The 288,358-nt window shown below is 38.0% G+C and overlaps 1 pseudogene; it reads left to right on the top strand.

Annotated features, from left to right (window-relative positions):
- The first annotated feature begins 121,294 nt into the window (after positions 1 to 121,294).
- Positions 121,295 to 273,760, top strand: LOC129084908 (ferritin heavy chain-like; annotated as a pseudogene).
- Positions 273,761 to 288,358: the final 14,598 nt, after the last annotated feature.

Genomic DNA, 288,358 nt, shown 5'->3' with positions numbered 1-288,358 from the left:
TTGGAACTCGTCTGGGTGGCATCTAGTATTTACCACTGTTTTTTCTTTCTGGATCTACCTCTGGTGATTTCAGATGGTGTCCCAGTCCAGCTTTATACAACCTGTTTCAGGACTACCAAGGATCCACATTCTGTGGTTGACTCCTTTGGTTGTTAATCTAGTTAGTCTGTAATCAACAGTCAGGTGTAAACACCACAGGGTGAAGCAGAGTAATTCCTGAAGGAAGTGCTATTGCTTCCCCTCAGGCTGATGCCACTTGGAGGGGAGTGGTCTTCCTAAACAAGATGGCTTCTGTAGTATGGGGGATGACTCAGCACCAGGATCCTGGTGGCTGCTCTCTCAGTTCTCTCCCTAAAGCCACCATTCCTAGTCTCCTCTCAAGCATCTCAAATCCACTCTGCTCTCCCACCCCTTTGCTGGAGCCCAGGAGAAGAGCCTGCAAATGAAATTTTATGCATTGGCCCTTTAAAAAACTCTTTGTAACTTCAGTTGTCTGTTCCTGGAAAAGAGACACCCTGGTGCTTTTTGTAGCTTGATGTTTTCTGGGTTCTTTTCTGGCTCTGGTCTTGTAGTTTGGAGAGCCAGTCTTGGGGTTTAGACCTCACATTTATCAGAGGGAACCCCCTGGCTGCTGAAATATTCTTCTGGCACTTCAGCTGCGACCATGGGAGCCCAGCCAGCTCCCTCACATCTTCTCTGCACTCCACACCAGTCACGTTGTGATGAAGCTGTTTCTTCTATTTGTTTGTGGTTATAAGGCTTCTCTCCCACTATTGTTCAGTCGTTTATTCCTGATGATTTTTCTGCAATTTAGTTGTAATTCCAGATTTGTCCTGGGAGAAGATTTGTGTAGTTTCTACTTACTCCTCTGCCATCTTGGATGTCTCTAATTACAAATCATGTATATATATATGCCAGGAGGCAAACAAATCTAACTCTGAATTTGGTGCTTTTGACCACCATATTTCACAGAATAGCAGATGAGAGAGGTTTGAGCATGGAAGTTATTCAAGAAAGAAAGAGAATACTCTTGAAAGTAGGCTTGCCATGCAGTATAGTTATAAAAATTTAGGGTTGGTCCTTTAAGTCAACTGACTTTTTGAAATGCATACTCTTGTTATTCCCTGTAGATAAGGAAATTTAGTAAATTTGTGGATCAAAGTCATTGGGGGAGAGCCTAGTGCACTGCCCAATATGGAAACACTTGTTACATGTAGATATTAAAGTTTATTTAACATTAATTAATATTAAATAAGTAAAACCTCAGTTTCTCACTTGTAGTGGACACTTTTTAAGTGCTCAATGACCACATGAAGCTAGGGGTAAATTAACTGATCTGGACCATTTCCATCATCCCTGAAAATTCTTCTGAACAGTGTGTTAGGCGATTACCAAGCCTTTCTCTTTCTCTCTGGGTACATGGCTGTTGTCCCAGAATCTTATACAGTTTGATATGCAGTAAGGATAGGGAGGTAGGCAGAATTAACAGATACTATTTACAAGTCTGGATCATATGAACTCGCAGGAGAGATGCTACCTGTATTTCCTGCTCTTTTCAGGTACTATAGCTGAGTTGGTGAGTTGGTGGCCACAAGTTGAATATTATGGAAACAAAAGTGAAAGGAGCCTAGGTCCCTGAATCACTGCCTGCAGTAAAGTAGTGTGTCAACAAGGACCTCTTGCTTGGACATAATGTGAACAAGATATAGATTTCCCCTGTGCGGATCTGCTGGGATTTTGGAGTTTGTCATTCCAGCCACTAGTAAATAGGCTTTGGAGCTATAATTTGAACTTAAAAAATCTGGATGCGGAACTTTGCTTTCAACCCCCTTATAGAAAACAGCAAAATAGAACAGCACAGACATTAGTTGGATCAAGAAAAAATAGTGCAACTACTCTACAGTCAAAGAATTTTCTTTCTCTTCAGGACTAGAAAACTTGTGAATAATAATAATAACACTTTTCCACTTTCTAAATTCTATGTTCTGGGAAACTGCATCATCATATTTGGTCCCTGTGACAACCCTATATACTAAGTTTCACTTTATCCTCATTTCACAAATAGGCAAACCGATATTCGTGAAGGTTAAGTAACTTATCTGTGATAATGACTTCTGTAGAATGGAGGAAAGCTATTATTCAGGTAATGAGCCAACACACAGAGGATTTGAGGAAGCTTTTAACAATAGCTGCTACCAGTGAGGGCCCGTAAAGAGATAGTACACATAAAATAGGTCAGAACAGATCTATGAGGAAGCGAGACTCACGGGAAACCCATGGCTCAATACAGAATTTACAGTCTCTAATGGGAAAAGAGCCTTGTTCATTCATGATCGTATATGTGAGTGTGTGTATATGTGTGTGTAGGGTGTTTTATTTATTGGGTAAATCTGCATAAACCCTATCTATAGCACTATTTTTAAGGGTTTTTTTAAACTATTTCCTAAAGCTCTCATTAAAAAATTAGTTCTTCCTATATTGAAAGTCATGCATTCCCACACTAGATCTTTGGAAAATACTAGATAGTATTTTTAGAATCAGCTTCACAATTGTCATTGTGATAGAAGTAAGAACTAAAATACCAGTTGAAGAAGCTATTTTCTTGCTTTAGATATTCAAAAGCAAGAATATATTTATTGCTCTGGGTGGGAGACTTAAGCTGTTTGCTGGGAATTGGTGAACCTAAACAAAATGGCCCTCGTCTGCCTAGTGCTCACAGATCAATGGGTACACACTGCTTATACCAACCACAGAGTGACAAGGGAAAAGATGCCCTGACCACACCTCTATAAGTCAAATACTACACTTTTTGCATCGGATTAATGTGTTGCTATTTTAATAACATGATAGATATTTTAGGGATGAAAGGGAGCAGAAATGCATTGTTTAATCATCTTTTTTATGAGTGGGGAAAGACCTGGAGAGCAGTTAAGTTCATTTTATCTTGCAGACAAAAATCATGAATGAAAGCTCAAGTACACACTTACACACACTCATATATGCTCACACACTCTTACACACACATTCCTCAATTAATGTTAATACAAAGAAAGTTGGAAACCAAATCTATCAAACCCAGTAGCACTAGACGGGCTATAAATTGAGACAATTAAAAGAATAAATAAGATGTTATGAATTAATGATCAGCATCAATTTCTCTGTCTAGTCACACTGATAGTTCTTTGCAATAATAATTTCTCATACTTATTCAGTGAATGGAAGGGATAGATAAAAACACCAGCAAACCAGAAAAGAGAGTTGCTTAGCACTTGGCAATTCACAGCTTTCAAAGGCAATAACCAGAGCAGAATGTGTCCCAGATTGTCAGGAAAAGGCTTTGAATAATGTATGTGGCACTGCTCTGAAAGTTAAAAATAACTGTGATGCAGGCAGCAGAAGGTAGTACTTAAAATACATTCTCTACTGGGACTAACGAAAGGTAAGAAGGAGCCTCTTACTTCACAAGAGTGACAATCATGTAAAATATTGCATATCATGAATGCTTATCTAAAGGAATTATACAGATCATAATAAAAGGCAGAAGTCACAGCTGATTCAACCCAATCTCATAGATTCTGGAATCTGCAATACCACTTCTGCAATTTGGAACTTACCCTCAGGCTTTCAGAAAATAGTACCTATAAAAAGCAAGAAGGCAAGCAGGCTAAAACATCAGCAGATCAATAATCCAATAACAAACAAGAGGTCTTAGGGGGAGGAATGTTTGGTGGGAAGAGTCAGGACCTACTGGAATAGCAATCAACCCAGAAGTTCTACTCTGTTCAGAAGGGAGGAAATCTCTGGTTACATCTCGATATCTAACAGGGCTGTATTTTTTTCTTGTCCTAAAACAGCAAGATTTTAAAGTGAGACAAATTACAAAAAATAAAACTATCTGTAAGAATAGGGTGTACGATGTCAGATAGCAGCTGTGGTGTCTTGTGGGCCATGAGGGACCTAGATAGTCAGGATACAGACTGGTGCTGTCTGATGGAACCTTTGCAAAGGTGAAAGTGTCCTTCTGCTCTCCCCAATATGGAAGCCAAGAGCCATTGGTTAATAGCATTATATAAATTTTAAGTGTACTACTTCATAATACAACATCCGTTATGTGCTCACCACCCACCAGACATGTGCCTTCCTACTTCAGTGTGTCACTTCCAACAGTGACACATAGCGCACCAGAGTGCAGGAAACTGAAACCACTTGTTTTAGGAAAGTCTCCTTCTGTCACCATATATTTGACCCTCTTTACCCTCTTCACCATACCCCCCCAACCCTCTTCCCCTCTGGTAACCACCATGCTGTCATCTGTGTCTGTGAGTTTTTGTTTTGTTTGTTCATTTTTGCTTTTTGTTTTATAGCCCACATATGAGTGAAATAATATGGTTATTGTTCTTTTCCATCTGCCTTATTTCACTTAGCAGTATACTCTCAAGATCCAACCATGTTGTACTAAAAGGCAATATTTCATTATTTTTTATGGCTGAGTAGTATTCCATTGTATATATGTACCACATCTTCTTTATCCATTTATCCATTGAAGGACACTTAAGTTGTTTTCATGTGTTGGCTATTGTAAATAATGCTGCAATGAATATAGGGGTGCATATAGTTTTACAAATAAGTGTTTTTAAATTTCTCCAGCAGATACCCAGAAGAGGGATTGCTGAGTCATATGGCAGCTTTATTCATAATTTTTTAAGGAACTTCCATAGTGTTTTCCATGGTGGCTACACCAGTTTTCACTCTTACCAGCAGTTTGTGTGTGTGTGTGTGTGTGTGTGTGTGTGTGTGTGTGTGTGTGGTGGGGGGTTCCCTTAACTTTTATTTAATTTTTAAAATTTATACAGGCACATAAAGCTGGTGGCTACTATATTGGATCATCTATTTTTAAAATTTTAAACACAAATATCATAATTATTCGCTTAACATTTATCATAAGTCCATGTCATGTCACAAAGCACTTAACTTCCAATATTCTTGCTGCTGGTCCAACACAGAACTGCTATCATATAATCCACTTTTCTATCCAGTGAGAAAACATTCTTAACATGAGTGGGCCAAATGTTCTTCAAGTTTCTTCTCTGTATTTCTGCCTCTCTGATCTGAGTCTCTAGAATCTCCAGCTACTGAAAGATAAACACATGGTAGCTTCATGGACTATTTTTGCACAGATTGGCAGGAAATAGAAAAAAAGATTTAAACAGTTATCTTGACCTAAATTTAAGAAGAAATTTGTAGTGATCCAAAATTATGCATATAGGCTTTCAGAAATCAAAACTATTTATACATGTTAGAATAAGAAAGTGCAATGTCTTTTATACTTCAATCCTTCCTTACAGTCACTTTTATATTTTCTGTTCATATGATACAATCTATTTTCTTTTTCTTTTTTCTTTTTTCCCTTTCTCATCCCTTCTTTCTTCTGTGTTTGCAGGAGGTGTGAGGGAATGTTGGGTTGACATTCAAGGGTATACTGGGTTATGTTTTGGGAATGTCAAAATTATGCCTGTGCTCATTGCTCCAAATCTTTGGATGCACTAGAGAATTAATCTTTGTTTTCAGGAAACAATATTGAAAAACAGTCCCCAGAAGCAGACTCTCCTGAACCAAGTGGTTTCAGGTTTTGCACTCTGGTGCACTGTGCTTCACTGCTGGAAGTGACACACTGAAGTAGGAAGGCACATGTCTGATGTGGCCATAGGCACAATACTCTGGCAGCAAAAACTGGTGGGACTTCCCCTTTGTTTCCCCACAGCTAAACTAGTCCTGCCTTGAGGTGCAAGGTCAGGAGTTACTTGGTAAAGAGCACTTTTTACGTATATGTGCCACTGGGAAATTAGGAGCGAGTCATAACTCCCATCCCCAGTGGGTGCAAGGAGCCACTTGGGGTATCACCAGACGGAAACTGTTGGTGTTTCCCATTGGGGTACTCTCAGGCTAGTTCTCTCCTCTGATTCTGTCAGTTCATCTTGTAGTTTTGTTTTTTTTCTGCTACCATAGTTGAATTTATAATGATCTGTGGATTTAGAAAACACTGGGTATTTGACAAAACCTTACTTATAGGGTGGGAAGTGAAATAGGAAAGTGACTGGAAAGAACTGAATGAGGAAATAGGTCAGGCTTTGAGCAGAACTAGAATAGGTTTCTGAGTCAGTCTCAGGAGGAGAGGTCGGGGAGAGACCACGTGACACTGCACAGGGCTGGCTCATTCATTTTATTTGTAGTGGTTTCAAATACATGAAACTCCTATAGAGCAGACACTTGTTAACACCAGTAACACTGTCAGAAACAGCGGTCACAGAAATAGTGTTTATACCATTTAGAAAAAATTCACTCAAACTTGTTAGAAATTTCAAAAAAGACATTCCATTCTGACAACTTAAAGATAATATAGCATATAAAATAATGTGATACATTAAAATCAATGACTTCTTTAAAGTGATGAAATATATATAATCAATTAACAGCTGTGCTTTATGGATCTATCTTTCATGCATAAATAAATATATGTTGGTAGTTTTGTGTTGCTCTGTGCCTGGACCAAAGTGAGCATATAGATAATTGTGAATGAAATGTTATAATTTATAATTTGTACCCCCAAGCAAATTGCTTACCTCAGTCACTGGCTTTCATAGACATATCTTTCTTCCTTTGGGACTTTGTTTCTTAATTTGTAAAAATATTGTTTCTGTAATGTTTAACACCTCTAATAAGTCTTCAAGTATTTTGTTCTCAAAATAGGATTTAATTAAGACAATTCTTTTTAGCTCTTTCTACTACCATTGACATACCATTGATATATTCTTCCAACAACAACTATGCGAGATATAGAGAGGTAGGCAAAAGTAGGTTTAGAGCTGTAAGTATGCAAAACATAGAGTTTATTCTTATATTATTATAATCATAACCTTCATGTCCTTTTTCATATGAACAACTGTAAATCTACTCTTGCCCACCCTGTAGAGGTCAGGTGTAATTATGCCCATTAGCCAAGAAAGGCAGAAAAAGGCTTAGTGATTTCCTGATTATAATCAGATTTTAGTACACAAACTGATCTTGTATTTTCTAAAACTTATGAGATGGATCTGTCATTCATAGGCTGGAGAACATTAAAATTTTACTTGGATGTTGCCATCGTAAGCTACTTGGACTGACAAGTACATTTCATTTTATCAGCCTGTGTCAGGAATCATGACTTATTTCAGCTTCAAACATTGAAAATTTTGGTCTTAGATTAAGGAAAGCAATGTATTTCCTGTCGGTATTGCAGTTAGAGTAAAATCTACATTTTTTTTTATGGCATATGATAGTTTTACAATATTAACTTTCCTGAAAAAAAAAAAGACCTTGTTTACTCTTTTAATGGGGCATGATTTGATCCTGGTGCCATTTTCTCTATGTCCATACACCGTGTTTGCATCAACTCAGTGTTGGTATGTAGATTTTTGTACTCTGAACTGTCTTGTGGGCATTATAAGCACAGTGTGCACATACACTAACACATGCACACATATGCAAAGCCTTATTCCATTTCAAGCAGAATGTAGTCTCCATGAATGTAGCCTCTAATGAGGAAGCAAGAGGTATGTGTGTGTGTGTGTGTGTGTGTGTGTGTGTGTGTCCATAAATCTAGAGAGTAAAAATGAAATAAGATGGACAGAATAGTTGGACTTCAATGACATGAATTTTCAAAATTCTAAGTAAGTAAAATCATTCAGGATAAGCTTCTTTTAGAAGTGGAATGCAATGCATATTTTAAAGAAATCATAGAATTTATATAGCTTTACAGAAAATGAAAGAAAAAGATACTCAATGAATAAGGTTTTGTCACTTTTTTAGGATGTGATTAGTTAGACTGAGTGACGGTTAAGATGAATCTTGATTCACCATCTGGGGATAGAAAAGGAAGAGTTCCTAGAGTTGGAATCAAATGGAACAGGTCTGGGATGGTAACTTTCCAGTAGGCAGCTGCGGTGGTGCACAGCCCTGCTTACCTGGCCTTTCTCAGGGAATACCTGGGGCAGAGGACCCCACAGGTCTCACTCTGATGGACAGATTCACCTTGATATATGTTTTCCTTGGATAATGGTAAAGAATTTTGAGTTAACGTTTAAAAATGGAGAAATCCCAATTTGTTCTGTTTTGAGGAGACAGCAGATGGGAACTTGGGGAGCATTGTAATAGGCTGGACTTTTACCTGAGAGACTACTTTATTTCTCATAAACTCAGCCTGACATTGAACTTACCTTTTCCCAGGGCCACCAGACCCTGCAGCTGAGTGATGGCTGTCCTGTGCACAGGCCTAGCTTCTCCAAATCCCACCATGGACACCTACACTAAAGTTCCACATGAGTTACTGTCATCCATCAAACTGCTATGTTCATTTTGTTATTATGAAACTACTTTCCTGAATGTCCATCCAAACTGGTAAATTGAAATATAGACTGACAGACATTTGATTTTTCTCATACTGACTTACATTGTTTGGCAGGACTGAGAACACTTGAGTTTGTGATAAGTATATAGCTGTCTCTCAGATAAAAAGCCAAATCTATTATAATGCTACCAATGTTCCCATCTGCTGCCTCCTGGCTTTCACCTTGGGCTCACTTGGTTGTAAGCACACAAGTGTCCAGTCTCTGTGTGCTCTTCAGACCCTCCCAAGGTGATCTACCTTCAGGCAATTGGCACCAGTGATACCACGTGGCAGGAAGCATGACCTTCCTCCCCTCCTTGGGCATAGACTGTTTATCTGCTTGAACTTTATTTTGTTATCCACACCCTGCCTGTTTTCAAAATAAACGTGGTGGTTTTGTTTCTACCTATTCTTGGCAAGGGTTCCTTTTCAGAGCTTTAGAGCTCCATGGCATTATTGATAAATAACATAGGATGTTGTGTTTGGTAGTTTTCCTCATTTTAAAAACTCTAGTATATCAGTCTTGCTTGACAGTCTTGAAAGTCACAGCCTCTTGAATAGTTCTTAGTTATAAAATTGGGACAAAACATTGACTTGGGAGAAATTTGATTGTGTAGAAGCTCAAACCCCGCTGACTGAGATTCTTTGTGATGGGGCTGAACCTTGACTGAGGAGACACAGGGAGCAGAAATTGTTCATAAGACTACTTGATGGAATAAGCCTATCCTCATGGGGAGACCCTGTGCAAGCCGCAACTGAGTGCAGGGAAGGCCAATAATGGCCATTGGTATCCAGAGGAGCCATGGGAGGAGGGTGGGCTTCTGTCTTTGTGAACCTCCCCCGTGGAAGAGGCTGCCCACTTAGAGGGACATGTGAGCGTTCCCCCCACCACCCGGGGGCTTCTTCAGCTCTTCACACTCTACATCTGCTAACTGCAGAGAATGGAAGCCACATGATAATATTTTAAAGATTAGTCACAAGTCTCTTGATTGAAATGATGTTTTCTGTTGCAATCTCAAGACACAAATGAAGTGGTACACTAATACCACAGTCACAAGGCAGTCATGTTTACTTGGTTAAGGTCCAAGAATAGTTGGAAGGAAATTTGAAGAGAAAATGTCAAACGGTATTTTCCTTTTTACATTGGAAGGTATTCATTTTATTGAAATATGGATCAAACAGTGATCTCAGAATTGTGGAGATATAGTCAAAATGCCAGGTGGTTTGACTATGGTAACTATAGTGTAATTTGGGGTGTAAAAAATGGGATGACAAAGTACTTTTTAAATATTCTATTACTTTGTTTTTTTCCAATAGCTAATTCAGTGACAGAAATCAAATCAAATTTTCATTCATTTTTAGCAATACAAAGTACTTTTACATTTTATGTATATGTCCTGAAAAAAAAGTATGTATATATGAGTAGTTCTCAAAAAAGCAGAGGAGATTATGCTCTTCAGGAGATATGTGGCAATACCTAGTGACATTTTTGGTTGTCAGAACTTTAGGTAGAGGCCAAGAGTGCAGCTAAACATCCAACAATGTATAGAACAGTCCCCTCAGCAAAGCATCAAGTGGCCCCAAATGATGTCAGAGTGTAGAGTCTGGAAAACCCTAAGATGTATGTGTCAGTGTATGACATTACATGTGTATATAGATGTGTATATCTGCATATACACAGATATAATTGTTTATATATAAATATATGATATATACACACATATATATCAATGTATATACATCACATATACATTGATAAATATGTGTGTGTTGGGGGGGTGAGCCTTGATAGCTCGATTCAATTGTCTGGAGCCACAAGCAAGTGCTAAATATTTTCTGCATAACCAAAACATCCTAATGTTTCAAAAAAGCAGGAATGAAGAAATACAAGAGTTTCTATTTTTAGTTTAAGGAAAACTCAGAAAAGAGTCCAAAAAAAGTAGAGAAGGGACTAAACCAAGCACCTGATTCCCCTTCTGGTTCCTAACCTGCTGGCTGTTTGGGAAATCTCACCCCAGAGTCTCAGGTGTTTCACTTTTAAAATGAGGGAGATAAGGAGCATCATACTGAAAAAAATACACATGTAGAAGTCACTGTCTAAACCCAGGTGTGGTTGTTGAACAAATATTAAGATAACAGGGAATAAAGAAAGCTCAAGGAAAGGGTTTAATATGGAATTAGAAGACTAATAATCTAACCAGAGTTAAACTATTTTAGATAGTCTTTTCCCCACCCAGAGCTGTTTTTAAAATGAACTTTGCTGGAAGACTTCTGAACATCCTTTTCATTTTTCAGCAACAGTTTCCAAAAAACATATTTATTTCTAGCAAAAAAAAAAAATGTAATACCCTGCCTTTACTAGTGTGTTTGACTTCTGGTTTCATAGGAACAATTTAAAAACAAAACCTTGCCTTAATTGCTGTGTTTGACTTCTGATTCCTTTAATTTCAGTCAGATGCCTTTCAGTCCAGCGCAGGGTATGAGCTGCTTCCGGCTGGTCTCCTTCTGACTGCTATCCATTCATGGATTCCAAAGAAAACAGCGTGATTTCAGAATGAGCTGGTGATTGAAAAATAGCGTGGTGAGGAAATTTGACAGTTATAAATAAAATGGCCAGTCCATCTCCTTTTGTGAGCAAATAAAATGTGTTTTTAAGAGTTTCATACCACAAAATCCACCCCCCAAACCATACACACATTTTAAAGATAAAATTAGTATTACATTCTAACACAATACAAAATTTTCACTAGTAAAATCACATGATTTTACATGGGGGCTTGTATGCCATCTCTCAGACACTATGGTTGTCTTCTGAACACCTTCTTAACACCCGCACCTAAGCCAGGAGAGGTGGCCGAGGGCAGAAACGCAGAGGGGAAGTCTCAGGGGCCAGTTAAACCACAGCTCAGCTCATCCACAGAACCGCCAAATAGAGGAGAAGATTGGTAGAAGCGACAATCAGAGTGAAGCCAAAATCAAAGACCATGGGGTCAGTATTAGAAGTAGAGTAGCTTTGGGGAGAGATGAACTGCGAAGACCAGAACCGGGTACAGTTTTGGGCAGGGCTACTGAGGCCCAAGTCTGAGCACTGAGCTACATTATCCACCTGCCAGAACTTCTTGGACACTGAATTATGCTAACTTCCATTCTTTGATATCCTATGGGTGAAGAAGGGGCAGGGGAAGGAAGGAAAATGTGGTTTTCCAAATCATAGACCATCAGAGATAAGACATAGACATGAACTCAAACTGGATGGTCATTTATTTAAGCAGTCATTCATTTACATTTTTTGGTATTTAAATTCTAGCTAAAAGCTCATAGTTACTAATCGTGTAATCATGTAAAAGCCCCTCCCCCCTGAAATAGGATGGTCTTTGCTTAAGAAGATTAAACAGTGTTTTTTTTAAGTGAAATGATTTTTCTCCCTAAGTTGGGTTCCTTTGTACAGGTGGCAGAGGAATTTCCATGAAGGTTAGAATATGGACGTGTCTGGACCACCTTCACTGCTGTAGCAGGAGGACTACCTGCTTTGATGACATTTTTGGCCTTCGGGAAGACAGCATGGTTGCCAAGGAGGTTTTATTGATGAGATTGGGATCCTGGAAATATTTGACTCTACCTTGTAATGTTTCTGCATCACTGATGCCTCAAAATCCATAGCTGGAGATGCTCAATCCAACAAAGAGCTAGGGAATAATATATGCTGAAAGCTTGGGGGAACACACTACTCCTCCTTTTTCCTTAGCAAATGCCAGGACTAGAAAAGACTCTTGCCCATAGAAGGCATGGGAGAACCATGACCTGGGGCTGCAAGGCTTTTGTTTCCATAACATATTACACTACTGTTTTTTTGTTTGTTTTTAAGTTAGGACTTTATATTTTAGAATAGTTTTAAGTTCATAGCAAAAATGAGGGGAAGGTACAGAGATTTTCCTATACCCCACTCCTAGGTATGCACAGCCTCCTCTGTTATCAACATTCCCCAACAGAGTGTGACATTTGCTATAATCCATGAACCTACATTAACCACCATCACCCAAAGTCTGTAGTTTACCTTAGAGTTCATTCTTGGTGTTACACATTCTATGGGTTTGAATAAATTTATAATGACATGTATCTGCTATTATAGTATCATACAGAGTAGTTTCACTGCCCTAAAAATTCTCTACGCTCCTTCTCTTCATCTCTCCCTCCAATCCTGAGCAACCATTGATTGTTTACTGGCTCCATAGTTTTGCCTTTTCCAGGATGTCTTATATTTGGAATCATACAGTAAGTAGCCTTTTCAGACTGGGCTATTTCACTTAGTAATATCCATGTAAGTTTCCTCCATGGCTTATCATGGTTTGATAGCTCATTTCTTTTTAGTGCTGAATAATATTTCAGTGTTTGGATGGACCACAGTTTATGTATTCATTTACCTATTGGGGAGCATCTTGATTGATCCCAGTTCTGACAGTTATGAATAAACTTCTCTTTTCATGAGCCAATCAGGCAGGACCTATTGGGCCTTTCTATCAAAATAGCTCTACTGACAAAAGTAGGGGATTCCTACTGGCAGAAATTCTGGGGAGGCTATGAGGTGGTTTGGGCTGTCTGTCACGAGAGATAATTTCTGGCAGTCTTTTATTTTATCCTAACATTTCTGGCAAACTTGCATCCTAGTCTATTTTTATTATTAAAAATAATAATTATACTTTTTATTATTAAAAATTAAATATTCCTAAAGCCTCAAGTGAGTTCAATTCTCAGAAGGGGAAAGGATATGTCTTTCTTCCCCAGAGTTACATTTTTCAGAGAGAATCCTGTTACATCTTGATACTCCAAAATGATCAAAATTAAGTCAAAGCATGAAACTATACAGATGCCAAATGAATATATATATACTATCACCAACAAGCAAAAAAAAATCCTTATATTACTGAAGTAAGCAAAATGGGCTCTTAATTCTCCATATGTTTCATTCTAAAAGGAAAGCCTCGGAACACTCATTTTATTAAAAATTTTAGTAGATTAGTAGATCTGATTTGAATGGACATTTTTCATCTGAATGAGGACGTTGGTAACCAGTGAGCCAATGTTTCATGCAGTTAATTGAATTCCACTTACAGACAGTGGGGTCAGGAATGACAATGTGTGGCATTCACTGTGCTAATCCAAACTCAAAATCCATTTCAGAGAGTGAGTCCTACAGGAGCCCTTGATCACCCTACATCATCTGTTTCCCAATTACATCATAATCACACCAGGGATACTCAATTTGACTTCTTTTATTGTACAGAATACCTTAGAGTCTTAGAACCATAATGTTATCATGTAACTTAGAGCTCATCATTTTTAACATCCTTATTCAGAGGAAACAAGAGAAACTACAGAATTTCAGTAACCTGCACAAAATAAGATAACACAGACAGCTATTAACACCATATAAATTAATCACATTATGGAATAATTAATAGTCTTAATCAAGTACCAATATCTTAAGTATAGAATTAGCCATATATGCCTACATGTTGAGAAAGAATGCTAGCTTCTTTTTTATTTCTCTGGCATGCTGTGTTTTTGGGCACATTTCAATACTTCCTCACCCTGTTGTTTGTACACTTACTGTGTTCTAACCCCTGCCCCACCACTATTTATTTTAGGCTCATATAAAACAGCACCTATTTCTCCCTTTCTTCTCTGAAGTCCTTGCACACTGCTTTAACACTAATGAGCACTCAGGAAATAGGTATTGAATGAACCATGTTCCTAAAACTAGTTATGCCCAGGGTTCATTCATGTACTACTTCTCTGTCTTCTTTCCTTAAATTACACCCATCTACTTGGCTGGTCACTTATCCATAGTCCGTACTGATATTCTGTAAGCAGAGTCCCTTCACAGGCACACATATGAGATACAGTCTGAATTTTCAGGCTTGTGAACAATATCACTTCTAGGTCACAGTCCCTATTCCCAGGCAGTGACATCAGCCATTCCTGAGGTTGTTTTGCTCGCATCAGTGTGCTGTCTTGGCCCCTCCTGTTCTATCAAAGTTTACGGGTTGCAAAGCCGAGAGAAACACAGTTGCCAGGGAGCTGTGTTTCTCCTTTTTCCTACGTGATAAAGGTGTATGAAGTTATCAGAACACTGTTCCCCTGGGACAGGGCAGGGGGGCAGGAATTGCACTGTACCACCCTTCAAGAACGGCTATGTGAAGACATCAAGACAAACCTGATAAAGAAAAGACAGAATTCAGGAATCAGGGGAAGAAGCCAAATGTCTCAGACTCAAGGAGAGAAACACAACAATTATATTACAAGCTAGGAGCCCACCCTGGTCCTGGTGGCCTGCAGCTCCTGCCCTGGGCTGGCCCTGGGGCTCCTGAGATGGTACTGCAGACAGGAAATTGCACTCCCTAGCAGGGACACTGTATTACTGGTCTGAGGCTTCATTTCCAAGGGAGTCCACATTCTGTTTTCCCTCAGTCAGGGCCTCCCATGAACCTGAGAAATAGAATAATTTTTGCAAATATTTCAGTCACTTGGATGGAATTTTAACAGTCTTTTTGGAGGTCAAATAAAGAAGGAAACTCTAGTTGTTATTGTTGCTGTTGTCTTCCTCTGAGACTCTGCTGGCTTGCCCAGAGCTCCCCTGAACCCCTCTCCTCAGCCAGCTCCATCCTGAGTACAGAGGTTGAGAGAAGCACCTTTTAACACGGTTGATCCTATTGCTCAAATAAGCTATCAAAACTAAGTTTTTCTGGACACATCCACAAGAAAAATAAGTTGAATTATAAGCTTAGATGCTTTAGGTAAGATTCTCTCTTTTGGCAGAGAAAAGACTCACTCAAATGTTTTATTATAGGTAAAATGCTTACTGAAGCAAAATACTGAGGTTGGGGAGGAACAGTATTGCCCTGGAGTTTGTTGTCAGAAGGAAATAGGTTGCACAGTAAACAGCAGATGGTCAGGGTATGTACATCTTTGGATCTTCCCACTGAGTCAGTTTTTAGCCTTATCATATCAACCTTCTACTTTATACCTCATTCATTTTATTCAGATGTAAACACCCATCTTAGCCACTAGGCAAACACAATTTGGTACAGTTTAGATCTTGATTACTGAATACATATTAGTTTTTCAAATGCTGAGCTTTTCTAAGTAATTAGGACTCGACCTATCAAGCAGGAAGCCAGCTTGATAGTCTTTCTGGTTTGACTGGCTGAAAGCTGTCTATGGGTACAGAGGTAGGAAAAGCAGAGATGTGAGGACTTCATTGAAAAGAGATCCAACCATGGATGATTTTAACAATTTCAACACAATTCTCAGCTCTATATAAAACTTGCTCTGGGACAATCCAATGAGCTCTGTGAGGTCGTGAGGCAAATGAGACACAGGGAGCCCATCAACTGGATGGAACAGGGTGTGGCAGTGCGTCTGTGGGTGCAGAGAGGGATGGAAACAGCAGGAGGAACCACCAATACCCCTTGCAAGGAGAAGATGGGCTCCCAGTGGAAGGATAAGAGACCAATGGCTTCCTGGGGGTTACCAGGCACCCATGGGCTCTTGTGAAGTGATGTATACATAATGTGTATTATAAGAGTGTAAGGTTGTTTTACCAAAGTGCGCTGCACACGAAGGAATGGTGATTGTGATAGGGGTCTAGCACTTCATCACCGATGACTGCGTGACAAAGAATGGACTCTTTTAGTCCTCATTATCACTGCACATGAAGGTCTCACAACCCAATAGGAATTTCATCCTTGACTCCTAATAAACTATAAATCTCTTCGATCACTGTCACAGTGGATATGGACAGTGGTGGCCGTTTCAGTGTTTTGCAGCTCCTTTGTTGGATAACCTTGGACAAACTGCTCTTTGAAGCTAGACACTATTGAACTAGACACTTAGAGATTGAATAATTCATATTGTACAATATCTCTATGTATCAAAAGTCAGGTCGTAATTTAGGTGTCAAAGAGTGGACTTCCCCAGAAACATCCCTGTCCCCTCCTTCAACTCCCCTTCCACCGAACCTTGAAGTCACGTCCTATTAGAAATAGTTGTGTCTCAGGAATGTGCAAGGGTGAATAGTCTTCTGAAGGATCTTTACTCAGTACCGTGTGTTTGAAAGATGAGCTTGTAGGGGATGAAAAACTTCCTTCTACTCTCTCAGATTCTGTGGCTGGCCAAGGAATTACACTGACATGAGCAGATTAACAGGAGAAAAGCATATAAATGTATGTAATATTTTAACGTGCATGCAAGAGTCCACAGAAGAAAAATAAAACCCAAAGAAGCCAGAGGCCCAAAAGTGCATATACCTTTTACACAAAGAATGACAAATTGTGGGGATATGGCAAGAGAAAGTGGCTTGGGCTGAACGCAGAAAATTGTGAGACAGGGACTAGGAGCTATGTGGGGGACTAATGGAAGATTAGGGTTATGTTAGTAGCTGTGGGTGCAGGTCTATTCTGGCAGGGGTAGGAATGTTCTGATCTTCCTTGTCTAGGGAAGACAGTTTCACTGGATAGCCTGCTGTTAGGTAGAAAGAAGGAAGTCAGAGAGTCCTTTCCTGACCTGCTGAGTCTCAAGTGCTTTCTGCTCAAAATAATCAATATGCCAGTTCTGCATATTTGGGGATGGCAGGTCCTGAACCCCTGCCAGCTTTAGAAACTCATCCATCAGTACTGACTGTCAAGGCAGCCGAGCTGTCCGAGCTGAGAATGTCTTGCATAACTTGCTGAGGTTGATGAACACCAGCGAGAGGCCTCCAGCTTGAACATGAGCTGTATTTGCTGGTCTCTGACGGTCAAGAGCAGAGTGTCTGGTGTTAGTGAGAAAGGCAGGAATGTAGTTGGTGAAATCTGCCTCCCAGTGCATCAGGCTCTTGGGATTTACAGCCCCAGAACAGACCTCCATCCAGATGCTGGTAGGAAAGCCTGCTGTCTGTTTGTGGGAAAGTCCAAACTTAAATTTGCAGGCCTAGGAGTTTTAGATAACCAGTTGTTTATGTAAAGTTGTATCTCCAAGTCTGTACTCTGTTCTGCACCACAAATATTTGTCCAGACAATGAAGTACCATGCTTAAGTTGTGCCTCAGTACCATGCAAACCTTATTTATGTTAGTTTATTTCTTCATTCTGTAAAGACAGTGGTACAAGAGACAGATTCCTTCTTAAAAGGAAAGTAAAAAACCTTGAATTAATTTTTTTCACAACTCTAAATTAAGTTGACTTCACTCTGGTAAGAAGCAATGTGTTATTCAAAGCCATAAAGTTATTTGTTATATATTCCAGTTACAATACATTCCCATCTTCATTTCCAAGCAAATGATATCAGATACAAAAAGACTGCATGTCAAACTTTAATCCCAAGGAATGAGCTGTATGGTTATTAAAGTTATTTACCTTTTTACTATGTGCTTCTCTGCCTAAGTTATAATCATGGCCAGTGGATAAGGGGAATTAGCAAAAATAAATAAATAAGTAAACAATAAACTTTTCAACTTAACCACTTGATTTTATGAATCTATTGGAAATGAATAACATCTACTTTTATCATTTGAGGGAAAGTCTCTGATTTAATCCTAGTAGGCACCTGGGGACAGCATTCTGTGAGAAATTATAGAAGAAACAAGAATATTAAAATCACTGGAAGTAAATTGTTCTTGGTTTTTTTAAAAGGACAACATTTATACCAATTGACAGTTTTGTGATAATGGAAAGACAGACTTTCTTATGTCAATTGTTTACCTCTTCAGAAAAATTTTTAAGAGATGTATAGGGATATATTTCCAAGATTGATCCTTACCTTGATACTTGATTTTTTGTCTTTTATTCTTTATGTGTCATTATTTAAAGCACCCAAATTATAATGCCAGATTAGAATATGTCAGAAGTTAATGTATAACTTCCTTGGTTTCCTCTAGCTTCTACATGAAAGGAAATATCTAATTTTTGTCATTTCCTTATATATTCAGGGTAAAATCACAGTGTATCTAAAAGAGGACTTTCAGGATGCCAGAGATTCAAGCTAGAGAATATCAGTGTGTTGGGAATTACTACCTACTTTAGGTCAAAACACTGACACCTTTTGTCCCTTGGAGGCTTCAGGTAAATTGCTGAAATTGTGTTCCATGTGACTTCCTACGAGGAAACTGGTGATTTTAATTAAATAAGGATCCAAGGGGAAGCTTTCTGCTTGTTGGTTCTTCTTTTGAATCTGATGCTCAGTATTAGGGAATCATATTCCTAAATGTTCAGGAACCTGAGCTAAGCATGCTTGGGGAATCCCCTTTGTTGGTCCTATAAAAGAGTTTCAAGATCTCCAGCCTTCCTTCCCTAAGCCTCTGTCCCCTATCTTAAGGCTGGGCACCTTCGCTAGCACTTTGTTTATTGGAAAGACAACACCCGTTGATTGGGTCTCCAATGTTATTGTTATCAGTATTGCTCCCCACTTTTCCACATGGATCATCGTTTTACTCAAAGTGTGTCTTCAATGATTTGTCACAGGTTTTGCAAGAATAGCAACTTTAAAACTATTTGGCAATGTCTTTTTCAAGCACAGTCCTTCAGAATGTAGAGTTTCAACTTCTTCTTCCCAACCTTAACTCCCCGTCCCCTACTCACACAGACACTCACAAGGATGTCTGAAAGAGCAGGAAAATGTGTGTCCAACAGAGAAGCAACAGTCTGGCCAAACTGTGAGTAAATAATTTAAAATTTCTGATCCTCTGTATGAGTGAACTCAATTATATTATTAGGCTCTAAAACCCCATTAACTCAAAAATGTTGAAATGTATTTTCTTTTCTTTAGATTCCTTTTTTTTTCTTAAAATGTTCATTCAAAGGTGCCATCCCACACCCCTGAGCCGTCAGCACATCTGGGCCTCAAGACCAGCTCCAGCCCTGTCCTACCAGCACTACTTCTTGTCCCCTTACATCACCCAACACTGTGACCCCCTCAAGTGTCCAACTGCGGTCCCCCAGCTTAAGAGAGGAATTGGCTCTTCCCTTTACATCATGCCTGTGGCAGGGGAAAACCTTCAACATACACACAGAGCAAATAGACACTGTTTCATGTAAAACAAATGCAAATCTTTGTGATTATTTTTTTCTCCTCTGTCCTTCATTTCTCCCAGTCTTATTGATTCCTCTCCAATTTATGCTTTTAAGTAATTTGGAGCAGTTCTTACAGATCAGATGCTGGGTAGTAATCACAATGAAACAGGAGAGAGTTAGTCACTGCAGGTTAAAGGGTGCGATGATGACATCTAAATGGCAGGATCAGAACCGGTTAGAAATTCATGGGCAAGACCAGAACGGAATGTGCCTGAAAGAGGAAGTGCTATTTGTAGGTTTCAGCTGAAAGGAGGAATGGTGAAATGGGAAGGATTTTAGCATGGGTTACATGTCTTTGTTGCGTAACTGCTAACACACACAAACAAACACACACAAATTCATCTTTTTCCTCTCTTTCTGGACTTGGGATTTTTTTTTCTAACATAATTGTGAATGTAGCAATATTTACTTGGTATTTAACACCATAAGACAGTGTTCTAAAGAGTGTATTATGACCCACTCTTCTTAAAAGAACATTTCTGACATTTGTCTTTACACCTTTATTGGTTTTAATGAATAACAGTTTGTTGATGGTAATTGTAATGCTGCCCCTACAAATGGTGTGTTATTTTCAGAGATTCAGATCCTCCATGTGGGTTTGGAAACATCTGTTGAGACCAGAACATATCAGTTAAAGCTATATTTTGTTTCTCTCCATATGCGCCCAGATGGTTACATCTATGTACTATATACTATACATTTCAACTATCTGTGGTGATTTAATTTATTTTCTTTTGTATATTTAAAAATACTAATTATTTAAGACAATAAGAACTAATACATTTCTAAGGTTCTAAAAATTAAGGTTCTTTAAATGTGTGTATGCATGTTTCTATTAAAATGTTGCATGTTTGTTAAAACACATTAGAGACAATGTTGAACATTTACTGAGTGGATTTTTAAAATCAAAACAAAATAAACTTTATTAGAAATATAGCTTCAAGAAAGGAAATCATTTGAAAGTATGATGAAATTATTAGTTAATTCAACAAAATAATATACGGGGGGGACCCCAAAAATCCTGGAATTATCTTCTGGAGAGAGGGTCCCTTGTAGTACAGGCTTCCCCCACTACGTGACTGTTCTAGGAACCCCTCTGTGTCAGTGTACCAGCTGGTGTTGTTGTGAGAGGCTGTGTTCAGCTCAGTGATTTTTTTCCTAAAGACTCCCTCTTTCAATGCATTTGTCCATTTCATGATGGTGATTTATGAGCTAACCTGCCCATACCATACTGAGTGTTCAGCAGTTTTTGACCAAAAAACAGCATGACCCCTACATGCCAACCTCCCTAGTCACCTGATCTTGCCCTGAATGACTTTTTTTTGTTTCCCCAGATATAAAAAGTCCCCAAAGGGAAACACTGTCAATGTGAAAGAGGTGAAAGAAAAAATGGCAGAAGCACTCAAAGGCACCAAAATCCATTAGTTCAAAAACTGTTTTGAGCTGTGGAAAAAAGTCTCAATAGGTGTATTACACCAAATGGAGAGTATTTTGAAGGTGACTGAAGCTTAAACATGTAAGAATATACAAATTTTTTATACATAAATTTCTCTTTTTTGGGGTCCCTGCTTGAACACTCGTTCATGGAGACATAAAATGTATTTAGCATTTATCTGTATTTTGAGAAAAATAAAGTTATTCAAATGAACACAAGAAAAAAGTTTATTTTCAGATAATTTTGTTTCAGAAAGGATGAAGCTTTAGAACAATGATCTTCAAATTTTTTTTCACTGTTTTACCCTGTTATTTTGCAAACTGCAACCTCTCAATCATTATTAAACTGACATAAAATTTTTCCTTATAAATTTGAGTAGTTGTAAGTAATACAAATTTCAGTATACTATTACGTGGACAAATAAAAATAAAGCCATGAAATTGCTTCTCTAAGTGTGGCCAGTGAACTTTTAATAATAAAGCGACTTGATACTGGCATCACCTATTTATTAAAAGAAAATACACAAACAAGCAATTCAACTGAAAGAAATTGGACAGAGTTCCTTTTTCTTTTTGAACTTGTATTCCAGTATTATTCTTCCATAGTATTTTATATTAATTTTAATTTTTTCTTGAACATATTTATTGATTGTTTCATAATTCCTTCAGTGAAGAAAATATAAATAAAATATTTTAATTTCCCCACATAGCTGTAAATATTATATTTTCTACACTGAATTGTCATTATAATTAATATTTGTACAAGATTGATAAAAATAACAAATATATTACACAAGTTTACATCCAATAAATAAAAAATTAATTAGAAATGTGTAACCTAATGAAATAGATGGAACTATTTTTTTATTAGTTTACATATCCATGGCTATTATTGTTGAACTGATAGAATAAGAAAAGTATAGTATTAAATCTATTCACAGATATTTTTTTCTTTGTGCAATACACTTATTTTCCTTTAACCTTTGCAGTAATCTTTGGGTAACTGTGTAAACAATAGAATGGACTGATATTACCTTAAACTTTATGCAAATGTCTCTAGAACACCTTAACAATTATGACAAAGCAGTTATAAATAACTTTGTTTTCCTTAGTAATATATTTGTTTTTCAAAGTACATTAAAGAGCTGCTATATCTAGGGTTTACAAAAAAAAAAAACAAATGGTACCATCCCTGGAGTCCACCTCCCTGAAAGTTTACATTCCAATTATGAAAATCTCAAGATTCACTATTTCATAATATATAGTCAAGTAGAAGTTCATTTTTGAGTTGAAATTATTTATTCTTGAGACTTAACAGCACTTAATCTTTTAATCATTGCACAAGCCATCTCCCCCGCCTTTTTTTTTTTTTTTTTTTTTTTTTACTCCATCTGGGTATTCTGCAGAATTTCAAGTAAAACTCAGATTCCAGTATTTTCAAGTTTATCACCTTTGGGACAACAAATCCTATAATTTCAGGAGAAGTCAAATCAGAAACTGGTACATGATTTGCAACCTAATAGAATGGAAACATTTTATGTAACATTCTACATGTTCCAATAAAGCAAAACTTACAGATGCCACTTTATGTAGAGGAAATTTTAGATCTGAGACTATTGCACAGTAAAGCAGCCTCAGCACATTCTTAATATGAAAGTTTGCAAGGTACCTCTCTCTCCCAAGAGATAATCAGATTGTGGATTAGTTTTTAGGCAAACAAACCAAAAGAATATGCATCCTAGTTCTTAGTCTAGTCATTTCAAAAATCAGAAGTTATAAATACTCCAAAGATAAACTTGAAACTTTTTGTTTACATATTCTTATTTTTTTAAATTGATATAGACCCTGAGAAAACTTGGAATGCCATAGAATTTCACTGAAATACTTAAACTTTTTCTACATTATATGAATAATATCAGTGACTTCTTACAAAAAATATCCATCAGTTGACAAATCAATTACATTCTCTTTGAAAACACATGATCAGAAGCCACATGACTTAGAAAGAGGGTATGTTATCCACTCACTGGTACATTTTGTGTGTCTCTCTTATTGGTTCTTGGTATGCCATTTGCATTTGTGACTTTATGGAACTTAAATTTGTCTTGATTTCCTATAATGTGATGAAGTCATCCACCTCTCCTCCAGTGTTCTACTCTTCTTCACCTCCACATCCCCTTTTTCCTCTTCTTGTGTTTTAGTTCCACTTAATATTTTCCTAAAGTGTTTCCACTATTAAGACATTTGATAAAGTGTCAGTTGTCTGAAGCACATGATAGGTGAACAAATCATGAAAGAGAATTACTTACACTTTACCAGAAAAAATTCTTTCTAGAAAAATATGCATTAGTTTCTTGATGAGTTTCAACCATAATGTTATCTGTGGTATATTCACCTTTAAAATATTGTATTCTTTTATTTAATGTGAAAATACATCTGTTGGCCTGGATCAAAGCAGAGATATTTATCACACTCACATATAGAAGGCCTTAATCGCTGTTAGAAATCCTGCCATGGGGAATCAACCATTTAGCTAAACTTCACTGGAAAATCCATAAAAAGCATTTTATCTAAATACATGAATGAGAGACTTATAACTGGCCCACACATGAACATGCCAATGCCTTCTGTTAATGTCCTGGTGTGTTCTATTGTGTCCCTGTGGGTTTGGGCAGGGAATGGCAGTCCAATGCTCTCCAGGTTAGCATGGCTTGAAAGATGACGCCTCACCCTGATAGAAAGCTTCCCTATCACTCCTGCTTTTCTTCAGTGAGCTGCCATCCATACCCCACCAGTAAGGAAATACTCTTTCTCTCATTTTGGCAGCTCTTCATTTTTGAAAAGCACATTAACTCTGACATAAATAAACCATCACTTTCTCATCTTATTTAAAGGGACATTACCTTAATAATTTTGCCTTTATTTGTTTTTTAAATAAAATTAACATAATGTTATCTATATGGAGAACTATAATTACATCCGTAAAGCCGTAACAAAGTAAAAAATAACAGGTTAAAAATAACTCTATTTCTCTTCATTCTTCTTTTTCTTTTACTCTTTAAATAATCTTGAAATTGATGTAATAATAACCACTCACAATTTGTTAACCAGGCATGATGGATCCCACATTGTGGGGCCTGAAACATATATCTTAGGGGACCCTCTTTAAAAATTTTTTTAAAAACTAGAAAATTAATTATAAAGTGAATTTTTAATTATAAGAAGAGGAATTACAGAAATTGCAATTTCCATAAAAGCATTCAAATATTACAAAATTCAAAAAATTAATGTAACTTGCAATAATTATTTTGCCTAACATGTCTCTGAAACACTTAAAATTTGGTTGTGTACTCAACCAAGGGCTCTTCATGTGCAAAAATTTGTCATATTATTTTAATAGAGTGAATTAAAAAATTTAGTTTTTCCCTAGCATGGTTAATAGAATATTAGTATATTAACAGTTTAAAAATATCTTTCATCTTTACAGTTTGTAATGGTGATGGCATGTAAATCTATGTGTGGGTGTTGTAAAATTGGTGATCTGTATTGGTTTTTCCCTTTGTAAACTATAAGATTCCAGAGCATTTCAAGGCTTTTCTTTAGTTTTATTCTGCTTATGACTAATTGAATTGAGTGATAAGACTCATTAACCAGTGTTTCAAAAATGTCCCATTCCTAGTTGCATGGTATGTGTTTAATGACAACTTAGTCAATACCAGAATTTTGTGTCAAATCAGCCAGAATTTTAAAATTTTCTAAAATGAGTTCAGATGATGCATACCTCTTTATTATTTGTGTTATAACAAAATTCAGAAGCTTTTTCATGGCTTCTGTTTAAAATTTATTTCTTCCCCTTGATGAATTACTCCTTTTGAAAAAATGAAACTACTGTTCTGAAAAAAATGTTTATTATATTTCCTTCTCAATGTCAGAGCAAGTGTTTTATCTTCAATACACATCTTTTGTTTTGCTTCATATTCCATTATTTTCTTGCCTGTATTTCATGTGTGTTCTATATAATAAATACCTTTGAAAATGATTGAAACATACCCATCATGTGTGTATAAATAAGGAGCTTATAATTCCTAGTTTCACTGAAATTTCTGAAGCATCCTTTCAGATTGCACTGAATTCCTTAAGCTTTATGGCTTTACAGTAAATCTACCTTCATTTCATCATATCTCAAGTTAAAACTTGGAGGCTGCCCAAACCATTCAGTTGAGGAACAATGGACTCAAAATTAATAAAATAGGCGTGATCAGGCCAAGATCACTAATGCTCTTATCCCCAAAGACCTTAGTATTTCAGATTAATGATACCATGTATATAGTCTGTCTGCTGGGGCTACCATAACAAAATACCATACACTGCTCACTTAAGCAGAAATTTGGCCAGTTCAGTTTCTGGTGAGAGCTCTCTTGCTATCCTGCAGATAGCCACTTTTTCACTGTTTCTCCTATAGCAGAAATCAAGCAAACAGCCTCTCTTGTGTCTTTTATGAAGACATTAATCCTATGGGATTATGACCCTACCTTTATCTCCTCATTTAACCTTAATTACTTCCTTATTTCAAATGGTCATATTGGGGCACAGAATTTCAACATATGAATTCTAGAAAAACGCAATTCAGTCTGTAGCACCATGTATAGCATGCATGCCATTTAATAAAACACTCTGAAAGCCAAATTAAAGATGTACTATTTCATGAAATTTGATTAAAATCTAGATGAATTTCTTACATTGGTTAGAAAACATAATCTACCATCCCACATGGAAAATACACTCAACTAACTTCCTTCCTATCTAATTGGTGCTGTTAGTGGAGTTCAGCTTTTTGAATTGAGTCCCTCTTGACCTGTGAGCTAAACAAAGCACACAATTTCAGTATATAAAGGTGTGGCATGCACAAGATAACCACCATTAGGTATTTACATTCATAGTAAAGACACACAGGAGCCATTGCTGCATAATTTTGAAGTCCCCCAGAGCACATGTTGGAACTTTCTTAATTAGAACTCAAAGTATATGAATAATTCTCCATGGATTTGACTCTGTCCTCTTGGCTCTTGCTTTTGCCCTCAGTCATCTTCCCTGCTCCCCAGGAATGTGGCCTGCTCACCAAGCTTAGGAGTCTTCTCAGCTGCTTCTTGCCTATAGAAGTATGGGGTCCAAAGGCCTTGTTTGCTTTTGAACAACCTCTGACCTTTTCAGTCTAAGGTGGTGATTTTTCTGCTCCTATAATTCTCTGAAAATAGTGCGGGCCTCCCATGACTCTTATTGAGACATATTTTGTTCAACCAAGGCCATACCCAAAAATTTAAAGATAAACCCAAGCCCAAATTTACCTTGAGCTCATGCTGGGATTTCTGCTGAACCATACCCTTAAGTTTCTAAAAGCTGTATCTTTGGACCAAGTGGGCCTTTTTTTTTTGAGACCTTATTTTAGATCTTTCTGAATCTTAATAAAAGACTTTGAAATTATACTTTGTCTTCAACTTTATATCATGTGTCCTTGACAATGCTCTGATTTTATTTTTCTCCTGTCATTTTTTTTAAATTCTCACATGAAGATATTTTCTCATTGCTTTTGATAGAGAGGAAGGGAGAGAGAGAAATATTGATGTGAGAGAAAAGCATCAATTGGTTGTCTCTTGTATATACCGAGACTGGGGATTGTAAGAGTCCAGACTGGGGATTGTACAAGACCAGACTGGGAATCAAACCCAAAACCTTTCAGTTACGCAATGATGCTCCAACCAATGGAACTGCCCCAGGCAATGCTTAGAGTCATTTCTTTATTTCTTTATTATTATTTTATTTATTTGTTGCAGCATTGTTTATCTTCATGAAAGGCTGGGAATTTTCAATCATTGCCCATTCTTGATCCTTTTTGTTTATCCATCCTTCCTTTGGCTGATCTCTCTCATCTCACATTTTCCTATTTGTAGCAAGAAGCAGAATGGTGGCATTTCTAAACCTCTTCCCGCTAATCTTCTTAGCTTATTACCAAGTACATGAGGTATATTTTCTGTTTTTTATATCACTACAATTGACAGTATCGCTAACTTTTGGCCACGGCATAGCAATGATCCCTTTCCTCCTGTTTCAACAACATTTTCTTCATTTTATGATAAGCTTTTCCCTGCTGTGTCTTCCCAAGCCAGTAGACATCTACTGACAAGGTTTTTGAGGTTCTTCTGGTTTTCACTCACACTCTCCTGGATATCTTCCTAGCTTCTTCCCATTTTCTGGTGTCACCCCATTTCTACTACCAAAATCTGCAATAGTTATCTACCATTGCATAAAAATTGCCTTAAAATTTAATGGTTTAAAGTTAAAGTAGATATTTATTTTCCCCTGAGTTTCTGAGAACCACTGAGTTGGCATGTCTCAGGAGGGTGCCATCAAAATGCCAGCAGGAGCTGTGTTGCCTGAAGGCTCAACTGGAAATGGATGATTGGTCTCCACAGTTGCCTGTTCAAACAGAGGACAAATTTTTGCTGGTTGTTAGCAAGAGACCTCAGTTCCTTTTCATGTGTTCACAGGTTGCTTGAGCATCTGTATGACATAGCGGCTGGCTTTCTCCAGAGTTAGCCATCCAAGAGAAAACAACATGGAAGTAGCAATGTTGTTATAGCCTCACTACAGAAGTCACACACCATCATTTCTGCCACATTCTAGTCATTAGGAACAAGTCACTGAGTCTGGTGCACTTTCAAGGAAAGGGAAAATTAGACATCAATTTTGCAGGGAAAGTGTCAAAGAATTTGTGTATTTTAAAAGCACTGCATAGTACTTAAGCAATTTCTGCAATTTATGAGCCCACATGACAAATAAGTCTGTAGGTAGGGCAAGATTCAAGTGTAGTTGAAATAGAGATCCAGTTCCAATCTTTTGTGATTCTCTTGGATTTATCCAACCCCATGGCTGCTTTTTATCATGTTTTTCTTCACGGTGATGAAATGCTTACAAAATTCATACAATTGTCTTATCCCATTCTATCACAGGGGAAGAGACAAAATGTCTCTCTTGGAGGTTCCTGATGAGACTAGGGGAAAAAAAACAACCTTGTCCATGAGATAGGATAATGTGTAGTCATCTCTGGTCAGGTTGCACATACCAGCCTTAAGGAGGAAATACGCACATCGTTTATTCTATTGTTATTTAGGAGTTCTTATGAGGTCAAGACATAACTCAGATATTAATTTTTAACCTTTAAAATACAGGAAACCTGATTATAAGGTCTCATTTCGTAGGCTGCATAGTTTGATATGCTAAGAGTAGATTTTACGGACAGAGATGCTTCTGTGTTTAGTCACTGTTGCAATTCTTAAGTCTGGAACAGAGCCTGACCTCTGGTAGATTCTGAGTAAAGAGTTATTAACACAATCAATAAAGGAAAGAAAAATACACATTAGATAATAAATGACACTGTATGAGAACAGAAGCTGCATCTCTGGTCTAAGTGGTTGATTATTGATGGATATCAACCTGTTGATACCTCTTACCCAGGACATAAGTGTTGATCACTCCAGCTTCCCACCCATGTTGATTCTATTTACCACTATTCCTGGCCCTTGTCTCCACCTCCTTCCCCTACAAAGCCCTCTGTACATCTTATCTTTCTGGAGCAACTCGTATTGGCACTTCCTTTTCTGCAATAGAAGGAAGTGATTGAATATGTTGAGACAGGCCACCAATTGCCAAGAAATTCTATTTCTGTCTCCCTTCATTCATCAGTAGGAAACAAAAAGCTGCAGCACCTCGTCAGCGTTTTCTGGATATCCACAACCAACTGGTGTCAGCTGGTGAGGTCGTGTTGATTTCTATTTTGTAAATAAATACTTGAACTATTTAAACTGATAGAAATACACTGAGAGTTTGTCAGTGATTGAGAAATATCTAGATTTTTTTTAACCATAAACAGTATGTTTCTTTCTCATCTTAATTTAAAACTGTGAGCCTTTGGTTTTAAAGAAAATGAAAATATATGTAGAGCTTAAAAAAACACAAAAGATATAGCAACAAATTTCTCAGAAGAGCAGGAAAAAAAGGCAGAAACTAAACTTTTCATCTTTTGATTATCACTACGGAAGACTAGTTGTAAATAAGGGTATATCTGATTTCAGACATGAAACCCACTCCAGTGTTAGATAGGACACTTAAATTCTATTTACAAAGATAAAAACAATAGCATATAAGTTCCCAAGGTCTTTGTCTTAAAAAAAAAACAACAGAAGTTTCTATGTGATTTTATAAATCAAGTTCAATTTTTCCTTTCAGTGTGTGAATTCTGATCCATCAGTTTGATCCTAATTTTCCCACATTGCAATATTTACAATCAGGCACCGGGCTTCAAGAAACACCTCTCCCTAAGGCAGGATATGTGCTTGTGGGAGGAGCGTTTGTTGAGTCTCTCCTTCCCTGTCTCCCACTCAGCCTCCTCTGCTTGTTTGTATCTCAGGGCCTCTCTGGCCCCTGCACATTCTAGCTGGAAGGTAGAAAAAGTTGAACTTCAGTGACTTGGCAAATTCCGGTGTCTACACCTCTGCCAGATTTATATAATGCTATTGACACTTGTCAAACTTGGGATAATGAAAACTGCTACGTTGGCAGGATAAGTGCGATCTGGGTGGGCACACACGCACACTAGGAATGTTATTTAGCTCGGGCTGTGGTAACAAACACCACAGCCTGGACACCTTAAACAACAGACCCTTACTCTGGATGCTAAAAGCCCAAGATCAAGGTGCTGTTGGTTTCTCCAGAAGCCTCTCTCCTTGGCAAGTAGACAGCCATCTTTGTTTTCACATGGCATTGTTCCTCTCATAGGTGTCTGTGTCCTGATCTCCTCTTCTTTATGAGAACACCAACCAGATTGGATTAGGGCCCAGCCCACATCAATGACCTCATTCTGACTTAATTACATCTTTAAAGACCATATTCCAAATCCAGTCACATTCTCAGGTACTGGGGTATGACTTCAACATTTAGAGTCAGCCCATAAGACAAGGGATCTTACATCCTTAAACTAGGGTTTTTTGAAAAAGGCCTGGACTTCCTACTACTCTTAACAGGGCATTGCATTTCAGGAAGCATGTTATTACACATCCAAAGTGGATCAGCGGTGACCCGGCATGCTGCAAACAATTTTCTTCACTCATGAAGGAGTTCAAAAGTCTGGAGAGGTTATGGGAAAACATTACACCCTCAAGGAAGCTGAAACTCATATCACTGTGGATAAATTATTTATTTTCTATTTTTTCTCACCTTCAAGACATGGACAATATTGTCCCATCAGGTTCCTTTCTCCCAGATGTTAAGATCCTCAAATTTTGAATGTTTTTTTTTAACTTAGTCAGTGATATAAAGTTCCCTTTAAAATAAAGAGCCCTAATGACTTGACCTTAATTTTGTATTTTGAAAAAAAGATCTACTCCAGTGGATGGAACACATTCTTATCTCCTCCCCGCCTCCCCTTGCAAATTATTTGGTGTGATAAGTAGTCTGGATATTGGGACATCCAAGTGAGAGAAGAGATGCTAGCTCTGATAAAATTTTACATATTGCAATATCTCTGAACTTGTGCAAACCTAGTCATAGGACCTGATTGTCTATGATAGCATGTTCTAAATGTCAGATGAGCTAGTTGAATCTCCATTTTGTCTAAATCTTGCTTCTCTTCCTTTTCTTTGTAAAAAAATGTCAAAATGTGGTGTTCTAACAAGTAGGAAGCATTTTGAAATGTATGTCTACTTTCAATGTATTAACTAGCAGGACTGAAATAGACACATGTAATTTTTATGTTCATGGTATACCAGTTATGAGATAAGATCTAGCCATGGGAATGCGAGGTGATTCATTTACCACTGGCTAGAATCGACTCTGATTGGGTGAGGGAGGGGGCCCTCCAAGCACAGGAATGATTTCCAGACCTCGCTGAACAAATAGAGAAATCTGCCCCTGTAATTCCATATTTCCTCCTTCTGCCTCAGCAGGGGTTTCTATTTAAGCTACACTGCTTCGATCCGCCCTGCCCACCCCCCCAGCGGATCCCACCACTGGAAGGAAGGAACTGCTAGGCTTGGGTTTGCCAAGACGAGCTGTGCCTTACTGAAGCTATAACCACGGGTCGATATGGGAAGGACCGTGGAGGACCCAGAGAAGAGAGACTAGACAGGGGCAGGCTGGTGTCTGATGCTGCCTGGGTGTCAGGCAGCCACACACAGTCAGTTCAGAAAAGTCTCAGAAGAACATTGTAGGGTTTTTAAGATTTCAAATTGGAGTTTAAATTGTAAGTAACATCGTTGTTACTACACGTGACCGATACTCTTTGTTTTTCTAAAGCACAATCTTTTAGAAAGCAGTAGTTTATCTAAACTTGAACTCACCTGACATATTTTTCAAAATAATTTATAGACATTCCAACTTAGAAAGAACTATTTCTTTCACTGATATAAAAATCTTTCAATTTAATGGGCCATTCTATAATATCCAAAAAAAGTGGCTCAAAAAAAGATGAAGGTTCAATGTAAATATTGTTTCTGCAGGTTTTATAGTACATTTTAGAGTGTTCTTACTTTCTGTTTTCTAAGAGATAAATTGATGTGCAGAGTCTCCTTTGGCACTTGGACTTGTTCCTGCACACACTTATGTAAGTGTTCACCAAACTGAGGATTTATAGGGAACTCTGTCATCTTAGAAGCCTCCAGTATTTTAATTTACAAAATGATAATGGCTAGGAAACCAGAATTACAAGCAGAACTGCTTTCTTTTTGTGTGTGTTGTTGTTGTTTCTTCTGCTAGTCTCTACCTCCATTTTCATTTCTCCACTTTAATTAAGGCAGGTATAGCTCTGGGGAATTTATATTCAGTGTAGGTACTCTAGTAATCATCTCTTTGCTCCTTGCAAAGCTTGAAAAAAAAGTGTTCTAGTGTTTGGTTTATGAGAGTTACCTGCATAGTCCAGGATTCAGCCAATGGAGGCCATAGTGAGTGTGGCCCTTCTAGAAACACTACCTTAGCTTGAGTCCTAAGAATAGGCTCAGCCAGTTGAATACATGATAACCCCAAACTGTACCAGATCTAAAAGGCATCCAGCCACAAAAACAATTGATTTATTATTATTTTCATTAGAATGACATTTTAGATATAGGAGTGGACAAGGTTATGATAAGTACTTCTTATACTATAATTTCAAAAGTAGTAAAAAAGACTTTTTTCAATAGTAGGGAGATGATTTTAAAAGGAAATCTTTAATTGTGTGTCCTGTAAAGAGATGGTGTAGATTCTGTGCTCCTTGAAGGTAAAGACTGGTCTGTTGTATCAATAGTTGTAAGCAACCCCTGAGAGATGGGCTGGTACATAGTAGGATCTGTGAATGAAAGTGGTTGCAGGACCATCATAAAGAGGTCAGTGCTCTGTTCGGGTCCAGTGGGCCAGTCATTCCAGCATTGGGGGTGGTACAAGGGTTGGCGGGTTTGGGGAGACGATCCAGGGAAGATAGGAAATTACTTGTAGGATGTTTGTGGCCTTTTTGTTAAGCTAATTCACAATATGCAAGTGTGTTTTGTTTAAAATCAAATGGCAGGAAGATGGATCATTAGGTGTTCTTCAAGGAACTAGTCATTCCTTAGGAAGTCTGTGGCCAGCCTCCTACATAACCCCTGCTTCCTTCTCTCTTTAAGTGTAGCAGCCCAAGCTGATTCTATGGAAATCATTGAAAACCACATATTCTAAGCAAAAAACAAAAGAACAAAAACAAAAACAAAAAAAAACTTTACTATTATGCAGGTTGCTACATACTATTATTTTCCCTCAATTTTTTTAGGTGTGTCTTTATAGAAGAATTTGCAACTGCCACCCCAAAATTATTGTATCAGTCTCCCAGATGAACTAGATAACCCCATTTCCCATTGTATGCACAACAGCCAGATTAATTGTCCTTCCAAGTTACTCTCATGAGTCTCCTTGCTCAATCAAACATGTTTAATATAACATGTTAAATACCTTCCTGCATTACAGTATTCCAAACACCACATTCGGTTGGTGCCCTACAGAACAAGCACCTTGTCTAGGTCACCAGCCCACAGGCAGCCTCCTTCATTCCCAGGCTTGTGTGAAGGTGGCCCAGGCAGTTTGCACTGGCAGTGCTCTTTCCCATCTCCTCCTCTCATCCAGGTGGGTCTGTTCAGTGTAAGTAACTACCCAAGAAACTCTTCCTAATCACACCAGCTCTCAGAAATTTTCTTTATCAAGTTTTTAATCCTGAAACCCACCATCATGCAGCCTGGGATCATCTCTCTACATCTCCCATGATTCCACTAGTGTTGATCCTATAGTCCTGCTTCAGTGATAAGAGAAATGAAAAAAACAACCAACCTGCCTTGCCCTGCCCTCAAAAGAGGTTTTCCTTAAGTACTTGGTTTGACACTTAGAAATGATACTTAATCAATCTTTGTTTAATATCCACAGGACCTGAAATATTCCAGATTCAATTAGGAGACCCTAAAAAAAAAGAAAAGAAAACCACATTATTTTTTACAGCCTCGTTTAGGATTTTTTGTGGATATGTAAATAATAGGACATTACATCATAATAGAATGGATTTGGGGGCTAGAGATGATCCACCAGTTAGACTGATGACAAGTTTTATTCCCTCATATCTATCAATAGCTGTCAGTAAGTCATAAGTACAGCCATGACTTATCATTTGTAGCAAAGAGAGAAAATGTTTTTTTCTTTTATTTTTACATGCCAGGATCTAATTATTAGAAGTATGGCATTGGACTCTGCAGAAATCAGAGTGGTCTTATTTTATTTTCTAGTGATGGGTAATGTTTAAAAGTGGTATTAACAGAGTACAATTATCTGATATCTTGTTTGCACAGGACAGGAGCTGCATCCTGTTCCAGGCATCTTTGAGGGGGCTTAGGAAGAACTGTATGTTCATTATGCCTTCATTTATTATCTACTATTTTATAAAGTTGCACTGAAAAACATGGGTGTGGCTTTAGAGATGAACCTTTCAAGCATTCAAGCTTGAAAAATTTTAATATGTGCATGCTAAGTGGGTTTTCCTAGTGGTTCAGAGCAGAAAAGATGAATGAGAAGCCTGGAAGAGGAAGCTGGGGAATGAGGAAAGATGGGCCTTGTCCTTTAATTGGATCTGGTCTCCTTAGCAGGTCATTTGTCAGTTTGGTTAGATTTTATGCACCAGATTGGACTTCTCTGCACAGAATCAGCTGAGCTGGCCAACGAATGGAGCAAATGATGAACACAGTGGCTAAGGGTCAGCAGATTTAGCTCCACTGCTCCATTCATACTAATCCTGTGTTTGGGTGGGAGCACTCTGTGTTTGCCCTGATTTGTGACCAGAAATCTATTATTATGGTCCTAATCCTTCTACGCTGGACATGTGTGAAAAGCTGAAAGGATTTTGTCCAGAATTATATATGTGCTGGATTTAGTGGCATGGAAAGCATGAACAGTCAACTACAAATAGCAATTTTTCACTCAGCATCAATGAATATTTGTAAAACTACAGTGAGTGAGTCATTGTCACAGTTAAGGGAAGTAGCACTTGCTGTGTAATATGGAAACTAACATATCATTTTTCTGTGGGGAAGACACTCTGGGGAATTTTCTTATTAAAGTAACAGTTTACCACTGAACAGACTTTATCATGGTGCAAGTCTATTCCCACTAAGCATCATCCTCATCCTTTGAGGCACCCCCCTGCTACAGGTAAGGACACTGAGATCAGAGCTGTTTATGAACATAGTAATAGCTCACACTTACGGAGGATTTACTACGTTTCAGGCTTTGGTGTACTCACTCATATGTATCAATTAATTTTTATCCTCAGATTAGGCCAGTGTGAGGCAGGTTCCATGTTTACCTCCATTTATAGTTGAGAAGGCAAGGCACAAAGAATTTAGGCCACTTGCTCAAGGCCACACAGTAATAACTGGAACCCAGTTATTCTTCAAAGCCTCTGATCTTAGCTGCTCTGCTAAACTTTGCCATCAGAGTTCTGTACCTAATGCAATTATACTTGTTTGTTCACACATCTGCCATTTCTTTACAAAATTTGAGCTTCATGAAGAAGATCATTTGTTTCACTCACATTTTTAAAAATTCTGGTGCCCTCTCAACATCCTGGCACAAACCTGGCAATCAATACATTTACTGAATTGTGCAAGGATATCAAGGTCGCTCATAGTTCTTGACTAGAAAGCATTCATGCTGCAATTTGAAATCAACCTTTTGATTTTACTTCTTTTGAAATAGTGGTTTCAAGGTTTGCTTTTTATATAAAATAGGTCAACTTATTTCTTGTTATCTACATTTCAACTATGAGTATGTATCACAGGGCTGGAATGTTCAAGAATAATCAACCGCACACTCTATTTTCTCCTTTTTCTGTGTCACATGTGGCTTTGTTGATACCCCACTTTTCTTTATTTGTTGCCCTCACTGGCTCCCTGAAGTCCAGCTCATGTTCTGAAGCTTCTGAGCCTGAAAGAACTTGGGAGTTATTAATTTATTTTAAGGATCTATTCATCCTCTAAGAGGTTTCTAAAAATTTTATAATGCTCTTACGGTTTTATCAGTTTAAAAATTTATTGGTAATGTTAGTGGTGGAAAAATGGCAACAGGCATTAATGAAGAGTGAGACCAGAATTTGGTTGAGCAATCTCTGTACTTAAGTTGGGCTTGAAAGAATTCAGAGCCCAGGAACTCAAACTATAACAGAAAGCTTATTTAGAAAGTTACAGAGATAGAAGAAGGGCCCCAGGAACTTAGGAAAAAGATGGAGAGAGATATGTGCCTTAAGAGACATTAGAGGGAGGAGAGGCACGAGTGTGCTCCTGACAAAAGAGAGAGAGCACATGAGGGGTCCCCGTACCAAGGGTTCTTATCTGGATGCCTTAGGGGAGAGTCCCAGTAGAACATTCTTCAGCTTTCCAGTTGTGCCCCCTCGTGGTCTCCATTGATTGATTGGTTGGCGCCAGGGGTCTTTAGTCAATGCAGCTAATCCTGATGTGTCAACCGTGGCATCAATCCATCTGATTTTGCTGCTTCTCTGGGTCTGGACCTGAAATACAGCTGAAGCCTAGATGTCATCTTCCAGGGGTTAATGCTTAAGGGAGTGGTCATGCAAGGGCTTGTAGTTTTCCCTATTTCTAGGCACCTGGGGCTGTACATGCTGGAAACCTCTACGCCTGGCCTATGGTTCCTACTACTGTAAGAATGGGAGTAAATAAGAAACTTAAAAACCAGAAGTTACCTCCCTTTACATTTCAAGGTCTCTCCTCTAGCTCTTTTCTTCACTAGTATTTCTAGCACACATAACATCAGTCAACAGCAGTAATGCATGAACAGCTTGCTGTCACTGAGAAACACAGGAATGCCCAAGAAAAAGTGGTTAGAGGAAATAAATAGGATATTCTCAAAATAAAAATTCCAAAGTGCCAGAAAACATGTGATGTTTTCTTTCAACAACACTAGTGTAACTGTTATGTTTCACCAACTTAGTTTTTCTTTATTTCCTAGCAAATTGCTCAAACTTCGACATGCCCTCATGCCCCAGAAACTATGGCACAGAATCTCTTTTCTTTTGAAACCTCCTCCTAATTATCCAGAGTTCAGAGGCTCACGTGATCTAGAGCACCAATCCTGCTTCCAAATTCAGGCCAAGGGAGGAAGAACAGTGAGTAGCAATGAGTCACTATAACACTGTTGTAATCACCTTAACACTCTGTTGACTGGTATATTCATGGGATCAGGGATCCTTTCCTATCGGAGTCCTAGGGTCTGTAACCCTTCTAGTTCACAGTCATGCTCAGACACAGCTGCTAAGGGGGGACTCTGTGGTGGTTGCTCTGATGGCACCAGCCCTCCCTGTGCATCTGGCTCTGTGTTGAGTTTCCCTCAGACTCTTGTTTGAGCTGGTGACTTTCTCATTGACACTTTGGCATTCTTTCCCATCAGCAAACCCTCATCTTAATCCATTTACCTCACATAGTCTGTTCCAACTCAAGTAAGTTTTCTTCTTTTTGACTACTGGGTTGGAGGAGCGCTCTTAGTACTTTCTCTTTCAGAAGGGTTTGCCTTCCTCATGCAAGCTTCTGTAAACCAGCTGCAGGGCTCTGTGTCCTCATGTGTTCATGTAGCATGAGTCCCATTCAATGTCTATCACAGTGATCTTCTGCCTCCCACTCTACCCAGAACCTCCTGGCATACTTTTATAGATGCTGCTCCATGGTACCCTTTTATACTGGCAATCGGACTACATGAATTATCACAGCAAAGACATCTTTTTTTTTTTTTGCCATCAAATCAGCAAAGATTGAAAGACTGTGGTGAAGTAAATGTGTTTGTGCATTGTTTATGAGCGTGTCAATTGTCACAATACTTTTGGCAACTCAGAAACAAAATCTTAGCAAGGTGGACCACCTGATCGTTCAATTCTTGGAATTAATCCTACAGAAATAACAAGTTAAGTCTATGAAAATTGAAAAGCAAGGATGATCATTACAGAAATGGCAAAAAGGGAAATGAAAGCCATTAAGACCTATTAGTAGGAGATTGATCAGATAAATCCTGTTATGTATGTGCACTCTTATGCACCAATAAAAACAATCACCAAGTCTAGATCCATATTTATTGACCTATAATAACAATAGCACAGTTGTAGCTTGATGAAAGGAGGTAACAAATCTTATGTGGTATATTCCATTTTTACGTGCAAAACTGTACATGCAAACATGAATGCCAGAAAAAGAGATGTGTACAAGGAGGCAAGAAACACAGTGTGCAGTTAGAAATTACTTCCAATTGTAAAATTATTGGTGGTTTCACTTGTTTATCTATTTCTTTATTAATTTTATATTTTTGCCAAAGACAATTACTTTGTTTTTTAATTATCATTTGTGTGGTTGCAGTTCCTAAATAGCAAGATGCACAGAAAGTTTTACACACATTTTCAGCTGAATTTTCTTGAAACCTGAGGGAGGTGTTTCTCAGGCCCCCATTATATAAATGAAACCAACTAAACTGGAGTGATTTTCCAGGTTTACAAAACTAGTGACTGGTGCAGCCAGTGTTGGATCTGGCCACCTTACTTAACCATCAATTTTCTTCATAGTCAAAAAAAACAAATTTTAACATGTGTGTATATCTGTGCAAACATATAAATATTTTAAAAGATAAACTCTCAAATATTAATGAATATTGGACAATATTCAACCTTTTATTCATAAAATGTTGAAAACCAAAGAATACAAAATGAAACCAGGATCGCTGTGGTTTTTGCTTTATGTTTTTCCCTCTTATTCACAGTCAAGTATATTTCATAGTTAGTTTTCTGATTTTTAAAAATGGCTTCAAATGTAAATGGAAAAGTCTTTCTTGACAAGGAATAATCTTCTGATTTCTATATTTTTCTCCTCTGTTGAACACATGCTCACAGAAACCATTCTTTCCAAATCTACTTGCAAATGTATTAAAAGGGAGGCCTACCACCCTTATGACAGAATGCACTGAACAGGACTAATGCAGAGTTCACCAGGTGTGCAGAGCACCTTGACTATGATGAAGGCTCAGTGGCTCCCAGGTCATATGGCCCATGCATGGCCCATGCATAACCCATGCATAGATGGATAGTATGGATTAGCTGCATGGCATTTCTACATCAGAACTTTTACTCTGAAAACCAGATATTTAGCACATTTCCAAGGACACAGGAAGCAGTGGCAGGTGCAGGGGGGAAAATATCAGTTTTCTGTCATTCATGAGCTATCCAGCACATCTGGAAGAAATATTACACATGTGTACATAGGCATGTACACACACACAAAAAGAAATATTCTCTCACCCTTCCCCAGGGAATCAGAAGGTTCATAACACCATCCCCATTTACAGTCAGACTACAAGTACAGGTAGATGACTTGTTCTGGCTCACATTGTTAGTTGATAATGGAGCTGGGACTTAAAGCTAGGCCTACCTCCTGGTAACTTACCAGGGCAAACCCCTGTCACATAAAATGGACAGGATGACCTGATGACAGAGTTAATGTGTGGGCAACATGAATTGGATGAGCTCAGAGAAGTGAAATGTGACTTGTCTAGAAACTGGTGGGTAACATACATATAATCACATCCCTGCAGAACAACCAGAAGAGATGAAAAGACCCCTGAGGGAAGAGATCATCTGGCAGATCTCACCAGGTGCCCCTTCTTCATCTTGTATGAGACTTGCCTAGAGATAGGTCATTTGAAACACTCAGTGTGTTATATAGAAAAGTGTCCCAGGTTTGTATTTCCTTCACACTAAATTTCAAGATTTGAGTTTAATATAGACAGAGCCAAGAACAAATATACAGAATGGTGAAAATATGAGCTTTGATTCCGTTATCTGGAAGTAGATTAGTAATACTGAATAATCATCTGGCTCAAAACTGGATTTCAAAACATCTAACTAATTGCTATTTATAAAGGAGCAATGAGGAAAAAGGTGGAACAACTATAGATGAACAGCAATAAAAAAATCTTTAAAAAAAAGAGAAATAAGAATACACAAAGTATAACACAGAAGTAAATTTTAGTTGTCATTGACAGCTTACACTGAAAATTAACACTGTCTCTATCTTTGTCTACTAACCTTCTCATGTGTAGAGCAATCTGGATTTTAACTTTCTATCAATTCTCAATCATATACTCTATCATTAAACTAACCCTAAATAAAAGTATTTTCCCAAACATTAAAAAAACCAAAAAAATAAACAACACAGGAGTAGGGGTGCTGGCTCCTATGCAATGGGAACTTTGCATAAACTTTAGACTCTCCAAAAACTTAACTTCTAATAGCCTACTGTTGACTGGAAGCCTTACTGATAACATAAGCATTTGATTAATGTATATTTTCTGTATGTGTTATATATTGTATTCTTACAATAAAGTAAGTTAGAGAAAAGAAAATGTTATTAAGAAAATGATAAGGTTCATCTGCAAGTTTATTCAAGTTGTTTCAAATCTCCAAAAAATTTTCAATATATTTACTGAAAAAATTCTCACTTAAATAGACCCTGCACAGTTCAAATCCATGTTGTCCAAGAATCAGCTGTACTTTAAATATCTGTACATACACACTTAAAAGGAAGCTTGTGTAATTACTATTTTATCAGGGAAAAGAGACTTAAAGGCAGATATTGTTATTAAAAGTAAAGAGGTTCATTATATAACATAAATGTTTTAATTTCCCATGGAAGATATAACTAAGCTTAGGTTCACTTAATGGTAAAATAGTGAAAGTAAACATTGTCAAAGCTTCAGGAAGAAACTGATGGATTTCAACACCATGTTATGAGATTTTTTAATAGAATAGGCTGGGTTCTACTTTCTGACGATGTGATAATTGGCTGTTACTTAAACTGTCTGACTTTAAGTGGTATAATAAAATAATAAATACTTCCTAATGTTGTGTTAAACAAATGGCATGTATAACAAACTTAGCAAAGCATGTAGTGTACAGAAAATATGACATAAAATTAAATGTTATTATTTTCTTGAATAAGGTGGCAACATGATAGGGTAACCTTAGAGAAAAACAACTATAATTGCATTGTATAATACTACACAGGAGACAGGAAACTCTGGAGGAAGGGAAACTGGGGTGGGGGCATCTGGAAGCTATTTTGAGTCATCCCAAATGGGAAATAATAACCTTTTCATTTCATGTTGCTGCTATGATTACACAAAAATAAAGGCCACGAAGAAATGTAAAAAGCAAACAAAAAGCTATTTGATGGTGGCGTTTATGGCTCTATTTGCCTTGGAGGTAAAACATAGTATAAAAAAATGCATATGTCCTCAAAAGAATAGGAATCCTCCAAATTCAAGTGTTGTCTTTAAATGCTTAAATATGTACTGTCATGAAATACAAAAAAAAATTTGACCTGCCTGAATAATGTGTTGAATGCATCTCCCTCCTTGGCACTGATACATCACCCTGACGATTTTTATAGCTGGGTGATGAAGTATAGAAAAGATGTGAAAACCAAAAGCACAGCATAAAGTCAGCAAAAATAAAACTCACTGTTTCATTAGACAGCATTGCCTGTGGGATCAAAAATGTGTCAACTGAGTTAGCGTGTAAATATCTGCTCTGGTCACTGGCTTCCAAATTATTATGTAAACAGGTAATTCAGAGCTGATCCCTCCAGTTACATCCGCAGCACTGTCACTGTGGTCTTGCTGACTTTGCATTTGCTTGAGATGTATATCCGTGTGAGCAATGGGTTCAAAATGTGCTCACCCTTTCATTCACCTACATGAAATGATTTGGCTTAGGAACTAGTGTTACTAATGTCTCTTAATGCCAGAAGGTTTCTAAGTGTCTTTAAGGTACACAGAAAACCACCACTTCGCCCTTGAGGTGTGTTGGCTAATCATCCTACTGTTTTACAGACAGAAGGTGATTGAACAGGCATTTTTCTAAAAGGCGTATTTGGTTGCTCTAAAACAGAACAATAAAAATTGCACAATCTAAAGGAAGGAACAGTTTGTTTCACCCTGTTTATTGCCAGTTAAATGCCAGAAGACTTTTAAAGTAACAGCAACTGGTGTAAAGCAGGGAAAAATATCAAATAAAAATTTTATGATCTTAAAATAAAGCTATTGCTCTCTGCCCTTCCATAGTTTTATAAAACTTCCTATACTTTTTGGCACTAGAAACTACATATAATGTTTTGCTCTGCAAATGCCAGCCAGGCATCATGAAAAATAATAGTTGCATGGACAAAGGTGCTGGAAAATTGAGCAGGAAAACAGAAAATTTCTGCATAGAGTCCCTTGATGTTGTTTGTATTCACTCTAATTAAACAAAATTTATTCAAGAGAATAAGAGTGGAATTGAAAGTTTACTTCATTTTCTCTAGGTAAAACTTTTTTGAAATAGCATTATAGGTGATACTTATTTTAAAGAGAGCATCGCCTCCTCCATCTGCATCAGATGCAACCCTTTTCCATGGAGCTCAGCCATGATTACACACTGGAATCTGCCAAGCTTGAACATCTCCTCATTTCGGTGGCCCATGGGGCTCGGATTTATTTGGTGTGGGGTGCCTCTTGGAGTTTTGTTCTGAGAGTTTCCAAAGCTCCCAGGTTATTCCAACAGGCAGTCATGGTTGAAAAGCAAAGTTTGCAGAGCAAGACCAACCTCAATGAGTCCACTTGGTTGAGAAGGAAAGGTACAAAGTCATCAAATCAGGAAATGGGGTGTCTCTCAGAAGAAGACCTCTTCCTGACTGTTAATGCCCAGCATTAGTTCTGTAGCTCTGACTTCAACCTCTGACCACCTGGCCTGGCTTCCACAGTCCTTCTGACCCAACCAAGTTCACCTAAAAGGAGCAGAGGAATGGTTGTTTGGAAATGATGTGAGAAGAATAGGAGAAAGGAACATTTTTGGGTTTTGTCTTCCTCAATATCTAAATGCTGACATACCCTTAAGATTTTGTGTTAGTCTCCAGGTGCTGGTCAGTGAAGTTCACTTAGTTCATGTTGTTTTGAACTATTATCTCTGTTTGTTTTCTCCAGGGGCACCCATTGTATATTCCTTCCGGTCTCCACAGTTTTGCATTGTTTGTTGTTAGGTAAGGCTGAGCAGCAGAAGGGACAGACCCGTGTGTGTGTGTGTGTGTGTGTGTGTGTGTGTGTGTGTGTGTGTGAGAGAGAGAGAGAGAGAGAGAGAGAGAGAGAGTGAGGGGAGTTGACAGGAGGTGGAGGAGAGGGACAGGGGTGGGTTCGGAGGGGTAAAGAAGCCCTGATGTTGGTGAGCAGCCGGAGGCTTGGAAGGGCAGCACAAAGCATTCACCCTGCCCAGGCACATGGTTGGAACCTACTACATAGTTATGATTTACTCTGAGCCTAATGTTAAACATGGTTCCTAGCAGGCAGTGTACTGGGAAAACCAAACTGATTAGACACTGAAAATGTTCTGAGCTAAAACATAACAGAATATAAACTGTTTGTGCATCTATCTAGAAAAATGTCATGTATGGCTTAGAAATTAGGTTGGAGTTAACTTCATTATTACTAATATATAAGACATAGTGCTATTTGATGTTTGATTTAAAGAACATCACTTATAAGATATTAATAAAAAAAATAAACCCATGGTTAGCATAGCGATGATAAAAGTAATGATGTGATGATCACAACAGTGTTTTCTAGGTTACTTGGGATCATCTTGACCCACTCACTCACTCATGTATTCATCCAAATTTGTTAGCTGACTTCTGGGCGTTAAGCACTGTGGCATCTGTTAGACATATGACAATAAAAAACAGATATGGTTCTGTCCTCAGGGAATTCATAGACTAGTGGCTTATGGGCATTACACAAGAAAAATTCCAAAGGATATATGATTATAAAGTGTGTTAAAGTTTGAAGGAAAATAGGTGGGCCCAGTGAGAGAGTTTTGGACCAAAAGTCCAACTTTGATGTGAGTGTTGTGAGTACACTTATTAAGGAACTGATATCTAAGCCAAGTTTCGAGTGATAAGTAGGAATGATTTTGGTTTCTACTTTTGCTGGTTTGATCCCATGGTTGATTTAGAGTCCTGGTTTTACTACAGAACAAGCATAGTTGCTAAACTTCCTTCAGATCTGTCTGCCTTGCAAACCTGCTTCTTTCCTGTCCCAGTGGGCAGCTGGCTCACTTTTCACTTGAGACTTAATCAGGTCCCTGGGCCAGTTCGCATGGGATGAACTCTACGGTGAGATCACCTCTCCTTCAAAGATGGAAATTGACTTACATGGAAAAAAGCCTTCATTGTAACCGCCTTAGTGCCAGCAAGTCTTAGCCTAAGACTCATTTGCAGATATTAAGTAATATTCCCAGCCTTTAATTAAAAGGCAAATAATTATAAGTCTGAAAAAAGTGGGACCCAAAATTCAAGTTGAATGTCCTCCCACTTTTGTGGTCACTGAACCAGCAGCCCTGGCATTACCTGGGGCTTATTAGAAATGCAGACTCTCAGGCCCCATCCCTCCTACTAACTCAGAACCATTTTAACACGATTTCTTAGTGATTTATATGTTCAGTAAAAGTGGACGCCCTTGGCTTAATGATATTAAGGGATCTTTTTTTCTCTCTGAATCCCTGGTACTGAGCAGACTGTTCTCCTTGACCAAGGTCATGGTTGGGTGAGGTGGACTGCTCAAAGAAGCCCAGGCCTGGAATTAATCATGGTTCTATTTTCTGGTGCTTTGACATCTGGTGCTTGTTGACCTGGAAGAGGCTGCCTTTCTGGAGTTGGCCAATTTCTCAATGGGGCAAAAGGATCCCTTTTAAGGGAGCCCCTTTCATATGCAAATCAACCAGTCAGGAGCCCTCACCCTCTGTGGGACTTTTACATTCAGGGTCATTGTCCCCAGCCCTAATCACCCCAGGGAAGGTATCAGACAACTGGGGGCAGCCCCTGTGCCTCAGAGCTCTCTGGAATTATTTAAACTAGACAATCTTAAACCTGCTCATCCTGCCTCATGCAGAGACCACATAAAAGCTCTCACCATGTTCCTCCTCTACCTCTGTCTCCTGAGCCACCCTGGGGCTTCCCCATGTGGCCCCCATGGTGTGGCACGGTCGTCCTCTCCTCTTGGATCTGAGTAACAAACTATCTTTTCAATGGTAAGCATCTCCTGATCTGGTGACCTCGCCATCCTCAGATGATAAAATCTACATTTAAAACAGGCATGCACCTGAGTGCTCAATCTCACAGCAGGGGGATTCCCACAGTGGGAGGTGCATAGGATGGGGGAAGGTGGCCCCACACCCTGATGGAGAAAGCTCTAGAGGAGCCACGGAGGGATATAGGAGTACATGCATGGGAAGAATTTAATTGAAGAACAACTGATTTAGTAAAGAAAACTGTGATTTGTGAAGGAAAAGGGAGCAATCGGGAAGTTATTTCAGAGTGAGGGGTAATTCCAGAAGGGGAAGCTCTGAGATGGCCCCTCTTTGCTCAGTCAGAAGGCAACTCAAGGGCATGAGGATTCTGAGGGTGGTCTGCCTCTGTGCCTGTTGGCGTCTCCATCAGCCCTTTCTGCCTGGGTCACGTGGACTTGTGATGTAGCAACTACCAGAAGGCACTGACAGTTTTTAAGGGTTGGAAGGGCTTATTCCTGATAATAAACCTAATGCTTTCAATAGTTCAATGGTCCTTTGATATTTTTGCACATACTTGTGAGTATGCACATTTGACTTAAAAAATAAAAAGCCTAAGGAAGAATAAAGAAGTTTTAAATAGAGACATTTTACTTGAAAGACCTATCATCTGATCATGAAACAACGCTGCCTAAGATTGTCGGAATAAAGTCTGTTTCTGTTCCAGAGTCTGTGCTGGCTGCCGTCATATGATAGCACATCAGGCACGGGGGCGGGGGGGGGGATGCCCTGCCTCCACTCACCCATCAGCTCTTTTTGTCCATATTCTGTGTCCTCTGGGGCAATTGGTTGAATTTGGAAGGCAGACTATAGACTGTGAAATTTTTTTTATCATGTTATCATCTCCTGGGCAATCTTTACCTCTGGGTTAGAAAATAGAGTGTCCTTTTACTTAAAATTTTTAAATACACACACACACACATACGGACAGAAATTTGAGAGACTATTTGAAAAGACAAAAGACAAATGCATGAGTGTGAGATATTCCTTTTACTGGAACAACAGTCTGAACAAGACAAAAAGATAATTTTTCTTACATGTTTATATCTGTCTCCCTTGGTCAAACAGATTCCATCCTACAGAGATTCTTTTCCAAGGCCACTGATATTGTTATTAGAGTCGAGGAGAAGAAACCAGAATGAAAACTTGTTTGTGCCCAGAAAACACCTCTCTTGGAAATGCAACTCAGTGGAGGATAAATAAGAGGCTGTCTTCAGTAATGACCTGTATTCTGTTGGGAATCCCTTTATTTGCACTTGAGAAGGACTACACACATATGTGGTTATAAAAGCCTGAGGATTCATGCCCTACATTCCTTCCTGGCATAGACACTGAGAGATTTGAGCAACTTACATTCCTTGTGTCTTCTATTAAGTGGTGATAAATATGTCCCATGTAGACACATGTTATATCTTGATCAAATAATTCTCCTTCTCTCATTCTCAGCAACTATTCCTCTCCTCTATGTCTGCTGCTTTCTCTCCTTATATCCTGTGACTTAAGTAGCATTTTCTGTTCAGGTGAGGTCTCATCAGTATTCCGTATCTCCCTCCTCACTCTCTAACCATCCCCTGGGGGCCCAATTCCTCAGGGTTTTGAGGATGAACCCCAGAGAGAAGCTTGCTCTCTGCCTTCCAAGCATATCTAGCAAAGTCAGGGGAGAGTCTAAAATGCAGCCCCTGGCCAGGCTGGTGTCTGAGAAAACACCAGGGTCCTAGGACACACTCCTATATGTACTATAAACATCAGAATGGAGCTGCTACATAAACTCTTAGTTACATCTACTTATAAATACTCCTTAGGTAGATGAAAGAGAATATTATAATGGAAAAGGAGCATGCCCAGCCTGAATTTGTAGATTCTTAATGGAAACTTCTACATTTGACTGTGACTCATTAGATATTGGTCTGAGTTAGGCTGGTTTAGTGACCAATAAATAAGAACAGTTCTCAGCTAACATAGCACAGGATGATTACTTTTATTAAGCATAAGGCATTATATTCTTTAATATCTCCACTAATTTGATCTTTGGAAGCCTCAATGATTATATCTTATATTTCTAACTTGCAGGAACTCAACACAACCCCCGTCCCCCAAATCCTTTGGTGGTCTGACTGCTTATATTCATATGGCCAGATTGAGTAATGGAGCATGGCTTAAAGATACCGGCCCATAATTAAGACAGGCAATGCTGTCTGGTCAAAAGTCCATGGATTTTGGATTGGGTAAGAGCCAGCCAAGTTCTAATTCTGCCATTAACTAGCTACATGAAGTTCAATGGATCGTTTTTTCTTTCATGGCGCCTGAAACCAGGACTAATCAAAAGACCCAGTTCTCAGCTGGCTGTGAGGTTGACTGAGATGATGGAAATGAAAATACAGAGCCATGAGGAAAATATTATAATCAAATACTGACTTGTGAAACGTTACATGTTAGAGAAAACAGAACTTTAAGATTATGAGCAAAACAAACACACTTCTTCTGAGGTAATAGATCAACAATGGTTTGTACCATCTTTTTATGATTATGACAAAATGACCACAACTCAGAAGAGACTTATACAAAGGGACATCTTGAACATTTTCTTGTCTTCAGTATTAACACTACTCAGAGATTTAAGTAGAACATGGACCCCTGAATATTCACATTTCCAGCCATGATGATCAGCTTTCTGCTTCTGGGCAGTTGCCCCATGAGTCCTCCATGTCCTCTCCCTGGGGCTCTGAGAGATACACATGCAGGTGTCTGCCTTGCAAAGGAAGGTCCCATTAACAAGGATTTGGCAGGAAGGGGGCCTGAACAGGGGTGAAAGGGCAAGGACATCTTTATTCTAGGACCACTCACACAACTCATAGAAAACAAAGTCAGAGCCCTTAAAGAAAAGGGGGCCACCTGCCCTGAACAGTAGCTAGGCTTGTGGCAGTAGGTCCCGGAAGGTTGTGGCCTGAGCACTGGGTCCAGATACAGGGTCCCTTCAAGAAAGTGCCGTGGCATCTGAAGAGTGACTCTCATTTCTGAACTGGGTTCCTAGCTCCGCTGGACTAGGCACTACAGAATTGGCTTAGTGGTAAAGATTTCAGGACACAGTGACTTCTTAGGAGAGAGAAGCATCCAGTGCTGAGTTGTTACACAGCTTCTCTGAGCTTCTGTTTCTCACCAGAAAACGGGAGATGGGGACCCTTGTGATAGGTTTCCATGAGGAATAAGCAACACCATCTGCTGGTGACCATTTCAAATTGGGGTGCAGTAGGTACTTAATAGCTTAGAATTCTTTTCTTCTTTAGCTACCTTTCTCTTAAAATTCTTTTCTTTCTCTTCTTAAGCTCACCACCTTCTTTCCATTCCTATCACTACATATGGGGTCACTCTGCTGTGTCCTTGAGACCTTTGAGACCTTACTTGGCTTTTCTCCAATGTTACCAGCCACTAACTGTCACAGTGAAGGTAGATTGCCCTCTCGACACCCTACATTCAAGGTTTATGATTTCCTCCACTCCCACAACCTTAACCTTTGCTCACTTCTAAATTCCACTCAAGTGACACGCCCTGGATCTGGGAATTACCAGGAACTGCTCTGTCACAAATGCTCCTCTCCTGTGACACTCCTATGCTCCCCTTCCATCTTCCCTACCCTCCCTGAGCAGGTCAGTCCACTGCATGGCACTGCCCAGCCCTTTCATCACCCCTAGTTCTTCTAGTCCACACCCCTCTCCCCACTTATAATCCTGAACACAAGATTATAAGTAAAAATTTACTTTGACTACTCTTGTCAGTGTTCTTACCTCACTCACTCAACAAATATTTACTGAATGGCAATGTTGTTCAAAGCGTTCCACTTCCTTCTCTTGCATCCTTACATCCACTTATCTCGTTTCCTTCCCTTGGCTTACTCACTCATGATATGCCCACATTTTATGAAATCTGAGCAATAGTGATCATAAAATGAACTATTCCTCTACGTATCACATTGAATAAGAAAATGCTGCCAATTATCATTGAGAAATGTCATCCCCTGTAAGATGCATTCTGCTGTCAGAGCTGGTAAAATATGGAAAAATATGCATCTTATAGTATAAAAAGTAATGGTATTTGTGAGATCAATGCCAAGACATTTCCTAATCTTCCTTTCCCTTAGATATTAAATTTATTGAAATAGGCTTAGCTGTCAATTTCCTCCTTCCAACATCTCAGATATTGCTTATACCATTACAGTTTGGCTTCCTCATCAATAAAACCTCTCTTAAAAATCATGACACCTGTTGTAATCACCAAATCCAAGGTCACTTGGATTTTTTTGACTTATGCCACAACACAGGGTGACATAGATGATGTTTCCTTCTTCACACTCCCCCCTTTATTCTGAGACCACAGTCTTCTGGTTCTTATGACAATTAATTTTCCTCAGTTTTCCAAAATATTTTTTTCTTTCTTTATTTTCTTTCTTATTTTTTTTTTTACTCGCCACTTGTCAGATTTAGTTCGTGGTTCCATCTGCTATCCTTGCCTACTACAATTTTTCTCCTCCTGAACCCTCCAAAAATAGGCTTCCATGACAGCTCTTACTGTGGTCACCTTTAACACTGGTGCTGCTAATCCAGTCATAGATTCCCCATCTCCACCTTACCTGGCCCTGGGCACAGATGGTTATTTCTTCCTTCCCCAGACCCATTCCTTTCATGGCACTTCAGCAGTTTCTTCCTCATACCTGTGCTCCTTCTTCATGTCTCTCCTTCCTTCCCAGCTCCTGACTCTTGGTGACCTTATCAATCCACCCCTATGATGTTAAGAGGTGCTTCCCTCTCATCAAAACACTGTGTTTATATCTCCAGGCCAGACCTCTCCTCTAACTCCATACTGTCATACCTCATTGCTTGGTTGGCATTAGCATTGACTATAGAATCAGCATCTCAAACATACCATGTTCAAAGATAACATTCCCGATTGTCCCCAAACCTTTTTCTTTCACAGTCTTGTCAATCTCAGGAAATGACATTTCCCTCCTTCCTTTTCCTTAAAAGCAGGGGATTATTCATGATTCCTTTCATTCTCTCCCTCCCATGGGCTCTAATGATTAAAATATATCCAGAATCCACTCCCAACTCCCCACTTCCCTAGCTGCCATGGAGGATTGAAGCATCATCCAGCACTGGAATTGCTGCAGTGGGCCTCTTGCTTCCTTCCTCCTTCATTCCCTCCCCACATGGCTTCCTTTCACAAAAAGGAACCCAGAATGAGGCCTTTGAACGGTAACAGAATGGCTTAATTTCTAGGCTTAAACCTCCTTAATCACTTCCTTTCTCATTTAAGGGAAAACCAGGCCTAGTTCAGACCTTCATCTCATCCCCTGCCTTCTCCTGCCCTGGGGCCCATAGCCACTTGCCTCTCTACATCCCCCAGGGGTCTAGAACCTGCCTTTCCAGGGCCTTTGTTGGCACTACTCCCTCTGCCCAGAACCCTTGTCCAGATCTCCTCCAGGCTCATGTCTTCATGTACGTCTTGTTTCTTCTTATGCATCATGCTATCACATTCCTTGACCACTATAATGGGTTTTTTTTTAAAATCATTTCTCAGTTCTTGTTTTAATTCTTGGCCATCTATTCCTTTTTTAAAGGTGGGGGTAACAATTTTAAGTGGAAATACTTGAATAAGGAATCTGAACTGTGCCAATCATTGGACAAAGTAAGCACATGGCCAGAATGTAAAATTTGAGAGTATATACATTTTCCAAACTAAAATTCCATAAAGAATTCTCCCTTTTAATGTGCAAGATTTCAAACCTGGACCTTACCCAAGGTCCTGAGTAATGAATGTGGGAAAACATCCATTGAGTTTTTTTCTCTAATAGCTAAAAATTTCTCATTTATTCTATGCAGACCTATTTTAATGTTTTTATTAAAGCAAAGGATTTGTGAATAAAAACTTGTACGTATTTAAAGAGCAAGAAACTTGACATCATAATACTGACAAACCAAAACCTGCTAAGTGGACACACTAAGTCCTCTGCAGGTGCTCTGACAAGTCAGAGTAGGAAAACCTACCCAGTAGGAAAATTCTCCCTGAAGAATGCATTCTGTGTTCCACTTATTTGAGTTGATTTTAAAATGTTTTTCTCTCCCAGTTTACCCATTCTTGATGTAGAGTGGACTTGGGCATAGGTAGTTTACGTGGTAGACAAACAGCCATACTCGCCCAGCGGCCATGCAGAGTGGCCCCAGGGGTGCTGCTCCCGTGAAACGCTTCTGTGTTCTCTGGATCAGGGACCACAGGGGCCTCACGTGGATTCTGATGAGCCTTAACAGATTTCAAAGGCTAAGTGAATGAAACTCTTTAGCATTAGCAAGATCTTTAATCAGAGTCAGCAAGACTGCGTGCAAGCTTTTAGCACAACTGTGAGCAAGACAGTGAGATGTAATCCATCTGAGGGAACCCTGAAACTGTCGTGGGCGGGGGACTAACCACCCCACCTGCAGCCCCAGGGTGGATGGTAGGAGTGACCTGATTCCCTCACAATATTCCCATCTCTCTCTATGCTTTACTGACCAATGGAAAATTAAGTGATCTGCCCAAAGACTACAGAAGATTGAAAGTTACATAAAACAACCACATATGCATTTTTGATGTTTTTCTGTACATAAAGCAGAACATGAAAGCATTCTAGTTGTCAGCATGGGGAATTCCTATGGTCTTAGCAGAAACTTAACACAAAAGCACCCTGCTGTGTTCACTTTGGCGGCACATACACTAAAATCATCCTGTTGAGAATCTCCAGAGGCATAAATGTCTTTTCCCACATTTCACTTTAGAGATTCTCTTCACGTTTACCGTGTCTGTGCATGTGTGCATGTATGTGCTCATGTGGGTACATAAGCACATTTAATACAGGGCAAGGGAACGTCAAGCTTTTTGAATTACTCTATTTTCTGTGCCCTGGCAGAGTGGTGCAATGGAATGTCAGCCATTCATTTAGACTATGTCCTCCCTACTCTTCAAAGAACAGTAGAGTGAAAAAATGGGGAAACTTTCCACTCATGAGAAGGTTTTGTTGTTATGATGTCTGGATTCCTAAAAGCTGTATATGGTCTTTGTCATCCCTTCGATGGAACATGCCACATAGCTTGTGGCAGTGTTTTTATGATATTTAAAACTCTACAATACAAATCCTTAGTTTTTTGTAGAATCAGAAATAGAAGTCTGGCTGTGAAGACACCATGTTTAAAGTTCTTAATTTTTATATTTTGTGTTTTGAAACTGTCATCCATGTTCACAATTGTTCATCATATTTGAAGCAGTTTTTTTTTTACCCCAAAATCCCACCCTTCAGTATGACTAACAGTCAAAAACAGTTGGGTCCCAGGCATACAAATCAGCCAGAATAGATCTCACACAATAAGAAAGGAAATAACACAACAAACTGTTCCACTTCCTTGAAATCATAAGAATGCACCCCATACATGCAGTGCACAAACCCCCATATCCTTCCTCAACAGAAAGAGTCACCAAAGTTATTCAGGATCATCTTCTCTCACTTCCCTTGTTTTCTCCTCTCCTCCTAATACATGAGCCTAACGTGTGTTATTTTGTGTCTTGTTTTTCTGACAGGCTACTTATCAACTTACTGTCATTTTTATCCATTACAAAATTTAGAAGGCTCTTCTGGTTTAAGAAATCATGAAATAATAAGTTATATCATTAATTTCATAATTTCAACCTAAAAAAATCAGATAATGGTAGAGAGCATGTCTTTGGGAAGATATCTTAAGGCACAAAATAATACAAATAGCAGAAATCATTTAATTTTCACTCAAAATTATTAAAGTAATTCTTATATGTTTTTATGAGTACTTAGCAATAGTTTCCCCACTAGTTTTCTGAATTCTAACAAGTAACTGTGGTTCCAATTGTCTATTTTTTATCAGGGATAGATGAGTGTTTAGAATTCTGAGCTTTATTACCTCTCCAGTATCAATCAGAGTGGCTTTATCTATAAGCGTCCAAGTGAGAAGAGGGTGAATGCGCTGATCTCCTGCCACAGCTGGAAAGGGTTTCCTATCCTCACCCCAGCAGAGGAGAAATATAAATATTAATATTTGATCTTACATTAGGTTTCCTAGGGAACAGATCTTAGAGATGGAGTTCCCGCCCCACAGTGGCTTCCAGAGCAAAGCTTGTGGGGGTTCAACAAGTCAGGAGTAAAAAGGAAATGGGATTCCTGCTGAGGGAGCACCATCATGACAAAGCACTTGCTGGACCCTGGGAACAGACTGGGACACCCTTCAGAGTTCTCACTTGGGGCTTCCTTTTTGTAGCATTGATCACATATTGGACTACCCTGAAGGTAAATCTCAAAAAGTAACAAGAGGGATCGTTGTCCCCTAGCAGGTCTCTGGTAAATGGGGGTTCTGAAGCATGGGCACCTCAGTAGCACACACGTGCATTTGTTACACATACACATGCAAATATTCCATGTATCTGTATATGGATACATGTGTATGGATACATGTGTATGTGCATGCATATGTATGTATTATAAGTCCATCCTCCTTTGAATTGTTTATGCTATTGCGTAATATGAATGTTTTCTAGAAAAGAATAAGTATAAATGATCAAATACACTTATGGATTTTTTTCCCCCTGTTGCTTAAACTGCTTGCCAGTCGCCCCACATCTACAGCCCTGCCAAAGCCTGTTGCACGTGGCTGCTCTGCTGCCACAGTGCAATGTGGTCACACAGCAGACGTCCCTGGGAATGAGAGAGAGGGTTGAAAGGCTTTAGGAAGAACATTTTTATCATTGCTTGAAGAATATTAATAATAATTCAGAGAGCAGTGGTCCTCCACCATGAAACCTTCACTTTGGAAGGTGGATTTGATCCACCCCTGGCTTCTCTCGGCATCCTGCCAGTGTCTTGGGCTGTTGGTGCGTCCATCCGTCTCACACATTCAATTCACAATGACTCATATCTCGCAGTGTGATCATTCCTCTAACTTTTATTCTAGAAGCATGGGCTTGACTCAGCGAATGACAATGGGCAATTTCATCCTATTCCATCACTGACAGACAATTTAATTTGCTTTACCCAAACCCTTTTGTTTTGTCTCTATCTTCTTCCAGATGACCTCTTCAGTAATAATTGTATCTGTAGTCCCCAGACAGGTTTTGTTACCATCACAAAGACCATGAAAAAATGTCATTAGACAGATTCTTCTTGTCCCATGGAAGGTCAGCTTCAGCTCCTTATGTTCAGAACCATGGATAGTTTTATAATCAGTAGAACTTCATCAGTGACACACAGAAATACAAATACCTTACAAGGAAATTAGGTACTACAAAGGAGTTATAATTTATAGAGCACCAGAAGCAATTTTGATGTAGCCATGATTTCTTTAAAGATAAAAATAATTTGAAATAAATGAAATAGTTGGACTCAAGGCAGCATAAGTGATCCAGGAGCTTGGACTCAAGCCAGATTGCCTGACTTTGAATTCCAGTTCTACTCCTGCTGGCTCTATAACATGGGCAAGTTACTTTACCTTTCTGGGCTTAGTTTTCTTCAGGTGCAAAAGGGAGATAATTAGAGTACCTGCCTTATAGAATTTTTGTAAAGCTTAAATGAATTAATATAAGTAAAGTGTTTAGAGTATTAATGGCAAATAGTAAGTCCTGCAAAATATTAGCTAACTTGTATGAACTATTCTAAAGAAAAATTAACTACCTCCTTTTGCACTCCAAGTTATTTTCCAAATGCAATTTAATGGGAAGTGGAATCATTTTCTTAAATGGCACTGCAATTCACTCCCAAAGGTATGGTGAAGATAAAAATGAGTTAACCAGCAGTTAATTCTAATGCTACTTGAGATAGTACATGTCTTGGTTGACTTGGGCTGCTATAACAAGTACAATAAACTCGGGTGCCTCAGACAACCACATTCATTTCTCAAAGTTTGCAGGCTGGAAGTCGAAGGTCGCGGTGCCAGCAGATTCAGTGTGTCTGGTGAGAACCTGCTTCCTGGTATGTAGATTGTGCCTTCCTGCTGTGTCCTCGCATGGTGGAAGGCATGAGGGCCTTTCTGGGATCTCTGTAATAAGGACACTAATTTCACTCATTTGGGTTTCACCCTCATGACCTCATCATCCTCCAAGGCCATCATCACCTCCTAATATCATTACCGTGAATTAGGCTTCAACATGAATTTGGGGGACACAAACATTCAATTCATAGCAATGCAGATCATCTTTGGATGTTGTCAATCCAGGAGCTGCCACCAGAAGTCACTACCATGGGGGCAATTTAGTAATACTCATTGTCAAGAAATGCTGCTTGTCAGTTAGAGTGAAGCTTCCAATGAGAGCAAATGCATCATGAGGCTGGGGGCGGGGGGGCGGGTATGCATAGTGAAATACAAGTATAGTACAAATAAATATTATATCTTTTTTTCTCTTCCTTGTCCAAATAGATGAGTTTTCATCACTACCTTCATTCAAGTAACTGAAGACCAAATAAGATAAAAGACAATCATTTCTCCCAGGAATTTCCTTCATGTGCCCTTTCGTCCAACCACTACCAACCCCCTTGAAACACAGATTTTATCACCTTAGTTTCACCTGCTTTTGCATTTCATAGAAACAGAATTACAGAATATTGAGCACATTTTTGCTGGCTCCTTTCATTAAAATTATAAACTTGAGATGCATCAAGGTGGTTGTATGTGTACGTAGTTCCTTTTTCATGCTGAGTCATATATCAGTGTGTGGTTGTAGCATGGACTGCTTCACTACTAAGTAATGAGTTGATGGACATGGGGTTGTTTCAGTTTGGAGTGATTGTGCCCAAGCTCACATCTCCTCTTACCTGGAGAACATTCAAGACTGTCACTTTTCACCAGAGAGACACCTAGTCCAGACTATGGGTGGGTGGAGGCGATTATGAAGGATCTTTTTTGGTAGAAAAATTTAAGCTACAACCAAAAGAGTAGGCATGTTTTGGGTACACAGTGGGTGGGGAAAGCATGTTTCTGGCAGAGGCACCAACTTCTAAGTCCTGCAGCCAGACAGGTCCAGGCATGTTGGAGAAGCTGAAACAGTCAGTAAGCTGGAGCTTTGGAAGAGGCCTGGGAAGAGATGTAGCTGGAGAAAGGAAACCGGGCAGGTCATGGAGGGCCAAGCAGCAGAAGGGATGTTAGGACTTTGGAACTTCATTCTGTGGGAAATGGGAAGTAACCAAGGTGTTTCAAGCAAGCAAATGACTTGATTGAATTTTTCATCATACAATAAAAAGCTCTCTAATTGTAGTGTTACTTTTTCCGTTTATTTTCCTTCTACTTTCTCTGGTTGTATAATAAAGGTGTTTTATTTGTTTAGCTCTACTCTTCTCTCCCCTCTCCCTTCCTCCCTTCCCTTTCCCCCTTCTTTATTTAAGATGACTTAGGAAGATGACCAACAGTTATTTCCTGAGCTCTCACTGAGTTTCTGGGACCAGGCTAGCACCTTGGCAATTTTATCTGTTAAAATAATAGTTATTTATGCTTTTAGGATTTGAGCCGCATTAAAGAAAACAGGTAACATTTCAGAAATGTGAATGAGTTCAATACTTAGACATAGTGAGTGTTTTTCCAGAAGATATAGACCCACTGGTCCTCAGATCTGGAAGTGGTATCAGTATTCTTAATCTTGATACAGACAAGGCTGAGCCTCAAATCTCTTTTACAATATTCTTAACAACTGATGGTACATCTCTCCTGAAGTGTTCTTAAGAAGAATCTGCAGCTTTCCTGAAGAGTTTAATTTAATTTTCAGATAATTCTAGTCATTGTACAAAGTCCTTCTTCATAGTAGCCAGAAAATCTGTTTTTGTACAGCTTGGGCCATGACTCCCAGCTCTTTTTTGTGACCCCTTTAGACAAGTCTGACACATTATTGTCATGGCTATGTCTGTTATCTGTGGACATGTAAGATGTCCCTCTAAAACTTCTGTTTCCTGGATCAAATAGTTAGACTCCTTTAGCCATTCTTTGTAACACAGTTTCTTACCCCTTACTTGTTCCGTTTTTCTCTGGGCAGGTTTCAGAGTCAGGGTTCTGATTAGACTGTGTTGTTCAGAAGCAGGAGTAATACTTCACTGGTGGCTGAGTGGCGACAGTGGAGCAGCAATATCACCTCCTTTATTCTCGCTTCTATATGTCCATAACTATGGCTCTGGCTTGTAGTGAGTATTCTGGTATACACATCCAAAAGTTGACTTAGTACAAATTTGAAATGATTGTAGTATAACCCAGTACAAAGATCTGTAGTTATAACACTTTAGCTAGAATCTAAGAAGCAAGCCTCAGAGTTCAGGGAATAGTTCAACTGTGTGTGGACAGTGAAAGCCAGAACCGCTGGATACCGCTGATTGATAGAACTTTCTGCATGAGCAGTAATTTTCCATATCTGCTTTTTCCATTATGGTAGCCACTAAGAACATGTGTCTATAGAACACTGGAAATGAGTCTAATGTTACTGAAGAAGTGAATTTTTAAATTTTATTTAGTTTTAATAAATTTAAATAACCACATGTGGCTAGTGGTTATAGTAATAGATAGTGAAGGTATGTAAAATCACTCTATCACCAACAGGGAAGTAGAGGAGGGGGTGATGAGAATATTGGAGAAAGAGAAAGAGAAAGAGCTAAAAAAAGAAAGAAAAAATGTTTCTGAGATAATTGGCTCCGAACCAAATTTATGGAATAAGGATTGTAGGGGAAAGAACTTTTACAGTCTAGTATTCAATAGATCTTACAGGCAAATTAAGAAAAACATTACTATAGTTATAGAGATAGAATTTTTTTTACAAAAGCATTTAAGTAGTAGTATCTTCTTCATATGAGGAAAAGTACATATTAATTGTGTAATTAATAAAATGGACATATTAAGTAGGAAGGCTGGATTTTAATCCAGATTTATTCAACTCTAAAATGTGAGTGATGTATATATTAATATATATATATATAATTTATCTCAGCATCATGATAACTATGATGGCTATGATAATATTAATCTCAATATATTATATATGTATAAATAGAACTATACATATGTTATATGTATATATGGTTGCATTTATACACATATGTATAAATGTATATTTTTTCTATGTATATTACATTATTTAACTAAGAAAAGTTCATTGGTTGGGAATAAAATTTTCTGAATGAAAAGCTATTTTCTGTATAAAAAAGTCATGGTGAGTGAAGTCATAAAAAAAGATCTGAGGACAGCTATGCAAACTATAATATTATATAATTTTAATTTCAGAAATTGTTTATTCATCAACACAATTTTTTAAGACAGAAAGGTGTTTCTCATTTGTCCATCTCCTACCTTCCCATGTTTTACTACTTATCTGGTCTTTGAATTTCTTCTCCAGGCAATGTCACCACCAGAGCATCAGAAATATTGGTTAATATTTTTAGTTTGCTAATTTAAGTAAAGTCTTAAATACTGAATCATAAAAGCAGAGATTGAAGGGATGTTAGAGATTAAACCTAACTCCATAATTTAGAGATGAGGCAGCCAAAGTCCACCATGGGGAATAATTTACTAAGGTCTTGGAAAAGTTTGTGATTGCTCCAAGTAATATCACAGTTGCTCATATGCAGAGTTTATGCTTTTATGATATAGTTGATTTGTTTATCTTTTGGCTCAGATTCTTACATAATTTGTGAATGATATTTGTCTTTCTCGTTCATTTTTATTTCCTTCTTCTCTAAAAGAGAAAAATAAAGTTGAAGAAAAATACCTCTGTAGTTAATAGTAATAAAATTTCTGCAAAAACAGGAAATTTTTAACTTAGCAAAGATGAAATACACAGGAAGCGAATAAAATGTTATGATTTGAGTTGCATAGATCTTTCATCTCTGCTCATTAAACATATAATTCAGAGCTAACGCTCTTCTATACTAAAGGAGAGTTAGTAATAATTATTAAGATAATATCTGTGGTTTGTTGAACACTTACTGTGTTTAAGGTTATGTATTAGGTTGCTAGGGTACTAGGGCTGCCATAACAAAGTACCACAAACTGAGTGGCTTTAAAAACAGGTAGAACCCTTTTAAAAAAGAGTTCTAGTGAGCAGAAGTTTGAAATCAAGGTGTAGGCAGGGTCAGTTTCTCCTAAGGACTCTCTCTTTGGTTTTCAGCCAGCCGTCTTCTCCTGTGTCTTCATGTGGTTGTTCCTTTGCGCGTATCTGTGTCCTAATCTCCTCTCCTTATAAAGGCACAGCCCTGATGTACTTGGACCCACCATAATGACCTCATTTTAATCTCCAAATGTGCTTACATTTTGAGTTACTTGGATTTAGGGCTTCAACATATGAATTTTGGGGGGACACTATATTTAAATCTTATGTATAGTTTTTACAATAAAGCCCTAAGTTACATTTGACAGAAACAAGTTCAAAGAGGTGATGTGTTCCAGGACAGGCTTGGATATCATCTTTGTCCAGTTTCTAAATCCTTCCTTTCTCTACCATATCAGACAGACCACCAGGAGATTAGTGTATACTTAACATCTAACTGGGCAGAAGAGAGGCAGAAGTTAAATCTCAGGACTGGTCCAGTGGACTCCATTCAAACTTTTTTAGTGAGAACCCATATTTAAAGAGACAACTCCATGCTTTCTACAACTTCAAATTGTCGGATTTCCCTTTAGTAAATTATATCTCTGGAAAGTTTGTTTATACCTACTTCCATTTCCAAATATATGTGTAGTCTTAGTAATGAATTCTTGAAGTGTGTTTGGTGAGAGTGTTTGTATGTATTGTGGGTATGTACTTGTGTATGTGAGGGCCCATGTGCCCATTATTCATGGTGTTTTAATGGGTATATCATGAATGACCAGCTCTAATCCTGTCTTGTCTCCAAGGCTTTAGGACCTTAATTGGTGACTACTGCATAGAAAGAAGACTTGAGATTTGGAGCCAGAAGAGGAGCATGACTTATATCAAGAAACATAAAGGAAGCGATGGTCCTGTTCTTGCTAAATCATACACCTCTCTGGTCCTCTGCATTCTAATTTTTTACATTGAGAAAATTGTATGATGCAATATCTATCTTTAAGATTTAACATGTTTTAATTTTTATTAACTCTTTAATCCTATTTAAGTAGTAAAAAGTAAAAAAAATCAGAAACCTTGCGTTAAAGTTAAAAATACAACAAAATTAAGACTAGAAAAATCATATCATAAGAATAACATGTACCTACTTATTTTAAAAGATTTCATTTATTTATTTGTAGAGAGAGAGTAAGGGAGGGAGAAAGAGAGGGAAAGAAACATTGATTGGTTGCTTCTTGTACACACACCTCAGGAGTCAAACCAGCCACTTTTCTCTTTGTGGGATGATGCCCAACCAACTGAGCCACACTGGTAAGGCTATTTAGCTACTTTTAAACATTTGTTTATGAACTACAAGTTTCATTCTTCAAGTTAATCGATGTCTTACATTTTTTTGGAAAATACATCAAAGTAAATCAGTGACTCTAATTTTCATTCCAGATTTCATGGTTCCACTCATTTCAGTTCAGGTGGAATGTCTTTAAATTTCTTTAATGTAAAAAAATTTTTTCAAAACAAGAATTCCAAGTGTTTTTTTATTATAAAAAATTTGGAGGATACAGAAAAATATACAGAACAAAGCAAAATCTACACGACTCAATACACAGAGAGAAATACCAGGCCCATTATAATGTAGATAATTTATATTAAGAGATAAAGTCTGGTTATTTTGCTTTGTAATTTGGCTTATATTGTTCTTTCTAAGTCCCTCACTCTAATGGTTTTCCCATTGCAGATCCTCAGTCACATGGGTTATGGCTAAGAATAATAATAAGGCTAACATTAACATGCCATCTCACATACTTTTAAACATCCTTGATTATTTACCATTACTTTATATGGAGGGGAATAAAAGTGGATCTTTTAGAATCAACTTTCACATGAGTGGATCAAACACTTGACTGAGAAGAAAAAGGAAGGATGATATGGATGACATTTTACAGCCTAGACAAGCATGTTAAAAACACCTCTTCCCCTGTGACTTTCCCTGAGGCTCCTGTGGTTTTCTTAACATATTTGACAGCGTTAGTGAGAAGGAAATCAAAGCAACTACAGACAGGGCAAACAATGTTAAGTAGCAATAATAATACTTGTATGTGTGTTGTTATTATTACAACTCTTTAGGAAAATGCAAGCAGAATTTCAACAGTTGTGATAGGCCTCGAAAATCAATGTGTGAACCCAATGCAAGTATATGATTTAAAGTAGAAGAAACTTTAAAGGAGTGCTATTCCCAGGAGGTGTTGAGCAAAACGCAGACATGTGATGCTGGCCAGCAGTCCAGATTTTGTCACTGTCCCTGGAATCTTGGTTTTAGAAGCTGCCAATGTCATTTGCCGTTGACATCCAGATGAGAAACTAGCATGGAATGATAGCTGACAAATAGCAGATGCCTTTGGAGCAGCAAATTCTGATATCTGGTGTTAATATATCTTCACAGGACTTCACAACGTTCTCTAGGCAGTGGGCCAAGAGATAAGCACCAAGGCTTTGAGTAGAAATGGGTAGGGTGCTATTTTTGAAGAGCATTTTCCTGGCAAACTGAAGGGGGCCCTCCTCACCCCACCAATGGGGATTCTAAGAGCTGAGCGTGTGCAGGACGACTGTGTCTTGGATTGTTTATAGATGCTGAATGAGGTAAATTCAGTTCAGGTCCAGGGATCCAAGGTAACTGCCTTGCTTTGTGCACAGTCAGCTCTCTGCAACTTTTGGTGTATTGCGGCACCGTTAGTCGAGTAGGAGCAAACTAGCTTAGATTAAGCTTTCCTCATACATGTACTTCAGCAAGCATGCAGGTGTGCAGCCATCATCATTCACTCTCTCTCTGCCCTTCCTTGGATACAGTGATCATTTCAGGAGCTTTCGTAAGTATGGGCCAGGCTGACATTCTGCTATGCCTGTTGGCAATTACAAGACTTCATGGTAACAAAAGAAAATTCTCCTGGGGCTACTAAATTTCTTACCAATTGCTTACAATGTGACAGTTTTGTACTTTAGCATCAGCAAATATTTAGTTGCTTGAAAACTCTTTTTATTAAACAAAACAACAAAAATGTACTCTTGAATTTCTTTAGCTTCTATATTTGTTGATTTACTTTCCTTAAATAATTAGCCAACCACTTACCTCATTTGTTGAATATTTAATGAAATAAGTAGAGATTTGGACAATTTAATGAATGTGTAGCTTATATTTTTCAAAACCAATCATTCTTGTCTGTTATATATATATTTTTATTATTCTATTAGCACCATGTCATGAAGAAAGGGGACAGAAAAAAATTCTATTGGCTTAAAGATGAAACTATGTTAATTAAAATGTCTTAATTACCTAACACCCTTGAAGAGAATGCTGGTTTCAGATTGTCTTAGGAACTAATCCAGTTTCTTCCACTACCAAGAGCAAAAGAGATCTTTATATATTACTGTGTAGAAGACCTCAGCTATAGGTTGACCAGAATTTCATAGGTAAACTTAAGTTCAGAAGGGGAAAACAGTCTCAAATAGGTAATCCAGCACCTAAGTTTTATCAGTCTTGTCCATGACACAAATTTACTAGTGAATATAATGTTTTGTAATTTAAAGGATGCACCTTTCAGGTTAAATGTTATGAAAATTCATGACAATAAATGACCTAAACAAGAACCTGCTAGATGCTGCCTTAACTAGGGTCTTATCATTAACTCATGGTTGTGTTTGTTGTACCAGAATTGTTAAAGATGTGAAACTTCTCTTTACACTTTTCCAGTGAAAATCAAAGGGACAAGAAGATCCTGTATCAAGATAACCTTCTTTTGCTCAGTAGTTTCCCTCATGAACTTGTGAGATGATAACACATCATCATTCTTGGGCAGGGACAGCAAGAGAGTCTGAATTTAGAGGTGTCTTTTCATCTCCATGGGGTTAAGTGCCTTTTAGGATAAGATCCAAAAAAAAAAAAACAACCCAGAAAACAAAACATAGAGCTTGTAGGGACCTATTCCTATGTAGGCCTAAGAAGTTAAGCTCCTGTGGGCCACTAGGCTCTTGGAGGGTCCCCCTCTTTCTCCACTGCCACTAGGTCTCCCCTGGTGTCACTGTCAATCACTTTGATCCTGGCTTATTTTCCATAGAAAGCATAGTATAGATGTCACCAAAATTTTGTTCTGCAGTCCAGGTAACTGTGGGTTTAAATAACCTTTTAGTGTAGCATTTTTTCCTCAAACAGAATTCTTTAAAAAACTAATTAAAGATGAACTATTGGAACATAAACCAGGGCTAAGTGGGGACTATGTGCTCTACATTAATCATAGAACTGTTCACTGAATAGATCGTTTTACTGGAGTGACCTACACTAAACATTTTCAGCTACAGCACTCATTCAAGGTAATCAATCAGAAGGTCTAACACAGTCACTTGTAAAGAAAGGTTAAGTTTCTCACAAAACTGAACTGGGGAATGACTAGATAGTATATGATAGGATACTCCCAGCACATGTACACATATAGTATGATTAGAGAACAGAACATTAGATCCTGTTATTCTTCCATACTCAGAATTTATGCTGACTATAAAACAGGAATAATTTTAAAAGACAACTATCAAGGTTGGAATTGCATGACTTGTAATGTTCCAGTTTGTTTCATATACTGTTACCATAATGGCTTATGTCAAAAATGCACTACCCTGATGGGTGTTTAGCCACTTTCAGAAGTCTTTGTCCTGAAATTCTTCTATACTATATAGTTACAAAGAAGACATAATGGCCATATAGTTGTAAAGATAATTTTTAAAAAAATACAACCAGCCTGTTATCTTTTTGTCTTTAAAAAAAACAATCTTATTACAGTCAAAGACTGTTTGGGAAAAATTTAGGCGTTAAATGCTGAGTTTTGTTGATGTTTGTGGGCAGAGAAAGGTTCCCACTTGAGCAGTGTCCTGCCAGACCAGAGACAGGGTTATCAGATCTAAAGGTTTTGAAGGAAAATCACTCAGTGTGGTCCTCTTTTTGGAAGACAGGAATTGTCTAATTAATCTCCAGCACCAGAAGAAATGCTAAACATTTAATAGGCACTCCATAAATTCTTCTTGAATGGATGAAAAATGCAAAATGTCATTTATGTGCATAGTGCTATCAGTTCCTGTGCTCAATTCAGGCTATATTTGTATTGGTTCCATGAAGTTGCCTTTAATGATAGATATTAACAAATGGCAATGTAAAAATGACCTCAGAAACTAGCCATAGAAGAAGTGGCTCAGAGTACCATGATTGTACAGTCTAGAAAAGTGTAGGCTATCAGAATGATAGCATTCTTTATATAATAAAAGTGTGGCTTTGCTATGTAATCTCTGCAGTCCTAGACTCTAAACTGAACCAGCTGGTAGAAATTATAAGGAAGGCTAATTCAACTACAAATAAGCACTTTCTGATGTGCAGATTTCTAAGAATGGAAGGGACTTCCATATGAGGTGGAGAACATCACTGTAAGTGTTTAATAAAAACTTGTCTATAGTGTCATATAGATGACTCCTGTATTCAGTGAGTAGACCCCTACAACCACGAGAAACCTTAGACACAGTCTATTATAAAAGAAGCTCCTTTCTCAATTCATAACCACATGGGGGTGGGTGGTGATCTCAGTGTGAGTTTCTGCTCCATGGATCCATGGCCTGTTCTTTTGATTTTGTTGTTTCAATGCATCCTGTTAAATTTGAGTTACTGAGATGTTGGGGTTCCAGGGTGCATTAAGGAAACGAAGCAGAATTCAGACAAGTGGCTTGTATTCAAGTTGGAGATGTCCTCAATATTTACAGTTCTCATCCACCTACGTTCCACTGGCCCAGACATTTCCACATACACAGTTTCATTCAAGGGAGGTTGGCACATTTAGTCTCTATATAGGAAGTCCTTTGTCTCAGTATATCCCATTATTATGGGAAAGAGGAAGACAGGCTTTGAGGCAACTCCTGCCCCCGGGAAGCCATCTGCTACAGTAGAGTCAAGTAGGCCTCTACTCTCTTGCCTTTATTTATTCATTCTTTATAGACATTTATGGATTATCTATTATGTACCAGGTATTGTGTTTGATGCTGAAATATAAATACAGGTAAAAATATGGGTCCTTCTATCAACAAGCTCACAATCTAGGAAAAGAAATGAACCTTTAAGAATAGTTGTAATTCATAGATGTGCAATCTTGAAGCAAGTTTAAGGTATGATGAGCACAAGGAACATAATTTCAAAGGGGTTTTGGGAAGAGTCAAGAATAATGACATCTAAGTGTCTTGAAGAGTGAGAGAAAAAAACTCACCAGTCTTTTAAGGAGAAAACAAAAATACTCTGGACAGATGAAATTATTTGCAAAGCCCAAAGGAAAGAGATATCACACTCCATTTCCCAAACTGGAGAAGTGAATGGAAACAGGGGAAGAGAAGAAACTCAGTAAGTCCGGGATGGAGGGAAGCTGAGTGGCATGACTTGTTATGTCACTTGAAAAAGTTTTAACTTTATTCTTAAAATGATGGCTAGACAGGAGAGATTTCTAAGCATTAAATAAAAATAATGGGTAAAATAACATTTCCTGGGCAAAAAAAACGTTTAAGGTGAACAACAACAGAAAAAAGCAGATTTCTATGAGACTTTGGAGCCATCATTGGCTTGTGTTACAATCTGTTGTTTTACTTCCCTGGCTGCCTTTATGTCTGTATATGGACACTAACAAGGAAGGCTTTTGATGACTTCATGTAACTTATAATGTACTTAGTGCATTGTAAGCTCTTCATAAGTATTTATGGAATGAGTTTGAGACTGGATTTTTAGATCTTGCCTTCCTCAAAGTCAGCCTATAAGTTTGATATCAGTAATCATTGATGTCAAGTAGGTTAAAATATAAGTAGGTTAAAATAATTCATATGAAATTGTGAAATATGAACAGAGTTAAATTCCATGAAAACTTTGTGTTTAAATAGGTAAAATAAATTTTAAAATATGCATACCTCCCTCTCACAAAGTAACATACCAGTTTGGTTTAACAAACACTTTTGAGCACTTTTTATATTCCATGCAATGTATATGTATTCACGTGAATTTCTACAATTTTTGTAACTTTGTTGATTGTACTAAATACTGCACGAGATGAACCAAATGCATTCGGCCCCACTCTCATGGGTCATTTTGATCAGAGTGGCTGAGAGAATAGGAACATCTGCCAGGAGTCTAGTAGGGTGGGATGCAGGTGGGTTCCTTGGGAGACACTTATGGATTAATCTCGAACATGTCTTCACATTGATAGCAATTTACTTAGATTTATTCACATTTTGTATAGCAAAATAGAAACCTCCTCCTCCTTTTCCCAGAAAATATTTGCTTTGATTCCCAGCTACTAAATGTTTCTTTCCGGAGGGGAGAAAGGCAGGTTTGCCATCAGCCCCTGTATAATAATAGGGCATTTCTAAACTCAGGGTTCTTCAACAGTGACTCTGCTACCTGTGATGGTGGCATCCATCCAGACACACCTTGTATCCCTCTCAGGGGAACTGAAGTCAGAAAAAAATAGTGTGAGCGTGAGGGTCCTGGCTGTATTCTGTGTCCTAATTAATCGACATGAGTGGGCAATCCATGCCAACTCATGCCCTTCCCTGGCCGACTGGATGGGTGCTTGCAGAGGCAGCCCAGCCACTGCCCCCCAGGGACCTATTGTATTTGACTGCTTAATGGCTCCCACAGTTACTCAATCTGTGACTTTCCACAGGCCAGCCTTGAGCAACCACTGAGGGACTCAATTTTGTCAAATGTAAATTAGGGGACTAGTTCTTCCCTTTTGACATAAGCAATTCTGACACCCATGGTAGCGTCCCTGCCCTGTCACTGACTAAATCCTTTGATTCTTGGTCAAGTACACCCAAAAGCCATCTCTGCTACAGGATCTTTTACTCCTGAGGCTGATATTTATTTATTTCAAGTATAAAACGTGTATTCTATTACTGTAGACTGAATGTTTGTGTCCTCCAAATTCACATGTCGAAACCTAACCTCTAATGCGGTGGTGTAAGGAGGTGGTGGCTTTGAGAAGTAGTGAGGTCATAAGTGAGATTGGAGTCCTTATAAAAGAGACCCCAAAGGGCTCTCTTACCCCTCCTTCTGTCGATGAACCAGAAAATGGGCTCTCAGCAGACACTGAATCTGCAAGCACCTTGATCTTGGACTTCCAGCCTCCAAACTGTGAGAAATAAATGTCTGTTTTTCATAAGCCACCCAGGCTGTGGCATATTTTTATAGTAGCCTGAACACACTAAGATACCTATAATTATACTCTTGCTACCCACTCCACATGAATTTACTGAACTTTCTCTTTTTCTTTCATGCAATTTTAGTTGCTGCACATTTAAATATATATTTTATGAATTTGTGCAAGAGTCTTCACTATGAAGGAAACAGATGAATTTTATTTTATTTTTTTTTAAATACAAAGAGCATCCCTTTACTTGGAGGCACAGTCTGAAAATTCAGCCTTATTAGAAACATAAAAACCCCATCCATGTCTGACTTTCATGTGGAATCCCTCCTGCTGTCACCTAATTTTTCCTCAAAGGGCAGTTATTATCTCTGTGGTTGTTCCTTTGTGTATTGTCTGAATTCTTACTTTAGTCAAATGACATAACCCTAAAGTTGCCTCATAAAAACGATATTAAAACCACAGAGCAGATGCCTGTTGGGAGGGAATAGAATCCCACCTTCTTTGCTGTGGATGCAACGGTAATGAGATCAGACTCCCCTGGGGTGGGGTGCAGAGGCTGCGCACGGGGGTGGAGAGCAGAGGGCCTAAGCACCAATTTGCATCTCATAGTATTTAAAACCTATGGTTTGTCATAGACTGTGTTTTTTAAATTTCATTTATTGTTTTACAAACATGAGCTCTGCTTAAACCTCCCTGCTTCCCCAAGTGCTGATACTTCCTAATCTTTGCTCTATTTTTTTCCTTTTCATCTGAGTATTTATCACCTTCTAACACACAGTATAATTTGCTCGCTTATTATATTTTTCATTATTATCTGTCTCTCTTACCAAGAGGTAAAGTTGACAATATTAAGGATCTTTTCTACCCTGTTCATGATATATCCCAAGTGTCTAAGCACTCCGTGGCATATAGTAGGTGCTTCATAAATATGCATTGAATAAATAATTCATTCCTGATTTTATTCTAGAAGGCATATAAAGTCATGTGTAAGAAATAAAATCAATTAGTTGCATTAAATGATTGTCTGCAGATGGTGTCAGCATTAAACAGCAGCAGCGTTGGTTATTTCTCTTAGAGGGTTCCACCAATGACTATTGGAATGGCATTTTTATGTGATGGACTTTGTCACCTACAGATAGGATTACAACCCACCAGTTCATGGGAAATGGGATGCACAGGAAGTCCCTGGAGGTGCATTCATGCATTCAATGGTGAGCAACCTGCTGCTCCAAGCATATCACATGGTCAGAAAAACCCTCTGTGACATCAGCCATGACAGCTGGAACTGCCAGTCTCATCCTTGGCATTACCTTTGCTGGGTGGGTATTTCAAGTGTGCATATGTCAGTGTTCTTTTTCTCAACATATCTCTTATTCAGTGATCCCAGGTGAGCCTGGTGCCTTCAACTGATTTCTCAGGTCCATTGCTCATAGGGTGGTCTTTAAGAAAAGAAGCCCCAGTGGACACTGAGAAGAACAAAGAGGAGGATGTGAGCAGGAAATTCCAGCTCTAGGAGGCCTTTCATGGTGTCATGGTTAGAATTAGTGGTGTGGCAAAAATGACCCCTTACTTTAATGTATTTTTAAAGGTAATATGGATATTCTCATTGTAGTGATGCCAAAGTTCTACATGAAATTACATACGTAATCACTGTACTAATTCCCAATTGTGGCAACTAATCAGGATTGGAAAGAGGCAATTGTGTCAACAATTTAATATGGATCAGGTTTGCAGTGACTGACTAGTACATGGATAAAACGGTAGAAATATTTGTCTTTCCCACGAACCCCTCAAGTTACCATATCCATTGCTTATTACATGACTGATTCAGTAGTGTTTTTGTTTTATAGCTTTGCTTTCAAATCCAGTTCAGTAAATGTGATTCAACCATCCACATTTTGAGAATGGGCTCAACTTAAGGAATTAAATGTAGAAAACTAATAGTGCCAACATCAAGGTTTTAACAGCATTTCTCAGTCAAATGGGGGGTGGGGGGAGACCAGGCAATCTTTAGAGCTTCTCTAATTTAATTAAGAGAACTTTTTTGTTATCAGCTTATCAGTTTCTCATGTTTTGATATTTGTGTTTTATCTTGACTTAAAATCTTCCTTTTTATTGACTGTACCTTAAGGTATTGTTTTGGTGCCTGGTTGCATTAGCCATGGGGATTGGAGAAGGATAAACCAATTAGGATTACTTTTACAGCTATAACTGGAATCCTTCTGAAATTGACAATGGAAAAATGTAAAAGTCACTCATAGATTTTTTTATTCTGCTTTATCATCTCAGAAGTTTCTAATAATCTGAATATGATTCACAGAAGTATTTGAAAAATATTATAATCAAATTCTATATACTTTCATTTTTCCCTTATAATTGTAAAAAAATTTAACCAAATAAAAAAAAAATTCCAGCATGTAAGAAAATTATTTGTTAACTTTTGAAAAAACTTCTGGCTGCACTCTCTGAGATAAAATATTTATCTTGAGACAATGTAGTCATGGAGAATTTACTGGAACCTCAGAATTAGACATAGATTTGAGGTTCAAGACTCAGTATAGCCACTTTCAAAATATCTCAGGTTTGATTCTTAAAATGATCTTTCACAACTTATTAACTTGTTTCTAAGTCCCAGTTTTCACAATTTTCTCATAAGTGGTATATCTCCTACATGGATTCTTGTGGGGATGAAATAAGACGATGTATTTGGAGGGTTTAAACAGGTTCCTGGCAAAAGGCAAGGACTCTGGAGCAAACCCTTCTAAGCAGGGCAGAAAGTTGCTTCATAAGTTTACTTCACTGCATTTTTCTGATCACGAAGCTGCTGTTATAAAAACATAAAGATTATAATAGTGTAATCTTTTCAAATATATTTCCCAACTGTCACAAAGGAAAATTTTTTTTTATTACTGACATAAAGGAAACATTGATTTTTCTGTATTTATTTTGTAACTGTCCATCTTCCTGAACATTCTCATCCCTATTTCTATAATTTGTAAATGCATGGTTTTTTCACATTTTGCTGTCTCAGAAATCAGGTATGATTTATAATCAATGTCAGAACATGTACACACACATCCACGCCTTCCGTCATTTGGGAGCTCTGGGAGGCAAAGAGCAGACTGGAGGTATCTGTCCAAAGTAGAGCTGGGCTGGCCCAAGCCTTACCTAAGGGTCCCCATCTTCATTACATTTTCAACTTCTAGAATGTGCCTTGCAGTTACCAGCCTCCTGCATTAAGAACTGAGAACTCCCAGCCCCTTCCTCCTTTGCAATGTCAAGTTCTCCTGTCAATATTCTATGTGATCCAAGAGATACAGTTTCCTGTTTTTGTGGGGTTGATATTGACTATGAACTTCAAAGTTTGGCAACCACTACCAGGTAGACACGACTTTGAGTACATCTTCCTTCTTTCTATTAAATGTCTCTGTTTTTTTCAAAATAGGGTCATTGGCAAGCTCTTGCTCTATGCCAATGGAAGAGACCTCTGTTTACACCTTAAAAAACTAATTCCCAAGTGACTCAAGTAAAAATAGACTAAATCAAATAATCATATCATTCTTTCTTTTCTACATTTGCTATAAATATTTCACATTACACGTTTTTATGAGCTTATATCTAATGTAAGAAACAGAAATAGATTTCAGGTTTCAAAGACGAACATGTTATATTCTTCAAAGTCACATTAATGTGCCAATCCTCTGCAGAGTTTCACCCACATTTTTTAACTGAGGTTTAAAAGAAATTGCATTTGTCTGAGTTTTCCAAATTAGGTTATTGTGTCTATTTATGACCATCAGTTCCTGTCATATAATATGATTACATGGGCTTTATCAGAAGTGACACATTGGATGATTTATATGACGTGTCAGCCAGCAAGATACAAAGGCCGATAATTTCCTGCAATTACTTTTAAGAGAATTTTTTAAATGGATTTTAAATAAATAGTAGGAGGCTTCTATTTGAAGTAATTTTTAAATATTATTCTAAGACATTACAAGGACTGAACAAATCAAAGATGCAGAACATTATCAAGAGTTTTCTAACTGATTGAAAAAACAAAGTATATACACTGTCCCTTCTGACATCTTCTGATGGTACAAAATTAGCAGATGTTTCCTTGGAATTGCCCAACAGTTCTTTCCTTTTTCCCCCATTGTTCAGTCATGTCATATTCATTATAATCCTTGAATTATTTGTGACCTCTCTCCTTATTTCACACCCAAAGCCTTCACACCTTTTACAGTCGAGAAAAAAAAATGTTACTCCGAAGAAAACTTTCCTGACAACAGTCACTTTTACTGGTCCCTGTCTACTTAGTAAATTCCTAGCCCTGGGGACCATGTCAGTTGGCCTCTAAGTCTCTGAGTCATTGTGACTCCCCTGGCACCACACAGCTAACCCCACCTAGTAGCAGGTGTCGCATGCTCAGATATAACTGACTTCCTGACGTAACATGGGATCAACTTCTCCAACCTGTTCTATGGTCTGTTTATTGACATTTTCTTAGTTTTTTTTTTTTTTTTTTGACCTGGTGAATTACTTCATGTTTAACTTATTTCTCATGAATCTGACCTTAAGTCAGCATAGTAAGGGAGAAACCATAAGGCATCAGAATGTCTCAGAAACAGGCCAGGGTTTAAATCTCAGATCAGCCATATGTTTTCTGAGGAATTTTGAACAAACTACTTACCCTATCTCATGATCATTTTCTTAATCTTTCAAATGGCATTCATAGTAGTTACCACACAGAACAACCATTTGCGGCCAAGACCCACTCTCTTTTTGCTTAATCCTATAGTGCACTTAGTAGTATATTTCCAGTTGTATTTGGTGCTCAAAATACCTGTTGATTCAAATATTGGCTGGGATATGATTTTTTACTTCCATCCTTAACTATAATTCAGATTTATCACGTGGCCTCATTGCCTCCAGGTGACTTGTGCTAACATTTTGCACAGTTTTATTCTTAGCTCAAATTCTTTATATTATTTTATTTTTAAATCCTCACCCAAGGATTGCTTTTCTTCTATTGATTTTAGAGAAAAAGGAAGAGAGACAGAGAGAGAGAGAGAGAGAGAGAGAGAGAAACATAGATGCAAGAGAAACATTGATAAGTTGCATCTTGAATGCAACTCCAACCAGGGCTCAAAGCCACAACCTAGGTATGTGCCCTGACCAAGGATCGAATCCATGACCTTCTGGTGCACAGAACTATGCTCCAACCAGCTGAGCCACCCAGCCAGGACTTATTGCTCAAATTATTTACCAAGAATCAGCTTCCTTGTTGGTCTTATTGCTTCACAACAGAATCACTTTACCATTATTCATTGCGTTTTCCTTTGTGTTTGCCTTTTCTCCCAACTAGGTGATAATTTCTTAGTGATCAACATCATATCTTTTATTGCTTAAGCACTGACACTGGCTTAATGCCTAGTAAATGTTCAATGTTTATTGATAGAAAAGAGTGGGGTACTGATCAATTTCAAAAAAATTCTACTCCTGTTGATCATAAAGATGTTGAAGAGAGAAAGAAAATTGCTGAGCTTTTCAGTGTTGCATGCTTTGTAAGTCTAGCTTCATAAGGAAAGATCATGGGCCTTTTTCATTATTGTGTCTCAAGATCCCAAAGTCTCAGGGGTTTAGCACAGAGTGTGCCATAAATGATGAGTGAAGGAATGATTTTATAAAAATTGAAGGTAACTTCACACTTTTGATGAATAATATTTTTTCTGATCTAAAAATATCTATCAACAAATGTTTTGTCAGGAATTTTCTTGCTCTTAGATGGGCATAATGTCTTCAAAAGTAGTTTCCAGTAAGATTCTGGCTGCTGAGAGCCTGCAAGCGCACGTTCATTGAGTAGTTTATGGACCTGTTCTACTTCTCAATGTGTGTGGAAGTGAGTAAGCCATATACTCACTTCCACAGAAAGGTAGTCTTTTCTAAGTTGGTTTCAATACTAGAAAAATTATTTGAAACTAAAGTCAATTTCTATCTATTTTTTTGTCTCCTCAATCCACACACCAGGGGGGTTTGATAAATCTCACCAGGTAACTGATAAATGCAACAAAACAGGAACTTTTAAATACAGCAGTAAGCTAAACAACCTCTTTAATATTTTAAAGTTTCTCTTAAAAATGAAGCCATCCTGGGAGATGAGCTGATGACAAATTTGTAACTGTCCATGTGCAAATGTTCAAGGATGCCTGTAAGGTCTTGACTTAGAGTAAAAATATAGCCCCAGACTGTTTTTTTTTAAAGAGAAAGTAAACTTCTTCCAAAAAAAGGGCTATTTCTGCATTATATCAAGAAAGAGTTGTTTTTAATAATCAACTAGTTTGTTTATCCTAACTGACTAAAACATAGAGGTTCAATGTTGAATTATAACATTTACTTGAGAGGAAGTTTGGAAATATGGTATTCAGTTGACCTTTGACATACTTATGTAGCAAGAAGGACCCATGCTAGAACATGAAGAAAAAGTGTTCCATCTATGGAAGGTCAGAAGTCTGTCATAGCTGGTGCTTTTCCTACAGGGTGTGATGGAGCGCCTTTGTTCAGCTTTAAGAAAGTATAAGAGCAGGCATCCCAAAAGCATTCTCTATGACCTTGCTCAAAGAGCACCACATCTAATACATGGGAAATGTTTATTTTATTTAGTTAACATTCAAGATCCTTATTAGCAGTTGTAGAAAAGTAAAGATTTAGCCATCAATAAAATCCAAAGACTCCTTTTACTCAATTTCCATTCTTTACTTAATGAAATTTGTCTGTAGGGCTTTTAAAGTTCATTTATAAAGTTAGAAATATATTCATATCTGCTGTCTTGGAGATGGATGACCACATTATTACTTGTCTGTCAAATATAAGTAGGGCTGTTAATAACATAGAGACAGCTACTAAAGATTCCAAACATGGTGTTTCCTTTAGAGGAAATTGCAATTCTAACCTCCGAATTCCCTTTGCAATCAATTACCTGACTTTGCAAGTCTTATGAAATACACTATTTTTTAGTTAGGAGAACAAATATAAGTTAATATTCTTCAAAATATTTATTCAAAGAAAGCAGATGAAACCAAAATATATTAACCCTAAGAAAATAGTGAACATGACACATGTTCCAAATTGGACCTAGCCTGTCTTACATAATGCACAGGGACACCTCAGGCCCCTCCTGACTGGCATAGGGGTTTCCCAGAGAGGCTGGAGTTGGAGCAGGAGTCAAAAGGGTATAAAATTATAAACCATTGTCAAGAAGATAAGGCTCTTTCTTAACCCAAATTTAATGTATCAATATATATTTGGAGATGTTTTCCCTTATTCTCATCTCTCCAAAGAATCCAGAAAGAGAATGCAATAATGGAACAAGTGTTAAAGTAAATTAAAAAATTGATTTTGTGGATTGACAGTCCAATTTTTAGAATATCCATATATAGGTCTGACTAAGCCTATATTTCAGATATCTTCGCTCCTTTTAGTATGAACCAATACAGCAATACAACCCACACTCCCCCAAATATAAATCACAGATGTTGTACTAGCCAGCAATTAGTTCTTTCACTAAAATATGTGCATGAATTCTATCAGTTAATATGCATTTATTGTGTACCATTCTTGCTATAATAGATACAACGATAATGCAATGTTATATTTTAAATAAAGCTTAAAGTTGATGTGAAAACATGGGAATGGGATCCAAGACATAGTTAGTGCTATGAAGCACATGTGGATTTCTGAGAAAAGGAGGTCATGAATGTTTTGCCACAACAAAAGCTTCACGCAAAAGTGGAACCCGAGTTATACACAGAAGATGGGATTTACTTTAGATAGATTGAAAGGAGAGTGGAGAATTTAGTAATAAATTAGTAATACTTACGTCATATAATTTCTCCTAAAGGGTTGACTCACCAACATCTGAATAAACATTTTATTTATTTAATTATCAAAAGAATGTTGTTGGCTTATTTTCTTTCAGAACCTTTCATCTGCATGATTTTCAGATCCTGGGTGATTCAATATGTTACTGGTGAGAAAGTAAACAAGGAAATGTACATTCATTTTCATAAATTTCAAAAGATAACATTGAATGATCCCTTAGAACTTTGCTTTTCTAGTTGAGGAAAAAGTTGTTAAAATTTTGAAATATATGAACATGGACATCATTCCATAATGTGGCTGACTCATGATCCATGTTGATAGTTTTATGAGATTTCAGTTTGCAGCGTCTGTGTGATGACAGTTTCACTCATCTACTGTACAATTGGGAACCAGCCGATCCACAACTGCTCTCATCATTCAGTATATCTCTGGGGTTGAGAAACTGTGTCACTAAGGAGCATCTGAACGCTGGACAACAAAGAATCCTGGCAGAATCAGCAAAACTTTACTTCCCTTTAACATTTCATTTTCTTCAGGGTTTACTGTTCTGTCTGGGGCAGAGGACATGTCATGCCAGAAGAATAATTGTAGATTTTCATGTATTTCTTAAATGTACAATACCTGTGTTTGGTGAAAGAGACAACCACCTCCTGTTAGCATGCCAAAAATCAGGCTAAGTATGTCAAAATCTCTTGTAGCATAAAATCTCTTTTGTCCTTGGAAAATTTAGAGGATATTTATTTTTGACTGATTTTTACTTATTTATTTGTATCAATTATTGAGTTGGTAACAAGAGTTAACTTGACTGGTTAATGTGGACACTTTCAAACATATTAGGGTAACAATATAGCTTAATAGTTAAGGACATTGTCTTTTAAATTTAGACATGATTGAAATACACTCTCATTTATAAGGTGTATAACCTTTAAAAAATCACTTAAACTTTTTGGATCTCATTTTCTTCCTCTGAAAAATAAGATATTAATAGTACCTGCCTTATCAGATTGTCTTGGAAATCACATATAATATTGGCACCTCACACCCAAATGAAGACCTTTTTTAACCAATTATTTGTTTTTCTCCAACAACATTAGAAAGGAAGTTTTCTAGAAAAGAAGTCTGATGGGAAGTATGCCTGTTTTTGTTCCTAAGAAAAGGACAAATGGCATACTGAAGAGGGTGCCACAGCTGTGGGAACCTACTGACTGCTATGCTCCTCCTCATTTACATGTAATAGTGCGTCATACAAATAAATATCTCCTTTACTCACTGATCGTATTTCTGGGAATTGAACCAAAGAAAATTTAAATGATGGCAAAAAATGCATGAAGAGGTAATGTGACTGAGCAAACTGCAGCTTGTCCGCATGGTGTCTTGATGCATGACCCAACAATGAGTGTTGAAAGAAACAGGTTTTTATTTACAGGATTCCAATCCTGGGGAGGGGGAGTTGATTGAGAGCACTCCTGCTCAGAGTCCTGTTCTCCCAAGGGACCCAGTACTTCCTTTGCTCCCCACCAAGTTATAAGCCAAAACCATGTCCAGAAGTGCCCCTTATCCTTATCTGTTCTTAGCCGGCTATGCAAACAGGTCTCCATCCCTTTTGGGATGTGCACTTGTGGGTTTCAGAGTTGCCATCCTCTCGCGTCAGCTCTCTCCTTCAGGATCTGGGTATGTTGTCCTCAGCCTCCATGCAGTTGTTCAGGGAAACATGTGCTGTGTTACACTGGATCATAGTGGAGTCCAGGGAGGCATACATCCCAAGAGAGTGACTTCTCTGGACGTCCTTCAGCAGAGTAGAAATCTTCATTCCCAGTCATAGTTCACCTCCAAGCACCTCTCACGAATCTATGTTTGGTTAGGCAGGCCCCTGCACAGCTCCATCAGCTCTCTCCTTACACCCTTTCTTCCTGCATGGCTTCTTCCTCTTCCTTTTAAGCCTTCATGTCAGAATTCCTTTCTCTTCCAACCTGCCCCCATTTAAATGCTCGGCCAGGAACTTCCTATGTGACCTCATATCCAGCCCCTCCTATATTGTGCTACTTTTTCCAGTTCCCCTATATCTTTTACTTCTTTAGGCCACCATCCTTAGTCAGGGCAAGAGTTCCCGGCTACACAAGGACATCTGGGGTGGGCATCCACTTCCCCCAGCAATGCCGGTAAGTCAAGATATGCCCTTAAAGTCATGTACATTTTTTGCCTGTGGTGGAAGCACAACTATTAACTTGCTATTGCTATGTAAGATGTCTTAATTGTCGTATTGTTACAATACAACACCCTGTTACAATAACATTCATTGTATCATATTTCTAAGCATAAAAACTAAGAAGATAGTATACAAAGTTAGAAAATAGGTAAAGATACGATGTAGTAAGTACTGAATGGAATGTTTTGCTTTCATAAAAAGCAGTGGAAGATCTTTAATACAAATGCTCATGCAAAAGTCATGTTTTCTTTAAGATCAAGTTAGCAGATGGAACACATGTGATTGTTTCCTCTCCTTCCTGAAACCTCACTAAATAACAGTAAAGAACAAGGAAGTATATTCATAAAAGGTATGAGAAAAAGAAGGAAGAGCCAATAGTCAGAAATATTGATAAGTATCTAGGACATGGAAAACATTTAGAATAGCTTATAAATAAATCAGAGCTAACCCTAATCTGGAATGTGCATAAGACATAGCATTAGAGAAAGGACAAGTCCCACTATTCTGAAGTATCTTCCAGAAACCCTAATCAGATTGCACAAAGGTATGGGAAGTGAGAGTGGGAAGTGAGGCAAAGATCAATGTCATTAACTGAAGAACTGTCAATGGAAGAGCTGTGCAATTCATTACAAACAGACATAAACACATATACACACACCTTTCTGGAGCAGCACTTATCTCAAGGTTACAACTGATACATATCCACTGAATGGAAAAGTTGGAGTTGCCCTAGATGTTGATGCCAGAGTGAGGCTTTCTTCATTCTAATAATGATGGAGATGAGGGGACCCAGCTTTTCTGCCTGCTTCCCACATGTGCCTCCTAGGTTGAAACTTCAGCCACCAACACTCACAGAAGGTGAACAGAGATTACATTCAGCCTACCATTTCAAGGCAAAGGCTGGTATAGAAATAGATTATCATGGTATGGAAGAAATTCTGACCAACCTTTTATAATTATTCTAGTCCTTCATTCATAACCACAAGCAGACAATCAAGGGCACTCAGACACTAGAAAAACACAGTAGTGTCCCTCCCACAAAAAAAAAATTACAGGGATAAATAAATACTATTACAGATAGTAGAAATAATATCAAAAAATTTAGGGAAGAGATTTAAAATAATGTCCAATTAGTAGTATCATAAGAAATATTCAAGATGATAGTACTTCTGTGAAATAAGAACAGATTGCAAATAAAAAGGATTTTAAAAGTACAAAATAATTTTTGAATTTTTAAGAATTTAACAGTGATAGTTGGCATGGCTCCCAAGGAAGTTCCTGCTAGTGGATTTCTGACCCCGTGAGCTGTGATTCTCTATATCCACCTGCCTCTTCATTTGTTAGGTCATGGGTTTACTCTGTGACTTCAGTTCTGTGATGGTTTAAGAAAAATGATTTTCTGTTTGTTTAGCTTGTATCCTTGTTGTATGGTTGAGAATAATGTCTAAGCTGCTTACATGCTAGTCCAGGAAGCATTTCTGTTCAAATTTTTGGAACTCTTAATAGAATATATTTCAGAAATAAAAAAATAATAATAAAATTGAATTGAGGTGATTGAAGAAATAAATGAAGAAATAAAGAAATAGGAAATATCAGCCAAAAAGCCAGAAGATCAATGAGTCAATACTAATCTAGTTCAAAAAGAAAAGAAGCTTGGAAGTGGAGGGGAAATGCTAACAAAAGTAGAGTACAATTTGATAGAACTGAAGAAAGCATGTGTTTTAGATTAAATGTACTGACCAGACAATGAAAAAGCAGTGATACATAGACAGAGCTTCTTGAATTTTGATACACCTAGGATAAAGGACGTATCTTAAAGCTTCCAGAATAGTTAGAGGGTGAAAATGCACTATTTGGAAAAGAAAGAGACTGGCTTGATTTTCTGGCTTCTCATTAGAAGTCAGTGGAAACTTGTATCAAAGCTCTGGGGGTAATCATTTTGAATCCAGAATCCTGTCATTACAATGACAACCAGTTGAAAGGGTAAGAAACAATGAATTTCACCTGGGATTGTAAATGGAAAGACCTACAGCAACAGTATTAAGACATCAACCTTGATCTGGAATAAGACAGTAAGAATGGTTGGGACCTGGAAGAGACTGGAGAATATACAGGCCTCACCTAAACATAGATAAGATTGAGAAGACACCATGAAAACAAATCAAACCAACCAGATGCCTGCCAGCCACCAGTAACTGAATCCTGGTTTCTACCACCCATAAACGAACCATGAAATAATCACCTGCAAACAAGCCAGAATATCTGAAAATAAAGAGAAAATGAGATTCAGGAAATCATGGGTCTAATCTAAGAATGAAGGAAAAAACAACTTAGGATTCAATTTTATAGTAAACTTAGAAAGCAATTGGGTTATGTTATAACAGAAAATCAGAAAGCTCCCAAGAAATATTTTGAAGTGGAACTCCTTAAATTAATAATGTAGGCAGGTATATACATATTATTTTTGTTAAAGATGAAGGAAGGTGTATACATATTTAGTAATATACATATTACTAAATAAAGGTGTATACATATTACTTTTGTTAAAGGTGAAGGAAGGCAAGGAGGGAGAGGAGGAAGAAGGGAAGAGAGAAAGGGAGGGAGGAAGGAAGGGAGGAAACAGGGAAGGAAGTAAAGAAAGAAAAAAATATTAATGTACTAGAAATTCCAGGTACAATGAAATCCACACAGAACAGTTATATCCAAATATCAAAGTAAGATATGACATGGTATTATGGAACTTAAAGACTTTATATTTTGTGGTTTCAGTATTCTCCTGAAAGTGTCATAGACACAGTACTGTACAAAATTGAGTAGTCCTAGAGTACTCAATGTCTGAGAGTGGGTGTGTTCATACTTGGTGGTACTGGGGGGACGAGCAGGAGAAAAAGAAAATAGACGGTAGGAAGTTGAGTCTTTATCTGGGTTGACACAGGATAAAATTAGAGGCATTATGCATTGGGGCAGGATTTGGAAGCAGAAAAGCTCATGAAGACCCTAGGCCTTGGGTGCACAGAATTGGCAGTACTGAGAGAAATTACAAAGAGCAGGAGGCCCCTAATAATATTTGTGTTATCTCAGTTGATACGCATTTATATTTTACCTAATGAATGCAGATGAAGTTTTTTTAGATTAGTATTTAATTTGCCTTCATAGCATTGTGGAATTATGCAGTGTTTTCTTATCTTTCTAACTTTCTATTCTGTGGTTACATAATTTCACATTTAAAGTGACCTTATGATTAAAAATAGAAGAGATTCTTCTAGACTTTAAAGTGATTGGCTAATATTAATTATCATATTTACAACAGCCACACCTGTTGTATCATGTGGTAGTCAAGAAGCATCTTAGAAATATAAAAATGTGCCCACTATCCTAATTTGGGTGCCTCTGACAGTCCACAAGACAATGACTCATTCAGTTTTATTATGGTGAGATGGGGTTTGCCTGGTGGGCTGATTCCAGGAAGGTCTTTGGTGCTGACTTGACTAAACGGCGCCCCCCTACAAGAACTATCCAACTGGTCCTTCCTCAAATCATATAATTCTTTTTTAATACTAAAAAATAATGTTTTGGAGTATAATTTCAATAAAACCCACTCCCGATCTTCAGCAAGATGAGGAGAGGAAGCTGACTTGTGTTTTGGGAGGTTTTCAAGAGAAGATATTTTAAATATGGTATTTTAAACACACGGTATAAAAAATGGGAAGGTATATTGAAGCTAGTGATCAAATTCTGTGTGTTCTATTGCACTCAATTTCAGAAATTCTAGTAAGTATCCTCCTAGTTTATCAATTATCCCAAAGAATGATTTCTCCCTGTGTTGAAATAAGAATAAAATGATTGAAAAGTAAATCTGTAGGAAGTGAAATAAGTACTATATAGATATTTCCATCTATTCTGGCAGAATTACAGAAGCAAAAGGATTAAACTTATTTTAAAGATGGCATCAGATTAGTCTCCAGAATTCTGCTTTAATTTGCATCACCTAGTTTCCGGTGGCGATCATTGATCACTGCTAATGTTTCAGTTTGCTCCTTTTCTCCTTTAATACTCCTCCCTCCCATTTCTTTCTTTCCATTTACATTTAATGTTCCTGCTGAACTTGATTTCCCATAAGCTTAATGGCTACGAATGAAAAAGGAACTAAATATTTGCATTAGTGTAGGAACTTTTTAGAAGAACTAGTTGCAGAGAGAGGTCAGGTCTTGAAGCCCCTGTGTTTAAAATGCATGAAGTGAGCACAGGCAGTATTTGTAAAGGATTACATTTTGTCATGAGTCCTATGCTTAAGGTCATTTCAGACAAAGACTGCTAAAAATAGACTTAAAGGACAATATCTTTCATCTTTTTAATAAGTCATCTCAGACAAAAACCTATTCATTGTGTGGAAAGAACCCTTTGACATTGCTATCTGGGATTGGAAGCCCAACCTCCTCAAACTTTCCTGAGAAAGTCTAGCCACATATACAAAAAATCTTTGGCTTATTCACATTAATGCTAATGTTAATATAAAGGACCAACACTAAAGAAAATTCCATTTTCTCTGGATTACTACTTGAAGAATACTAATAGCAAAAATAGAACCATGTATTAAAAATGTTTAAAAAAGAAACTTATCAAGGGATAATAGATTGAGTGTATTAATCTCCAAATAAATCTAAATTACGAGTTCAAAATTTCTGGAGAAATAATAAACTAAGAGAAATAATAAATGAATATAGGTATGTCTCAAATCAAATAATAAAATTCCTAAGAGCATATTTTTATTAAAATTTTGTTTCTTTTATTTGTTACTTATTAAAGCAACACCACAAGGGTGCCTAAAAGCCAGGGCCCACTTTGCATGTGAAGCATCCTCCCACAGAGTTCCTGGTCTGCTTTCCTGTGGTTATCTTGGGTCATCTAAAGTACCCTACAAAACTGCTTGATATACATGAACTGTTATTTCCTATTCTTTGTTTCTCAGGTGCACTTGTGTAAAGGGACCTCATTATAAATATCAGAAATCTTCCACTTTTTTTTCTCATTTTTCAGTAAGAATAGTCAGTTATGGTTTATATGTTGAGGTTTAGATTTATTCAGTATTAAGTCTGTCTTATTTTCTAATACATAACACTTAGTAAAGAGATACAGAATATAAAAACAAGTCTACTTATGAAACATCTTTTCTTGTAAATAGATATACATTTTCCAAAAAGGTCAAAGCATATATGTTTATTGGTAATATCCTCCCAAATCTGATGGACTCAAGACCCTTCATTCTAACTTCATTGCTTGTGCAGCAAGTCGCAAATCAGCATGTCCTATGAATTCAACTCAGTTTTTACAAGACTTTATGGACTAAATATGTATTAGCAGGTATTTAATGAAAGATGTGATCATTGATTGGCAGATAAGACAAAGAAATGAGAACACTGGAGTTTCATGTAACTATATCAATATTAGGTTTTACGCTAAAGGGAAAGCTAAATTTAGGACAGTTATTACCTACCAGCATTGGTGAGTCATTTACTCTCCATTAAATCAACCCAAACCCTAACTTCCTATCTTAGGGTACAATCTGCACAAACCAGCAGATTTCAGATCTCAGTTCTGCCAGTTTGGGTTCCTCAATTTAAAAAAAATCTCTGTTTAAGTTAGTACTTTCAGTAGAATTAAAAATAATTCTAAGAATGAGAATGACTTATATCAAGCATCAGGTATTAGTGTAACAGTTTCATTTTCAACAATAAATTAGAGCTCAGTTAAAATGTGCAGATACTATGAAAGGAAAAGTGAAGAAGTATCTGCATTTTAACAAAATAAAATGGCCTGCACTGAACTAAGGACACACACATATAGATACACACCCAGGCACACATGTAGATATGCACAGGCACACACATACAACCACACAGACATACAGAGCAACATAGACATACAGATACAAAGACACAGAAACACACAGACACATACAAGCTAATTCTGTAATGACAAATGCTGTTCCTCTCTATTTTATGGTAACACTAATAATCTAGTACTTTCTTCAGAACAATAGCTCATTTTATGTTCAAAAGTGGAAGGAAATAATATCTTCTAATTCACTACTTTTAAAATTCCAGCATCTTTTTTTAATCTTTACTGCCTTTTTTCCATTATCATTTAGTCTCCTTATACTTCCTACCCCCAGCAATCACTGGGCTGTTGTCCACATCTGAGTTTTTTTTTTTTTTGCTCAATCCCTCCACCCCCTAATCTCCCCCACCCAGCTTTCACCCTGCTCTCCATCTATGAGTTTCTCTGCATTTTCGTGACTTCCAGCATCTTTTCACTTGAGGCTTAATTACATTGCTTTCTCTACCATCTTTTCTTCTCCTAGAGAAGGTCCCTGTCATGTTTAGGTATATATAACCACAGTTGGATCTTGCTTCTGTTGCCTGAACTTTTGGTGTGTCATCTTGTTGGCTCTTGGATGGAGCAAATGGATGATGGCCTAGGTTATGAGATAAAACCAACTCTTTTAAGGCCATTTCCAAGGAGTTTTTCCAGAGAATGACTTTGGAAATTAATTTGGACCAATATTAGCTAAGTATTAGTTCTAACAGTGTAATAAATTTCAGAGCCAGGTGGGTAGAAGTGAGTTTGATATTTTCAACTAACCAATAAGGACACATGCATTTCTTTAGCATCTATAAGAGCCTCAAGGAAAGGAAGAATACAAAGATAATGGTCTGTATCCCTCCTTGGAGGAGCCTTAATAATTAATTAGACAGAAAAGGCATATAATTCTTTTTTAAATAAAGTTTTATATTTGGAGTATGAACACTATTGAGAAAAGTTTCAAAATATTGTATGTATGTGATTTCCATCAAAAAGATTTAATGGAAAAATATAATGATCCTTATTTTTGTCAACTGAAGTATGTAACACTTGCAAGCAGAGCATATCCCAATTAAAATACAATTCTTTAAGGGTCATGCATACTCTAAAAGCTAAAATCTTTATTTAGCCATCACCTAGGATCAATCTAAGTTCTCTATTACTATAGTTAATCTTTGCAGACATTTTTAAACTTGGGAATTTTTAAACTGAATAAAAATTACCCATGTTTGTGTAGGGGGGGTATTTGTGTATGTATGGCACATATAGTTTAATATGTATACTATATACATTATACATATATTTAATATATAGTATACTATAGTAAAATATATATTGGATTCTGCCATTAACTTTTCAATAAAACTACTGGAACTTCTTAAATTGTGTGGACAACAGAATAGTCTCTACTGTGATACAATTTGAACCTCTTTTCTGTGCCTCAGGTCACCTGCCCTGGAATATACATTCATTCAGTAAATATTACTGAGTATCGACTGGTCTGGTCTTTATTACAAAAATGTCTGAAAAAATTAGTGAGAAAATAGACAAAAATTTCTTCCCTCATAGAGCCCATATTGTATACAATTAGTTATAAACATAACTGAGGAGTAAATTTTATGGTTCACTAGATGGTGATAAGAGCTAAGAAAAAATGTACCATGGTAAAAGACATCTGGAATGTTGGGTATTGAGAGACCGGGTTACAATTTTAAATAAACTATTCATAGTAGACCTCATAGTTGAAGACATATTTTGCAAAAATCTAAAAAGAGGTGAATTGGTGAGCTTTGCATGTGGAGAAGGAACATTTTGGGTAGTGGGAACAGGTGTAGTCTTTAATATAGCAGCATGCCTGAAACAGCATGAAGAAGCTTAAGGAACAGTGTGGGGTGGAGCAGAGTGAACAAAAGAGGGGCCAGAATGAGATAAAGCCAGAGAAGTGAAGAGAGTCCAATCAGTTAGCTCCTTGTGGGCCACTGTTAGTGGCTGCTTTTCCCTAGAATGAGGTACAAGCCAACTGAAGGTTGGGAATCCCATGATTTGACTTCCTTTTTAGAGGTCCATCTCTTTGCTGTACTGAGATAGAGTGTTGGGGCAAGGGTAAAGTTGGGAGGCTACATAACATGATTCACATGGAAGATAATGGAATCTTAGAAAATAGTAAAGACATTTAGAATATGGAAAGTGGTGTGGGCCTGAACACACTTTGAAGGAAAAGAGAGTTTCCCAACAGTTTGAATTATGTGAAAGTGGGAGAAAGGAAACAAGAATGACACCAAGGTTTTTAACCTTACAGTGGAAAGACCAGAACAGAGTTTTCATCAACTGAGAGTGAATAGTGAAGGCAACAGAAGGAGTGAGTAGAAGAGAGAGATTAGAAGTTCAGTTGTGGATATGTTGAGTGGAGTGTCTGTTAGAATCCAGATAGAAGGACAATCAGAGTGTGGATATACAAGCCCAGCTTCAGGAAAGCAGTATGAGTGAGAGATAAAATATGAGAGTCACTGCTGTATGGATGTTCTTCAGAGCACAAGACTAGATGAGATCTTGAAGGGAGAGAGTATACATAGAAAGAGCAAAGGAAGAAGGTAATGCCTTGAGGCACGAGCACCTAAGAGACTGGAACATTATGCTAAGTTAAATAAGCCAGTCTGAGAAAAACGAATACCATGTGATTTCACTCATATGTGGAATCTAATGAACAAACTGAACTAACAAGCAAAATAGAGAAAAACTCACAGTTAAGGAGCAGGATGACAGCAAAGGGGGGTGTACAGGGTAGAGGGATTGAGCAAAAAGGAAAAAGGACTCAGGGGCATGGACAACAATGTGGTGACTGTGGAGGGAGGAGAGGGTATGATGGGTCTAAATATTAATGAAAAAATATAAATAAAAAATTTAAAAAAAGGGAGAGACTGGAAAGAGGAGCAAGAACAAGCAAAGAAGGCTGAGAAGACAAGATCAATGAGATTGGGAGAAATGCCAGGACTGGGTACTCTACAAGCTCAGTAAGAGAAGAGTTTTAGGTAAGAAGGGGTGAGTCACTCTTTTAAGTGAAGGCTGAGACCGAGAAATGCCCACTGTACAAGGTCTGTCCAGAAGGTATCCATTCATGTACTATGAAAAATGGAGACATTTATTGAAGAAGATATAAGATATAAGAAACATTGTACATAGGACAATGATGCCTCAGTCCCCTTCAAAGTAGGAACCTTGGGACCTAACACTGTTCTAATTGCTATTAGCTGCCCTGTCATATTTTTCTGAATCTCATCTATGATGTGAAACCTCTTCAAAGGTTATTTTAGTTTTGGGAAAAACCAGAAGTTGCGGGGTGCCAAATCTGGGTGGTAGGGGCTGAGTCACCTGAGTGATTTAATGTTTTGCCAAAAACTGCACCAGACATGATGCATGAGTGGCTGCGTTGTTGTGATGAAGATACCAGTCACCAGTTTCCCATAGTTGTGGCCTTCTGAATCATCCAAATAATTTCCTCAGAGGAATGTTCAAGCTTAACACAAAAGTTGATGCAGGTGTCATTGCTGTTTGCTCAGTCATTTTGAATGTGACGGCCACACAGTACACACGCTCACTCAATGGCATCTCCCACCCCCACTGACTAGTAGTACAGTGGAGTTGTCTTTGTTCACGCATGCACATTCCAGTCCACTCACCGTGGTTGCCAGGTTACATCAATGTTTAGCAAACAAAACCATTCTCATTATATTAACAATGGCTGAATTTTTTTCTGGACAGACTTTGTATTCCATAGCAAGGGAATGACAGTGATCTGAACAAGAGTAGTTTGGTGGGATGTGGGGTGGAGCAAGATGAAAGCCAGATTGGAGTAGGTTCAATAAAGAAGAAAGTGAGAGGAATTGGACACAAAACACAAGGGCACCTCTTTTAAGGAATTCTCCTGCAAAGGAGAGTCCTGTTCAAGGGTGGTGGGAAAAGTAGGGAAAAGAATGAGAGGACCGTGCTTTTCAAGAAGGAATAAATTAGAGCATGACTGCATGCTGGTGGGAATGATTGGGTTGATACAGAAAACACAATGATGTTGAAGGGAAAGGGGAGAATTCCTGCCGCTATACCCTTGGATAGGCAACAGGAGATGAGATCAAGTAGACTGAATGACCTAGGGCAGGAGCATGGATCATTTGTCCATGATAATCGATAGGAACTAGAATGTGTGGCTACAGGTGTGGCTAAATGGATAGTTATGAAGTTATGGAAATCTGCTACTGAATATTTCAATTATCTCAGTCAAGCAGAAAACACAGGCATCAGCTGAGAATGAGAATTGAGACCTGAGGGTCAGTGAAGATTTGAGTGGAAGGGGAAGGTGAAAACTGGAAGTCAAGGTGTGTGGGAGGAAGCTAGATGAGGGAAACACAATGTATTATCATAACATTATAGTGATGGCCAGGCAGCCTCTGGGCTGCATTGTGTTTATGATGGTCAAAAGTGACACTACTCAATGTGGTTGTGTTTCTTTGTTTTTGTTTTTGTTTTTTGGTGTCACAGACATAGGTGGAGTTGTATTTCACATTGTTGTAACCTTCCTGAGTGTCTCAAAATGTAGGCAGAGGACAGTTTCGGAGGTTTTAGACAGGCAGAGATCTCTAGATATGTAAATCCTCTTAGTGAGAAGGTGGTCAAAGCAAACACAAAAACCAGCATGGAAGAAAGAAATTATGAACTTAGAAGAACACAGATGAACAAATGCACATTCTGGGCTTTCACATATAAAAGCGTGCACTTAATGCCTTAGGAATAACTGGAGGAGGTTACATCACTACCCGTAGCAGTAAACACTGAAAGGAGAATATTCAGCATCACAGTTCCCAAATTCTCAGGTCTATCTCACTGCAGACAGTTTCTCAGCGGTAGCCTCCTTCTCCAGTCATGGCTGCCATCTTGCTCAGGAACATTTTTGGCCAAAACAGCCTCATTCTACTATTTCAGGATGTCTCAGCCCCTATATTTACCCCTTCATGGGAAGCCTGGATAGCATTATTATTATTATGCAGAGCAATACAGCTCTTGTTTCTCTGAATGACCATAGCCCTAAATGACCTACACTTGGAAAACTTCCCTTCCCTTACCAGACAGACCAATTAATGTATTTGAATGCAAACTCAAGGCAGTTTTTAAAATAACTATTTCCCTTTCTCATTACAGTATCACTTAAGAGTATCTATCATGTTGTAATTAATTGTTTAATCATCCACTTCCCCCATTAGAAAGCAAGGTCTTTGAGATCAGGCACTGTGGTTTATTCACTATTGTTTCCCTGAAATAAAATGCATTTTGACTATAACTCATGTAGTTCATAAAAAATAATTCCAGGTGGATTACAGATCTAAATGTGAAAGGAAAACAGTAAAAACTTTAAAAGGAAATACGAGGATATCTTTATGACCTTGGTGTGAGTATAGTTAATATAAAACCCAAAAGCATTTGAGTATACAGGAAAAATTAATAAAGTGACCTTTATTATAATTAAGAACTTTCATCAAAACATACCTTAACCGAGTGAAAGACCAAAACCACAGATGAGGAGAAATGATTTGCAATTCATGTGGTACCAAAGACTGTGTCCATAATATATAAAGATGTTTGACAAATCAATAAAAAAACATAGATAATACCATTAAAATACAGCCTAGAGAATTGAACAGCCACTTCAGAGGCTATACAAACAACCACTAAACATAAGAAAAAGTGCTCATTTCATTAGTCACAGAGAAATGCAACCTAAAATCAAATGCATTATTAACCAAAATTGCTACAATGCAGATTGGCCAGCAATGGCAGGAAGTATGTAGGACAAGGAGCAGCTTGAACTCTCTGCCAAAGCTGTGGAAATACACACATGTGTAATGTTCATGGTTCCATTGTAAAATGAGCATACATATGCAGCAACACCCAGCAACTCTACTCCTAGGAATATATCCAAGCAAAATGTGGACAAATGTTCACTAAAAGGTATATACAAGGAAGTCTACAGTGACAATCTTCATGACAACTCCAAAGGCCAAACAAGCAACACATGTAAAGAAGGACTAAATGAATTGTACATGCTAAAAAAAATGAGATAGCTTCCTAACTATTTTAAAATGAAAAGACTCATCTCATGTGTTAAAATCAGGGTAATGGATGCTTTTGATGAGGGCAGTGACTAGGGAGACATGGGAGGATCTGGAGAGATAGTGATATTTTATTTCCTGATCTTGGTGGTGTGTTTGCTTCTGCACAAATCCTTCAGTATGAACACTTCAATTGTGCACACTCTTATGATTTGTGCATTTTTCAGTATGTGAGCTATACTATAATAAAATTCCCTAAATGTATGTGTCTATGTTTAATAGTAATTAGAATTCTAGATTTATTTTCTAAATAAAGTAATGACAATACCATGAGCAATCAAGTTAATATTAGGAACTTAGAGACTTCTGCATGTGAACAAGAGCATCACACACATTCTCTACCACTAGGGAGGGAGGGAGTGTGATTAGATATCTGAATATTTCTTCATTGTCATAGCTTCATTTCTTAATGAGGTGTTCCTTTTACTTCTTCCATGGCTGTTATAAATGATGACATTAAAAGACTATTGAAATAGTGAAGTTCTAATATCTAGGGCTGGCTGTGAGTTACAATGGGTCCTTGACCTTATAATATTTACTAGTCACCACACACCCTAGTCATTAATTTGCCAAGCACTTGGAGCTATCTCAACTATGAAAAGTGCTATGTGAGCCAAAATTCTATTCTATTCCCTATTAATCATACTTGATTAATATCATTTGAAATGTCATTAAATAATTTTAATGCAGGTGTGTGGATTAAAGCTACTCTAGAGCTTTCCTGACATAAACAGTGACAAATTACATGCAAGTTTAAGTTTGCACAAGTGATTAATTTGCTATTCTGCCATTGAAATTAATTATTACCTCATATTTACATGACTGGTTCAGATATGTCCAACCCTTAACACATTGTCATTTGCTCAAAATCACTTTTAACTCTAAAATTATATAGTTAATATACAGTGAGCATAGAGAACAAGAAAGAATCAGATCAGAACTCTAATTTTACATGAATTAGATTCAAATTTAGCTGGTTAATTTTTTATTATTAGGTTATTAAAGTATTTTATTTATTCTGTCATCACAGAAGCTCAATAAGACATTATCATTCCTATGATTAAGTAGGTCAGTGTATACTGTCCCAAATTTTAGCTGTAAATATAAGCCTGATTTACTTATACAAATATATTGGGATGTCCCCATCTTCTCTTAGCAACACTCTTACAGGCATGAATAGAGGAGGCTTTTAAAAGGTCATATACGCCTAGTTAGAAAATCCAAGGACCAAAGGGATGGTCTGTCTCCTCGCTGCAGGGACGGTTCACCTGGCGCATTTCAGACATATGGGTATTTATCTTGCTATCCCGGGAAAGAGATTTTATAACTTGCATATAATTTGTGATGTTTAGCAGGCTTAGTTGTTTGAGAATATAAGTGCATGATAAAAATAACTTCATAGCCAGAGCAATTAAGAATTTCCTTTTATTAGGTGCCTATTTGGCTCTGAGCATTGTTTCAAGTTCTTTACATACTTTTTCTTATAAAGGCATTAATTATAATTTTCTTATTATAGTTAATAAAACACAAGCCTAAGTTGTCTGAGGCCACTACTGGAATACTGTAACAATCAGACAGATATTTTTAAGTAACAGTGATTAATATGTAAGGGCTCTAGTGGAAAAGGTGCACAGCACACATGAAGAGATGGAAAATTTCAGAAGGGAGATGGAAATGATAAAAGTTAAATATTGAATAGAATGCCAAATAAATAAATAAATAATTTATTATAACATAAATGAAGAATGCACATAGACTTGTCAGTTGACTCAATACAGCTATTTTTATTTACTTTGTTCAAAATATACTTTATCATTCAAATATTTTATTTTTATGAAATAGCATCTCTATATCTTTTCTTATAGACTCTGAGATTTCAATCTTTGTTTAATGAGCTTGTCCAATCCTTAGATTATACCTGTGGTCACCTAGAATTATGCAAAGTACACAGAGATGCAGACAGCTCCAATGACACAGCATAACGTAAGAAAAAATATTCATAGCTTACTTCGCCATCTATAACTTATAGGTGTCATCCTGCAGGGTTGTGGTTGGGGAGAGTGTATATGGACTCCCAGGTCACTCCACATCTATACAGAGATGGTTAGTAATGAATCCTTGTTGCCATAGGAGTCAAGGGAGCCCAGCCCCTAGTTAGTCCTAATAAACTAATGAAAGTGGGGAGCTTAATTGGACTTGTCTCTTCTCACTTAGGTTTTCTTCCAAAACCATGTTATTGCATTGCTTTAATTCAACTACTCATCACTTGGAATTTATTTTTATATGAAGCAAAATCACATTCCCCTTTTATTCTTTTCTACATATGTAGCTATTTTTTGCCAGCTCTGCTTATTAAAGAATAAGCCCTTTTATACTAAATAGATATACTATCTATATTATATATTAGCCTCTCATACTTTTTATTTCTCTATGTGAATATCTCTATGCTAGTGATATATTAATTTTATTTTAAGGGCTTTATGTTTTTCTCTGATATCTAGTAAGTCAAATCACTCTCTTCCTAGTCTTCATATTCAAAATTATTCTTGGCTATTTTGTTTGACATTTATTTTCTCATAAACTTTATAGTCACACAATTCAAATAGAATTTGATATAATAATTGAGATTATACATTACATTCTAAAATTCAACATTTTGTGTGTCAAAGACATCTAATTTCAGAATATTGTATATCTCTCTATTTGTTCATATAATAGGTTAAATACTCAATAAGATATTATATTTTTCCTAATATAGACTCTGTTATCTTCTTATTAATTTATACTTAACACCCTATGCTTTTCTCATTATTATGAGAATTTTTTTCATTTTTAAGTTCTAATCATTAAACTAGAAAAGAAAACCTAATGACTTTTATATATTTATCTTCTATCTATTCACCTTACCAAATTATTCTCTTAATTTCAATTATTTAGAAAGAGTTTTTTGGGTTTTGTAGTTATAAAATCATATCATAAAAAAGGAGATATTTTTATCTTTCAAAAACTTCACACCACTTATTTAACTCTTTATCTAATTACAATTACTAGATCCTTGAAGATGGTTCTAATTTTAATTAAAATAGGTTTTACATTTTACCATTTAGAATAATAATTCCAATTGTTTTGTAGAAATAGTTATTTTATTTAAGCAGTTCACATCCACTCTTTTTTTAACTTAAAGTTTTAAAGAAAAATAGCTGAAGAAACTTTTATTAAACATCTTTTTAATATTTTATATTAATTTTTTAAAGTTTGCATAATATACCTTCCATGATCAGGCAGTGATTCACTTTTTGCCTACTCTACATCCACATCTACCCAGCCGAATGTAGGTGAAGGAAAATAAACACACCTGAGGTAAATACACTCTCTCCTCTTCCCACAAGCTCCTCCACCTCCATTCTCACACCTGGTTGAGGGCACCACTTTCTTTCTGAAGAAATGAAAGCTATGTGGAGAGGGTGTCTACAGACTCCCCCAACACACACATACACATCTATACCCCACATAACCTACTAGCCTCTCCACAGTCTCTCCTGTCACTCTTAGCCAAGCTGTCCCCACTCTGACTTGTGTGTTAGATCCCTCTGCTCCAACCTGTTCAGGGACATAGCTCCAGGAATGCTCCTCCTTTCTTCTCATAATTAATCTCCCCTATCAATATGTAAATATGCTCTTATTTTTCTGATAATTTCTTTTAAAACCTCTCCTTATCCTATTTTCCTGTCCCATTACAGCCTCATTTTCTCCCTTCCTTACAGTAAAATTCCTTGGAGTTTTCTGTATTCCACTTCTCCACATCATCTCTCCCTCCAGATAGGTTTCTGACCTCCAGTGCTCCACTGAAACAACTCTGACTTTTGAAATGCCTCCTTGCAGTTCCCCCTTATCTATTTAAACTGTCTTGGAAACCTCACCCAAAGTCACAGACCTAAGTAACAAGCACAGTTCAAAACTCCCACTTTTATTTCCAACCATATACTCCCTGCCAACTCAAGTCTCATGTATCCAACCTTCCATTTGATGCCTTTGGATGTCTATCTAACAGGCATCTAAAATCTGACATCTTTGAACATAGCTTGTGACCTCTCCCCACCATCACCCAGGCTGTTGATCCCACAGATTTTTAAGCTCACTGTATGGTGATTTCTTTACCTAGGCTTCTCACGCCACAATACTTGTGGCCATTGTATCCTTTCTTTTTTCCCTCACATCAAAAATTCAATCTATCAAAACAGCTTTTTGATTTTATGTGAAAATATATCCAGGGTCACATGATTTCTCATCATGTGTACTGTTACTACCTTGGTCTACGTCACCTCTTGCCAGGATTATCACAAAATCTTCCGACTTGATCTCCTGACTTCAAGCCTTGTTCCCCTTCAATTCAATCTCAGCACAGCAGACAGTGATGTTGCTAAAAGAAAGGTCAGAAGACTCCGGTTTTGGGTTGAAAGTCCGCCAGTGACTTAAAAAACATACTCATTATTGCCTGTGATGTCCTACAGGACCTGAGTCCCCTTACCTCCTGACCACACCTTTAATACTCTCCTCTGGGTGGGTTGTTATCTGGGTACATCTTTTCGTGTTGTTCCTTGGGATTTAGCACTGACTTTCCCTGGAATGGTGTCTCCTCAGCCCCGTAGAAATGATGCTCTCTCATCTGCTTCTAGTATTACTAATAACCTGAGAGATGCCTTCTCTGACAGATCCAGATAGAGGACCCTTAACAGCCAATTCCTCCCAACAAGCCTCTCAGCTTACATTCTCTCTAATTTTTTTCTCCATTTCACTTATTACCATCTCACATATTAGGTATGTATTATCTATTTATTTTATTTGTTGTTATGGAACATGGTAGGTGCTCAACAAAAAAATGTTCAATAAATATGAAAAACAATTTTGGAGTAGAATTCCTAATATTTTAATAATTTTTATCTGTATTTATAAATCAGACTCATCTAATTTTTCCTTTATTGTTCTATCTTTATCGGATCTTTAAAAGAGTTATATTGCCTTTGTAAAGCGAATTGGGGATGCCTTTCATCTTTCTTCTAAGGCCTGGAATAATTTAACTTTGAAAAGCCCTCTTTCTTTAAGGTTATATAAAATTCATGTTACATAAACCTCAGCTGGGATTCCATCTGTTCTCGGTGCCTTTTTCAATGGCAGATCTTTAAGTGTCTTTTTCTAAACTCTCTTATGGTAACTGATGTATTTAGGTTTCCCCTTCCTAGCTTCTCAAGTGAATTTTGGCAATACATATTTTGCTGGGAAATCATCCATTTCCGCTAAATTTTCAAATGTCTTGTCAGAAAGTTATACACACACACACACACACACACACATTAATCACTTATATATCTATGGTTAGTCCTTGTTCCTCTTCCCTAAATTGGTGTATTTCTGCTTTCTCTCTTTTTTCCTTTAACAAGTTCATGAGGCATTAATATAGTTCAATTCACTTAAATTAGATTTGAATTTTAAATTCTGCTTTTTTATTTTCCATTAATTTTAGCTTTTGTTATGAATTTCTATTTCCTACTTGCTTTTTGTTTAAAATATTTTCTATATGCTTAGAATGAGCACAACACTCTATTCTTTTACTTTCTTTGAAAATAATGATGCTATTTCATATCAATTTTTTTTCCTCTTCTGGAGTCTGTTTTCACTTTGTCTTCAAACTTCTAAAAGTTTGAAGAATGTTCTACTTTATTACTTTGTACATAGCTATAATTTTCCTTTTGATTTTCTCTTTGATCCAAGAGTTATCTGTCCAGAAATGTACTCCTTAGTTCCCAAGGACTCTGATTTTTGGCCCCTTTATATTATTAATTACTTCTGATTCTATCAATTTGCATTCACAGAATGAATTCAGTGGACATTTTATTTAAAAAAAAATGAAATCAGGCATTTCTTTTGGCCAAGAAAATGATTGATTTTGTTATTTTTCCATGAGCATGTGAATAAAAAATAATTCACTATTCAAGGACCATAAGATTCAGTATATACCATTTAAATTATATTTATAGATTTTATTATTTAACTTTAAATTATATTTATTTATTTTATTATGTACTCCTTTTATGGAATATTTTTCTCTGTCTTTTAAATCTGTCTAAATCACAGCAGCAGATTAAAATATCCCATTGAATTAATAACAACATTTTAGTTTTTGCTTTCTTTACTTAAGTCTGTATGTTTGGTATGTATGAATAACAGAATGTCTTATGCTTTATTGTTTTGTGCTATTCATTTTAAAGTTGACATTCTCCTAGATTGCTCTTCTAGCTTTCATTTTTGTTTGCATGTGTAGTATATTTATTTGTTGTCCACCCTGAGCTCTCTACTATGATATATTTGCTATTTGGTGTCAGTTCTTCCCCCAGAATTCTTTCAGATGGAAAGTATGGCTAATATATTTTCCAAATGACTGCATATTCATATCATCCTCTTTTATTTTGAGGGATGACTGGCATCTCTGGTATATTATCTCAAGATGTGATTCCAGTAACTTCTAAAGAAGTCCCTTTGATCTGTGGACTTAGAATGCTTACGTGTCTTCTCATATTTATTTCTCCACTTGCTTTTTTATTTCCCAAAACTTGTAATATTATTTTTTCTTTATCTGGTACATACTTGTATCTCAGAAATTTTTCAGAAATCCATTGATTTCTTTGTTTTCCTTCTGGAATTCTTGTTGTTCTCATAGTCTTCACGTGTCCTTACTTTTCTGGTCTCATCTTCTGTCCATGATCTCCAACTCTAAATGGTCTCTCTGCTTGTATATATTTTTTTAGCATTGGTTTTCCATATTCCTTATTTGATATTCATCAATAACCATCTATTTCAACTCACTTAGGAAATATTTTAGATTTAGCTCTAGGGAATCTTTTTTGTGTAGCTCTTGGATCTTTTCTATTGGAGCCATCTACCATCTGTGGCTCTGTTTCACCAAGAGGGCATGCTCTTTGTTGTGTCTGTTCTTCCTTTCTCAGATTGTAGGGAACTTCTTAAACATGTGGCATTTTACTTTGCTTATTCGCTGAAACTCAGTTCTGCTTGTTGGAACACCCAGTAAATGTTGGCAGTGCTCAAACTAGAGGAAAGCAAAGTGACCCACCTTTCCATGGGCCTCTAGTACAGGAGCAGGCAGACTGGAAGCCACCCCCTGGCAAACCTGGAAGAGGCCTCCTTCCTACTCACCTGTCCTCATGTCTCTGACATTGGGGAACAGCTCTATCCTCACCCTCAGGAGGCCAGGGTGACTAGGCATGCTCAGGCAGAGCCCTCGCAGACCTCCTCACCTGGGGTCACCATATCAATCACAGGACTCACTGCTTTATGTTCTTGATTACTGAGACCTCAGTGTTGATGACATCCAGATTATTGTCCAGCCTACAGAGGAGAGAACACATGCCAATTTCTCTGCAAGATTTCCCCAGAGCCTAAGGCCTCGCTAGACCTCATTCAGAGGGGACAGGCTGCTGCTGCCATTCTACTCAGTAGAGCAGCCCAGTGGTCACACAGGTAATGGAAGGGAAGGGAGAAATGTTTCAATGGTATCTTCCTGGAATCCTCCCATCAGCATCTTCTCTGATTGCCTCCTGTGAACACCTTGTGGGTTCTTTTAAAAATTTACTCTAGCACTGACTGATGTGGCTCAGTTGGTTGGGCACCATCCTGCAAAGCAAAAGGATGCCAGTTTGATTTCAGGTCAGGGCATATGCCTGGTTTGCAGGTTCAGCCCCCAGTTGGGGAGCATACAAGAGGCAACCAATCAGTGTTTCTCACAGTCTCTTTCTCCCTCTCTCTAAAAATAAGTAAATAAAACCTTTAAGAAATAACTCTTCTGTCCTCTGTGGAAATGGTTTTTCATTATCTTCATATACTTAAAACATTAGTTTAAATTAATCTTCAAACTTATCAGTATTTAAAAATCACCATCCATTTTATATTTTGGTTCTCTACATATGTAATAAAAATTATTAGATGAAACTGTTTAGATAAAACAAAACAAAAAAAAGAGGCTTCTAAAGTGAATTCCTCTTGTGGACAAATTTCTAGCCAATACTAGTCACTGTTCCGTTGGGGTTCCTATCACTTGTGGACTTGCTGTTACCACATGATGATGCACTGTTGACACACTATCAATGCAGACCATTCCCATGCATGACAAGGCAAAGCTCCAATTCAGAGAACCATTTGTCATAGTCATGTGGATAAACAAATGCAACTGAGCATCCACTATTTTCTAAGATTATTTCTGCGTGGTCCTAAGGCAATGAGCTTGTGTGAGGTGAGCAGCAGCTTCATGGAGCAAGATACTAGAAGAGAGCAGGGCCTCTGTGAGGTAGTTGATCAGAACCCACTTACTTCATAAGCGCTGAGAACACAGGGTGGGTGAGTCAGTTCAGCATGTAGGTGGTGTCAGGGCACTGGACTCTAGCGGAGAAGTCCCTTTCCCCAGAGGAGCAGCTGTCCCTGAGGTTTCTCGCTGGCTGCTGGAGCTGGGTGTTGGCTGTGCTAATGCAGTTGGCACTAGATCAACCTGTGTAAAGCTGTGGTCTTTAATATTTTTTCATCATCTTGGCTCTTTTGAGTAAAAAATTTTTTCCTCATTATTGAAAACACACGTACAGAATCCAATCCATGTACCAATTTTAGTATGAAGTATTTTTATAATCTGGTTCCCCTGTTTCCCAAGCATGTTAGGTAATGTTGCTTGTGTTACCTTTTCTTTTTCTGTAAATGTTATACTTCAACTGAACATATGTAAGTGTCTATATTTGCATTTTGGTTTTCTCCTTTAAAATTTTCTGTTTTGTGTTTTAGAATTATAAATGTATCACTTGTAGACTTATTGATCCGATTTCCCCCGGTAGAGGCAACATGACATACCGCCATCGTGGGCAAATAATCGCCATGTAAGTCACAGTCTGTCCATCTACCACTCTTCTCAGTTTCAGTTTTACAAGGTGACAACCAAGTCCTACATATTCTTTGAATGTCTTCTTTTTTAATATTTCATACTTCTTCTCTAGGCCTTTGTCTAACAGATTCATAAACAGAACGAAAGAAGTGATATGCCTCACTTAAGGGGCAAGCTGACAACACTAGGAGAACTGAAAACTGCTCTCCTACTTTCCCTCACATATTGCTTTTGTCTGTGTTGTCATTTCATGCTGCTCAGTTTTAAGATGTAATTAAATAATTAAAAAAAAAATAGTGTACCAAGGTATTCTCTTTAAAATGATTCCATTTCAGTAGAATATATTAAATGCTTTAATAGCTATAATTTCATAAAAATTAACTTTATTTGAGAAAAATTCATATTGCTTACTGTTGACTATATTCCAATACCTGTCCTGGTTGCAGAGAAATCCATGTGTCAACATGGACACAGCAGAGCCCCTTTCCCGTTCCCCTGTGGGAACTAGTCTTAAAATAGAGAATTATAGTTGCCAAAGTGTTGAAAGGGAGCTCAGTGAACTAAATAAATTAAAGGAAGAAAAACTCATTAAGAGTGTATGCATGCAGAGTCCCTGAGGGTCATGCTGAGCACATTCCCAGTCCATCTGGAAGGAGAGTGACAGTGTGGATTCCAGATGCATGATGGGATGCACAGCTAGCTGGTACTCCCCACCTGGGTGGAATTCCCTGGCTGTCCAACAGCTCCTCTTCCTCTCCCAAAGCCTTCACAGGCACCCCTGCTCCTCATAGGGCATTGAAGGGTCACTCAGAAGTGTGTTATGTGGGAGGCCTCAGGCTGGTAAGAGAGTCACTTCCATGGCAAAGAGGTGAGAGAATAAAAGCATTTTAGGAGAATTTCTCTGTAGCAAAAGGAGAATTTTTAAAAGCTTATTTAAGTTTGTTTTAGTTTGTTTTATTATCTGGAATTTTCTTTCAATGGTAATAGCATATTTTCTGAATACACTGATACGTCAAGACTTCATTTGATTGTAATTTGCTGACATTTCTGTCCTCCCCCAAACAGCAGACAGGATGAATTAAGTGGGAGCAGCCAGGCTGGGATTATTTCAGGGTTTTGCAAGTGCAGGCTCACTACTGCTAGTACTTTCCCTAAGAAACAAATATCTAAGAAGGGCAGGTTACACAGTTGTTATCAGAGAATAAGGGGTTCAATTTTTTCATAAAATATGGCAGAGGAGGCATTTTATGGAGAAAATCTGAAACATTGGTAAAAATGTTCTGCTGGGGAAGCCATGAGCTTATGAGGAGCCAGGAATGACAGAGGGTGAAGAAATTTAAAGCACTTACACAGATCATCAGCACACTTTGATGTGGTAGGACAGAAATGAAATAGCGGAGATAAACCTTACATGAATTCACCCCTGGCAAGAACAAAATCGTGTTTGGAAGACGAAAAGCTCTACTATTAACAGCAGGTCAGAGAATGAGACAAGGCCTCTGAAAGGCCCCACCAGGACTAAGACTGCAAGCTCAGCATATGAAAGCAAAGTGGGGAGAAGGGAACATATTTTGCTAACTGCTGGATTGTTTGCATTATTTTATTCTGCACGCAGCATGCCCACAAAACATCAGTGCAATTTATTTTTGTGTCAATGCGAACATTTTTAAGCATGAAATTTTCTAACTGCAAAAGACATACGTGTAGGAACTCTAATAAATAAAGATAATAAAAAAGGAAATGTGTATTGGTTAGCCATGCCTTCACCCAGAGATGTCTGCCATGACCACTTTTCTGTCCTTGAATCAGACAACTTTCTCTACATTGTGTACACAGAGAAAGTGGGAGCAAATCAGTGCAGGACAACTTTTATGTTGTACTCTCTTAATAGAGAGTGTTACAGTGGTTTCAGCTTATCTGACATGAAAGCTGTCTCGTACGTACTCAGAACTAAATCAAACCTGGGAGATCTCAATAAAACTCCAATTAACTTGTGGGTCTGCGTGAAATTCACATTTAAGTTAACCATTTTAAAGCATACAACCCGGGGCTGTTAGGACACCCCTAATTCTATGCAATCACCATTTATTTCTATCAAGTTACAACATATTTTTATCTCACCAGAAGAAAACCTGTACCCTGTGAGCAGGCATGCCCCACTTCACCTCTCTCCCAGCCCTTGGCAACCTCCAGCCTTCTCTTGTCTCCACGGATTTGCCTGTCCTGGATATGTCGTATAAATGGAATTGCATGCTACATTGCCTTTCATGTTTGCTTGACCTCATATTCCATGTTCTTTCTTCAATAAAAACCTACTCAGAGTATTTTCTTGCTAAGAAACTTAAAAAAAATTCATTGCTTTAAAAATAATTAGTAGCTTTCAAACAATACTTATAAAATAATAAGTTAAGAATAAAGAATAGTGGTACAAACAATACCCATGTTCCCAAGTTTTGGTTCAAGAACATGATAGCGTGTACACATACACACAGGTCACCTTTGTACCTCTGAAAACTCCTTTAACCTGTCCCATCTCACCCACACAACCTTCTCCTGAAGGCTCATCTATTCACTTTTGTATCCCAAACCAGATATTATTTACTGCTGCATATTTTGAAATTTGTGTGAATCAGTCATTCTCTGTGAGATTCATCTACATTGTGTGTGTCTCTACACATCAGTTCTTATCACTGATGAATAATATACCATTAAATGGTTTAACCAAAACATTTAATCATTTGTTGGTGGTGGGCATTTGGGTTACCTCTAGCTGTGTTGCTATAATAAATGTTGCGTAATGAATATATGTAGTTTTGCTTGTATTAGCTTTTGTATAATGTGTATCTTTGCTTAATGCAAAGATACTTTTTTAATTTAAGTGAATGGTATCCTGTTTTACACCTCTTTCTGTTTCTTACTCTTTTTTTTTCCACTAAGCACTATATTCTTAAGACCCATCCACGTAGCTCTGTGTATCCACAATCTGTTGGTCCTTGTATATATAATATTCTCAGGTGCCACTACATTTTACCTAGCTACACCCTTAGCAATGTATGGGCACCTTCAATATATTTCTCCTCACCCACAAGTAACGCTGGCATGAGCACCCATGTACATGTTTCCTCAGGGACATGCATCAGAATTTCTACAAATAAGCATTCAGGATGGTAATTGTTGAGTCCTAGGGTTGAACCATATTTAATGTGACTAGTAAGTGCCATGTTGCTCTCCAGAATGGCTTTCCCAGGCCACAGTCCTGCCTACTGTGCATGGGCTCCCATACTTCCACATCCTGACAACATTGTCATTGTCAAGCTCTTTCTGTTTAGCAAGCCTGTGGGCATAACGTGACGTCATGTCATCTTCATCAGCTCTGTTTACTAAAGCTTTTGAATGTTTCTTCATTGTTTTTCAATTTCTTTTTCTATATTCTTCATATATATACATATATATGAAGATATATGACGATATAGACACATATATATGTATTTCCTATCAGAAGTTGTTAGGGTTTCTTTCCTGTTTATTTGCAGAAATTCCTCCTAAATACTATAATCTAGATATTATTTTTTATGGGTTTGGTCATTAGTAATACGTTTTCTCATTTTGTTATTTACCTATTAAATTTCTTCATTGATGTTCATTTTAAGGTAATCAAATATATCAAAATTTTGCTTTTTCACATTATTTATTTTATTTTGAAAGAAATTCCTTCCTGACCCTGTCATATAATAATCTGATATAATTCTTAAAAGTTTCTGTATGATATTCTGGATAATATCTTCAGATTAGTCTTTCAGTTCAGTATTCTATCTCAAGTTTTGTCCAATTAATGATAAATCTGTTGCTTGAGTTTTAAACTTCAATTAGCATATGTTTTATATCTAGAAATTCAATTTAGTTTTTCTAAATCCACTTGACCATTTTAAAGTCTCTTATTATATGTTCACATTTAATTATAGTAGATATACTTATTTTTGTTCTATGTCTAATATTTTCATAACAAAAATTCTTTGTTAATCAGTTTCTTCAGTTTCTACAGTCTTTTTTTCTTACCTGCACCTGTTTATATTTTTTAGAACACTTATCCTTATGTGATAACAGACCTTTGTAACTTTATCTGTAAACATCTTAGGTTGAGTGCCAAATACTGGGGTTCGCTCAAGCCCTGGGTCACTTTTACTAAGAGAGATGCTGCACATTTTGTGGGGTTCCCAATTAACATGTCAGACTGAAAAACCCATGCACATCAGATGAAAGTTCTAGTTTCTCAGGACAGATTGCTTTTTTTCCTCCACTCAGAACCAAGTTTCCTCAGACACCCTGGGTCCTGGGGAAATTTACAGACAGTTTGCTCTTACTGTGAGAGCCCTAACTTTAGGTAAACAGTTTCCTTTGTAGGCTTCTCCTCTTGGTGCAGGAGAAACAGGTACTGTCACCAGCCCCATGGGAACCTGTCCTCAGGTTCACTAGACATAGCATGGCCTTGGGATGATGCCAATCATGTGCTCTACTTCTAGTTCTAAAATGACCTCAGTTTGGATCTTTCTAACTTGCTATTTTTTATAAATTTAAAAATAAATTTTTAATATTTTACTCCTAATTTTACTTCTCTTTAAAAGCAGGATTAGTTAAGGACCTCATCTGTCTTCACTTACGTAAGTTACCAGCTAGTCTAAAAACCTCATTTACTGGGCAGCACCCTCCCTCTCTGAACTTGTCTTCTTATTAACATTTGACGTGAACACTCATTTCAACACGCTTGATCCCCCTGGCTTTCTTCAGTGCTTTCTATCTGTCACTCCAGGGGGCTCTTTGCCTCATGTTGTCATTCTGATTTTGATACCACTCAATCCTACAGACAATGTATGAGCATTAGTCAGGTCCTCCAATACAACTGTATAAAGCTTCATAATTCTTTGGCCTGATCAAGCCCTCAAATTCCACCAATCCTTCTCTACTGTTCAAGCCACATAGAACCTACAGCTCTGAAAGCCTCTTGAGTAGTCATATCAGGGATTCAAAGTATTAAACTCATTATCCAGTTTTCCCATCAGATTACAACCTGCCTGAGAGCCACCATCACAACTGGATTTATTAGTAGTTTCTCAGCCGCTTCGCTGGTCCTCTTAACCCTAACTCTATCTGTTCAACATATTTCTAATGTGAAACAATACTTCCTTTGACTCGAAATAACATGTTCTTTTTCATTTCATGAGGAGATCATATATTTTCTTAAGGGCTCTGCATGGAGCAGTGATAATCTATCTGTCCTTGATTTGTATCACCTCTTTTTGGGGACTGCCACCATGATTCTAGGTTCATGAAATGTTCAATGACTAAAAATAATCAAGTTTCTTAATTCCCAGAAGAGTTAACTGGAAAATTAGTCCTCAAGTTGAAAATTCAATTATATACTTAAAATCTACATAGCTTCCTAATTAATAAGAATTTTAGTCAGCTGAAGGTAGTCTTAAATTTAATAATTTTATTAGTATTTTAAAATTATAGCATCAAAGATTAATTTTGTTAATAATTAGAAAAGTGAGCACTAATTTGTTTCAACAGAGTTGCCTTCATATTATCATATTAAATTTTATTTTTGCAATGCAGTGTATGTGTAAATGCAAAATGATTCATTTGTGGTCCAACTTACAATGAAAAAGAATGTAAAGTTTTTTGTGAAAACACTGAAATCACATTTTTTTATTGACCCACTTCAAAGTAGTTCTAGCTAACATTGCAGAAACATCAATTATTTCTTGTCACAGTTTTTCTGTTGACTGATATAAAACATGTATAAAGCCACCAGAATTCAAGATGAATGATTAAGGATACAGGAACTGTGTATTTCCTGTTAGAAGATTTCTCAGTGCACAGGTATGAGTCTGTCCTCCAGGTCCAGCTAGTCCAGCCAGTTGCCTCAGTGTCCACGTAGCCATTTCTCCTGAGTCAGTGCAGACAGCTCACCCTGCTGAGCCCCATCTTCCTTCAGCATGTCCCTTCTCAGCATGGGTCCTCAAGGGGTCTCTTGATCCCACTGGTTCATTCCGCTCCATTAGAATAACAATGGTAAAGTGATAGATAGGGATTAGGGGTTATCTGGGACATAGGATCCTATGTAAAACATTCTTAGGTTTGGTCTTGCCCAATTTGCGTGGTCACTGTGAATCAACATTTGAAGGTATATGCCTCACAGGTGAAGGGGACTTGCAATTCAGCTTAAGCTGTCTGTCATCTGTATTGTCATTTAAGATTCACACTGAGGTGAGTCATTTGGCAGAGGCAGCAAAAACACAGGACTAAGGAATGTAAAATAAAGACCCAAGGTCAATTTAAATATCAACTAACATTCTGCATAGACAGAGTGAAAATAGAACTTGTTGTCATGTGACATCAGGAACATTATGTCTATAATTGAATCAGTCACTCTGTGCGGGGAAAGGGGAGTGTGGGCAGAAGCAGTGTCTGAAAGGCCAGGGAGAGTTCAAGAAATAGTAGAGGAGGTGAGTAGTATCAAGAAAGCTATGAGGATTTTCCTCCTGAGCCAGTGAGGCTCCTACCCTTCTGTTCCCATTATTAGACAAGCTTGGATAAAGCCTGGCTACTGAACTCCAAAACCTTTTCCATGGAAATTTCTCTACCCCAATCTTCTTGAGGAGTCAGAACCCAAGTTGAACTTTTGTATGTTTAATCTGAAATGTAGAAACATTATAAGTCACACTTAATTAACCCATTTGGAAAATATTGATCAGAACCTCCCATTTTCTAAAAAGTATTTTCACTTAGTGTTCCAATCACTGTATTATTAATTAAGATGGTCTCCATAAAATTAATCAGTCTCTGTTAGAGTTTAAGGGTGTCAGTTTGATTATGTTAAAAAAAATTAAAATGGGTTGCAATTTTATATCAGTTTTTGAGCCATATATGGATTGATGAATGTTCTCAAGTCATCATACTTTCAAATGCAACCAAGCAGGTAATTATCATATACCATCAAATATAATTATAGGTGCTAATCTCCATAAAATCCTACAAGTTAATACCATATATTAACAGTTAATCATATAGTTTAAATGGGTTTATGATGCATTTTTATGAACTCTCATCTTCTTTAGTGAGGAATGCACAGAGCAAGGGAGGAAGGAATGCAAATGAACACGCACAGGAAAGAGGGTAGATTTGCAAACATGTAACACTCTGGCAAGCAGGCAGGATCTAACTCAATAGTCTGGACTAAGAGTCTGGAATCCTATCAGGCCAAATGGTGCTAGGAGGCATCACCCAGAGACGCTGTGTTCCTTCTCTCCATTAGTGTCCCCTGGAGGTGCAGCCAAGACATTAGGAGGAGCTTCTTTGTTGGTTTCTTTAGAATGGAGAGTCCTGGCAATCAATGCACTGATCCCAAGCTCCATGACATCACTCTATTGATTCCTAGGAATTATAAATCAGTCTATCTAAAAATTCTCTGGAAGAATTCCTGTGGCTGTTTTGCCCAATTGGCTTGTGTTGTCTCTGTTGAACTGTGAGGTTCTGGATGAAAACTTGTTGAATCTCTCTCTCTATCTATTCTTAGATTCAGTATGAAGTCTATGCTCAAATAATAATTTTTAAGTGTTCAAAAGAAGGTTTGCTACCTAAAAACAAGAAAAGGAGCAACATTGATAGGGAAGAAGACCAAAGCTGAAATGATGCATTACAAGGTATGGAATTCTGACCTCAAAATAAGAGAAAAGTGATAACTGGTGGGGGTGGCGAAGGTGGGGGAGGGGGAAGCCAGCCACTCCTCAATGGCAAAGATGAAAACTCCTTTTCTGATTGTGAAGTTAGGTCAGGCTTCGGCTGTGGATCAGACAGCAGTGTAGCCCTTGCCCATGGTTCTGCGCGCACTAGATGCAGGGGCTGAATGCACACTCCAAATGACTGGAATGGGACGCCTCTGTTGTACTAGAGGGTGAGGAGCTTACAAAAGACCAACTGCAGAAGGAACAGACAATATGGTGAGGCAACAGGACTCCCCGTTAGTTTTCAAGATTCCAGAATCAAAGGCCCGTAAGTCATCTCTCAACACAGTTGTTGGGGGTTAAAGGAAACAATATGGACCCCAGAGTCCTGGAGAAAGAATAACATAAGAGCAAGTTCAGCTCCAAGTGTGGAACTGCTGCCCATCCCAGGGTCTCTGTCTTAGATGAAACAGGAGCCGGGAGAAGCAGGCAGGCAGTGAACCAGAGGTCTGGCCAGAGATGAACTTGCCACTGACGCCTGCAAAGGCTTTGTTTTGGGGGGGAAATTGCTGAGAGAAATATCCATATTAACACCTATTAAAAATTAGTTATGATTACTCATTTTAATTATAAAATTAGTGGGGTTTTTTTTAAATAAAGGATTTAACTTGCTTCTAAAGATTGGTGATGCTGCTCGGTTCTCCAAATAGCAGTCATTTGTTGTCCTGACTCAAAGAAAACTGAGCAACTTAAATCGTTGTAACATTGAAATATGATTTACAAACTGAACTATGAAGGCATAGGGGCAGGGGAGAAGGCCAGCAGGTAGGAGGCAGGCAATCTCACATCTGCGAGCCCCCATGTCACACACACGCACCGCACTGAAGATACACCTGCGTGATACTTTATGTAATTTTCATGTAATTTTCACCACATAAAAGCGTTGTTTTTTGACGATTTACAGATGAGCATCTCAGGCATAGGTATGCTAATTGGTTTTCTTAAAATCAAACAATGAGAAGCCACAATTGAGAGTCTCGTCCTTAAGATTTTCAAGGCCACCTTCATTCCTAAAGAAAGAAAAAAAGGTAGCATCTGATTGCTAAGTGTGTCAAGTGTCTACGTTTCATTGTGCTAATCAAATTCTGGAAGCTTCAGTTTGAGTGGGTGTGTGGGTGGAACAAGGAGACAGCAGGAGAGGGGGACAGTCAGAGGGGGAATTATCAAGGAGGAAGTTCCATCCCACTCTGGTCTGGCAGAAAGAGTAGAATTTTATGAGTAAGTGAAGGAATCATTGTGATTCCAGAGCAGAACACCTATGGGACGGACACCAGGCATTCAAGGCACCATTGTGGGAAAGACTTCTCATACTGTTTCCTGAGATACGAACTATATTGTTACATAAAGGTAGCTGGGTCAATATGTCTGGATAATTCTGATGTTCTGCTTTTGAAGATGTATCATTGGAGTTCCTATGTAAAAGATTCAGAGATGCAAAGAGAAGAAGGTTTTCTCTCCAAAACTGTGCCTGCTGGACTGGACAATGCGTTTCTATATAACAGCGAAAGAGCCTTCTACATGCTGCACCCTCCTTCCCCCTGCAGTATTTATCGTCTTTGAGACTTTAGTAAATAACTCAGGAGAGATCTGCCTAACTCACAGCCCCTTCTTAGGGAGTGGCCCTTCCCATTCCAGCAGCAGGAGTCAGGGGGGTCCCACTGGCCTGGCCCATCGTCATCACTGCACACATCACACATTCCCACTCCGTGGGCTTGTCATTTGGAATTATGAGGATTCAGTCAGAGTCACCTAAAGCTTAGAACTGTAACAGGCAACCAAGTGGGAACCAGGAGGCAACCAGGTCTTATTATGTGGAGCAGTAGGATATCACAAGAGAAAGAGTGGGACAGCTTGGGGCAACAGAGGGAGATGAAGACAGAGAGACAGAGACAGAAAGAAACAGATTGAGAGGGAGAGACAGAGACAGAAGAAGACGAAGAAAGACAGGTCAAGAGGACAAGGCAGATAGGAAGAAAAACACAGAGGGGGAGAGACAAAGACAGAGAGACAGAGTGAAGTGGAGAGAGAAAGAGAAACAGAACAAATTGCTTTTGTTTGATGGTGTGCTTTACAACTGTGTGCTGGGCACAGGGTCAGAGGGATGGCGTGTTTCTTCCTCAAGCTTATCTACATTCATAATTTGTTGGCTCCATGAGACATCCCATGTCCTGTAACAAACTGGCACTTTAAGCGGAGTGTTTGTTTCTGATGCCTGCAACTGAAGACAGCTAGCAAAACAGTGATGCACTATGACTGAGCTCTGTGTAATGCTAATTAGAGAACAGTTTTTAGGATAGATTAGACTAGGAAAACTAAAAGCAAAACACTTTTTTTATCCTTACCAGAGGATAATGTTTATTCATTTTAGAGAGAGGGGAAGGGAGTGAGAGAGGGAGAGAAACATTGATATGAAAGGAATGTCAATTGTATGCTTTTTGTATGTGCCCTGGCAAGGGACCAAACCAGCAACCTAGGAGTGTGCCCTGACCAGGAATCAAACCCACAACATTTCACTAAGTGAGACAATGCTCCAACCAAGTGAGCCACAGCAGCCAGGGCAAAAGCAAAACACTTCTATGTAGTACAGTATAATCACTCATTTTCTCATGAGCGAGAATCCACAATAATTAGGAAGTACCTGTAGGAGTTCACCATCACTCCAGAGGTCACAACTGCGAGGAGTGGGTAGCAGGCAGGGGCATTCGGCCCCAATCACCAGAACACTCACATACATCTGGTAGCACATTCTGGACACTCCTGTGCTGTTTCTTAAAACTTGTGGTGTTGTATAATCCAGGCTTTGTAATCAATTCAGATTGACCTAGCCTCTTGTGGCCTTTCTCTGTTCTAGGCACGTGGAACAAATTTCATCCATTTGTCATATACACATTTAAAGATTTGACAAGAACCCCCAGAGGTAAACAGGAGAAATAAAAAAGCCAATATTTCAAGGCCCTTGGAGGGCCTGGCTGTAGCCGGCCAACTGGCGAAGGTCTGTGTAAGCCTTAAACAGCCACGGGCTTCCTGACACTGCCCAGACCTCTTGCTTCTAGGTGGGGACAGGTGACTGTTTCTGACCAACGTGTGACGAATGAAATTAGCACTGGTTTCCTGTAGACTGAAACAAAGAAGAGTACTAACCACAATGTATTTAAGGGCCTCATGATCCAGCAGGTGGAACTAAGAGCTTCCATCAAACCTGCTTCTTGAGTGATAGTCGCAGTGAGGTGCAAAGTCCTCCTCTGACTCCCGCTGGCCAGGAGAGGTCGGTGAGAAATACGTCCTGATTAAGTTAAGTCTCTACACTTTGAGGTGTGTCTGGTAGCACAGAAAATCTCTCCCATCAAGAATTAGCATAGGATCTCATGACCCTTGCATTCTTCCAACCAAACTGAGGCAGGGAAAGTATTTCAAGGAGAAACAGAATTGTAAAGAGTCATCTATAAACCCTGGAGCTTTGTTCATACTCCCTTAAAATGGAATTCTCCACCTCCCTTCCCTGTTGACATCCCTAACCACAGAGCGAACACAGGAATGAGGGATGCCTTGTCCTAAAGAACGATGCAGCTCCCACTTTTCTGGGTTGCTCCATCTTGCTGCGTGCTGTTGGACCTAAGATAGTCTATTTAAACTATGCAGGATTCCAGAGCCTCATATGGACATAGAGATAAGGAAAGTATTTACTACACATGTTGTAAAGACAAAGCAATAGACAATTGGACACGGCAGTGCCTGAAATGTCCCATTGATCATGATGGTTAGTAAGCGGGTCTACTGAAGGTGCCTGTGACACAGGCTGATGTGAGACTCCAGTTTAGTGGCCAGGGCACGGGTTCCATATGGCCTCTGGACATCCACCATAACTGGGGGATATTCCTGAATGGACATTTCTCAAAGTGCTGCTGACGTTCACATGGGTTTTAGTCATAGAACTTTCCATATGGTTGCAGGTGCGCATGTCTTTGAGAACTTCTAGCAGGGGTGTCCAGTCCATAACCAGTGGGCCACATGAGGCCCAGGATGGTTATGAATGTGGTCCAACACGAAATTATACATTTAGTTAAAACATCGTGAGATTTTTTGTTTTTTTGTTTTCATTAGTGTTTGTGTATTTAATGTGTGGCCAAAACAACTCTTCTTCCAGTGTGACCCAGAGATGCCAGAAGTTTGGACACCCGTGCAGAGGGAAATACAGTGAAAGCAAAAAATAGTTTAATTATTTCTTTTGCAATTTGCCAGGGGCACTAGCAGAGTCTGCCTGAGGAAAGTTTTAAGTTATCTTTCAGCAGCAAAGGCAGAATGAGTTCGTAAACAAAGGGATTTATAATTCAATACTGAATTTGTGATTTTTCTGTATGACCTGCTTTAAACCACCTGCTCATCTCATAGCAGTGAGGTCCTGCTCCCTTCACCTGCCTCTGGAAGCACCTGAGGTCTGGCCCCTCACAGAGAGCATTTCAGGTTTTGTGCACAGGCCGGGAAGAATGGCAGCAATAGTCTGCAGGGACGCAGGAACTCAGCCCATTGTCAAAGGACCTAACGGAGGGCATCTAAGCCAGACGTCCTTGGCAAGGCAAGGCCTGGGCCTAACTCAGAAACCTGATCTTAGCATTCAGTTTGCTAATTTGTAAGAAAAAAGAGGTTTGAACCTGTTGCTAAAATAAAGACAGCGTTTTTAATGAAGGCTTTTTGTTTTGTTTTGTTTTGTTCGTTTTGTTTTGTTTGGTCTCCTGAAGAATGACAGGGTGTGACAGTGATCCAACTAGTTACTTCGTTAAGTGGGTGATTTGCAAAGTCAAAGTGTATGTCAAATAGGTGTGGACGTGAAGTGAGACAGAAGTTAAGGCCTTTCCTTGGAGTGAGTTTATGTTTGGAAAACAATATAAAATAATGTATTTATTTCTCACATTCAAGAAGCCACTGAAGTCAGTGGTGAAAATGTGTTCCCATCAGTAAGCAGGAAGCAGGGAAACTGAGGCAAAGCCTTCCTCCCCCTTTGCTGTACCCAGACCCTTTGCTATCAGTTCCACCTTGTTCTAGATGATTCTAGTGAAATTTTATTTCTATTTATTTCACTTTTTATTATTATTATTATTGGTGAAATATAGAATATGCTTACAAACTAACACAAAGCTTGATTTTTAGGGACACACCTTCCCTTCTCCTACTCCAAAGATTTGAAAATAATACCCTGTCCTGTCTACTTTTTGGGATTCTTTGGGCTTTAATCTCAGATTCACTTATTCACTCCAGTTCTGCAGAAAGTCGATTTTGCATATTCCTCATTTAAGTGGATCTCAGGGAGCGCTGAACCTGCTCTGCCCTCCCTAGAAATAGCTTTCCGAGTGCCGAAGCCTTTTTCAGAAGTTAAAACACTAAAAAAATTTTTCTGTATATGTCACATCAGTAAAATCAATCAAACACCTTAATATTTATGCCATTATTTCCAAAAAGGTAATTGCCCCACTGGGTACATTGTACAGATACATCAGATACATTGTGATGTCTGCCCTGGGTTTCATCAAGTCCTGTTGCCAATTTTTGACCACAGAGCTCTGACAGAATGAATTGTACAGACAGGAAACAAGATTATCAAGGGACTTCAACCATGTGGACATCTGTTAGAAATCTCATTTTACTAAAAATAGCACTCCTGGTTTCCTTCCATGCTTGTCCTGGCTTGGACCGTCGAGAGAACAGTGCAGTGTGACCGTATCATGTGTATATGTTGCTGCCTCATATAAACTATGGAATGCTCTGTCGTTGGCATAGCCTCCCGCGGGCCCATCTCCCCCAGAGCATTGAGCTACATGAGGCTAAACTCTTTCCAGGAGAAGCATTACCGTGGAATCCTCAAGAGTAAGGCCATTGCAGTCAGATCTGTTTTGATGTGCCTTCCCTGGTCTTTCTCTTACTGGTTTTGTGATTTTAGGAAAGTTATGTAACTTCTAGGAGCCCAGGTCTCTGAAAATGGTGACAGTTTTAATGCTCATCTCTCAGGGTATTGTAAAATTTAATGACACTAGCAGAAAAATAATGATGGCATCACCTCATTGTTCAACTGAAAAAGAAAACACTCTATCTTCATCTTTCCCTCATTCCTTCTCTAAATTGAAGTGCGTGTTCACTGCTGTTTACTTGCTTTCCTGCTATTAAACTCTGGCAAAGGTGACTTCCTCTTTGGTGCCCCAGATCTCATCTCTCCAGCCTTCTCAAGGAGCTCATTGCTCCAGTGACTGATCTCTCCTGAAACGCCAGCCTCAACCACCAGCAGAAGCTATAGTCACACACAGGCACCAACACTCAGTGTTTTTCAAACAAAAGAAAGACAATCAGTCCCAAATTCTCTCTTGACCTATATCTCCCAAGTCTTGTTTCCATTCTCTGCTCCCCTTCTCAGAAAAACTTCATAATTTTCTCTATACCTGTTCTCTCTATTTATCTCAATGTCTTTCATTCCCCCCACCCCCGACCCCCTACCCCTGGTAGTTAATGATTTTTCTGTGATTAATGTGGTTCTGTGTTGCTTAGTTTTCTAAAATCTCATCATCAATCCATTTCAAATCCTTCACCAAGGCTGTATTCCTCCTCTCAGTGTTTTCAGGCAGTCAACTCTGCCTCTTCCGCGATTCTCTTCTTGGTCCACTTGGTCTGGACTGGTTGTCTCTGTATGTGGTCCACAGTCCCATCCTGAGATCTCTCATCACACTTAGTGATTCCCTTCATAGTTCTCCTGGGGTGGGTCATGTTTTGTCGTTTCCATAGCTGCCTCTTTCCTTGTTTACACATCTTTTGGATAGAGTAGATTTTCTAAGCTCTACCCAAAAACAAATGCCTGGAAAAAAATCAATTTTTTGAGACTTTTTAGCATTCACAATTAATAGTTGACTATAGGATCCATCTTAGAAATGTTTTGGTTGTTGTTTCTTTCTTTTGTTTTTAGGGTTATGAAGGAATTTATCCATTGTTTTATAGCTTTCAGAGCTGTTGTTAAAAAGTCCGAAGTCATTCTGGTCTTTGATTCTCCATATATGGCCTATTTTTAGGTTTATTTTCTTGAAGTTTGGTGCATCCTGTCTTTGCTGAAATCTCACAACAAAATTCTTTGGTTTACGTCTGTTTCATCTCTCATTGCAGGCTTTCATTGGGTCCTTTTGGTCCAGAAATCCTTCTGTTCTCAAAAATATTATTAAAGTATTTCTTTGATATTTTCCTACTTTGCAGTTTCTTTCTTGTCTAGTATTCTCGTGAGCTTAGGTTGGGCACCCTAAACTGCTTTTCCAGCTTTTTAGAACTCTTTACTCATTTTTCCCCTTTCTTCAGGCCTTTTTAGTGGATTTTCTGAACATAACTTTCAAACATTCTCTTGATTAATTATTTTATATCATGTTTTTAATTTCTAAGTGCTCCTTTTCTGTCTCTGAATATATAGATACACATATCACATGTTCTTACTTTATAGCGGCAAAGTTTCTTTAATCTCTGAAGATATTAATGATTTGTTTCTGTTTGTTCACAAGTTTGGAAATTTCTTTCTCCTGGCATAATCTCTGTTTCTTCCAAATGGCTTTCCTTTTTTTTTCTTTTGCTTGTTATTGATTTTTTTATTTTTCTTTTTTCCCAATTCATTTTTGTTTGGGTCTCTATTATTACCATGTTAGACACTTTTCTCAGATGTGTGATAATTTTTCTCATCTCATCATAATTCAAGAAATAATTAGTCCTGGCTGGTGTGGCTCAGTGGATTGAGCGCTGACCTGAGAACCAAGAAGCTGCTGGTTCAATTCATAGTTAGGACATGTGCCTGGGTTTTAGGCCAGGTCCCCAGTTGAGGGTATGTGAGAGGCAACCAAATCTCTCACACATTGATGTTTCTCTCCCTCTCTTTCTCCCTGCTTTCCCTCTCTAAAAGTAAAAAAATAAAATAAATATCTATTTTTAAAAAAAAGAAATAATTAGCTAAAGAACTTACCTGTGGCCAGATTTAGACTGTTTTTGGGGGGACCAAGATTGCTACCACCTATTTACTCTGAAGCTCCTGAGAGTGTGCTGCTCTCTTTACTCTTCACATTATCCTTTGAATTATGGATTTGTGTCTAATAAACATCCTTTTACAGTATATCAATTGTTTCAGATGGGAGAAAAAGTAGAAGTCTATGTTCATCTCACCACTATTACCTGGGAGTCTCTTCATTCGATACAGTGGCACCTCTCTGCAGCCTTCCCTGGATTAGCTCTTGACAAACTTCCCAGTAGTTTCCAGATCACTATGTCTGAGGGGCATATTCCTTTTATCACTTTCCTAAAGTGCAGCCACTCTCTCCTTCTTGAAATACTTTTCTCTAGAGATGGCTTAACTGAGATTACTTGGTCATTGCCATTCTAGAAACTCCACCCAACTGTCCCACTCACCAAATCAGAGTGTTTTAACACAAGGTGGCTTCCAAGCCTTAGGATCGGCCTCAAACTGTAGACATCCATGTCACTGTAATAGAACCCTCTCCTTCCCGCCTTCCACCAGTCCCTGCTATTGTTTGGTGGTGATTTTAGCATCGGGAGGAGAGAAGACCCTGTGTCCTGAGTCTATTTTGGGGGTCAGCCCATACAATGGAGCGAGACCAGAGGCCACGCCCATACTCCCTGGCTCTGAGGCTAAGCACCAAAATGAAATCCAAACACAATATTCTTAGCAGATTACTGTTGTGTTTCTGGCAAAGCTATGCAAACGTAATGACAGCTTGGCATGTATTTTTAGCAAAACCTGCTGTTTTGGGTTTTTTGGGTTTTTTTTTTTTTACGAACTCCTATAAATTGTTTTATGTGCCCTAATAAACTGCTATAAAGTTTTATCGGGGATCAACGTCATAGTTACTCCCTGACAGTCAAAAAAACATCCAGTGCGTGGCATGTCTCACATTGGCAAAGAGTCCTCAGTGGTTTACTGTCACATCTGGAGGTTCTTAACATAAGCTGTCAGTCATAAAAACCCTGTGCTTACTTGAACCTAAAAAATACACACCCAACTCACCCATCCTAACAGGAGCACCTTTGCTTTTTCTCTGTCACATGTCACCCTCACACATCCTTCCCAAAGTGATCTTGCCACAAACCTAGTAATGGTAAAGTCTCTTTGTTCCTTTAACTTTTATGGCAGGCCTCAAGTTAACTGCACTTAAGTCTTCCTATTAATGCTCTTCGAGGTCCATGCTGCCCTACAGTCAGATTACATTTAACAAAAACTCTCTGTACATACACTGGTCTTTTAAAATATGTCCTCTTATCCATTCTCCCTCATTTTGGATTTTTCACATTTTGGATTTTATCTCATTTTGGATATTTCGCAAGCTTCTTATTGATCCCATGAGGCTATTCACCCCATTTTCAAGGATGAAAAACCACTGTCATAGAGAATAATCACATGGTGACAAAGGTGACAATACTCAGAAGTGGCAGAGCAGGAATTTAAATCCAGGTGTGTGGGACTCTAACCAGTGCACATATGAGATGATATAAATGAGGTAGGATATATGTTTCTGTCCTTGTTCTGGGCATTTATTTGCTCAGTCCTCATTGTCAGTGTGGCCTTGGACAGTGTGGTTCCAATATACTGTTTGGATTGAAGCTCCTGCCTTGCAGCTTCTCCGGCCATCCAGAGGCAGAGGGTCCAATTTAGGGGAAGAACCTTGTTCATCGACAGAAAGAAGGTTCGGGGATAAGGGCCTCTTGAAAGGACTGAGCGATTGCAGCTTCAGCTGGCCTCTGATCAGAATGCTCTGTGGCTGCAGACCTGGCTTGGGCATCAGAAATACACATCCACTTGGGCTCTTGTCGAGCAGGAATGACTGATGGTGCCATTGAACAAGAAAATGAAAAGGTAACATTGAGGGTGATGGCCAGGCCTGAGAACCCAGAGTCCTGATTGTCATTTTGAAGATCCCGAAGCAGAAATCTCAAAGTAGGAGGGAAATGAAAGCAACGTGCAGCCAACTGAATGTTACGCTCACATTCAGAGAACCTCTACTGAATAGGAGGAGTATTGGTGCAATTTCATCATTTGCCTCCCATGTGTTTTCAAAAGCTGCAGGACCACACAAACGTCAGGGACCACAGAGTTTCCTCTCTAAGAGGAGGACCGCATTGCCGGCCCAACCAGTTCTCTGGTATTTAGATGAAAGATTCCAAGAGCCGCCAGCCAGAGGAGATGCAAGATGGCTAATTTTGTTTGTTTCTGAAAAACCACCAGATTAAGGTCTATAGGGAACTAAAATTTTGAAAAGAGAAACTTAAAAAATAAAAGATACAGCATGTATTTTCTGTTAAAAAAGTTATGATGAAGAAGCCAAACTGGGTAGGAAAAAGGAAAAGAATGGTCCATAGTGATCTGGAAGTCAAAGAATAAGTGGAATGAAAGGGCCTGAGTGTGCATGTGCATGAGTTTGTGTGCATGTAAACATGCATGTGTGTGAACATGTATGTGTGTGGACATGTGTGTGACTTGTGTGTGCACACCCCTGAGTATCAGTTGAACCATCTGAGCTGCTGTGAGGCATCATCTCCTGCAGAGTCACATAATGTCAGGTTGCCCCACCATGGTCGGGGCATGGCAGGCAGGTGGAACAAGCTCCTGTGAGGAGAGAACCTAATCCAGGTTGGAATGAGAGCAAGCCCAGTGCCAAGTGGTTACAGGTATTTGGCAATGTTGGCCAAGTACAATTAATTAATCTCTTTTTCAAAAAACCTTCAGAATTATCACATATTAACTGTGGTTTTGCTTGTCTCTGTAGGTACCCTATTTTCCTTTTTAGGGAGAATTTACCCCAGATCTATGGCAAGTTATTCTACTTTTTGATATTTAAAACCAAGCATCTCCAGGTCTACTGTGAAAAGAGCTGTCCTGAGATGTTAAGCAGAGCTGAGCTTGAAAGAAAGGAATTTTTTTAAAAGATTTTTAAAAGTGCACTGTACTTTTCTTTGAAGATGCTCTTTCTGAAGCCACCCTTATTTAATCCTGTTTGATGTCCCTTACTCGTTTAATGTTATAGAGTGAATACAATATTTTAAAAAGCACAAGCCCACAGGAGAAATTCTATTACCGTCCTCTGCAGTAATGCAGTAGAAACTGGACTCACGCAAGTGAGGACTATTCGCCCACGTCATGTGGACGGCGGAGACGTGTGCTGCCAGGACTCCATGTCTGCCATGTCTGAGCCACAGGGAACATCTTACATGATGGCAAAAGCACTTGAATCTACTGGGCTTTATGAACTGCTTTAAAATATGGGACTGATTTCTTAAAAAGAAAATTAGAAAATCTTTACTCACTGCCTTGTTAAGGTTCAATTTTTTAATAGATTTTTTAAAACAGTAAAATAATTTGGTAAAATAATTTTAAAACAGTAAAATAAATGATTCTAATGAACTAAAATTCAAATATTTAGATGAGTACTACTTTACTGACAAAAAATGTATGGTTTGTTTTGGAAATAAGATTATGTGTTATTTAAATTTTAGGAAGAAAAAAATGAAATGTGACATTGAGCAATATTTCACACAAATATGAAATAAATGCCAGAAATCTGTATCACACATTGACAGTGTAAGTATTCTTAGACTAGGCATGCTACTAGAGATGACATTATTTGTGTTGTAAAAACATTTTTGTGTTACACAGAAGATGAAATGCTATAGTTTTCTCATGTTTTATGCTAAATGTACACAATGCATTCTGCATTATAAAATTTGAAATGGAAATAGAGTAAATCTCGATTCAGAAGTATTCAGTGCTTTGTGCAAACTGAAAAATAATTTAGGAAAAAAGCAAAAATGTAAATTCATTCTGAAGAAACTACAAACAAAACAACATACAATGACACATTCTCATTTGACAATAGGCATAATAGTTTCAACATTAGGGAATTAATATAGTTTTTCTTGAGGAAATTTAAAGTGTGTTGAAATTATATTTTATAAGTTCAAAAGTGTTACCTATTTGATATAAGTTATGTGAGAAGGGAAAAAAACCCATTGTAGTAATATTTTGCCTCTTCTTTATTTTTATACATATGTAGATGACTTCTAACCCCTGTATTAATTTCCAAAGCATAGCCACTGATATTTCATTTTATTGTCAAAAAGCATTCATACAAAAAGCTAACTGTGGTAACACGGCCACCGAGGCAACAAATGGGACTTAAGTAATTCAGGAGTAGGGCCAGAGCACAATCAGGCGATGAATTGTTTTTCTTTATTCTCAACTGTTCTTCCGCTATTTTTATTTAAAATCAACCCTAACTGCAAATGTTCACATCATTCAAATTATATTAAATTTGTTATTCTTTCTCCTAGCTCATTTTTACTAACTTTTCTTTTTGACATTTACTGAATATCACTTATATATTTATACCTATATCAATATCTAAACCCAGATCTTTCTATCTATATCATTTATCATCTATCTACTTATCATCTAAGTACATATGTATGTATGTATCTATACCTGTACCTACTTTTATGCCATTACCTATATTTAAAAGGATTTTCATTATAGTATAATTTATACTGACAAAAATTAAATACTGTAAATATGTTAAAACAGTGGATTTGTAAAGGAATTTATAGTGAAACAATAATCAGTGTATGTTATATAGTCATGGCTTTTTAAGGAAAATAGCATGAAAATTGATGATGTAGTATTAAGTAAGAACAAAAATAACATGGAAAACCAAACTGTAACACAGCTTAGAGAGAATTTTCATAAAAATGTGTCCATGTATATAGCTTCATGTGTATAAAAATTGGAAGAACTATATCTGAATATGAATAATAGTTCCCATGGTAAAAAAAAATTATGGGTAACTTTTATGTTTATCTTTACACTATTTTTTCTTCCTATATTTTTCTACAATAAGTCTATTTTTCTTATATCAGAAAGGTATTAGAATATTATCTTAAATTAGTAAAACTCAGCGTGCTCACGGAGAGGAAGTCAGACTAGCTCTGGTTTTAGTTGTGCCTCGCTGTATCAGCATCTTCATGCATGTAGCTCTGTTTGGGACCCTATGTACTGGACAATGGCACTTGGACCTTTATCATTGGTGACTCATGTTACAACTGAGCCTTCCTTATACCACTGTATGGGAAATGACATCAAATGAACCTGACCCCCCCTCGCCCCGAGGGCCAGTCTGTACTAGGTTTTGTTCATGATTGCTTTGGCCCTTTCACATACATTAATGCTCTTTTAAAGTACATTCATCTGCCCACTATAACTAAAAGCATAATCTACTCTTCAATTCACTAGAGGACTTCAAGTCCATTTACTACTTCAATCCCTTACTTTGCTAAATCAGATACACAACCTAAAGAAATTCAGTACTGTTATGCTAGTGGAACTCAAGTTTTGTCTTGTTTTTTTTTTAAATGTTCTTGCTTTCTTGTTTACCTTAAATATTGACTGTTTTCTCTGTTTCTATACAAGTCAATGAGATATTCACTAGAATACTTGTATAAAAACCTGTATTACACATAGATACATAGGCATAATCTATATGTTATGCTGGGATGTATGTCTTTTGAAATCCCACACACTTGCTGAAAACACACTAGTGATTAGGCTGAGCTTAAAAATTTACAAACTGTCAATTAGAAACACATCTTTCCCTTCATCATGTGCATGGCAGAGTTCTGCATAAAGACAAATATCTGAGGGAGTAAGAGCAAAACATTAGTTCAATCTTCTGTTAAGTTTCTGAGTTAATCTTCTTTTCCTCCCAACCCCAGCAAAATTAGGAAACCACCCAGGTACAAGGGCAGTCCAGAACCTGAGCATAAAGACAGGTTTGAGATACTCAGGAGACCTCCTGGACTGGAGAGCGATGGCCACGGTGAGGGCAGAATCATAAACAGCATTCAGTGAGGGGCTTCTGAAAAGTGGGGTCATGAGGTGCTTAGTACACACTTTAATGATGCCAAGAACCCCATGTGCAGTGCCCAATGTCGAGTCACTGTATTCGAGGTTTGATATAAGGTTGACAAGATCTTATGAATTATGTATTTGTCCAATAAACTGGAATGTTTAATTTAAAAAGTCTCGTCTCCCCCAGATTGCCACCTTAGGCAGACACATCCCAACCAGATGTCCACAAAGACAAGAAGGCCAGGTTCTTAGCTCTTAGAGTCATTCCACTCGTTCACTCAAATTAGTAACGTTTCAATTTGGTTTTCTCTCTCTCTCCCTCCCTCCCTCCTTCCCTCCCTCCTTCCCTCCCTCTCTCTCTCTCTCTCTCTCTCTCTCTCTCGTTTATTGGGAATGTTGAATTAGAACCAGATGGTATTTTCAGATTAACTCTCCTCCCTTTTCCTGTTATTCTGAGGAAACAATTCCAGATCCTGGGAACGTCCATGGGGAGACTGTCTGGGTGCTCAGCAAGGATGCATTGTCTAATTCCAATAATGTCAGAAAACTCACTGGCAGATCCTTGCTTTTGTAACTCATAATTAATTTTGTTTTAAGTGATGCCACCTAAAGAAATTCAGTTGCTTCCAATTTATTTTTCACCTCTTGTTTTAAATTTTCCTGAATTTATAAAAGTTACAGTGTTACCTTCTGGGCATGTTGAACAAATCATTTCTTAAATGGGATGTAAGAAACTTTCATCAAACTAAAAAGCTTTTTCAGGTTACTAATTAATAAGAATATTACAGAATCACCATGGACATTTCCACAATATAATTTTGTTTAGAGAATTTTTATAATTTGAGTCATTTGTATTTTGTTTCTGAGATTTTCATTAATTCCTATAACCTATCATTCTGTTCCTATTCCACTTCAATAACATTCTAATGAATCAAATATTTTATTTTACACTTTGCATTAAGAGGGAACAACTTATAATATTGAGATTTTTCATAATGATGGCCTTCATTCCTATGCATACACAGATTTATCTTTTTTTGCTAGGTAATTAATAATTATATATTAAATACATAATAAGCTAGTAAAGTAATATATTAATAGATTTGTTTGGCTTCTTTCTCATTCTTGGTGTTTGTTACTCACTAAATAAATGAATTATGACATGCCATCCTTCTATGAATAAATATGTGAAGAGGAAATTACTATTCAAGTTAACTGGAGAATTAGAGAAAATTATACAGCATCCAAGACATTGCTCTGTCATCTCCCCGCCAATCACAGCAGATTAGGCTTCTCTTGATCACACAGTCAGAGAGAGAATCGCAGAAGGGTTGTACTGTGAAAATTCCCTAATCAAATTCCAGTGAAAACTTTGACACTGTTGACCATGACCCAAGAGCTGAACCCGAGTTTGGAGCTTGGTGTTTTGCAATTAAAACCATTTAGCTCATGTTCGCTGAGTGTATACTGTATGTACTGCAGTAAATATCTGTTGACTGAAGCTACCCACTTTAGTTAGCTTAAAAAGTCTTTCTCATGATTTTTAAGTAGTGAGGCTGTAGAAATGGTTATTCTCTGCTACACAGAAGAAGACAGTGGTGTGATTATACGGCACGCAAGCGATGAAGCTGCTGGTGGGCCGTTCACAGTGATCGGGGTTTGGTGTCTCCCGTTGTTGGTGACCCTGGAACTCAGCAAGTCGTCTCAGAATCCTGGGTTCTTTCCGAGGTAACACTTTGCCTCTTAAGGGCACTACCTTGAAGGTCTGTTTGCAAATACTCATATTCATGCACCTAAGTAAACCCAGGAACATGTCTTGGCATGCACAGAGTCTCTTAGGGAGTTGGCTGGACACAGACATTTTACTTTGTTTCATTTTGCAGTCTAATCAATTCATGAACGGGCTAGAACTTTCAAACTCTTACCTTAAGCCACAATCAATAGATGATACTCACATTGACCTCTTAAAAAAACAATAAAGTGTTTGCCTCCAGCTTAGCAAAAAAGGTGTGTTTTGTTACATTTGGACTGCATTATCTGGCAAAAGCTACACCACAGTTACACTGTTTATAAAGAAGCCAAAATGCTGGTGAGGCCAAATACCACACGGAGTAATCCCCAAGAAGACTCATTTATTTATCTTTCCTAAGAGTTCCTCATTTCTCAATCCAATACTTCTGGAAAGAAGTCATAATTCTACAACCAAACCTCTCTGAATCCCAACTTTCCTTTCTCCACAGTGAGCGAAGATGGACTCTCCCTTGTTGTCTACTTGGTTTAAAAAGTGTGCAGGTGTGTACAGCAACTAGCCATTAGGGCTACTTTCAGGAAAATGTGTTGCTTCAGCCCAAATGGTTAGAATGTGGGACTCTTGAGAAAAACAGGATTGAATTTCCTGTTAATTATTCTTGCCTAATTTCTGATAGAGCTGTAAGCAAAGAAAAAAAATCTGAAACTGTTTCAGCTCCCCACATCTGACTGTCTCAGTAAACAGAAGGGTGTTTGTTTATGACAGATCTCTGGGGAAACTCCCCCACCCCGGGGTCTTTCCCAGTTCCAATGTACACTGGTGCTCACCTGCCCATTCTGCTTTGCTGTCAACGTTTCTTTCAAAAATAGACTGTACATTTTAGTTCTCTTAGAACTTTCTTTAATAGAGAGAATAGAATTTCATCTTTCATGATGGCACCATAGGACTCTAACTGTAGAAAGCTGCACAAATAAGCTTTGAAGCTCTTTCTGTGGCGGCCACATGCTGTCCCTGCCTCCAATGCACCCCCCACCCCCAGCACCATGTGCGTCTCTTCATTTTAGAGACACAGCATGTGACTGGAGATGAAAACTCATCTCTGCTAAGTCAGAGGAAACCAAAAATGTCTGGTTACAATGGCATGTTTCCAGTGTTTGCTTTGCAGGAAATTATGGTTCCATTTAACCAAATGTCCATCAGCAGATGTGATCTGGTCATGCCCTCAAGAGCCGCTGTGATACTGAAAGGAACACAAGATGAAAGCGGACTGTGAGATACTCTTATAGATTTCAGAAGCAAAGCAAAGAAGGCGAAAGAAGTCCCCTTCAGAGGGGGAGCTGCAGGACAGTCAGCCACCAGCTTTGTAGATGGTGAGGTGTCACCAAGCAGATGTAAATTTGTTTTGCAAGCCATAGGTTCCATGTCCAGTTTAAAATTCAATTTTCTACATTTAAGACCCCCAGGATGCACCAGAGAGGACTGAGTTTAATAAGTAATAACCTTCAGTTCCAGCCCACACCTTCTATGTTAGTTCAGTTATTTTAAAAACTGGTCTTTTTTAAAACAATGTTTTGGTTCAACTACCACCCAGGAAAATCGGTTTATTTCCCTGTTTCATTGATCCTAATGGTCTATAAAGTTTTCTTTCAAATGGGATTTTTTCCTTCTGTGTCTTACTTTGCCCCTGAAATCGGGCATTCATTAATATGCCTGTATGTACAGACATCTATTTCTATTAAGGGACTGAATCCTTGTTGATTGCCCTGTTTTCTCTATTTATATTGAACCGTTGAGCATTACTGTGAATTACTTGATCAAATAAACCTTGCCTAACTCTGGTTGGTCCAAGGAATTGAGTGTAAATAGCCACTGACTTCCTCAAGAGGGCAGGAGAAAAGTTTCCTTTACTGCAAGGACACCCTCCTTCCATGGGCATTTTGATGAAATAAAAAATGTTGCCTGGGAGAGGGCTTATGGGAGAAGCCGATAACTAGAAGTCAGTATGGGGTATATCTGCACTGGAATTTTAACTGTGCGTATCTTCAAGTACATGTATTTTGTGATGACTTTTAAAAGTCTACGTCATGCTCATACAAAGTTAATGTTTTCCTTTATAGCATTGTATGAAGATGTCTCTGGAGTAACTCAAATTCACCGTAGAGCAAGCCATCTCGGGCCAATGTTATTCAATCTTATTTGGGAAATACTTTGAGAAATAAGTCTACACAAAACATTCCAATAGGCACTGCAAAGTTATAAAATGACTCAAACTTTTCTGGAGGATGATCATTTGATTCTAATAGATTTAAATAATTATAAATCAAGTTCACTATGGTAAGTGCATCATGACAGCAAGCAATTTTGTTAAAAGCTTGGAGAATGAAAGAATTTATCCTGACTAGCTGCTTAAGGAGGAAGTCTTGGGGTGAAGGAAGATGAAAACCATATATATCTAGAAGGAAATATAAGACTGGGACAGTTGCATATGGTGAGGAAACAGAGTTCTAAGGAGAAAGACTTTATGCAAAGGCATAATGGCTGAAGATACAGGGCACATTTGCAGAAAGTCAACTGTTGTACCTATGCCTCTGAAATATCCTGTGAATGGGACAAAGGATGTAAGAGGAACAAGTGGCTGGAAAAGTAACCTGGTGCCTAATTGGAGACTGTTATTCAAAGCTAAGAGGTTACATTCTAATTTTGCAGTAAGAAACTACCAAGTCAGCTACCCAGAAGTGGAATTCTTCACCCTAAGAGTGGTTCATTTGAGCTGGAAGTACCTTTAGTTCACTGAGCAGTCCTTGCCTCTTACTGAGGCTCCTAAAGACTTTGGAGCATCTCTCTGTAGCTCCTGTGGTTATCTGTCCATCTTTGGTGGGTTTGCTTTAGCTCATTCCATCCTTGCTTATTATACTTTGGATTTTATTAAATTCATTTCCATTTGACAGTTGTCTGGATAGAACAGTCAGTGCTTTGTTTTATTTGTATGCCTCAGTTGCCAGTATACATATTATTATCCACTCACTATTAATCATCGGCTGACTTTCACTCCCTAAAAGCAGAGCTCCTTGTAAGGTCTTGAGAAATTAATTGGTTGATAGTGCCAATGTGTTCATTTCATTGACTGAAATTCATATACAGAGTAAAAACTTACAAAATAAACATGATCACCTGATTGCCATAACAGCGAGGAAAGAGGTAGGGGCAAAATATAATGAACATGTTAATTAGGTCTTCAAATGTGTTATTCAGTTTCTAATTCATGGCCAAAATATTAGGGGCATTATATAACTGAGGCGGATTTTCATTTTTTGTACACATTTTGTCTCTACCCTGAGCCCATCACCAGATACATTTATTATCTCATGTCTGAATATGGAACACTTTAACTTCAGCAATGATGACAGGTTTTACAATGGCTGCTGGTTCCAGATTAAACATAGAAAATTCATTTGAGTTTTACTGTTGGAATGAGTTCAACCAAATGTGGTTTACCTTTGAATGTATGTGATAGAGGAGCAGCTATTTGTCATCATTACTCGTCTTGGTTGTCATGTTTGGGATACTTAATTATCAAATTCAGAAATGAATGGGTCAGAATGGAGAGGATAATGGGCTAGGTGGAAGCAAATCAGAAGGCTGGTTAGCGGCCGAAGTAGATGTGCTGAGTGAAGAGGTCATTACAGTGAATGAAGAGTGTGCTGTTCTTTTCCTGAGATAGCGGATTCTGAGCCACATCTAAATCTAATTTAATGATTAACCTTCAGGTAATGTCCATGCCTTTTAAATACTCTTTATCATGTCAGATGAGTCAACTTTTACAAAATTAACTTTCTACCTGCCTTTACTTAATAACACGTAATTTGAAATGCTAGTGCATTCTTTTCTCATGTTGAAGCCAAAAGAGAATTTTTTTTTTTAATTTAACTGATGAGGACGTGGGTGATGTGAAAATTTATAAAATTTACTAAAGGTTATATAGCAGGTGATTGGGTAGAAGTAGATCCCAGAACTATTTTGACATTTTCTAGAAATATTTTTGTCTTGTACTTCTGTCCCCGTGGGAGACACCCACTGGCGTTTACGACTATAAGGCAGGCTGCCCACGGCCTTGGCCTGTATTTCCAGAGGGAAGGTGAAGGAAAAGCCGTGGCCTACTGAACGGTTTGCTGCCTGCCCCCCAGCCTCCTCCCAGCCCAGAATGACAGTCCGCAAGCAGGGACGGCCTGTCCTCAGCAAGCCACAAGGTCTGTCACCGCATTCCTATGAAAATGGGCCTGTTTCACAACAGTCCAACTCTGCTCCAGCCTAATGGCCACAATACATACGGATCAGTCAACACTTCCTAGGGCTGCCTTTCCTTTCCTGGAATACTTTTCCAGCCTGTCAATACAGGGCAGATTTCTTACCCCATATTAGAGAACAAAAAAGTGTAGCAAATCCCACTAATGCAAATGCTGGCACACTGTCACATCCGTTCTCACTGCCAATCTGACACATTGCCCTTTACAACTGGAAAATGCAAGAGAGACATTCTCATTTAGGGGTTAATTTTAATGTCTTAATAAAAAATAAAGCAATCAGTGAAAGCCAATAAAAAGAACCCAAACTTATAAAGCTGCTCAAATTATGGCCACGCAGAGCACTTTCATGTCTTCAAACACATTAGAATTAATGCCCAACTGATGATCATCACACTTGTGCAAGGGAGGCTTAGAAAGATGCAATGCAGAGAAACTGAGGCTACCCAGGCTGCTGTCTTCCAAGCCTCAGCCCTTCTCAGGCCTCGGCTTAGGTGTGCACGTTCTTTCTGAGCAAGGGAGAAACCAAGGCCCATAAAAGGTGATTACAACATGAATACCTGATGTTTCAGATATTTGCCATAAACTCACAAATAAAATCTATCACCCATAAAGAGGTTTTATTGGAGTAAGCCTTCTGACAGTGATTCATTTGCCTGGGGGTGATGCTATAAAGCATGACTTTGACACTCTGGGTTTTTAACGGCATGCGAAATACAATAACCTTCCTCAAGTGAATGGATGGGAGTGTGGTTATTTATACACATGGAAATTTACGTACCAAAGCAGGAAGGCAGCCAAATAGGCCCATTTGCTTTCAGAGGCAGCTGGGTCTCCCTCACTGCCAGCCATAAAATGCTTGTCGGCCAGCCTGTTAAAGGTACCGAAGGTGGCAATGTTATGCACTCTTAAAAACGGATTATGAGGCAGAAAACAGTGGCATTTCTTTGTTGGCATTTGCCAGTTTCATAACTCAGAGAAAGCAGTATATTTTATGAAACCACAAAGAAGAGACCATGACTGGAACAAGGTAGTTTATTAGGAGAGAAGTAAGAGTGGTCTTTTAGGGTTACTAGGAAAGGCCTGCCCACACCCCCCCGTACACATGCGCCATACTCCCCAGCTTGTGATGGGAAGGTATAAGGTACCTGTTGCTGGTTCTGGCCCACAACCAGAACAAAAGCCCTAAAGCCAAACCTTTTAGGATATGAAATTTCTCACTGGTGTACCAGCCATTTTATTGCATGTGTTTCTCAAAGATGGAATTCTAATAAAACCAGTTGATGAATCCCCACCCTCCCTCCTTTTATTCCAAAGTGACTAGCAAGGGAATGTAATTTCACAGCAGTCACAGTCTGTTCTGCCTCACTTCTCCTGCCCAAACCATTCCACCCTCCAAATCAGCACAGCCTCCAACTGCCATAGAGGCTACTGCTCCTGGGCCTTGGGGACCAAGTAGCCACCGTGCTCATGGGGTCAGAATTCTGACTACTCAAGTGGAGGAGATAAGTAATTTTTGTCTTAGTCTGTTCAAGCTGCTAAAACAGAATATCACAGACTGGACAGCTTATTAAAAAAAAAAAAAAAAACAGACATTCATTTCTTATAGCTCCGGAGGCTGGAATTTCAAGATCAAGTTGCCAGCAGATTCACTATCTGCTAAGGTCCCACTTCCTGGTTCTTAGAAGGCATCTTCTCACTGTGTCCTCCATGGTGGGAGGGGTGAGCAGGCCTCTGGGGTCTCTTTTGTAAGGACAATAATCCCATAATGGAGATTCCACCCTCATGACCTCATCACTTCTCATATGCCCCAACTCCTAATCCATCCCTTTGGTGTTAGGATTCAACATGAGAATTTTCAGGGAACACAAAGCTTCAGTCCGTAACAAGTTTTATGTAGATGTTATGGGCAATAGCTTGGATGTAAACCATCGCTAAGGCCCTTGAGCAGGTAGGTTGACCACACCTCTGGGTTGACTGGGGAGGTAGGACGGTTCTGGAGAATCTCACAGGGTAGGCATTCATAGATCCTACAAAATGAGGCAAAAATGCACATTGGGAGGAAGGAGAGAGGGAGAAAAGGGGAGAGAGAGGAGAGCCAGCATTTGTACCTGTGTTTTAAGAATAAAGTAAGCTTAATGCCTGCACACAACTCATTTGAGGCTTCTCAGTCAAACTTGTAGCAAACACCATTTTGCTCAACATGACTAAGATTTAGAAGACTGGCATATATTGCTCTGGGATTAGCTGCGTTAGGAAATTATTGGGTTAGCCAAAAAGTTCGTTTTGTCTTATCTAGTAGGGCTTAGTTGTCTTTAACTTCATTCAAAACAATTTTGTTAGATTGCGTCATATCAGCAAACATTTAAAAAAACTTATCAAAATTGGTGAATTTTTGTGCAGCCATTTTAATATTGACGATGGAATAAAATATGCAACATTTTCAATATATCATGCTTTATTATTTCAAGAAAGGTAAAAACACAACTGAAATGCCAAAAAAAAAAAGATTTGTGAAGTGTGTGGAGAAGGTGTTATGACTTATCGAATGTGTCAAAAGTGATTTGGGTCATTTCTTGGTACTATTGACATTTTGGCCAAATAATTCTTTGCTGTGGGGCTGTCTTGTGCATTAGAAGATGTTGTAGTAGCACCCCTGGCCTCTACCCACTAGAAGCCAATATTGGGCAATAGCCGACTTAACTCAAAATATCCAAATCAATAAAGTTATTGGTAAAAATGAAAAACGTATCTTTTATTTTATGGAAAAATCATACAGACTTTTTGGCCAACTCAGTGTTAAGCAGCTCTGAAAAGCCAAGTCCTTTGCTGGAAGTTGGGGTGTAATATGAGTTTGTGCCCTTGAGATGCTCCCAGTGGAGGGAGAGGCATAGGAGAAATAACAACCTGGACTTATATGTGAGGAAGTTATGAGATCACGTCCCTTCCTCTGGCCCCAGTATATAACACTCCCGCATCTCTGCCTCTAGCCCCGCCTTTCACTTTAACTCCAGTTGCTCTCACAGTCAATTATGCTCTCATGCAACATGTGTGTCCTAAATATCACTCCACTGTGGGAAATTGGGCCATCAAACCACAAGGCTTATGAGGGAATGGAGTGAAGCCCAATACTCAGTGACATAAAATTTTAAAAAACTAATAAAATATTAGCATTTATACATGGGATAACTGGTTAAGAATATATAATTGCTGCAACAAATCTGGAGCCTTATTTTGAAAAAGACCTGCAATTTGCTTTTGGAAGTGGGTGCCCCCAACATTGTAGTCCATAGTTAGAGCCCATAGCCCAACATAACTATGGTGAAATGGTAGCTGAGGGTTTGTTTCCTATTAGATGGAAGTGGTGACACCACGTGAGGGGGAGCTCATGCTGTAGCCTGAGCTGTGTGTCTTCCTGGTTTGTTGGGTTCAGCTGGATATGGTTTTCTGTGTTCACTTGGTGTTCTTTGTAGACAAAGAAACCATGTTTTCTATGCATAAAAAGACATGAAACCTGGGAATTCCTGTTATGACCCAAATATTCCCTAATATACCAACTGCACTGGAACAAGTTGGTGTTCTCCAAACATTACTTATTTATGCCACTCAAAACCTCCTTCAGTTGTTTTAATGACCTGTTAGGATGTTAAATATCTTAAAGAGAACTCTTAATTCTCCTGGCCCCTCCCTTATGCCTTCTGTGAGTGTGCTCATCCCTGTCTGTTCTAGGAGTGAAAATGACAATCACCCTCTTCCTCAGCGTCAAAGCTACTGTCAATCCACAGCTTTTCTCTTTCTCATTCCCCATGTCCTCATTTCATGGCATCAAAACTTGTTGGCCCCTCATTCAAAATATATTTTGAATGCATTCCTCCAACATACATATATTATTATGTAGTACATATAAAGTACATACAATATCTATATTGTCTTTCCTCTCTGACCTCCTTGCTTCTTTTGGCCACATTCTTCACACAGCCATAAGGATTCTGAACCAGATGGTTCTACTCCAGTGTGCAGTTCTCTCATGGTTAACATATGCTAAGAATAAAATTCCAATTCCCTTCTTTGATCCAGGCACCCTGCGGGACCTGGCTCCTACCTCCTCTCTGATCCCACCTTCTCTTGTGCTTTAATATTGAGGACATCAAGCTGACTCCCTCCTCTGGATCTTGGGATTCTTTTCTTGGCATTAGCTGGTATTTCACCCTATTTTCACGTGTCTAGGTTTTCTCTCCTTACCTAGGGTTTGCTCAAAAGGCAAGTCAGAGAAGATTTCCCTAAGCATGTCTGTACAAGTGAACGTGTTAATGCCAAGCATATTTGAAAGATGCATGGTTCAAAGGTGAGAGATTATGTTATTTAAACATAGGGATTTCCAAAAAGAGAAGCATTAAGAAAATTGCCCTATCATCACTTACACTTCCAATTCCATGGCTGCAGCACCTTCCATCTCATAACCCATCCTTATTTGCCCAGTTCCCAGGGGGCTGCCTATTGTGTTCCAATGTGGCATCTCACTAACTTGAGAATCCTTGCTAAAAGGTCCTATGTTGATATCACACATGGAATGGTAACAGCTTCCCATATCATGGCACTTTCATGGAGAGATATGCTTGGTCAACTGTGAGTCTGAACATGCCTTCCATGGCTATAAATACCTGGCTGAGCACAAACTTCCCTAAACACAGAACTGATCCTGCTGACTGGACAGGACAACCCAAGAATGAGAAATGTTCCCTGCTACCTGTCAGGTAGCCCATGCTGACCGGTACAGGAGAAATAGTAGGGAAGCCTGACACTTCCATCATGTGGGCAACGATATTCTCTCCTGCGCTGAGAGTGAAGATGGAAACTCTAAGATATTTGAGTGGCCAGGAGTAAAACTGTCCCTAAGGGGCATTTTTATGGCAAATTAAACCAAACTCTGTGGAATCTTCTTAGTGACATTGCTCTAGAATGACTATTTGCGTTCCCCCAAATCCATATGTTGATGCCTAACTCCCAGTGTGATGATGTTAGAAGGTGAGAGCCTCTGGCAGATGCTTAAGTCGTGAGGGTGGAACCCACATGAATGGGATAAGTGCCCTTATAAAAGAGACCCCAGAGCCCTCTTGGCCCTCTCACCATGTGAGGACACCCTGAGAAGGCACCATCTAAGAACCCGGAAGCCTTCACCAGACACTGAATCTGCCAGCACCTTTATCTTAGACTGCCAGCCTCCAGAACTGTGAGAAATACACGTCTGCTGTTGGTAAGCCATGCAGTCTATGGTACTTTGTTATAGCAGCTGAGCAGCCCCAGCCATTCATGTAAAGGCCTCATTCGTATCAAAAGGCCTCTCATACACTCAGCACTGCAGGTGCACGGCTGGGCCAAGATCAGACTGCAGTCTGCAGTGATGTGCTGTGTGCACACAAGTTGTGCAGGGACCTAAGCAGGCCTGGGCACATTTGTCTGGTCAGAGCATGTGTGTCCAGTTGGAAGCCAATGCTCTCTGTGGACCCTGTTTGGAAGTCATCTTGAGTCACTCAAGGATCTGTTGACTGTGCTGTTACCTCCTCGAGTCTCTCCACCACGGCATCCAAGTACAGCAGCAGAACAGCGGAGTCAGAGACTGCTGTGTGTGTGTTGTGCAATAGAAGCAAGTGAGTAAGAAAAAAAGAACAATTAAATACTCGCATTTCTTGGAAATCAGAACCAACTGCTAATTGAAGGAGAAACAGTAGCAAACAGTTTTCAAGAGCAATATTTTTACCACAGTTTTCTGCTCATGTAGTCTGCAGATGCCTTTTTATTATGGCCAATGCTATGAGCAGTAGATTCTCTAGCCTTTGAAATGTGCCTAGAGCTTACACTGATCTTAAAGTGGCCCATCTCTGTTTATCCCCAGTGTTTGCATAGAACAAATTCAGTCCACCTGGCTTAAGTAAATGAGCACAAACCAAAGCCATATGGTAATTTCCTAAAACTTTTCCCTCTGGAAATTTGTCAAACCAGCTGTGCATAATGACTTATATTAGTCACAATTATTGACTTTTCCTTTAGACTCACTAATCAATTCCTTGCACTTAAAAGGCATTTGGCAAACAGGTATCATTTTTCTGTTTCTTCTCCCCAGTCTGATTGTTTCCACACCTATTAATATTTACAGACGGATACTTGCTGGACTCATGCAAGAAAATGTGTCCATTCTATTTCTGAATTTAGCTGGCTGTGTGGCAATAAATAAGCAACGTGACTTTCCTGGCTGTAATTCCTTCAACTGTGGCATAGAAAAAGAAAATGTTGGATAAGGTTATTTCTGATTTCACTTGTAGCTTTAACATTTGGGGTATTAAATTTTGCCTACATGCCTAGTACTTTGTTATTTTAAAATTTTAATCATGATTATAGTTCTCCTCTGAGACATTCCCAACTTTTTCTCATTCACCTTACATTGGATGAGCCCCCAAAATAATGCAGCCATCCTCTAAAAATCCAAAGAGGGTTAACTAAAAATGAGTACTACCTGGTGCTTCTGAGGTTGTTCCCTTCTGTTAGATAGTCTATATTAGGAGTGTTTGTCTAACTGCACTGGTACAATAGATCAGTCATCCCCGAATTGACGTAAGCCTAGTAGGATCTATTTTATATTTCAGTTGTTTGTGTGTGTGTGTGTGTGTGTGTGTGTGTGTGTGTGTGTGTGTGAACTAAGTGCATACTAGTCATGACACATTTTTTTCCAGACCCATTCTTTCACCAGAACAGAGTATGCCAGTTTATAGCCATTTCCGAAGGAAACATCACCATTGATGGACTAATTTTTAACTCTGCAGAAATGCTCAAGGACATGTTTTCTAAATATTTATTGACCACTGCATACATCTTGGTTCAAATGATTGTTTGTTTTAATAAAAGTTCAGGATATGCTTGCATAAAAAGTACTGTGAAGGTGGTGTATGTGATAGAACATTTAATACAGAACGGAACAAAGCTTTAATTCCAGTATTATGAAAATGCTTTCCTTGTAATGAATCACAGTGGAGACATTCTTGGTGAAATATAAAGCAGCCTTCACTCACCAGATGTCAGTGCTTTAATCCTTTAAGGAAAGTGTTCAATGCACATAATATTAGGCACCATGTAGCCCATCAGTAAAGCCAGTATGTGATAGATGACAGGCAATAGACCAAGTGCCAAGCTATGATTAACAACTAATATCTATGTAACTGTATTCTGTAAATTTGTATGGTAGCCCTCTTTTCATTAAAAGAAAAATGACATTTCTTCAGTACCTCTCGAGTTGCCTTGTTAAACTTTCATTTAAAATTCTGAATTCTAACTGGAGGATACTCAAGAAAATGAGCCTTTGGGATAACTACAATTGAAACATGAAGAGACTGAATTATACTATAAATTGTTAAATATTACCAGGCTGTCTGATTATAAAAAAAAATTATGCCACAAAGAAGTATAGGTTACCAAAAGACAGGATGAGAATGATTTTCTTGAATTTGCATTGTTGCTTGTACTTAAAATGTCCACATTTAGACTTAGAGAACTCGACATTATCTTGATATAAAGTGATGAGCTTTTGGTCCTAATTTAGGATTGTTTTTATTGTACTGAGAAAATATAATTTTATTTAGATTTGACAGTAACTGAAACAATACAGTCTGGTATAATTATAATCAGAGATATTCTTGTACTGAATGGGAGAACTCCTTGCTCCAAGGAATCTATTGATAATTCAGTTAGGAATATTAAAGAGATCTGTTCAAATTTTTGCTTAGAACACAGAATACTTCAGAGGGTGGAGATAGGATGAGAAAGACATTTTCAAAGTCGGAGGTGTCTGCATGTGACTTGAAGCAGGGGTGGTGGGCTTGCTAGGTGGTCAAGAAGAGGTGGGGCCTCCAGACAACATGGGAGGGCTTGTGCGAGGGCACAGGGGCACGAGAGGGGCGCTGAGTTCTGGGGACTAAAAGGAATCTAATGTTTTCAGAGTACAAAGTGTTAAGGAGGTTGGAGGTGAAGCTATAGATAAAGAATGGTGGCCAGTCAGATCACACTTTTAAGGAATTAGGTAGAGACGAGATAGATCATACCCACAGTCATCTATTTCTACATATACCTGATGCTTAATGCCACGGCCATCCAGAATTGAAGTCCATACAGTTGGTTATTGAGAGAGTGATACTAATTTCCAGAGGGTTAAAAACAAGTGCTTGACCCTCTGCCCTTTTATGAATGTTTCCTAATATTAGTGTGTACACTGGTGACCAGAAATTACTTTGGGGTGAAGAAAGCTTCCCCTGCTCTCTTGCATTAAGACATCTACCTATATAGACCAGGTGGTTGTATTGACATAACTAGTTCCTAGACTATTGGCTCTAAAATCACCTTGATCAAGTTTGGCTAATGTTCCCCAACATTTAACCAAGTGAATTGAGCAAGCAGTTTTCTATAGGAACTTAGTCATTCAGTTATTTTGACATGCCTTTTGCAGCCAGTTGATCCTGGAAGGTAGGAGTTCTTAAAATAAAGAGTCTATGATGCACTTCTGTTGTCTCTATCATTTTGTTTGTCTTATAAAACTGAGGATGATTCTCAGTCATACCCACCTAAGAAAATTATTGCCACTTCACTTGACTACAGAATAGAACTTTGAATCCTTGTAGGCCCATTAATCTCTAAGCAAGGGGAGTCCCATATTTCTCCTCCAGGAGAACTTGAGCCCTCTTTCCCATTCCCCTCTGTGTGTGCAAGGCATTCAGCTGTGAAAATAGCTTTGTATTCTTGTCAGGTGCCTTGCTTTCATGAAAGACTGTAAATCCTGTTAAATAAAGCACACCTTTCCACAATAAGCCAGGAATAGAGAATTTCCAGGGACTCTATCTTATAACTGATGGATGTGTATTATTTATCAAAACGTTCACTCTCAGAAAAATTCACAGAAAGAAGTATGTGGGGAAGAGCCTGAGAAGATATAATCCATCCTGAGCCCTAGGACGTTCTGGATCAGGCCTAGAGATGACCGGCTGCGGGACACTGCACTCTAGCCTGCCCATGGCTACAGCCCTTCTGAGCCCTTCCTTCCCAGGCTTTTCCTATAAATGGTTCTGTGCATGTAATGAGGCCTTCTGCACTGCTGGCTACCCTCTATGGGGAAACCTACAGGGAGAGTGTTCCAAGGAACTAGAGATAGAGGTGTCTTTGATAATTACATCATTTTCCTTTCCCTCATGTAATCGCTGGATCATTTAACCCATCATGTTTCTTACTTGCCTTCACTAGAAATTTCTAGTCAAATTTGTGGCTCTCCAATATCAAAATCTCATATCATGCCCTTATGACAAATATTTTGTCTGCTTCTTTCAATCCTGTCTTTCCAGACTTAATTTTCCATTGTTCAAAAAACCTCTGCCCACTTTTAAAAATAATACTTAATCTTGTATAATGAATATGTTTTACCTTAAATTTGTTGAAAACACTGTAGTTGATTTAATTAATAAATTTCAGTGATATAAATATGTAATAAATAGAGTATCATAAAATAAATGTTATTTTATAAAAAATAAATATATACATATATACTTATATAAATATATTTATATATTTATATTATTTACTATTGTATTATTTATATTATATTACTTTTATTCTTATATTAATAATAATATAGAATATATTTACTGATATAAGAAATAAAATGCCAGTAATATTTGCTATCTAGAATAATCTTGCGATTGAAATTAAATTCAAATAATTCTGAACCCATTTTTTTGTTACTATGTAAATAATTAAGTTTAAGTAAAGTGGAAAAATTTAATCAGATAATTGGTCATAATGGCTATTTCTTTGGGGTCATTACATATGCACCATATGTCATTCCCCAAATTCCAAAATAAGAGAAGATAAACAAAATGATACAAGCCTTAACATTTGAAAACAGAGAAAATGGAAAGTCCCTCTGGTCTTTAAAAAATTTTTCAGAAGGAAAAGGAAGAAAAGGAAAAGGAAGGAAGAAAAGTAAGGAGAAAATATGTGATAGATTAGGTATATAAAAGATAGATACATTTAGTAGATAGATTTGTATATATTTATTATGTTACATTTTTTTTCTTTCCCATCTGTTTCACCAAAGTAAAGCAAATACTCCACAATTATATGGTCTTACACACATGATCCCACTATGTTCAAATAATAGTACAATTTTAGGGAGCACAAAATTAAAAGTTTGAGAGGCTTAACCCACTACTGAGAAACAGAACGACAATACGTGTGTCAGACTGTTACAGATGACCTCCAAAGCATGATGCCAGAAAAGCAGTATATATTTTCATCCTAAATTTAGTTTAGATACCTAACAAACAACAAGGCACAATATTTTGGGGTTCCATGTTTGGATCACTTCTATGGTTCCCCACTCACCAAAAAAGAGAGATTTCATTTAGAGTACGGAGAATGATGAAAGCTCCATAGAATTCTTTTTCATCTGCTGGCAGTAAAATTACAGTTGTAGTAAAGATACAGAAAACTTTGCCCATACTCTCTGAGGACTACAGATAAGGAAATAATGTCATTGGGTCCTCCAGTGACTGGCAGAGTTGACCTTGCAATCCATTTGAACAGCCAAACTGACACATAAAATATATCAAAAGACAATGCAGAAAGTGCAAAACAATAGAAAGTCAAATGATGGCTAAGTTTGCAAGTTCAAAGATAGAATATTTGAACCTGGAGCAGTGAATAATCATCAAATGATCATTATTACATCTCTGTCAGCAGCCACCAAGACCATCAAGTCTAGTCTAAAAGATTTCTCTCAGCATGGACACCCTAAGCCCATAGACAATATCTCCATTAGAATTAAATTACTACAGCTCAAGTAGAGGAAATATGACTAAATGAATACTTACCTGTATCTTTGGATCTCTTAACCTTATGTATTTCCATCACTTGTTTCATATTATGAAACAAAATAAAGGTTTGATCCCAATTTTAGAAAATATGTTTCATGGAAGATTCTTCTGAACACATACTACTTAAAATAAATACACTTTTAAAAGCTTTATTGTTAATTTCTTAAGAAATTCTAAGAAAAACAAATTTAAACCATTTTCCTTAGAGCAAGTTTTCTCAGAATTCTTCACACGTTAATGTGCATCATGGCTTTTTTACAGGGAGGGGAACAGTCATTGTTATGTGTCCAAGCAACTCTGTTTTTTCAAATTATATTAACATCTCTTGGGAACAGTGATTCATACAAGCTTTGGTAAATAACTGCTTTAAAATTATGACCATAACTCATATAATCATATACCTTTTGAGCTGGGGAAAACTATACAGATGCTTTAATCCAAGCTCTTTATTTTAAAGCCCAAGATAATGAAACACATGATTTGTAATCCTTGATTTTCCATAGAACTGTGATCTTTGGCAAATTATTTAAGTTCTGCTAATCCAAGTTTTTCCCCCTGTAGAGCTTTGATAGCCGTATTGTGTTGGTATTTTGAAAATTGAATAACGGAAAGTATGACATGCTCAGAACAGGTCCAGGAGTGCACACATCACTGTCAAATGCTAGCTACACCCTCCCAACCCCCATGTTGTCTCCACCACAGCAGAGCCAAGGAGAAGATCCCCACTGTGCTCTCTTTCTGCTGGATTTTAATTCTGCTTGGAGTACACTTACAGTGTATTGAAAAACTTGGTGGTGTTTAGTTTTTCTTTGGTAGATACTGGCATGCACTCAATGGTCCCACCTGCCATCTCTTTATGTAGAAGATGAGAGATAGATTCCTTTCCCTTTTTCCTTGAGAACAGGGTTCCCAGGCCAAGGGCATCTTACAGAGAGGCTGGCATGTGGCGCCATGAATGTCAGCCCTTTGGAGCGAAATCTCTCTTTCTCACTAATTGGCTTCAGTTTCTTTAAGTGCCAAGATTAGTATACATCTTCAAGGGTATAGTGGACCACTCTTCCCCTGAATGAAAACATTTTAGGACCTGGGGAAAGTTTCAGATGATGTTAGTTATTAACACTTGATGGGGAGAAAGAAGGTCCTTCTACGCTCTCAGGTTCTGCGGCTGGCCTAGGAATTTCACCAACATGAGGCAGATTAACAGGAGAAAAGCCCACAAATGTATCTAATATTGTGATGTGCACATGGGAGTTTTCAGAAGGAAAATGAACTTTGAAGAAGCCATAGACCCCCAAAGCTTACCCACTTCTGATACAAAGAATGGTAATTCGTGGGTTGTGACTCTGGCTAAGGGCAGTAAGTTGTGAGACAGGGACTAGGAGCGATATGGGGGATGAATGGGAGATGAGGGTTATGTTTAGTAGCTGTGGGTACAGGTCCATTCTGGCAGCAGAAGGAATGTTCTGATCTTCCTAGTCCAGGGAGGACATCTTTCTCAGGGGAAACTAAATAGCCTGCTGTTAGGTAGAAAGAGGGAGGTCCGAGAGCCTTTCCCTGATCTGTTGAGTCTCAAGTGCCTTCAGTATAAAGTGATCAATATGCTAAAGTGGCATATTTTGGAGTAGAAAAATCTGTACCCCTTTATACCAATTGTCAGACCACAATGAAAGGAGAGAGTTAAGGAGCCTTGACCTTTTCAGGGGGCAGAAGCTGCCCTTCAGGGATGGGGTGTGGCATGTTCTTGGGCAGCTGAACTGCTGTTAGAGAGACTATGTTGGTAGCTGGAGAGCTTTAAGAAACAGTGATTTGAACCTAAAAAGATCATAAAGTGATTCAATTGAATAAAGACCTGGATATGTTTTATTAACCATAATATGTTAGACAGTTTCGAGAAGCATGAAATACACTTGCAGGAGACTGATTAAGTGATGAATGTCATACTAGATCTAAAAGAGAAAGTCTAAAAGCACTCCCAAAAGACACATTATTTATGAGTTTTTGGTTAAAAGATGATGTAACGATGTCTTGAGAGAGCCACAGATGTTTGTAGAACATAAGTAAAGTCAGATGAGCTCATGATTTCTGATGAAGGAATAGTCTGGACCACAGTTTGTGCTTTTATAGTCTAATGATAAAGCTTTGAATCTGTTGTGCTACAGTAAAAATCAATAAACAAATAGACAATAACAACAACAACAACAAGACCCAAAAGCCCGAAGATTGAATTCTCAGGCACTCTACATATTCATTGAAGTTTGACCATGGGTTATGCGATGCTGTTTTAGTCAGCTCAGGCTGCTATAGTGAAGCACCAAGAACTGGGGCTCAGCTCAGAATCCACTAAAGACAGCTGGGGATTTAGAGCCAACAAGCAGACTGAGGGCTTTTGGATGAAACATTGCTAAGAGGAGACATCAGGGATGAGGGATTCTTGCCCAAGGGAAGCGGGGTAATCAGGACTCAGGGTGCAGAGGAAGAATTTGATCAGCTATCAGGGTGATCAGATGTCAGGGTAGGGGGATTCTTGCTAAACTGACTTAACAGGACTCTTGCTGAGAGTGGGCTATGCGGGCCCAGCAACGATGGGGCCAAGGTCAAGCAGAGCCTGGTTCAGAAGTGGGCTCAGAAGAGCCTTACTCTTCTCTCCCTTAGTCAGGAAGAGTGTCTCTGCCATGTGCAAGCTCAGGGCAGAGACGCAAACCTGAGGTCCTGGCTGCCCTGTGATGCTGGAAAAGCTGAAAGTTCCCCAAACCTGAGTCCTTGAGAGTGCTATTGTCTGGAGGGACTCGCCATCAAGGAACTCTCAGGATGTTCCCCGACTGCTTTAGGAACATACTTGGTTTTTTTTCCTGACTTCTAATCTTTTACCTAAAATAGATTTCAAATAACTTAGAATAGGCACAGTTGTCCCTTGGCACTGACCCTTTTTCCTGGATGTCTCCCTACTCTTCCACTTGCCTTCAGCCTGAATTAAGACCTCAATCTCCTGAGTCTGTTATCTGACCAGAAAGTCTTGTCAATTTTAAAAGGTTACGACCTTTTAACAGCCTTTTTTGCTCTCTTCTGCACACTTTCTAATGTCTCATCTGCTTTTCCTAGAAATCTGATGCTTGATTTGGGCACAATTTAATCCTCACTCCTTCTAAACACAGCTGCTGAATGAATGTTTCACATTTAAATCTGCCCTTAGCTTAGGTTTCTCTTGCTTTCTAAAAAAACAAACAAACAAACAAAACCAAACAAAAAAAAATCCTTCTAGAAAGTATAATACAATGTATGTTGCTGTAGACTAACATTTTTTTTTTCTTTAATCCGTTGACATGTAGTTAGGAAAGCTGCTTTCAAGTAAAAAATTCCAAAATAGTTACATTTTAAAGTAAAACTTTTTAAATACATTTGTTGCAGAAAAAAAAAAGGCACTAAAAAATCCAAAATCATCAAGAAACACTCCCTGTAGTTTCAATCTACTGGTGACTAAAGCAACTTGGCTGAAGGGACTTTTTAAAGTAGGTTTTATGCAACATAATGTCCCTTGATAGATCAGGTTGAAAAGTCAGTGAGCCCTCGGCTCACTTCTGGTCCCTCCCAGTCCATGTGCTGAGTGGTTAATGCACTGTAGCTCATCAAATCCCAACCACTCTGCAAATTCCCATCTTACAGAAGGGGGAATGGAGGCTATGAATGGGGCTGAAGGTATTCCTGGTGACCTAGAAAACAAGATGATCTGCCAACATTTTCTACTCTGTTATTGGGGGATACAGTGCATTCTGGAAACTGGGATTTGGGGAATGAATGGATTTCAGAAACCACCCAGTCCAGAAATTTTCAAACAATGCCTCACAGAACCTCAGGCCTCGGCTCTATGCGACAGAGTGGCTTCACACACAAATGGAATGAAAGGCATCTGCAGCACAAATTCTTGGGAAAACTACTGACTTCTCCCCAGGCTGACACTTTTCAGTTGGGGAAACTGAAGTTCAGAAAGGCTACTTGAATTATTTCGGGCCACATGGCCAATCAGCTGTGAAGGGAGATTTTCAGTTCAATGCTCTTATTGCCACACTAGGATGGTACGCAGTTCATTAAAGTAATGTATTTGAGATCAGCTTAGCTTCCATCAGTTAGTCTTTCAGATTTTTGAGCTTCCATTAAAAAAAGAAAAAAAAAAAGTAAAGCTTAAATGTGTGAAGCATGCCTCCAGAAGAAAAATCCCCCGGGGTCCCAGGTGACCCTGGGAGATGAAAAGGCCCACGGCCGTCACAGGTCGACTCAACAGAAAAGTGGGATGGGGCTCCCGGGAGGGCGGCCAGGAGGCCTGACACCGCAGGAAGTGCACGGTGCCGTTACTTACTGGGCTACAGCACCTAAAAGGCAAAAATAAAATCCAAAATTCACCGATAAAAAAATTGGTACCAAATGCAACGTAAAGTCCTTTTCTGACCTATTTAGAGAAAAACACTATTTCTTAAAGAAAAGCAAGGAATCATGGCGAGGAACCAGGGAGAGGTAAACTCCAGGATAATCAGAAACTCAATTTTGCGGAAGGATTTTAGAATAAAAACAACTGCTTTAATGGACCCCAGATGTTAATAGGTAGCTGGGGGCATATTGTGGAGCCCAGATGATGAGAGCTCCATGTTCAGTAAGAGAAATATTTTGCTTCAAGCGTCGAACTGCTGTAAGCACAGCTGCAGATGTGTGATGCCTGATCGGCTCCCTCCGATCTTCTTAATGCTGCTCCTTCCAGTTCTGTCTGCTACAAAGGGCTTTGAGTCTTCTCCATATCATTTGAAATATAGGAGGGGATAAATCCCATTTTCAAGACGTGTCCTTAGGTCGGCTTAGAGACAAGTAAACAAGGCAGGGCTGGAGGGAGAGTTCTGACCATGGACGTGGTCTTTCTCCACGTCCAGGGCAGGAAGGGGTGGTCGAGCAAAGTCATTCCAGCAGGTCTGTGGGGCACCGGTGCCTGCCCTACCAGCTGCCCATTTCCTCAGCCCCTGATGGCAGATCCTGTCCTACTGCAGACACATGGCCTTCACTCAATTCCAAATCTAACTCAGGCTCACTCTGGAAAATCAATTCTTATCGAAGGGATAGTTGAGAAACGTTTAAGGGGTTACTCTTCTCAAATTTTCATTCTCTTAAGAAGTTTCCCCCAAACAATCAATTCATTCAGACCTTCAGTAGAATAATCTATAATGCTAAAGTTTCACTCAGTTAGACAGTCTAGAAGCGAGGAGGAATACATATTTGGTGACCAGGCACCTCCCACAGGGCTTCCTCTCAAGGTTAGCCCATGGTCACCAGTGGTCCCTGTCCATTCCTGAGCCTGTGCACAGCTTCCTTTGCTCCCATATCAGGAGTCCGTGGAAGGCGTTCTGGCTGCAGGCTGCCAGAGAGCCAGCCACCGTTCTGGGTGCACTTAGTGCCTTGCTCTGCCTGTGGCAGCAGGTATCAGTGCATGGCTTCTGTGGGTGCCTTTTCAGCCAGGGTGCCTCTCACATCACACAGGGAAGAGCTGTATCTTATAATCATGGTAAATAGCAACTTTTTCCCCACTTCCCTTCTCTTCAGATGGAACCAGATCTCTGTGACTCACAATTCCTAAGCAACATGTAAGCAAATGCCTGCTTCTCCACAAGCTGGGGCCTGAGCAAACAGCATGGAGAGAAAAGGATTCAGAACACATCACTGAGTTGGTTTATTTCATTCATTAGATTCCACACATAAGTGAAATCATATGGTATTTGTCTTCCTCTGACTGACTTACTTCACTTAGCATCATATTCTCCAGGTCCATCCATGTTATCACAAAGAGTAAGAGTGCCTTCTTTTTTACAGCTGAGTAGTATCCATTGTGTAATATACCACAGCTTTTTTATCCATTTCTCTACTGATGGGCCTCCAAATCTTAACTATTGTAACTAATGCTATAATGAACACAGAGGTGCGTATATTCTTTCAAATTAGTGCTTCAAGTTTCTTTGGATGTATTCCCAGAAGTGGAATCACTGGGTCATAAGGCAGTTCATTTTTAATTCTTTGAATTAACTTCATACTGCTTTCCACAGTGGCTGCACCAATCTGTATTCTCATCAATAGTGCATGAGGGTTCCCTTTTTCTCCATATCCTTGCCAGCACTTGTTGTTTGTTAATTTATTGATGACAGCCATTTTGACAGGTGTGAGGTGATATCTCACTGTGTTTTTAATTTGCATTTCTCTGATGATTAGTGACATTGAGCATCATTTAATATGTCTATTGGTTATCTGCATGTCCTCTTTAGAGAAGTGTCTATTCAAGTCCTTTGTCAACTTTTTTTTAAAGTCTACACCCAAGGACATGTTTTTTATTGCTTTTAGAGAGAGAAGAAGGGAAAAAGAGAGAAATACCAATGTGGGAAATATTGATCTGATGCATCCCGTACTTGCCCTGACTGGGAATCGAAATTGCAACCTAGGTGTGTGTCTTGACCAGGGATCAAGCCCTCAGCTTTTTGCTGTACTGGACTGTGCTCCAGCCAACTGGCCCACCAAGGCAGGGCTGTTTGCCTATTTTTTAATTGGATTGTTTGGTTTTGTTGGTGTTGAGTTGTATAAGTTCTTCATAAATTTTGGATATTAACCCCGTATCAGATGTATCTTTGGTGCATATGTTCTCCCATTCTCTGGGTTGTCTTTTCATTTTGTTGATGATTTCTTTTGCTGTACAAAAACTTTTTAGTTTGTTGTAGACCCTTTTGTTTATTTGTTCATTTCTTTCCTTTGCCAAAGGAGACATATCAGAAAAAAATATTGTTATGAGAAAAAGCCGGAGATTTTACTTCTTATGTTTTCTTCTAGGATTTTTATGGTTTTGAGTCTAACATTTAAGTCTTTACTCCATTTTGAGTTTATTCTTGTGTATACTGTAAGAAATAAGCCAGTCAGTGAAAGACAAATACTATATGATCTCACTGAAATCTAATAAACAGAATGAACTAACAAACAAAATAGAAACAGAAGCATAGATACATAGAACACACTGACTGACAGCTGTTGGGGGTAGAGGGGATTTGGAAAATGGATGAATGAAGGTGAAGGGATTATATACATGACCCATGGACATATATGCATGACACTTGGACACAGATAATAGTGTGGCTGGTGTGGTAATGGCGTAGGGGTGGGGGCAATGTTAAGTAGAGGTGGACAAAAGTAAAAAATATGAGAACAGCTGTAATAATGATATAAAACAATTAAAAATAAAGAAAAAATGTTAAAAGGTGGTCTAGTTTCATTTTTTTGCACATATTTGTCCAATTTTTCCAATACTATTTATTGAGTAGACTATCTTTACCCCATGGTATGTTCATGCCTTCTTTATTAAATATACATTGATTGTAAAGCTGTGGGTTTATTTCTGGTGAAGAGATTAAGGAAAAAAAAACCCATGAACACAAACAACAGTATGGTCATTCCCAGAGGGAAAAGGGGTAGGGAGATAGAAGAGGGCAAATGGGCAATAAATAATGATAGAAGGAGACTTGGCTTGGGATGGTGAACACGCAATGCAATGTACATATGATGTTTTATAGAATTGTACATCTGATACCTACATAATTTTATTAACCAATGTCACCCCAATAAGTTATAAATATATCAAGTTGACATATTTTAAATTCAAAGCACTTGAGAGGTACCAGGTACAAGAAGGGAAACCTTGCCTTCCTCTTTCTTCCTAAAAGCAGGAGATAAAACTGATGTGAAAGGTGTCTCCCTGAACTAGGAGGAAGAAAGTCACAAACCAACCTTGGGAAAGTAACCCTTATCTTCTTAGTTACTTCTCCACCGTTAAGTGCCCTGGTCCAAACCTATTCGTCTCATGCCGAATCCATTGCTCTTTGTCCAACCCAGTATCTAAATGCTCAGGTCTAACTGCTTCTTTGTTCTTCCTTTCCTGAGGAAGTCTATGTCACATTAAACTTATATAATAATTCTGTATGCTTTTCACTTGCTGATGTGTCTCTTGTTATAAAGCCCCATCCAAAGACTTAGAAGCATAATAGGAAAAAGATATTTTTTTTCCTACTCCACCAATGGTTGAAGCCTTTTGCTCTGCTCTGCCCCGCCCCAAAGGAAATTTGCACCTCCTTCTCCTGATTTTGCATCAACTAGGAGTGAAAGGGAGAGAAACATTATAGTGTCACTCAAGGCAGGGTTTCTGCAGAAGTGAGCACCCACTGGGAGTGTTGGACTGAGTCTAGATATCTTACAATTGCCCTGTGTGTCCTCTCCAACTTATGATCTTAGTCCCCACTCCAACCCTTCAGCTGCTCAGACAGCACAGGTTGGAGTCCTTCCTCACATCTTCCTCTTAACCCACATTTAATCCATAAGCAAATTCTGTCTAACTTTATATTCACATATGACCACTTTCCAACATCTCTGTTGTTGCTAATCTGGTCCAAGCTATGCTATATCTTGCCAAGATGATTGTGTTGCACCCTAGCAGGGCTCTAGTTAAGCCGTTTGTCCCTGAAGTCTAACAAGTGTGTTCAGATTATGGCAATTCTGTACCTTCCCAGGGGCCACAGAACAGCTGCAGAGCCACATTCCCACCAGCACTCTCCCTTTGGACTTGCTCCTCTCTCTGTCCCTCTGGAATGCTTTCTCCTTGGATTCACTTTGCGTAAGACTTTGCTCAGATGCTGTTTCCTCTTTGAGTCCTTCTCTTGCCCCTTATTTAAAATCAGCCCCTCTACCAAGCAGCAGCCATCCTCCTCTTCCTGCTTTTCCCCCTATAGCACTTACCTTCACCTAACATACTATACATTCTATCTAGCGACATCATTTCTGATTTTATCTACCAAAATATTAACTCCAGAATGGCAAGGATGTCTAGGTACCTTGCGTTGTTTTCTCCCACTGCCCAGGAGAACACATGCCATCCTAGTAGATGTTCAGTGACTATCAATTGACTGGTTGAGTAAAAGGGCCAAAGAAGTCTTCTACCCATTTCCCTGTGTCCCAGCTCTGGGAAAAAGTGCCTGGCCTCCATCGGTGAAAAACCCCCACATGAACACAGCCTGGTCCTGTAGCCTGGACAGCAGCCTGCCTGCTCCATCACTTGAAGGAACCTCACACACTTCCCCGGCCCTTCAGTGATTGAGAGCAGCCATCAGGAGCCCTTCATCTTCCATGGAAGTAATTTTATCAACATAACTCTCCATCATTATCAGAAAAAGACATTAGGAGAAGGACGTTTTCTTTCCTGAATTACTCAGGATTAGATTAACAAGTTCATTTATTATTAAACCAAGGTACCATGAGGATGCACTGCCATAAGAAAGGACTGGGTTAGGGAGTACTAAATGATTCGAAGTGATTATTACCCTGTGCAGTCCTTCAAAATTCAAAATTGAAAACACTGGTAACCTGGTCTCAAAGAAATAAAACAAGGGTATGTGCTTAAAATATTAAAATTAATTTATAACTTTTTAAAGTAAATGTCTGCTATAAAAGGTATAATAATTGGAGGAAACTTGTAGAAAGCTTCTGGTAGCATATTGTTGAATGCAGCTGTGTTCATCTACCTTCAAGTGTTAAACATGCTGGATGCTTACCCACAAGGAAAGGGAAGAACCAATTATGTATTCCTTTTGCTGGTCAAGATTACACCTTATTCTTCAGTGCATGGCTGCATTTTATAAGATGGGGTTCAATGCATAAAACATTAATGTGTTCAATAAGGCCGCCCTGTCACAGGACAGCTGTGGCATCCTTCTATGCCTAGAGGAAGCTCAGTTGTTCTGAAGAGAGAGAAAGAGACTGAATATTATTAGCCTATAAAAGGAAAAGGCCTTTTAGCAGTGACCCTGCATGGCACACACAAACCACCAAAGGAGTGTTAACGGTGACACCACTGAACAAAGACAAGTCATTGCACAAAGTCACAATGAAGAAGCTTGATCAACAGAGAGAAAGATGCATCTTCCACATAGCCTGTGCCTTCATAGAGGTTGTTCTGATGAGAGCAGCATGCAAAGCACCCTTCCTGCCCTCCTTGCATCTGACTCACATGACTTGGGGTCACGTCACTACACTAACCTGCACCAGCATGAGCCAAGCCTCCATAAACAAGCAAGCATCAGAAAGCAGTCTCAAATGCACCTTCATTTGAAATATTATAGTTCAGAAGCAGCAAATCTGGTCTTTTGATTGAATTCGCCTATGAAAAATCCCATAAAAGATTTAACTTTGTGAGACCTGTGTGTATAGCCACACACTTGGATTGAGAGAAAATGGCAGTGACCCAGGACGGCAGCACAAAATTAATTAAATTTGTCCAATTTACTATTTGGATCCAAAAGAAGCTGAACTGATTCTGAAATTACTGATCTTTAGAAGTGTTCTAAAATCTTTCCCTCCTATCATTTAGGATTTAATATTCTGAGATGGCTACTAGTTTGTCGGGGAACTGAGTCTTTAGGAGATGATACAAACCTGGAAAGGTTTTCAGGAAATGTGAACCAATTAAAAAAAAATCTTGAGCCTTTGTTCACAAATATCCAAAGGACCTTAGGGAAAGATAAGTGAGGGTGCTCTTCATTCTTTTCTCTCCAGGCTTCAGCAGGTGGTTTTCTTTGCTTCTGTTGCATTATATTGAAAGAAGATCCCACTTTAGCCTATGATGGAGTAGCTGGACCAGCACTCACAACAAAAAAAGCTAGGAAAGATGGACAAGACTCAAAAACAAATGAGTAAATATAACGAAGATTAATTTACAAATAAATAAAATCTGTTTGAAGACATTAGAAACTTTGAGAGCAGCCAAGACTTGAGGGAACAATATTCTGGAAAGAGAGAAGGAGGAGCGGATGGGGAGACACAGAAAGAGGGAGAAAGCTCATGGAAATAAGTGATTTATTCTGCGAACTCCTATTCCCTGAAAGCATTTGTTGACTTTTAAATGACTCAGGACTGGAAGCTAAGAGGCCAAGCAAAACCAAGAAGAAATCCAAATGCAGAGCTTTTTGACATCTCACAGGGCTTAGGAGAAAGCAAACAAACAAAAATGAAACTGAGGTTTTATGAGCTAAGATGGTCAGAACTTCAAGGATTGTGTTTTGCACCAATATTTTTCCTCAAGATATCTGCCATTTTTTTCACAAGGCAGAGGCCAGGAATCTGCACAGAAAGCATTTATAAGCTCAACAGACCTTGGGCAAGCCACTGGTTCTGAGACCCATAAAGCCAGAGTGGCCTTGACATGCCCTATCTCTCAGTGGGACCGCCATTGACGCTACCATAAAAAGGGTGTAGCAGTCAAATAAAAATTGAAACTGAACTCAGGTCAGAGAGACCCATCATTGGAATTAGGTGCTGGGCTTTTATTCTGGCTTTTTCAGAAAATAGGTGGGTGCCTCTCTTCCAGAGAAAAGTAATGCCCTCCAGAGTCTCTACGATTTTTTTCATACAAAATGCCCATTCTTCAATAAAAAAATTACTAGGCTCATCAAAAGATGCTACCAACAGAAGAAAGAAAGAACAAGAATAGAACAACAGATGATCAGACAGTGATGTGAGAGTCCAGAGTGAAGAGCAAGACTAACTTCTGCAAAGAGCAAGTAGGCCTATAATTACCACCGAAGCTGGGGAAGGTTCCAGAGCCCCACTTCCAATTGTCAGCTGTCTAGAATTCCAAGGTTGTTGCCCTGTACTTGTGATAAGGTAAAGGTGATACAATGTCTAATCAGTCAGTGAAACCATTTGCCAATATCTTCTCAAATGTTAAAATTATTTTTATTCTCACATCCAAGATATTATGGTCAATTAATCTCATCCTAATATGGTGATTGGGAAGACAACTGCGTATAAAGCAACTAACTGTAATTTTTCTTTCTTTTTTTTTTACTTTCTAAACCCACCACATAACTGCCTATGTACATTAAATACAAACGTCCTTGAAAAACCTCAAATTTCCTGTGTCTGAATAACTTACATTAAATTCATTTGGTAATCATTCATTAAATCATCATTACATGGTGCTGTATTTTCTACATTTAATGTTAGCCAGAAAGGCACAGGATATTTGATTTACTTTTTATCTTTAAAAGTCTAGAATATCATGAGTCTTCATATATGTTTGCTGTGGACCATAAAAACTTGAAGAACATTTGCATATCTAAGAACTCAACTTGATCTGTTTAAAGAAGAAAATTGCTTGGCAAAGTCTTTTTCATTGTCCTTGTTAGTTTATTTAAAATAAGAATAAAGTATTTTAGAATTGGGGAAGTTAAACCCTTCTTCCAAGCACCCCAAATGACCCTGTTCTGACATGTGTCTGAGTGGGGGCTAGGAAGGCCTTGCTGTGCAGAATTCCTCCCTGGCTTTGCTGACACTTAGCTTCCATGTGCTTCTAAGGAAGACAGCTGTGAGCCGTGGAGAGTTCATCTGCAATTTAAAATCTGCAAGAGGTGAGGAAAGAGAATCCCAAAGACAAAACAATTTGACCCTAGATTTTGAGGGAAGTATCTGGCATGTAAGATATGCACAGCTGAGTATTCTGAAGTTGCTCGGAGATAATGGTCTGTGTCCTCTAGTAAAAAGCGTGAACCCAAACAGAGGCAGGAAGCCACAGAATATTCCAGCACAAGGAGGCATGGAACAGCCTTTCCAAAGGGCTCTCTGTCCTTGAAAAAGTCTAGAAATAGACATTTCCACTCATGCTATGCAGTTGAGAGTGAAAACCATTCAGCAAGATCATCTATGTTAGACCTGGAGTTGCACAGTCCTTGTGTACTGCAGGCACAGAAACTGCTTTTCTTCTCTGCTCTATTTTGTCTCCACATTTGCTCTTATTTCTTGGAAAAGGAAGAGAGTGCACTGCCTTAATCCGAACAGTGTGCATGCTTGTGCAAGCCTCTGCATGTGTGTATAAGAGAATCACCCGTGTGGTGTCCCTGTGTGACAGGTGATAGGGACCCTGGAGCCCAGTGGGTAGAAGGCAGCATCTGTCCTGACTAGGACTGTCTCTCCAAACAGCTCTGTGAATATTTCCCCAGTGAGTCCACTGGTCACTGTGTCCAGCGGTCAATCAGACAGATTGCTAACGGGCCATCCAAGATTCCAGTTGACTCGGGTATCTGTGTTACACTTTGTAAGTATATCATTAAAATTTAAAATGAGCCAAGTCATAGCATCAATAATCACAATAAACCTAGTTCATTTTCATTGATGTTTATCTTCTTCTGGCCTGTTTCTAATATTTGTACATTTATCAAATAGTCACCTTCTTAGTAACCTTATATTAGTTTCTTAGGGATGAGGTAACAAGTACCACAGGCTGGATGATAGAAATGTAATGAATTCTCTCACAGTTCTGGAGCCAGAAGTCTGAGGTCAAGGTTTTGGCAGAGTTGGTTTTTCCTGAGTCTTTGAGGGTACTCTGTTCATGTCTCTCCTCTTGCTTCTGGTGTTATTGGCCATTCTTGGCTTTCCTTGACTTACAGACCCACTAGCTCAATCTTTGCTTTCATTATCACATGGTGCTCTTCCTGTGTGTGTGTTTGTGGCCAAATTTCTCATTTTTATAAGGACACAGTCATATTGGGTCCGGGTCCACCCCACTGACCTCATTTTAACTTGATTATTTGTGTAAGGATTCTATCCCCAAATAAGGTCACATTCTGAAGGATTCAACATATGAACTAAGATGGAGACAGAATTCAATCTATAAAAAATCTTATAAGGTAAGTTTTAAAATTGTTCCCAATTTACATTTGTGGAAACTGAGGCACAGAGAATTTATGCAATTTATTCCAGTTAACAGATTAATGAAGTGGCAGAGCCTAACAATCCAGCTAATCTGGGCTGAATTTATACACGTAATACTGTCCTCTTCTGACTTCTTAATATAGTTTAGTGATTAGGATTTTAGGAAATTGGCCAAAAGAAAAAAAATTAATCCCGGCTAAATTTCTGATCATTTGGTATTAAAGTTAGAGAAAATAAATTGAGATTGTTTAAAGATTTTGAGCTTAATGAGAAACTTTGGACTCATTTTATGAAGTTTTTAAGTTCTCCCATTGTACCCCATAGTAACTATGTTAAAGTAGTTACACTTCGATATAGAGTCCTATTCTGGGTTTTTATATGACTTGCTCTTTCTTATATAATTGAATATTATCTTAATAATAATGCTATGGCCTCTCTGTCTCTCTTCTCCTTCTCCTCTCTCTCTCCCTCCCTCCTCTCTTTCTTTCTTTGTTTCTTTCTAGAATACCATAAAATGTAAGAGTTTTGCCAATTTCATATAATTAAAACATGCACAAATTTGCAGCATTTCACTAATTCATTTGTGCCAACTTGGGGTAAACACAAGACAAAATGAAACAATGAGAAGCACTAGAGATTTTTTTTTTAAGTACTTGTGCACAATAAGCTGCAGCTCCTTGTGACTTTCAAGCAATTTATGTTACAAATACTTAGCAAAATTCTCCTTCCTTGCCAATAATTCCCAAAGAAATGAAAGGGCAGGTTGGTTATTCCTGGGTTTTTTATTGTTGTGACTGCTGTTTTGAGTATCACTCAGCAATCTCAGTTGATCCCCAGGGTCAAGAAGAAACAGACTTTCTGCCAGTCCTGGGAGTGATTTCCATTTGCCCCCTTTCCTCTGACCTCCTTATCTTTTACTGCATTTTAAGCACATGTTACCTAGTCTGAGCTCTGCCTCTGAAATGACACAGAGCTTTGTCTCAGGTAGCAAACCAACTTTGCTTTCTAAATAAACCAAGATACCTATTGCTTGCCTTCCTTTTTATTCCCTCTGAAAAGGGAGATTCTATTTTTAGACTGTGTCTGAGAGCCACCCACTCAGTCTCTTCCAGATGCCAGAGACAAATGACAGAGTTATTGTGAGGGATGCAAAAGGTGGTCCCAGAGGTCAGCATGAGAGGCTTTCAGAGCTCCATGGGCAAAAGAAAGCTTCCAATTTCACATCTCAGTGTGACACTCACGGTACTAGTCTCAAAAACCTTCATTTTTTTCAGCCTCTGAGGGGAAATGAAATCTTTCCACCATCAACTGTGTCTCTCATTCATAATTCTCAAATTCAGGTCCAGACACGGAGATGATAGACTCGAGCAAATAAGCCATCCTGACCGTGAGCCTCTTTCCAGGTTCCCTGCTCTGAGCATCTATTTATAGATTTCACGTAAGTGAACCTGAATTGAAAAGACAGGCCAGCCTCAGCACCACCCTCTCGTTGGTTATAATTTTGGCTTTTATCCTTCCCCCTCAGTGTGTTCATGGTGCATGCTCGCCTGGGTAGGCCATGTTCCTATTTGCCTTGTCTTCTTTTCTCCATCATTTCTTATCTGATTCTGTACAATTCAATTACTCAACAGGATTTGCTGTGTTCATGAATGTCTTCGCTGCTTGCACAGAATGGAACCAGAACCTAAATAAATCAGATCCTTCCTCGAAGCACGCAGAGGCAGCTGATTTGTCCTAACGTGCAATCTCTTTGTGATAGGAACAGCCATCGTATTCCAATTACTGATCTGATTGCTGTGACTCACAAAATGAGAACTACATGTAAGTGTGAAGTAGTGTTATTTTGATATATTACCTTAATAGTGTGTTTAGTAATAAAAACGTTAAAATATTTAATATTGGTTCTCTGGATACAAAGTAGATTTACTTGCTTATCTTAATGTAATAATCGTGTTAAACATGGTTATTCTGATGTTACACCCTAAAGTCATAAGCAGCTGTATGGTCAGATTTAATAATCTAATATTCTTTTCTTGAAGAACATATAAACGCGGTCTGTCCTTTGCCTACTGGTCAGCCCCTGAAGAGTATCAGTTAGAATGTAAAATTGCATATTCATGATTTTATCATTAATGTATTTTTTAAAATATTTTATTTACTTATTTATTTAAAGAGAGGGGAAGGTAAGGAGAAAGAGAGGGAAAGAAACATCAATGTGTGATTGCCTCTTCAAAACTACAATAAAATTTAAAAATAAACTAAAATACAGAATGAAAACCTGTCTTAGGCCTATTTGCTTGTCCTTTTTGGGGATTGGGTCCAAATAAATTTTTTTGACCCAACCCCCCAAAAGCCAAGTGGGGACCTGGCCCTCAACCTCAGCATGTCCCCTGACTGGGAATCAAACTGGTGACCCTTTGGTTCACAGACCGCCACTCAGTCCACTGAGCCATGCCAGCCAGGGATAACATATATTTTTAATGAATTCCATTTTAGACATGCAAATACATGGGTTATCTGACTTGCTCCTAGACAGAGTCAAGAACACACAATTGAATGGTCAATTCCACAAGGAATATGTCATGAAAATCCTATAGAACTAGAGCACTCTACACTCAGAATTTAAAGAACCATTTTACCCCTGACTCCTCCTCCAGCCCGTCAGCACACATATGAAAGTGAGAAGCCCCACCCACCCCGCTCTTTGGTGGCTGGTTGACACTGGAAAGGAAAAAGGGAGGGGAAAAAAAGGTTAGAGCTGCTCAATTACTTTTACAGTTTTGTCTGATCTTTAAATGTGCATTTTGTTTTCTTTCTTGATAATAAAGTAGACAGTGTCTGCAAAAGACAAAAAAGTTTCCATTTATCTTTCTCCCTAAATGAATCTGTCTGTGGTTTTGTATTGTGACCCCACCACCAAAAAGGAGAAGCAAATAGGCCTAAGACAGGTTTCCATTCTGTACTTTAGTTTATTTTTTATTTTTATTGTATTTTTAATTCAGAAAACAGAAGCATTAAGTTTTATCACAGACTTTTCTGAGAAAAGCAGTATAAAATATATCATTGAGATAACCTTTATGCTGTAATTATTTGAAAGTCCACAAAAATACTTTACTTGAATATGGCTACAATAAAGAATCATCTTAAAACAACCTAATACTTGTTTAACTGCACATACAAATTTTAGGGTAAAAATCATTATGTATTTTAAACAGAACATTGTACATTTGTCACAATCGAAATAATCACCTTGCAAACAGAGGCAATATTAATGATTTTATAAAATGTAATGCTTACCATTGTCAAATTTTAGAATTGAAGTTGTGTTAAGATTCACTTATAATTTCTTAGAATTTTGCTCCTCTGTTGTAAGTGCAAAGAGTACCTGAATTCGGCAGGTTGTCCTTCATGCTTCTTACCTAGAGATATTCATGGGGGAAGGCAATTTGCTCATATTATGCAGCAAACTAAAAATAAATCCATGATTGAATCTTTATGCAAACATTTTTGAAAAATGTCTTCCAGAGAATTTAATGCTTAAATGCTGGTGTTTCTGATACTCAGACTACCGCTATTTTCGTGGTTACATGTTCCCCATTAAAAACACCAAGGTTTTCCTGCCGGCAGTTAAGAAATTTTCTATTCAATTTTGCCAGCAAGACATTAGCTTTTCTAGGTCAAACACATCTTATTGGCCTGGAAGCACCTTGGCCATAGGAGACTGGTCCCTTTCAACTGTGCACTAGCATTACAAGCTTTCTAGGTCGTTACTTCTTGAACCTTGACCTGTGAGTCTGTGTGATAGTGATGAATAGGAACATTGTTACTATAACAGGTGACTTATTTTATATTATCCTCTGGGTCTAGAGAGAAGTGATTGTTTCCTTGTTAACCTTTGTATTTTTAAGAATTCAATTTAAGCCTGATAATTTGTTGATGCAGTTGAGACTTTGAGCTGATAGTTTCTCTGGGTTCATACTGAATGTGTTTGTAAATCAGAGCCAAAGCCAAAGCTGGTGGTGGCCTTGTCCTGAGGCCACTGTGGAGTTCAAGGCCAATATCAGGACCTCCCACCTGAAGAAGGGACATGAGGACTTAAAGTGCGTGATACTCTCTGGATGCAAAGGGGCCTCACCCATGCTTTTTTCTGGTGGGTGCTCTGTTAGCAGGGAGTCTCTTGAGTCTACACATAGATCTTTGGTGCCAAATGTAACATTTAAACCAATAAAGAAGGACTGTCTGTTGGTATTTGGGCTTCGCTTTCTCATTTCTTTCTTTAGCATACATTTAGGGTTGGAAAAGTCCTGCAGTCATAGCCTCCGGCCCTGGCCAGGATCTCAGGCAGAAGAGCTGGCTTCTGAATGACAGTTCTCAGTGGCCCTTTGGCAGGGAGATGCCTAAGCAATAACTGCTCTTCTCTTCCAGGCACAACCTGAAGCTCAAGGCCACTTTCTACTTGAAACAGTCTTCATTGCTTTTCATCTTATGCAGATTGAAAATGAATTTTATCAGACATGAAGGGAAAACAGCTTTGTTTGTTTAAATCCTGATAACAAACTATAGGGACTAGTGACAATGAAAATACCTTTAAGCCTTCAGTTCTACCTTTACTTAGGTTTTCAGTTTTAAATTTTCTCAAAAAAAACTCTCTCTCTCTCTCTCTCTTTCTCTTATACCTTATGTTGATCCATTCTTCCCTGAAACATAATACAGAGGCAATGGGTATGTAGTCATAGGGCCAATGTAAGAATTCATACGTTAATATTTGTGAAGATCTTTGAAGATAAATTGAACCATTTAAGTGTTAAGCATGCCTCAATAATTATGCATGATTACTTTTAATAGGTTTTCAATTTATACTTTACAGAAGTCCATCGTCGCTATATAAGCCTGGATTCTTAAACAGTTTTCCCATATAGTTTTGTTGTAATCCCAAGGTAGGTAGGCCATAATCTTTCACACTTGTTTGTTGGAAGTATTAAAAGTCAAATCTAATTTCATCTTTTTCAAAAGAGAAATGTTTTATGTTTCTTGAAGGAAAAAAAAAAAGTTCAGGGAAGCTGTGTACTTTCCTAGCTCAATTTCTTAAAATAAAATGGACTTACACCTTCCTTTATGTCTAAATCAGAAAAGATCAGTGAAATTGTTTCCTTTCTTCCTCTTCTTGGTCCTGTTGAATGTCTTGGTTGAAGTGTACTACCAATGAATGTATGGGTAATATATTGTCTGTTCAGAAGCTTTAGTTTTAATGCAACCAACAACTTTTGAGCTGCTATTGCTTTGGGGTATCGAGACTCTTATAGCCATCATTGCTTCTAAGGTAAAATAGAGAATGAGATTTCTGTGTTTATTTTGGCAAGAAGGAGGCACAACTATGCCATTACTTGTAGTCATCCAAACAGGAGTTGTTTTAGAGAGGTGTGGCAAAGAAGGGCAAGAAATAAAGGAAATAAATATTATAAAGAATGAACAAAGTTGGGTGATTGCGCATGTTTATTTTCTTCTTTATCTATTCATTAATTTATTCAAGAAGCAATTAGTGAGTGCTTAGTTTGTATCTTTTACTGTTGGTTCCCATAAATGAAAAGAGGAATAAATCCCTGAAATTAGGGAGTTCATGTTCTGGTCTTTGGGAGAAAGGTAGAAATCCAGTGGCCAAATTAAATAATACAGGATTATATGCAGTCTATGGCAGGTTAACAGAAGAATTGGAAGGAAGGTAGGAAGGAAGGGAAGGAGGGAGGGGGGCAGGATGGGGCAAGGAGGGGAGGTAACTTTTCTCAGTGGACTACTGTAATAACGAAAAGTGAAGTAGAAAGTGTTTCTAGCTTGGTTAAGAAAATGCTGTGGTGCAGGATTTGAATGTGTACGGCATCCGAGTAGGACATTTTTACAGAAATGACAAATTGACACTAAAATATGGAAAAGCAGGTAAATAGTCAGGTCTTGCTCAGATGGAAATTGAAGCAACAAGCTTTCGTTTCCTTCCCAAGAGAAAAGCTATAGGCAAAAGCTGTGAAACATTGAGTAGTGGGGAAAACGTCCATCTTAGCACTAGGAAGGAAGGCTCTAAGGAGACATGCTATAGGCAGCACATTTGCAATCAAGCTGGTCTCTTCTCTCAACACAGTGGAAGAGACCAGGGCATCTTTGATTATAAACCCCTTCCTTAAAAAATAAAATGCAGTTTATTTTTTAAATGCATAGCTAAAACTGACTCTGGTTGATATGGGGTTAAAAATGTTCTTACCAAACTTGCTAATACGATGCTTTTTAATATTTTATTTCGGTAGCAAGCTAGGATGTGTTCCTTAACCACAGGCCCCTTTTGCCAGAATTGTCTGTAACTTCTTTGCAATCAAGTGATGAGAAGGGAGAGTGGACACCTAGTATGACTAATGAAGAGAGTAATGGGACCCTGGTGATGGTGGATGCACAGTTTCATGTGTGAAGAATGCCATACGTAAATTTAAAATAAAAGGGAAGTATTCTTACCTAGTTCAAATATTGAATTTTTGTCAAAGCTAGCAAAAATATGCACTTTGATGCAAATATATTTGCTAGGTATTATCTGTGTAATTGAAAATGCAATCAAAAGTTTAAAATAGACTTCAAAAGGGATTGGATAAAGTTGCAAAACTCAAAAGGAATGAAATTTTATCAATTGGCCTTCGAAAAGACTTTCCTTCTAGAAAATAAGTTGGTTCTGGTCTTACAAATGAGACTTTGTAGAGCAGATATTACTCATTTATTCGAAAGGCATTGGGACTGCCTGCCTTTTTAATGCAAATGTATCTTAGTTCTTACTCAACATTCAGAGAGCATTAAAAACATTCATGTATGGATCAAATATGAATTGATCAAATATACATTTGAGGAAATATATTTAATTTGTGTTTGAAATGAATAAAAATAGTCACTTTGCTCCATTGTCTTTCTTATTCTCTAAGGAAAATAAGGTACTCAGAAAAAAATGTACAGTAATTACTTGCTTAAGATATGTAACTATTGTAGATTCAATGCTAAAAAAAAAAATCCAAAATTCCACAGGAGCAAGAAATTTACCTGACCTGTTGAGTGATCTATTCTCAGTGCCTAGAAGGAGTACTTGGTATATAGTAGTTGCTCAATAAATGTTTTTAAAGACTAAATTAATAAATGAGTGAAAAAATATCATGATCTGCTAATTGATTTTGAACTTTCTGTCTAAATGAATATTTGTATCCAACATTTTCTATGATGGACAATGTTTTTCTTAATCATTAATAATTTGACTAGACTATAAAGGTTGAACCTAAGATGAACAAAGCATTTTCCAAATATTTTGTCTTTAGGTAAATGAATGAACAAACCAACCAATGGAGTTTCGCTAGTATGTTTTTCTGTGCATTATACAGATCCAAATAAAGGAAAATTTGAGTTGCCAATTATGTATTTGAATTCTCTTTCCTGAGGATTCCAAGAAGGTGTCAGAAGTGAAATCTGGATTAATGGTGGGCTGGATATAACTTCATGAGCATTCAGTCCTCTATGAGGGGAGGATGAGGCAAGCCCCAATTTCACCCAGGGGAATTCAAGGTTTTGTTCTAGAAGATAAGAACTTCATCACAGCCATTGTTCTTCACCCACCACATGTATGAAACACCATCCTAGGTCACTTAAAATACCTGATCTGTCACCAAGACTAGAACAAGCATGAAAGGTAAAATAGTGCTGCCTTCCATAGTAAGGGTAGATTCCTAAGCATCAACAGAACTTTCTGAAAATACACTTTATTTTTTTCTTTTAATTTTTATTTTTTGTTCAAATATACTTGTCTCCGCCTTTCCATCGCCACTTTCCCCTGCCCCCCTCCCCTACCTCCCTCCCTCAATCCTTCCCCACTTGGCCTTTGTCCATGGGTCCTTTATACATGTTCCTTGACTTGACCCTTCCCTTCCCTTTCCCTGCCTCCCCGCTTCTTCCCTCTTGACTCTGTTGGTTTCTTTTTTCTTTCAATGTTGCTGGTCATATTTTCCTTGCTTGTTTGTTTTGTTGGTTAGGTTCCACTTCTGGGTGAGATCATATGGTATTTGTCTATCCCTTGGCTTATTTCACTTAGCATAATGCTCTCTAGATCCATTCATGCTGTCGTGAAGGGTAGTAGTTCTTCTTTCTTTCTGCTGTGTAGTATTCCATTGTGTAAATGTACCAAAGTTTTTTGATCCAGTCATCTACTGATGGGCATTTAGGTTGCTTCCAGCACTTGGCTATTGTAAATTGTGCTGCTATGAACGTTGGGGTGCATAGGTTCTTTTGAATTGGTGTTTGAGGTTCTTAGGGTATAATCCCAGCAGTGGAATGACTGGGTCAAAAGGCAGTTCCATTTTTAGCTTTTTGAGGAAATCCCAAACTGTTTTCCACAGTGGCTGCACCAGTATGCATTCCCACCAACAGGGCACTAGTGCTTCCTTTTCTCCACAGCCTCGCCAGCACCTATTGTTTGGTGATCTGTTTATGATGGCCATTCTGACTGGTGTGAAGTGGTATCTTATTATGGTTTTAATTTGCATTTCTCTGATGGCTAGTGATGCTGAGCATCCTTTCATACGTCTCTGGGCCCTCTGTATCTCTTCCTTGGACAAGTGTCTGCCCAGGTCCTTTGTTCATTTTTTCATTGAATTGCTTGTCTTCTTGGAGTAGAGTCATGTGAGTTCTTAATATATATTGGAGATCAAACCTCTATCTGATATATCACTGGCAAATATATTTTCCCATATGGTTGGCCACTTTTCATTTTGCTGATGTTTTCTTTAGCCATGCAGAAGCTTCTTGATGATGTCCCACTTGTTTATTCTTTTCTTTATGTTCCTTTCTTTAGGGGACACAGTGGCGAAAATATTGCTGCATGGGATATCTGAGAGTTTCCTGCCTATATTCTCCTTTAGGACTTTTATGGGGTCATCACTTATATTTAAGTCTTTTATCCATCTTGAGTTTATTTTTATGTATGGTGTCAGTTAGTGATCAAATTTCAATTTTTTGCATTTGGCTGGCCAGGTCTCCCAACACCATTTGTTGAAGAGGCTATTTTTACTCCAATTTATGCTTCTGCCCCCTTTGTCAAATATTAATTGAACATAAAGACATGGGTTTATCTCTGGACTTTCTATTCTGTTCCACTCATTTATCTGTCTGTTCTTGTGCCAGTACCAAATTGTTTTGATTACAGTGGCCTTGTAATATAGTTTGATGTCCAGTATTGTGATCCTTCTTCATTTGTTTTTCTTTCTCAAAATTGCTGTGGCTATTCGGGGTCATTTATGGTTCCATATAAATTTTTGAAATGTCTATTCCATGTCTGTGAAATACATCATTGGTATTTTAATAGGGATTGTGTTGAATCTATAAATTGCTTTGGGTACTATCGACATTTTGATGATGTTAATTCTTCCAGTCCATGAAAATGGTATATGCTTGCATTTATTTGTGTCTTCCTTAATTTCTTTCTTCAGTGTTGTATAGTTTTCTGCATGCAGGTCTTTTACCTCCTTGGTTAAATTTATTCCTAGGTACTTTATTTTTCTTGTTGCTATAACAAATGGGATTTTTTTTCTGATTTCTGCTTCTTCTATTTCATTATTGGTATACAAAAATGCCATCAATTTCTGAATATTGACTTTGTATCCTACTGTTTTGCCAAATTCACTTATTAGGTTGAGTAGTTTTTTGGTGGAGTCCATAGGGTTTTCTATGTACACTATCATGTCATCTGCAAACAAGAATAGTTTTACTTCCTCCTTTCCTATTTGGATGCCTTTTATTTCTTTTTCTTGTCTGACCTCTATGGCTGGGACTTCCAATAGTATGTTGAATAGAAGTGATCAAAGCAGACATCCTTGTCTTATTCCCAATCTTAGTGGGAAAGCTTTTAGGTTTTTCCCATTGAGTATGATGTTGGCTGTAGGTTTTTCACATATGGCCTTTATTATGTTGAGGAATGCCCCCTCTATTCCCATTTTGCTGAGTTTTTTATCATAAATGGATGTTGTACATTATCGAATGCTTTTACTGTATCTATCAAGATGATCATATAGTTTTTGTCTTTCCTTATGTTTATGTGATGTATTACATTTATTGATCTGCATATATTGAACCATCCTTGCATCCTTGGGATGAATCCCACTTGATCATGATGGATGATCTTTTTAATGTATTGCTGGATGCAGTTTGCCAATATTTTGTTGAGGGTTTTAGTGTCTATGTTCCTCAGTGATATTGGCCTGTAGTTTTTTCTTTGTAGTATTTTTATCTGGTTTTGGGATTAGGGTGATGCTAGCCTCATAAAAAGAGTCTGGGAGTCTTCCTCTTGGATTTTTGGAATAGTCTGAGAAGGACAGGGGTTAGCTCTTCCTTAAATGTTTTGTAAAATTCTCCTGTGAAACCATCTGGCCCAGGGCTTTTGTGTGCCGGGAGTTTCTTGATTACTGCTTCAAATTCCCCAGCTGTTATCGGTCTGTTCAGGCTTTCTGCTTCGTCTTCATTCAGTGTTGGAAGATTATACTTTTCTAGAACTTTGTCCATTTCATCAAGGTTTTCAAATTTCTTGGCATATAATTGTTCATAGTAATTTCTTGCAATCCTTTATGTTTCTGTGGTATCAGTTGTTATTTCTCCTCTTTCATTTCTGATATTATGTATTTGGGTCCTCTCCTTTTTTTTTCTTGATTAGTTTGCTTAAAGGTTTGTCAATTTTATTTATCCTTTCAAAGAACCAGATCCTGGATTTGTTGATCGTTTGAATTCTTTTTTTAATCTCTATGTCATTCAATTCTGCTCCGATCTTGATTATTTCCTTCCTTCTACCTGCTCTGGGATTTATTGGTTGTTGTTTCTCCAGTTCTTGAAGTTGTAGGGTTAGGTCATTTATTTGAAATGTTTCTATCTTTTTTAGATAGGCCTGTATTGCTATGAACTTCCCTCTCAGGACTGCCTTTGCTGTGTCCCATAGGTTTTGGACTGTTGTATGTTCATTTTCATTTGTTTCCAGAAAATTTTTGATTTCTTATCTCATTATTGACCCATTCATTGTTTTATAGTGTGCTATTCAGTCTCCATGAGTTTGCAAGTTTTTGAGGTTTCTCCTTGAGGTTGGTTTCCAGTTTCAAGATCTTGTGGTCTTAGAAAATGCTTGTTATTATTTCACTTTTCCTCAATTTGTTAAGGCTTGTTTTGTGTCCTAGCATGTGGTCTATCTTTGAAAAAGTTCTATGCACATTTGAAAAGAATTTGTATTTTGCTTCTTTGGGATAAAAAGTTATATATATGTCAGTTAAGTCCATTTGATCTAATGTATCATTCAGTTCCACAATATCTTTGTTTATGTTTTGTTTGGAAGATCTATCCATTGTTGACAGTGGGGTGTTAAAATCCCTTACTATGAGTGTGTTGTTGTTTATATCTTTTTTGAAGTCCTCCAAGATTTTCCTTATATCTTTCGGTGTTCCTATGTTGGGTGCATACACTTTTATGTCTTCTTGATGGATTTTTTCCTTTGAATATTATAAAGTGTCCCTCTGGGTCTCTTTTTATGACCTTTGTTTTGATATCTATTTTGTCTGATATAAATATTGCTACCCTTGCTTTTTTTTCCTATCCATTTGCTTGGAATATTTTTTTTTTCATTTCTTTACTTTCAATCTGTGTAGGTCTTTTGTTCAGAGGTGGGTCTCTTGTAGGCAGCATATGTGTGGGTCATGTTTTCTTATCCATTCAGCTATCCTGTGTCTTTTGATAGGGCATTTAGTCCATTTAAATTTTGAGTTATTATTGATAGGAATTTATTCATTTTTTCCCTTTGTACCTGTTTTCTTCTCTTTCTCACTCTTTTTCTTCATCTTCTTAAACCAGTCCCTTTAGGATATCTTGTATTGCTGGTTTGGTGGAGATGTATTCTTTTAGCCTTCTTTTGTCTGGGAAACTTCTTATTTCACCTTCCATTTTAACTGAGAGCCTTGCTGGGTAGAGCAGTCTTGGTTTCAGGCCTTTGCTTTTCGTGACTTGGAATATTTCTTGCCATTCCCTTCTGGCTTGTAGTTTCTGTTGAGAAGTCAGCTGCTAGCCATATCTGTGCTCCCTTGTGTGTAACTACCTGTTTCTCCCTTTCTGCCTTTGGGATTCTTCCTCTGTCTTTGATATTTGCCATTTTAATGATGATGTGTCTTAGAGTGGGCCTCACTGGATTCCTCTGGAATGGGACCCTCTGTGCTTTCTGGACTTGTAACACTTTTTCTCTCCCCAAATTAGGGAAGTTTTCCATCATTACTTTTTCAAACAGGTTCTCTATCCCTTGCTCCTTTTCTTCTCCTTCTAGTATTCCTATTATGTGGATATTATTATGTTTCAGGTTGTCCTACATTTCCCTAAATGCCTCTTCATTCTTTTCAAGTCTTTTTTCCATTTCTTGCTCTTTCTGGGAGCTTTTTTTCTATCGTGACCTCCAACTCTCTGATTCGGTTCTCAGCTTCATCTAGCTTGCTTTTGATTCCTTCTACTGTGTTCTTCAATTCAGAAATGGTATTATTCATTTATCTTGTGTCTTATTGATAGTTTCTATGTCCTTTTTCAGGTTGATATAATTTTCAGTAAGTTCCTGATAGTTTCCTTGTAGTTTCTCATAGTCCTCTTTGAGCTCACTGAGCTCATTGAGCTTCCTTAGAACCATTGTTTTGAATTCAATGTCTGATAGTTTACTTGCCTCAATTTCATTTAGTTCTCTCTGTGGGGATTCCTCATTTCCCCTAATTTGGGGGGTGTTTCTTTTCCTTCCCATTATTTGTGACAGTCTTTCTCTCTCTGTTTTTTTTTTTTTTTTTTTTTTGCTTCTGCTTCTTACATTGATCAGTCTCTATTTCCTGACTTTGTGGATTAAACATCTATGGTAGTAGGCGGGTCTTTTTTTTTTTTCCATTCTGGGTCTGCCTCTGATTATGTCAGTTGTTGACCCTGTCTGACCTTAGGCAGTCTGTTTGAGACTTCCAGGAATCTACTGTCTGTGTCTGTCTCCTGCAATTTTTAACCTAGTCACTCTGCTTGTAGCTGTCAGGCTTAGGCACCGCAAGGTAGGCCAGTGCCTCCTGAGGGAGGTTCTATTGTGTCCTTATGGACTACTGCCACTCAGAGGAGTGGTCTGCCTAAGCAAGATGGAGACTGTGGAATGGGAAAGTAGTCAGCACCAGGATCCCCCTAGCTACTCCCTTAGTTCTCTCCCCAATGCCTCCGACTCCAGTCTCTCCTCAAGAGTCTCTAGGCAGCTCTGTGTCCCCTTTAGCCAGGGGTCTACTATCTCTGCAGGCAGCTCTGCACTCAGCCCCAAGGCCCACACACAACTCCTGTCCGGGCCGAGCTGTCCTGAGGGCAGGGGTATTGTTTCCTTTCCCAGTGCTGCCTCTTTGGGACGTGGCTTGCATGAGCAAGATGAACACCACAGAATGGGGAAGGAGTCAGCACCAGGAATCTCCCAGCCACTCCCACAGTTCTTTCCCCAATGCTTCCATCTCCAGTCTCTCCTCAAGGGTCTCTAGGCAGCTCTGTGTCCCCTTTGGCCAGGGATCTACTATCTCTGCTGGCCACTCTGCACTCAGCACCCAGGCCTTGAAAACACGCTTTAAACGGCTGTCAACTTTGCCCTTTTACACACCTACCAATCAAAGTCTCCTTAACATCACCTTTAGGTAACAGAAATTGAGAAGAACATCCGGTTTTCTCATAAATCTCATTCATACAAATGAATCTAGATTCAGTATTTGTCAACAAGGACAAGGAAAATGATCTGGGGAAAGATTTAAAATAAACAGGAGTTAAATTACCTCTCACATTCTTAGATGACTTTCTAATATTCTTGCTAACCTTGTTTACTCTAATTGCTTACTGTTGAATGAATCTGGCTCTCTTAGGTATGGAGAGGCTATGGATGTCAGCAATAGTTACATATGTAAAACTGAGTTACAGCAAGTTTTCTGCCTGGGTTCAAACCCATGGTTCAAGGAATATCTACCACATATGTGACTTTGTCCAAGGGACTTGATCTCTATGGACTTCAGTTGCATCATTTGTAAGGACAAACTGCTCTAATGAATCTAAGAGTATGTAGAGCATCCAGTATTTGCTCTGATTATGTCCTCTGTAACTGGTATTCAGTTACATAGTTCTAACCTAATGTCAGAGAAAATAGTTCTAACCTAAATTATAAATCATACATGCAAATTTGCTTTTCCAGTAAAAAGATGTATCTGATATTAAATAAATATGAGATGTGTTTACCTTTGAGGGTATATCAGGTCTTCTTATGTGTTAAGATTGAGCCAATGCTATTCTGAATGTCCACAGGTACACTTGCATTTTGGACACCATTATAATTAACCTAACCTAGAACTTATCTGTAGACATGTTTAATTAAGCATTACTTTTCATCTTGCTATTTTTCAAGCCTTATAGCTGCAGCTCTTCCATGGCTACAATCCTGTAGTTTGTGTTTCTGTGTCCTGGAGCCATGAGTAATGTAAAAACTCATTGGAGATATATAATCTTGTTCAGACAGGCTTGGTTAATATGCCTTTCAGACTATACCCATTTATTAATATGTCACAAGGTCTCTTTAAGCAATAATTTTTCTCATCAATTTAATGTGACAAGACCTGAAGTTCCATAGCTTCATATTACCCCTAAATCTGATTATATCACACATGTATAATGAACAAAGACTAATTATACAATTACCTGCTGTCCTGTTGCATTCAAGAAACTGTCCATATTACATTACCCTAAAAAGCTTCCCTTTGAATCATAGTGATATCCTCCTGTTTTAGAATAAAATGGACATCAATTTTGAATCATTTTTTAAAAAACTAAAGTTCCCTTAATTTGCAGGTGAGTTTTACTTTTAATTGCATTCATGCTGTACAAACATTGCTTCCTTCCAAAACAGTTCCAATGTAATGACTGGGGCATGGACCACCCCCAAGAAGAGGCAATAGCCTTTCAGATTATAATGCACTGATTTATTAGGGACAAGGTTGTGCATAGTAATTTCTGCTTCTTTCACCAAAATGTTTCTACTTTTTGTCCTTACAATCCAATTTTGCTACCTTTCCCAAGAATATTATACCTACAGGGTTTGTGACTATGACTGTGCTTTGAGAAAGTTAAAGGTATAAAACAATAACTTCAGTCCTTTGATCAGTATAGTTAATTTTTTTAATTTTATTTATGTATCTGTTTAAATCATGTTTATTCTATTACAGTTGTCTCAGTTTTTCACCCTTTGCTCTCTTCCACCCATCCCCCAGCCCCGGCTCCCACTCTGTTGTCCATGTCCATGGGTCATTCATACATGTCCTTTGTCTAGTCCCTTCTCTTTCTTTCCACCATTGTCTTCCCCATCTCTTCTGGTCACTTTCAGTCTGTTTTTTTATAATATATTTGAAGAGGCATTTCACTAAATGCCCATGTATTCAGGATAAAATTTAAAATTTTGCTGAGCAAAAGTATTATTTCTAATGAAAAGAATGATTTTGTTTTAAACAGTGAATTCCTTCATTTTATTTAATTTTAAATATTGAGTTTTCTTAACTTTAGTTAATTGGATGTGAAAACTAGAGAAGAAAATATTTGACATTCAGAAAGCTAAGAGCTTTTAACATTTTTTAAAAATTTACCATAAAAAGAAGGAAAAAATTGGAATACAGGTTGAAAGTGTTGTTTCATTAAAATATGACCCCACTTGTCAGCATAAACTTATATAAAATGAGACACTCATGCTGTCTGGTTGCTCACACATGGAAAATGTGTGAGCGGAAGCTGTAACCCCATATCTGTCAACGTAACTGGTTGGTATGTTTAAATTTCCCGGCCCAACCCAAGATTTTTTTAATGTGTATCCCAAACCAAAAAAAAGGACTTCAACACTGTCAATGTTTGAAACTTTCACACAGGTGGAGTTGGTCTGGCTATCCTGGAATACCCAGAACTCCAATGGAAAGGGGTGAGCCAGGCCCTGCTGATGCTGACCATGCTGTGTTCTGGTTTCTCCTTTTAAAGGGCAGGGAACGTTCTCAACCCTGTCCATGGGATAAACCTGGGTCTTGATGAAGAGCAGTGAGAGCAGAGGAGCCAAGCACAAGAAACAAGGAGATGGACTTTCCTGCTCTCCCAGATACTTCATTCATCCATTTTCTGATTTCCTGTTGCTACCTAACCATTTATTCATATGAGATGCATTGTACCACAAGAAAAAAATGTATCATATATTTTCAGGAAAGGGGGTAAATGTAAAATATCAATAAAAGAATTTATGCTTCTTAGCTAAAAATGAGGCACTTACATTTTACACAAGAGCTTTATTTAGAGTAAATTATAAATAATATACAAATTATTGCAAATAGAAAACCCTTGGTGAAATACAGCTTATATTTATGATGAAGTAAATTACCATATGTGTTGGAATCATATTAGTAAATGAGGAATGTAATTTTAGTTGTTCAAAGTAAGTTTTTTTAAAGACTATTTTAAAATGTAATCCTCTTTAAAGTGACATTATTATTATTTCCTATTGCAGTTATATGGTTAAAAACATGTAATGTCATGTTAGAAATCAGTTCTGTTTATCCACAAATTCATGTATATATGATTCTCTTCCCAGTTCATCAGGCTCAGTGAAGAAGTGGAGAGCACAAAGAACCAGATTCAAGCAGGGTAAGGACTGCTGTTCAGGGAAACCGATAAATTATTTTCTCTTGATCCTAACAAAAAGACATCATTGCTGCCACATTTCTCACATTCAAGTGCATCCGACAAATCTGCAACCCACAGCCTGCTGCTGTCTGTTCTTAAATGCAGGGTTGTTTTCCAGACAGCCGCCCTCTTAACCCTCCCAATCACTGCACATTGGTCTGAGAGCAAAATGCTCAAATTGAGGCCACACAGTGATTTTTTTGTGCCATGTGGCACTGTTCTACCCAAAGTGACTAAAAAATGTGTTCAAGATAAGATCTTTGTTTACAGGGACTTACAAAGCAAGTCATAGTTTAGAAAAGCCTTTTTGGCCTTCTGTGTTCTTAGATTTCACAATTCTCTTAGCAGTTGTGTAGCTGACCAGGCTCTGGGTTTTGGGTGAATGAATGCCACTTCATTGTACTGTGGATCTTAGGATCTTTCTAGTTGGCCAAAATCTTCCAATTTACATCATGATCAAGAAGGTTAATGCGTGATGGCTGAATACCCACTACTGTCACCTGCAAAAGCAGTGTCACCAGAATGTTCCACTTTCAGTCTGCTAGTGTCTTAACTCACAGTTAATAGATACCTGTGTCTTAGTTTGATTGATTTTGACAGTCTTTATTCTTCCAAATTGCCTCAGCTAGCCTGTAACACACCCCCAGAGCATCTGTTTTTCCCTTTCCTGATCGCATGTCATGTCAACATACTACCAGGAATCATCATCAATCAGGTACAGAAATGCTCTGAATAATAATAATAATAATAAAAATAATGCATTTTACCTTTCATTCTGCATTATCCAGGTGGAAGTAAGTAACTGTTCCAAAGAAACTTTACTCTACAGGAGGATAGTTATATAATTAAGTGACAGTACTAAAAATTAGAAATTGCGTCCATCTTCAAGTGAAGCATGTGGTCTAAGATAAAATTTTAAACTTTAGTAAAGTCATTTATCTTCATAAGACTTGTTTAAAAAATGACAGTTATAAATGACTACCTTCTTGAGGGGGGAAAGAGTGATGCAGAGATAATATTATCAAAGTTCTTAGAGATAAAATAAGTGACTAGAAGATTATGAGGCATCAATGAGCTTTAAAAAGTCTCTCGGTGAGTTTAACCACTTTTGACATTTCATTCCTGGAAGAAGAGGTTGGATTGATTCTCAGTAGTTAAATATTTCTATTTGACTAGTAAACTGGTATGCACATTAAATCAGTTGAGTATTTCTTAGGTTCTAAAATTATATCTATATGTATATACAGAGGCATATTCATTAGATCCTCAAAAAAATAAAACCAGAAAATACACATAATTATATCATAGTTTCAAATTTAAAATTTAACAATGAAATTAAATCAATGTTTTCTCTGTAAAATCAAAAGCAGTTATTCTAAATTCAAGTTACAATTGCATTATATAGGAAAGCATACTGCAGTTAAAAAACATTATCCTGTATTTGGTATGTTCTTAGCAAACTATGCCATATTAAATTTATATTTAAATATATTTACATATTTTTGTATATGTAAAAATTAGTGTAACAAAGAAAATACAATTTAAAGAAAAATTCTATACTACTTAAGAAAACACTCAGTTTAAATAAAGCATTTTTAAAGAAAACATTTTATATACTAATTACAGAGCATTTTATCTGTCCTTTAAGAAAAAACCAAAAGATTTTCATTAAAAAACAATTATTTGTCCAAAGTACAGAAATGCAATACTTGCCTCTAAAATTTTAATATTACACAACATTTGATGTTTGTTTACTCTATTTTATTTTTACTTTTTAAAAATATTTTTTGTTGTTCAATTATAGTTGTCTCCATCTTCCCCCCATTATTCTCCCCTGCCCTACCCATCCCCCACCTTCCACATCTGTTTTCCCCATTGTTTTTGTCCATGGTCCTTTATACATGTTACTTGACTTGACCTTTCCCTTTCTTTTCCCCATTAAATTACCTTATTTTGAGGAGATGTAAATTATTATTTATAAAAGTTTTGTAAAAATAACAATATGTAGAATTTCTTAATATTTATGCCTCATACATAACTACATATAAATACTTATTTACTTTACATTCTGACACACTTCTGGTGATGGAGATGAAATGATATGGTTGTATCAGGTCAAGGATACTAAATGCCTGCTAGGTATCAGGAATCTTATGTATGTTAATATGTATCATCCCCACTTCAAGTCCACCTGGCAAGTCCCACTTGTAACTAGAAGACATGAAAGTTGGGAGATGGTACAGATAGTTCCCAGGTGACAGGACTAGTAAGTGGTGTGTTCTTCCACTGCTACTTTAACCTGGAGCAAATTCCAAGAACAAAGGTCAAGTGGTGACTGAGACCATGCCTCATGAAATGAGTACGAAGAAAGGGCCACTTCTGATAGAAAAGGTGGGTTTTTGGAAGTTTCTTTAAGTAGAACAATAGAGTAGACCTCTTCTATGGTTTTTACATTTGAAGAAATGTACCAACAGAGATGTGCACTTTTTATCATTATAATATAAAATAAAATTTTTGAATAACTAGAGGTTTATTAGAAAAAAAAGCTACCTCGAAAGGTTTTTGGAGTTATTTTAAAGGTAAATATATATCAATTAATCTTGCAAACTACTAAATACTGCCCCAGCCTGAGTTTCAGCTACAGCATAAGAATAACACTGAGCTTTCAGGATCGATAACAGGATTTATAAAGCTCATGTATCAAACTGATATGGGTCCTATATTGGCATTTGCTGTGCTCTTTGCCAGGTATCTAATGATAAATAAATTGTATTAGCCCTACCCTCATGGAGGTAAACTTTTAGTGAGCTAAATGTTATAATGTAGTTAAGAAAGAATTGATCTAAAACAAACAACCAAATAAATATGTAATTGGAAATGTGATTACTGAAATAAAGAAAAATGACAAGATGCCATGTTAGAGAAACATACCATTTAGCTTCTCTGAATATGTGACATCTAAACTGAGATTGAGGAATAAAATAATTAAAATAAAAGAATGAAAGGATGAAACAAAGCCAGGCAAACATGAGCATTTCCCAAACATAAGCCCCATAGTGGGATGAACCACATGATGCATGATGTGGGGGAAGGGAGAAGATGGAGGAAGTTGACCCAAAGAGAGAGAAGGTGTTGAGTTCATGAGGCTTTGAGGCTATGGCCAAGGCTATTGTCATTAAGCTTACTGAGAAAGCACTGAAGAAAAGTAGAGTGGAAAAAACTGATTAGAATTTGGTTTCTAAAAGATAACTCACTACGCTAATGGAAATGATTGCCAGGTTACTGAAAGTAGTTATGTAGAGACCACTTAGATATACGTATGGAAGTTCAGAGAGAAATGGTGGTAGGGACTACAACTGTGGAAAGGAGATGAAGAGAAATGAAAAGATCTGAGGGATGGTTGAGAGATGAGTGACCAGGTTGTGTATGAGGATAAGAAAGAGAACAATATTGAGGATGACTCCAAGTTGTCAGGCCTGGGCAACAAGATGAAAGGTGTGTCATTAAAAGAGACAGGGAAAACAGGGAGGTTAAAAAATGATTGCATTTTGAGATCTCTATGTGAAAGGAGAGCAGGCACTCAAACTTGGATAAACTGGATTTGACAAGTTTTGGATTTCAAGTGAAGATGATACAAGGCAGTGGGATTTAGTTTATATATGAAGTGGGAAATAATTTTGAAGTTATTAGTGTACTGATGACAGTAATGACATGGCTGAACATAAATTGCTTATGGAGAAAAAAAATGTAAAGAGAAAAGATGGTCAAGGGCTGAGTCTTGCACACCAAATTTTCTGGAATCATGCTAGAGGATGTCATGGTACCATGAAGCCAAATGTAACAGGAGCTCAAGAAAGGGGGTCAAATATATCAATGCCACCTAGAAGGGAAGCAAATGGAGACTTAAAAATAATTTTTGAATTTAGCAACATGGAATTTGTTTTGCATTTTGATGGTATTAAATGTAATCTTTTATGTGGAATTTTATTTAAGGGCACTTTAAAAACTGGAAAACTTGAAGATTCAAAATCTAAAAATAATAATTACTTTCCATAACTGTATGCTTATAATACAAATCTACAAAGCTATAATAGAAAAGAAAAGAAAATGTTCATGGAATTAATTTAGAGACTATTAATAGGAAAGAGGTAAAGTTCCAGAAAGGATTAGTATGCACCTTTTCCTCAGAATACATACAGCAATAGGTTTTTGAAGGGGATCCTAAATGTGTTGCATTTAATATCACATTGGAAACACATATCACATTGCCTTGTTTTCATTCATTAAATTTCTAAGTATTAGTAATTTTAAATATGTATGATGAAAGATCTTTTTCTTATAAATTTGGGCAAGTCATTAGGTAGATTATTAGTCATAAAAACTGTTTCTAAAACTGTGCTCCATGGAGCTCCTATCTTAGACCACTTCAAGTACTTGTGAAAAATATAGGTTTCTGGGCTCTCCATCTGGCCCAATAGAAATCAGATGTTCTCAAGTGAACTGATTTCCATCCTCATAATCTGTGGAGGGCATGTAGGGCAATGGCCTTCATATGAAAGGTGTTGGCAAAGGGGAGGCCATGGGGTGTAGGCAGGACCCTCCCTTCTCCCCACCCTGACATTGTGGAAGTGAAAAGGGTTTACACTGGGATGCTAACACCTTTACCAGGAGCACTTCTTCATCCCAGCATGTCATTTTCCTTTTTTTCCTTTTTTAAAAAATATATTTTATTGATTATGCTATTACACTTGTCCCATTTTTTTTTCTCCTTTATTCCCCTACACCCTGCACACTCCCTCCCATCAGCAGACCCTACCCCCCCTTAGTTCATGTCAATGGGTCGTACATATAAGTTCTTTGGCTTCTTCATTTCCTATACTATTCGTAACCTCTGCTGTCTATTTTGTACCTATGATTTATGCTTCTTATTCCCTGTACCTTTTCCCTCTTCCCCTCATTCTCCTCCCTGCAGATAATGCTCCATGTGCTCTCCATTTCTGTGATTCTGTTTCTGTTCTAGTTGTTTGTGTAGTTTGTTTTTGTTTTTGTTTTTGTTTTAGGTTCAGTTATTGATAGTTGTGAGTTTGCTGTCATTTTACTGCTCATAGTTTTTGATCTTCTTTTGCTTAGATAAGTCCTTTTAATGTTTCATATAATAAGGGCTTGGTGATGATGAACTCCTTTAGCTTGACCTTACCTGGGAAGCACTTTATCTGCCCTTCCATTGTAAATGATAGCTTTGCTGGAGAGAGTAATCTTGGATGTAGGTGCTTGCTTTTCATGACTTTGAAAACTTCTTGCCAGCCCCTTCTTGCCTGCAAGGTTTCTTTTGAGAAATCAGCTGATAGTCTTATGGGAATTCCTTTGTAGGTAACTGTCTCCTTTTCTCTTGCTCCTTTTAAGATTCTCTCCTTATCTTTAATCTTGGGTAATGTGATTATGATGTGCCTTGGTGTGTGCTTCCTTGGGTCCAGTTTTGGGGCTCTCTGAGCTTCCTGGGCATCCTAGAAGTCTATTTCCTTTTCCAGATTGGGGAATTTCTCTTTTATTACTTTTTTCAAATAAGTTTTCAATTTCTTGCTCTTCCTCCTCTCCTTCTGGCACCCCTATGAGTCAGATGTTGAAATGTTTAAAGTTTCCAAGAGATTCCTAAGCCTCTTCTCATTTTTTTGAATTCTTGTTTCTTCATTCTGTTCTGATTGAATGTTTATCTTTTCCTTCTGCTCCAAATTGTTGATTTGAGTCCTGGTTTCCTTCCTTTCACTTTTGGTTCCCTGTATGTTTTTCTTTATCTCACTTTGCATAGCATTCTCATTACCAGCGTTTTGAACTCTGCATCTGATAGGTTGTCTATCTCTTCATTGCTTAGTTCTATTTTGGGGGCTTTGATCTGTTTTTTCATTTGGTCCATATTTTTTTGTTTTGGCACACTTGTTATATTGTAAGGAATGGAGCCTTAGGTATTCTCCAGGGCAGGGCAACTCATGTAGCTGTGTTGTGGTGCTATATGTGGAGAGAAGTCAGAGAGAACAATGTCACTTGCTCAGCTCTCGGCCAGCTTCCCTCAGTCACTTCCCCCCATACCCACAAGCAAATTGGGCCTTTCTGATGCTGATTCCTGGGTGGGTTGGTTTGTGTATGTTCTGTGACCCTGTGGGTCTCTCCAACAAATTTTCACATGAAGCTGAGAGTTTCTCCCACTGCTACAAACCCCGCAGATTTTTACAGCCCGAGGTTTTGAGCCTTTCTTTTCCAGCACTGGAACCCTGGGTTGCTGATCTGTCTCACTCTGAGTTTATCCACATGCAAATGTGGGACTGCCCAGTCCACCAGCCACTGCCTTGCCTTCCCTGGTCTCCCAGCCACCACCTTGCCACGAGTCCTCTCCACCCTGGCTGCCCATCTCCATCCCACCTATCAGTCTAAATGAATGTTTCTTTAACTCCTTGATTGTCAGACTTCCATACAGTTTGACTTTCTGGCAGTTCTGGTTATTTTTTGGTTTTAAATTTGTGTTTTCCGTCTTTTGGTTGTGCAAGGAGGCAAAGTGTATTTACATATGCCTCCATCTTGGCTGGAAGTCCCAGCATGTCATTTTCTTTGCGTACTCACTCATGTAGATTGAGGGTACCACCACTTGTTCTCTCTTCTGCACTCTTCTCCGGTTTCTGTCCTCTGCAAAACTTCTGCTTTGGTTCATCCCTTAATACATACTTTCTCTCCCATAATGTACTAGATATTTGTCACAATCCCTGATAAACTGACACCTCTCTGGATGTTTTTATAATTTTAATCATCACATTACAGATACTTTTTAAGGGAGAGAATGTAAACCAGTATGAAAGCTTTTTCTCTTTGTTTATATTTTTCTTCAAAATGTTTTACTGTATCCATTTTATGCAACAAAAAAAATTAGCATGGATGTCTAATTTTTGAGTAATTATCAAAAGTGCTGTTAAATTAGTCAAAGTCCATCAGAGAATTAAAACCAATAAGACATATATAGATAAATAGAAAGCGGTTTATTATGAGGGATTAGCTTATGTGATCCTGGAGGCTGAGAAGTCTTTTGATTTACCAGTCTACAAGCTGGAGGCTTGGGGAAGCTGATGGAGTAGTTCCAGTTCAAACCCCATGGCTTGTGGACCAGGGTGTTGGTGATATAAGTCCTGGGCCAGAGCAAGAGAAGAACTTCATCCCAGTTCTAGTAGACAAACAAAAAGAACAAATTCATCCTCCTTCAGCCTTTTTGTTCTATTCAGATGCCCAAAAGATTAGATGAGGCTCACCCACATTGGAGAGGGAGGTTTTCTTTACTCTGTCTACCAATCCAAATGTTAATCCCATCCAGAAACAGACACGCCCAAAAGTACTAGTGAGCTAAATATTTGCCCTCCCCCCATAGCTCAGTCAAGGTGACACAGAAGAATAACCATCACATCCCCATAATCTAGATGTCAAAATATGCAAAGAAAAGAACAGATAAAGCCCAGGTAGAAGAATAATTGTGAAAAGGCAATCTTATATTCCTGAACTGAATTATTCGAAATGCTCAAAGCTCCTGAAAATGCTATAACTTGCCTGATATTGATCTATTGCAGATAATGCCATTCATGACATTATGCAGTTAATACCAGAATATCCGATTTTATGAAATGCCTTTTGGGGTACAAAATGCCTTTTGGGGTATGAATTAGGATTGCTAAATGACACAGGATCATAACAATCAAAGAATAAGAGAAACTAGAGTAGGTAAGGATAGAGACATTCCCATTAACCTCACCTATACTTGCTTCATCAAATCTGTTTAAACAAGGGATCAAAATTAATATCGAACACTTGCCATATATCATTGCAATCATTACATTTATATAAGAGCATGATTAAATTGTGTGAGGTAAAATTATTTTACAATGTGAGTTCAGGAAAATTCAATGATTCTTCTTTCAATATCATTTTAATACCTCAAGTTGAAGAAATCACTTTTGTATTGTGCTGGATCAGGCAAAAATTCAACTTGGAAATTACAGGCCAAATGCTGGTGTTCAGAGCAAGCAGACAAGAAAAGTGGTACCCTATTTTTTACATGTATTACCCTCTGACAATATCACACATTCCATGCTGGGTTAATTTAAGTCTGGAATTCTTAACCTTGGATTCCTGTGGATCCAAAAGGTGCACAGCTGATCCAGCTTCAAAGAGTCTCAAACTATATGTAATTTCATGTGGTATTTTCTGGGTTTTGCATTTATCCCTAAAGTCTGCAAGGAGTCTCACCCTGGACAGGTTTAAGATCCATTATGGTAAAAATTGGGGCAAAAATGAGTGAAGAGATTTAAAAGTGTGGAAAAGGGATTTTCTTTTAATCAGCAGCAACTCTCGGGTACCCACGGCTGCCACTGAGAATCAGGAGAGGTAAAGCCAGATCCGACACAGCATGGAGCTGCTCAACAGAGAGCCACAGTTTAAAAGCATTTTGGACTATAACCCTCAGTAAGAAACACCTTCAATACTGCATTATGGTACCAATAAAGTACAACAACTGAAACTGTAATTTCACTAATTAAAATAAATTTTACTCTGCTCAAGTACACACTACTTGCTACTTTGCCTTATTTAATGATTTTGCAATTTTTTTATTGTAGTTACAGTTGTCCTGCCCCTTTATTTAATTTTTTACAAAAAAAAAAAAAGTTGATTGTATCATTTGAGTCTTGGCTTACAGTTTGGATTTGGGTTGACAGTTTGATAAACATTATCTCAGAGGTTCTTGCAGCCTGATACTTCTTTCAAAACAGCCTGGGCAATTGTGTTAGCCTGAAAATGCAAGTCAAACGCTGCCAGAAGTAGGTTGGCACTGGGTGGCATGGGACACCCCACCTAACAGACTACTATGCCCAATCCAATCAAAACAAAAAAAATAGGCCAAAAGTACAGGAGACATTAGGGCTGCATCCCCCAGTGAGCAGCACGGTGCAATCCGGGTAGACTCTGGGTTCTGTTAACATCTTAGTCGATGGGATTCCTTGTTTTCCTTCCATCTGCACATCTCACTGCCAAGGCAACCAGTGTGTTCTATTATGGAGTAAACGTGTATGTATCTAGTCACCTGGGTCCATCAAGGCAGTTTAGCTTTCTGTGAGCAGGTGTATATTTATGTCTCTCCAGGAGATCTTCAAATTGACAAATAGGCTATGTAGTGATGATTTAAGGATGGGGTACCACATTTCCATGAAGCTAAGTTGTTGTAGACTACAAGAAACATACTGACTTCACATGTTTTAATGTTAAAATATATATATATTTGAAATGATGGAGAGAAATTGACACACAAGAAACTCATTCAGCAAAAGGACTGACTAGCTTGGTGATCTCGGGTCCAGAAAAAATGAATGAGTAGCAGTGCCTCACTTCTGAGATTAAGCCATCCCTCCCCGCGGGTGGCTTCACGATATCACTATCGCCAGGAGCCTACCACTCTATCAATTTTTCTGTGGATTTGCACCAGCACCTCCCCACCTCTGGGCAGAGCATGGGGCATGCCAACTACAGGCAGAAAACCAAAACGCAGGCTTCCCATTTTCTGAAACACAGTGCCTGGTATACATACTAGATGCATGAACACAGTTTTCCAAATCTTTCAGCAAAGCTGTTGTCTTGGAATATTTCCAACTTAAAAACTCACATATTAATGTTTTCTTTATTCATTCAGTAAACATGTACTGAGCACCTACTGAATACAAGGTTCTGCAGGAGACATGGAAACATAGAGGTAACTGGAGTTCAAGGACTCCCATCCATCACCCCTTTTTCCCATGCTTTGCCCTGTGCATCTCTCCATCTGACTGTTCCTGACCTATATTCTTTTTTAATAAATTGGTGATTCAGTAAGTAAACCATTTCTCTGAGTTTTGTGAAAACTCTAGCAAATTAACACAAGGTGGGGGTTATTGAAACCTCTGATCCATAGTCCTTCTTCAGAGTTGCACATTGGAGTTGGGTGATCAGACCCCTTTTATGAGGGGAACCCATTCCTCTAAAGCAGAGGCCTTCAAACTGCAGCCCATGGGCCAAATACTGCCCACGCTGTTTCTGTTAAGTCAATAAATAAAGTTTTATTGGAACACAGCCACGTTCTTTCACTTTCATATTGTCTATATTGCTTCCTCATTTACAGGGGTAGAATCCAGTGGTTGCAATCAAGATAGGATGACCCACAAAACTGAAAATATTTACTGCAAGTTCTTTAAGGAAAATATTTGCTCCTGCTCTGTGCAGCTCATTGCCCTAAATAGGTTGTGTCCTCTATCTACATTAGATCCTTTGCCAATATTTGTTCATGTATTTCTGATTATCACTATCATCATGTTGACTGATGACTTTCCAGTGAGAGGAGTTCCTCTCTCTCAAGAGTTGTGTTGGACATTGTTGAGCATACGTGGGTTGTTGTTGTTGCTTATTGGAGTTAAACATTGAAAGATGGCTATTTTGGAAAATTGATTGTAATTATTTTTTAAAAATTAGACAAGACAAAATTTAGGCATTCTTTTTTTCTTTTTTACTGTGATTACCACTCTCCTTGCTCATAGACCTATTAACCAGCCCCTTCATTATCAGAGTACATAGAGATATTTCTACTACTCAGATACAACAGATCTTAGCCTTATTATGAGCCCTGAAAGCCTTACTATTTAATGTTATAGTTTAGACAAAGCTGATGATAGACATATACACATAAACTGTCTGATGGGTCTTTGGATAGAAACTGAGATATATTTTCATCCTCACAGCCAGTTCCTACCATGAGCTAGGTTATTCGGGCATTTCAGGAATCTAGGAGCTCCTATCTTTGAGGACACCAGTGGTGACTTCGAAAGCATTGCTGCCCTGAGCTCCGTGTCTTTTTCCCTTCATCTCTCTCACAGACAACCCTGTCAATAGACTCATTGTATTGAATGTAGTCTGTGGCTAGGCTGTGGGAGGGGAGTGCAGGAGAATCTGAATGATGAATACAGAGCTCCAAACCAGACGCTGGGTGCTTTTCATGGTTTTGGTTTTGTTCTGTTTCATTACTGCTGACTTTACCTCCCTGGTACTTAATGCAGGTAAACATATCATAAGTCTCACTTAATTATGAAGCATTTATTCCTCTATTTCTCACACTATGAGTTATGTCCTATGAAGATAAACTATGAGTTTAGTCCTATGAAGATATCTACTCAGTGAGTCTCACTATTTATCCAGAAATAAACAGCAGGGAGCAATAGCAGTAAGTCTTGAGTGCAGGCATCTGGATCATCATGATGACCTGCTGTTCCCAGCTCTCTACTCCTGAAGAAAGCAGGTGGAAAGAGAGGTGACTAAGAACAAATAATCTGATGGCAGGCAGGGCTAACCTCCAGCCAATTCTCATCTGTTGGTCCTTTCTGGTGTTTTCCACAGTCTGCTGATTGTTCATTGCCTCTGCCATTGTGGATGTTACAGTTTTTATATCACTCTACAATAATGTTGTCTAACTGTTTAATGAGTAGTCTAAATGCAATGGGAATTAAATGAGAATTACAAATACACATGTTCTCAGATTGAGGGAAATAGGACATTATTATTATAATGATGTGTGATAGGTAAGAGGGGTGTCACCGAGTTCAATGGAGAAAATAACAAGTGGTGTCTATTTTTTTATCCATTCTGCAAAAATTAGTTTCACATTTTTACAATACATAAATGTACCTGGAACCACATATCATCCTCAAGATTAACCCTCATTAGCAATCTATGTTCTTTGCCTGTTATAAAATAGTGGATATGCATTTTCTCTAAATCCTAATGCAAGGTGGCTAAAGAATGAATTCTCAGATAGAAACGAGCTGCACTGCAGGTTAACAGAAAAATGTCACTATTGCAGATGTAAATTAGAGTGCATACATTTGTATTGGTTAGCGGGCTTTTTGCCGGCAGTTTTATACCATAAATACCAAATTAACTGCTGTAGATTATGTTACTGATCATTATTGTTATTTTACACAAATAGATGTTCATCAAAAATCATTGGATTCAAGATATAAAAATAGATACACTTAAAACCTCAGAAACCAGCACTGGAAGTGTGGGTGGAAAAGCCTATTTGATGCTTGGGATTGTATGTAGTGTTCAATTACCTTGAGAACTGGTTTTGCCTTAGTAGAAAAATAGAATCAAGTTATAATTTTAAAAAATGATTGATTAATTCATTAATTTTGGTACACATATCTGTCTGAGTTCTTTAGGTTCTAGTAGAAAAAAAAAATACCCATATTGTCAGAGTATGGGCTAAAGAATGTCGAGTGAATCTTCCTGTATCTGTGTCCTGTGTTTTCATAGAAAGTACTATTTTAATCAGTGGTATTTTTAGATGTTTTTGCACTAATATTCAATTGCGCATTATATGATGTTTAATGGATGTGTATTGGTAATGGAACGTTTTCTTCTGCATGGTTTTTAATTCAGTGTGTGTTATTTGAAATTTATTCCAAATGTATTCAGAAAGTGATTATTGAGTACTGTGAAAGCCCATTATAAAATGCTTTTCCATGTTATACATTCAGTTTTTCTCCAAGTGAGACCTTGCTTCTTGTCTATCTAGTGTTATATGATAGGAATTTCTCTTTAGATAATGTAACTGCCACCTTTGTAATCTATGGGTTATGATTACAAACAAAAAATACCGTTCTTAAACAAATTCTGGAATTTGACATTAGCTAGTTGAATCTAGACTTTTAACTAGAGCGTCAGAATTATCTATCACAGTTCCTACCACTAAACAATACTATGTTTGCATATCAATTAGTATTGTAGCTGTTACAGCATAAAGGCTTAATAAATGCGTTAAAACCAATGGATTGATAAAAATAGAGACACTTTCTTTGATTAAAAGGTTTTAAACAGCAAAACCTTGCATCTTGGAATCCCTAATTTACAATTTTCATTATCTGCAAAGTTCGTCTTATCGTCCTGCCTGATTGATTTTTTTCTTTAAAAATTATTACTTTATTCTTAAGTCTTCACATTAAGTGGCTTGAATTAATTTTATGACTATGCCTACAAACTTTGGGCCTCTGGTTTCTTTCTTATCCAGCCCTGTCATATCTGACATGTCAATTAACTTCCAGGTGTTTTGGCTACAAGAGCCAAATATTTCTTTCTACTGAGCTGAGTTTTGAGGTTTGGGTTATACACTTGGTGTTGAGTCCCGTAAGGTCATGCACTGGTTTCCTATAACATCTGTTTTAAGCTGTCAGCCATAAAAGGAAAAAAAAAACTAAACATAAAAAATTATGAGTGTAATCTTATAGATACATCCATGTACATGTGTGGATAAAAAGTGCCAAATTTTTCGTTGTTTTAGGAGACAACGGAAAGATCGCCCATCACTTCTAACACATTCAGCAAAAGTAAAATTGTTCCTCTGTATATAGGATCCTTGTTTAGGTTATCCAAATCATTTTCCTACTAAACTGATTATAGACTCTTCTACCTTGACAATTTTAAAGAGAATTAATATCTTCATATTTCAATAGACTGAATTTCTAACTTTGTGACCAAAATGCAATAGAAGAAGAGAAACTAATGCATGACAGGCAGTATGAAGGAGAGTGAGGGCTAGAGCTTGCAAAACAGACTGATGCCAGGCTGACCCACATTGAAGTAGCAATTGCATAACACACGTCTTAGAAAAAGTGGGAAAGAGATTATAATGAAATAAATCATTGTTCCTGTTACCTTTATATAGTTAGTAATATGTTAAAGTATACTGTAGATGATGTTATTTAATTGCTTAAACTTCACGAATATAAATATATTTCAATTTATTTTTAAAGAGTAATTTGCTATGTTATTACAATGTTAAAAATTAACTGGCATTAAAATGAACGAAACTGCTGCATGAAGTTTAGGGCTCTGTACACACACCACACACACACACCAGTGCACACATGTCTTATTGGAGTAAGAGTTTGGAGGGCAAAACATACTCTCAAAATCCTGAGGTCAAATATTAATTCTGGGGTCAGAACAAACTCTTAACAATTGTGTACTACATATTGAAACAGGCTACTTTTCAGGGGTGTGGAAGAAGGAACAAAAATCTTGATATTCGCAAGATCGGTTTATGGCATCCAAAACCTTTCAGTGGAAAGACCAAAATGCCTTACTATTTCCTTTTCACCTGAAAAACACGACAGACATGAGAAAGAGCAGTGGAAATCTTCCCGGGTGCTATGAAGGGAGGTATCTTGTTTCTGTTAGGGCATAAAAAAAATGTGTCCACCCTTTCCTTCTCCTTCTCTGTTTCATCAACATCATTAAACGCATGCTCTCTGTTTTAGTCATTTTGAGTCAGTCACTAACTCAACTGTCTTTTGTACTCTGGCAAAGATAGTGTATCTGGGTTTCCTTAGAGATATTCCAAACACATTTTTTTCTGTGCTCACATACAAAGCGCATGGTTTGGGTGGAATTCCTGTTGTGTGGGAGGCCAGTTGAACCCCATTCACACACTCACACTCCCAGATGTGGCCCCAGGGGTCTAGTGCTATCTTGGTTTCAACAGCCAGACATTTGTTGCATAAGGCGGCTCTCCAACATCCTTGTCCACAGCCACAGTGGGCCTTTGTGCATTTACTTATTTGTTTGCTCCGTGTGCTTCAACCCATTTTTTAAAAATCTTCCTTTGATTAGATTAAAACTGTGAAAAAAATGTTTGCCTCCAGGAAAAGGGAACCACAGTGCCCACTGATTATTTTAATTGCATAACTGAGGGCCAGCAGGAGTCGGGGGAGGCAGGTGGAAGAGAAAGAGGGATGGAAATAAATTGCATCTGCAATTTTCAGACATTGTGCCCCACTATTAAAAAAATCAAGAAATCCGACCAGGAAGTTGAGCTACAGAAAGAGGACTGGTATCAGTGTTGTTATCATTAAATTTTGCCTCCACAGATTAATTTTTCAAAACATCACTGAAACAGAGTAGTGAACTCCCTGAAAAGGTAGACTTTCAAATGTGCACAAGAGCTGAGACACAATAATGTTTCTATTTCTTTCTGACTAAGAACAGTCACTGTGTGATCATTTCAGAGGGACACCTGTGACATTTACTTTTGTCAACAGGACCTTGAATATGAAAAAAACACACACAGTCACTTCCCACCAGGATGTGACATTTTGGACCAGCCCTGAGTGTGGGCACATCTGGAAGATGACTATTTCAGACAAGAATTCTTTCCTCTATTCCATGACTTAAATCAATTTGGGTGTCCGGGAGAGTGTTAAAGAGAAGATCTGCTGTTAAGAGTTTAACTGTCCTGTAGTGTGGTGGGGTGAGGATGAGGGGAAGGAAGGCCATACGGAGCAGTCACTGAGCTAAGAAGCCATCAGTATTCTAGGCTGATTTAGCCAAATGCATAGGGGGAAACAGAGTTCTCAAATACCTCCTGCTTAAAAATAAATGATACAAATGTTACTCATTCTACAACTGAGGGAAAGACATCACTCATAGGAAGTGATTACAATTCCTTATCTTCTGGGCCCTGTCACTAAGGAAACACTGACTAAGTGGGTGAAAGAATGCAGGCCCCTCAGGGGTGAGGCTGGTTAGTCAGGACAGCAGTCACATTTACAAAGTGGACAGCCTTTAAGACCTAGAACACATGTCTATAGGCATGAACTTTCTTTATTCACATTTGAGCTAAATATCATTCATCCTTATTTTTTTAATAAGAAATTGAGAGCTACTAGTGTGGCAGGAACAAGGGTTCAAATCCAGGTGTTAGTCAAGGTTTATTGTACTTCTGCTAAACTAGAGCTATTCTGCTTAAACACACAGGTCTCTAAATTTGCCAGAATCATTGAAATGTAAACTAGTCACTGTTCCATGATGTGCAATGCAATATAGGTTAGGATGTACATGCTAGTGGTATGCACTATTATTTCTCATTTTTTAATCAGATAATCAGAAAAGAAATGCCAAATTGTGTTTGATTTTTCTCAAATTTCTCCCAAATAGGAGTAATTAACTCAGAATATATATATATGTGTGTGTGTGTGTGTGTGTGTGTGTGTATATATGTGTGTGTGTGTGTGTATATATATATATATATCTCAGAGCTAAAATGCTGCAAGGAGGTCCTAATGTGGATGAATGTCTCATAGTTTTATAAGCTGCTTTTCTAATAATCTCAGGAATCATGTATTTCCTGTATAAGTAGTCTTTATTTACATGGAAAACCCATAGTTTTACATGGGTTGTCTTTCATTCTTGCTGATACAATGAGAAAAGAAAAGAAACAAAGCCTGTTTACAGCTAGCTCCAGTGATAATATAACTGATTAAATGTTAGGTTAGCTGTCAGAATCTAAACTTTCCCATAGGATCCCAGGAATGAAAACACATCCTGATTAGTAATCCTCACCAAATTCGGAAGGTTAGAGGTGATTCAGTCTCCACGAATGTGCTCTGGTCTTATTTTAAGGGCCTCTGAGTCATGTGGAATTGTGTCAAAATATGTGTTATGTTATGTTATTTTAAAAAGGCAGTTTGGAGAGAGGAAACTGAACCATCTTTTAAAAAAAAAAACAACTCTGCCCTTTAATGGAAGAAAAGGGTGAGCCATTTCCCACACATCTCAGTTACTCTGTAATGAAGGCTATGATGTATTTTTACCATAGATATATTCTCAATGTGGTTTAGTATAATCTTAACGTAATTTAAGTTTGCAATTTGAGCTGTTCTTTCTTATATTTATTGTTAGATGTGGTTAAATGCATTGTTTATAATTGAATAAAATTAGCAATTGATCTATTATTATCCTCAGTGTTTACCTACCTCTAGTGGTAGCTATACAGATACATGCACTATTTTATCAATATAAAATGCATAATTTTAAGTGAACCTCAGTTTTCTCAACTCAGAAATATCAGAATAGACCCAGTCTTGCCTATCTTCCTGAGTTGTAACAACATGTTTGAAAGGCCTTAGAAAAGTCACAAAAGAGTATGGCTTGGAATGTCAGAGAGCACCTAGGTCACGATGGGCTGTTGGGCTGGCTGGTAGCTGTGTGGCTCAGAATCAGGGAGGCAGCCAGTCTTCACTATAGCCCAGAGAGGCAACCAGAGTGCCTTGGGAGGTGGGCAGCCTCCTGGAGTGCATCCACTCTCACATGCCAATCTTTCTATGCCTTTGAATGCCTTTCTCTGCAGTACATTGAGAAGGTCCTGCCATTTCCACTTCATTTAGTTTGGCCACCTTTAGGTCCAGGATTTAGCCAACCTGTCAAGCAAATTGCCAGAGCCACTCCTAGCCCCTCAACTAAAACATTAAGTCAGTCAATCACTCTTGGTAGATTCAGAATGATCTAACCTTCTGTTCATCCAATTTTAATCCCACACCCTTAAGATTCATTGCTTTTCTTATTCCCCAGGTTGCTTTTGATATCAATGGGCTGGTTATGCAACTCTTTGATGTGTATCACACCCCATCACAGATTTGGGATATGAGCTTACTTGTAGGACTAGAAGAAGTGATGGGAGTGGATCTTAACAAAGATTAGTAGGCAAATTCCTGGGGAGGGGGCATTAGATGTTTATCCTGAGAAAGAGGACAAACTTCCTCATGCAGTAGTGAGGGCTGCCTCTACCGGGCCAAGAAGGTCACCAAAATTAAGGGTTCACAATCTCTCCCTTCATTGGAATTTGCTCACACAAACCCATGCCAAACTTCCAAATCCCATTTATTTCCTATAAATGTCCTAATTTTCATTTTTTTTAAAAGGTTTTGTGAATTTGGGGATTTAATTTGGGCTGAAATTTATCCATCCACAGGGTCAGAATTTGGGTTTAACTTTCAAAAATCTTGGTCCTCTGATTACCAGAGAGAAGATTTCTTCTAGGGCCAATCTAGACGCTTTTAGGTTCCTTATATTAACCTTAATATGAGAATTTAAAGCCCTGAACTCATCATTTTCTTTTCCTAAATTAGTACAGTTACAAGTAGCCAGCCAGTCTAATTTATACTCCTGTTTTGAAAATTTCAAAATCAGTAAATACTTGGCCACCCCAAATTTGTCCTCACTTAATTGCAGGTATGGAAAGGTGATAATTAGAGTAACTCCCTTGCCACTATGTGCTAGATATTCCTCTACCACTGGAAATAGGCTCATCAGTGCCTTTAAAGATAATCAGATTAGAAAATCAATTCCAGAAGACCCAGAGCAACTCAGGAGCTCATCCTAAAGAGTCTGTCTCTCTGGAACCACTCTCAGTGCAAAATTCTGCATCAGTCAGGTTTAAATCAGAGAAGGCGACAGGTTGGCAGGTTTGTATTTAGGTATTGGACCTCATGCAATAGTGGGAGTTTCAAGTCTACAGAGTGGATGGGACAATGGTGTAGGGTAGATGAGATAAACTGAAGCCTGTAAGGACAGACTGAAACCATGTCCTCATTGTCAACCCTGGCCTTGAGTATTGTTATATAGGGAATCTGGAGAGGAATCTATCTGGATTGTTGATGAACTGTCTGAAGACCTACTCCTAAGGTTTTCTCATTGCTTCTGTAAAACTGCTGAATGGCTATTTTCAAGTCATCTAGAAGTATTCTTAAAAACCAGCATGTAGTTATTAAATTTCAGTTGCTCTTGAATAAAGGTTCTTTGAATCTTTTTTCATCATATAATCATCATCTTCAACATAATATTTGTAAAATGATATATGCACAACACATATCATGTACAGGCTTTGATCTGGCTTCACATATAAGAATCTCTACTGACTTTCTGCAATTAATAAGATTTCACTGTTGGATGCATAGTTGAAGTATTTTTGTCTGTCTCCTGTTCTGATTTCAAGAACATCCATACAAGTGATGACTAGTAACCTAAGATAATGCGGTCTATCAGTGGACTGTCATAGTTTGAACTGGGTTGTCAGTTCTTTCCTGGCCAGTGGTTAGGAGAGCATTGAAATAATGAAATTGAGGATGAAGAAAATGAAGCTAGAGCCTCTCAGGTCATAGCCTGAGGCAGAAGGAGAAAACAGCTGGGAAGGAAGAAGCCCAGCCAAGATTCTTGGGTTACTCTGGGCTCTCCTGTGATGGTCTTGTTCTGAGGCTGAATACCTGGCTTTGTGAATGGCTTAGGATCAACTGTCCAAATTGTGTGAAAGAGGCAGAGTTGCTTACTAATGATTTTCACATCGATACAGCAGGACTAGGATCACTTCCCACTGTCATAATTTCGATTAAAGGAAAGGATTTTAAAAAGTTCTCTAAGAAGAAATGACTTTCATGCAGATTTATGGAACAGATTTTTAGTTGACAGAAATTTTGCAAGCAACTGAAACACAAAGCATATCTTCTTCAGGGGAAGATTATCCTGGGCCTTAGAATGTTTGTTCAGGGAAAGGCAAAAAGCATAGTCTCAAACTAATTGATTAAAAAATGATATTTTGGTGTGGGGAAGGGTTGGGATCAAACATTTAAACTTTTTGATGTCTAGCATCTTTGCAACATGTGATTGAAATTTATCTCTCTTACATTCATCAGCTTCTCACACTAAGATCCTCATTATTAACATTTAAATGTCCTCAGGGTCTCCCCCATTTTAGTGAGGTACCAAGATTACCTGCATCATATTCATATATACAGAGAATAGAAGCTCATGTATCGATTTAAAGCTCATCTGTAGATTTAAAGCTAATACCTAATATGTAAAGTTAGAATGATTCTGCATTTAAATTTACTTCAGAGATTATAATCTTATTCAGCAAGGCAATCTCTCAGGTTTCCTTTGAGATTCTAGGTAAGAGGAAGAGAGCTCTGGATCCATGCTCTCAGCTTCTCATGCTGGCTTCTGGCTGCCTGAATCTCCACAGAAACCTCCCATGTTCTCATGGTTCTGGGTACCACAGTAGCATGGGATTCTGGTTCTCCAACCAGTGAATCTCATTACTTGGTGGTTTGCCTGGACTGTTAGTCCCACTGTGGTCCTGATGCTCGCTCTGTGCACCCTGAAGTCTAGATCTTTCTCTCACTGGGTCATCGGCCCTCCTCATAGACCTTGGTCTTTTTCCCAAAGTACCTCCTGGCAAGCTTGTGATTGTACATGGAGCTCCCTCCTTCTCAGCCACTCCTTTGAGCAAAGGAAAACTTCTGTATTGCTACCATGTTGTAGAGGATGCCAGATGTCTCAGAGAAGGTCACTCGAGGTGGCTCATGGACACTTTGTTCACAGGAAATTTACAAGTGGTGAGAGGAAATCCTGTGAATCAGTCTTCTCTCTCAGTCCTAAAGAAAAAGCTAAATGAATGTCTCTTTTCTTTCAGCATTGCCTCAACATGCTTCCCCTTATAGGGAGGGTTGGAGGACACATATGTGTCTTTATCTCTTTATCTTCCACTTGTCTAAAACAGTTGACTTCAGTTCCTCCTTTCTGCCCAAGTCTTCCTCCATTTCTTATCTTCTTCCTTCCTCAGGGGCATCTGTTTTTACCTGTTCCTGGGACTGTAATGATTAAACTGCTGCCAGAGAACATGCTTTATTAGAATATATAGAAAAACATATTAACTCAATATTTTCAAAATATAGTTCTATTATGTCATTTGAAAAAACAAAAGACAACAGAATCCCTCCTAACCTACTGACTGATGTTTCTCTAGCCCTCAGCAAAATTCTCATAAATGCTGAATATATGTCTTGTTTCAATTTTTTTTACCATCTTCTCAATTTTTAATTCACTTCAGCCTGATTTCCTCTCCCATTATTCTACTGATTTATGCTAAGGCCATGGGGATCCACATGCCATCAAGTCCAATGACAACTTTCAAGCTGCTTTCTTGACTACTGAAGAGTGAGTTTCACCACTGATCACTACTCATTTTGTGGAACTCTTGCTTCTTCATCTCAAGTACACAGATTACTCTAATTTTCTTCTGACCTAACATTCTCAATCTCATTTTCATCTCATCTCTGGATATAGATCAATTGTGTTGTTGTTATGTAAGATTAGGTCATTGTTCTCATACTAAGCTGTTTTCCTAGTCATTCACATGATTTCAAGTGTCAAGTGAACATCAATGACTCTAGTGTACAAAAATAGTCCAATAGTCTCCTGAGACTAAGAAATACACACATCCGCCTGCACACATACAATCTCTTCATGATGTTTCACCTTGAATCACTTCCAGTCTCTGTTTTCTATCATCTTGGACCAACCTGCCATCATCTCTTGCCCCAAACACCCTAACAGCTATTAACTGTTGTGTTTGTATCATTCTAATCATCCTTTAATAACTTCTTCATGATGTAGCCAGTTTTTTTTAATGATGAAAACTGTTATTATATGACCCTTATTCTAAAATCCCTTTTTTTCTTTTCTCTTAAAAATCAACACTTGATTATGATATGATTTTTGTCTTATATGGCTATATCCTTCTTTTCTGTGCTTTACATACATGGGTTTGTTGTCATGGTTGTTGTTGTTGTTCCTTCAATGAGCCAATTTCATCCTGTCAAAGACTTTTCTATGCCAGATTCCTCCATCACATTCCACTCTCAAACCCCACAAAGTCCCTTTTATCATCCTTCAGATCTGAGCTCAAGCATAAGTTCCCTATAAGTTGGACACCTTCTTGTCCAACTCAGTCACTTGTCATCCTTGAGCTGTTTCAGGGCATTAAGTACAGCTCAGTCGAATTGTTCTTCCATTAGTTCAGTGGCTGTTCCATGTTAGCATACCTTCAATCCTCTGAAGAACTGGGTTAAACACAGAGTGTTGGGTCTTATCTTGAGATAGGAATATAGGGGGACTCATATGGCTCTTTGTGGCTGGCTTATTTCAGGTATCAAAATATTCTCAAAGTTTATTCATATAATAGCATATGTCAGAATTGCCTTCCTCTTGGAGGCTGAATAATATTTCATTATATGTATACATACCACATTTTGTTTATCAATTCATCTGTCAATGGCACTAGGGTTGCTTCCATATTTTGGCTATGTGGATAATGCTGCTATGAGCATGTGTGTACAAATATCTCTTCATGTCCTTTCTTTCAATTCTTTTGAGTACATACTCAGAAATAAAATTTCTGGAGCATATGGTAGTTCTATATTTTAACTTTCTGATGAAATACCATTCTGTTTTCTACAGTGATGTACCTTTTCCTTTTCTTATTCCCACCAACAGTTCACAAAAGTTCCAATTTCTCCACATCCTTGTCAACATTTATTATTATTTTTAAAGATTTTGTTTTAGATCTTTAGCTCTCTTTATTTAAAGTAACTATAAACCTGGGATTTTCAGGAACAACTTTATTTTAAAAATTCAGATCACAAATCTGAGCATTAACTGTAAATTTTGATCACTATATGTAGAGATATGTTTACCAAGAATCCATGTTCCAAGAGGATAAGTTTCCAAGATAAAAAACATCTGTCTTTAGCCAAAGGTAGGTGAGAAGTTGCGCTACAGTCATTATTTATTTATATAAAATAAAATGAAATGTATAAAATATAGAGAAACAAAGAATCAGGAAAAGTTGTGTATTAAATGTGAAATGCAAACATGTCTTCCTATTAATAAAATGACAATGAAAATTTATTTAGATTTATCAAAGCCAGTGATGCAGTGTATTTTACTCTGTAATGTTTGTGAAAAGTACCACTTTGGCATTTTGGAAATGTTACATGATAAGACAGTCCCTAAATCCCACATGCTGGTAGTATTTTTGTTTGTAAAATGCTGAATTATTTCCTGAAAGGTTATGCAATGGGAGTGCTTCCCTCCATGTCAACACATGTTTTATGTGAATTTAACAGAAGTAAACAGTAAATTTTAAAACAGAAAAAAAAAGATTTCTGTTTTTTTAACAGAATTTTTTTAGATTTTATTTATTTAATTTTTTTAATTTTAAATCTTAACTTTTTAAGGATTTTATTTATTTATTTTTAGAGAGAGGGGAAGGGAAGGAAAAAGAGGAGAGAAACATCAATGTCTCTAGTATGCCCCCTACAGGGGAACTGGCCCACAACCCAGCCATTTTGCCCTGACTAGGAATCAAACCAGCAACCCTTTGGTTTATGGGCTGGCACTCAATCCACTGAGCCAGACCAGCCAAGTCTATTATTATTGTTTTTTTAGATTACCCAACTTAATGGTAGTGAGGTGGTATTTTACTGTGTTTTATTATTTGCATTGCCCTAATAGTTAATCATGTTAAGCAACTTTTCATATGTTTGTTGACTATTTGCATATCTTTTTTGGAGAAATATGTATTCATGTCCTTTATCCATTTTTTAAAAGTCAGGTTATTTTTTGTTATTGATGTTGATGATCTTCTGTGATATTTGAAAGTACTAAAATTAAAAATTAATTTAATGGGCATTGCCTTTGCTCAGCAAAAAATTACTTTTTCAGGTTGTAGATACCATTGCTTATGTATCTCATCTTTGAAAGTACTTTGAAGAAAAGAATGTCATATTTTTATATTTATTCTTCCATTTTAGCTCAAAAATTTAAACAGTTTCTCTTCTATCATGTACAGTAGAAGTAGAGGTGGAGGGAATGGTAGAGTCACCTTTTGTTCTATTCAATATGAAGAAACCCAAAATAATTATTTTAGGTTCTTTCATTCTGTTTGAAATATTTCCCATACTTCCACCTGTGGTAGAGGTACAAAAATGGGGGGCTTATTATGGGTTGACAGAAGCATGCAAAGAGATGTGCTCAACAGAGGAGATTCTCCTGTCTCATGACCTGGACTCCTCATTCTTCTTGGTCACAGCTGTCTAGTTAACTATGACTGCCAGATTCCCCTGGGTTGGTGATTACCTTCTTCTCAGTAAGACTATGAGCATCCATGATATGTTCAACTTGCACCTAATAGGACCCCTCTTTCTTTTTGGCTGGGTGTGTGGTGCAAGGATTAGAGCACATTGGGGAGATGTGTGTATTGAGCATAGCATGCTGCCAGGCTTGTCTGATTCTGGACATAAGCCCTGTCTACCCAACCTCAACTGCCCTGGAGAGAGAGAGAAACCTCTGACCAGTATGAACCACCATTACATGCGGAGGCCACTTCCTTACTGGAACTCTACCCTATTCCTATAAGCTTCTATGCTTTTCATTTTACACTTGCTTAAGTGATTTATTTGCAGACTCAACAGGCTCATAGAACTGGGCTCCCTGAGAGGTGTAGACAAAAACATGATAGAAACATTTCCTGTCCTTGGAGAATTTATATTTTTGTTGAGAAGGCCAAAATCATGTGCACAGGAAATGCATGAGTCATAAAGTATATAATTAATTACCTATTTGAATAGTACTGACAGCTAGGGTTCTAGAATTCTAAGTGGAAACCTAATCAGAATCTTCTAGAATGTCAGAGCATATTTGGAGAAGGGATCAATAGAAACTGGAGTGGCCTTGTGCAATTTCCGGGAGGAGGGGCCTTGAGTCAAAACTGAGGGATCATTACCTGTATATGGGGTGGGGATCCTAATCCACACTAAGGTCAGGTGAGGAGATGATCTTTCACCATCATCAAAGGAAATGTCTCTCCCTCTGTTTCTCCCAGGGAAAGAGCAGAATTTCTAGGCAGTATACCAGGATGTCGGTCCCTGAACTTTAAACTCGGAGAGCAATGTTTGAGACATTATAACAGCAACAAGTTCATGATGGCCCCTCAGAGGTTTGCCTATGCCTCTGCTTAGACACTTCTTACATTGATCTGGCCAGCCTTTCCTTGTGTTTCAGCTTAGATGCTGCTTCCATTGAAGCCTGGCTGGTGAAACTAGGACAGTGCCCTTCACATAGGAGCCCCTACCTTCCTTCTGAGGCTCTTGTAGTATGAGGTTCCAGTCCCCACTTAACTGAGGAAATCTTCCATGGATCTACATCATCCTTTGTTGAAATAATCATTCCCATGTTTAGGATAATGCCTGGAAGAAAAGAGAACTCAAGAGTATTATATATATATTTTATATATATATATATATATATATAAAATATAGATAAATATATAAATATAGGATAATGTCTGGAAGAAAAGTGAGCTCAATAAAAGTATTTAAAATAATCAGTGCTTTTTGGACAAGATCAAAATTGGGACAGAACTGAACTGAAATTTATCATGTGGTAGATGGTACTGAGTGTCTTCTCGGAGAGGTAGACGTTTTTCAAATTGGAAGTTGTTCTATTAGCAATATGTGGTCACATGAAAGTTTGCTAAATTCTTCCATCCTCTTTTGGGAGCTTAAAATAATAAATGAGTTCACAGTGGTGGAATAGTTTCAAGCACTAGAAGGCCAAGATTAAATGGCTTCTTATTTCCCCTCTGAGAAGGAGTCATTTATCTCTAGTGGAACTATCAGAGTCCTGGATAAAAATAAAAATGTGCATTTTTAAAATAGGGTTCACTTTTTGAACTACTCTTTCAAAATGAGTCATGCAGTTTGGCCTTTTTATTTGAACTATTCTGGTGCCGTTTTCCCCAGGCAGATGTGAAGTATGTTAGAGCTGGCCCCTCTGTTGTTGGATTTAGGAACATGGAGAGATCTTTCAGGCTTGCTAACACTCGGCCTCATGTGCTCTGTATTGAACAGGTGAATAGTTAGCCCTCATTTACTGTGCAAATGCAGGGAGAATTCACAGAATTAAGAATCCAATTGACCATTTCTTTGGGCTCAGCATGGCAGCAACTTATTAAAAAGTGAAAAAAGAAGGTAGGAAATATTTTTCTTTGCAAGATAGTCCCCTGTCATTAAGGGCATCACCAACACCTGTTGTTCTCAAATGGGGTGATTTTGCCTCATACACAGGGCACACTGGCCATGTCTAGAGGCATTTTTGATGTCACACATGGGGGTTCCACTGCATTTAGTAGGTAGGGGCCAAAGATACTGCTAATCATCCTACAGTGCTCAGGACAGTGCCCCTCGGTAAAACATCATCAGAGTCAGAGATATCAATAGAAAGGCGGTTGAGCAACACTTCTAGTTCCTCATATCCTGGCTAAGCAGGAGAAGAATCTTGGTCACATGCCTTTTGCTTGGTTCAGGCCCATGTCCTTGCAGTAAAGACCCTCCCCAACCTGGACTCCATCCACACAGGGAACAAGGACCTACAAACCCCAGGTGGGTCCTCTGTGACCCATTCATGTCCTTTCCTGGGTCTGAAGTTCCCAACATGATGAATCCACTAGGTACCTTGGAGAGCCACACGTGAGAGGGGAAGAAACTCTGAGAGAAGCTGGGCCCCCACAGATGTCTTTTTGGCTGCCAGTCACAGTCACATCTTTGTGTTTCATCTCACTCAGCTCTAGGATCAGAACAGTGATACGATGCGGAAATACTTGTCTGCAGTCGGATCAGGGGTGTGCTCCTGGAGTGGCTCACTCCTCTGGTACTATTGAAGGTACTGCAGGAAACTCAAATTCTCCTCTGTCAGTGGCTCTAGGAACCCAAAGGACACACGTCCAGTAGTTTGTATCTGAAGGCCTGCTGACTGTGTCTGCCTCGGTGTGTGCAGCTGGCATTCCACGCGCCTTCCCAATGTCAGGACACAAGCAAACTATAAGCAGGGAAATATCCTGCTTGGCAAAGAGGCCTTAGCTTGGTCCAACAACAAGGGATGTTCCAGTCAGAAATTATTTCATGTCCAGCCTCTTTACTTATTGTACTTGGCGGAAGACCATGGTTAAGTCACTCAGACTTTCTTTTATTTCAGTAACTAACAAGGGGAATGATTTTTTTTTTTCCCCAACTGAAGGTATAGTCACTGTTTAAAGGCACAGGGATTGAATGTTGAAGTTGTGGTTGCAAGTTTAAATAGCACGAGTGATGGCATAACAAAGTAACACAAAACAACCATGTCTACAACCTCGTTCCATTGCTGTGACAGCAGCAGAGTGAGAGCTTAGGATCCATACCAGTGAGGACGTAAACTAGGTTGGAAATTTATAAGCACAGCTTAGACATGTATGGGAACAATAACATGTAAACAGTCCATTTTTTTAAATTAATAAATTTCATTTTTAGAGCCATTTTAGGTTTACAGAAAAATTAAGTATAAAGTACCAAGAGTTACCATATACCCTGTTTTTTTCTTGGCCTCAGTTTCCCTTATTGTTAACATCCACCACATAAATGTGGTGAATTGGTTACAATGGATAAGCCAATATGATGAATGATATATTGTTATGAACTGAAGCCCATACTCTTTGTTTTGTGTAGTTCCATAGGTTTTCAAAAACGTATCCACCTTTATAGCAATACTATAAAGAGTAGTGTCACTGCTCTTAAAATCCCCTGTGCTCCCCTGCTCTTCCCTTCTGCCCCCACCCCACCCCCAGGACAACCACTGATCTTGTTGTGTCTTGTTATTGTTTTGCCTTTCATTTTCTTTTCAGTTAGAACCAAATCTGGGCATTCCCTTCGGTGTCCACTCTTGTTCCCCATGCCCTTCTCTCTGCTCTCAGTCATGCTCTCTCCTCTCTGCCTGTATATAAAGATTAGCAGCTCGTCTTCTTGCTTCCATTATGTAGTTAGTCTTGAGGTTGTAAATACAGTTATCATATTGAATAAAAAATGTTATGGTGTTTTTTTCCTACTCAGTGATATTCAATTTTCACTCTTGCCCACAAAAGAAAGCTAAAGACTTTACAGTGACAAAAGGCTCATACAATACCACATTTCTACAAACTCCGTTTATGTCTCCCTTCCCAAGGTCTGCATTCTCAAACCCCCGCCCCCCCACACACCCTTCTCCTATGAGTAATCTATACTTCACTCAGACAAGAAAATTAAAATTCCTCAAATTAAAACATCTTCTACATGAGATGAATATTTCCCCCTTGCTGACTCAGCTCCTGGCTAGTATGTGAGTAATGCTGCTGCTGTAACAAACAGACACCAACGTTTCAGAGCAGAATACAATGAAGTTCCTTTCTTCCTCACTCCTGGTTGTCATGAAACCACCCTTCCTGTGTGATTCAGGGACTATTTGTTCCATCTTGTACCTCTGCCTCATCTTTCATCTACATGTTGTTGGTGAAATTGATAAAGAAACACAGAAAGACAAGCCGACTGCTATAAAGCTGTGGCTCAGTACACCAATCATGCTGCCTCCTTCTAACCAAGGTTAGAAGTCAGTCACAGGGCGAGATAGCTCTTGAAGGAAGGCAGGGTGATGTGGTGGAATCATATGCCCAGAAAAGACAGAAAACCCAGTTTTTTTGTCTGAGCAGCCTCACTGAATATGGAGCACTCTAACTCTATAAAAATAAAGAAAACAGCTACAGATGGATCTCTGGAATCAAAAGCTGAGTGGGGAGGTGGATAAAGACTCCAGAGATGCAGTGGGAGAGCTGAAGTGTGTACTGACTTTGGCTGATGGTATGACTGTGAGGTGCACTGACTGTGTATTCTCCTTGGGGACGTGGGGATTGGGATACTGGGATAGTCATGTTCCCTTAGTTGACCTGGGTGATGGTCGTGCAGGACAGTCCACTTTGTGACAATTCAGCAAAGCAGTTCATATAATTTGTTGCCTTTCCTATAGGTATTTTTCACTTCAGTAAAATGTTTAAGCAAAAACACCCCCAAAAAGCATATGATTCTTTTACCTTTTGATAGTTTCCCAAATATCTTATAACTAATTAAATTATTTGAATTATGCAATTAAAATAGGACTGTTATTGCTTGGAATATGTATCACAGATACCCACTCATGTGAGTTCCGCTTATATTTTGGTTACAAATCATGCTGATTCACATATTGGGAGCCTGTTGATTTTCTTCTGCAGCTTCCTTTTCTTTCTTTTAAATATTTTTATTGTTCAAATATATTTGTCTCCATTTTCCTGCCACCATTTTTCCTTGCCTCACCCACCCCCACCTATCACCCTCAATCTTTCCCCATTTAGGTTTTGTCCATGGGTCCTTTATACATATTCCTTGACATGACCTTCCTCTTCTTTTCTCTGTTATCCCCTCCCTCCTTCCCTCTCATTACTGTCACTTTGTTTTTTCTTTCAGTGTTGCTGATTATATATCTTTTTTGCTTGTTTGTTTTATTGATTAGGTTCCACTTATAGGTGAGATCATATGGTATTTGTCTTTCACCCCCTGGCTTATGTCATTTAGCATAATGTTCTTCAGTTTCATCCATGTTATTGTGAAGGGTAGGAGTTCCCTCTTTCTTTTTGCTGCATAGTATTCCATTGTGTAAAAGTACCATAGTTTTTTGATCCACTCATTTATTGATGGGCACTTAGGTTGCTCCCAATAATTGGCTATTGTAAATTGTTCTGCTATGAACATTGGGGTGCATATCTTCTTTTGAATTGGTGTTTCAGGAGTCTTAGGGTATAATCCCATCAGTGGAATCACTGAGTCAAATGGTGGTTTTATTCTCAGCTTTTTGAGGAACTTCCAAACTGCTTTCCACAGTGGCTGCCCCAGTTTGCATTCCCACCAACAGTGTATTAGGGTTCTCTTTTCTCCACAACCTCACCAGCACCTATTGTTTGTTGATTCTTTTATGATGGTCATTCTGACCAGTGTGAAGAGGTATTTGCGTTTCTCTGATGGCTAGTGATGCTGAGCATCCTTTCATAGGTCTCTGGGTCCTGTGTATGTCCTCCTGGAGGAGTGTCTTTTCATGTCCTTTGCCCATTTTTTAATTGGATTGTTTGTCTTCCTGGAGTGGAGTTGTGTGAGTTCTTTATATGTTTTGGAGATCAAACCTTTGTCTGAGGTATCATTGACAAATGTATTTTCTCATACTGTTGGTTCCCTTTTCATTTTGCTGATGTTTTCTTTAGCTGTGGAGAAGCTTCTTATTTTGATGAAGTCCCATTTGTTTATTCTTTCCTTTATGTCCCTTGCTCTAGGGAACATATCAGTGAAAATATTGGTGCATGGAATATCTGAGAGTGTCCTGCCTATGTTCTCCTCTAGGACTTTTATGGTTTTGAGACCTGTATTTAAGTCTTTTATCCATCTTGAGTTTAGTTTTGTGTATGGTGTAAGCTGGTGGTATAGTTTCATTTTTTTGCACGTTGCTGTCCAGATCTCCCAAAACCATTGTTAAAGGGGCTATTTTAACTCAATTTTATGCTTCTGATTCCTTTGCTGAATATTAATTGACCATGGAGACATAGGTTTATTTCTGGGCTTTCTATTCAGTTCCATTGATCTATGTGTCTGTTCTTATGCCAGTACCAGACTGTTTTGATTACAGTGGCCTTTTAACATAGATTGATGTCAGCTATTGTGATCTCTCCTACTTTGTTCTTCTTTCTCAAAATTGCTGAGGCTATTCGGGGTCGTTTATGTTTCCACATAAATTTTTGAAATGTTTGGTCTGTATCTGTGAAATATGTCATTGATATTTTAATAAGGATTTGCATTTAATCTATAAATGCTTTGGTAGTATGGACATTTTGATGATGTTTATTCTTCCAATCCTTGAACACAGTATATGCTTCCATTTATTTGTGCCTTCCTTAATTTCTTTCTTCAGTGTTGTGTAGTTTTCTGAGTACAAGTATTGTACCTCTTTGGTTAGGTTTAGTCCTAGGTATTTTATTTTCTTGTTATTGCTATAGCAAATGGGATGTTTCCCCTAATTTTTGATTCTAATATTTCATTATTGGTGTAAAAAATGTCTTCAAATTCTTAATATTGACTTTGTATTGTGCTGTTTTGTCAAATTCACTTATTAGGCTGAGTAGTTTTTTGGTGGAGTCCATAGGGCTTTCTATATACACTATCATGTCATCTGCAAACAATGACAGTTTTACTTCCTTCTTTCCAATTTGGATGCCTTTTATTTCTTTTTCGTGTCTGATCACTGTGGCTAGGACTTCCAATACTATGTTGAATAAAAGAGGTGATAGTAGACATCCTTGTCTTGTTCCTGATCTCAGTGGGAAATCCACTGTGGTCTTCTCCATGATTTGTGATATTTTCTTTACTACATAGCTTTTTAACATTCATTTTTTGTCCATCCAGTTTGCGCATATTAGGTCTTCAGATTTTATACTAATAGTTTATTGTTCTCCTTTCTCATAATATTCTCAATCTCTTTACAGCCTTATTAATACTAGTCCATTTGCTGTTTATAGTGCGATTGCAGGGAACAGTTATTTTTGCAGATGTGGGTTTGTTTCCTGGGCTCTCTGGTTTTCTTCTGGCAGCACCTGCACAATGACACACAAGGCGTGGTGGGCAGAGTGACCCTCAGTCAACCAGCTGGAAGGTAGGACCCAGCAAAGAATGACCAAACAACAATCAAAATTCAACTGCTTCCAGAAAGTCAACACAAATGACATAAAAGGCATTCAGAGAGCAATAAGTTCAGGAGATCAAGGAGACTGCACCACTGAATCTCACAGGAAGAAGTTTACACCACAAAGTCAGGAAGTCAAGATAGATCAACTTAAGAAGCAGAAGAAAAAAAAAAGCGTCTCACAAATAATGGTAAGACAAAGAAATATCCCACTATTGAAAGGAAAGAAGGAATCTCTAGAAAGAGACTAAATGAAATAGAGGTAAGTAAACTATCAATATTGAGTTCAAAACAATGGTTATAAGGAAGATCAATGAGCTCACTGAACTCAGAGAGAATTACCAAAAACTATAGGGAAACTATGAGGAACTTACTGCAAACTATATCAGCATGAAAAAGGACATAGAAACTATCAAGAAAAAGCAGAGGAAATGAAGAATATAATTTCTGAATTGAAGAACACAGTAGGAGGAATCAAAAGCAGGCTAGATGAAGCAGAGGATTAAATCAGTGAGCTGGAGGACAAGGTAGAAAAAAGCTCCGAGAAAGAGCAAGAAAATGAAAAAAACCTCAAAAAGAACAAAGAGGGGTTCAGGGGACTGCAGGACAACATGCAATGTATAATATCCATATAATAGAGATACTAGAAAAAGAGGAGCAAGGGATAGAACACCTGTTTGAAAAAGTAACGATAGAAAACTTCCCTAATTTGAGGAAAGAATAAGTCTCACAAGTCCAGGAAGCACAGAGGGTCCCAATCAAGAGTAACCCAATGAGGCCCACTCCAAGACACATCAAAATTAAAATGGCAAATATCAAAGACAAAGAGTGAATTTTCAAGGAAGTAAGGGAGAAACAGGAAGTAACATACAAGGGAGCCCCGATAAGGCTAGCTGCTGACTTCTCAACAGAAACACTACAAGCCAGAAGGGAATGTCAAGAACATTCCCTTTCATATTTCAACTAATGAAAAGCAAAGAGCTGCAACCAAGACTGGTCTACCCAGCAAGGTTCTCAATTAAAATGGAAGGCAAAATAAGGAGTTTCCCAGACAAAAGAAGCTAAAAGGATACAATTCACCAAACCAGCATTGCAAGGTATGCTAAAGGGACTACTTTAAGATGATGCAGAAAAAGAGAGAGGAACACAGTTACAAAGAGGGTAAAATGGCAATGAATAAGTACCTGTCAATAATAACCTTAAATGTAAATGGATTAAGTGCTCCAACCAAAAGTCATAGGGTAGCCGAATGGATATGCTGCCTACAGGAGACCCACCTCAGAGCAAAAGACCTACACAGACTGAAAGTGAAGGCATGGAAAAAAAGTATTCCAAACAAACAGACAGGAAAAGAAACAGAGTAACAAGATTCATATCAGACAAAAGAGACTTCAAAACACACACCATAAAAAGAGACAAAGAAGGACACTTCATAATACTCAAGGGAAGAATCTGTCAAGAAGACGTAACTATTGGAAACCTATATGCACCCAATATAGGAGCACACAAATATATAGGGAAAATCTTGGAGGACTTCAAGAAAGATACAGATATCAACACACTGATAGTAGGGATTTTAACACCCCCTTTCAACAATGGATAGATCTTCCAAACAAAATATCAACAAGAATGATGTGGAACTGAGTGATGCATTAGATCAAACAGGCTTAACCAAGATGTATAGAACATTTCATCCCGAAGAAGCAAAATACACATTATTTTTAAAGGCTCATGGAATATTTTCAAAGATAGACTATGTGACAGGACACAAAATGAGCCTCAAGAAATTGAAGAAAATTTAAATCATAACAAACATTTTCTTGGATCACAAGGGTTTGAAACTAGAAACCAACCTCAAAGAAAAAAGTCAAAAAAATTCAAACTCATGGAGACTGAATAGCATGCTATTAAACAATGAATGGGTCAATAAAGAGATCAAAGAAGAAACCAGAAAGTTTCAGAAACAAATGAAAATGAACACACAACAGTCCAAAACATATGGGAAACAGCGAAGGCAGTCCTGAGAGGGAAGTTTATGGCAATATGGGCCTACCTAAAAAAGATAGAAACATTTCAAATGAACAACCTAACTCTACATCTATAAGAACTGGAAGAACATCAACAAACAAAGCCCAGGACAAGTAGAAGGAAGGAAATAATCAAGATCAGAGCAGAATTAAATGACACAGAGACTAAAAGAGCAATTCAAAAGATCAATAAACCCAGGCATTGGTTCTTTGAAGAGATAAACAAAATTGACAAATCTTTAAGCAGACTCATCAAGAAAAAAAGGGTGAGGACCCAAATATATAATATTAGAAATGAAAGAGGAGAAATTACAACTGATACCACAGAAATACAAAGGATTGTAAGAAATTATTATGAACAACTATATGCCAAAAAAATTTGAAAACCTGGGTGAAATTGACAAATTTCTGGAAACATATAGCCTTCTAACATTGAATGAAGAAGCAGAAAGACTGAACAGACTGATAACAGCTGGTGACATTGAAGCAGTAATCACAAAACTCCTGGCACACAAAAGCCCTGGACCGGAAGGTTTCACAGGAGAATTTTGCAAAGCATTTAAGGAAGAGTAACCCCTGTCCTTCTCAGACTATTCCAAAAAATGCAAGAAGAGGGGAGACTCCTAAACTCTTTATATGAGGCCAGCATCATCCTAATCCCAAAACTGGATAAAGATACAACCAAGAAAGAAAACTACAGGCCAATATCACTGATGAACATAGATGCTAAAATCCTCAACAAAATATTGGCAAACTGCATCCAACAATACATTAAAAAGATCATCCACCATGATCAAGTGGGATTCATCCCTGGGATGCAAGGACGGTCAATATTCACAAATCAAGTAACATAATACATCATATAAACAATAGGAAAGAAAAAAAATCACATGATCATATAATTAGATACAGGAAAGCACTTGATAAGGTACAGCACCCATTTGTGATAAAAACACTCAGCAAAGTGGGAGTAAAGGGGGAATACTGCAACATAATGAAGGTCATATGTGAAAAACCTACAGCCAACATCATACTCAACATGCTTCCTTTTCTTAATATTTCCTTTTCCCCCTATGTCTGATAAACACTATTCATTTTAAAGGCTTTATCAAACATAATTTTCCTTGTTAACCTTTTCCTATAAATTCAATGTAGGGTTAGCCATTCCATTGTTTATGTTGTTATGTTAAAAGTACATCTTCTATCCAATAGCATTTTAGTACACTTATTTATCTTTAATTTCTAGATAGTATGATTCTTGAGGGTAGAGATTATGGTTAATCATCTTTTTATCCCTATTCCCCAGGAAACATAGTAAATGCTTAATAATTCTTTGTGAGATGAATGTATAAATAAGTGAATGAAAGTGTATGCAACATGTGTGTGGGCAGTAAAACTCACAATTATGGTTCAGGGACTGTCATATTTTATAGTAAGAACATATGACTTTAGGTGTATAGTCTAATATCGCTTAAATACCTCACAGAAGAGTAATTTTAGGTTGTCAGTTAACTTTCTTTGGTAAATTAAGTGTAAAACAGCAATTTCAAATACTTGGTTCCTGATATATTTTTCTGTCGCTCAATACCCACTTCACTCCTCATGTCTTACCGATGACACAAGTAGTATAAATTGAAAAGTACACCTGCCATTTGTGAGTTAGGAAACCCAGATTTGCATTTCTGCTTTACTCCTTATAGGTTATGCGACTTTGGGCAAGCATATTTATTTAAGTCTTAGTTTATTGGTCAACAAAATAAAGAACATAAAAACTGTGGTACATTTACACAATGGAATACTACACAGCAGAAACAAACGAGGAACTCTTACCCTTCACGACAGCATGGATGAAACTGGAGAGCATTATGCTAAGTGAAATAAGCCAGGGGGCGAAAGACAAATACCATATGATCTCACCTATAAGTGGAACCTAATCAACAAAACAGACAAATGAGCAAAATAGAATCATAAGCTTGGAAATATAGACTAAGTGACCAGAAGGAAGGGGGAAGTGCTGTAATGGGGAAAAGAAGGGGAAGGAGCGAGCAAAGAAACATGAATAGAGGACATGGACAACGGAGGGGACTGACTGTGGGAGTTGGGGGAATGGGGCAAGGGTGAGCAATGGGGGAAAAGGTGGGAGAACGGTAACTAAACAACAATAAATAAAAATTAAAATAAGAAAACAAAAACGGGTATAATTGAACCATAATGGGAGTTCTAAAAATTAAACGAGGTCACTTCTATACCCTGACTCAAGAGATTTTCAGTAAATCCTAAGCTCTTACTCATTTTTTTCTATCTCCTTAATAAATATTCTTGAGTTTATTACAAACATTCAAGTACAAAAACCTATGACTTGCTATTTCTGTTTATTTTCTTTTTTTCTCTCTTTTCAAAGAAAATACACCTCAGCTTTCAACTTTTTTATGCCAGTAATTTATTAGATTGGTGGTGGGGATTGGGGTAATGTAAACAAAAATACTTTTCAGTCTTTCTTTCATTTTTTCCAATTTTTATTATATATTCCTAGAGGTAAATCTTCATTTGATGAATGGTATACATTAAATGTGAGATACTCTGAAAGAGCCCTGGACTTCACTGCTATACAAGGTAAAATACAGCATCACAAATGCATTTATGTAGTAAGAAGGAGCAGAAGTGACTGCATTAGTTGGTCAACTTGAGAAACTCCAAAAACACAGTGGTGGCTGAGGCTGTCTCTGCCTATCCAGACCCCTCGGTCCTTGGCCACAGCAGTCTATATTTCCCCAATGCTCTGTGCTCTGCAGCTTACAGACCTTCTGCAGAGGGTTGCCCTGGGAGAGCCTGGAATCCCCACCCTCCCCCTGCCTTCTCCTGTCAGCCTCACCTCAGCACGGAGGGTCCAGATCACAGAAGCCACTCCTCTGCTCCAGCAGGAACACAACCACTCTGTGGTATGTCCCACCCCCGTCTCCTGTGGATCATGCCGAGTTGGGACTTCACCTGAACCTCACTCTTATTGGGCTCCCTCACTCCTTTACCAGCTGGCTTCTCCTGGAACAATTTCTGTAATAAATACTTGCACCAAACCCTTATCTTAAGGTCTCCTTCTGAGACAAATCAGCCTACGATGGAAGTATACCAAGCAAGTAAAGGAAAGAAACAAAGGCACAGAAAATCAGTGTGACTACAGAGGCAAAAAAGGGATTCACCAAAGTGAGGCAGATAAAAGGCTAGGACTCTTCCTGAGACTTTTAGGTACTGCATGTGGAGCTGATTACATAAATGGTGTTGACAAAGCCCAAAGTAAAAACACTTGGGGGAGGTGTTTAGAATCGCAAGTGGATTTGGGCAAATTTTGAGCTCCCAAAGTAAAAATCTCATGACACAACAGGAAACCAGAGTGAAGGAATAAAATGACGCAAAGTACACTGTCAAAGTTGTTAACGTGGGAGGTGAGTGACTGACTATCTTCATTTTTCACGATAGAATTTTCTGAGTTAAGAGGATGTTTTAGTATATGAATATTTACATTCCTTTATGCTCAACACACCTTGCAAATAAAAGCTACACCAGAAAAGTTGAATACATAGAGCTTAATAAGAATGGTAACAGTACCCCATTTCATAACAGAATAACATTTTCCTGTTTTCCTGGAAAGACAACATGTCTTTGCATTAGCTGAGAAGAGGGAAAAAGTCATTACAGCCCTTTTTCTATTTTCTCAAGCACTGACATATACCCTCTAATTTCAAACCAAGGTTCACACGTAAGGTGACACACATAAACACAACCTATGTGCCTAGAAAGAATAAAATTTCCCTTTTATGGTTTATAAAAGGAAATTTTATCTCTTCATTGAGGGAAAGATGGATTTGAGCACACACTTGCGTGTGGGATTTAACATCAGCAAGCCCAACCGCTGTGGCTGAGATATGTAAGGAAAACCTGAAGAGAAGTGACCATGTGATATTCTCTGCAAATATTGAGGTGCTTTGAAACATTTAGAATTATAGCACTGAAAATGAAAGTGTGCATTTATCTAATAAGATGCCTATTTCATTTATCACAAAAGGTTAAATAAATATTTTCAGTACTGGAGATTGCTAACAAAAATGCCTCTAGGGAAAAAGGAAAAGTCATTCCTTTTCCTTTTATTTCATTTGTGCTCCAGGAGGTTCATTTCTGTGACAATCTCTGGGCTGAGTGTAGCTAAGTCAATAGTGGACATATCTCTTTACTGTGTGATGGATGCTAGCTGCCAATGTAAAAATATTTTTAGTTTTAGGCCAGTTGCTTCTGGAGTCAAAAGCCCTAATTGTTAATTTATCCACAGTTTTCTGGGGAAGAAAAAGGATCAAATGGGCTGAGAGGCCATGGTCCCTGACAATGAGAGATACCCAGCAGCACTCAAGTTTCCACTGCTGTGGGATATCCTTGTACAGATAAGCCACAGCTACCTCTTCAGTCTTGCGGCTGTTAGTCTCCAGTTTCTTGAAGCTCCTCTCTCCAGCAATAGTTTTATTATTTTAAAAACTTTCAACATACCAATTTTTCTCATCAGGGTATCCTGGAAACAAGTGAGTTGCACTTTTGCCTTTTTAGCTGCCATACTGAGTAAACCTTGACACTCTCCCTCCCGGCATGTTCCCTGCCTTTAAGACAGGATGCTGCCCCGCGATATAATACACCAGCGGGGACAAATGTGCAGTGGTACATATTATGGTTTCATGTGACGCTTCCACTGTGAAAACAAAGGACAGAAAGTGTAGTTCACATAACAGATACAAAGGTCAAAATCTATGGGCGCAGATATTCCACACAGTAACTATTACAATACACTTTTCATAGAGGGCTTATTTATGGGAACATATTATGAGTCATTGCAATTCATAACACAATGTTCCATGGAAAATTCCACCCTCTACTCAGACTAAATACTGGATATACAACACTCGCTTTTGATTAACGGGACTCATAAACATATCCCAACAGGTATAATACAGTAGCTTAGAGCTTTAACCCAGGTTGACAGATATATTTTTTCCTTTATAAAACAAGAAAAATGCAATAGAATAAAATCATTGCAATTCTCAGCAGGACAATTAACTGGCCGCAGCCAGGGCAAGGACTGCCTCATTCCAACTGACCCGAATTTGGTCCCCTCCTGCCTCATTTATTCCTTACCTGAATGGCAGCTTCTTAGTCTAGTCTATAAATACCTTTCTAATTTGAATTAAGATAATGTGCTATCTGTGCTTGTTAGATATGGCATAACACAGTTCGTACTCACTTTAAATCTCACCAAGTCAGGGAGCATTTTTGCATTCCAGATGGAGCTAAATATATTCATCCATCAAAATAGTAATCATCATTAAAATTAGCTCACTGATTTTGCTGATTAATTTTTTAGTAACAAGTATGCTTTCTAAAAATTTCATTTAAACAGTTTTTCACAAAACTAGATTTTTAAAATGTAAAGTATATGAGAAGAAATAAATAATTAAGTAAATAAAAAACAGAAAATGTAAACCTATTAGAGTTTTTAAAGACTTGTAAATTTTTTCTAGTGACAAAAGGTGTGTAGAGGATGGAAATGTGGCTATAACTGGACTATGGAACTAGGTCCCTGCATATTCACTTTGAGCTGTGATCCTCATACATTGAAAAAGTGGTTTATTTTTGTATATATAGAAGTACAACCTACCAAGTGTATTAAGTATTCAAGTGATCATAGCCTCTCTTGTGAGATTTAAATGTCTATTTGCATGTGTTCTATTTTTACATGCAACAGGCTTGCTTCTAGTTTAGAAGAAGGTTGTAAATCAGTAGAGACATAAAGGAATTTAAATGCTTGGATGTGTGTATGCATGAGTGTGTGTGCACAGTATGCAATCCCAATGCCCCTTCCTCACGCATCTGTATTCGAGGCCTAAGTCTTGCAGGGACAGAGAAATGTGATTTCAAGTGTCTGGCACATTATCCTGCAGATGTGGCCATTTAGTAATTGTGTGCTGAGGACGACAATTAGGTTGATGACAAATCTGGGTGTGGAGTAGACAGGGCTTACTGATTAGTTTCTGGAATTGTTTCCCAGTTTTAAAAAACAAAGGCTTGTTTTTATTTATTTATTTATTTATTTGGATTAGTGGGTTCTTTGGTACATTTAAACAATGTTGCATTCAAATGATCATCCTAGTTTTTCTGAGATATGCATGGGTTCTTCAGTGACACCTTCTGCATCCTGGGAGAGGTCATGGGCAGGGATGGAGGGAGAAGCTGCAATGTGTTCTCCATGGAGCAGGGTGTCTGCCTGTGCTTCTGGGGTTTGTGTGCCTGTTTTAGGGTCTTTCTGATGTTTCTCAATTCTGTGTCTCAGAAAAATCCCCAGGTTGGCACTTGGCCTAGCTCCTCTGACTAGAATCCCTCTCATTAAATCCTGCTGTAGTGGATGTGATTAAAATATTTTTTTTAAAAAAGGAAATGGAGAAGTCCTTTGTCAGCATCTTTGCAAAGCTGCATATGGGTCCAGAGTTTGTCTCTCTCCAGGTTCCTTTATGTGCCAAGTGCATGCCAATGACTTCTGTTTTGCTCTCTGTGCTACTCAAGTAAAAAGTAGTACCTGTTCCATTTAGCTGCTTCGAGGAATTTTAAAAAGAAAAATATGAGAATGAAAGATCCCACCTTAAAGAGTAAGGAACCAAAAAAAAAGTATTTAGTACTGTAAGGGATGGACGACAGGTCTTTCCTAAGAAGTAGCATTCCTTAGGAAAAAAGGAGTGTGGACACTCCCAGTGAGAATCCACTTTCTGAGAAAGTTGCTGTATCATTGAGCTAGGACTTCAGACAATTAAATGTCAGATTGGAACATAAAAATAATAAAAAGAAAGAAGTCAAATAAAACAGTATTAAGGAAGACCCTGGAAAAAATACTTTAGACACAGTTCACAGAAACAGAAGTCCCAATGTTTTATAGAAGAGCTTCCTCTGAAAGACTGTTATCCTAATAGGCTGAGGAAGGTGGTTCAGCTTCAGTGAAACACAAGAGCTTTGTGTGTGAGACTTAAGGAGTCATGAGTGCAGTTTAAGGATGGAAACTCCAGTGTTTAAGTGGTGGGAGGATCTGGTGTTGCTTATTGTGTTTGGAATTTCAGAGCAACCCCGGAGGCAGGGAAACCCAACTATACACAAGGAGCATGAGCTGAGATGCAAGGAGGGACTTGGTTTCAGATGGTAAATTTAGTTTTCAAGTGGCAATAATATCTTGACCATCACAATAGCATCCACCAGCCTAACCTGATAAAATCTGCTTCTTCATCCTCTCCCATCTCAACACTGTTTATATCTACCTACTTACTTTTGCTACAAACTCTGAAAGGGCCATTGACTTTGAATAACAGCTGACACTAGAAAGGGAAGAGGAAAAGCAGGGTGGCTTGTGAGTAATGACCGCTCAGACAAGGGGGGTGGGCGGGGCGTGGACACTGGCTGTGGCTGTTCTAGCAAGGGCTCCAGGCAGCTGGTTTAAGAGAGGACATTTAGCAGATGCATAATCAACACGTCTTCTATGACACAGCATGGTGTAGAAAATTCCACTTAGTGGAATAAGATTTTATGTCATGTTTGAAAAATGGATATAGAAAATCTTATAAATTATCAAATTTTTTCACTCTTTTGTTTTAAAGTAACCTGCATCATTTTATAGCAAGAAAACTATACGCAAATGTTATAGACATATGTTGATCTCACGTTTTTGGCATTAAGCTCTTTTGCCAAAGTGAAGAAAGTGATGAAGAAAATTACTCAAGTATCAGCGTAAAGATGGCCTGAGATCTAGATCTCAGATCATTACATTTCAGATTCCACATGTGACTATATCAGAAACATCACACCATCTTTAACTTGTGTGCCCATGATTCTTTGGACCTTACTGTCACCCACAGCAAGACAATATTGTTATGAGTTGATGGCTCAAGGATGTAATAACACATAGAATAAAAAAATTCAGTTGGTTCAGTTGGTTTCAAGCAATAAAATATCTAAAAAATCACAAACATAGATTTGACTCTATAATCATGATTGCTAATGATCCCTGATTATAATGAGCATGTAATTTTCTTTGGAATGAAATTATCTATTGCTTTTTTTTAAACAAATCAATTTGTGATGGTTCTGAGATTATTCCAGACAAATAGATGTAATGTATTTCTTCTCTCTGAGACCTGAGAGAATTTTATGGTGGGCCTCCCAAGCTTTTGGAAAGGTACTTAATCTTTGTCCATTGCACTTATATTTAAAAAACTGTTAGAAATGTCTAAAATAAGAATAGATAGAAAGAGAGCAGGAACTATGCAATATTTTTATTTTCTTTCATGTATCTTTGCTGAATTACTGTGAGTTTTTTCCTAGAAATGTAGGACCCAGGACTAAAAATTGGGACCTGCCCTTTCCCCTGCCTAAAGAGTATTACAGAAAGAGGTTGCAAACAGCAACCTCTTGGATCTGCAACATAAAATAATCTACTGTGTATGAACTTGTACTCTTCCTGAACTCCAAGAATATTTGGGAAAGGATGAGTGTCTTAGTCTATTTGAGCTGCTGTAACAGAACACCTCTGACTGGGTGGCTTATAAACAGCAGATGTTTATTTCTCACAGTTCTGGAGACTGAAAGTCCAAGATCAAAGCACTAGCATGGTTGGGTGAGGACCTTGTTTCAGGTCACAGACTTCTCAATGGGTCGCACATGGTGGGAGGGGCGAGGGAGCTCTACAGGGGTCTCTTTTACAAAGACGCTAATCCCATCGTGGGGGCTCCACCCTAATGACCTCATCATTTCCCAAAGCCCCATCTCCTAACACCATGATATTGGGGTTAGGTTTCAACATATGCATTTTGGAGATACACAAACAATAAGGCCATAGCAATAAGAATCAGGCAGAACAGAGGCAAAAGGCAAAAAGCACTATAAGGGAAATTACTAATTAGAAAGAACTCATGAATATTGGGAGCAATGATATCAGTCTCTTACTAGGTGGCTTTGGGAGTTTCAAGAAAAAATGTTAACTTGACTTTCCAGTTTTGCTGAAGTCAAGATTTGCCTTCAATTTAAACAATGTTCGAGGAGTGCATTTTGTGCCAGTAGGTGAAGAAGGTCGTCAGCCTTCCCTCCAGGCACTCTGAAGGCTGAGATGCCCAGGGCTGTGTGAATGGATTGATGGCGATGATAATGAGGCAGCTTTACCTGGTCACTGGGGCTGCAATTTTCTGTATTCATGAAGCACAAGAAAGATGTGGGAAAGACATAGTGAATTCCCAGCTTTCTCAAGTCTTCAGTTTGACATATATGCTTCATAATTTCTTAGGAAATTAAAAGTTACCAGTAAGATAAAAGTCCCTTGTCAAATTCCAACCTACCATTTTCCTCCTCCTTTGAGATAAGCAATGCCCTGAATTTGTCATCTCATGCGTATTTTATGCTACTTTGATACACATGTATTCAAAAATCTTACGTTGAATTGTTTTGCCTATTTTAAAATTTACATCTTACCATGTTGCACATTTTATTCCTTAAGTAGTTTCTGTCACAAAGTTTTTGAGAATTTATTTATTCTATTCCATGAACAATCTTTTTAACTGTTGTATGGCATTTGGCTATGTGAATATTCCACAAATCCCCTTTTCTGTGCTCCTATCTTGTATTCATTCTAATAACAGGGATTGCAGTAAAGGATCTTTTTTTTGTGCCAGGCCTTTTTAAGAAGATGTATGTAGGATTCTCTGGTTTGTAGACAGTCTCCTTTCCAGTCCAGAAAGCAGGTACATGCACCCTGAGCCACACTTCACCAGGAGAGCAGCAAGCCCTCTCTGAGCCTTGGCCTGAGCTGCAGCCACCGGCACCCCTCCTGTGACAGGGGCAAGCTGGTGAGAGGGCGGGATGTAAAGACATACACATCTTTGTTTATGTTATCTATATTAATATCTGCTACAGTTTAACTTGAATAAAGGAAGAAATTATATGTGGTTATTATTGTAAAAAACTATAGGAGGAAAATTTTGTCGCTTATGCCTTTCGTTTGGAGCTTGTTGCAAATGGATTTTTTTGATTACCGTAAAAGGTTGTGTTTTGTTATGAAACTGGAGGTTAAATTTTTTCAAGAATATTCACTTCTGAAGACATTTCTGCTTTCTAAAGAATATGCAGACTGTAAAAAGAGAATTCTGTTGAGGTTGGGGTGTCCCACAGTAAACTGTTTATGGAAAAAGGAATTCCCTTGACTATGTTCCAGTAATACCTGCACTTGTTTGCCTGGACAGAGACTTTCTCCAGTGTCTGGTGGTTAGTTTTATTTGTCAGTTTAGCAAGATCACAGGGTGCTCAGAGGTTTAGTTGAACATGGTTTCTGGGTGTGTCTGCAACAGTGTTTCCAGATGAGATCAACATTTAAATTGATGGACTGAGTAAAGCAGATAATGCTCCCCAAAGTGGGCGGGGACAATGCAATTTCTCAGGGCTTAAATAGAACAAAAAGGAAAAGTTTGGATTCATTCCTTCTGCCTGACTGAGCTGTGACATTGGTCTTCTCATCCCATCTAACTGGGACCTACACCATTAGATCTCCTAGGTCACCAATCTGCAGATGACAGATTGTGGGATTTCTCACCCTTCATAATTAAGTGAGCCAGTTCCTCATAATAGACCATATAAATATATCTCCTATCCAGCATATCCTACGAGTTCTGTTTCTTTAGAAAAATCCAATACTCTAAAATTAATGTCCAAGGATATTTGGAGTTTCATGAATTGACTCCATTCATGAAATAAAAAAGCTTTGAAATTAGATATCAAAAAAGATATGAGAATATACTCATATCTTTAAAAATAATTAATTCACCTAAAATTAATAGCTTTTACTTAACATATCTAAATATACTATTAAAAAGGGTTTAAACATACAAACAGTATGTCAAAGATATATTTTCTATCAATTATTCCATATTATTTTCTTTGAATCTGCCATTTTTTAACAAATGAAGACACCTGATAAATATTACTTGATTTAGATAGAAAATCAACTAGATGTACTTATTTAGTTGTAAGAAACTGGTTTATTATAAAAGAGATGACTCCAAATAAATATATGTCTTCATATTTTATGAGCATACTTTTAATAGGCTTTCTTTTCATTAGTAAGAACAACTAAAGCATTATAAGGGAAATCAAGAGTATTGGAAAGGCAGGGAAAGAGAAATGCAAGATAGTAAACTTGTAATAAACTGTCCTTTAATGAGACAATTCTGCAAATACTTTAAAAACCCTCATCATAATAATGGCAATAATAATAATTAGGACTTTTCATTCTGTAGTGTCTTTCTATGAAGGCCTATAACGCATTTCGACATAATGGGATAATATTCCTGACAAAGGAATAGCCATAGTCATAAATGTCCATGGCACTTGAACACTAATGAGGAACTTAGGCAGTCCAGGACTTGTAAAAGCATTTCCTCTGAGTACTTTACAATGGTAGAAGCCTTATCAGCGGACAGCTGGGAAGTAGCAGAGTGACAGAAAAGTGAATGGGTTCATTAGAAGAGGACTAGAGGGTTTTTTCTGGTGATCAGCAATTATGCTAGCTATAATTCTGGGGAGTTTCTATTATAACACTTTTACATATGAAACCTAAACATTTATTGATTGGCTGCTCTATATGTTGGGTGCTCTTAAATTCAGGTGTGAAACATTCTCATATTCAGAAACTCACCCACCATTCCTTCCCCCATCTGCTTTCTGACTGCCTTGGTTCAGGACTTCAACTTTCTGGTCAGATTACTCCAGTAACCAGCTAACTGGTCTTCCCATTGTGTCCATCCTCTGAATTCAAACTAGACAGATCTAAAACACAAACTGGATCTTCTATTACTTAAAATCACCAGTGCCCCACCCTGTGATTTCAGGGTGAAGCTCATTGTCCTCTATGACTTTTCTTCTGTTGAGTTTTCTAGACAGTGGTGTTAGAAATCATAGCTCGGGGATCAGCCAGATCCTGGATCCACTGTGTGAGGTAGATCAAGGAAGTTGGAAGTCCACTTAGCATCTTTAAGCCCCAACTTTGTCATTTATAAAACTGAGATTAAAAAATGAATCCCACTTGGTTGATATGCTATGAGAAGTAAAGGAGAAGTCAGAGGCTTAAGGAGCTGAAGCATAAGTATTAACTTGGAATGTTTGATTTAGTTTGCCTTCCCAGAAGAGTTCCATGTCTCTAAAGCAATCCATGCAGATAAGCCTGGAGGCCACCCATCTGCCATGTCATATAGCTGAACTTCAAGGCTTGGACCTGGACCTGATTATACCAAGGAAAAGGCCAGGGTTCCCTCAGCCAATGTACATACACAAATAGAGTGTGACCATGTTCTTCTTTACCTACTGCCGGGATTGTCGTCCCTAAGCACTAGAGGGAAAAGGCTCGTTCGTCTTCATCATTCATCGAAGGATCTGCAGGACCACTGACCTGGGGTGTGATATCTGACCCAGGAGAAGAAGTGCAGCCATGTCCAACTCTGTGTATTTCCTCCAATAAATGCTGTTCCCATGGGTCTGATGTGTATGTTGTCCGTAGTTACCCTTGTTTGCTTTAAACATTGGTACAAAATGAGTGTTCAGTAAACAGTGCCCTATAACAGCAATTTTCAACGTTTTTCATCTCATGGCACACATACACTAATTACTAAAATTTGGGGGCACACCAAAAAATATATTTTTTTGCCAATCTAACAAAAAATAAGTATAATTTTTACTTATTCACACTGGACAGCTATTGTTGTGTTGGTTGCTGTTGTTTTTTTATTTGATAATCTAAAGGAAAAGAAGTCCATGCCCCTGACTAAATAGTCATTCCATGTTTTAAAAATTCTTGTGACACACCAGTGTGCCTCTTGCGGGACATGGTTGAATACTGCTGCCATACATTAAAAGATAACACATTTTACCTCTTGACGCATCATAACTTGTATTTTAGTTCTATTGACCTACCTGAAACCTTTACCTTTGCACCTGCTGCTCCTGACTAGACGTTCTTCCTGAATAACTGCCTTCCACCTCCCCACTTCTCCCCTCACTTTTAGCTCTAACACTCATCCCACTTGCTTATACCCATGGATATTGTAAAGGAGGAAGGAAATCTTTTCTTCTACCCTCCTAGGTTATCTACTTGGGTCCTGTATATTAGACAGACAAAAGTCAGATTAACAAAAGAAAATTAAACATAAGTTTATTAACACATGCAGTGTGTATACACTTGGGAGAACTCAGTGATGAGTAACTAAAAGTGGTAATTAGAACTTGGCTTACAGAACATTTTAACAAAAGAACAATACATTTATAAAGAAGTGACAAGACAAAGGAAAAGGACGTTGGGTTTCTAGGGGCAGCAAATTGTGGGAAGGTAAATAATGTGTTGGCCAAAAAGTCCATGTGGATTTTTCTGGAAAATGAAAGACACATTTTACATTTTCACCAATAACTTCATTGATTTGGATATTTTGGGTATGTTGTCTATCTCCCACATGCTATAATGTTCCTTGTTCTCAGTTTATGTCTTGATTTGACTGCTATCAACTTCAACTGGTCTATCAGACCATGGAGCATTGTCTACTGAGAAATTTCCAGCATGAAACTTCGCAAACCACTTTTGACATATTTGATCGGTCATAACGCCTTCTCTGTACACTGTACGAATCTTTTTGTGTGTGTTTCAGTTGCATTTTTACCTTTCTTGAAATAATGATATGCTGAAAATGTGTATTTTCTTCCTTCTTTAATATTAAAGTGGCTACACAAAAACTCACCAATTTTGGTAAGTTTTTTTAAATGCAAGCTGCTATGACAGCTGTCACAATACAATGTAACAAAATTGTTTCAAATGAAGGACAACTAGGCACTACTAGAGCCATCTTACAGAAAAACACAAATTAACTTTTTAGTCAAGCCAATATATACAGGAACTAATGAGAGATAAATGCTAGTTAGTGAGGTTTGTTTTACAGATTCCTCTGATGCTATCTCTGAGCTTGGTGGGGTCTTGAGTTGTCGCTGGTAATTGATTTCCATCCTTCTTGGGAGGGAAGGGAGAGGGACACCTTTACAAATATGTGCTCTAAAGCCAAAGAGGGATATTATTGAGGGTGGGAGGTGGGGATGGGTGGGGCGGAGGGAAGCAGTGATGGGAAAATGGAGACAACTGTATTTGAACAATAATTAAAAAAAAAAAAAAAAACATGGCCAGAATTTAGAGAAATGGGGAAGGCAGGGAGCTTTTCTTCTGTCTGCTTCTTCTCAATTGTCCTCAGCTCAAAATAATCCTTACACCAAAGTGGTATATTGGGCAGGGTTGGGGGGGGGCATTTTCAGCCCTCCACCACTGTGTTTGATGCTTTCTTCCATTTTACTGAGCTCCTTGAAATCCCATCTGGATCCTCTCAATGGCTTCGACACTCATAAATCCATGGGAAAACACAGGAAGAACACAGACTGACACAATTACCATTCCTTTGGCTATAGTTCTGTTTCCCCTCCTGAGTTCCCTCCTATACTTCTGTCTCCTCTGAAGGTTCTCTCTTCTCTCTTCCCTTTAATTGTAGTTTTCCCTGGGACTTCATCTCTGCCTCTCTTGTCTTCTAGTTTTGCCCAGTGATCTCTTTCATCCCTGTTTCTTTAACTCTACCCAGAGCCCATACCTCTTTCTTGAGCTTCAGGGCAAAGGACTCATCCCCAAGGCAGCGTTCTGCCCTGTCATGGCCCATGCTCACACCTGCACCTGCCCTGAACTTCTATGGTGACAAAGGAAGCCACAGGATCCTGGGTCAGGCATGCAGGGCAGCCTGAAGTCCTCCCCGTTCCTCAGCCCCTCCTTTCCAATAATACCAAAATTACTCTTAGTTCTGATTCCATATTTCTGAAGCTTTTTCCTTTCTACTGTGTCACTGCTGGAGTCCAGCTTCTCTTTGAGTAGTATCTGAATTGCCCCAACAGCAGAGTTGGCTCTTATTACTCATGAATTTTGCCTTCTTTCGATGTATTGCATTTTCTGAAATCACGGTGTTCTTTTCACAGTGTAAAAGTTATGCTCTCATTTCCTTACTTAACATCATCCTGACTAAACGTCATACCACCTTCCTTACTTTCCTGGCTTGAAAATGCAACTCAGCTCTGAGGACAGATGCCCTCCTTCCTCCATAGCTCCCACCCCTCAAAAATTGTTACTCTCAGGTGCCCTTGGCTCTTCCGGTTGCAGTGGGTGTCACTTCTTGCAGGAAGCGCTCTCTTTGAGGCCTCCTGAGCCCCCGGTAGGTATGGCCACTGTCCACACGCAGGTCACATTGAGGAGAGAGCTGGTGGGCAGCCTAAAGAGAAACACTGGCTCTCTTTGGCCACTTTCTGTTTTAGAAAACTGTTCTCTGTTGTTTTGGTCAGAAGGGTAGAAGAACAGGCCACCCTAAAATATGCTGCTTTGGTATATTGAGCTGGAGGCACTTGAATGAGAGGGGACACAGGGAGAGGCTGTCTGTGAACTATTCTTATCTGCCGAAACTCAGATACTCCAAAAGGAACCCAGGAGGCACAAGTCCTCTGCAGGGAGTTTCACCAACCAGGAAGGTTGACTCTTGTCATAGGACAGGAATTAGAAGTTGGCAGAGGCTGCAGAGCAGGAGATGAAAAGGGCCAAGCTGGGGTTGCCCAGGGCAGGGTCACAGGTGAGGTTCAGAGAGGACAATTCAAAGACACAATCAGTAAGGCTTTCAAAAAGGCGATGGCGCGCTTCGAGCCACAAGCATAGGGACCTTTAGATCCTGACACCCAGTGGGCTCTAGATAGAGCATATCTATTTTTGCAATGATAAAAACCGATATTTCAACATAAAGCACAATGAGTCTTTTCAATGCCTTTTAGTTTTCGAGGGTATAGGGTATATTTGTTTTTTATTACTTTATCTTTTTTTAATTTAAATATTTTATGGTTTATGCCATTTCAGTTGTCCTAGTTTCCCTCCCTTTGTCCCCCTCCATCCAACCCTCCCCCCACTTCCACAGTCAGTCTCCACACCACTGGGAGTGAGCAATTATTAAGTTGTATATTAACATTATTAAACTCATTAAAACTCAAGGAAGTACCCAATATTTCAAGTTATATGTAGAATTTAGAATAAAGAATAAAATTTCTTTAACGTGCTATCCAAAGAAGTTTAATTACTAAAAAATTTAAAAAGTAACACACACAAAGATTATCACAAGAGCTTCCAATAAAAATACAAGTGATTAGAATACCATTCCACAACAGTAGTTCTGAGAAGTTCAAAGCCACAGATAAAACATTCCTGGTGGATTATATGACACTATTAACTTAAACTGAACTTAAAATCAGTATATTAGAAGTATACTTTGGCCTTGGATTAGAATGGATTTTTACTGTATTTTGATTTAAGAATTTTTAAAACTACATGTAAGATCATAAACAGAAAAAATTATAAGGCCATTAGGAAAAGAAATGTGGTGGAAATATCCTTTATTTAAAACCCCAGATACACAAAATTTCTTCCTATGTGAAATTGATGTTTTCACATTCTCATATTTGGCCTGAGGGCCTCAGTGAGTGTAGGGGATGTGCAAGACTTTGAAATATTAATTACAGTCAGGACATTTTTTTAACGTTAATGAAAGCCTTATGTATGTGAGACTTTATAAAAATGTGAGAATCTTTCTCCCTTCCCTCCCCCTTCCTCTCAGCCCTCTTGGAATACGTGCAAAACACTTCTGAGTACAGAATGTACTTTTCTTCAGTGCAGTCAATTTTTCCTAATGACCACTTATATAAACCTTGGTAATGTTGAGAACAGAGAATTCCTGCAGCAATATAAATAGCCCGCAAGAGCTCTGCCCTTGACCCACAGCACCGAGGGAATAGTACTTCTAATTACTGTGTTCTGCCAGTGGCCGTAACCAACAGGCTCTGCCATGCCATTCATGTTTCCTTTGGCTGGTCAGCAGCGGCAGTACTGAGTCACAGCCCGTGTGCAGCTGGTGATGGAGGATTCTAGGGTTCACAGCCTTGTCTGGGAGGAAAACTGATGTTCACCAAAAAGTGCATTAACCAGGACAAGCCGTCACCAGAAAAGAAACATTCACTACCAAATTAATATGTAGAAACTAGGAAATCTTTCTATCCGTGCATTTACACTGGTATCAGCAAGTCCTTCTGGGCTGCGTGTTTCTCAGCTCCCTGGTACTAAGCAAGCATGTGATAATGGCCCCAGGGCAAAAGAATACTCTTGACTTCTCATATGACAGCCTCAGAAGAAACATAACTTTCCTGAAAATCCAGATAATACTTTCTGTTCTGCCATATTCTCCTGGTCAGGAATAGGCTCACTGAAAACTGCAAATTGTTAGCCTTTGGCTTCACACTCTGTTATCTACATATTCTTCTCCAGAAACTCACTGCTTACTGGTGTGCACGAACTTTTTAGCAAACAGTTGACATCTAAACAATTCCCACTGTTTTAATGGGAGCAACTAAACCTGGAATAATTATCCTCCCGTTAATGGGATTAAAAATAAGTGAGGATTACAAGTTCTTCTGGTAATTCTGCCAGAGGACTGTAATTCTTTCACATGAATCTTATTCCTGGGTTCTGTCATATGTAGTACAGAACTATTCAAATGCCTCCCAGTTCAAGTAGATGTGAATGCAAACTTAGTTCTCTCTTGAATCATTGCCATTCATTAATTGTGACACCTTTATTCTGAATACTTGTTAATAAACATGACTGTCTTACAGGTGTTGTATTTATCAGGACAAAGGAAAGAAGGGCTTGGACATGCTAGCGTTCACACACTGATTATGTGGTTCCTTTTGTAAACACTATCTGAGGAAAGAGCTGTGTGACCCAGGCATCACCTTTGATTTCGCCCGCTGGAATGCTGTGACAATTTGGATCCATGTAATAATTTCCTGCTTTGGTTTAATTCCAGGAGAGGGCAGGTCTCTCTGCAAATGATTATCTTGTTTTTCTCTTATTAGAAAGAAAACTTGTGGATGGAACATATTCCTTTTTTTTTTTTAACCTCAGCTACCAAGAAACTTCTAATGAAATTGAAGGTACGATTGTGGTGTACAACATTATCTCACCACAGGTCAGAATCATATTCTTTAGCTCTCTTAGGATGATTCTAAGTCTAAACACTGACAACCAACAAAGGGCAATGTGGAGAAAGCACAATGTTAAAGAGAAAATAGGAGTGTTAGAAGCAGAGAAAGGAGGAAATAGGATTCTGGGGCAGGAAGAAACAGTTCCTCCTCCAGCACCACCCTCCACATCAGCTTGAGGCCAGTCTGTGGGGCCCACATTACCTTTCTGCTTGTGAGGTTCATTTCAGGCAACCTGCAGTAGCAAGCCTACTCTCCCCAACTTTGCACTCAGTAAGGTTTTGCCTCTGTCACTATGAAATGCTTAGGGTCCCAAGGACATGTTCATTTATAATCCATGTCCTCTGACCTGAGTTATTCAAGCACTTTTCACAACCCTCAAGGCAATGACTGTGAGGATGGGGTGAGGGTGTCTGAGTTGGGGGCTCTCTGTCATTCTTTGCATCCTGTTTCTAGGAGTTCTGAGTTGCTGGTTCCCAAGCTTCACTCCTCACTGCGTGCCTTTGTTCCCTCTTCATTCCATGTGTGGTCACATCACTGTCCTTAAACATCCCTATTTCAAATTTAGACTGCGCCTGTGTAGGGAATGCTAACTAACACCTTCTCTCTCTCTCTCTCTCTCTCTCCCCTCCCCTCCCCCCCACCCCCCTCCACACTCCCTCACAAGGAAGGAAGCCTACAAGATATGAGGAGTATGATCTTTTTGTCTCCACACTGAAGAGGACTGAAATGCTCACTCCTTTCCCACATGCACCAGTGTTTCCTAGCTGGCTCTACATTCTGACTCTACACAGGTATCATCCAGTTATAGCGCAGCAACTTACAATTATAGTTAGACTACATTCATTTCTGATGGATAAAGTGTAATTGTTACCTATTAAAATGCTTTCTTTCTTTTTTTCTCCTTTTCTTCCTAGGCTTATTGAGAAAATGTTCTTTATTATTAGAATCTGAACAAGGCTGGCATAGTCCTATTATTGGGTTTTATCACACATACCATGTGAAATGCATTTTTGAAGTCCTTCTTTGACTCTTCATACTGCCCTCACCACCACCTGTTCATGGTGACATCTATCATGTCTGGAGCAGTTGGTGTGTATACTTAGCATGAATACAATAAGCAAGAATCCATATTTTACCCCAAAGGTATAGGTAGTGAAGAAATCTTTCAAAACATCCTTTTAAAACAAGCTGGAACATGGACTCTTTCTATCCTAAACATGTCAATCAAGGTGCCCTTAAGGTTCTATGAATAGTGAAGTCCAAAGGAGGGCGTATTTGCTACATGGAACCATTTATATGTGGTTTGGAGATTAAGGATGAACACCTGGTCCAAGGCCAACAAGCTCTAGGCTGGCCTGGAATGTATAACTTCTAAGGTACAAAGATGCACCAGATTCTCTCACTTGGGAATTTGACCCGAAACTATGGAGAAAAGGAGATAGTTAAGAATGGAAACTGAAATACTAACAAAAATGGCATAGTTAATTTTTGAAAGTACAACTAACTGTTCTTGTCCTAAGATATTAATTTCCTACATGATCATTTTTTTCTTGACAGGAAATTACTAAACTAAAATATTAACACCATTTTAAAAATGTTCCTTCTTTTTCAAAGTGTGTGAGATAGTTATATTTGCAAAATTTAGCAAGGAAAATATAGAGAGCCTAAAGGAAAAAAGACTTCTTTCACTGGAGATACAACTAAAGAACAATTGGTTAACTGAAACGATTTTCCTCTGACATTTAATGCCTCCCTTGAACAAAGGGTTTCTGAGCTGCATCACAGCTTGCCTCTGAATGAATTTAATGATTAATTTATCTGAGAAAGGTGCTCCATGCCTCAATATGTCCTCCAACAAAGAGAAATTGATTCTCCAGTATCATTGTTTCCACATGTTAAGTGGTAGCTCAAATGATATATTCATAATTCTTTGTGCAAAAACCTCTAGATTATGGCAAGTTATTGAAATACACCAGGCTATTTATCATGTTCTTACCCAAACAAAGGACTAATCTTATCAATTGTAGAATAGATGTATAGAAACAAAACAAGGTGACTTTCATTTGTCCACTTGCTACATAAAGCATGGCTATGTCTTTGAATGCATGAAATCTTTCAACACCGCTTATGTTTTGGATAGTCTAAGCTCACAGAACTTTTGCTATGTCCAGCTTCATGACTGATCAGTGGTTTCCTTTGATCTTGAGTGGCTTGCCTGCTATACTCTAGTCTTAACTATCAGAGTTTCAATGGATACTTGCATCCAATCACACACATTTAGTAATATCTGACTTGACCGGGTTGTAATGAGTGGGTTGACTTATGCTATAGATTGAATGTTTGCATCCTTCCCCAAATTTATATGTCTAAACCTAACCCCCAATCTGATGATATTAGAAGACAAGGTCTTTGCATGGTGATTAGGTCATGAAGGTGGAGCCCTCATGATATAGTTAGTTCCTTTATAAAAGAAACCCCAGAGAGCTCTTACACCCCTTCCACTATGTGAGGTCATTGCTAAAATATGGTCATCTATGAAGCAGGAGGTGGGCTCTCAGTAAACACTGAATCTGTTGGTGCCTTGATCTCAGACTTCCAGCTTCCAGACTGTGAGAAATATATTTCTGTTTTTAACAACCCATCACTCTCTATGGTATTTTGTTATAGCAGCCTGAAGTAACTAAGACAAATTATGTCCCCCAAAAGATATGTTAAAATTCTCATCCTTAGCACCTGTAAATGTGACTGTCTTTGGAAATAAGGTCTTTGCAGATGTGATGAAGTTAAGATGAGGTCACAATGGAGTATAATGATGTCCTTGTAAGAAGTGGAGAAGAGGCATAGACACACACAGAAAAGGGCCATATGAAGTGAGGCAGAGATTGCAGTGATGCATCTGCAAGTCAAGGAACACCAAGGATTGCCAGGAACAACCAGAAGCTAAAAGAGAGGCCAGGATCAGATTTTTTCTCTGAGGCCCCAAGAGGGACTCAAGCTTGTTGAATCTTGATTTCAGACCCTTGGCCTCCAGAACTGCAAGAGAATAAATGCCTGGTGTTTTAAGTCATCCAGTTTATGATAATTTGTCAGAGCAGCCTTAGAAAACTCATATGTGTGGGAATGAATAATTTTTTTCCCCACATGAAGTTAACATAAGAAACAGAGTTTTAAAAAAATCTTGAAATACAATAAAGATTATTGAGCATCTATTTTGTCATTCATAATTTTGTGGGCGTGCATATCTATTCTGTTAATGAGTTTAGAGTTTATATGGAGATCCCGAGATGATTCTATATACAACCCAAGCCAGGTAAAATAGAATAGAACAAAACACACAAAAAAGGGGGGAAAAAGACTCTAAAGGTAGATTAAAAGATGCAAGTAGCCCCTGTATATTTCTTTTTGTCCCTTTCCTTTGCTTTGTTGTTACTTCTCTTTCACAGAAGCACAGACTAGGAAACACACTTTTGAATAATTTTATGCAATGAATTCTAAATCAAGTGCTAAAAATCTGTTTTATTGCTATGTCAAAATGCTATATATATGACTGCCAACAAAAAGCTTTATTTGCACTTTCGAAAATCCAGAAAACAATTCTTAATTTTGTATGTATTTATGTATGTACATATGTGTGTGTGTATGTGTGTGTATACAAGATGAGGAAAAAGAGGTTTACAGTTGTGAGTATGCCAAACAATTTATTCTTGTATTACTGTTTATTATTGTATTATTTTCCTATGACCAACTCTAAAACTCTTTGTACCACCATATATATATGTGTGTGTGTGTATATATGGATATACAGAACGCTATTAAAATGTTTAACCACTGATAGGCACAGGTTCTGGACTATCAGAATAGACACTGTCAAAGACCATGGAAACATCTATGGCTGGGAATTCTGAATGGATGTCAGGGGCATTGCACATATGTTAGCCTGATATGTTTGTGTGCATATAATAGATCTTTTTCACATTCAATTATAAATTAAATATTTTTATAGAACTAATGGAATGCTGAGGTTATTTTTTTCAACACATCAGAAAGGGTGTTTAATAACTTTGACATCCTGAAAGTGCCTTAAAGAAAGGGCTTGAGTTTTGATGCTTGTTTCAGTCTCCAGACTAAAAGGGGTGACCACCACTGTGATGGATTAATAAGTATTTATTCTATGAAAAAATAAGATTATTGTAAGTAATCATTATTAATAAGGTCTTCATAAAATCATTCTTTCTCTAGCTTGCTAGGCATGTCAATCTTGGTAGCATTTCAAAAGCAGTCACAAACTATGTTCCGTATTTCTTTTGAGTTTTGTTTTTTTTTTTTGGTTAAATAACAAGCCCACAGGGTCTATTCACTTTCAGAAATACTTTTTTTCTCATTAACCCTTTTTTAAATAATATGGAAATGTCACCGTCTACTGTCAGTCTCAATTCTCTGTCAAGACCTGTTGCTTTTCATTGGCTGTTCAGGAGGCCCAAAAGCAGGTACCTACTTTGCTGTTTCTGGTGTTTCTGAGCTTGAGTCATGTCTGTGAGCCTCCAGTATTCCATCCTGCTTGAACAGGTAGAGACAGGCCTTTGGACAAAGCATGCCATTATGATTGACTATTAACATCTAAACGTTGATTGTCAAATGCAGTTGTGATCACGAAGGAAGTCTTCTGTGAGCTCTATATATAAAAGCTGCATCAAGTACTTGAAGCATAAGTAAGTATTTATTATTGCTACATGAAAACATCCACTTATAATAATTTTGGGAAAACTATAAATTATACATCCAATCATTATAAGAAGAAAAGTCCTTGTATTTTATGAAATAAATTTTAAATTATAGCTACAGACACTGAATCCTTTTCAGTAAAGATAAAGAATGTTTTACAACTGTCCAAACAAAAAGTTCTCACTACTAAGTTCTTTCTAGAAAAAAAAAGTCTCTGAAAATCTTTTCCCTGAATTATACTCAGGTTTGCACCAAAGGTTCATAATATCAGTAAATGTTCAGTTGGAACTGAGTCTCTCTCTATTAAGTGTTGCAAATGTGAAAAGTGTGTCAGCAGGAGTAGATCTGCAGCTGACAAGGCTAGAGAATTATCATTCTTGAACAAAAAGCCTAACCTTGAAATTTGGGTACAAAATTATAATACAGTTGCAAAGATAATTATTTTGGGATGATGCAGTTTCCAAATATACTCATGTACCAGAGATTCATTCTTTCATGGTGAAAGTCCCTTTCAGCTTTGACATCAGCTGTATATTCATTTTAACATTGAACCATTCGATGTGTCTTAGTCAGCTCAGGCTGCTTTGACAAAATACCATAAACTGGGTGGACTAAACAACAAACATTTATTTCTTACAGTTTTGGAGGCTGGGAAGTCCAAGATCAAGGTGGGGGCACATTTGGTTCCTGGCGAGGACTCTCTATCTGATTTGCAGAGTGTGACCTTCTTGCTATGTCCTTACATGTAGGAGAAAAAGACAGAGAGCCAGAGAGGTAGAGGGACAGAGACAGGGAAACAGATGATCTCTCTGGGGTCTCTTCTCTAAGGGCACTAACTCTCATAAAGAGGGCTCCACCACCCTCTTGACCTCATCACTTCCCAAAGACCCCATCTCCAAATAGCATCATATTATAGGGGTAAGGTTTCAACATATGGATTTGGCTGGGGAGGGGGGACATAAGCATTAAGCCTGTAGCGCAGTGTTAGTCCAAAATATGTATATACTGGAAAAATATATATTTCATTTCTCTATTAAAAGTATGGAACCATAATCTGATGTCAGCATTTTTCAATATAATAGTCCACACTCTAAATTCTGGTCTTGTCCAAATTTGAGGCAAAATGTAGTACTAGTAATTTATAGGTAAAAAATTGTTTTATTTTTAACAGCTTTTTCCCCTGTACCTTAAGAAGAATTTATGTTGGTGTGAATAAATTACAGGGAAATAATTAATTTAAGATAAGAATATTTTATAAATCTTAGATCTGTTCCAAAATGAAGCTTGACTTACCCATTTGTCATTTTCCCAGTTTAACTGTATGATTGCTGTCCAGGATATGGTAGAGAGGATTAACCTTGAGGTAGAAAATTCAACTAGAAAGTTTAACGGTCCCCTTCCCATCAAAGATTCTAAAATTGTAGTTTTTATTTCACAATCAACTTTGTCTTTGAAGATAACCACTGGTCATCAACAATTTGTCTTTAATTAAATTAGCCAGATGTTGAATGAGCACAGAGCCTTGTACGATACTACAGATAGGGTTATAATTTGGTTACAATTTCTTTTTTTTCTTTAATATTATTTTTTTTCAGGTTTTATGAATATTTTTTTTTTAAATTTATTTACTTTTTAAATACATTTGTCTCTGCCTCCCCCCCACCTCTTTCCCTTGCCCCCTCCCACCTTCCCTCCCTCAGCTCTTCCCCTTTGGTTTTGTCCGAGTCCTTGCTATATGTTCCTTGACTTTCCCTTCCCTTCTTTTTCCCCGCCCCCCCCTTCCTCCTTCCCTCTTGTCTCTGTTGATTTCTTTTCTCTTGTTTGTGCAATATAATGTTGTGAAAATGTGCACAATGTGGGCATTGTAAATCAAACACCTGTGTGACCAGGCCAAGATATAGAACATGATGGAACCTCTGAAGGACCCTCTACTCAGGATCTCCTTCACCTTAGCTTTCCTTCTGGTTACTACTGACATAACATTCCTTACTTTTGCCTGTTTTTGACCATTAGAAAAAATGGAATTATACTGTATGTATTCTTTCACTCGATATTGTTTGTAATATTCATCCACATTGCTTCCTTTTCAGTCATCATTGTTGTGTAGTGTTCCATTGCATGAATCATTTATCCATCCCACCATTTTTGTACTGCCGAGATGTCTTCTCATTTTGTTGAACATTAGTCTTGCTGAAAGAAATATTCTTCTACATTTATCTGATTGCATAAGGGCAAGAGTCTTCCTAGAGTACACTTTGAGGGTGGAATAACTCAGTTAACAGGGAATATTTGACAATTCTGGACAATAACCTGCTGTTTTCTAAAGTGATCGTGCCAATTTGCATTCCTATAAGTAGTGTGTGAACATTTCTATGATTCTACATATTTTTAAACTCTTGGTACTGTTTGTTTTATTTTTTTGGTTAATAAAATTATATAGGTTACAAGTGTACAATTCTATAATACATCATCTGTATATTGTATTGTGTGTACACCACCCAAAGTCAAATCTCCTTGCAACACCACATATGACCCCCTTTACCCTTTACTACTTCCCCCACCCCATTTGTTTGTTTTTAGTTTTAATCTTACATATTGGAATCCTGATCATGAAAAATTTTGACTAAGTCAATTTTTTTTAAAAAATACTCTTCTGTAAATCAGAAATAATGGTAATAATAGTAAGAATAGCAAGATTATTATAAGAATTAAATATTAAATAAAATAATATAAACTGTTTAGGGTAAGGCCTGGTACATAGTAAGTGCCGAGCAAATAAATATTAACATTAGTATTAAGTAGTGGTTTCTATAATATGAGCTATGATACAATTGAGTTTTTTTTTAAAGGACAATAAATAGCATAGGCACTTGAATAAAAAGCAGAGTGTGGGACAGCCAGTGGGGAAACATCAGCCAGATCTTACAGGAGCTCTTCTCCTAGGACAGGAAGAACTCTCCGAGCAGGAGTGAGCAGAGGAGCAGGTGCATGGCCTGACATGCTTATCTTCCCACAAGAATGCCACATCTAGTATTTTCTCTGTAGTCATCTAGCAAGCTAGCTGAGCATATACCTGGATCTCAGTTTTAGTACTGTTTCTTTTGGGAGATCAGGTTCTAGCCAGTCATTGCTGATGAGAAACTTTCAAATGTAACAATTAGGAAGCTAGTTGTTTAGTACACTGAAGTTAAATTTTGGTCTAGCATTTTTTAATTATGAATTAATAAAATACATGATAACACCCTCAAATAGATTATTATGTGCAGGTCCACTTCAGTTTCCATCAATTATTTCTCAAGATTTTGGAGTAAATTACATGTTGACCTCATGTCTTATATATATGAGGTGAAAATATTTTGATGTGCAAATTGAAACAGTCATTAACATCTTTTTGTGCATTGACTTCTCAATCATATTAGAATACAAATTCATAAGAACACAGTTTTTGTCTGTAATGTTCTCTGCTTTAGCCCTAAACAGCACACCACACTTTCCTTGGAGACACACACACACACACACACACACACACACACACACACACACACACCCCCAAATGGAATTCTCCACCTCCTACCACCATCAGCTTGCGGATGGTTCCTCCTCACATCTCTATATTTTCAGGTTCTGACTCCCTCTGACTATCTTTAATACTATTATAGCCCTAATTACTGTTGATTTCCATATACATAGTAATAATCTTAACAAATTTTTCACTTCACATTTTTTAAACTTCTTAAATTTCTTATGCTCAGCCTGCCCATTCACCTCTATGTCTCTACCATAGATCTTGCAGCCCTTCAGTAATCTTTATTGTAAGTGTCCCATTCTTTGAGGGCTACTTCATTCTCAGCTCTAGTGTCTCAATGGTAACAATAACCCTTTAGTCCCCCAGAGACCTCACTGTCTTTGTGGTCTTCCTCCCCCTGACTCTTATGTCCTTCCTTCCTTACCTTAGTCCTAGTTGTTTCACCTCTCTGACACCATGTGAAAGATCAGTCTTTTAACTTGGTACATTCTAATGCATACCTAGTGGCATCTCATCATGGTTTCAATTTTCATTTCCATAATGACTATTGATGTTGAGCATCTTTTCAGGTGTTCATTTGCCATCTTAACAGTATCTTTCAAAAGGCGTAAGTTCTTAATTTTGCTGAAGTCTGACATCAATTTTTTATTTCTTTATTTTTTTGTCATCATGTTTTGATCTTAAATTTAAGAAATCTTTACCTAACCCAAGGAAACAAAGATTTTCTCCTTTGCTATAGTCCAGACATTTTACAGTTTAAAGTTTCCATTTAGACCTATGACATATTTTGAGTTAATCTTTGACTATTTTTTCTTTCCCATATGAATATCCAATTGCTATAATACCATTTGTCGAAAAAGTATCCATTATCCACTGAACTACCCTTGTACATTTGTCAAAACTCAATTGGCTATATATGTTTGGGTCTCTTTTAGAACTCTGCAATCAGATTCATTAATCTATTAGCCTATCTTGATTCTTAAACCACACTTTCATGATTACTATTGTTGTACAATAATTTTTGAGGTTAGTTAAGCTAAATACTTCATTTTCACCCTCTTTTTCAATGTTGTTTGGGGTATGCTAGGTCTTTACAATTTCCCAGAAACTTTAGAGTCATCTTGTCAGTTTCTACAAAAAGAAAAAAAAAATCTGCAGAGCTCTTGGTTGAGATTGCATTGAACTTATAGATGTGTTTGTAGAGGATTGCTATCTTAACAATATTGAATCTTCCAATCTATAAAAACAGTATATCTCCATTTATTTGTCTTCTTTAATTTGTCTTGGTAATGTTTTCTTCCAGGATACAAGCCTGGTATATATTTTAGATCTATCTGTAAGTGTTTTATATTTTTTTATTCTACTGCAGTAGTACCTTTTATTTCAATTTTTGAATGTTCATTCCTAATATACAGAAATACATTTTTTTATAATTTTTTGTTGTGATACAAAATACACAATATAAATTTTACCATCTTAACCATTTCTAAATGTATGGCTCAGCAGTATCAAGTGCCTTCCTACTTTTGTGCAATCATCACCACCATCAACCTCCACAGCTCTTATGGTTTTGTAAAACCAAACCTCTACGCTTTTTAAACAATAATGCCCCACTCTTCCCTCCCACGACTCCTGGCAGCTTCCATTCTTTTTTATGTCTCTGTGATTTTGACTACTCTAAGTACATCATAAAAGTGGATTCAAATAGTATTTGTCTATTTGTGACTGGCTTATTTCACTGAACATAATTTACTAGAGGTTCCTTCGTTTTGTAGCATATATCAGAATTCCCTTCCCTTTTAAGGCTCAATAATATTCCACTGTATGTATAGATCACAATCATTTATCCACTCATCTGTTATGGACACTCGAGTTCTTCCATGTTTTAGTTCTTGTGAATAATGCTGCTGTGATAATGGGTGCACAAATATCTATTCCAAACCCTGCTTTGCTGAATTGCTGGAACATATGATAATTCCATTTTTAACTTTTTTGGGAACCTCCATGCTATTTCCATAGGGGCTGTACCATTTTTTTTCCTACCAACAGTATACAAGAGTTCCAATTTTTCACATCCTCATCAACACTTCTGATTTATCTCACTGTATTTTTAAAATGCATTTCCTTACTAATTACTGATGTTGCACTTTTTTTCATGTCCTATTAGCCATTTGTATATTTTCTTTGGTAAATGCCTATGCAAGTCCTTTGCCCATTTTTGAATCAGGTTTTTCCTTTCTTGGTTGTTGAGTTTTAGTTCTCTATACATTCTGAATATAAATCCCTTATCAGATTTATGATTTTCAAATATTCTTCCCATTTCATGAGTTGCCTTTTCACTCTGTTGATAGTGTGCCTTGACAAAAGATTTTATTTTCCATGAAGACAAATTTATCTACTTTTCCTTTCATGTGTATGCCTTTGGAGTAATAGCTAAGAAACTATTGCCAAATCTACTACCATGAAGATCTTGTCCTATGTTTTTTTCTTAGAGTATTGTAATTTTAGCTTTTAAGTATAATTAATTTTTATACATTAATGTCCTGTAACCTTGTTCATTATTAGTTCCTCCAGGAATTTTGTTGGAGATTTCATAGGATTTTATATTTTGATGATCATGATGTTATTGGTGGGAAGAAAGTTTCACCTTTTTATTTACAGTTTGACTGCTTTTTTCTTTTTCTTCCTCACCTACTTCCATGACCACTGGCAGAATGTTTAATAGAAAGGGGATGGGGAACAGAATCCTATTCTTATTTCTATTCTTAGGGATTCAGTCTTTCACCATTAAGCATGATATTAATGCTAGACATTTCATAGATTTCCTTATTAGCATGAAGCAATTCATTCTTATCATTACTGTACTGAGAATTTTTGTCAAGAATGAATGTTGAATTTTATATCTATTGAGATGATTCTATCTATGGTTTTTCTTTTTTATTTTTAAGTCATTTTTATTTTTTTAATTACAATTGACATACATTATTATATTAATTTCAGGTATACACCCAGTAGTTAGACATTGCATAACTTACTAAGTGATCATGTTAATAAGTCTCCCACCCTTCTGACACCACAAATAGTTATTAGAATGTTATTGACTGTATTCTTTATGCTGTGTTTTAATCTTTGTGACTAATTTCTGATTTTTCTTTTCAATCTGTGAATATAGTGACTTACATGGATTGATTTATTCAAATGTCCAATCAAATTGAATTTTTGTGATAAATCCCACTTGATCATGACATATTATCCCTTTTGTACTATTTTTGGATTCAGTTTGTTAAAATTATATTAGGAATTCTTGTACCTATATTGATAAGTGAGGCAGGTAAGTAGTTTTTTTTCCTTAGCTTTGTTTCAGAGTAACACTGGACTCATAGTTTCAATCTCCAGATGATCAGTTTGGTGCTTTTTAAAAAATATTTCCTATGTCTCTAGTTAGCATTCTCAATCTTTATCTTTTTGGAGTTTATGAAATACAATTGCAGTTGAATATTTTTTTAATGTCTTTGTCTGCTAGTTCTATCATCAATGTCATTTCTGCATTTATTTTTACTGATAGATTTTTCTCCTCAACATGGGTCATATTTTCCTCCTTCTTTGCATGCCCTTTTTTTTGTTAGATGGCAGGTATTGTGAATTTTACCTTATTGGGTCCTGAGTATCATATTGTTCCTATAATATTCTTGACCTTTGTTCTGGAATACAGGTAAGTTACTTCCAAAGAATTGGATCCTCTAAGGGTCTTATTCTAATCTCTGGTAAGCAGCCTTTCTTTAGTCTAGTATAATTTTGTTCCACTATTGAGAAAATATTTTTTGAAAATGCAGTCTGATGGCCATGGGTATGACATGTTCTATTCTCGCTGGTGGAACCTACAGTATTCCTTGTCCTGTGTTCACTCTAAAGATTGTTTCCTCTCCTCCTTCTGTGTAGTTTTCTTGCACGTATGAGCTCATCCATACTCAGCTGGAGTTTCCAAGGGGCGTCTTTGCAGAATTACAGTCTCTCTTCATGAACTGCTCTCTCCACTTCATTACTCTACCTCATAGACTCACATCGACCTCCCTAACAACTGTGCTGTGCTTGCTCCTCTGTAGCCTGAACACTTGCTCATGAAGAACCTAGGGCAACCATAGTGCTCACTTTGTTGTCTCCTTCCTTCAGAGACCACTTTCCTTTATTCCCAATGTTTAATGTTCATATATTTGCTTCACTTTTTTTAGTTGTTTCATGAAGAGTATATCTGGTCCCTGTTACTTCACCTTTGCCAAAAGTAAAATCATTCATCTATTGTAATTTAAAATTAAATGTATTCTAGAACCCTGCTTTCCACATCAACTTTAGCCTATCATTTTGATGATAGTTCCTCTATTTATGCATCTTTATAGCAAATATTTTTGCCACCTTGATCTCTTGAATTCTCTAAGATGTAAGTCCATGTGGTTTAGAAATAGACTGTATTCATAGATAAGAATAGTTCCCAACAACCTTGCTTCCTCTGGAACTGATCTCAGAACAGCCTCACTTGCCCAACACTGTCATTGAATGTTTGTCCTAAGGTCAACAGAGCCAATTTCAGCATTATCATTAGCATAATTTGTCTTATTAATCATGGTTTGTGTTTTAGAGAAAGATTTCAGGTATCCAGCACTGATAGTATTCAATAGTTGCATGTTAACACAATTGTACAGTTTCAATTATTTTCCTCTAGCTCTCCTTTTAAACTACAAATTAAGAACCACTAATTGAAATGAGGGTTAATTGCATAAATTAAACATTTTTTTCTCACTTTACTTTACCTATTGTATCAATTTAGATGAGAATACAGAGTCCTATATTTGAAGATGTTGTAGGCTGATGGCAAAACTTTCATATTTTTATTACAATATGCCAGATTTCCTATTTAGAAACCTTTTGGGAATTGCTTAGATTTTTTATGAGCTTGTGGACTTACATCGAAAATAGATGTTAGGAAAAAAATGACTTGAAGAATGTCTTCTTGTTGTATACCTTTCTCTTGCTAGCAAATCTGAACTTATTTTGGAATGAATTAGAAGCAAGATGCCTTTAAACCCGAGTGTCTACTCTGTTAATCATCCTTTCCAAGTGTAGCACCATTCTGGCAAAAACCATTGTTGAGGATGAAATATCATAAGTCATCTACTTTGAAGGTTTCACAGCTTTAATAAATGTGATGTGTCAGCTATTTCATTTCTAAAAGATTTTTTGGCTTCCTATAATTTTCTCAGAAGAAATAAAGTTATAAAGGAGCCTAGCTTCATGCAAATGAGTTGAACGTTTTGGCTTAAGTTGCCATGCTAAATTTTACACTTAATAAATAATAAATGAAGATACTAGAATGGAGAAGTGTTAAAGAGACAGCACTCCCCTCCTAGAAAGAGCTTTCTGGAGGAAGAGCCAGGACTACTCTCCTGTGATGGCTAAGAATCTAAAACTCACAATAGCGGCAAATGTGACTGGGTTAAGAGAAGGACTTAGGTAATTAATATGCCCAGTGCTATTTTCTTTTTTAGTAATAGCTATATTTATTTCATTTTAAATGGAATGAGTTAACATCTAATATAAAACACACTGTCTGATGCCTTTGAAGACAGAACACAAGAACACAGAATGCCTTTCCTTTTTATTTTTTTTTTATTCATATACTAGCCTTTAGTTCAAGAGGAGCAGTTGGCTAAACAACTCATTATATTCAGCTAATAGTTGCAAGTGTGAGCAATTTCATGACAAATAGGATATCATTCCTTCAAATATCAACTTTAGATATTCTCTAAAATAAAAATGTGTATTTTCTACTTCTTAAGAAATACAATCTTGTTAAAAATGGCACTGATTTTTAAAGCTATTTGAATATTTTACTGAATTGATACCACTCCTGCACCAGTGATGTTTTTCTTTTGAAGGGCAGTTACTTGAGTTAAATAGATGGTTGGTTTTTAATCATTTCATGCTCTGAAGCCATCAGGGGCTACTTCCAAAGGAGGCCAATTAAGACTTTCAGCATATTCAATATATATTCTTTTTTTGAAGATTTCCCTGACTTGATGAAGGAGGAGAGGGAAGGTTCACAGATGGCAGGTAACTTCAAAACTTTTAAACCTGACTTGAGAGTACATGGAATGGATCTGTGGGGGTTTTCTATTTTTTATGATTTCTTGTTTGAGAGTTTACTGAGCTATGCCTTTGTTCTGTTATTTCACGATTCCTTTTTGAGTATTCTATAGTCAAGACAGTGAAGCAAAAAAACCTTTGTAACATTGATATTTGTATTAATTTCCTGGGGCTGCCCTAATAAGGTACCACAAGTTGGGTGGTTTAAAACAACAGAAATTTATTCTTACTTCTGAAAGTTGGAACTCTGAAATCAAGGTGTTGGTAAGGTCATTCTTCCTCTGAGACTCTGGGTAGAGCTCTTCCTTGTCTTCCAGCTTTCAGGGGTGGTCTTAAAGACCCAGATATTGAGAGAAAAGTATGTGATTTTTAATTAAAACAAGGTAAGAGGACATTTCTGTGAAGATGTCCAGAATGGAGTAGAATGATTCTAAATTGCCTGTATCCCCTGAACAGGCCTCCATGTTTTCTTGGAGTACACTTGAGTAAGCAAGTATTTTTACTGTAGATGAAAAGTGTAGCAAAATGAAAGTAATTTATGTTCTGCAAATAGAATTATAAATAATATATTGAGTATATCAAGCACAACTCTACAAAATGTACTTGTTACTCAGGGCAGTGTTAACAATAGAAGTGATAATCGTATAAAAATAACATCAAAAGAAGGAATAACGTGGTGAAGAGGCCTGGTGATGCCTTTGTAGTGCTACCATCCCATTTCTTGCTGATTATGTTCTTGGAAATTTAGAGTTGTGGCTGCAGGCTTTGTATGACAGAATTTTCTCCAAATCCACAGCCACTCCATCCCTTTTAGAGAAGAGGAAGGCATCCAACAGAGACCAAGTCCTATAAATAGCACCAACATTTGTATAATTTTAACCAATGGGAAGAAATTTCTATTTCTCATTTTTATTCCTGAAAATTTCAGTGTACTTCACTTGCTTATTTGTGATATCTAACAGTAACTTTTTATGTTCTGTTGAATAAAATGCAAAACCTATCTGAAGCAAAACCAAGGTGTATATTTTGAGGTCTCTTTCAACATTGTAAGTGACAGCCCATCACCAGGTGCCCAGTGAGTTTCTCAATCTGAATTTATTTTTCCTTAGCAATAAAGGAGATGAAATTAATATTTGTGCTTCAGAGGGTAACTGTGAGTTGTGCTTATTGTACACATAGAGTGATTATTAATTTAGCCGTAACTTCTTTCTCTTTCCCATCAAAGAACATGAATCACTTCCAGCACATTGCAGAGGCCAACTGGACGAATGAGAGAGTCCCTACCATGTTTTGTGTATCTGACCTGAATAAGACTTAAGATCTCCTGGTTGGCCTTCTCATTGGTAAGCCCTTGGCTTTGTGAAACTCTGTGCTGGAACTTCAGCTGAGCCAGCCTATCAGACTGAGCACTAATGAATGGATGTCATTTCAAGCTTCTAAATTTGTGGTAATTTGTTATGTGGCAAAAGAAAGCTAATACCGCCAGAAGTTTTCAATCTTAGTTTGAATTCAACAACTAAAACATTATTTTTAGAGGTAGTTTTTTAAAAGTTACCACATTACAATTCAATACACTGGTACTTTAATTTATTTAAGGATAAACAATGGCAAGTAATACAGAAAGTTTCAGTGCAATAAAATGTGTGTACTCGTACATGAGAAAAAAAGAAATACTACCACTTGTGATGACATAGATGGACCTTGAGAATATTATGCTAAATGAAAAGTCAGTCAGTAAAAGCTAAGAACCATATGATTTCACTCACATGTGGGATATAAAACAGACTCATCGACACAGACAATAGTATGGTGGTTACCAGAGGGAAGGGGTGGGGAGGTAGTAAAGGGTAAAAGGGGACTAATATATGGTGACAGAAGATAACTTGACTTTGAGTGGTGGGCACACAATGCGATATACAGATCATGTATCCTAGAAATGTATACTTAAAACCTATACAATTCTATTAACTAATGTCACCCCAATAAATACAATTTTAAAAGAACCATAGTAATAAAGGACTTGTTGACAAAAAAAAATTGTGTGATAAATGACCATTTAAACTATCTATTATACTGCCTTCTCAAGGACTTGAAAACAAAAGACTGAGCTCAAGATCCATCTTTCTCTTCTTTATGGTGTCGATCTGTGCAATTTTATTGGTGATAAAATTATGGATCTCAATAAAAGGATAAATGCTGAGAAGCTAGATTCCTATCGCTGTCCTTAGATCTTCATGTTGTGAAGTTGTACATTTTGCATTCTAATTCTCAAAAAATGTGATCCTTCTTTATAATAAAAGTAATCATTTTCCCAGATTTTTAGAAAATTAATGGTTTTGAACAAGTATCTTTTTATTCTGACATTTATCATATTCTGGCCTTACCTCTTTGTACCACCTAGAAAAATGTTGATCCAATCGGGAAAACATAGACAAACTGTTTCCCAGGTACTGTTCTAACTGTTCTGGGGGCTGCAGTGTGAGCAAGAGTGAGCCTAGAGTCCCTGCTCTTGGGAGTTAATTGTGTGGCAGCTGTTCTTAGCTCATTTCACAGAAGAGACTGCCCCAAGAAATGTTACCAGATTTTCTAAAGGTCAGAGTTGAAATAAAAGAAAAAAGAAAAAAGAAAAAAAATGTTTAAGGCCAGAGAAGGAATCTTACAAAGCTGTGGATCCTCATTCTCAAAGCTAAGCAAAGGAATAGATTTATATTTTCACAGATGTCTTACTATCAAATATTCATGCAACACAACACTCTTGTCCTGGTTTTCTCTTCTTAAACATACAACGTAAAACAAGAAAGGCACTCACCTCCCAGTTGACTAGAATAAAATCAATTCCTAAAGTTCCTTCTACTAGTAGCACTTTCATGACAAAGATTTTGTGAGCAATGGCAGGTAGATTTTCTAATTTACAAAGCACTGGCAAAGATTTCTACTGCATAAATGACAAGTGAGATGAAAGAGGCAAAAGTACTTTCCCACAGTGCCTGACACATAACAGGTCTTCGTTAACTGTCTAAATAATCTCTTTTATTATGAATGGTGCTGATTTAACCCATTGAATACATGTAAATATAATTAACTTTCTTCAAAATAAAATCATATCAAACTATGTATGCTATGCTTTTGATATTTAAACCTTATTTCATTCACATTTGGACACATGCTTAGTTATAAATAGTAGAAACATCTTCTCAAGAAGGACACACATGGCCACTGGAATTAAGATTGAGTGTAGTTCCTGCTCCGTCTCTTAGTCTGGTAAATTACTCAGGTAAGTTACCGTACTTCTGCACACCCCCTTTTCTTATCTGCAACTTCCTAGGGTTTATGTGAACCTTAAATTTTATGACAGTGGCTTTGAAGTCTTCATTCCAGAGCCTGATGCCTGCCAAATAATAAACATTAAATATTTAAAATATTGTAATCATGAAAGCACTATGCATGTCATCTGAACAGCAATATTGATGAACATCTAAAAGGGAAAAGCATTGGGACAATCAGCAATCCTATTGCAAGACTATTTTTAATTACAGCATTTTAAAAATAGCTGCTACAATTATTCTAAACCTGACAGTGATCTGAAGCTGGAGCCATGCTGTGAAGTGTTGTGCTAATCAGGACAGCTCTCCATCCAACCAGAGAACACATTAGATTAACAACAAGCAAGAATTAAGACCCTGCAGTATGGAGCTTCTCATCTTGCAATGATTCGTGCTGTTGTTTGCACTCCTCGCTGGTTAGTGAATAAATTGAGGTTTTTGCTGAAAAGACACAGGATTCCCAAATCATTTGTCTTCTGGGAGAGTCTGTTCTCTGTGACCAGTAATTATTGCATCTGTTTCTTCTACTTCCCTACCAAAATAGAAACCTTTAGAGCTGTGTCCAGATGAATGTACAGCAGCCCCCTAAATTCAACGCCTTAAAGGACCTAATTATTATAACGGCTAAGAAGAATATTACAGTAGTGTCTGTTTTTCAGTGGTCCACAAAAATAACTTTCTAAGTTAAAATACCTTATTTTTTTCATTTACTCAGACCTTCATCCTTTTAAGTATGGAATACATTTTCTTTAATTGTCTCTAATCCATCATGCACACTACCACCTGCGTAAGCATCATAAAACAATGGTTGGAACATATTACCATTTTCTCCATAATTGTTCTGCATCGAATGCCAAAAAAATATGTCTAAGTTGTCTCAATTTAAGTCTGACACCACCTAAGCAGAACCACCCATATGTATAATCCAGCGCTAATCACCGTTCCATATGATCACACCCCTTTGACTCTCTTAGTGTTATTTATTGAATCTCACTTCAAATGCCTTATTTTTATTTGTCCTTTCCCCAACCTTGTAATTCCAGTTTTATTCTTTATTATCCCTTTTGTTTAAGATCCCACAATATTTTGCATTCAATAAATGGATCCAAAATGATGTGGCAAGAGTGGTCTCTGGCTCAGAATTCACTCAATGCTGAAAACAACTCATGGAATAATTAGGACAGATGCTTCAACTCACATGGGCAATTGCAGAAAGAAGGAGTAAGCAAGGGAGAGCATATAAAGCCAATAAATAGCACTAAATAAGATACTTTTGATTTCAGGTATATCCTGAACATTACTGAAAGGTGGCAGAATGGACTGGATGTGATAACTTTAAAGTATTTTACATTTGTATATTTTTTGCCTCTCACAAAAGATTTTTATTCTTGATGTCCCATAGCAACTCTGCAAGATACCTGGAAGAGATACATATGTACATATTTTGTATTCATTCATTCAACCAATCAAAAACAGACATTGAGCACCAGTCACTGTGTATTTATAACTTTTCACTAAAATTCAAATCAAGACAGTGCCACCAAACTGTATTGGTGGTCATTGTATTCTTCACTACCCTGAACTCAGAAAAATAGCCAGCTGTGTTCAAGAATGTCCCTGATGAAGCAGTACAAAATATTAATTTTATTAAATCTTCATCTTGAATATATGTCTTTTCATTATTTTGGAATAAAAAATTAGATGTACAAATCAAGCACTTCTACTGTACCACAGCACAAAGGGCGTCTTGAGGAAAAGGATCTGTGCAACTGAGTTGTAAACTCCACCAGCCACTCTTCCAATGTAATGAAAGTTTTACTTGGAGAAAAACTTACAGGCAAAAGTATGGATATTCAGTCTTGGGAATTTGATACACATTTTCTTAAAAGTGAATAAGGAACAAAACAGAGACATACTCATAGATAGAGAGCAAGCAGGCAGCTCCGTGGGGTTCTGGGTGGAGAGATCAAGCAAAAGATAAAAGAACTCATGGACAGAGACAATAGTGTGGTGATTGTGGGTGGGCAATCAATGGAGATGGAAGAGGGTATGAGGGGGACAAATGGTAATGCAAAAAGTACAATGAAAATACATTTAAAAAAGGATTTTAAAACAATGAGCCTGTCACTTCAAAAAAAAACTGTTAATAGTATTTGTGGCCAATGACAAAATCAAAGTTTTCCTGTGGAAATTAAAATACAAGAAAGTATATATATGATACTGTGAACTTAAGACTTTCTCAATACTTGAAGCTTTTCTGATGAAACCCATTTTCATATTAACAAATTCAGGAGGAAAGATGGTGGAGGAATGAATGGGAGTCACACTGACCTCCTCCTCCCAAGACCAAACTGGAATTGCGACTAAATAGTGGGGTAATCACCTGGAAAACAATGGAACTATAGTGGGACAGGAGCCTTGGAGCCAGGGACAGACAGTGGATTCAACTCTCACACATCCCAAAGGGTGAGAAGTACAGTGGAGGCGTGAGAGGGTGGGCTGGGTGCCCACAGGCACCATCACCAGAGGGACATTGAAACGGCCAGTTAGCTCCCCCCAAGAAGAACGGGGTCTGAATCATTAACAGGGACCTCTAAACTACAGCAGATAAAACCAGGAAAATACAGACAAAATGCAACCCCGAAAGGCTTAGGGGCGCTCTCTGCCAGAGACAGGTGGCTGGGGATACAAAGAGACATTCAAAGGGCCAACGCAAAAATTGCAGCGGCAGCCACCCTCCTTGATCTCTGGGTAGAGGAGGCAGCAGGGTGGGCTGATGCCTGGGAAGAGACTGGTGAGGAAAACTTTGTGAAGAGAACTGAGACGGCGGCTGGTGGAGTCCTGGTGATAAGGCACCTCCCACTCTGCAGCTACCATCCCTCTCAGGCATAAGGGAATCAGTTAACCTGCCTTTTGTGCACTCCGCTCACAGCTTGTGCCCATGTGAGCTGGGGGGCTAAGTGCAGACTGGCTGGGAGAGCCTTGAGGAGAGACTGGAGACAGAGGCCTTGGGGAAAGAATGGGAGGAGGAACCAGAGAGTCCCAACTCCCTCCCCGTTCAGTAGTCTCCATTTTGGGCAGGCAAAGCTCACCCCCAAAGAGGCAGAAGCGGGGTGCGCAAGAACCAGACTGCCTGCGATTGAAACGCAGTCCGCACAGGGAGTGGATCCTTGGCCGAAGGGGTCACAGAACTGCCCAGAGACCCCTGAGGAGAGAGTGGAAATGGAGGCGTTGGGGAAAGAACGGGAGGAGGAACCAGGGAGTCCCGACTCCTTCTCCTTGCCGTAATCTCCATTGTGCGGGAAAAGGACACACCCCCAAAGAGCCAAAAGCCAAAAAGCACATAATAGAGAGCCCCAAACCACCCAGTACAGCCGCGCACACTTGCGCTGAGTGGCTGGCGAGGGTTGGCGAGTGTGTGTATGGACCCACGCGGGCTGGCGAGGGCTCGTAGGGACTGGCAAGGCCTCCCACAGGTTGGCATCGATGGGGCTTGCGAGGGAGTGTGCAGATCAATGAGGGCAGGTGTAAATCGACCAGCGCAGGCCACGAATGCAGAGCAGGCCAAAGAAATAGTGGATCCCAGGCTGAAGGGGTCACAGAACTGCCCAGAATACCTGGAGGAGAGACTGGAGATAGGATTAACCAGAGAGTCCTGGAGCTGACTTCCTCCCATTTCCTTAGTCTCCATTTGGCGAGGGCAAGCAACGCACCCAAAGAGCCAAAAGCGGGGAAAACACACAATAGAAGACCCTAAACTGACCAGTGCTGGGGTGTCCGCCGGGCACGGGGGCCAGATGAGTACGAGAGGTTGCGCGAGCCCAGGTGGGTGGGGCATCCTGCTCCGCCAGGAAGCGTGATCAAGGAGCCAACAGGAGAGTCCAGAGAGATCCACAGAAATAGTGGATCCCTGGCCAAAGGGGTCATACAGCTGCCCAAAGCAGGAGTCAGACACAGACAGTAGACTCCTGAAAGGCTCAAACAAACGACCCAGGGCCATATAGGATCAGCAACTGACATCATCAGAGGCAGGCCCAGAAAGAAAAGTAAAGGAAAATAAATAAACAAACAAACAAACAAATAAAAAGACCCACCTACGACCATAGAAGTTTAATCCGCAAAGTCAGGAAATCTAAATGGCCAAATTGAAGCAGAAGCAAAAATAAATAAATAAATCAGTAAATTACTTAAAGACTCACAAAAAAGGGAAGAAAAAGAAGTTCCCCCAAAATGAGTGGAAAAGGGGACTCCCCACAGATAGAACTAAATGAATTAAAGGCAAGGGAATTATCAGATATTGAATTCAAAACAATGGTTCTAAGGAAGCTCAATGAGCTCAGTCAGGTCAAAGATAACTATGAGAAACTGCAGAGAAACTATCAGGATCTTACAACAAACTATATCAACCTGGAAAAGGACATAGAAACTATCAAGAAGACACAACAGGATATGAAGAATACCATTTCTGAATTGAAGAACACAGTGGAAGGAATCCAAAGCAGGCTGGATGAAGCCGAGAATCAAATCAGTGAGATGGAGGATAAGGTAGAAAAAAGCTCCCAGAAAGAACAAGAAATAGAAAAAAGATTCCAAAAGAATGAAGAGGCATTTAGGGAAATGCAGGACAACCTGAAACACAATAATATCCATATAATAGGGATACCAGAAGGAGAAGAAGAAGAGTAAGGGATAGAGAACCTCCTTGAAAAGGTAATGATGGAAAATTTCCCTAATTTGAGGAGAGAAAGGCTCTCATGGATCCAGGAGGCACAGAGGACCCCACTCAAGAGGGACTCAAGGAGGTCCACTCCAAGACACATCATCATTAAAATGGCAACTATCAAAGACAAAGAGAGAATCCTCAAGGCAGCAAGGGAGAAGGAGAAAGTAACATATAAGGGGGCCCCCGATAGGGCTAGGAGCTGACTTCTCAACAGAAACACTACAAGACAGAAGGGAATGGCAACAAATATTCCAAGTAATGAAAAGCAAGGGCCTACAACCAAGGCTGCTCTACCCAGCAAAGCTCTCAATTAAAATAGAAGGGGAAATACAGAGTTTTCCCAGACAAAAGAAGGCTAAAAGAATACATCGCTACCAAACCAGCACTACAAGATATGTTAAAGGGACTGGTTTAAGAAGATGAAGGAAAAGAGTGAGAAAGAGAAAAACACAGGTACAAAGAGAAAAAATTAATAAGTTTCTATCAGTAATAACTCTCAATGTAAATGGATTAAATGCCCCAATCAAAAGACACAGGGTAGCTGAATGGATAAGAAAACATGACCCACACATATGCTGCCTACAAGAGACCCACCTCAGAGCAAGACAACTACACAGATTGAAAGTAAAGGGATGGAAAAAAATATTCCAAGCAAATGGGCAAGAGAAAAAAGCTGGGTTGCGATACTTGTATCAGACAAAGTAGATTTCAAAACAAAGGCCATAAAAAGAGACCCAGAGTGGCACTTTATAATACTTAAAGAAAGAATCTATCAAGAAGACATAAACATTGTAAACTTATATGCTCCCAATATAAGAGTCCCCAAGTATATAAGGAAATTGTTGGACAACTTCAAGAAAGATATAGACAGCACACACTGATAGTAGGGGATTTCAACACCCCACTGTCAAAAATGGACAGATCTTCCAAACAAAACATTAATAAACATAATGTGGTGCTGAATGACACACTGAATCAAAGAGACTTAACTGACATATATAGAACCTTACATCCCAAAGAAGAAAAATACACATTCTTTTCAAATGCTCATGGCAGTTTTTCAAAGATAGACCACATGATAGGACACAAAGTAAACTTCAGCAAATTCAGGAAAATTGAAATAATACCAAACTTTTTCTCGGACCACAAGGGCTTGAAACTGGAAATCAACCTCCAAGAGAAACTTCAAAAACTTGCAAAATCATGGAGACTGAACAGTAGACTATTAAACAATGAATGGGTCAATAATGAGATAAGAGAAGAAATCAAAAAATTTCTGGAAACAAATGAAAATGAACATACAACAGTCCAAAACCTATGGGACACAGCAAAGGCAGTCCTGAGAGGGAAGTTCATAGCAATACAGGCCTACCTAAAAAAGATAGAAACATTTCAAATAAAAGACCTAACACTACAACTTCAAGAACTTGAGAAACAACAACCAATAAATCCCTGAGCAAGTAGAAGGAAGGAAATAGTCAAGATTAGAGCAGAACTGAATGACATAGAGATGAAAAGAATAATTCAAAGGATCAACAAATCCAGGATCTGGTTCTTTGAAAAGATCAATAAAATTGACAAGCCTTTAAGCAGACTCATCAAGAAAAAAAGGGAGAGGACCCAAATTAATAATATCAGAAATGAAAGAGGAGACATAACAACTGATACCACAAAAATACAAATGATCATCAGAAACTATTATGAACAATTATATGCCAAGAAATTTGAAAATCTTGATGAAATGGACAAATTTCTAGAAAAGTATAATCTTCCAACACTGAAGGAGGAAGAAACAGAAAACTTGAACAGACCAATAACAGCTGGGGAAATTGAAACAGTAATCATGAAACTCCCAGCACACAAAAGCCCAGGGCCGGACGGTTTCACAGGAGAATTTTACAAAACATTTAAGGAAGCGCTAACCCCTGTCCTTCTCAGACTATTCCAAAAATCCAAGAGGAGGGAAGACTCCAAGTCTCTTTTTATGAGGCCAGCATCACCCTAATCCCAAAACCATATAAAGACCCTACAAAGAAAGAAAACTACAGGCCAATTTCGCTGATGAACATAGATGCTAAAATCCTCAACAAAATATTGGCAAACCTCATCCAGCAATACATTAAAAAGATTATCCACCATGATTAAGTGGGATTCATCCTAGGGATGCAGGGAAGGTTCAATATACGCAAGTCAATAAACGTAATATATCACATAAATAAAAGACAAAAACCACATGATCATCTCAATAGATGCAGAAAAAGCATTTGATAAGGTACAGCATCCATTTATGATCAAAACACTCAGCAAAATGGGAATAAATGGGGCATTCCTCAATGTAATAAAGGCCATATATGAAAAACCTACAGCCAACATCATACTCAACGGGCAAAAACTAAAAGCTTTCCCACTGAGATCGGGAACATGACAAGGATGTCCGCTTTCACCGCTTCTTTTCAACATCGTATTGGAAGTCCTAGCCACAGCGGTCAGACAAGAGAAAGAGATAAAAGCATCCACATAGAAAAGGAGGAAATAAAGCTCTCATTGTTTGCTGATAACATGATAGTGTACATAGAAAACCCTGTAGACTCTACCAAAAAACTCCTCAACCTAATAAGTGAATTTGGCAAAACAGCAGGATACAAAGTCAACATTCAGAAATCAAAGACATTTTTATACACCAGCAATGAAATAGAAGAAGAAGAAATCAGAAAAAAAATACCATTCGATATAGCAAGAAGAAAAATGAAGTACCTAGGAATAAATTTAACCAAAGAGGTAAAAGACCTGTATGCAGAAAACTATACAACATTGAAGAAAGAAATTAAGGAAGACACAAATAAATGGAAGCATATATTGTGCTCATGGATTGGAAGAATTAATATCTTCAAAATGTCCATACTACCCAAAGCAATTTATAGATTCAATGCAATCCCTATTAAGATACCAATGATGTATTTCACAGAAATAGAACAGACATTTCAAAAATTTATATGGAACAATAAAAGACCCCGAATAGCTGCAGCAATTTTGAGAAAGAAAAACAAAGTAGAAGGGATCACAATACTGGACATCAAACTGTACTACAAAGCCACTATACTCAAAACAATCTGGTACTGGCACAAGAACAGATCCATAGACCAGTGAAATAGAATAGAAAGCCCAGAAATAAGCCCAGGTCTCTATGGGCATCTAATGTTTGACAAAGGGGGCAGAAGCATAAAATGGAGCAATCATAGCCTCTTCAACAAATGGTGTTGGGAGAGCTGGACGGCTATATGCAAAAAAATGAAATTCAATCACCAACTTACACCATACATAACAATAAACTCAAGATGGATAAAAGACTTAAATATAAGTCGCAACACCATCAAAGTCCTAGAGGAGAACATTGGCAGGAAACTCTCAGATATCTCACGCAGCAATTTTTTCACTGATATGTCTCCTAAAGCAAGGGACATAAAGGAAAGAATAAACAAGTGGGACCTCATCAAAATAAGAAGCTTCTGCACAGCTAAAGAAAACATCAGCAAAACGAAAAGGGAGCCAACTCTATGGGAAAATATATTTGCTAATGATACATCAGATAGAGGTTTGATCTCCAAGATATATAAAGAGCTCACTCGACTCCACTCCAAGAAGACAAACGATTCTATCAAAAAATGGGCAAAGGACCTGGGCAGACGCTTTATCAAGGAGGAGATACCGAGGGCCCAGAGACATTTGAAAGGATGCTCAGCATCACTAACCATCAGAGAAATGCAGATCCAAACCACCATGAGGTACCACCTCACACCGGTCAGAATGGCCATCATAAACAGATCAACAAACAACAGGTGCTGGCGAGGCTGTGGAGAAAAGTGAACACTAGTACACTGTTGGTGGGAATCCAGACTGGTGCAGCCACTGTGGAAAGCAGTGTGGAATTTCCTCAAAAAGCTGAAAATGGAACTGCCTTTTGATCCAGTGATTCCCCTGCTGGGACTATACCCTAAGAATCCCAAAATGCCAATTCAAAAGAACCTATGCACCCCAATGTTCATAGCAGCACAATTTACAATAGCCAAGTGTTGGAAGCAACCTAAACACCCATCAGTAGATGACTGGATCAAAAAGTCATGGTACATATACACAATGGAATACTATGCAGCAGAAAGAAAAAAAGAACAACTAAACTTCGGGACAGCATGGATGGAACTCGAGAACATTATGTTAAGCAAAATAAGCCAGGGGGCGAAACACAAATAACATATGATCTCACCTATAAGTGGAACCTAACCAACAATACAAAGATGCAAGGAAAATAAGACCAGCAACAGTGAAAGGAAAAGAAACCAACAGAAACAAGAGGGATGGAGGGGGGGGAGTGGAAAAGGAAGGGAAGGGGAAAGTCAAGGAACATATAGCAAGGACTCATGGACAAAACCAAAGGGGAAGAGTTGAGAGAGGGAGGGGGCAAGGGAAAGTGGTGGTGGGTAGGCAGAGACAAATGTATTTGAAAAAATAAATTAATTAATTAAAAAAAACAAATTCAGTCCTTTTGAAATTATATAAAGAAACATTTCATCACTTGGAAGATCTTTGTAAGTCAGTGAGCCAATAGTCTATAAATGGTCAATCAAGAGCCAGTTGATTTTCAGGTTAAAAGAATATGAATAGCTCATGGATATTGTTTCGGTTTCCATATCTAAAAAAAATCTTTGAAAGACCACTTGTTGAGTTAGTATAGTATCAAAAAAGGACATCCACAAGTATACGAATAAGCTGTGAAAATAGTACTTGTAGTTCAATCATATGTCACTAGGAGCAGGATTTTCTTCACATACTTGAACAAAAACAGCATAGTCAAGAGGTGAAGTACTGAAACAGATACAAAAATCCAGGTCTTCTATTAGTTAAGAGATTTGCAAACATGAAAAACAATATTAGTCTTCTTACTAAATTTTCTTATAATTTGAGAAATTGTTACATTTATTAAAATATTAGTCATTTTAACTTATAATGATTTCATTATTGTGATTTAAAAATACATTCCTAAAAATATTTTTTATGTTCAGTTTTAATTTTAATATAGTACATATTGATAGCTATACTAACACAACATCTTTGAGGTTTTTTGTGTAAAGAGTATAAAAGAATTTTAAGTGTATCTGTTTTGAAAACTGATGGAATATAAAGTGACACATGATTTGTATATAAAGTGCTTTGAAACCTCTGACTGTCCAACCAGACTGCTGTCATAAAGACTAAACTTTCAGTTTGAAAAACTCTTCCTTTTAGTTAAATATTATTCTCTCCATATGACTCTGAGAAATTCTATATTAAATCTTTATGTTGAATTGGGTGCTGTGATAGAAAGAGCTTGAGCACTGGAGAAAAAACATAATTGTTTTCAAATGCTTTCTCTAGTGCCTACCTGATGGTAACAAAAAAGTCTTTAAATATCTGCCTTGGCTGGTTCATGTGTAAATTGGGGAGTCTATTACATTATTACAGATCTGTTTTGCTGCTCATAAGATTTATACATATATACACACACACACATACATACACATATATACACAAACATATCATGTTTGATTACCTTTCAATAATCCATCTAAAAAAGAGTTGTGTGTGTGTGTGTGTAATATAAAATGCCTGCCACAAAGGGAGTCCTGAATGAATGCGCATATCCCCTTTTGTTCTACTATAAGATGCTTTTATCATTTTACTGAGAAGAATCAGGTTGCGGGATGATGATCCAGGAGAAAATGAGAAAGGAAATTGGTGGAAAAGCTGTTGAGTGCCTAAGATGAACGTGCTTTATACCATTATAGGTCTCAGCTCCTAGGCAATCCTCAACAGACTCTCAGTGATGTAGAGACAGCTTCCTTTCATGAAGTATGCCTCAGATTTCCCTTCCTTTTTTCTATTCATCATTTCAATTCAATGTATCATTACATGATGCCTTTTTTTCATTAGGAATTCCTGATTTTACCACAATGCATACTTAAATGTCCTTTAAGTATTCTCCTTTTTAATAATTTATTTGTTTAGCATACATAGAATATGAAATACTGACAGTTCTCTGCTTCAATACTGTTTTGCCAACAGTTTCATTGTTTGTTGAAGTTCTGAAGTAATAATTGGTTTTGGTCATAACATACAAAACCATCTAATAAAGCCAATATTAATTCTTTTTTAGATAGATTATTGAAAGGGTAATCAAACATATGTGACCTTCATTTTTAATCCTTTTGTTACTCACTCTTCTGCAAGGATAACAAGCTACTCATTTCCGCTTCACCAAATGGCAAAGTTAGAATTTACCAAATATAGAGAGTCATAAAATGAATTAACTACAGAAACACCTTATTATATAATACATGTAAAACTAAAAGATGTAAAGTTAATACCCATTACCTAAAAACAAGTGGTATTTTAAAATATTTTTAAATTGTAAAATTAATACATGGTCATATTAAAACCTCTTAGAGTATGACAAGCTTTATTAGATTTATTTTTCTAGCTAATGTACTGATTGGTAAATTATAAAGAATGAAAGTTTAGATAGTCATCATAACAGAGCAAAATATAATCGGTCCTGTGCAATATAAAACATGTGAATTCAGTCCACCATCTGTTCATTGCATCAACATGCACTACATTGACCTATATCAACATACTATAAATATATTATATAAATCTACCTGATCTCAGATAAGTTCCTCCCTTCTTTGAGCCCAATATCATCTCTCTACAAAATTATAGAGGAACATTTATTCTTAGAGATATTTGTATGTGTATACTGACTAAAAAATTAAAACAGACAAATTTTGTTCCTGATGCATAACAAGGTCAATAAGTATTACTTTCCCCTTAGCTCCATAGTTCCAACAAATTAAAGGGATGTTTATTATGTATGCATGTATTGATCATGATTAGGATGAAGCTTAGACTGTACTTTTCATTGTTTTTAATAACTATTGATCAGATGGTTAGAGCCACTGTAATTTTGGGCTAACGGCATGTGCTTTGTGTGTGTGTGTGTGTGTGTGTGTGTGTGTGTGTGTGTGTGTGTGTAGGCGGTGCATGAACCCAAATCTACATGAACACAGTCAACTAATTCCCTATGCTTTTTAATGAAACAACCAGGCAATTGTGTATGTTCTTTCATGCTGCTGTTCAGTAATGTGTTTACTCGTTTCTTCCCAAGATTGTAGCTATGCACCACAGTGTCGATGGGAAATTGCCATTCTCCTGTGTTTACACTGGAAGGCAAGTATAGTAGAGAGAGCCAAACCCCACTGGGGGGTACAGATGTTTTGAGAGCAAAAGTAGATTTTCACAGCTTCCAAGTACTGAACAGTCCTTGCTAAATATCTTTTTTATGTGTAATGATTGAAAATTTTCAATGGGAATAATTTTCCAGTTGAAAGAATAAAAACAAAAACCAATCTTAATGAGAAACAAAGCAAATCTCTTTTACATCTGAAGATGTTGTCGGTTAACTGTATCATTTGGGTGTTTTGAGCAAAGGGTTAGCTGGGGGAAACTTTAATCTATGTAGTCCAGTTAACCTCTTCATACCTCATTGAAGGATATAAACACCTATCTCTCAAGGCCTGTCATTATTTCTCATGTTCATTGGAAATAACGAATATTTCCTTTTGCAGTTATCACATTTAAAATCTATAGGTTCCTCTCTTTCTTGTGGTCCTTGCTAAAAGACAGGTCTCAAAGGACTTTCTTTCTCAATCTAAGGAGAATTTTCTAAGAAACAGGTTACATCTTTTCAAAAAAAATGTTTTTAAAACAGCAGAGGCAGCTTGGAGATAGTGCAGCACCTGCAGGGCAATCAGCAAAGGCCTGTGGGGGAGGCAGCTAAGCTGTGCTGTACCACACAGACTGGTCTCTGAGGGTTCAGATGTTCAGACAGTGCAGCCTGTTTGTGCCAAGTAGGCAAAGGTGGGGGGTCAAGGGAGGGGAAAAGGTATTTGTTATAATATTTGGTTCTGTAAATTTATAGAAATAGAACAAATAAAGACCAGTGACTGAGTGTTACACTGGGGGATCCTGAGCTGTATATCCTATGAGGATATTCTTTCAAATCATGCTCAGTGGGGGAAGTGGTCCAACCGCAGAATGCCGAGGCTTCCCCATCTCCCTCCACTGGGGCACTTGGCCTGGCTGTCCAAACAAAAGACACTTCAGAGTCTCACTGGAAGGAGTTTCAGCGTGTCTGGATGACATCACCCTCAGAAAGCCTGAAGGGTGGGAATGGGCCGGCGGGTGGCCAGGCCAAAAGATGTGTTTGATTTCCAGCAGGGGCCTCAAACTGGGCACATTTTTCAAGGCTTAAAAAGAATAGCATGGAAATAATAAGCAGAGGGTAGGGCGACACTTTTAGGGAACACTATGCTTTTTAAAAACAAACTGTAAGAATGTCGTCCTTTTATTTTTCTTGGCTGCTGCTATTAGTGTAGGAAGTAAATAGAAATGGAGAGTGACACCATCTTGCTGTGAATATAGAAACAGGATTTAGGTGGGAAAAACTACATATTCCCAGAGAGTGGAGTTTCTCATTTTTCATGTACGTACCCTTTTAGATAGAATCTGGGAACCATTAGCAGAGTGCTGGAACTGATTGTTATTGTATAATTGTGATTTCATATTCAAGTTGTAAGAGAAATACAATTGAGTAAAAAATGCAGTTGATCGCTGGGAAGCAAATCATTAGTTATCTGTGTACAAAGGTGATAAACTATATCACAAGCTCAAGTAATAATAATAGGTTTCCCTGCTGTTTACTGTCAATAAATCCCCCCCAACATCAGTTATTATTTGCACAATTCCACATTTATTTTCTAAGGTGGAAAAGCTAAATTCAAAACTATTAGCAGAGAAAATATGGTTAAGTATATTTTATTCTGTGACACAGAATGAAAAAACCTGATAAAAAGTTTAAAAAGGGGAGAGGGAGAACAAGTTTTTCTATCTGTACATCTTAGGAAAATTCTTCAAAGGAAAGAAAATGATGTAAAATTTGTGTTGTCTTGCTTCCTGTATTCTCAGCCTCTTTTCTATGAGAAACACCAAGTAAAAAGCTTAGAATATCAGGTTCTTTTAAAATATTTTTGTTCACAGGAGTATTTTTTTCCTTCTCTATTATCAACAAAATTCGGTAATTGCCCTGGACCTTATATATTCCCCCTAGTACATTATAACTATGAACATGAACAAGTTAAAAAGATCCTTGAACCCAATCCAATTACAGATTTCCCCCTCCCTCCTTTTTTTTTTAATTGTTAACACAGTCAACTTTATTTGTTTGACCTAAAATTGGGCTAGAACAAACTATATTTTTAGGAGTTGGAAGTTGTCAGAAACCGCTTGAGAATTCATTTTGCTCTTCATTGGAATAATAATGGATTTATATTATTAGAAAGAAGAAAATAACCGGCTAAACTAGGAGATGTGCATTCCAGTCCCACGTTTAATTCTAAATTGGTTCCAGATAGAAAATGTAGCTTTTCCCTTGAGGCCTTTATGGGTGGAGACTAAGAGAGAGACTTCATGTTATAAACATGTTCTTGGCAAATGTCTTGAAAGTGTAGCTTCACCCCACAATTTGCTAACATTTATGCTTAGAATAGTAAATCACTCCTTCCAACAAGTTGAATTTGGCAGAAATTCTATTGAAAAGTTAGGTCAGAGAGTCCTGCTCAGGAACACAAACAGAAAGAGATATATGGAGTTTCCCAATGAAAGAATACAAATTGCCCTGACAGCCACCAACAATATTCATGAACACCCTTTGTCAGCATGTCAGGAAAATAAACATGCAGACTCCACTGAAGAGTAGATGGTGGCGTAAATGCCCTGCTGTCTAAATTATTAGCAATGTCTTACACTGTTCCTAGCACATATGGTTGAACACTTTGAGGAATATGTCAACTTACCTAAGACGGAGAATATGTCCTTTCTTCTACCAAGAACCACTGACCAGTTTAAGAAGAAACCAATTGAGTTTTGAAAACTAGTAATGGAATAAATAAAAACAGTTGATTAATTTTATAGAGAGAGTGATAAAAGCACACACACACAAACAAAATCCAACAGGTTATTGAAGGGTCCACTCACTATGTGAAAAAGTGCAGGGAAGAGGGCTGTGAACTACATTTTTAGTATCATGTTAGACCAATCAAGAAAAATCAGTGTACAAACAGAGCAGAGAGGGAGGCCTCTAAGGAGGGAGATACCCAGAAGGCCAAAGACTGGCATGAAGAAGGTCAAGGAAAGGAAAGGAAGCAGGTCATGCTTTCTGACATAGTTATTGGCTTGCCCACCAGCCCAAGCTGCCCTGTTCCCTCTTCCAGAACATCTGAAAAATCCCATCCCAACAGGAGCCTGTGAACACATGAGAGGAGTGAGCTTTCCCACATCCGACATATATTAAACAAAATAAAAACTAAACAAATCAGATCTCAAAATACACTAAGTCCTTAAAATAAGAAATGCAGTGGGATTTCCTAATGGGCCTGAGATCTCTCAGGATTAGGACAAAGCCATGCACTTCTGATAGTTAAGCCCTAAGGGGAACACTGTGGTTCTCAAATAATCAAACCCATTCATTGTTTTTCTTTTTCTTTTTTGATATAAAAAGATAAATTATTATTATGGTTTATTTTGCAGTCTCAAATCATGGAGGGTATTAATGTAATTTTGCTAAATCCTTTTTATCGTCATAATGATTTTCTGGTCATTTTTAAATGAATTCATCTACAAATTCCCACCTCCCATGTGAGTTTCATCAAACTCTGTTACCACCCTTCTCTCTTTCCCCATAAGTGGAGAAATCAAGGTGTCGGCAGGTTCGATTTCTCCTGCGGCCACTCTCCTTGGTGTGGACAGCCTTCTTCTCCCTGTGCCCTCACATGGTCATCCCTGTGTAGGTGTCTCTGCCCTGATCTCCCCTTCTTCTAAGGACATAGGTCAGATTGGATGAGGGCCACCCCAATGAGCCCATTTAATCTTGATTATCTCCGTGAAGGCCTGTAGGGAAAGAAAAGCTTTCCTTCTACCGTGCTATGTTCTATAGGTCAGTCTATGAAATCAACTGACAGCAGGCAGATTAACAAGAGAAAAAGAATACAAACTAGAACTTGTTAGTATGTATTAGCAGAAATGAGATATTGAAAGGTGCTGTGGCTTAGAAACTAAAATATATTTGACTGTGAGCTTCTGGTTTATGAAATAATTTTTAATGTTAAAAAATTTAATAATACCACTTTACATTTTGCTAATGAGAAATTCAGTTTCAAAAACACTACCATGAACTTTCTACCTATATTCTCTCTATACAGTGAAGACAAGGGAGTTCATATTTGTAAAGATAGAAAGTCAATGTTTGCTGAGCACATTTGCATAGTTTTCAAGAATGATTATCATCTAAGCCTTGATGATGTTCTTTACTGGAGATAAATATATACATAACTGCGTAAGCACACATTTTTACATTTTATAGCTTCTGATTTTTTTCAGCTGAAAGTATTGTTCAAAACATTGGGTAATATTAAAGGAAAAATCTGTTCTTCAACAGGTCAGCTTCTTCCCTCCAGAGGGGAACACAAATCACAGCCTTTTCTATCACATATGTTTTTATAACATGTATATTTATGGTGACTGATTCTGTTATAGTAAGAGTTATTAAAACAATTCAGATGATCTTCTATATATTAGATTCCTTCTTTTAAGAAGTTACTTACCATAGTTTAAGATTGAAAAATTTACTAACGCTCAAAAAAATGTTAACTATACCTATAACACTAAAAGTGACTATATGTAAACTAGATTATTATAAATATTTATAATAAAGTATGAGAATATCATTGCATATTGAAAACTGTCTACATGCAGTAACTAGGGATTTTAAAATAAAATCATGGCAGGCTTTCACTGAATAATGGGTTGAAATATTTAAACATGTTATCTCTTCATCCAGTTGCTTTGCTATCATATTTTAGCAGGGAGTACTTTCTTCCATGGCATGATGAGCGCTTGGTGGCTCATGTCCTTGGATTTATGGGACTATAGGGCTGCATGTCCACAAAAACCCATAACTTACCATTGACTTGGCTTGACCAAACCCAAGTTAGGCTTCCCTCCTCCCCACAGGGCCCTGAACTTTGGCTAGCCTGCAATCCTGAACAAGCACTGAGGGGCGTAGAATTCCCTTTAACTTTCATCCTGAGAATGCAAAGCTGACTGACCATGGAGAGAAAGCATCCCCATGGAACTTCCCCAATCACAGTCAGCCCTAACAAGGGCCCCTGCCCCACAAAGTCCCATAGACCCGCTTATCCCTCCCTAAAACAGAAAACCTATCCCTGCTTGATTCAGAGATGCTTGCAGAGACTGAGGTCAACATGTTTTCCTTATTGCAATAGTTTTTTCTAATAAAGTTCCTCCTCACTTAAGTCTAGATTTATTTTTATCTGGCAATGTCACACACACACACACACACACACACTTACATCTTAACTGCAACTATGAATTTATTTAACATGTGTTTATTCATTATTTTGTATGTGTTCTTTACTGTGATAGATGAAGGACGATAAAATGTTGTCATTAAATAATTTACAAAATATACCCTGACATTTCTTTAAATAGTAATACACATGGTATACAATTAAGTGAAAAAAATAAGTAAACAGAGACTTGGAAAAGGCAGTTATTGGTATGTCCAGAGTGTCTCATAATGGCTTTCCAAAAGAGCTTGTACTTGCGATCAGCCTGCAGGAAGTGGTGTGATTTGGCAGATGGGTGAAGAAATGGAATAGTGAGTCCATAACAATGTCTGAAAGCAAGCAAACAAATGTAGAGATTTTTTTCTGAAAGGAATAAAAGAATGTCATATCCATATTTAATAGTGGACTGGTGCCTTCCCTTGTTTCTTATATATTTAGCATTTACTATATATTTGGCACTCCATGGGAATTCAAGACCAGGTAATACATACTTGGGATAACATGGAATTTTCGTGTCATTTTACTGAACTGTCTAACATTATTACCCTAAATTGGGAATTTTTTTATTTGTGACCCTGACTTTGATAAACATTTCAAGATATCCCAATAAATCAATAGGTTTTTATAGGGAAAGTGAGAAGGGGAAATGTAAAATTTGGAAGAACATGAGACTGAGGAGTCAACCCTTTCCATGTGAAGAGATTGTATTGTATGCCATGTTCTTATAATGTGACCTTTCCTGCAGACATACTCACTAGCTACAGAAAATCAAGCCAACATGCCAGCAACACTGATTCATTTTCTTGGGAGATCTTGGCTAATATTCTTAAAGATGGAATCTGATGATAAAAGGTTGTAATAGAGGCAGGAGCCCCAGATGGACATGGCTGTGAAGTAGTCAGGAAGCATGAGAAGGACACAGACCCTCCCAGACCAGCAGGGATGCCCTGTGAGGATGAAGGGTGGTAAAGAACAGTCAGCCTGTCATTCCAGCTGCTTCTGCTCTCCAATTAGTGTTGACTAAGTTTCTCTTTCTTGAAATCAGAAAGCCTCGCTGAACTCTCAGATAATTTATCCCAAGATGTTATATCTATGTAATACCAGAAACATGAGGTGTTCTTTGCCCTTTGCTAAAGTCAACCCTCTAGGTCATTTAAAGATCTAAGAAAATGTAAGATGAAGAGAACACTTCTGTCTAAGGGCATAGGAGCTGAAAGAATTAAGGTAGACAGTAAAGGAGAAAAATTTGCTATACACATTTTAACTTTCATTGTTTGCTGTTCCTTCTGTTGTGCTTATTAATATAAGGTATCCAGATATAGTTCTGCTTGTCTAGCTGTTTATAAATTTGAATCACAGGAATCAATCGAGATCAGTCCCTTGTGACAGTCAATAGGGCAATAAGGAATGACTCATAGAAGATGGAATTTGAGAACCACTCAGCACCAAGGAGGTAGAGTTAAAGCTACTTGGATGGTTTTGTCTGGAAACAGTGATCAGAGGACACATGGAAATGGTTACCATTCTGTGCTTTAAGAAAGAATACCATTGTACACCATTGTGGAGGAGACTGGTGAGGTTGAGCTTCTGATGTAGTAATGATATCTGCTGAGGTGTCATTTCTCAAGCCATTCTTTGGGAGATCCCAGTTGATTTTTCCTCTGAGCAATCTCCATAGGAATGACCTGAAGATCATCAATATTTATCTGGGCTCATATATTCTTTGTAATATTATTGGTTGGAACTCTTCTATTGGACCTTTAGAAACAAAGTCATTACTTTAAGTAACTAAATCAAATTGCAACAACATGTTGAAAACACAGCTTTCCTAAGTTGAATTGTGATATGTAGACAAATCATTACATGTACAGTAAATAGCACCAACTTCTTATTGTTATCTTCCAGTTATTCCTTTAGAGTTACTAGTGTTTCTCTAGACTGGGTTATGTCTGTTCCCCTTGACCATGTCTGCATATCTTTGAAAGGCTCATTCCTTGAAGCCCAAGGTGTCTCCTCCTGGTGGGCAATCATCTCTTCAGTGGTTACAGGACCTGCCAGTAACCAGAGCACCAGAGAAGGAGTAACCCACTCCACTTGCTTACCTGGCGTCATTACTAATATTAGAATGTGTCAGGTTTTCCACTGTAAATTTAAACCATATAATGCTTTTCCCCTGTCTCTCTCTCTCTCCCCCTTCTCCTTCTTGTCTCTCCAGGTTTTTTCTTTTTGTTGTTGTTTTTGTTGCTTTTAGGGTTTTTTTTCTTTTTCTTTTTTTTTTTAACACCACATCTTGAGCTAGAGTAAATTCCTCCTTTTATTTTTCACCAAGATGGGAGGGTTTGTTTATTGGTGACTTGAACATATGTATCATTCCAAACGCAAAGCTCAATCACTGTGATTCTAGCATCGCTTAGAGAGCTTTTTAAAAATTGCCCCACTCTAGACCAATTAAATCAGAACTGGTGCTAGCCAGTATTCTTTAAAAGCTACCCAGGCAATTGTGAAGTGCAGCCAGGATGAAAACCACTGGTGAGTGAGTATCCAGAGATGTGATCTGCAGATGCATCACCAGCCAGGCAAACAAAAGGACCTCACTTTCTAATTCACTTCCTCTTCTTCAAAGCAGTTGTGACTACACTCCTGGATCAAAGAGACTGCAAGCTCCTGGGGCTATGACCATCAGAGGGCTCACAGCTCTGTGGACCTACAAGGCTTTGAAGTCCACTGTGAGTTTCTATGGCAAGGAAGAAGTGGTCTATTAGGGAATTAAGTCCATGATTTGCCAAGAGCACTGCTTTCCATCAACTTACACAATGAATCTGCGGTGGGCAGAAGACCATCATACCCTTCCTTACACATTGATTTTTGTTCTATTGAATGTTGCTCTTCATAAAAATGAATACTAGTGTCTCCAGAAAAGTTAAGAATGACTATTTATTTTCAGCTACTTGTCAACATTATTAAAGTTTATTTGAGATACTCTGAAAAAATTTGTCTTTGATAACAGAAAATAGCAAAAAATTAATTCATTGTCCATTAAAATTCTCATATAGGCTTTTGGCCTTCAGTAGACATCTGGTCTCTGCAGAAAGTAGTTTAATTCAAATATACAAAAGAAGAAAAATGGGGATCCTATTTTCTGATCTCTGATTGTATCAAAGCATAGCCATGTATGTCCAATAGAGAAAAAGGGCTTCTGCATCTTTAGGATCTCATGTGATCACTGAACTCAGGTGCCCTGTTCTCTGTTTTATGACACTTTCTAGGCACTTGTGGTTCCATAGCTTGGCTATACTGCATTTTTATGCTAAATTATGGTTGATTCTAAATATTAACATGTCAAAACTATGAGGTAAAGGAGGACTTGACCACACTGCACACAAAAGATGGTAAATACAGTGTTAAACCCTATGATTAAAAAAAGAAAAAAACCTAAAGGAAATCTGCAGATTGGGCTAATGCTTATATTTATATATTGTATGGAGTTTGATCACCATGTTGTTCCTCAGTAATCATTAACTATCTTCACAATAACATCCCCAAAGTTAGAACGGGTTACACGAGTTTGGAAATATTTTACTGACTTATTTTAGATTCAAAATAAAGTGGTGACAATTTAAAAAGTAATGAATTAGTACAGAACAAATCTCACCACAGCCAGTTTTGATCATTCCATTTAATCTATGAGTATGTATTATAGGTAAGTTGTGTTTTATTAAAACTAATCTTATTTTTAAAAAATTAAAGTAAGATTTTAATTACTAACAGAGTGAATTAGTTACATCTCAACATAGGGTGCCTTTATCTGTGTCCCAGAGCTGTTTTTTAAAACACATTGTATATAAGAGTCATGTGTCCTACAGGTGGTAAGAGAAAGTCCATCCCTGCAGAAAAAGGAAATATAAAGCAGTAACTTAACTTGGAGGAAGAAAACAGAAAGCTATCTATATTGTCCATACCTACTACCATTTAGCTAATCTCGGCAAGATATATCAACTTTGAAATTATTTCCTTTTTACCACAGTAAGTTGAAAGAGCTCATGGTGCCCTCCATGTGTTGAAAACTCTTGTGCTTAGCAGAAGCTGAAACAATTACTTTCACGCCTCTCCGGCTATTAGAACTATGACTAAGTTGGTTTATAATTTAATTAACTTTCAGAGACCTTGAGCATTTAACAGATTTTGGCTGGATTTCTAAGTTTGACTGAATATCTGCAGTACTTAGATATAGGAGCAGGCAAGTGCTTTGAACTGAAAAAGTTACACTTGACTGGTAAGCCTTACAGAGCTGACTCTTCTAGCACTGGATCACAAGTCCCAGATCTACGCTGGAAGGCTTGGCTATCTGAGAAAATGCCCCATGAGATCACAGTGTACAGTAGCCACCATGGCTACTGGCATAGAACAGATGGAACATCTCCCCTAGTGTACCCGAACCATCTGGGATGGTGTTCTGTGCATACTCTGAATGGCAGGTTAGGTGGGGTGGATACTGAGCTTTTCAGCAGAGTCACAAGTGCTGTTTAGGCCTGATCTCAGGGTGCTCCCAAAGAGCCCCAGGGGGATGGGGGTTGCTGTGTGACCTCCCTGAGCTTGAATTCCTAACTTGCAAAGAAGACTGGCATACTCACCACTCAGGCATGATTTTTTTTGAGACTGAACTGAGAACCTATGTGACATCACAACCACAGAGAAAGAAACATAGGAGACATTTGATATATGGTAAAATTCTTCCTTTGCTTTGGAAAACAAAAATTGATTTGCTATGAAGAGAGGATGGCTGACAAAATACCACGTAATTTCCTATCTCTCTCTTTGAGAATTTACTCACAAGTTTATTTTTTCCCATAATAATACACAGGAAATACATGACATTTTCCAAGTGCTAGCCAAATTCTATTTAAGTTTGTTAACATACTAGATCATTGACAGAGGTCTTTTGTGAGGTTTCATTGGCCTGGGTCAAAGTGAACACTGGATCACCAAGATAGCTCTTTTCCCTGAATGCAGTGGCATTTTGCCCAATATCCCCTATGCTATGCTATCCCTTTTCACATGCTTAATAGGAAAAAAATTGTTTTTTCCTTTCGGATATGTTTTTTTCGTAATGAAAACGCCCTCTAAAACTGAAGGCAAATTTTATTTTAATGTGGAAATATATTCCAGCTCTAGAATGAATCAATCCCACATTTTTTTCCGTAGGATAAAAGCATAATGTCTTTAAGCCTTTATGTATTTTCACAGATGTTATTCTTCTTTTGCCAAGATGTGAACTATCAAAAATCATATTTTGCAGATATATATATGTACAAGTTGAAGCTAGAAGTCAGAGAGAATATTAAGGGCACTAAAAATTTCAGCTTCCTAAATTTTTATTTTAAGTAATTCTGCCCACCCATAAAGCAAATATTTGGAATGTGTCTATGTTGAATGGCTTTACCTGACTCATGACGGAACTTTCAGGACAAAATGAGCACACTGTTTCTGCTCCTGTGCCCCGAGGGTGGGGACAAAGCAGGTCTTTCTTTAAACAGTCACAGGTTGTATCACTAACCTTTGTGTCCCTTCCTAATGACTTGTGCTCTTAACTTCAGTTTAGTAATAGCTGACAAGTTCAACACTTAAGTACAACCTTTTGAAAATATATGTTTCTACTACTAAGAATTTTTTCCCTATAAAATTGTGTGGCAGTAAGTATCCTTTTCCCCTCTACTACATAAATGAAAACAATGATCTTGATCTCTTTATAAAAAAAAGAAGAATGTGGCTCTGAGTGATGTAGTTCTAGTTTATGCCATCTTTGCTAAATTTGTACATTAGAGTAAGTCTGTAAGAAGCATTGACTTTTAATACAACTTGGTCCCAAAGCATTCTGTAACTTTTCTATCATTGGTTGGTATATGTGGCCCAAAATAGAAATGGAAAAAAAAGTTAGTGGAGGGAACCTCAGACTGGGGTACGATGATGCCAGCTCTGGAAGAGTGGAAGCAATAAGATTTGGAAGCAGAACTAGGATGACAATGGTCCCAGTCTGCCCATGACTACATGGTGTCCTGAATGATGAGCTCACAAAGCTAACACCAGGAACAGGCCACTCGAGCCACAGCTACCCTTGGACTCAAATATGGACTCCATCTTCTACTAGCTTGACGCCTTTTGGAAGACCAGCTCCTCAGAGCCTTAGTTGTCTTGTCGGTAAAGGGGGTAATAGTAACTACTCCTTATGGAGTTAAAGATTAGAGTTTATATATGCAAAGCGAATACTCTCGAATATCATGGTGAAAATAACAAAAATGTCCCAAATACTTTTGATGTATTGGGTACTATAAAATGCATTTCTATCTCCCCACAATAATCTAGCCGTGTAGGGAGTCAAGTCATTATCATCCTTTCTCCACATGGAATGAGCCTGCGGCCTAAGGGTTGGGAACTTGGCAAGTTAGTCACACTACTGGTGACTGGCTGAGCAATGTCTTGAGCCTAAACACTGTCCATGTTCTCACCACCGTGACACCAGGATCAATTAAAAATAAGGGCTTGTTCTCATCATGATCTTCAGATAAAAATTAAAAAGATGGGTCTTACCTTTTTTATCTCCACACATGTCCTCACACATAGCAGTGATCCCAAAGCGCTGAACTCAAGAAAGCATGCCACCAGTGTGGTGGCCCCAGAAGCAGAGATCAGCTGCCTTTGTGTCCTGTTGAAAGGCACACAGATGTTGTCACAGTTTTCCACAACCAGGGCTGAGTTTGGGTTGACAGATCCCAAAGGATATTACAACCATCTGCTCTTTGACACCCCATGTCCACTGACATGATTACCTAACTCCTTTTTTTTAAGTGGGCTGCTGCTTCCACATTTTAAAATGCCTTCCTCTGTGCAGAATGTGGGCCACTTTGTGATGATTTAAGCAGGAATCTCAAGGACCTAGACCTTCATTCTTTTACCTATTAAAAAGTAACGGCCAATGCAATACTTCTGGCCATATCACTGTAGGCTGAGGGGTACTGACCTGGACGCATTTTCAGAACCTCAGCTTTCCTTTCAGTGTACCCCTCTTCTGGGCTCCTGCTCATGTCAGTCCCATCTTCAGTTAATTTTGTGGCCTAAACACTTACCACTGAAGACAAACTGTGGTCTGTCCAACTATGCAAAATGATCTATTAAATAGAATTCTGTTGTTTTAAGAAGTCAAAGACCCATGACTCTCTTGGCATTTTTCGTATAGCCACTGTTGCCAGGACCCTAGGCACTGCTGGTTATAAGCTTTTGGGATAGTTCATGCTAAGCTACTTGTCTTTCTCATCAGGGCCAATTTTAAATCCAGTCTCTTATGTTGATATAGAACTTGTTTTTGTTTTCCTGCCTGACACAAGCAGGAAGCTCCCAGAGCCCAGAAGTAATACAGCAAATTACTTACATTGCTTATTTCAGTTTAGTTACCGAGTGATTATTTGTAAAATATTCATGTTTTCTATGAACCACTTCAATTAATTTAGTGAGATCATTTCATTTACATAAAAAGTTGGATAAACATTCACTTGATTCTTGAATGAAAAAAATTAACACTCATTTTTTTCTGCTGATTCTGTCATTGCATGTCTTTCATCAGCTCTCCAGGAACTATTAAAGCTCCAGGTCATTTCTACAGTACATTCACTTTTTAAAATATAATTCAACCATTGGAGATAGGTTTGAATTTCAAATATCTGCCAGGTGCTTCCCATTGATTTACAATTTCTCCCAGATTTATATAAAATTAACTAAATTCTTTCTGCTTTTTAGAGTAATGTAGTTGGAACTCCCTTCTACCAAAGACAATGTCAAGTAGAATGTTGTTTTAATTTAGGTTTGTATTTTAGGGAAAAGTCACTTGTGTTTCATTGCCCACAACCTTAATATAATAAAAAAGCTGAGACAAAATAAACAAGCCAGCAAAGAAGACTCGCTTTTTAAAATTATTTTTCAAAGACTTTTTAAAAATATGCATATGTTAACTCTATGCCATTTATTTTACTATTAACATTTTTATATTGAGAAAACAAAAATGTGGAAGTAAGTTAAAAAGGAACCTGACGAACCACTATAACATATTAAATTATGTCATATCCATGGAAGTGCATGCACTTTATTTTTAGGCAATTCTCTCATGCACAAATCATTGATTATTAATTATTATTATAAGCACAATCCCCTCCTCAAGAATTTTGTTATACAATTTCCAACATGCAAAAAAACTGAAAAAATTGCACACTGAGCACTCATCTACTCATCACCTAGACTTTACAATTAACATTTGTTATCTTCCATACCTATCCATTTTATTCATTCTTCTGTCCATAGACCAGCCCATTATAAGCGCCATTTTAACATAATTATGATCTAACTTTCCACCCATAGGAGATTGTAAGTAACATATTAGAATGGATTTAGACAAGGGAAGAGTATCAACTGGGGGCCTGATAGATCCTGGTTCACTGACAACCTTAAGATTCATGTGGATGACACTCACTGAAGTGACAGGTACAAAGGAGAAAGAAGAGCTCAACAATCTTGATAATTAGAGGCTACTGTGTAGATGACTGAAATAGAAAAGCTATCAATTCCATCCCATGTGCAGGACAGACATTGCTAACAAGGGTCTACAATCTTGATGAAGCCTAGAAATGGCCACAAAATCCTTCTCAACACAGTGCTCTAAGCAGGTATCACTAGTAGATCAAAGTTTGCAGTCAAGTTGAGACTTTTTTCACATATGGCAGAGCAGACACCCTCTCTACACACCTCAAAACTCCCAGGCAGCTGTACCAGAGCAGCATACCATTAACATAAATAACATAAAACTGATTATTAGTAAACATGAAATCAGTAAGTATAAAGTCTCTTGTGTGCTCAACACCAACACTCCTCCAATCTTGCAAATTCAGGCATTCTGCTTCTTTTGCTAAGAGAGAAAAGAAAGAAAAAAGAAAAGAAAAGAAAGAAGAAAGAAAGAAAGAAAGAAAGAAAGAAAGAAAGAAAGAAAGAAAGAAAGAAAGAAAGAAAGAAAGAAAGAGAGAGAAAGAAAGAAAGAAAGAAAGAAAGAAAGAAAGAAAGAAAGAAAGAAAGAAAGAAAGAAAGAAAGAAAGAAAAAGAAAAATGAAGTTTTGCATTACAACACTAACCATATTGAGATATTTTTGCTGTGGGATAAGGCTGTTCTCAGTGAGAGGAGTTGATCTCAACTCTTCTGAGTTGATCTCAGAAGAGTGGTACGCCATATATTTAGAAGAGAACAATCTAAGCAAAAATAACATTTACGGAAGACTTCTGATGTCCAGGTAGAGACACAGGTTGGATGCACTGAATGATTTGTGTGCGTGCAAGGTGGTGAAGACAAACAGGCAGATGCTAAGTTTCCTGAAAGAGTTGGGGGTAGGGGTGGGGAGAGAGTGAATAATCAGAAGGAAAGGTAGTTCTACATAGATATACAGTCATTTTCTGAATAATGGACTTTGCTGGAATAAACATAGTTTGGCTTTTATTTTTTGGTATACAATTTGAAAGGCCATAAAAAGACAACAAACTTCACTGAGTCTGATTTTGAATTTTTGTGATTTCTTTGTCTATTCATTTCACACTAGTAATGGTGGGGTAGAAGTTATGGAATAATCTGAGCAATAAATTATGTGATTAAGACAGAGGGAATTTTAATATATATATATTTTTAAAGAGCTACTAGGGAAATAAAAGTTAATTTTTTTAAAAGTCCATTATTATTAGTTTTGCATATTAGAAACTTCATTCATCTAGAAGATTCCTGGAAGTGAACTATCTCATTCTTCACCCAAATCATAGATGAGGCATAGCTTGGTATATACACAGAACAATATATTTTGTAACAGGTTAACTTTTTCAATAAAGTGAAAATACTGATTTGAATTCATCTGAATCTTAATGAACTAAATTGATTCACCTTTTAGGCCTGCTGGTTGTAACTGGAGAAAAAGACAGCGGGTGTCCGAATTCTGTGTATATAACTTGCCTCCTTGCATTGCTTATTTAGCTGGGTACTGAAAAGAAAGGTTTTCCCTTTCTCCTCATTCTAAGACCCCTGAGGTCAATAGAGAATATCACATTTCTTGTAATATGCTATAAGAATAAGATTGCCTTGTGAGGTTCAGAAGCTCCATTTGTCCCCAACTGTGTCCACAAATACTTGAGTTGTGTTTCTATTGTGTTTATGGTATGGCTCAAGCTGTTACAGCTTAAAGTGAACCCCAGTGAGCAGTGGTGTGGAGACAGTGGCTCGCAACGCACTTCCGTCCTCAGGGTGGTCTGTGGGCTAGCAGCAGGAGCATGAATGCAATGTGTCTGACTCAAGCAGATAAAATGATGACGCGGCAAACATGTGAAAGGACACACAGTTCCAGGCATGAGGCAGAGGACAGGCTCAGAAAAGAAGGAAGCCAAGTATCAATGAGTTTAGTGGAAATAAAAATTCAGAGTGGAAAAAAACATTTCCACCATTTTTTGAACCATTTTAACACTTAAGATTTTGCTATAATCTAAAACAGAAATGTGGGCTATTTTCCTAAAAATACACTCAAGGTTCCACCCGTTAACCCTTTCGTTACTCTTCCTGCCTGGCTTAAATGGCTCTATTGTCGGCAGTATTTTAGATAAAATCTTTTTCAGTGGGATGCTTCAGAAACAAGTGGTAATTGTTCCTAGAACTACATTTTGGCTTCAAGGACATTTGAGAAAGGCTGACATGCTTTTTGCAGCATGGCACAAACAAAACAATTGTGAAGATACTAGTTTCATACTTTATGCACCCTACTCACTTAGGATGTGTGTTTAATATATATGTGTACATATGTATGATTTTTATGCATATGCATATAAATTTGTGATGTATATTATCCTTTGTAGACCCAACATCTGGTAGCTATTACAAAGATTTTGTTTTTGAAAGAAGTATGAAGGTCTTTTCTGAGTAATGTTTCTCAAGTCATGTGTCCTCACTCTCATTAATTGAGAGCTTTTTTATTGAGTTCTTTATTGTAAAGTGGTGTTGATTTTATAAACTCTTGGAGCTCTGGGAAGTTTGAGCTTATCTGGGACTGTGGGAGAAGAGGGATTCCCAGCTGTCCCCCTACAGCATCATTTTCTCTGTGGCTGGGCTCTTACCTTTGACACTGTGCGGCAGAGCTCACCCAAGGGGCCAGTCTCCTTCCACCTCTCCTCTTTCTCCCACTTCTCCGCATATCACATACAGAGAAAGTGTCATATAGTTTAGTTTCTGATTTTAGATTCTGGATTTATGTACACAATAGATTCAGTATTATATAAAATTTTGGTTGTAAGTCTGAAGTATAGATGTTTCATATACAATAAAACACCCTATTCTAGCAAAGCTCTGTAAGAAGATATGTTTGCTTCTTAGTGAGTTGTCATTATGGCATCAAAACCTTCTCACCTTTTCTTTAAAGACATTTCTATCTACTGATGTGTTAATTACCATAGAGCAATGGCTATTTCTGTCATGTTTACTCTTCTATACTCGGCAGGGCTTACACAGGATACATCCTCTATCACTATGTTTAAATGAATGTCTGGATGAAAACCTAATTAGGTCTGTCTCTTCTAGGGGGAGAGAGGGAAATTGTGAAAAGTTCCCTAAGAGGTTATGAAGCTTCATGCACCCCTGTGAGAAAGGGTGCCGCAGAAAGCCATGGAGTGTTATAGTAGAGGGGCCTTTTTCGTGTGCATTGGTAAACAGCCTAGAGAAGTCTCAGCAGGGGTTCTGAACTCCAAAGTTCACAGTAGTTTGTTAGGCTATCTGCCCACATTCTAAATAAATATTCGCTTTTGTACCAATATTTTTGTGTTCACAATTTTGCTCTTTTTTCTTTTTTAATTAAATTTATTGGGGGTGACATTGGTTAATAAGATTGTACAGGTCTCAAGTGCACATTTCTGTGATACATGACCTGTACATTACATTGTGTGCCCACCACCCCAAGTCATATCATCTTCCATCGCTGTATATTTAGCCCTCTTCACCTTTCAATACCCCCAACCCCCTTTCACTCTGGTAAATACCATTGTTGTCTGCATCTATGAGTTTTGTTTTTCTTGTTTGTTCATTTGTTGCTTTCAGTTTTATGTCCCACATATAAGTGAAATCATGATTCTTGATTTTTTTATGTCTTATTTAATTTAGCATGATATTCTCAAGTTTCATGCATGTTGTCACAAATGGTAGTATTTCATCTCTTCTCATGGCTAAGGAGTATTCCATTGTATTATGTATCACATCTTTATCCAATCAGCTAGCAAAGGACACTTTGGTTGTATCCATGTTTTGGACACTGTAAATAATTGTTGCAGTGAATATAAGGGTGCATATATATCTTTGTGAATAAATGTTTTTAAATTTTTCTGGTAGATATCCAGAAGAGCGGTTGCTGGGTCATATAGTAACTCTATTCCTAAATTTTTTTGAGGAAACTCCATACTGTTTTTCATAATGGATGTACCAGTTTAAATTTCCACTAGCAATGAGTAAGAATTCCTTTTCCTTCACAACTTCTCCAACACTTTTTGCTACTTGTCTTGTTGATAATAGTGATTCTAACAGATGTGAGGTGGTGTCTCATTGTAGTTTTGATTTGCATTTCCCTACTAGTCATTGAAGTTGAGCATCTTTTCATGTCTGTTAGCCATTTGCATGTCTTCTTGGAAGACGTGTCTGTTCAGATCCTCTGCCCATTTTTTAACTGCATTGTTTGATGTTTAGTTGTATGAGTTCTTTATATATTTTGGATATTAACCCTTTTGTCACGCTGTTTCCTCCTTGTTTTTTATTCCTTATCTGAGGATATTTTTTTTTCTGTATTGATTTGAGAGAGAGAGAGAGGAAGAAAAAGAGGAGAGAGAGAGTAACATCGATATGAGAAAGAAACATTCACCACTTACGTCCTATGCCCACCCCAAACCGGAGGTCGAACCCACATGCTAGGTATGCGTCCTGACAAGGGATCATACTCACATCCTTTTGGTGTAAGGGATGACGCTCTGATCAACTGAGCAACCTGGCTAAAGCTGTTGGCTGCTCTTTTTAAAGAGGATTCTAAGAGCTATATAAATTGGAGGCTCCAAAAACCTGGTTCAGCCCCAAATAAGAGTAGGTAATATTTTTTTCTGGAGAACTCTTATTTTACCCTCATTATTTTTTTATCTCCCTCCTTACCCACTTTTTACTTTCCTGATTTCATGCCTTGCTCCTTCATCCATCCTCTTTCCTGACTTCTGCCTGCCTTACAATGTTCACAATGATGCCTGGGAGTCCAGTAACTTAGGTTTCCAACACCATGTGCATCCGTCTCTTAGCAATGTCTTACCAATCTGTGACTCAATGTGGTGAATATTTATCTCCCTCCTAGCTCTACAAAACTGTTCACATTTTTGGGAGTCTCTCCCTTGGTATCTTTATGGCCTCAAGGCCCCAAGTCCCACTCTGATTAGGAACCTAAGTGGTGACTTTCTTCTTCCTTACCCCCAGTTAATAGGATATAAGCATATGGCCAATCTTATGCCTAAAAACAGGATTTTTAAAGAAGTGACAGAAAGACCTTGTACCAGTTGAGAATTATTCCTGAGGGTGACTGCAATGTGAGGATCCACAAGAGATTGTACAAGGGTAACCAAAGCCAATCTCTGAGCCTAATAGACTGACTCTTGAGTGGCCTGGTTTCCTCTGCTTCTTCATTCATTTTCCAAATTTTCTATAATTTCTATAAACTACCAATTATCTTTCTAAATATTTCTCAAGTTAATATGATTTTCTTTTGCTTGCTTGCAAAAATCTGCCCTAAACCCTTTTTTGATATATTAGAGAACTTCGATCCCAATTTATGCTTTATGGAAGAAGATGAAGCTGTTGAGAGAAGCTGAGGGAACTGCTCATTTTGCAGAACTTACCCTGGGAATGACGGTCTAGTTACTTAAAATCAAGATTTCTCTGCTATTCAGACAAAACTATGAATGAATCATTTCTGAAGTAAATGAACTCTTTTATAAAACAGAATCTTCTTTATTGTGACTATTGCATGGAAAGCCTTACTTTTCTTATTCTTGGCAGATATTTTCAGTCATCTGTACAAACACTCAAGGACACCGAACAGAACTGCTGAGTGCTACTAACACTGAGAGTAACAAAAAGTAAATATTGTCTCCCAAAACCTTCCCTTTCCATATGTCTTTATTCTTCTTATTCCCATTACCTGACTATTCCCTACCTGCCAGGATTTGGGAGATGGAAACAGAGGCAGAGAAAATGATTTGGCTTCTCAATGTTAGGAAGCAGGTGGATTATCTATTACACATATCCTCAAATCAACCAGCAAGAAATGTGTACAAGATGGTTTAAGGAGAGTATTGACTAAGGGTATATCACCATCTTTGAACTCAGAATGGGGAAAGAAGAACTGAAATTGGTAGCAAAATCAACTTACAGGTATTCAGTGTGGCCACATAAGAATCAGAAGGGAAATAAAACAACAAAAATCAGAAGAGTGGTACGCCATAGATGCCAAGGAAAAAGAATGCTCTAAGAAGAAGAGTGTGGCCAACAACATCATCCCCAGTGGAAGATCAAGGAGCAGGAGACTGAAACAGGAGGACAGATATGGAATCTGATATGGACTGCATGTTGTAGCCCCCCAAATCCATAGGATGATACTAAATCTTCAATGTGATGGTATCAGGAAGTGAGGCCTCTGGAAGGTGATGAGGTTATGAGAGTGAAGCCCTCATGATGGGATTAGTGGCCTTAGAAAAGAGACCCCAGGGAGCTCTCTCGCCTTTTCAACCATGAAGATGCAGAGAGAAGACACATTCTATGAACCAGGAAGCAGCTTCTCACCATACATCAAATCTTCCTGGGCCTTGATCTCAGACTCTCAGCCTCCAGAAAAGTGAGAAATAAAAGTCCGTTTGTAAGTCACCCAGTCTATGGTATGCTGTTATTGCAGCACAAATATACTTAGGCAGAAACCAAGATAATATTGAGGATCTTACCAAGAAACTGCTCTATGGCAAAGAAAAAAACTAGAAGTTAAGATTAGGTAATCATGCCATGGGAATGTGAAGGACAAGAATGTACATACTCACTCCTTCCAAGAAATCTATCACTGAAGGGGTGATGAGGGATGGTTTATTTAATAAAACAACACACATGGCTATAGATTCTTCTTCCATGCAGTGCCATCCAATTCTGAGGACAGCCAAGAGTTAGCCTATTGTGCTAATGCTTTAATGTGGAAGATAAGTTGGCAGTTCTTCAAAAAGCTAAAAATAGAATTACCATATAACTCAGCAATTCTAGGTGAATACCCAAGAGAATTAAAAACAGGTGTTCACTAAAACTTGCACATGAATATTTATAGCAGCATATTCATTGTAGCCAAAAGATAGAAACAGTTCAAATGTCCATTTATGATAAACAAAATGTAGTACATTGATACAATAGAATATTTTTCATCCATAAAAAGGAATAAAGTTCTGATATATGCTAAAACATGGACGACCCAACATTATGAGAAGCTAAAGAGGCAAGACTAAAAAAAGCTACATATTTCATTTATATGAAATATACAGAATAGACAAATCTATAGACACAGAAATCAAACTAGTGGGTGCCAGGGGCTATGGGAAGGGGGACTGTTTAATGGATATAGGGTTTTCTTTTGAGTGATGAAAATGCTCTGAACTAGATAAGGTGATGATAGCACAGCAAAGTGAATATACTAAATGCCACTGAAGTCTTATACTTTAAGATGATTAAAATGGTGAATTTTATGTTATGTGAATTTCAATGCAATAAAAATCAATCAGTTGCTTTTAAAAATTATGTTGACTGTTAAATATTAAGATTAGTTAGTGATAGACATGTTTTTTAAGCTAAAATTTCAAAACTATAGATTCTTAAACAGTCTCTCCATAACCTTCTAACCCCTTGTTGGCCTGAGAGATGTTAGTATGATGTATTTCTAAATCATACTCATGACTTTCAAATTGATTTTTTAAATCATGATATAACTGGTAAGCACTTAGTTGGGAATAAGGGAATGTTGAATATTTTAAGTCAGGAAAACAGGATTATAAAGACTTGTTCCATGAGAACCAGAGACTAAAGCCATTTTACTAAAGGGTTAACTGGACCACGTGCCTCTCCATAGTATATTTTCAGATTCAGAGTACATGTTTTACTGTCTAACCTAATAAACAGAATGATCATTTACTTTTTTTAAAATTTATAATTTATATCCACCTATTTTGAAGAAGGACATGAAGCATCTGTGTTATCTTTATGTGTACATTCATCTTTTGTGATGTTTTATGTTGTGTAATTTCAGAAGTGTTCGATTCTCCTCCCCAAAAAGGCATGCTCATGTCTGAAATCCCACTATTACAGAATGTAATTTCTCATGTCTTCCAGGATTCTCCAATAAGGTGTAGTTATTTCTGGAGATGGTTACACCGTCTTTATAACTCCATGAGGGTCAGGATTCAGTGGATTCTATCCACTGGAGGATCTGTAACCGAAGTGGGGGTACATAAGGCCCCTCAGTGTCCTCTCCATCCCACTGACTCTACAGTGGTCTAGGGAGGCTTGAATATCCACCTCATACACACCCTGCCCTAGACAAGCCTGTTGCTTACCTTTCTGTGCCAGAGTTGGAAAAGGACAGCTTTAAGAATAATGGGTTTCCTGTTTAAAGCTCAGCTACACTGCTTATTTCTGACTTTGGGTTTTCCTCCTCTCCCTCATCTGGGAGACAGCAAATCTTGAGTGACCAGACACCTGAAACAGCTTCCTTTGTCACAGAGTCATGTCCTTTTGGGAACCCGTGTGGGAGGAGGAGCTGAGACTGCTGCAGAGGCTTGCATTTCAACAAAGCATTTTAGCAACCCCAGCTCACGGCCAGGGAACATGGAAGATATAACATAGCATGGCGCTGATGAAGGTTCCCCACATGACTCACCCAGAAACATGGCCCTGCTCAGAGCCCCACCGTATCTGTGGAAAACATTCTCTAAGGCCCTGGACAAGGATGACTCATGTCAGAGGGTATTTTTAGGAATCCGTTAACTGGCATTTAGCTCAGAGAGGCAGGATCCAATTCGAGAGGAACTATGAGCTGTTACACACAAGCTGTTTTGAATGTTGTAATTGTGCCACGGTTTCTTGGTCTGCAGATTGAGTCATCTCCTAGTTAAGCAGAGGGGAAACAGAAAAAGACTGTTGCCACAACAGGGCATTTGATAAGATGCTAAAGAAATCAATGCCAGTACACAGCATTATTTTTATCTTTGCAAGATCACACCTGCTGTTCCAAGCCCATCTTTCAATATTAGGTTAAGTTTTGCAGAGTCACCCCTGAGCATTTTAAGGAGTACATTAAAAAATCAGCACTGGTCATAGAGGCAGAGTCCAATAAGTTAAAATGCCTTTTTACACAAGATTGACTCCAGAAGCTGCTCATAAATTTGCATGCTGCATTTCAGACCACTGGAAAGGAGTGAAACGGAACAACAGGTGCTGCCTGTGAAAGGTGTTAAAGCCTAGGATCCCTTTTCCTAGAAGGCTGGGAATTTCCCAAAAGTCTGTGTGTGCACATATGTGCACATGTAGGTATGTGTAGGGTTTTGTGTGCTTTGCGTTTGAATGATTGTATGTGTGTTGTTTGTGTGTGTATATTTGTGTATTATCAGGCACATGTGTATCTGTATGTGTCTGTATGTATCTGTGTGCATGCATGTGTAGGGATGTTCTCTGGTTGCATATGTATGTGTGCACACATGTATGTATATTTATGTGTGTGCATTTGGTTGCATTATGTGTAAGTGTGTATGTTAAATGGTGTTGTGTGTTTGGGTATTTCAATGTCTATTTAGTTGTATACATTTGTATGTAGCTATGTGTATGTTAGTTCCTAAACACCCACTCCTGATAAGCACACATTAGACTGCACACATTAGCAGCCTGTGCATGAGTGAGTGAGTGGTTTGCAGAGTTTTCAAAGCTTTGTTTCTGCGGCAGAAAGAGGATATTCTATCAGTGCTCAGAGAGTAATGGTTTTAGGAAGGGGGTGCTTAGGGTAGCGATGAGAATTTCTCACCTTCTAGCAATGATCAAAGGCCAAACAAAACAAACAGCTGAATGTTAAAAACAAAAACCTCAAAAAGTTTTGGTAGACCCTGAGCATCTCTCTTTCACTGTTGCCGCTCTCCTTGCTTTCACCCTGCCTAGTCTTCAGGTGACTTTCCCGTGCTGGCTTGCCTGTGCGTGTACGCTCTATCCATTCTCCCCCTGTCCTGCCAGTCTGCGTTGACTAATCCTGTACCTGGCGCATCTGGGTTTCACCCACAGTCATGAACTTAAAAGGCAGTTCTCCAAATGGAACTCTGATCGCCCAGAGCTCTCCCAGTGGCATTTCACAACCTTTACCCGCTTCCACCATCAGTATTATTAAAACAGATGGTGCCTTTCCACTCCAGCAGGGAGCTGCAACAACCAATTTCAGAGAGTAAATTGGAAAGTTGATGTTTCCTTTTAAATAAGCCAAGGAGAGCTGATCCTGCCCAGCCAAGAGAGAAAACCAGACCTCAAATTTCACCCTGAATTGCAACCACTATAGCACAGTCCTTCGCCAAAAAAGGAAGAAGAAAACACCCCATAGGATTCTGACAGTGAAACTCTGTCCACAGTTTCTCCATGTTTCAGTGCAGATGAAAAGCAGAAATAGCAGACATTTTCTGTGACAGTATTTTTGGCCCAGCCAGAAATGAGGAAGTATTAGATAATTCGGGCAAAAATCTTGTTTTGATGTAATTTCTAGCCATATTTCCAGACTCAAAATATTTAGCTAACCAGGAGAAGCAGCTAAACCCTGGGGTAATAATTTTGTCCAAATAGATACTTTTTAAGAACTGTTAAATATTATAAAGTGCCTAAACATCATTATGTGAAGCTATAGTCAAATACTCTCTTATACTTATAAATAGGATAAGAAAAAAAAGATACTAAAATATAAATATTTACTCTTTGTTTTTCATAGGTGTAATGTCCAAACTGCCTAGATACTTTTAATGTAGTCACTAGTTCTCTATTTCTGCAAGGCATGCACCAGACGCACAGTGTTTTCCCCCAGTGTCAGCAGAATGGCCAGGGCTTAACATTTGCATATTTTCCAGTTATTATAGTAGAGATCATGATTACAGAAAAAATAAACCATTCTGGCCACACCATTTAACCTTACACATAAAATACAGCATCTATGTAATATGGTTTTGTGCAGAAATGGAAATATTTGAGAGAAAATCTTTAGATATATTTGTCAGTGGAAGATACTCTGAATCAAAAGTAACATGAGACACAGTCTTTGCCGAGAGTCACCATGGTTTTCCGCTTCAACAGGGCTTGAACAGAATCCAGTGCTCCGCCACTCGCTATTCCAGCCAGCCGCCCAGATCCATCCTTCTGCGACCTCCTCACAGTGCCCGCGGACTGCCCCAGGGCCCCCGCCAGCGCTCCAGTGCGGCAAAGCCACGGCCTCTGCCACCCATCGTAACAATCACAACCACCTTGTAGGTGTGCCAGAACTACCATGAGGGCTCAGAGGCCACCAGCAACTGCCACATCAACATGGAGCTCTATGCCTCTTATGCCTATCTGTCCATGTCTTACTAGTTGACCACGATGATGCGGCTTTGAAGAACTTTGCCAAATATTTTCATCACCAGTCTCATGAGGAGAAGGAACACACTGAGAAACTGAGGAAGCTGCAAAACCAAAAAGATGGCAGCATCTTCCTTCAGGATATCAAGAAACCAGACCGTGATAACTGGAAGAATGGGCTGAGAGCAATGGAGTGTGCATTACACTTGGGAAAAAGTGTGAGTCAGTACTGGACCTGCACAAACTGGCCACTGGAAAACAATGACCCTCATTTGTGTGACTTCATTGAGACTCATTACCTGGAGGAGCAGGTGAAATCCATCAAATAATTGGGTGACCACGTATCCAACTTGCACAGGTCGGGGCCCCTGAGTCTGGCATGGCAGAGTATCTCTGGGTGACAAAGATGCTCTGGGTGACAGGACAGAGAGCTAAGCCTTAGGCTGCCTTCTCATGGACATTTGGGTGACGTCCCTGGTCACCAAAGCAGTACATGCTTGTTGGAGTTACCTTTACTTTTCCTATAGCTTATACCAAATCATCCACTTATGTCTTTCACCTATACCGTTCCCTCAAAAAGTAATTTGGTACCCACCCCAAAAAATGAGTAACGTGAAACACTAAGTACCTTAAGTTTTATGTCAACTCAATGAGTCAAATCCTCTGGGCACCTCTCCCCACCCCTACCCCCATCACATGGTAATCAAGGGTGAGAACACACTTTCATAACCGGAACATTGTATAAGGTAAAGATGACACAATCTATACATTTCAAAGCTCCAGCCTGTAGGTCATAAAGAAAGCGACTTCAGATTTCCTCCCCGTTGTCTCCGTAGGGTCCGGGCCTGTACCTGACAGAGTCCACGTGCCTGAGAAGCACTATGGAACAAACAAATGAGAACCACTCTGGAATTTAAAATGTACCCCTCAACTTCCCTTCCCCAGGTATTTTCCTAGAGAAGTGAGGAGAGGAGAACTAAAACCCGACATGTACGTTTTAAAGCACACCCATAATTACGATAACCAATCATCATAACTTTTAACATTTTGCAATATAATCTTCTGATCAAACTATCTTTTCATTTACCAAAGTGGAATTATATTATATTGTTCCATAACTCACATTCTGTAGTAAGATCAAGCTATATTACAAAGAAAGGAATATGGTCTTTGTAACATTTGCATTTTGTTGTGCACATTAACAACTCCCGGCTTTTGCCTTTTTTTCAGTGGAGAGTCTTACTTTTTATTAAGTAGACCACAACCCCTCTAGCAATCAGACACAACCTCCATGTTTTCTAAGAAATGCCTCTTGTCTTGTTAAATGCTCCGTCATAATTTCATGAAAGCCTCATGTCTTAGCTCAGGCTGCTATAACAAAGTATTGCAGACTGGTTGGCTTAAACAATAAATGTTTCTTTCTCTCCACTCTGGTGGCTGGAATTCCGAAATCAATGCATCAGCTGATCTGGTTCCTGGGGAAGGCTCTCTTTCTGACTTACAGGTGACAGCCTTCTCTCTATATCCTCACAGGGCAGAGAGAGAGCCCTCTCTTCCCCTTATATGGGACTTTCCTGTCATGGGACCTCCACCTTCACCATCCCTTCAACCCCAATTACGACCCGCATGCCCCACCTCCAAATACCGTCCCACTGGGGGTTAGGCATCAATATAGGGGTTTGGGGGGGGCACAGACATTCAATCCATACAGCATTACTATTGTGGATCATAAAATATGGATGCATTTTTTTTGGCTCTGATTTTATATAAAGAGGGGAATTATCAACCCTGCAAATCTAACGTGAAACAAGGAAGCAAATACATAACAAAATTAATTTCTATAAAAATGCAGTCTTTTGGACATAAACTCCTGATACTTAACTGGGTCTCAATAAACACTTCTTCAATCAATAAAAAAATAGTGCTGAATCTTAGTGAACCAATACGATGTTATCTATAAAGTCCAATTAAGTTAACTAAATGATTTAACCTGGTGAATGGAGTTTAATATTTTTTATTTCTGTACTAAAAATTGCCTGCCAAAAATGACAATATTGTTTTAGCATGATGGGTATTGAACAATTCCTGCTGACAATAAGTGGTTTTTAACTTCATTTACTTTTTGAATTCACTCCTCATACACATTCTAATATTATACTATCGGCATAAAGGAAAATGTTTATCTTCTTATTTCTTGTGTTTATAAATGGTTTTGCTATAAGTGTGATGAAGTATTGAAAATGTGAGTAGGCTAAGAATATGACTGCACTCAGAAGTATTCTCCTTCAAAAGAGCTGAAGATATGTGAGTCATAGTCACTGGTTCACTTATTTTCATCAATACATTTTGTCTTTTGATTTAATCTTTATTGTATTTTTTTCCATTACCTTTTAGTCCCAATACATTCTTAATAGACAGAATCCTTAAGTTTTTATTATATTTCTAAACTCCTAGTGATTCAGGATTGCTCATTCTAATAAGCCCAAGAAAGAGCTTATAACAAAAAAAAAATCAAATTTGGATTATACATTGTGGTAGAGGGAGCATTAAGTTAGAAATTTAAAATTAAAAAACTGTTTTGCCCTTATCATTAGCTAAGTGACATGGTCCTTAAAGACTTATTTTGCCTTTCTGGACTTTATTTTTACCTGAAAATGAGAGTTTGGAATATATAGATTCTTATTCTTTAGTTGTTAAAATCCATGGTTCTCAACCACTCAAATTTACAATCAATTGTGATGGGGTGGGGGAACATCAAATGCTTCATACACTGGCAAGGCCAGTACTTCTAGTGCCAAATCCTAGAAATTTACTTGCCCATTTCATCTTCTTCCTGCAAAAATGTCAGGGCCACGTTTCTCAGGATTCCTTGTGGTCATGTGACAAATTTACAATCAATTAAATGTAATCTGAAGTAATGCACACTCCTTTCATGCCTTTTATTTTGAAAATAAAACTCTTTCATGCACAGTCCTCAGTGTTGTTTTCTCCTTACCTCCTTTGATGCCCACAAGCATGGTGGCCTTGAGAATTCTGAAGTGAGTGGAGCCATAAGATGCAAAGATCTGGGCCTCTGAAGCGCAGCATGGAGGAGAGCCACCCACCAACTGGGAAGAGCCGTTTCTGTGCAATCTCTGAGAAAGAAACAGACCTCTACCATTTGGAGTCACTTCATGGGTTTATATACATGGTTGTTAGAGCAGCAAGCGTTTCCCTAGCTATTGCACTCTTTTTTCATGGAACTGTGTGGATCAGACTTGTCACATTTAAAAATGATTTTGAACAAAGCATAGTATTCTACATAGGAGACTCAGACAGTGACATCCAACTTGGCAATTTTAGCTCTGTTGGAGTTAATAGTTGAAACTGAAAGGTTTGACTTTTCTTACTACTTCCTCTTTTTCCTTTCTCTCTTTAATCTAATAAGTGTTGTGGGGCTGTCATGAAGACACCATATAAATTATCTCTGAGCTTGTATGTATGTCGATTTGTTCTACTAAATTTAAACACATTCCCTTAGTTCATTTTTCAGGGAACTGTCTTCTGACCTATGTCTGAGAGACAGCCTAGGAGATTTGATTTATACCCCTATTTCAATGCCTCTGCATAGTCAGAGAAGAAAGAAAATTAAGTCAAGAATGGAAGGCCCTTTATTAGAAGACTGAGGCTGAGAGTTACTTAAATGATGCTGCAGCCATTACCGAGTTCTCCCGCGTATGGATGATGCATGTATTATCTGCTCCTTTTTCTCTTGTTAATCTCTCCTTTGTCTGTTTGATTTACAGGTATCAGCGAAAGAACCTGAAATGACTAGAGGGGGAAGAAAATTTTGGGGGAGGTTTTTCTCATTCATGCCTTTATGGGTTTATTCACTCAACAAGTATTCATTACATGCACACTCTGTGCCAGGCAATGTGCAGATTCTGGAATCAAAGTGCTGAAGACAGATGGGGTCTCTGTTTTTATGGAGTGCTGATTGAGACCCAGAGATAAGGGTCTTTTATCAGAAGCACATCCAAGATGACCTCAACATTTCCGGTAGCCACTTGGAGAGGAGCAGGTTCTGTTTGGTGCAAATCTTGGTAGATCCTGAGAAGGTGTCAGTTCAAACCAATTGGATAGGAATGGACCTCACAGCATGGCCTCTGCTCCCTACCAGGCAAGGACAGGACTTAATTGAGAGGCATGTTTCCTTTCTTATAATCCCACTTCCATTACGTTCCTGCCCCCTGCATCACCCTCTTTGCCTTTCACAAAAAAATTCTCCCCCCTGCCTTTTCCCTTCCTCCTCCAGTCTTTTCTCCTGCTGGCTCTCTGGAAGGAGAGAGAGCATGTCTGGAAGAGAAAAATAAAACCCTTTTATAAAAATGATGCAATTCCACTATGATAGCAAGATGTCCTTGGTTGCTGCCAAGCTCTCTCTCAGATCACAATAGTCTGGGAGAGTACTCCCACATTCTAGGTGGCCTCTGTGCAGCCACAAGCCAAGGTCTTTCATTTCATGTCTCACTTGTACCCACTGCAGGGCTCCACACTGTCATTCTCTAACATTGACAGCGAGAAGGAAAAACATGTCCACCACTGTTCACAGCTGAGATTACCAGGTGGAGGAGGTGGGGAGAACCTGGGGAAGACATGGGGAACCTGGGGAATCTCTAAAGGAGACAAAGCTGATAGAGAAACATATAAGGTAGTCTTCTTGTGTCTTGTCTCTGAGGATTTCACCAGCATTAAATTGTATTTGTTCAACAGCCCCTCAACCATGGTGATATTTTTAGACTTACATCATTCCCTCCAAGGAAAATATTTAATATATGGATAAATTTAGGAGCTGCTGTTGGAAACAAAAAGAGCTAATCTATTAGGTAATGATTGTAGATATTAATAGTAAGCACTCTGCTTTCAATATCTACTTCTATAAATAACTCCATTTCCTTTGCTGCTATATGAAAAGAAACCTCTTTATAATTTCCTTCCTAATTCTTTTTTCAATATTAGTTTTCACTTTAAAGTCTCATTTACTTTATTATCTATATACTGACTGTTAATCACCAAATCTAGTCACAGAGATTTCAGGGAAAAAAATAAGAAGGAGGCTGCCAATGTGTTAACATTATTTCTGGTTTGCTAGCTGCTTATTATAAATACAACAAACTCCAACATGGAGCACCAACTCTCCCTCTCTTTTTCTTCTTCCCTTTTCTTCTCCTCCTCCCCTTTCCCCTTCTTCTTCCTGCTCCTCTTCTTTTTTAGAAACTCATCTAGGCTCCTCAATAGTCAGTTACATAGAATTCATTCAAAGAACATTTGCTCTCAAACCTGGACTCTTCATTAGCACCAGCCTGAGAAAATACTTTGGGACCTGAACAACATAACATTCCATTGCTGAGTCATTTTCTCCCTTAAATTTCACTGGAAAGGGTAGAAAATAAACACCATAAATGTAAAGGTATAGTTCATAGTTTCTATGGACAATGTGAATCCACATTATGTGTGTGTGTATTTTCCCATCAAAACATTTTTTGCAGAAGCATTCTACTCAATGGGAGTTCCAAAAGTTATTCGAAGAACAGGGTGGAAACAAAAGAAGTCTGGATTACCTAAATACCCAGCTGTCTGGGACAATAAAATATACTTCAAATTGAAAAGTAAGTATATTTAAAATATAAAACTGGTCACTGATTTAGAACTAAATGTATATTTCCTGTGATCAGGACAGACATAATTTAAAGTATAGCTGCAGGTCACATTAACAGACGTGGCAATCCAAAAATATAGCCTGCCCAGTGACTGAGTCAGCTTTGCAGGGAGAATTAAACGTTTACTGGCCAGTAAAACTGACCCCAGCTTGTCTCTCTTTGGCTAGAAATATGGTTGGGAATGAGCAGCTCTACTATGAATAATCAGTCGACGTGTGCCTACTCCTCATCTCATCTGTGTCTGCTGCTGTGTCAGGTGATATAGGAGTAAGCAAGGCAGATAAGAGTTCTGTCCAAAGGGAGCTGGTTACTTAGAGTACATGAAAGCAATAATTATTAGTGCTATTGAAGAGAAATACGAGGGTATATGGAACTGTGGTTAAGTGCTTGGAGCAAGAGCTCAGCTGGCGCACCTTCAAATTCTGGTCCCACCATTGAGATGATACAAGTCTCTAAGCTTGTACTTCCTCACATATAAAATGGGAGTGTTCCCAGTATCTCCTTGACGGGGTTGAGCACATGTGATAATGTTAGTAAACTGCTTACACAGTATGTTTGGCACACAGTAGCATTTATGTGTCAGCAATGATCATTTTTACAAGGTTTTTTCCTGTGTAGTAACTGTTACATTTAAGTCCCCATTCTGTGAATTGTCTACCATCCTGGAAAATTGTAGTTTTGAATTCTTAACGACACACATGCTTTCTCTGTCTAAGGAAGTAATGTGCCAATAATAGTATTAGCTCTTTGTTTACTATTCTCTTCTGACATTAGCATAATAGGGGAGGAAAGCCAATCCAAAACAAAGCAGTTTCTTATCTCTGCTTTCCAAGGAAGGAACGAACCAAATGAAAAAAGAACAACTCATATTTTGTGTTATACTTAACCCTTGTCTCAGGATCTGCTCCTGGGGAACCCAAACTAAGACAATGAACTGTTTTTCTTCTTTTGTTAATTTTTTTAAAAGACTCAAGTTTTAAAGAAGCATGAATTCAAGGAATATCAGACACTATTATGTTTAAAGGAGTCATCAATTATAACTAATACTTATTGTTAGTTTACTTAATGCCAGACACAATTCTTAGGAACCAAAGACTATTATTAGTCTTGTAAAGAGGTTTACAGAGAAGTAAAATTAACAGTGTGTGCTTCAGCTTCTGATCACCTCAGTTCATCTCTCAGCACATCAGTCTGGGGAAGGCTTTTCAACAACAAATGAGGATACTGTTATTATTATTATCATCCCCATCTTGTGCACCAAGCCAGTGAGATGAAGTGAGGTCAATGCTATGCTTCCCATAACTGGCACAGAAGATCTCAAACTTAGGTTTTCTTTTTTTTAACATATTATTTCTAATTATAGGTTTTTAAAGATTTTATTTATTTATTTCTAGAGAAGGGAAGGGAATGGAAGGGAGAGAGGAAGAGAAACGTCAATGTGTGGTTGTCTCTCCCATAACCCCCACTTGGGACCTGGCCTGCAATTCAGGCATGTACCCTGGACTGGGATTTGAGCCAGTGACCCTTTTGTTCGATGGCATTCAGTCCACTGAGCCACACAAGGCAGGGCAAGGTTTTCAATTTCTACACCATCTGAGCTTGCAGCATCAACTGTAGTAGCATAAATAATGAAACATTAAATCCATTTTGTTAATTTGACTTATATTTCACACTAGAATAAGCAGCCATGGTTATCTTTGTGACTTTGTGTGTGGGTGTATGTGTCTGTGTGTATGTGTGTGCATGTGTGTATGTGTGTGCACTAACACATTCATCAAACCAGAGGGCTAACTGGAGTGCCTAAGAAATTTGCCTATATTACCCTATTTCACAAATTTTCCCAAGCTAGTGATAAAGTAAAACAAGTCCGAGGTCTTCAATTTGACATACCTCTTCAAGTATAGCTTAACTATGTATATGAGGACATGTGACTTTCTTCCTCATTAGATTAGATTGTTAATTCCAGTAAACTTTGTAAGAGAGGTTAAAAATCCATAAAAAGGAAATTAATTGAGACAGAGAGCCTTTGACTTGGAAATAAAGGAGCCATGCTATTGCTCTGAAAATATAAACCATGACTGAAAATTTATGCACAAAGGGACTACGAGTACATCACATACATCTATAATAAACCAGAAGGTAAAAGGTCAGCTTCTCATTATGTAGGTAAGTAAGCATTTGTGAAAATTCCAAAATTTTAATTTATTTTCAGTATTGGCTAAAGTGATGATACATTTTATTTCAGTCTGTGCCTGAAAACAGGAATTAGTTCAATTCTATTTGTCCTCAGAATTGGCTGATCCTCTTCCACATATTGTTCCTTTTGGCTCAAAATTATTTGAGGCCAAGGCTCCCTTTTCCCAGCAACTCCTCCCTCTACCAACAATACCTCCTCATTGATCCTAATCTCATTTCTCATTGAACTTATCTTGTTGGCTCCAAATTCATACTTACATGGCCTGTATTTTATCTCTAACTCTGACTCTTTCGATGTTGGCATTATCTTTACAGCACTTCTTATTCCTCAGGGTGCCAGGTTAGGCACCCACTAATCTTGGTTGAATCTCTTTTCCGGATCTCATGATTAGGAATTGGGAAGAAAGGATTCTGATATATTTCAATGATAAGTGGTCACTGGAGTTAACAAAAGTTGGGAAAATTTCAAAAATATTTTCTAGGCTTCTCAAGTTACTTACACAAGACTGAATAAGTCATTTGTTTATTATTTTTTGTGGGGAGAGATAAATGCAATTAGAACTTGGAGCCCTTGGAGGTGGAGACTCTTGGAATCACGGGAGGCCTGCAGAGGCAGGTTGTACATCTTAGGCAGACATTAAAACTGAGGAGGGAAGTGGGACATTGATGAAGGAGGAAACACACAAAGAGGGACAACAGAGGTTCAGGAGGGGAGAGTATGAATGAGAACTCCCTGGCTTAGTCCATGCTCTGGGCTGTCGTTCTCTGCATTCCTTTCCTAAATACCAAGATGGTCAAAAATTCCATGTTCCCAGGGCTTAGCAGACTTACACTTACTGGCTTTCTTGATCCTAGAAGAGCACATATGAGGGAATGAAGTGATAAGCCAGGAAGTAGCTGCAAAGCAAAGCTGCACCTGAACCTGGTGGCCCATAGAGGTTAGCAGGGCCCAGTGGCCCCAGCACCCTGTGGTTTTTCTCACATGCTACTTAGTTCTTCTTTCCATCGCCATATTCTGATTTAAGGCTTAAGCCCGTGTGTAAGCTAGGCTTTCACCAGCTCTGAGATGTGTTTCCCACTGTGGTTTTGACACTTGGAAAGATTTGAAGGACATGTTTTGAGGACTGGTTTGGCCAAGGCAAGAAATAATATCTGAGTGATGAAAGGAAATATTTACTTAGAAAGTTATCCATTTCTTAATGAGTAAGACTTCATCACTTAACAAGATAAATGTGTTTTAGGATTTAAAATAAAAACTCTCATGTATTTTAAGGCATAGGAAATAACAAAGTATTTTAAATATTTCTGTATTGTTATAAAGTTATTGTGCAAATACAACTTTCTTAAATATGGGAAATGGGTAATTTTCTCAATCCAGTTTTTGTAGTATTTGGCGGTTGTACACCATGACTTTCATATACTCCACATATAGTAATTAAAATATGTGACAACATATTAATACCATTCTAGCTTATACTAATAAAGGTTTGTGGCATGCTAGTATTACATAAATAGCTAAATATAAAATGGCCATTTGTATCCATTATTGTTAGGGCAATAAACAGATTTTGTTAACCATTATGCTAACATAAATGAAATAAGAATGTAATAACATGAGACATTTTAGAATTTCATTAGTCAGTAAGGGCATGGTAGAGTTAAGTAATTCATTAACACGTCAGATATTCAAGTAGTTTTAATAATTTTTCTAATTGGGTTAAAACGCATATGTAGATTTCTAGGTCCAACGCTATGGATATACCGTAATAAGTGGAAGACTCTCTTGCAAGAAACATGATTAAATTATGGGGGAAAGTATCAGAACACATTCAATTTACTTAAAATGATGTGAAATGCATGCATAGACAATACTAAGGGTCTTTTTCAGCCTGAGTTCTGGTGAAGAAAAGTTGGTAGAATTTGAGGCCATAACCACACACCTGCAATAAGTATTGAGAATGTGTATTTACACTACTTACAAGGTCCAAGAACCACAAACTAAGACAGGAACTGAAAAATTATCCGCAGGCCAGTTACTTGCCTGAGGCTCTTGGCAAAAGTCAAAAAACCCTCGATGGGATGGCAGATGCTCACAACTTGGGCCACAAGGGACCCTCACCAAAGAAAATAACCTCCTATTGTGAGTTACACAGCACAACAGCCGTGAGCACCACCATGCAAAACCCAAGGAAAGCCTTAAACTCAATGACTTGAAATAACAAAATTGAAACCTAAAAAACTATTTTTACAGGAATTCAATTAAAAAGTTTCAAAGCATAAATATGATCAAAACCCTAGGGGAAAAAATAAGACAATGAAAAAAGAATAAGTGAAACCTGCTAGAATTTAAAGAAATAAAAATACACAGTTGTTGAAATTAAAAATTAATGGGTATATTTAAAAGCAGGTATATTACAATTAAAGAGAGACTTGTAAGAACATAGGGAAACAATACAGAATCCTGTCCAAAAATATAAGTAGGAGGACAATGAAAGAGAGGAACATGCATGTGAGACAGAATGAAAATGTTCTGCATATAAGTCAATGGGAATTCTGGAAATCTAGACTAGAGGGAATGGAGGTGGGAACAAAACCAAGCCAAGGAGAATGTCTTCATTAAAAGTAGAGTGATAAAGAGAAAAAGAGATATTGCCCAGACAATGGAAATTTCTGGTGTAAATGTAGATTTCGTAGTTGAAGAAATCCAAATTAATAATAAAAATAACAATAATAACTTGGATGTTACAAATTTTCATAAATAATAGTCAAGGCATACTATTACAGTGATAATGAGATAATAATTGCAAAAAAATGCAAACACCTCCTAAAATTATCTTGCATGATATAACTAAATTTTTATTTGGAGAAAAATAAGTTGACCAACATGCATGTATTAGAAAACAAGACTAGCAAAATTGTTATGGAAAACTTCTAATGGGAAAAATTTATTTCTTTTGTTTTTTTCTGCTCTTTTTTTTTTATTGTTGTTCAATTACAGTTGTCCCCATTTTGCCCCCATTACTCTCCTCCACCCTACCCACCCCCACCTCCCACATTCAATTGTTCCCGCCCAGCGGCCATTGTCTGTTGTCTTTGTTCATGTGTACCTTACACAAGTTCCTCAACAACCCTTCCCCTTATTTTCCCTATTACCCCCTTTCCCCACCCCTCTGGTCACTGTCAGTTTGTTCTTTATTTCCATGTCTCTGCTTCTATTTTGCGCTCTTGTTTGCTTTGTTGATTATGTTGCACTTATTGGTGAGATCATATGGTATTTGTCTTTCACCCCCTGGCTTATTTCACTTAGTATAATGCTCTCCAATTCCATCCATGCTTCTGCAAAGGGTAGGAGTTCTTTCTTTCTGCTGCATAGTATTCCACTGCTTAGATGTGCCACAGTTTTTTTGATCCTCTCATTTACTCATTTACTGATGAGCACTTAGGCTATTCCCAGCAATTGTCTATTGTAAATGATGCTGCTATGAAACATTGCAGTGCATAGGTTGTTTGGAATTGGTGTTTCAGGATTCTTAATGTATAATCCCAGCTGTGGAATTGCCTGGTCAAAAGGTAGTTCCATCTTTAGTTTTTGGAGGAAATTCCATACTGTTTTCCACAGTGGCTGCACCAGTCTGCATTCCCACCAACAGTGTACTAGGGTTGGTTCCCTTTTCTCCTGAACCTCACCAGCACCTGTTGTTTGTTGATCTGTTTATGATGGCCATTCTGACCAGTGTGAAGTGGTGTCTCATTATGGTTTTAATTTCCATGTTTCTCATGGCTAGTGACGCAGAGCATCCTTTCATATGTCTCTGGGTCCTGTGTATGTCCTTCTTAGAGAAGTGTCTGTTCAATTCCTTTGCCCATTTTTTAATTGGATTGTTTGTCTTCCTGGAGTAGTCATGTGAGTTCTTTATATATTTTGGAGAGTATACCCCTTGTCAAAGATATCATTGGCAAATATATTTTCCCATATAGTTGGTTCACTTTTAATTTTGCTGATGTTTTCTTTAGCCATGCAGAAGCTTCTTATTTTGATGAATTCCCATTTGTTTTTTCTTTCCTTTATGTCTGTTGCTCTTGGGGACATATGGGTGAAAATATTGATGCATGGAATATCTGAAATTTTCCTGCCTATGTTCTCCTCTAGAACTTTTATGGTGTCATGACTTATATATAAGTCTTTCATCTACCTTGAGTTTATTTTTGTGTATGGTGTAAGCTGGTGGTCTAGTTTCATTTTTTTTTGCATATAGCCATCCAGATCTCTTAACACCACTTGTTGAAGAGGCTATTTTTACTCCAATTTCTGCTTCTGCTCCTTTTGTTGAATATTAATTGACTATAGAGACATGGGTTTATTCCTGGGCTCTCTATTCTGTTCCACTGATCTATGGGTCTGTTTTTATGCCAGTACCAGACTGTTTTGATTGTAGTAGTCTTGTAATATAGTTTGATGTCAGGTATTGTGATCGTTCTTACTTTGTTTTTTTGTCTCAGAATTGCTGAGGCTATTCTGGGTCTTTTATGGTTCCATGTGAATTTTTTAAATGTTTGGTCTATATTTGTGAAGTATGTCATTGGTATATTAATAAAGATTGCATGGAATCTATAAATTGCTTTGGGTAGTATGGACATTTTGGTGATGTTATTTCTTCCAATCCATGAACAGAGTATATGCTTCCACTTATTTGTGTCTTCCTTAATTTCTTTCTTCAGTGTTGTGTAGTTTTCTGAATACAGGTCTTTTACCTTTTTGGTTAGGTTTATCCCTAGGTACTTTATTTTTCTTGTTGCTATAGCAAATGGGATTTCTTTCCTGATTTCTGTTTCTGATATTTCATTGTTGGTATAACAAAATGCCTTCGATTTCTGAATGTTGACTTTGTATGCCACTGTTTTGCTAAATTCATTTATTAGGTCGAGTAGTTTTTTGGTGGAGTCCATAGGGTTTTCTACGTACACTGCCATGTCATCTGCAAACTATGACAGTTTTACTTCCCCTTTTCTAATTTAGATGCCTTTCATTTCTTTTTCTTGTCTAAAATCACTGTGTCTAGAACTTCCAATACTATGTTAAATAGAAGTGGTGAAATTGGACACCCTTGCCTTGTTCCTGATCTTGGTGGGAAAACTTTTAGTGTTTACTCAATGGAAAAAAAGTTTTAAGTTAACCATAAATATACCCCAAATTCCAGAATGCTTAGCATAGTAAGTATGGGAGCAATATTAGTGAAATGGAAAAAGAGTATCACTAGAGTGAGTCAGAAAACTGAGCTTATTTCTTTATAAAAGTTAAAAAAGAGACAAACCTTTGAAAACTTTAAAGAATAAAAATAAAGCAAATGTATATGTAAATAATAAGAAATTACATAACGTCATGTAATTCATACTTAAAGATTAAAAATACATTTTATGTGACTGTTACATTAATAAATAAAATTTTACATTAAATAGGCAACTTCAAAAATACATTAAAAATTCATAAAGGAGGGGAAGGGTCATCAAGGAACATGTATAAAGGATTCATGGACAAAGACAATGTGGGGGAGGATTGAATGTTGGAGTTGGAGGTGGGTGGGATGGGGGAGAGTAATGGGGGGAAAAATGAGGACAACTGTAATTGCATGACAATAAAAAATGACTACCTTTTATATGCAAATAAGTAATAAATAAAATCATTTAAAAATGAATGCATAAATTACAAAAATCTATAAGAAAAGAAATAGAAAAATAAAAAAGGATTGCAAACCAGTGTAATTAAGTGAGTAGATAAAAATGTACCTGTAAATAATAAACAAGGAACAGATAGATATAAACAATATTTCCCAAATCTTAAAGAATATAGTCCCAATTTTATACAAACTGCACAAGTGAAAGAGAATAAAGGAAGAAAATCTCTCTAACTCATGAAATAAAGTAAAATGACCTTGATTTCAAACAAGCAAGGGTAGCCGATACAAGGAAATTTCTAGACCAATATTACTCTTAATTACAAATGTAAAAACACTTATATAAAATATTTTGGCATACTGATTCCAAAAATGTTTTAAAAATGATGATACAACATGATTGATATGAATACCCTCAAATTAAATATGGGTCAACAGCTGAAATACCATCAATTTATTTTTCCACTCTCATAGAATGACCTTAGTAAATGGTACAGCAAGTCAGAACCACAAGATAGCCCACATTTATCAAATAGCATTGAATTACTTCTAATATCTGTTGTCCTAGAGGCCAGAAAGCATATGAAAAACTTACATAGAAGCAACCATCCAATCATGTGGCAACTTACTATTTTTGAAATGTTATAACTCAGACTTGGAGATTGGCCTAAATTATAGGCCCTGCGTATGATATGGTATCATGACCATAAGAAGGGATCAATATTAGAGTCCTGGGGTAAGAAAGATATCCTGGGTATCTACAACTCTGGGTCTAACACTAAACAGTCAGGCTGGGGTAATGCTCACAATTCCTTTGGGAAAATAGCCTCATAATTCTTTACGATAACACCAATTTTCTCTTAATGCTTAAGTACCTCTATCTACCCTGAGTAATTATGTTTTAAATGTAGAGACAAAATGAATTAAGTTGTGGAATCAACTATTTTGATAAATTTTAAAAAGCCATGTGCATATTAAGTATTTAAAATCATCTGTTGATGTATTAAAATACACAATAAACTTACATTTTAATTCCAATTCAAAATCATGTAAAGAAAAGTTTTAATTTGTTAAGTTTTGAAATTTTGTTAAAGCTGTAAATGGTATTGAAACAGCAGAGAAATTAAAAATTTTTCACCGATATTAATTTAGTAGATTTTTAATATCTTAAGGTAATATAATATTTAACATTTAATATTTAAAGTAATGTAACACCTGAATGACCTTTACTTTGCAGGCAGTCCCTGAATCCCTAACCCACACCAAAAAACAACAGCAACAAGCCCCCTTTTGTGTCAACAAGCTAACTGATAGATTCAGAAAATTAAAATGTTAAACTTTTATGATTAAAAAATCTTTT

Source organism: Pteronotus mesoamericanus, unplaced genomic scaffold, assembly GCF_021234165.1.
Source record: "Pteronotus mesoamericanus isolate MK-2021 breed Mesoamerican mustached bat unplaced genomic scaffold, CSHL_Meso_final contig_130, whole genome shotgun sequence".
NCBI classification, from domain to species: domain Eukaryota; kingdom Metazoa; phylum Chordata; class Mammalia; order Chiroptera; family Mormoopidae; genus Pteronotus; species Pteronotus mesoamericanus.
Note: the sequence above shows the minus strand (reverse complement) of the source record. Positions and strands in the feature narration are given on the sequence as shown.